At 40.3% G+C, this 288,358-nt stretch overlaps 3 protein-coding genes across 14 annotated transcripts; 2 read left to right on the top strand and 1 right to left on the bottom strand.

The window, feature by feature from the left end:
• Window positions 1-6,518: 6,518 nt before the first annotated feature.
• AOPEP (aminopeptidase O (putative)) lies at window positions 6,519-214,740 on the bottom strand. Of its 12 annotated transcripts, none has more exons than XM_075411062.1 (17): window positions 214,689-214,740; window positions 194,788-195,737; window positions 179,646-179,812; window positions 171,702-171,858; window positions 166,581-166,829; window positions 126,507-126,696; window positions 124,130-124,239; window positions 118,806-118,908; window positions 118,580-118,687; window positions 109,177-109,220; window positions 100,892-100,952; window positions 86,676-86,738; window positions 85,935-86,018; window positions 30,746-30,862; window positions 13,013-13,099; window positions 10,233-10,377; window positions 6,519-7,902 (listed from the first exon to the last, which is right to left on the bottom strand). In XM_075411062.1, exons 2-16 carry the CDS (start codon window positions 195,582-195,584, stop codon window positions 10,237-10,239), a joined length of 2,478 nt encoding a protein of 825 aa, XP_075267177.1. In that variant the 5' UTR covers window positions 195,585-195,737; window positions 214,689-214,740; the 3' UTR covers window positions 6,519-7,902; window positions 10,233-10,236. The 12 variants fall into 12 exon arrangements, with proteins under 12 accessions (XP_075267177.1, XP_075267179.1, XP_075267178.1 ...); XM_075411064.1 differs by lacking the exon at window positions 6,519-7,902 and adding an exon at window positions 8,705-10,063 and having other exon boundaries at window positions 124,130-124,236; XM_075411063.1 differs by lacking the exon at window positions 6,519-7,902 and adding an exon at window positions 8,705-10,058.
• Window positions 214,741-244,751: 30,011 nt separating this feature from the next.
• Window positions 244,752-255,187, top strand: LOC104331157 (fructose-1,6-bisphosphatase 1). Its single transcript, XM_009936435.2, has 7 exons — window positions 244,752-244,964; window positions 247,478-247,640; window positions 249,349-249,441; window positions 250,463-250,606; window positions 251,829-251,966; window positions 253,232-253,351; window positions 254,789-255,187. The coding sequence occupies exons 1-7, from the start codon at window positions 244,795-244,797 to the stop codon at window positions 254,978-254,980; spliced, it is 1,020 nt and encodes a 339-aa protein (XP_009934737.1). The 5' UTR covers window positions 244,752-244,794; the 3' UTR covers window positions 254,981-255,187.
• A 5,683-nt stretch (window positions 255,188-260,870) lies between these two features.
• Window positions 260,871-284,882, top strand: LOC104331158 (fructose-1,6-bisphosphatase isozyme 2). Its single transcript, XM_009936437.2, has 7 exons — window positions 260,871-261,152; window positions 263,818-263,980; window positions 264,919-265,011; window positions 270,638-270,778; window positions 271,976-272,113; window positions 280,799-280,918; window positions 284,144-284,882. Exons 1-7 carry the CDS (start codon window positions 260,980-260,982, stop codon window positions 284,336-284,338), a joined length of 1,023 nt encoding a protein of 340 aa, XP_009934739.1. The 5' UTR covers window positions 260,871-260,979; the 3' UTR covers window positions 284,339-284,882.
• Window positions 284,883-288,358: the final 3,476 nt, after the last annotated feature.

Below are 288,358 nucleotides of genomic sequence, written 5' to 3' on the forward strand. Positions count from 1 at the left end.
GTTGACTGTTGGACTTGATGATCTTAGAGGTCTTTTCCAGCCTAATTGATTCTGTGCTTCCATGATTTCTTTTCAACAGTTCTGCTTCTGCTTGCTGTATTGGCAAGAGCGAGCTCTTGGACACAGTTGCTCTTTGGGTAGAAGCATTGCCTTTCCTTTCTCTTCTCCCTCTCTCCCTTTCTGCCCAGAATCCAAGATGAATGTAAGTAGGAGCCATAATGGGTTTCTAGGAGAAAGTGGCTCATGCAACCAAAGCCAACTGGTTTTTGCCAAGCTAAGTTAGGTAACGGTGCAAGTCACCCAGTGTACCTGACAGGGAAGCGGAAGATACGTGGTCAGACCCTGTATGTCTTCCTATGTCCCTACATGTGTGATGCCAGCTCTGCTCCCAGGCACTACACTAGCACAAATTTTAATATGTTGATTACTGTTAATTTGTACCCATAAAGTTAGTTTATTTTTAGTAATATTGACTTTGTTCTGATGATCTGCCTTTCCAGGAGCTGAGCTAGAGATAGTATTTCCTCTTTTACCTCTTCTCTGTGGATGGACAGGCTAGATCAAATGGTAGATCCAATCACTTTATTTTTTTAATTTTATTTTTAAGATGGAATACCCCAAAGTGATGCAAACATCACAGAATGAAGTTGAAGAACTTGCATATAAAATCACATATGAGTGGAACATCTGTTTTTTCTACTGAGATCCTTCACATACCTACTTCTGTCCAACCACACAGCAGTCTCCAAGTCAGCTGTTCCCTGGCCTGATTTCTTCCAACTCGGCAAACTTAATTGTCATAGAATATTGAAAGAAGATGGGAGTTTGGTATTATACCCATGCTATCTCCCCTCTGTTTCAAAAATCAAGCATTTGACCAGCCCAGTAATGGTATGCCACAAACAATAACCCTACTTCAGGAACAGTTCTTCAAAATGTATTGCAGGGTTTGGCAATCCACGTATATTTAAAGAAAAAGGACTGCCACATGACATCCTGTTGTAGTGCCACTTGCGTGATTTTTCCTTTCAATTAATTTTTCTTTTGTGAAGAAGAAAGATAATTTAGCTCTGATTTTTCAGACGTTCAGAGAGTAAGCTCCTTGTTCCTGACAGCCCTGGGAGCATTGGGTCCTCACCACCTCGAAAATGTACTAGAAACCCCAGACTTCACTAGCTGTGTTTCAAGACAGAGAGGGGAATAATATTTGGTGTTCTTGTTTCTTGCCTGTTATAAACCTGTGGTTTTGGTGGTGGGTGCTCTTGATGCAAAATATAAAATATAAAGCTAAAAATACACCAACTGTTCGCATTGACCTTTGTTCTGTGGTGCAGAGCAATTGCTTTTATCAGTATCGCATCTATCCTACAGCTGATGCTGGCATTACTCGATATTGGTTAAAGAATATCAGCTGGCTTAAGATAAAAGACAGACTTCAGTCTTACTGTGCTCTTAGTATGACTGCTTCCTAATTGTCAATCTTTCCTCCCAGCTATCAAGTGGGAAACCCATGCATTCCTGTGATTTGACTGAAGAAAGGAGAGGCAAGTGCTGGGGAGAAACGGAGAAGGTGTGTACAGAAACCATAAAATGTCTGTAGATGGGCTTATTTGTTCTTGCATAAAATGGACAACCTTGTGAGTGATTATTCATCTGACTCTTCATCTTTGTTAAAAAAAAAAAAAATCAGCGTTTATGTCATGTAGTTGCTTTTTTATACTGAAGCAAAACAGGGACATTTTTTTCCCTCAACTAAAATTGAGAGCTTATTAAAAAGCCTTTTGTAGTCAAAAGGAACAGGAGATGATAATGACTTTAGGCCAGATGGGCAGTTTCAGCACAAGTGGTAACAATGACAAAATCTTGATGGCAGTTTTGCATCATAATATTGCCTTATTACTCAAGGGAACAAGAGAGTTCTGAATGAATGATCATGCCATGGCTGTAGGGAAGGCGCCTAAGGTGGAATGAAAGAGGAGGGGGCTTACATTTTACAATAGGGAATGAGAAAAAGGAATAGTACTTTTCAGATGTAAAATTGAATAAAATGGAATGAAATTTTAATTGGTCATACTTGGTAGTTAAATGGGTGAGTTTCAGGCACACCAAGAGATAGATGCAGAATGAAGTAAGATGGCTGCTGACACACTGTAATTTTTTAGTTTTGTTGTGTTTCCAGGAGCTGACTGTAAGAGGTACAGTTGTAATGCAGATAGCTGTTACTACCAAATATAAAAACAACTGAAGAACAAAGTTAGATGATACTGTGCTGTAACAACCTCAGGTTAAAAAAACTGCACTTTTTTCTGCGCAGTAGATGATTACCGCTGTTCTTTCAGGGTTACAGATGAAGTGAAATATATTGTGCCAAACACCAGCTTCTCAAACTAGCCTACTGAGATCTAGCAAGGTCTAGTCAAGACGGCTGAGGATGACGCCATTGGCTTATTAAGAAAATGCCCCAGAGTGAGTTTCAGCTGAGATTCCCAGTGCTGAGACACTGGTCCCAGCAAGCCCAGAGGAGAAGCCTGGAAGCAGTCAGAGAAACAGCATTTTTCAGAGATGACTGAAGTGATCTGCATTAACCAAAGGTTACAGTGATGTCCAGCTGCTGCTCAGACGTATGGGCGAGAAGACAGCAGAGCCGTCATCTCTGCAACGGGAGCGATAAGCAAAAACAGGCTTTCGCGTGGTGTGGCTCTTACTGCCGTTGGGGTACTGGGCTAATACAAAGCGATGCTCAGCTGAAAATTAAGCCCTGTTTCCTGATGCATAAATTATCATGAAAAAGCAAACTTTACAGAACTGCAATTTTTGCATGTATTTAAATAACAGTTATAACAAATGCCTGTTCTTCCTCTGGCAGCTATGAGCAGCACAAGTCAGGCCCTAATTTTTGTGCAGAAAAAATGCACTCAGTTTTACTCACAGTAAATGGACAAATGCAATTTATCTCCCAAGCACTGTGCAAATGTCTCAGTTTCTTTGTGCACTGGCATATTTCACTGGCACAAAATGTCAACTTGCCAGCAAGGGAAGTTTTTAAAATAATTTTTCCAGTATGTTGTGCCCACAGAAACAAGGGAATATATCCATGTTAGTGTATACATTCACTTCAGCATTTATATGTACCTAAACTTAGTATTCTTGTGGTGAAATTCTAGATGAGTTAGGCTCCTCTTTTTGGTTGCTTCCTTATCCTTTCTTGTAAATAATTTTTTTTTTGGACTACTAGTCTGGGCATCAAAGATGGGGGCCAAGAACAGAAATGCACTTAAAGTGTCTGTTAAAACCTTTACCTGCTATAGAGGACATCAAACCTGACTCACGAATACTGGGAACTGTAGCACAAAGGTAGGTATTTTAAAAGACCACAAAATATATAAATTAAATTTTAAATATTAAGAATCAATGTCCTGGAATAAGGTTTGCAGTGAATTAGAGTAAGGTTTTGTGCTTGGGGTGTGGTTTTATGTCAAATGGTAGTCTTACTACAGAAGTGCATTATTATATTGAGAGAGGCCTTTGCTCAGAGGAAAATACCATTGTGTTACAGATGTAAAATTCGAACGTGCTTAGATAATTCATAAACAACTAATCCTGACTCTTAAATCGTGCGTGTGGAAAGACAGACCCCGTGGAGGCATGGAGGTTCCTCCCTCCTGTGGCACAAAAGCCTGGGCAGCGTCGCGGTACAGACGCGACGGCATTGTGGTGCCACCGGACCATCGGTCCCAGGCGCCTCAGCTGCACTTGTACACAGCCCTGCAGTGCCGGGGCTGGGCGGGGGGAGTCAGCCCATCCTGAAAGGTGGGGGTTTTCCAGGTATTCCCAGCCCAGTTTCTGCATGGAAGGAATCAACTGAAAACTAGTAAAGCCTTTGGCACATAATGGCACACAGTAACTTCACTGCTTGTTCATTCTTATGAAGGTGCCATGGTTCCTTCCCACATACTTACGTATGCAGAGGAACCTACACCTGCAAACTCTGGAACAAAACACCTAAAATTTTCTGTAGTAGAAATACCAGTTCCCAAGACTTTCGTCAGCTGTGGAGATAAAAGTGGCTGGCGCAGTACTCTGCATGATACATTACCATGGCCTGGCTTGACAGGACTCGTTGTGTAATATCCTTTTTCATAGTGCTTTTTATGTGTCAGAAATCTACATAGGCTCCTTCTGCCTTGAGTCCTACCTGTTTCCTTATCAGGCTGCTTTTCTGTCTAAACCTGTTGCTTCCAGGCTAGACTATTTTTTTCCCTTCCCACTTATGTGTGAGGAACGGGCAATAGGGTACAGCTAATGCTCTCCTAAAGGAGAAAGCACAGAGCCAGCAGCAGCTGCAAACACCTCTCATCAAAGCTGAAGACATAAAACAAAGTAGAGCAACTGCTGTCAGCAAAATGGTATGTTTTACTCTGCGCTCGTAGCAGAAAGCGTATGACCAGGAATGGATCCCCTCTGAGGGGGCAAGGCACTGGCCCAGGTCACCCCTCTCATTATGGTCAGCCTTTACTCTGAACAAGTGACCCTGTAAGCAGCACAAGAAAATGGATGCTGATCCTTGTCTAACTATACAGATACAGTTTTAGCTTAATCTGAGATTCATTTTTACAGTTAAAAGCTACATCCAGAAAAGAATCGGTGAGATCCTAGCCAGCTGTTGGCCTAATGAAGTAAGTGGGAGACAGTCCAGCCTTCTGCATCAGATTTTCTAATGCTATCCAAAGTAAGACTACCACTGTGTTTGGAAAGGACTGAATTAGGGATGGGAGAAATCAAACAAAAAAAATGCTTTATTTTGTTCAGAGGGGGCTGACTATGAAACAGTGGTAATATGAAACCTAAGTAAGGCAAGGACACACCTACGCGAATGCCTGTGCTTGTCATAGCCATGTACATTGATATGTAAATATATGTTAGCCTTGCTTAGTTTTCACCTCTGGACAGAGATTTAATGTCATAACATGTCTGCCATTTTCTTGAACGCCTGACTGTGCTTGAGAACAAACACCTTAAACAAATGAGCAGTTTGACTGGATTTTAGTGTGTTGACAGTCAAGCCTGGATAGAGGTATCATTTGATAAAACATCACTTCCAGTAACGATTTTAGTTACAATAAGTTTGGAAATTGATTTTTTTTGTTGTTTGCTTTTCCTACCATAATTAGAACCTGCAGCTTGCTCCTCTCAGGAAATTAATACAGCAACACCCGCCTTAGGAGAATCTTGAGTAAAATGAGCAGTGCTGAACCTTGTTTTATTTTTTTTTTCACTAAGCTTTCAGTAGGGCCTATTAAAAACTTAAATAATTAAATGACACTTTGTATGGTTCACTCCCAGAGCTTTTTACATGATTCAGAATGATTTTAAACTACTCGTAATGCTTATATCATGTCAATGAAGCTACTATATAATACATACAGGAGTCTCCTCTCTTACTTCTGGTGAGCTACGGTGACAGAAACTATCTGAAGCCACCTTTAGCTTCCTTCTTAATCTGGAGTCTCACTCTGTTTAGCAATGTTTGGATTAGCAACAAAAGGCCGTAAGAGCCCAGATACAGGGCCAGGGCTGCCACCTCTTGATTGCTTAGTGTTTGTGTTTGATTTTCTGTTCATTTTCTCAGTTGCTACTATGCATGATGGATCACAAAGTTGTTGTGTGGGAAATCAATGTTCAAGTTCATGCTCACGTTAACACTGCTGAGACAGACTGGAACAGCTGTAGCGAGCAACATAAACTACTGCTGTGCTCAATATTAAAAAAAAGGCAAGAAAAGTAGATTGTTTTGAAAGAATAAAAATTTGGTGATGTTTGCAAATGTGCAGAATGTATTACCTGCCATGTAGTTTCAACAGTTCTGTCTATGAACAGGCTTACAACATATTTAATTTCTGGGTATCTTGTGTAAGAGCCTTATCCAGCTCTGGGTTCTTTCTCTTACACAATGCAAAAAGCAAGCTGGTTTCCTTTGCTGGCCTTTGCAGAAAAAACTGTGAAATGAAGCGTAACTCTTATGAATGGGATCCCTTAATAACTACATCCGTGAGCGTAACGGCATTAGAAGTCATTGCGGTATCTCATCATTATGTTCTTGGACAGTATTCCAGCTCATGCTGCATTTGAAAGAAGTTGCTGACTGTCCCATAATTCAGGTGTTGACACTATGTGCCTGGAAACGGGGAGGTCAGAAAATGTGTTGAGGTAAACAGGAACTGTACTCTTTGGACTGAAGTCACTGCTGCAGCAGGCTCTTACTTCAGATTCTGAGCACAAGAACTTTAAAAAAAATCAATTACCACATTCAGTTTTTCTTGTTAATATCCACTAGCTAACAACTTCCAGCTGCTTCTCTCCTACTGCAAAAACAGAAATGGGGTCACTCATTTTCCCAAGTTTGTAAATTAACATTGAACCACTGTGCAATGGAAAGACTACACCTACTTGAAAAAAATATTTATTTTTACAAGAGTATTTGATGTAAAACAATAGTGTACAAAGTAAATATGTTCACAAATTTTTATGTTTTAAATTCTTACTCTCTGAAAGGAATAATTAAGATGTCTTCTCATCAGTGGAGCAGTACATTCCTAGGAGAGAAGAGCTACGCTTGATATATCACCGTGCAAAAGGAGCAGCACAAGAATACGGAAGACATTTTTGGAAAATTAAAGGTCTGACATTTCTGGTAAAAGTTAACCTAAACAAGACAGAGAGAGAATGCTGATCTTTCTTTTTCCTTCAGTCCCCATCCCATCACCAGGATGATGGCTGGTCACTTTTCACAGATTATTTCAGCTTCCAGTTAACCTCCCCAGCCCCACCCCAGCTCCCGCTAATTTTATGTTTTTTTATTTTAGCACAGAAGTTACAAACAGAATTTTAAGTACAGAACACAGTTTCATCGAATTTCAGGGATTACTAATGCTGGCCAAATTACTGGAGTACATAAAATCATTGAATCAAGAGTCCTCGGCATCTTCAAACTGGAATGGTTGTATCACCAAAGAGCAAGGATGAACCCCAAATTTCTTGCATCAAAGAACTACCTAAACCCGCAGTAAGGCGTGTGTGTGTGTAGTTTGTTTTGTGTGTGTGCGTTCCTGGTTACACTGAGCCTCTGGAAGACACAAACAGTGAGAGATAAATGTTTCTGTCAGCTGATTGTTTTAGCAGTCACATAAACCTTCCTTTGATGTCTTGGGTCAATGAAATCCTAGTACCATCAGGGTTTAGTAGGAGATATATTAAAAGAGTTTCTCTGTGACCTTTCCTGCAACGGAAACAGCTGTAAAAGTTACAACTCTGTCACAATAAAGGGGTATCTCTGCATTCTTGATTGCCTCAGCGTTCCAAATGGAATTATTTTTCAGGTTACCAGTAGAGCATAACTGTCATTACAGAGTTAACAAAGATCTCTTTAGATTTCTAGAGCTAACACGACAAGGTCTGGAGAAGACAGGGAAGATCCAGAGTGCAAGCACATTCTCTTGGTTATTAGCAGGTTACTCTGAAAATAATGCTAGAGATCAGTTACCACATACCAGTGTGATGTGCTACATGTACACATACCTTCTCGTCTTAATCCAACAGCTCTTTAAACAGTACTGAGGCAGGTTTTCCACCTTAGGCCATTTAGTGCTTAACATCAGGGCATCGTAACGTATAGTAGTTTTTTTTGAGAGAGAAAACGGTAACAACATTTCTCAAAGGCTTTTAGGAAAAAGGTACATCTTTTTTTTTTTGCTCTAGGGCTCGACTCCTGTTCCTGCTGAACTGAGCCAGTATGTAAAATCAGAACTGATATCAGCTCAGTAGGCACCGGAGGACGGGTCCATCAACAGCCTGGAACAACAGCAGCAGCCGTAAGCGGCGGCTCCAGTCGGAAACAACCGTGTCCTGCAAATGACACAGAGTGCTAAGCTACACTGCAGAGAGATCATGACAGCATCCATTAAAGCGAAGACTACAAAACAAAGTTTTACAGACAATTCCAGTTTAAAGTCACAAACATTTACATCCTCTGACCTTTAGAAAAGCGTGGTAACCAAATTAGTGCAGGCGATGCCTCACGTTTGCAGTCAGACCAAGAATTTAAGGAGCGCTGCTTATATCCAAATAAAACCAAGAGTCTTTGGTCCTCCCCAAGTCACTTCTGCCTCTTATCCTTGATAACACTGCATCTCACACACACTGCATTCACTGTGAATGTGCCTGTTCAGCAGCAAGGCATCTCAACCAGCAAACGCTCTCCGCCCTGCGCAGGCTGGCATTAAGCAAAGTCTCCTCTCCCCTTCTCCTTAGGTGCAGAACTTAGCCACTGTGAACAAAGAGGGAAACAATCACTGTTCACCAATCAGCTAAGCTCTGCACCTCGCCAGAGAGGTCTCCATACAGCTAATTACCGGATGGCGTTCCTTCGCGATGCGTCTGCTGCTTTCCTCTTTTATTATTTTTTTTGTTTGTTTGTTTAATGGATGGAGAGGATTCCACACTGTGCACGGATCGGATAGTTACGGTGAGTGTCATACTAGCAGCTGCGGTCATGGCTGTGTGGTAATCCCTGGCAATGTGATTTTAATCTTAAATCACAAATCATCATGCCAGGAACCCAAACAGCCACAACATTAAGAGAAAGCTGTGCAGTCACATAGAGTGTTGTTCTCATAACAGAACCTTTAGATTTTATGTTATAGCTCACCATGCGCTTCTAGTCTCTCTGAAGAAAGTCAAACGGGCAATTCTAGACTATTTCTAACACGTACATACAGTGCAATTTTCCTGTGCTAGATACTTACCACCAGAAGCCTGCAGAAGTTTTTATTTTTATTATTGAAGGAACTATAGGAAGACAGTTACAAGTACAGTAGTACCAAAACAAACAGCATCTCCATGTTTCTGGCCTTCAGACACTTGAAGGCATCTACCAGATTAAAAATTGTTGACCATAACTCAAATTCCTGTGGGTCCTCGATAACTGGGAGCAGACAAGCAAGTCTCTTAGCCGTACCTGTTTCAGAAGGCGAACCTCCTACCCCATAACTGATATCCTGACACTCTACAGTCTAACCCACTTTTCCGAAAAATACTTCTTGGCAGGCACACTTCTTGTATATACAGAAGAACAACATGGCTGTTCATAAACAAACTTTCATGGTATCTATCTGTTGTATTTCATACAAATAAACACCACAAATTCAAGTGGAACTTGCTATCAAGTACTGCTATGTGTACAGGCTGGAAGTGGATAAAATTAAGATTTACGCTTGGTACCAATTAGAAAATTATGATTTTGCTAAATTAGCTGTCTGAATTTTGATACCACAAATCAACTGTAAAGTTATGTGAACAGCCAAGGCAATCAGTCTGACAGATGAGCTGTATCATTAAGTAAAAATCTGAGGTATGCTGTACAGGAAGAAACCTTCATACCAATCCTGACTGGCTATGTGTTAAACATGCAGGTACAAACACTGTCAGATTACCTCTGGCTACTGAAATAGACTGAGAAATGGATAATATCTTTCCAAATTACCAGTTTATAGCCTGCAGCAGTCTTTATTTCGTGAATATTTCTTGCAATTCTTCTTCTCTGGTGATTCCTCCCCATTAATTTCAGAAACAAGCTAGATTATGTATGATATTACGCAGCTTCGTCATGTTAAGGCTCCTCTTCTTACCTCATAATGAGTCTTCAAAGGCCTCACTACACTTAACACAAAAACATTTGAATTATCAGCTTGTTCTCACATGACTCAGATTTGCTTCCAAGTGCACAGCTTCGTACTTCCACTGTGGGCTCAGATTCTTCTCAAAGACACTGCTGACTATCCAGTCAACATGCAATTAAACAGAAAAGCGCCTTGCACAATCGCGATTTCTAGAAGCAGAGTTAAGAATACAGAATGGGAAACAACTGCAGGTGGAGCTTGGCCTTCTCTGGCCATTTGAACTTGCAGTTCCCTCTTGTACAGTCCATTACAAAGTTTACAACAAAGCCATGCTCCATGTTCTCCAGCTAGTGCCTATGTGTATCTAACTCACTCCTCCAGCAGCTGGGCTTAAAAAAAGAAAAACAAAAAAAAAAAGCAAGATGTTTAAGAAGAGTTACTTCACGAGCTAAGCAGCCACAAGCTGTATGGTATGCCAAAGTTACTACATTTAGTGAGCTCTGCATATGTTTTGGTATGAGGCAAAATCAGGGTGTTTAATTTAAAAAGAAAAATCACCTCTTCAGAATAACATCTCTGCCACCACTTTGGCTGAGGATGCATCCATATGTTCTCGTGCTGCCGCAAAGCATTTATGTGCAAGTTGTTGTTGCTTCACATCTTCATTCACCATTAATTCACCATACAGGTACACACCCATTGCCTGAAAGAGGAACATAAGACACAGGCATCCTATCACCAGCAATGACTAGTTAGCTGGGTTTTTCATTCCATTGACCTCCTAGTACTCATTTAATTAAAATCAAAACAAAACAGACAACCCAAAACACTGAAAAGACTATAGACTTTATAATACCTACCCCCCCCCCCCCCCGGCAGGTTTACTCTGGATCTCTTTAGCCTAAGGATGGTTGCCTATATGTTTTATTAAGTGTGTAAGTACAGAATATTAATATAAGAGGTGTATGTTATGTCATTAAAAGAAAATGCTTTCTCAGTCCATTTTTCGTGCCACTTTTCAAATTGAAATCTGTTTTCTTTTATGCACTACCTGAAAGATTTCCAAATGCTCCCTAAGAAAACAGCGTGTCCTTGCTTCAACAGGATACACATTTTCTTTCCACTTGGGATGTTCACATACACACACACACACACACACACAAACACACACACAGACACAGAGAGACATCAACCAAAACAGTTCACTCTAAAATTCCCATTTGGCCATTCTGTAGCTGGGCATCAGCTGAATGCAGTCAGGTCTGTGTTTCATACTCTTCACATCTGAGATACAGCTGAGCATGCACAAATTCTGGTTCTGTAACAAGGCAGCCTTCTCCTAACTAATCATTCCGGACATAGCAGCTACCAAGAAAGGTAACAGGGCACCTGGGGGTGAGAGCTGGGTCCCTTCGATGGCAGGTAGCAGAGCACTGGCTAACTTAACAGGAAACACATTGGAGATTGCCATTTTTTTCTGATGATACAATTTTTTACTTAATTACAGGAATTCAGTAAGTGTTAAGCTGCACTTAAAATAGGATTATCCACATGACAAAATATTAGCAGCTTAGCACACTGACTTTTACAGTTGTACTTAATGTTTGGACAGTTGCAGGAGAGGAAAAATTTGGATAGTATTGAAAAAACAAAATTTTCAACACTATTCCTCAAAATTTCTTGCATTGGCTAGTAAACCTTAAAAAAAATTAGCTTTAACAAGAAGGGAAATTTAAAGTTTAACGAAGACTGAAATTAAAGGAAAAAGTCCCAGAGTGGCAGAATCCTGCCAATCTCCTAAGCATGCTCTCTTCCATCCAGAGACCCAAGAACTCAGATTTCCAGGGTCTGCAACTGCACCAGGGTCTGGCAGCCACACCAGGCACACACACAGACTTGGAGCTGGGCTCCAGCTGCTTTCACAGAGGATTTCAAAATGTTGGAATTTTGTTACAAATAAGAATTACCTTCTCTATCCGGTGTTCCCCCAAGCCTAAACATTAACATGCAGTAAACACACTAGGTTTTTGTAGTCCTGAAAAGGATTTAAATAGTTACATTTGCATTTTTCCCAGACTTTAAAAAAAACCAAGTCTTTCATGATCAGTAAGGACATGCAACTGCCCTGATTTGAGTTGTAATCACTCCAAAAGCTGATTGTGCCATAAACTGTATGCACTGCTGGAGTAAATGAAATGAAAGATATTGAAGATTACACTAAAAAAAGCTGCAAAAATTATTTCCCTGCACTGCAGAAAATGTTGGTCTTTATTTGGCATAGTATCTGTTCCAAACATAATGCAATTCAATATGTTTGGTCTTACGAATTCAAGGATTTCCCGCCCCCACCCCCCTGGCCTCTGCTGGTGGTTATCTTCCTTTTCTTAGGATTAAAACACACAAAGAATATATATAACTCCTTATTTTCATAAATAATGTTGGTTTATTCTTCTTTATTAAAAAAAAAAAAAAAATAAAAGAGCTTGCCAGGAAATTGGGGGCCTGTTTATTGGCGAAGATATAAATAGGAGGTATACTTCAGAGCTGGAAGAAAGAGCATGAGAGACTGCAATAACTTTACTGTGCTGTTGTGACATAACGCATTTGCCTGAAAGCACAAAAACCTCATTGGCTATAAACAGCTTTGCTTATTGTCAGCGGAAAAGGTAAAGACATTAATATGTTGCCTAGAGTTTGACACATCTTGCACCATTTTTTTACATACATCTTAAATGTACAACAGTCATCCTAGGCAGTAAATGTCTTGATTTTACAGAGTTCATAGGGAATAAAAATAAAGAAAAAGGAAACAGAAAGAACAAGGCAGAGGTACAATTAGAATTGTAAGTTCGTAATGGCCTAAATAAAAAGCCATAGTAAAGACATCATGTATAGCAAGCCTTTTAAGACCTTCAAAATCTTCTAGTATCATTTCCCTAAGCATGGGAGAGGCCTGCATTATCCGGATCTATATCATTGTGCTGCACTTGTTTTGGACGTGGTCTTGAAAACTGAAGTCACCACAGCACTGACTGCTTTGCTGAGAAGTCTCTTCCTAGCATCGTTGCTACCTCTAGCTTGCATCAAATGGAGGGAGAGGCAGCAATATATCCTATTTCCCCATTTAGCAGAAGATTAGCATGCTTAGCTGGGGTTGAATACCTCTAGGTGCCTTCCTTAAACTGGAATTTTTACAGGGCAAAGGAGGCAAAAACTGAATACACCTCAAGTTTTTTTAAAAACTGCAGCAAGAACATATATTAAAATTATTTCTTTGTTGCACGCTAAGGGTGTCAAAAAGTTAGTTATTTTGAAAATGCTAACAAAGCGCAACTGACCTGATCTTCTCTGAGAAATTTCTCAACATCTCCATACCCAGGCACGTACTTGTGTTTAACAACAAGTTCACACCACCTATGGCGAACCTTTGGGAAAAGAAAAAACATCAGAGGCGGGAAGGAAAAAGAGAAACTGTATTGTATCTGTGCAAGCATTTTGTTTTGTTGTCGTTGTGCTTGGGTTTTTTGGTGGGTTGGGTGCTTTTTCCTCAGCAGCCAGGCAGATGCCTCTCGGCACCATCGTAGGCTGGACAGAGGTGCAGCGCTCTGCACGTGTGAGCCTGGGTTTTGGAAACCCAGAGTGCCCACAGGAAGACTCCTGGTTCCAAGTGAGCAAACTAACCCAGATCCAGGCACAGATCTGCAGCATCTTCCCATCCACTGTTTCCCATCTTGACTTTTTTTCCTTTAAGCTAGGCTTGAGGTTACTTCTTTTATAATGTTAGAAGGGGAGGAGGGGAGAAGACTAGCACTGCAAACATCTGGAAGAGCCACAAGGTATAACTGATAACTTCTACTATGTAAATGTATAATTCAAGTGAAAAAATGGCTCAAATACAATTCTGCACCGATAATAAATCCATGCCAAAAGGACAAGAGTTAGATACAAAACTATGAGACAGGGAGCTTTCAGTTCAATGAAGCGCAGTTTTGCCACTCTGTCTTTGCCAGTAATAGATTTTAAGCACCTTGCAAAGCATTTAAAACCTGTCTACAGTTCAAAAGCTGGACTGTTCTACCAAATGTACGTTGACAAAAAACAGTTATTAACATACTGTAATGAAAAGTATGGAAATTTTCAAGCAAATCACAACTGAAAAATATTTAAGTAATGTGAACATGAATTACACATGGATTATTTTTTTGTCCTTAAATGTCTGGCTTTGTTCTTAGCCACTCTTGTAGCATAAGTGTCATCTTACTCCTCAGCAAGGCTTCCTCAGTTGTAGGTAGTGATCAACATAACATTTTATATTCCATTAGTGGCTCAGCACCGGTCCTAGAGGAAGACAGTTAAATGCAATAAAACCCTCCCATGCTCCCAATCCTTCTGTTTTAGTGTTTATTCTTACCATCTTTCAGAAGACAGGACAACAAATAGCAATCACCTTTCATGGTAAGAGTGAAATGTTAGCAGTTCTAATATTTGTCAAAATTGAGTCCAACTTGTGCTCACATGAAGTAACTGAACATGAACCTTTTCTGAAAGACAGATTTACTGATAACATTGAGAATGGAAGCCAGAAAGAGAGAAGAAAAAAGTCACATTTCAGTATATTGTTACTTTTGGAAATAAGATGTTTGGAAACACTGTCCTTGTCATCCCAGTCCCTGCCAACTTTACAGCTCAGGAAAAAATTTCACAGACTGCTGTAATTAGATATTAATTCCATTAGCACAATTAACAAGTGATAAATGCTCACAGGTCCTGGAAGAGTCCTTTTTGGGTACCTGATATCTCTTTCCAGCTGGCCTCTTATATGAAATAGTTTGAACACAGCTTATGAACGAAACAAAACTCTGAGAGGGTTTGTGGCTGAGTGGAGTTTGCACTCAGAGCATGCAAGATACCTACCAGCTACAGTGCAATGCATGGTAGGGAATGAATGCTCTCTCTCAAGATTTTTGCTGACAAGATAACAGATGTTACGACTCCTGCAAGTGGAACCAGAGCTAAATCTACAAAAGTAAATAGCTTTCCGAGATTCAACTCGCTTTGCTGTAGATGCCCATATCCATAATCTCGACCTTCAAAACTGTACCCAGCTGCTGCTTCCCCCTGGAGACACTGCATTTCACCAGTAAATCTTCCCAGGCAATCCAGCTTTCTTACAGGGCATTTCTCATAGCACTGAGGAGCTCCAAGCCTGGAACAAACCTTCAAGGCTCAGAAAAACACACACCTCTCTCATCTGCAGGGTGAGTTAACGAAACAGAATGTAAACGCATTTAAAAGGTTGTATATCTTCCTCTGATAGACTTTATTCTGCACCTTCTGGCATATACTCAAAAAAAATAAACTCCTTATGTATTCTCATAGCACGTATGAAAAACGTAAGGAGGAGAAAGGGACTGTGGTCCTCTCCTGTGCTTGTTGCTCTTCTACATCTCATGGTGCAGCAGGTACAGCACTTACCCAAGAAGTAAGCAATCAAGTCCAGTTTCTGCCTCTGCTCGAGATCTGAAACTGTGCCTCCAGTGAGAATAATTTAACAGCAGATAGTAAACTATTCTGGGATGGGGCTCTCTTCATACCTCCTGGTGAAGCTTTTTTTTGCCCCCTGCAGTTGTTAAAATACTTATTGATCTTAAAGGAGGAGGTCACAAGATTTTAGGGCCTAAATTTGCGAGTACTGTTGAGAGGAGAGCAGGGCCCTGGCTCACGCAGCGCAGAAGCCAGCCCCTCCCGGTGCAGCCGCAATAGCTGCGTGGGGGTGCAGAAGAGAAGTCCTCCCTGTGAAGGCGTTCATGTGGCCCTGCCTCCCCACACACGAACGCCGTGTATGTCTGCCTCGCATCTGTATCGCGGCCCCACCATCTGAATCCCAACGGCTTCAGATAACACGCAACAACTAAGCCGTGCCCGATCCCTTAATTGTTCCTTCCTCCGCAGGGTTCCTGTTCTTGGCAACCAACCCCCTTTCCAATAGTTTAGAAGAGAAATATTTATTTGTTGAGTGAGATCTGGGACAGCACACACTTTTCTTTCTCTCTCTCTCTCTTGCTCTTCCCCTTTCTTTCCCAGGGTGAGTACAAATCCCGGCGCGTTTCCAGCTCTGAAGTGCTGGTACTCTGCCAGTCCGGGCAGGGCCAGCCTGCCTGTCACCCCCAGACTACACGTTCACCGCCTGTTTTCCGACAAGCCCCGAGTGCTCCCACGGCAGACAGCAAGCCGACGCAGAACCCATCGCTGCCAAAGCGCCTGTGAACCTGGCAGAGCTGGGCACGGAGCGTGAGAGGCGCAGGGGGGGTGACCTGCACGGCGCCGGCACCAAAATAAGTCACCACCACTTGGACTGGACACATATACTGGGCCGCTCTTCTGCCCTCCGTGCCCCCCTGCAGTGTGGCGTGTGGACGGCCATGTAACGCGAGCTGCAGCTAAAGCAAATGCAGCCATTTCTCAGATACACGCACTATGAAGAAGTAATTCTCCTAGTATAATCCATGCCCTAGGCTGATACCACAAACATGAGAATTTTATTCACATCAGAGAGGGACGGCGATGGGGAGGGGAGGGGAGGAATCAGTTCCAAACATCTCGTCCAATGCTTAGAGCAGGAAAAGTAAAACGGGCCCCACAGCTTCACAGCCTAATGAATGAGTCATGTGAACAGGCACTTTTGACAAACCAGTCTGCAAGGGAAATATTTGAAACTAAGTAGCTTGTGGTAGGACTGAGCTAACCATACCGCACCCTGTATATGCTCCTCTTGGCCTTTCTGTTCCTCCCAGGAGCAAATACTCAGTGGCAAAAATAAGAATTCACTAGTGCTCTCCCAATTTTCTCTCTGCAGATTTCTCTGCGCTCTTCTGCACGGTCTGGAGATGTGCACCATATGTCGTTTTGGCTGGTTACACCATAAACAATATAAACTAAACCTGAAGAGTAATTTACAGGAATCCATCCTGTTACTGAGAGCACGCAGGGCTTTGTCTGGCGCTGAAGCAGCACCTGTAGCTGCCAGCCCACCCACCCACCCGCGCTCTTACTGCTTTGGCAGCTGCAAGGACCCACGTGCCAAAGCTGGAAACACAATTTATTTTCTCAGCCTCTGATTCTGGGCTGAGAGCTGTCCTTCTGAGCTCACGACTGACGGCTGGTACTCCTGAGGATGGGGAGAGGTGGCTGGGGGAGCAATGGAGGTCTGCTGGAACCTCAGGTTCCTCGTGGATTGATCCTCATTGCCTGAAAATTGTTCTGTCCTCCCGCCCTGCTTTTGCAGCTGGTGCCGACGTCTTCACTACCAGCTTCTAAGCTGAATGAAGATTGCTACTGTGAGTTTTGCAAGACACTATCCATATTAGTAGTGTATTTCTGAGGCACAGTTTGGTGGCAGGAAGACACGGAGACACTGACTGTCTCTGGTACAACATTAGGAAACCAGCTCTTACATTTTCATAAATACCGACCGCATCAAAATCTAAATGTTGGCTAGCGCCTAGATGAAATGTCTTGAAGGGATGCCACTGTCAGATAGCAGAGAGTCCCAAATTTAAGAGCAGCAGTTTAAAGAAGTCCCATAGTCTTACATTATCTTTTAATTTCATTTTAAGAAAAATACACACTATTGCACAATATTATTTGCAACTCAAACATCACCTGTATTTTGACAGTGCAGTGGAAGATGTTGAGAAACCAAAATTATGCTGTCTTAGTCTATTTTCAGAGAATGCAAGCTGTTGTGTGAGATTATTTAACTGAAATAAATACTTATATAAAATATACTAATAATCCAGCTCTAAGACAATCCCTTTGTTTTAGCAACCTGAGCCAAGACCTTTTGGGACATGGTGCTTGAAGCTGACTTACTAAACCTATCTAAGGCACCAAATACGCGGTCTGGCTTTCGAAAGAAGTGCTCCCAGTGACATACCCGAGAAACAATGCTTTTAAATTATTTTGAACAGGTCTTAAATTAGAGCAATAATTATTTTTTTTTCTGATCCAGGTGATAAATTACTTTGCTTAATCCATATTATTCTCTCTGCACCACAGAAATGATCAGACAAGCCTAAAAGGAGCACCCTTACAGAAAGCTTTATATGTTGTATTATAATGATCTATTTTGCTAATGTTCTCAATCATATGTATGCAAGCAAAAAATAAATGTTTTACTTCTGAGGTCTACAAATAAGATTTAGAAAGCAAGTAATTTAAACCATGCCTTTATTTAGGGGAGGAAAAAAGCTAGAGTTTACTAAGCCTTTGGTCTGCAGAATGGGAGACTAGCTTCAGGGAAAATGAGTACATTTTGCTAATAGCTGGATCCAATTTAAAAGGCGCCATGAGACAACAAATCTAAATCGCTGAACAAAAGCAACGTACTTAGAGATCTTAGAAAATAGGGTAATTTGAAATACAGTAAGAGCTATTGTCCAAAAAAATAGAACCTTTATTAAAGGTAGGAGGCACATGTGATCTTTACAACACACGGGTTCAGAGTCTACTGAAAAAAAATTATTTGAACAACTCAAATCTTAGAAGTTAATTAAAGAGTCTCAGAGGCTCCAGTCTAATTTGTAAAGGAAAAGATACAAAGAAATTTTTTCAAATAACCAAGCTATGCTACTACAACTTAGTTTTAATTAACAAGAAAGAAGTTGGTATCTCCAGAGCACCAGAATGCTGTGTGGTTCCACCTGAAAGCATTTATCTCCAGTCTCTTCCTATCTACACATAAATCGGATTCAATTATTAGATCATTTTCCTAGATAATTAAGGAACAATGCCACACGTTACACGGCAATATTTGGACTAAAAGACAGGTCTTACAATTGCTTAACATGGAACAATTACAGTTTAAGAATTGCCAATACCAGTGTGTTTAGCGATCAAATTTTTTTCCAGTCTATCTTAGCTGAAATAGTTATTCTTTAATACACCAGACAGGCTGCATCAGTGACGTTTGTTTCTATACAGTCTGAATTTCAAATAGGCATTCCTATCTTTTATGCCACAGCATGCAAATCTGGTTTCACGAACATTTATCCAAGTACGATAATCAGGGATGCTGAAGCAGCTCAGAAGGAGCAATGAAACAGCGATGCTGACAAAGTATCAATTTGGCAACCTGAAAAAATGTACTCAGTCACCAGAAACTTACTGGATGCAAGCATAACGGATTCATCATTCTGACAAGGACTCTGTAATTGTGATTATTGTGTATGCCAAGGGTTTCTAAGGAGACTGAGCAAAGAAGATGCCTAACAGCCTAAACAAACTTCTATTTTGGACCAAAAACTCATGGACTTTTCATAGCCTCAGTTATCTCTCAGGTCTCATAGCACTCGCTCTGACAACATTGTAGGGCCAAAGAAACTGTGGGCCAGATGCAGCATCACAGCAGCAGGTGCCTTTGATGGCAGCCTTTTTTCCTGAGACCCTCCTAGTGTCAAGGTTCAGCTAATGCTGTTTCTTACCGCGCAGTGGTCTGTCTCAGTATTAAACACTTAATTTTCCAGAGCTATGGTCAAAATTATGATAACACTTCAAGTTTTAAAAATGGTTTTTGGTAGCCTTACTCATGCTGCATTTTATTTTGAGTACTGGGAGAAATTGCTGTTCAGCGGGGAGAGGGGCAGCTGGACCCAAGGCTGGCTGAGTTCACTGAGCACTATCATGCTCTGTGTTGGACATCACTGATTGTACAGGCAGCCCCATGCCAACTCCTGCCACCTCGGACAACTTCCCTTCCCTTTGTGCATCCCATAGCGTGAGTAACTTAGCCCACTGACAATCCAGAAAAATGTAGCACGGTCATTCAGGAAAACCTAAGGTAATAATGGGCTGGCTAATCAAAATAATTTTTGTCAGGAGCTAATTGTCATTTTGAGGAGAACTACGCAAAGGTCTAAATGCTTTAAAACCTGGAGTATGAACAGGTCATTAAAAAGCAACTTCAAAATCTCATTTTAGCAGAATACCAGAGTTTAGATTTTGGTAACATTGGCAGCAATATCCTACTTTTGTAACTCATTTTACGCCTTCTGGTATGTACTTCCACATAGATGAAGCACTTGCACACTATGAGGGGTGCTGGCAACAGGGGAGAACAACTTGCAAGCCCTATCTCTCCTCCCTCCACTCAACAGCACTGATGGAGTACCGTGGTTAGAGCCCATGCAGCAACTGCCTCCATTTAGTAACAGAAAAGAGAGGTGTTGCACAACCAAGATTTTAAAAACCAAATTCTGTTGTTTGGCCAACGGCAGACTGTGGGACAACTGGCAGCACTGGAACCTGTCACTGCACAAGTGTGCCAGCCGGTCAGGCAGCGTGCTCCTGCAGCTGCGCAACCCTCAGTTAGCAATAGGTGCGGGCTTGGACCTTCTCACCCTTGCAAATGTTATTTACGGGCATGTGCTTCCTTCACATCCTTTCCCCTCCCCTCCAACTGCATGCTCCTGTTTTAGCATTCACCCAGTTCCACGTAACACAATCGAATCTTACTGTTAAAAAGTTTCTGTAGTAGCAGCACAACCTTGCCTAAGAGCAACCTGATCGGATCCCTCTTCTCCACCTCCCACAGACCGTAAACACATGACTCCACTTCCAGCTCCAGATAAAACACATGCGTGGAGGATCTTCCCTGCGTAAGCACACAGAAGCCCAGGAATCACCAAGCATGCTGCTTACGAAAGTCCAAGCAGAGCGGAGGGCATCCCTGCTGCTCTCTGTGATCGGAAAGGCAACGTGACCGGAGGGCAGCATTTCAGGGCAAGACTCACTCCGGGCAATGAAGCATATGCTGAGGACTTGTTTGGAAAAGACAAGTGCCCTTTTTTCCCCACCTCAGGTTCACAAACAGACATCTCCCAATTAGAGACCAGACACTTTTCTCCCTGTGTGGGACCCATCTGTGATGAATGACATCCATGTTAGTAGCAGAAAATTTTCCAAAAGCAGTGAGAAAAAGCAAGAGAGTAAGAAGCCGTGTCTAATCCTCCTTCAAAGGTTGCACAGGCAGTGTCTCTCTTCTGGTGTCAAAGCTGTCACTGTGAATCAGCGACTCGGTTAGGATGCCTAATTCTGTAATCCCAGTGTTCCTCAGCCTGACCCTCCTCGCCCCGTCTAGCAGGAGATGGACATGCAACAGGATCTGGCCTCCAGTTTTCATTCTCTTTCACAGCAAACCAACAAAGCGATGACAGGACAGTGACCTGCAGCACGGTTAGAGGAGAAGAGGGCCACCAGCACCAAGGCAGTGTCACAGCTTGAACGGCGTCCGCCGGGAGACCGCTTCCCCACTGTGCCCGAAGCCTTTTCTTATCGTGGTCCTATTTGTGCCACCACCATCCCCATGCTGGGGGGAGCAGCTCCTATATCATTCCACATGTGAGGTAAGGAAATGTTTAACACAGCATGTGAACTCACTTAATTTGAGAAACAAAGGTTTTTAAAAATAAGCCTTAATTAAAAACATAAATACACTACTCATACTGGAAGAAAATGCTTCCCCTTTCCCCTGCCTTTTCAGTATTGCCTGTCCAACGCGCTGGAGCATTAGTGCCGTTCACAGCTTGCAGCAAGATGGAGGCGGCAGAAAAGATGCCATCCGCTGCCTTCTTAACAGTTTCACTGGAGATGTGTGCTGTGGTGCTGCTGGCTCTCGGGAGCAGGGCTGCCTTCTGGCTGGCAGCTGGAGAAAGGCTTGTGCCGCCCCACAGATGGCCTGGGAGATTTGCTGGCATCCCAGCGGGACGCTACAGGGACAGGGTGGCTCCCAGCCCTGCTGCCTCTCGACATCCCCATCCCCAATGGAGGGCTGGCAGGGTGCTCCCAGGGCCCTGCTCCCGCCCACCCTCCTCCATCCCTGCTTGTCCTCCATCCCTGCTCGCCCTTGCTCCCATCTGGGTGCTGTGGTGAGGATGGTTGCACGCATGGAGGCTGTGGGCGAGGAAGGACAGGGTGCTGGGGATCAGGAGGTCCTGTACCTCAGAGGGAGTGGAAGGAAGATCGGGTCGCAGCCGCAGGTACAATCAGCCCCACACTGCAGCCTCCACCAATAAGCACTGCAGGGACAAGCCCCATACCTTCAGCAAGGTTAAGACTGGCTTGGGCATGTGCATGCTTCCCATCTGACACCTTATTCAAAATGCATCACCGCAGCTGCCGCTCCACCTCATACACAGCCCCATCCACATTCCCTCTGACATCCCACTGAAATGCCTATCTACAGTAATGGCTAGAGTATCTCTGGTATCACCGTAAGTCTTTTTTTATGTCAACATCAGGAGTGATTCAAATGCTTCCCATCACCACTGGCTGTCCTGGTTGTCTCCAGATGAAGTCTGCCTAGCATTTTTACCCATACGGTGTTTGTATATATATTTCAACACAAGCTATTTATACATATACATAAAAGCTTGCTGGGCTTATAAAATGAAATGTTGTAGTGGGAAAAAGCACATAAACACCCATACATCTGGAGCAGAAATCCAACTCTGAGGAGTATGAGATCAAGCATACTAAACATTTGTCACCAATTATTATTAAATTATAACTCCTGTTCAGCAAAAGGAAAGGCTGCTGCAAGCATCACGGCACAGTAAACTATCCCCTTTGCTTATGCCCCTCTCCCCATCCCTCTGCTTCTACCTCCTCTCTCTTGCAACCAGAGGAAAAAAAAGCACCTTCCTTTTATCTTTGGTTTCCTGCAGTGACTGTAGACCAAACATTTGTGATTTCCAGGCAAGATTACTGTCATAGACAGAATCTGGAGCTTCACATGAAAACAAGACTCAAATTCCAGGCAATGAACAATGTGGCTGCCTGTCTTGTCCACAGCTTACGTCACAACCAGCCTGCCCAAGCCCATGCTCACATCCTTCCAATTTTGTATAGTTTAAAACTTTGCTTCCAATTTTCAAAACAAACACAAGATTTTGACTCTAAAGACCAAGACCTTTCACATCACACTCAGACACACCTCCTTCCCCAACCCACAGCAAAAATTCCTAACCGAAATATGTATTTATTTTATAAACTCAGAAGAATCATGCTCATTCCTGAAATATGAACATCTAGATTTTACTCTGTGTTTCAGATTTTTGAGTCACCTTCTCATCTTTTATTCCTTGCCCCCAAGAACACAGTGACCATTGCTGCTTAGGATGATGCTTACCCCATGTGGAACACAACAAAATTCCTCCCCAGGACTCTGCAACCCCAAAGGTGTTTAGAGGACAGCAGACTTTTGCACATACATTATTAAGTCAGTGACTCAGCGGTGGGACCAGGTTTGTGTGGCTAAGGTAATGATGTCAGAAACACCTATGGCTAGTAGTTTTGAATTGACCTGTTTCTTGCAACTATTTAGACCTCACAGGTTTATGGCATAGCAGACTTTTTCCAACCCGGTGGTCCTATCCAGGCATAACCTGCCATCTGCAGTCAGCCTTTAAACAGGAATGAGAAGTATTAGATGAGCTGTTTGGATGTAGGCTCAAAATCAGTTTATTTGAAATAAAAAGCATCTTCAGATATTTTTTTCAGAACCAACAAAACCAAAACCAACCAAACAAAACCAAAAATGATGCACCACACAAGCACAAAAATGCCTACAGCTTCGTAATAAAACATAATAAAAAAACTACTGCTGATAGCTAAGAGCTTTTGTTTGTATTTTTAAAACTACATTCTCCTTGACATCCTGGATGCTCTGTCAGTGCTATCACATACATGCAAACAGAGTAACCCTTTAAATTTCACGGCAAGCCCAGGTGGCTTCTATTACAGTGCTAGGTTTGTACTGCCCTACACAGAAATACTGTATAAAATCTTATACAAAGCAGTTGCACACAATTCAGAACACCCTTGGGATTGATTTCAGACGCCCAGAGGACTCCGCCACTTCATTCTCCTTTCCAGACAACAGGACACAGAAAAGCAGGAACTATCTCCAATCCCTTCCTCTGCGGATTCTTTGGATCAACCGTAAACAAAACTGAAACCAACCCAGTTCCATATTTGGGCCCCTCTTACCATCAGCTCCCCCACTTCCCTAGTCTTGCTAAGTTGCTGAGCTGCCAGATAAAGAGAAAACCAAGACCCCAAACCAGTTAGAAAAACGAGAGGTGACGAGTGAGCAGCAGCAGTAATGGCCCCAGTCAGAGGCCTGGGAACTCCCGTCAATGCCACTGGGCAGTGAGCGAGGTCACCTGGCAGAAGCGTGTTGCTGTTGGCTCCTGGCAGGGTGTGGGACCCGCGCCGCTGACTGGTGCCGGGCTATTTCCAGTGCTCCACAGACGTCGCGCTCTGATCACGCCCTTCGCAGAGCCAACAGAGGGAACTTCTGTTCTCAAGTGGCTGGAAAAGCCCCCGTAATCTGCATGCAGCAACAAAACAAACCTGAATTACAGCTATTTGAGATTATCCTTCGTTCAGTTGTACAAATTCATCCCAACATATCCACTCAGTTACGATGGGCACGTGAGCCAGTCAGTCCCAGGGGACGACTCCCGCTGCTGTTCCTGAAAGTGTTTTTCCCGTTCCAGTTTTCTTAGCCTCACACGGAATTTTGGGCCTCATCTTTGGGAAGCAAGTGCCATATTCCTAGAAGCTACCCTTTGCAAAGTTCCTTTCACTGGGAAAAAATATCCAACTCCTGTGAATGCACACCTCAGAAAAACTGTCTTTACCAATAGTAATACCAATACCACCTGTGCCAAAGAGCCTGCAAGCTGCATTTAGATGCAGCTCAAGTAATAACATGAAACAGGGTGAAGACTCAAAATACGCCAAGATCACAGAGGACTTATTGACAAGTGGCTGCTGCTCCGGTCAATGTATTTCCTTTGTAGGAGACGGGGACTCTACCGTACTCTGAAATTAGCCCCTTTACTAGTGAAGATGGGAAAGATTTCTTATGACAGTGAAATATTCTTTGCTAGTATTTGCCAGAGGAAGTATCAGGAGAAGAGCAGGGAAAAAAAATTAGTATTTCTGAGGATGAGTATTAAAAACATCAGCCTGATAATAGTACAGAGATTTCATTTTGTAAAAACTTGCATTTCTTACGTCTTCTTTCTGTTCCATTCAGTGAACATACCGCTCAGTAATGGCTGGGTATACAAACCTCAAATCCAATTTATTCCAGAAACAAATCTGGCATGCAGACTGACTGCTCTAAAGAGCTTTTTCTAAGTTCCTAAGTCCTAAATACTGAAATGCTAGTTGCAACTCAATTGCAAATTAAAAAATTCTTCAATGTAATCTCACCTATCTCTAGTGCCACAACAATGCTCTGAATGTAATATTAAGGAAGGAAAAGCCAGGTGAAGTTTGTTTTGCATCCGTGATAAATTTTCACAGCAGCTTTGTAAGTCTTGCAAAACATATTCTCATACACAAAATGAGGCATATCCTCCTGCCTTGAGTTGAAATTCAATAATAAACTGTATGCCTAAACATGGAATAAGTGCAGAAAACATTTTTGCTTTTGCAGAAACAAAAAGTTATCGTATTCACTTATCTTCTGAAGAAAGTAATGTCCTGTAATATGGTCATCAGCTCAAGCTGTTACCTTTTTCACCTACTGAATTTGTGATTCATACCAACAATGACACAGGTTAAGGAAAAGGATCAGGTACTTCGCTGTTTGGTTGCAACGCCGCTATCTGAAATGTGCCTGTCTTCTGCTCCATGGTCCAGTCAAGAAGGACTGGCAAGCCTGTGGAGGTACTTGCCACGCATTGCTAATTTTATTCAAAAGCTGGAGACTGCTCCTGAGCCCCCGCCCCAAGGCAGGACTTGCACAGTGGCTGTGCTGAAAGCAAATCCCACCAAGTGCCTTGTCCGCCTGCGAGCACAGACTGACCTTTCCCAAGCAGTTCCCTTTTCACACCCAGTTTTACAGCGTACGCTACAGATTTCTGTTCTGTAAGGGCACCTTCCAACAATGCCCACCCCCAACTGGAAGGACAGCTGAACAACTCGGCGTGAGAACATGCTCCGCTCAGTGCAGTCACCATCAGATGGGAAGCAGCAAGACAGAGACTGCATTGCAATTCATTTGTACTTCCATTTCTGCCAGGTTTTCACAGGCTACGAAAGATCAATGCATCAACGTTATTTTGTCCTAAATACAATTATCACTTCTAGGATGCCAGCACCTTACATGGATTGTATTAGCATGACTGGATTTCTGTCGGCGAAATAAGATGCCACCAGTTTATAGCCTTGGTCTCATAAGCAGACCCCATGCACAATGAAGCAGCTGGGTGAGAATGGCTTTATGCCACCCACATGACTGACGATATTATGATCTCAACTCATTTTACTCACATTTTCTGCAGAAACAGTTACAGCCTCTCCTCTCTCCCCAAAATATACCACATTATGATCCTGAACACAGGGAAAGCATTATGTAAGTGAAGAGAGTTTCAGCCAACTTGCTGAGACAAGGAAAACTATCAAAGCAACTTTCCGTATGTTGTGCAGGCAAGATATTTTATGAAAAAGTGATGCCTGCAGTAGGAAAGGGAAAAAACCTAACTCTACAGTGAAAAGTCCGGGAAAACACACCATAAATCTTTCTGCTTCATCCACATTCTGTATTTTTTATCACCAGGTCTTAGATATCTCAGCAACAAGTAAAACACGCTTGCAGAAATATTGTAAAGTCTTAAATAGACCTGAAAGTGTCACACACACCCACCGCCCTTGTCCTATGGCCTTGGTGATCTTTTCCCTGTCGCCTTTTTTACTATTCTGCAGCCTACTCAGCCATCCTGTCACGTTGTGTACACACACTTTGCAGGCCTCTCCCTGACCAAATGTTAGAACAGAAATAATGGAAATAATCGCAAGGTTCTTCTAGTTAACAGATTCCCTGAGTGTTATTCAGAGCCCCCCGTGTTGTCTTTAGGTATTTGTAACCAACGGATTCCAACTTTTCAAAATGAAAGTCCTCAACAGCCCATGCTCAAGCAAGATAAGCTTGCATAGTCATATCAAAAGAGGTGTCCTCAAGATTAGGCGGACTTAAAAAATACTAGCAACCAGAAACTTTGCAAGTAGACCAACTCTCCATGTTCTGCCAGACACTAGATAGTGAACAAATTAAATATCTGCATAAAAAGGCCACCTCAGACAGAAACAAAACAAAACCAACCCTAGACTGACCTTCAATTCTATTATCCTGCTGCACTGTCTGATGGCAACTGTACCTGCTTCATAACTTATCCCAGTTCTCCTCAGTCAGCTGGACTTCCAGCCAGACTTTGTTACCTTCGAACTGCAGCCAGCTTCTGTAATGCTTCGCTTGGACACAGGACACAGTACATCACAGAGATGTAGCCTGTCTATGAGCTATCTTACTATGTAGCAGGAAGCAGCACAGGAAGAACACAAGCAACAGGAAGGGAAAACTGAGGACACAACCATTCTTCCATGCAATTGCCTCCCAATTGTCTGACAAGGTGTGAGACACAGTGGGCTCAAGGCACTGAGACGTGATGCAAAAATGTCTTTAAACCTTGAAACCTTTGTTGTGCTCAATGTGTTGTTTAAAGTTATACTGGATAAGCTCAATTCAAATAATCATTGAATTTAACCTCTGGAAAGCAAACGCATAGTCCTTCTCAGGTGTTCCAAGGTTTGAACAGTAAATGGAAAATGAAACCATGAGTTGTTATAGAATTGGACTGAAAAAAATGGGAGGGAGTCACAAATTCTGCTGTTAGATAGGTGCCCTACAAGCCTCCTGCAGCATCCAAGGCTGAGGGCAGACCAGTCTGAAACGTGATTAAGCGATCAGTATTTGTTGGGTCTTTTACGTGGCAATGTGTGTCTCTTCAGGCTCAAAGGCTGCTATCAGAGGTGTGTTAATGCATTTCGAATCAGAAATATGCTAACTAACCTCTGATTTTTTTTAAGCTGAAGCATTAAAATCAGTGTCTGTCTGAGAAGGGAGAGGCTACCACTGACTTTCTACCCTCCTCTAAAGCTACATATCTGTGGTAAGACCTCATCTGAGAGAGGACAGGAGCTATGTTGAGTTGCTGAGATTGCAAGAAGGACACAGCATGAGTGCTCCTTAAAGAGAGATCAACAGTGAAATTCCAGGCAAAGGCTCTCTCCTCTTCTGGCTGCTACGAAGGACTCAAAACAAGGCAGATAACCTGCTGCAAACCCTCCTCACCTTTCTGCAGTAAGGTGTACCCTTATGTTGGTAAGACTGGACGTGCATGTGGTGACAAGTGGCCGGGAGTACCAGATAGTACTGTTGGCAGCCTTCACTGACTGAGAACAGACCTGCATGTCACCATGGGCAAGTGCAGACATCACCAGGGGCGTGCTGTTTTACAACAACCACTGCACTGAACTCTGAAGTAGAAATAAAGATGCTTCAGATATAGAAACTTTAAGAAACATGAATCATGCTGTACTTGTGCAGGACAAAACAAATCCCAGTAACGAGCTCTCTTGCGGCATTTGTGAAACTTGAGTTAGTGGGCTGTGTTACACAGGCTTCTTGATGAGTGAACTGTAAACCGATTTCATCCCAACAGTAAAATGCACCAGGCAACTGTCCCCTTTACTCCTTCTAACACACTTCTCTGACAAAGCGAGATTATCCAAATCCTTTACTTTTTCCACCTAGGTACTACAAAGTGTGGAAGATTCTTGCCTTCGCAGGAGTACTCAGCAGCACATGCACGTGCTATTCTTTATATTCCCTCTGACACTGTAAGAAGACCTTTTAGCTACCTACAACACATGCAGGGAAAGCCTTCCAACGCCTGAGTGTGCAGACAATATTTTATGTACAATTTTTAAGAAACTTTGCTTAAAATACAAAAAGCCATACTTCTTTGTGTACCACTCCCACATACTACTGGCCATATCATTGCTAATACCCACTGGAAGATTAATGTGAATTTAAACACTACTTGTCAAAAATAAGAAAACAGGTTCTTATTTCTTAACTTCCGGCTGCTTGATCGAACACAGCTGACAAAGTTACTTGCAAAAATCCCTGCATAAAACCTCTGACATTGACAGTTTTCTTTTCTTATTGGCCTGCCTGCAAATTTTTTATACTTGTATTTTTAATGATCCATTTCTGACATTCAGTTACTGAGAACACTTGAACTCCAGTAACCCAACACAATCACTGTAAATGATGAATGTCCTCACAAATAAAATCTAGATGAGAACAGCTCAGGTATAGGCTAGGACTGTGGTTCTTTGTCCCTGGGTCACGTCAAGAAAAATCCCCTGTGCACATACAGGGGAGAGGCATGAAAGTCCCTCCCTCAGGTAAGCGTGTGTAAGCTAATGTTCCCGTTAAAGGACTGTAGGTGTCTGGCGTCTGATGACTGGTAAAATGCTAATGGTGATGTTATCTTAGCTGTACTTCTCAATGTCTGCTAAGCCCTTGGTTTCACCTTGTAATATAAAATGGTGATTATGCTCCTTTTACTGAGGCCATATTAAAAAAAAAAAAAAAAGAAAAAATTCTGATGGATCGCTTGCGTACTTTGTTATGATACTGCAAGGAAGAAGGAAACCATGAAAGTGGAAAGAAAGCAAAAACCTGAGAAACCAAAGCTTGTGGCCTGGTGCTTACAATTCACAGGCATGAAGCAGAAATGCCGCAGCTATTGCTTTGATCTATCTCCCTATTAATTCCTCTTCCCATTATAGAACCCTGACATTTCACTGGTACTCAGATGCAATTAAAATATATTCTAATACCTATAAATAGAAATGTTGGTTCAAGTACTAATTAAAAACAAATCTGGTATTTGGAAGAAACCTGTATCAACAAAAAAGTAAAAAGGTGCAGTAAATAGCAACAGTCAAAATGTTGTCCATTTTCTTCTGAGAAAAAGCTAGAACTCGGTTCTATCGATCTTTATGTTAATGTTTGGATTACCGAGTGTTTATAAGCATCCACCCAACAACTTCAGTGAAAGAGGAACAAGATAGATTTTGCTCTCTCCTTCCATTTTAATGATTGCCATAAAGTTCCAATTGTAACAGGGTAAGTCATGCACACTGACTGTCTGCAGCCTGCACAGTAGTTTTTAATTAGAGTGTCAAATGTCATGTTAAGTTTACCACGCTCCCTCATTGCACATTAGTTTGATCATATGCTACTTCATAACTGACCCTTGTTTATATATAAATCTACACATCCTTTATTTTCATGACTGATTCCAGCTTCTTACCTCCTCTCCCAAATATCACTCGAAGCAAGGACTCATTGCAAGGGTGCTTTCAGCCACAACTTCTGCTGCCTTAATTGTCACAGCGCTCCTAGCCTGAGAAATCCACGGGACTACAAAATAGCCAGTGCTGCATTTGGTAATAAGGATTTACTGGTTTTCGCCCCAAAGACATTAAGCTCTTTGGAGCGTTGATGTATGTGCCTGGGACGGGGAAGGCACATTTACCGTATCTTATAAACCAGTGTTTTCCTCAGGGACTGTTAATATCCCTGGCACTTACTAGAAGCAACTGTAAAGAACTGATTCCCATTTAAACTCATGTACAAAACCAGAACATACTGTAGTCTCTCTGGAAAACAAAATTTTCTAAACCCTGAGTGCGACTTTGGAGCACTCAGAGGAACAATATGGACTCACCATGGGGAAGAACAATTTTAGACCATAACAGACACGATTGCACTTGAAGACAATACACGCAACTAAAATGAACTGGGCTCTAATGCACAGTCACCACGGCACAGTGAGAAATTTAACACTTGAGCAAACGCGCTGCCCAAGGTACAGGTATGACAGCGATGACGTCTAGGTTGCACTGTCTCCCGCTATCACAGTGTGCAAACACATCTGGCACACCTGGACCTAGAGAAAACACACAGAAATATCGAGCAATTGAGGCACCTGAAGATGCAACAATACTGGAGTTAAGAACATCCAATTTCGGATTTTGACACAGGAAGAATCTCGCATGTGCCTGGATCCTAGTGGAACGCTATCAATGCTAGTCAGCAATGCAACCGTGTATGCTAGGGAGATTTTTCTAACATGAATTACCTCTGCATCTTGCTCCCGGAGCTGGTAGGTTTTTTCTAAGCACTGCAGTATTCTAGGACACAGGGTCTTCTCCTCCAAGAGAGACTCCAGAAGTAAGACCAGCTGGTCAGGGAGAAGCTAGAAGGAAAATAAATGCCACGTGTGAATGAAGATCTCTACTGACTGAACAATTAAATGGAAACAAACCAAAGCGGACAAGATTGTGATAACCCCTGTACTTCCAGCATGTGCTTGAAATACAACAAGAATTTCTATCTGGTTTCGGAAAAACCTCAGGATTTACATGTCTGTGTTCTGAAAGACTCTGTGCTGGGGCCCATTTACAACTCATTTTCTATGGTTTTCATTACTGTAGTTAGATCAGATCTAAACCATACTTATCTTATTGAAACATAATCATAGCTTATTAAGTAAGTTTTTTACGGAATACATATGCTAAGTAATTCCACTTTGTTTTGGCTTGGAAGGAATAAAAAAAAGAGAATAATTTACAGTGCGTAATTTCAGGAATCAACCAGACATGAATGTATAATCTTTAAGAGTGGCATTTGTATCTGTTATACGAGCAATTGCACAATATTCTTGGAGTGAGGAAAGGAACAACACAAATAAGTGACCCACAAAACAAGTGTTGTAATGACACATTTTGAGGCATATTCTAGTGCAATGAGTCACAAACCATCCATCTTTACATGGTAAAGACGCACGAATGTTATGTCTGTGGCACACGCAGTATATATCTATCTATACATTTATACCTATTTAGTAGTTAGTTGCCTGACTCCAGAACCTATCATTTTGAAGTTGAACTGATGTAACCTAAAATGAAAAAGCACAAGAAGTCTGATGTAGCAAGTGCTTAAGTGCTCTGTTTAATAGGCTTATTGGATGAACAAATAAATAATTCAAACAGAGCTCAGAGAGAAATTACACCATCTGCCAGGAAACATCTATTGGAAATTGAGGGTTCAGGGTGATCAGTCAGAAGTTTGTTATAAGCCCCAAAGCTTTCCCCACTATTCATCATTGCAAGGCACCAGAAGTGGAAAGGGGAAGGGAGGAAGAATGTGAATTTAAGCTTTTGCACACAGAAACAAACTAGCAGTGCTTGCTTCTGATGTTCTCCAGACAGATTAATGAAAGAAGATAGCCTGTTACTTCAACATTACTTCCAGCTTTTATCGCATTTGGCAATTCTCTGCTCCCGCCTTGCTGCCCAGGCCCCCCTCTGCTGCATCAATGTGCTAAGCAGGTACAAAATTAAGCTGGCTATAGGAAACGCCTCTTCCAACAACACACCCCACAGCCAGGGCTCTTTATGTGGACTGAACAAGTCAGGACCCCTGATCTCTGACAGCAAGTCTATGAAGACTTTATCCATAATACCACTGTTAACAACCAACTAAGCAACATGACATTTTCTTCCCTTTTAGTCTGACATACTTTAGCAATAGTACCTAAATCAGAATGAAGAGGAAAAGAGATCTCTAGGATTTTAATGCTTTGGTTTTCTTGCATTTTTTATTTCCTTTCACTTTTTTATTATTTAATTTGTATTCTTGGAGACTGAAAAAAACCTCTCATCTTACTGACTCTTCCTGGAACATCTTCTAAGTGATACCGAAGCCTGTCAACAAAATGAAGTTATGAAAAATAGACATTTAAAAATACTGAATATTCAATTGAAGGACAACTACTAAAATGCCAGCCTGAATGTTTACTGTGCAGTCCAAGAGCAGCTGCCTGGGACACTCTAAAAAATAAAACAGGGAAGGCTTCTGGGAATTGGCTCTTCTTGGAAACTGAATTCATTCCGAATACTAATAAAATCTGAAATGTTGCAGAACACCATGCACAGAAAGGTAACTTCTGATTTTCATATGGTTTTCAAAGCTTTCTCTGCTAACTACAGACAGCAGAGCAATACTTAATTTGCAGAAACTGTAGGAACAGCTGCTTGAATACAAAGATACAGAACAGCTGAAAGTTATTATTTTATAATATATCTCCAGTATAATTGCTATACAGATTCACTCACAGAAAGCTATTGTTTAAGATAACATTACAGAATCTCACTGAAGCCAACAAAAGCACAGCAGCAGAGCAACAGCCATGTCCTTAATTTACCTCTGCCTAGTGCTGCATTATGGGTGAAGTGTTTTCAGAATTATAGGTTAAACTCTTCACCAGTTTAGATTTGAGAATGCAGAGAAAAACATCTGAGACGAGGGCTTCTGTTATTTTCCCACATTCCAGCTGCCCAACATGAGACTTCACATACCAATTTCCAGCTCACAGTTTAATTAATGTCCAAGGCAGGAGCTAGCAAACACTGGCAGCGGAAGAAATGCTGACAGACCTGCAGCCAAAGTGGCACTAGTGGGCGCAGCTATTACATTTTGTAATATATTTTTACACTACTTCCAACACAAAATAAAAGGAGGATCATTCTCTTTCATTTCTTACCCTCTCCTTTTAACAAAACAGACTCTGCCTAAGAGAAAAAACTGTTCTAAGCAAAGAGGCAGAAAGCTCGGTCGAAGTTTCACAACTGAGACCACTACGAAATTCCTTCAGGGGTTTAGAAATATTCTTTTCCCCAAACACAGCAATATGAATAACGCTATCTCCAAAGCAGCTTATTAATGGTGATAAATAAACTTCAAAAAATTGCACTCAAATTTTCAGTCAAAAAACCCACACTCCATTGTTTTCTGTTTTCCCCACCACCATCCTTATTTGTCCCACCCACCTGTTACTTCTCATCTTTCACATCATGAGAATTGTTTGGGGTACATTTCCATTTGTTTGCCTGATGCTTAATACAAAGGGGCTCTTGCTTTTAAGTGCTACCAAAACACAAATATCCAGAGAAAACAAAAAGTAAATTTCTTTTCACGTGTTGTGAAGCCATTTTCCCTCACAACAGCTCAGATTCTGTGAATGTATATTGAATATCTAACATACATTTAAAAAAAAGAACAACACAACAGAGCTACAGCAAAATACAGCAGGATAAACTTCCCTGTGTCAATCTGTATTTCCATGTTGAAAACATTCAGAAAACAACTATAACATCCGAAACACAAAATTTCAGTCCTGCTGTTGATAAATAAATAAAAATCATATATACACACACACACACACACACACACACACACACAAATCACTCTCTGAACTGTATTGGAGCATACTCCATCAAAATGCTCAAATACATGCAATTATTAAAGCAGATCAGTCAGGAAATGTGAGTATCAAGAAAGAGTTTTCATTATGGCAATGACTGCTGCAACAGCATCTACATATATTGTAAAGTAGATAGCCCCTGTCCAAACCTACGCCTGTCGCATGGAAATCATAATACTTTTCCCAGGGTCCCCCCTCCTCCAGTTGCGAGTACTGACACTACAAAGAGGGAATAAATTAATATGCTGCAATCAAGCACACCAGTGACTTGCGGAAAAGATGAGACTCCACAATCCTCCAATTGTAAAGTAGGTATGTTTTATTCAGCACTGGGCGCGCGGGGGTTAGCACCACCAAAGACGTGCGTGCCGATATCACCAAGCCATCTATAACTTACACAGTTCTATTTTGCATGTTCATATACACCTATACATATGCATAACCTTTCCTGCTTTGTATTAAAATTAGTTCCAAGAAGTTATTTCCATAAACTCCTCTTGACTGTGCTTGCGTGATGCCTCCTTGTGGTGGTTGTCGGGGGTCATGGGGATGAAGATAGGTGACTCCGTCACCGCTAGTAACCTTTTAACTTCACGCAGGCTCAGTACTTCTTGGCCTTTACCCAAACTACAGAACTGGCTATGGCTGGCTTTATGCGTAGACTTCTTGTTCTGTAACTCTTCTTTCCAGCCTTATCACTCAAACAGATACAAAATTCGTGGAGCTAAGAAATTTGCCAAGCTGAGCTAGACTATTACCTAAGTCTTCATAAGCATTGTCTAAGCTTATTTATTTCTTCATTTCCCCTCATCACCAGAGGTTTTCTGTCATGTCCCATATAATTAAACATCGGCCCCACTACACAGCTGTAACCCATGACTGCATACTTCATCTGGCCCTCAAGACTGTAAAACCTCTCCTGCAACCCTTCAGCCTTTTCAGAGTTCACTTTGTCCTGCCACTAAACAGCCATTTGTCCCCTGGTTCCCGTCTGTTACCTGATTTTGTGGTTTTAAAGTGTGAATAATTAGACTGTTACGTCTAAAACAAACTGCAAGTGATAGGGAGTATCACAACTAGGTCTGTATTTGAAAAAGGCAAGATGAAAGAATTAAGGGAAATGTAACCAAATTGAAAATATAACTCAGACTGTTACTGAAGCAGCTTACTGGGACTGCGATTCCATGTTTACTACATATCACGGAACTAAAAAATCCCATACTTTGTATTTTATTCGCATCAGTACAGATGACACTTAGACCATTACACTGTGTTGCAAGAATATCTCAATGCACTGGTAGGTTTGAAAGGGTTTCTACAAATAAGCTTTGAACAAAACTATGAGTTTTCCAAATCCTACCCCTAACCTGTAAAAAGCACAAAGAAAACAAATCTTGCTTCTTCAAAGATCTGGTATAGCAGCTACAGAGGTCATCGATCTCACATCCCAGAAGACCACCCACACCAAGGAGCATATTTATCAATTCGTACATTAACAAATGCAGTAAATGCCAGATTCACCCTTTGCACTAGAAAAAATGCCACTGAAACGTTTGACTACTGACCTTTCACAGCCATGAAATGTGACACAGATCTATGTACTTGAGCATCCACCGCACCAGAGCTTGCACTGCACCCCTAAGCCAGGACACACATCCCTAAAGGAGTACAGCTGGTATGCTGAATATCCCATTTGCTCCTGCCTGCACTTGAATGAAGTCACTGAAAGCCTCCTCGGAGGGGAAATGTGCCTCAGACTAATGCAGCAACCGATTGACAGTGGCGTGATTTCTATTATTACTCCATTATCACACTGGGATCTGCGCCTAAACGAGCATACTTCCTCCCTGATGCCATTTCCTTTTATCCTGGCTCTAGTCTAAAAGCAGATCAATGGGAGTAATATATATGATGTCACTTCAATTTACAGCTACTGCCTCCCTCTCTCACGTGCACAGATACATAGATTCTTCCCAAAAATGGTTAAGAAATGCAAAGGGAGACTCTTCTCCCAGAAAAGGGTTCTCTGCTATATTTGTCTGTGTAACCACAGCAAGGAACTGTTTACACTGAGCAAAAACAGGGGGGGAAAGGAAAAAAAAGTCACTACTGTGCACTGGAAAATGCTGGCTGAAATACAATACAAACAAGGCCCAAAACAGAATCAAAGCAATTTGACCTTTGAAAATTATAGAGAAAAGTTTCAAGTTTCTAAGGCACAATATATTTCTCCCGTATTTCTTTGGGAGAAGGTAGTCTCATGCCGCCCCCAAAAACATGAAATGTCTTTTCAATCACATTTTTACAAGGTTTTCCAAAGTCAAACCAAATTTCTTCCCACCTTGCTCTCAGGAAAAAAAAGGGAAAAACCCCACCCCAGAGTTCAAGAGTGAATGGTTCCCTTCAGACAGAATTTCCTCATTAACTGCAGATAAGAAAGCACTGCTACTAGTCCAGGAGACAGGATTTATAGGACCAGACCTTCTCTGCGCTTATACTCTGAACCGATCAAACAAATCCCTGAATGAATCTCATGTTGTAAGCTCTCCACATAGACAATTTGCCTTGAAGGCTGTTTTCTGCAGGCTGCAATTAAACAAAAAACCTTTGTAAAACAAATCCCCCTCTTCTTCAAATTGTCCAGAAAATTGTTAGCTTGAAAATTCAAGAAAACATTTTTCAGTCAACAACATTTTTAGACAGACTCAGTAATTGTTTACCTCAAGCAATATTCTTCAGATGTTGTTTTCATCTGTAGAGTGACTTCTTTTAAACGAAAACAAGGCTCCCCCCACCCCTCTTCAGGGGTTAAAATGTACTCATATCAAATAACATGAATTCAATAAAAACGTCCATGCTAACAGCTGTTAACTAGCATAGTGCGATACACTACTTAAGAAAGTCTAACTCGGAAAGAACTAGTCTGCAGTTTGATTAATACACAGAAAAAAAAGGTAATCTGCAGCTGACTAAAAAATGCTTTGAACTGGTTTGCAAAATAAAACCCATCTATGCCAGAGGCTGAAAAAATTTCAGAAGAGCGTAGTGAAGCAGACTGTTCTGTCTATTTGGGTCAGTTTGTTTATGACTTCCCTCTTGCTGAAAAATCATCTCCCCTTTGAACACTTATGAAAGACAACTACACCTCACTATATTTAAAAACTAAATAAATATATCTGTCTGAAACACATTCTTGTCTACCTATGAACTACAATCTTACGAAATGTCTTCCCGCTGTGCGCAATTTTTCTCAATCTCTGCTCAGACTTTTCTTTCTGTGCTTGGAAACTCATTTTTCAATATCTATATTAAAAACAAAAAAAAAACCCAGGAATTGCACTGGGTTTTTATCATGGAAAAGAAATTCCTATGAACTCTGCTTCAAGAAGTAATGATTGCAACAAGCTCATCAGCATTTGATTTACGTTACACTTCAAAATACTGTTTCTGGGACATTTAGCCTGGTATCACTTGCTTCTTACAAGTAGCACATAAAAATGACAGTGAGAGCAATTTATTTAATAAACAACCACACTTGCATTTAGTTCCTAGGTACTTTCCTTTTTATGACATCAAAATTTAGGGTTTCTTATTTTTGGAAGCAGATCATCTTCATTAGAAATAATTTTAAGGCCACTACCTACTCAAATACGAAGGTTTGATTTATTCTGGCCATGCATATGAAAACATTGCTGGATGAAGTACACAAATCCCAAAGAACTGCACAAACTTAAGTATGCACACAAGTCAAATGACCTGATCTCCACTGACTTTTAACAGCGTTTTCAAATGCAAGGACAAAAAGAGCAGTAATGAGAGTGCAATTGTTGATATGCAAGCAATAAATGTTATGACACAGCTACAGTTTAAGGTGGGCTTCTGGAGGATTCAAAAAGGTTTTACGCACATGTTTCATTTTAATTATAACTTAACCTGATATGTGCAACACTAATTAGTCCACAAAGCAACAAAACTTGGGAAACTTTTTCTAACTAACTTTTCCTATTGTATTCAGCATTTTTGAAAGAGGAGTTGCTGATGGGCAAGCACTTCACCAAATAAGGCTGCTTCTGTGACATGCCCTCCTCAAAACCTGTCCTAAATTAACATTGATTTGTCAAGTAATGTTTGCATAACCAGTGCCTTACTTCCCTAAATCTTGCAGGCACCCAGTTGGGAAAGGCTCTTGGGACTACTTACATGCTTAAACTTCGTCATATTCATACAGTTTTTTTGTTTTGTTACATTTAAATGTGACTTTGACTCTGTGCAAATCATTGTATGAACCGCACCATATTACTCACAGCAAACTGGTACTTACGCATCAAACAGCATTCGATTTTCTTCACATTGAAAAATATTTGTAAGATAGATTGAAAGCAAGAGCAGACAGGGAAACTGTGGGTATATGTGTTACAATACTGTGAGATGAGAATGCAAGGATTTAATTTTATCAGTGTTTTAAGCTGACTTTCAATGTGGGAATCAGCAGCATAAATGAAAGTTTAAAGCTGTTTCACGGAGTATATGTCTGATACTCCAGTTACATGTTACCAGTAATGTTTTTAAAAGGCCAGCCATTGCTACCAGTCTGTATACTGAAAGTTTTGTTCTTAAGCTATAGCACAAAATATTTTCCCATAATTTACTTAATGGAGAGAAGATCCACTTACGAAGAAATTCAATCTAATGCAATCTAATATAAATGCACTGAAATGTCATAAATGATTAAACCTTTATGTTCTAACATACTGCTGAGCCAGCAGAATGAAAACCAGGTGGCTTCCACTACAGGTTCAGTCAAGTTATACAGTGCTTTCCCTCAACCCTTGTTTTCTGAAAGAAATGTTTCACCATAACTTTACCTGCAAGCATAATAATTCCCTTTTAAGCATAATAGGCTACACATTGTCTATTCAATGCAGATTATCATCTCTGCCACTTACTACTGTGCTTCCAGCATGTGCTGCTCCTGGTTTCAGATTAACTGGCCAAGGCAAGAGGAAAGTGGACATGAGAAGCCAGGTTCCACATCTGAAATCACAGTCCACATGATCATTATTCAGACACTGGTAACAGGCAGCACTGCTCTGACACAAACTAAAGTTGAAGCTGGCAACAGCATGATCTTCAGTTACCCCTTCACTTGATCTTGGAAGTCCCCAGCACTGGAGAGGTGATCAGAATGTCAGCCTTGTGTTCAGCACTCTCCAACCATGTGAAAGCAGCAGGCACTGAGACCACCTTTCCATCTAACAGCAGACCCAATAGGCACTTCAGGGTCAGCAAACTGTTCATCTAACTGCAAAAAACAAAGCCAAGGAGAGTTCTGGTTTTATTGTCCAGACTCTTAGACTACTATAAATTAAAGGATTCATATAGAAGACCAACAAGTCTTAGTTAGCAACTGGTGGAAAGATTTCATACCCGCATTGTAGTGGATGCTGAAGTGGAAGTATTTGTCTCCTTATTTGTCCACCCCGAACACTCTAGGTCTCAACTGCTCCAGACTATGTGCTGAAAACCAGTGTTTCAATGGCCAGTCTACCAGTTGTGAAATGGAGTTAAAGAACTGTTATCACTGTATGCTAGCCACAACCATCAGTGACAGCACCCTCAGACAGGCTTCCTTTTTTTTTGTCTGTACATACTAGAAGAAGAAAGATGGACACAGACCTGACCACCTGACCAAAGAAAATTCACTACTTTTTCTGAGCTTTGCTATGTTGCAAATTACTGGCCAAGTTACCTCATCACCCAGCACTGAAAGTGCCAAATCCTGTCTCTAGAAACTACCCTGGACAGTTAAACTATGTCATCAGTACAAAATCCTTGCAACAGAACTCAGCAAGGGTTAGCTTGAAAAGGTATCTTCTTTTTCCTTGGGAAATTGGCACACACATGGAAATTTCTTTAACAGAAATTTGCTCTACCTATGCCTACCAATGCAGGACCCAGTCAATGCCCATAGCTGATCTAGGAGTGTGATGTTCAAGGATCACCGGAATCCTCTAAGAGTTTCCCAACAGTATGGTCAGGTACTGGGGAGACCATGACTTTTTCACTAGAACATCACAAAGGTATTATATCCGCCCCAAACACCTGTCATCATTCAGAGAAGGAACCTGAAGAAGGAGAAAGACTCTTCTGTAAACTTTGATCAGCCTGGCTGCTGGTGAAGAAAGTCTTACCAATTCCACTTAGCTCATGGCTGCAGGACACAACACCGCTTCACCAGGGAGGGCTGGCCGAGGTTCATCATAAAGCACTAATAATGTCACAAGCCTTCCTGGAGAAAAGGACTAAAGCACAGATGGGAAACTATACTTCCATTACTTGATCCTTTACTTCTGGAATCCACAAGAATCAACTGTCTTTTCTACTTTTTGATTTCAGAACAACAGGTGATGAGTGGTATATTTCATGTATCATTATGTCAGTTGTCTTCTAACATTTGTAGATCAATTGCATTTCCAGACCTCAGCTAGCAGTATTTTCTTCTGACCTGAGATCCATCTCTGATGCACTCTGTGTCCAGCACAGCCTGTGCATACTCACAACAGTTTTCCCAGCACACCATGTCCATGTGACCCCTGGTCAGGGATGAGTTGTTGCTTGGGTTTTTTTTTTAATTTGTTATGAATGTCACTGACCAGATGGAGTGAAATCAAGTTTCAGAAATACACACATACCTCCAAGCAAGCCTTAGTCACAGACAGCCTTACAGTAGGTGTGACTGCAACAGATGAGATCTAAATCTTAGAGTACACAGGTGATGCTGGGAACTTAGAAGAGCAGTATGTAGAGTTTACAGTCGTGAAACATTGACTGAAGACGCAGAGATGCAAACCCACCACCATCAGCCTCTTAGATTCTTTTTTTAACTAAGATCTCACAATGGCCACGACTAAAAATCTCCAGTTGTCTGGGAGAACTCTTTCATCGTGGCTGAAAGTGGTCCAGTTCCACTGCTGTTGTCACATCTCAGCCCAACTACCTCAGCGTCTCAGAATGAAGCCTTTGGCACTTCATTGGATAACTGGTACCGAACACTGCGCTGCGACTCTAGCAACGCAGGCTACCACACGCCTGTCGCACTGGTCTTCTGATCTCTACACTGGTTCCACCAGAAACCCCTCCAAGCCAGCCACTGCGGCGTGCACCAGTGACACTGAGAAGGCCACCTCCAACGGCTGACCAAGGATCACAGACGACAGCCGGGCTCTTCCCCCATTCCACAATTCTCCGCTCAAAGCACACAGACCTCTTGAAAGGGAGTCTAAACTTTTTAATAGGTTGATATGAAACTTGGGCTGTGAACTAAGGACTGGTCACAAGCACCACCACCTTCCACTCCAGGTGCAAGGCATGTTTCTCAGTTTTGCCTGCTCTAGTACAAATACATAGCAGCATGTAGTTAAGCAAAAAAAAAAACCACAAAAAAACCAAAAAACCCAAACCAGCAAGCCTTTCTCCCTTCCAAGAAACCCTTTCTGAAACAAAACACTCCACTGCACACAGCCCTCTCCAGGGGAGAGGATGAGACAATAAACAACACATGACAGATGTTAGTTCATTGCTTAATGCACTTGTGGAAGCTACTCAGATTCTATGGCGATCAATGTGGTACGCAACAGAACAAGCGTATCCTGTTACTTTGTATTCTAGATTTAAAAAATATGGATAGGATTTTATTTAAAATTGTTGCCGAAGACAATTACTGGGGCGGGGGGGGGGGGAGGGGGTGGATCAAGCCTTTGAAAGATCTGAGGACAAGTGCATGAGTGCTGCATGACACCCTTATTACGCCCAGCGCTATTTAAAAAGATGCTATAGTTATTAGCAAGGGTCTAGCTGCCAGATTTTTGCTTTCAAAATCATATTTAGGAGTATTAAAACTAACCATAAAAATAAATCCAAGCTGAAACTTGCTGGACATGAACTTTTCCAAACTGCAGTTTGACTTACGGACTTTTAGCTTGAAGGAGTGCAAGAAATTGAGTAGCTTGAAACAGGATTTGCACACTATTAGCATGCGTATGAGCAGGACTTCTTAAAAAACAAAACAAAACAGCAAACCAAACCCTAAGAGTTAGTTGAAATACTAGTATTTTCAGAACTAATTACCAGATAAAATGCGGTAAGAGAAAAAGTGCCACATTCTGCTCATGTTTCTCAGATGAGACTTTCTCTAATGCCAAGGAAGATATGTGAATTATTAAAAGGAAGCTGAATTTATTTAATCATCTGTACCAACCAGTACTTTCACATATAGACACAACATTAGTAATTACTTTTAGATCCAGATAATGGATTTGTTTCTTGACTCGTAACTACAGCTTTGCGTGGGAACAACTGTATTTAATTTAATAGAATTACATCAAAGCACTAGTCTCTGAAGACCTCTCTTGAAAAAAAAACCCAAAATTATTACTTTCTTGTGATTATAGAAATGTGTGCTGGTTTTATGACAACACAAGTGACAGAAACAGAGAAAAAAATCTTTAAACATATTAAGCAACTACTAAGTTGATGAAGGGGTATGAACAAAATACCTAACACTTCAGGCACAAACTCCCTCATGAATTCACTCTCACAGTTGGGGTAAAACTAGATGCTTTAAGTATATTAATTTCCTTATAAAATAGGGATAAATCTAATTTATTAGGCTCATTTGTAATATTGATATATGCACATAAGCATACAAAGACATGCTGAGATGATAACTCACTGAAAAGTTTTAATGTCTCTCCAAACCCTTCTTTTTTAATAACAAGTCCCATGGTTTTTTTAAATTTTTGATGGTGGTGGTGGGTTTTGCTTTCGTTTTTTCGTATACCTGCGAGGAACATTCAATGAGTCGCTTAAAAGACCTTAATTTCATACACCTCCCCCCCATTAGGTTTATGCATGACATTCCAGAGAACCTGGAATCATTTAACATATTTATAAAATTCAAGTACTTGCAACTTCATTTCCAGAAGCGGGCACAAAGATAAGTCTTCTTGCTGAAACGGAAGAGGGTTCTAAGTTCTCCATTTCAAACAGGGATTTGCTACGACGTTTTCCATCAATTGTTTACTACAATCTTTACTTTTAGAGAAAGCTGAACATTTTTCATGCTTTACTTTACAATGACCAAGGAAGCAAAGGGTAAAGCAGTTAGCTGCAAAAAAAAAAACCACAAACCCTAAACCCAAAGCTCCACTCTGAAGTTGTTACTTATTTATAATCTATAAACATGCAGAGAAATGATTCAGTTTAGTGCTATTCATTTCCATACTATTTTGCCTATAGCAAAAGGATCTAACGTGTGTAAAGCGAAGAGTGTCCCATATCCCACTAATGACACTTTCAGGTTCCACTCCAGATATTTCATGTCCTGCTTAACGTGGACCTTTTCACGTGGACCTGGAGGAACCACTATGAGCCACAGCAGGACTTCCTGGTAAGCAGGCGTCAAGAGAATCACTGCAATCAATAGTAGGTGAGCTTATCCTCTCTAAAACAGCATTTACTTACTTATTTAGCTGCATGCTACTTAACTTCTCCCTATTCAGGAAAAGGGGGAGAGGAAAAAATATTGATCTCCAGAAAGGGTATGTGGAAAATTTGCTGTCCTATGGCCTCATTCCACACTCCTTATGGAAGGAGAGCTCCCACTGACTTCAAGGGAATATTTACTTGCGTAAAGAGAACAAGACCAGCAGTTAATCACTGAAGTTACATACAGACCCGAAAATAATCAAGCAGATAATGCCAAGGAGCAGTGGGCTGACTGTGCAGCAGTAGTGTATTATTTATATACAAATGGCTGGATAACCACTAAGTACAGTGTTTCAACAGTAATTCATAATTTTATCTACTAATGGAAATAGCTGACTGAAAGTTGGCTTTAGCAAGAACATACAGTGCTGTGCACTGTGACAGAACCAAGCTATTCACATGAAAAGTTTAAACAGTGCAATCCCACAACTAATTTGAGAAACTGCTTAGTAATGTGATCATTTAAACCTAATTTAAGGTAAGTAATGAATGCTTTTGAACACCGAAATTCAATCCATTCTGCAGTACAAGCAAAATATCTGCTTAGTATGGATTTTGCTCTTCAGAAGCAAAGGCAAGTGCCCACTCCATCAGCTCTTTCCGTCTAGTGAAATCAATCTTTAGAAGTTTCATTTCAGACGTGTGTGCTGCTCCGGCTAAAATGGACCTGAAGTTTCCATTACAAACTGCAGTTCTCAGGTGTTTATAACTTAACTATAAAAATTCCCTCCAGCAAGAAACTTGGCATCAAAGTTCTCAGTCTAAAAAAGATTTTAAAAAAGATTACTTTCACTCTTATTATTCCAGAAAAAATGTCCAAGGCAGTTTACTGATTTAAGACAAGTGTGTATCACCAAACTCCTACTTTATAGAAATGAAAACTGAACAATTGATTACTCTAGGATGAGTCTAATGACAGTTGCAAACCTGTGAAATTAGGACAGCTTTGGTAACAAACATTGAATAGGTATGGATACTTTAAAGAGTGTTTTCCACTTGCAAAATTAACCCTTCATAGCTCAATCTTACATAACAGAAGAAAATTATAGCACTTTTTTCTTTTCTTTCAAACTAGGCAGTAGAGATTTAGTTTGCTGTGTGGCTTTTTCCCCATGTTTAAAAGCAATCATCAGAATGTCTTCCAAAATCCCGGCCACATCACCATCCACCCCAACAAAACCCCAAGACAATCGCAGTTTAGGGGCGCAACCTTGCAAACACTTAGGTGTAATTAACTTTGCATGCATGAGTACCTCCACTGAAAGGAACAGCAGTCTACACGTGCTCACAACTTTATAGGATCTCGCCCTTGTTAATGTCCCTTTTAAATGGACATTACAGGGCTTAATGAATGAATAGGAAAGTCACCCTGTAGAATTTTGTAGCAACAATACAGTTATTGTTTTTTCAAACTAGCTCAAAACATAAGGATTCTGTATTATTACACAGACTCATAGAGCAATTGCTACCATTTGCTGCTTATTATCTGCAGAATCTAATAACTCCTTAATTTGTATACCACTTTAGACAGTCCAGTCTCAAAATACACTGAAATAAACATGTTCTTCGAAATCTAACACTCCTTACTACCCCGTTATTTTTAAATGCAGACAGCTTAGCTACAACAGTATGTCAAGTTTTTACAGCAGTTTCTGTGCCCCACTGACTTCAGCCTAAGCAGCTGCTGCAGCACTGACTCTCAGATGTATACATACACACAAGTCTTATAAAGCTGGGAATGGAAAGCACTCTGCTTCTGGAAATGAAGTACCTCACAACCATACTGTGTACATTACAGTGGCCCGCGCAAAGCAGGCACTATACACTGAGATCTCCTCTTCTGTTTTTCTGGCAATCTTCTTTCACCATAGATTGTTAAGAGGATACAGACCTGCCCATGATCAGCTTAGCTATGAATCAGTGTATCTGTCTTCATTTTGCCAATTAATTATCTTTGTCTAAATTCCAGAGAAGCCAAAATATCCACTTCAAAGAAGGAAGAACACCTTAATCAGCCTTAGATTTCACCATTAAAAAAAAACAACCTTGAAAAAACATCCTAGCAGACATAGGAAGCTGATTACATGGGTATTAGATACATTCTCTCCCCTGTAAACTGCTCCTAAAGAAGCAGCCTGTATTTCACATACCTCTAAAGTCATGGAACAGACACCAATTGTGGTGAATGCCCAGTCTGGCACTGGCAGGTAAACGCTCTCAGCTGAGTATTACTGTTTTAACGTTATAATTGAACTCTGCAACACACAGCTATTTTCTTTCATAAACACCCCTGAAAAAAGTTATTCATGATAAATCTAAGTTCTTAACCACTACTAAGTGCAAACGGGCACCAGAGACAAGGACGATACGAAAGGGATTTCACCGATATTCAAAACAAGCGCCGTAACTAGTAAAAACTGAATTGGTAAGGCATATGACAAATGAAATGCAGTATTATTGTGAAAAGGCCAGAAGACAAGGGAATACTTACCGAAAATGCAATTTCAGTTCCACTCAATTGGCAAGAGCACAAAGTCCTTTAACCTGATTATACCTTTACTGTGGTGCCTCTACAATATTCATCTTCTCTTCAGACAAAACACACAGGCTCTTCTTAGCCTAAATCCAATCACAAACCAGTCTTGGACATGCTCCACCCTTGCAATTACATATTGCTCTCCGTGATCATATTCCACTTCTTTCCTTCCCTCGTCCTTTTCCGTACTGTAGCCCTTTTTATTCAATGCTCTTCTGGGAGCATTATCTCTCATCTAATAATCACATTAATTACAATTTTAATTTTGGCACTTAAACAACACGAAACTAGTTTTGACAAATCTTAGAATTCCACAGGCAATAACAACATAAAAGTAAAGCCCTTTTTCATCTGTCCCTGAACATATATGAATTTCTAAAAGACAAAAACAGAAGAAGAAATGTTATCCTCTTGCCTTCACTAACAAGATGAGAGCATACGCTCACATAAGAGCTCTGTTAATTTCAGGTGCTAGTGCACTGACTTCAAGGAAATATAAGCAATAAACATCTTCTTTTGCTTTAATAGCTGAAATAACAAGTAGGTGCATTGAGGTTTGCCAAGGGCAGCATGTATTTCTTAATCTTCAGAATAACTGCGCCTTACTTTATATGCAAGTTTAACGTAAGTAAAAGCAATAAGATGAAAAAGTAACAGTCTATTGAAACTGTAGTTTCTGTTAATTATGACTACTGTATAATTAGCATGCTTACAGTAAATCATAAGTGGTGATCTGTGTGATTTCACAATGCCAATCTCAGCTCATAGGGAATCTGGCTGGAATAAACACATAAAGCAATGCTATTTCAGCAGGTCTGTATCATTAGCAAAGCCAGTGCAAATAAGGAGCCTTTCCATTACATACTATATTAGCCTCTGTGGTCAAAAAATCATTTGTCCAAATACAAACAAAGTGTTCACAATGCTGATTAGTTTTGAAAGTATCTACTTGGAACAAAATAATAAGGATCCGTACCTTTCTGTTTCTCAAGGGAAAGAACAGGAAAGTGACAGCAAAGACATCTTGTGATATAACGGCATGCACATTTTTCACAAAGCTGCCCAAATTCTATACAGTGCTGAGGACTGCTTTTCTCTGGAAAATGTGTTTTCCCCTTTTTCAATCCCCTTGGGATCCTTGACCGTACAATTTGAATTGACTTGAAAAGTAAAGCTGGGGGGGGACGACGACGACACAAAACGCCAAACTGTCACGACTGGCTTTTTCAGCATTTACATGGCTGAATTCATATCGCCAAAGCAATTAGAGCTTATTGGCCTGAATACTGAAAATTGTTGACTTATGCTTAGCAAATGACAACATTTGCTGCACACAATAAGGAAACCAAATTAAGGGCCTCTCAATGTACACAATACCTCATCTATTTATTTATTTATTTAAGCTCAGGTTTCCAGTTCCACCAGCAAGTGGTCTCTATGTAGGCCAGTGGTACTGTGGTAATACGCGCTGGTGAAACACATACGTGGCTGTGTATGACAGCATGGCTCTAAATTGCAGAGGCAGACAGCAAGAGGGATTAGTTTAATCTAGATTTTGGATATGTAAAATTGCAGAAGACAGAATGGAAGCTGGTGAGTCAGGCTGCTGGGACCTCAAAATCATGGGAAAACGTACTGCTGGCTTTTAGCCAGTTATTTCTTGAATGCCTCTCCCCCTTTCCACTTGTACCTGCTACTGTTCAACAGCAGTAAATCAATTATTGTCTGTTTATTAAAAATGGGTTGCAAGCTATCTGTAAGAGCAAAATGTGAGCTCCATTACACTAACATGTTTCTTTTTCTTTTTTTACTTACTATATATACTTTTTTTTTTTCCAGTTCCTGTTGATTGGATTTTCCTCTGTTTCTGGAATGTTTACTTAATGTTTGACATCTTACTGTTTCCTCCCAACAGTCAGTTTGTACGTTTGTTTTCTTTTTCTTTTAAATTACTCACACAGCAACAGGGAAGGGAAAAAAAGCAATAATAATTTTTAAAAACCCTCTCCAGGAAACTGCATTGTAAAACCACAACATCTGGCAGAGTGACAAAGCAGGGGGGGACCTTACATATTTTTAACTAACATTGTGAAGCTGACTATATTTGAAGTTAAGCATTTAAAAAACAAAAAGGAAAACAAACGTACGTTGCTGGATCGAAAGAGAGGGCTTTCACAGGGAATAGAGGGGAAGGAAGAAGCATGCTTGTATCATGGAATTCAACAGCAGGCAAGAAAACACTGCAAAAAAAAAAATCCATTGATAGGATGACATTTTCTTCCCACAGAGATGTTAGATATTCCGCCCTTTCACGACTTTTCAAAGCCCCCGTATTTTTTCCCAGTATTTCAATATAACTGAAGTTGAAACTCTCTCTTGCATCTCATTTTCCCACATTTTCCGTATTTGACACTTGATTAGGACCGTGCACTTCCCCAACAAGACTATCGCCAGAAGGCAGCATGTGGAGGCGAGGGCTGAGCTGAAACACGGCAAAATAAAGCTGTGGCCATGAAGCGTCTCCGTGCGCACACACAAGGCCACCCTCCCCCGAAGCAAGCTGGGGGTACGTGCTGCCACGTGGATCTTCAGGCGCAGGAAACATTTCTACTTCGTTTCCAAAAGCCATTTCTAAGCTACTTCTGTGCAGCTCTCCTGAGCTCCATCTAAAGGCTTTCAGCATTGGTCTTTATGTATGGGAGACAGCCAAACATGCCTGGAAATCAGGAAACACTACAAATAAGTATTTTATATTTGTGGCTGAAACAACTAAAGCCGGTAATACGCAACTCAAGGCAGAATAATCACACACTATATGATGCTACCTAGCACCTACAGAAGGATTTTGTCAAACTGTATTTTGCTGTTACTCATTTTCTGCCACGTCCTCATTTCTAAGTTTTAATACAAAGCAAGTATAAAAGTAATTAAATGGCTATAAATAGAAATAAAAACTGTTGTTGTGCAATTACTATGAAAAGTACATACATGTCTACTTATCATACAAAATATCTTCAGTACTCCACAATCAGCTTATATTTGAAACAATGCTGAAAAGCCGTGCTTGAAGTACCTTGTTATGAAAGGCAGATCAAAGTAGTCATGACAGAAGTGGAATTACTGTTCAATGAAAAGTAAAACGAAGAAAATACTTGAAGGTAAGTCAAGCGTGGAGGCAACAGGTTCAAATCAAGGATCTGTATTTTTCCACATTAAAACTGATGTTAATTTTCCAGCTGCATTAACTTACCACATACGTTTTCATAACTAAATTATATAATATGACACTTCAGTAAACATATCAGGTAAATATCACAGGCAGTTTAGTTTAGCACAAAACAGCTTGGCCATGTATTTAAAATTAGTTGCATGCTCCTGATACACTGCTACCATGAAAAAAGTCCTTCTGTGAATAAATCAGTTTTCCCCAATTATACAAATCAGCAAATAGATGGAAAAACTAATCTGCAGCACATTTATAAATACAGATTTTATTACAACTTGAACACAGCAATGAGAAAAGTTACTGTTCTGATGTTACAGACATTTTTTTGCACATCTGTGCCTTCATGACAGCTTGCAAATAAAACTGTGTTTTGCAGAGCAAATTAGTAGGTCCTGATATAAACCACAGATATAGTTTTGCACTATTTTTTCTGAATACAACAATATCTGCATATAGTAATATGCCATTACTGCGAAAAATACAAATTTCATACAATGCCTTTAAAAACAAGCAAGACAACATTTAAAACATGACACATTGAATGGTTATTTGCAGCAGTTTATGAATACTGACAGAACAGATCTGACGGAACTGATTTAGGGCTAAAACTTCTGAAAAGCACCTCCAAGAACCATCTTGTAACAACAGTGTTAAAGAAACAAAAATAACAAAAAAGAGGCCACAATCAAGTTATTTCTGACTATTAAAATCAAACAAGGTTGCGTAGTGGAAATTAATAGTCACTTTTTATTATACTTTGAGGGGTGTCTACTGCTCAAAAAGAGATTTAAACATACTTTTTTGAAAATACGGAATCTGAGTGGCAACCGCTTTGCATCAGATTTATATGTTAAGCATTTAAGACATAAATTTGATTTTGCAGCAGTACTTGTTGAGACAAAATTCCCATAGATTTCAGTGAAACTCGTCTGCATAAGGATTGTAGGGTGGGGCACATAGCACCTTCTGAGTAATCATTTTAACATACACACACTATGATCATTTAAATCTATTTTGACATTTTATATTCTTTGGTTAGCTTTAAACTTTCAGCGCAAAGCCAAAACATGTGAACATTAAAGAGTGTAACATAAAACAAAGTGCTGCAGGCAACAGCCTTGCTCAAATCTTGTAGAGGTTGAAGTCAACACATAGCATACTCCTAACCACCTTGTTCACAGCTTTTATTATTGTGGACATCTGCACACTGTGTCCATTCTTATTTAGGGATATCATATATACTGATATGGGTCAAATTAATTTAATACAGGGGAAAAAAATTACAAAATAATAGATGTGTGCAGAGTAGTATAAAATCATGCTAACGTACACGCTTATAAAATGATGAAATTCAGTACAGGTGTATTTTCTAACTCCTAGCACGGAAGGTTTTTAGAAACTGGCACGGAGCTACTATAGAACCTAAACCAAGAAAGCACATAACCATTGCATAAAAAGTATGTACTATCGAGGCATTTTCATACCTATGCTTTGGCCACTGGACATCGGTCCAAAAACTTGTTCTAGTAAGTTGAGTTTAGATGTCTCTAAACACTTTGTAAAAACAATCTGTGGCCATGTAGGCAAATAGACAAATGCTAAGCCTTGGCTTTTGCAACTGGGAACAGCCAGATTTGCATGAGTAAACAGTGAAAACAGGAACTTTGCAAGGCCCTGGATGGAAGGCTTACAATTTACATCTCAGCTATAAAACCAGAATGTAATGTATTGTTACAATAATTCATTGCTTGAGAAAATGAGGGGGTTTTACTTATATACACACTGTGAAGCCAATCCTGACACCTCTACATAGCCATACTTCCAATGTCTTTGCTTGCACAGTAGTGGCAGACTGGGATCTTTTACTTCAATTTTTGTACTATTCCTTATTGGAATTAGGAGCTAAACCAGACTTAGACATTAACGAGCCCCCTCTAAACTGTGGGAATCTTGGCTTCTGAGCTACGGGAAATATGTCCACAGTGTCTATGTACCTCCAACTTTGTAAAATATGAGTGTACTGTTGGCATATGGTCCTGTATGCAAAAAAAGATTTATCAAATGGAGGAGAGAGGCTTAAACATTTACAGTGCAGCTTAAATACTCTTTCCTAGATAAGCTTCCTTTCTGAAAAAATGCAGCATTAAAAACAAAAGAAAAAAAAGCTAGCTACATGAAATGAGCTTAGTTCAGCCCCTACTAAAAAATCCCATCCATATCACAAAAGCTGCCCTCACAACTGGCAACCTTGATGGACATGGGGATTGAATGAGTGTGGAAACTGAATTACACCCTCTCTCCCTGTAGGTGGTCCTTATGGATCAGTGTACCGGAGTGTGCCAGAAGTCGGCACCACTCCTCTCCACGATGCATCTGGTGTGTGGACACAATCCTTCAGACTGCAGCTCTCTCAGTATGACACAATTCAAGGGAGCTGAATACAATTTTCTAAAAATATCTCCCTTTGAAACAGTAATTTAAGATAAATGTCTATTCACAATAGACGTTTGCAATAGGAACTCTCATTGCAGGCTCCTGCTAATCCGATTTAAACATGATTTTGTTTCCACTGAGGAAGCTTAAATTAATTTAGTTGTTCCTGAACACTGTTACGGAAAGATGAAGTATCCAGTGGCTCACAACTACAGTTCCTAGTTCAACAGCCACATTTGCTACAGAGTCAGGCTATGCTGAAAATTTGTTTGCTTTAGCTACCATTACACAAGGGATTTATACTATTACACTGTTATCCCGTTACATTCAGTTTTTTGACTTGCATAGATTGTCTAGAGACTGAAAAGCAGAAGAATTCAGATCCTCATGCGTGCTAAATTACTAGCTGCGAGAAAATCTCTGGCATATTCCCCACACTGATGAGACTTTCTCATTAATGCACCTCAACATTGAGAAGTCTGATGTGATCTGATTTCCCACTATCATCTGCTTTCTTGTTCTAGAGTTGATAATAATAATAATAATGATAATAATAATGATAATAATAATAACAACAATAATAATAATACAGTAAGCTTTCAGTCCAGGACTACTTTTTAATTTAAAAAAATTGTGGTTGGTAATTCATCCTGTCCATGGAAGGCATTGTTTTCCTGGGTAACAATGGGCAGCACAAAAACTATGATCAAAAATGTCAAAACAGGTAATAGTCTATGAAGCACAAAATGAAGTGTCCCATTGTTTTTCAGACTTGAAAAATAGTTTTTGAATAAAGGCCATTCATCCATTCAGCTCTTCCATAAATACATGGAGGACTCCATCAGGTCAAATAGAAGATCAACACACCTGACCCTCTGTGAAATTTCCTCCGTCTAGGACTTTTCCTCCACTGTCCCTTTCAAAACGAAAGGTAAATACTGACAACCAAATGAAGACAATGACTTAAGATAGCCAAAATCACTGTTGGAGGCATGTCTAATCAGATGAAGAACTCAGTTCAGAGGCTCAAGTGTCTTCCTCTTAACACACCACTCCTGCTATATACATGAGGGCAGGTATCTCGAGAACCAACAAGCAGACAGACTGCTAGCACGATACAAGCAGATGCTTTGCCCTTACACAAAAATTCACAGTGTAGCTAGCACTGATGGCACTTTTTTTAAAAAACGCTACGTGTTTCCAGTCATCACTTTGACACAAACAGCCATGGGGAATGCCCAAGTATCATCACCACAATCAACATCTTAAATTGAAATCCTTGCTATTCCTAGCTGGTATGAGAAGGTTCTCCCTGCTGATTTTTCATTTAAACTCACAGGCTGCTAGCTATGAATGGCAAGCAACCCCTCCACCTCATTTTCTTTACAACTTTCTCTTTAAAACCAAAATTCAACACACAGTACAGGAAATACTGTAAGATGAAGCTGGCTGCACTCCTAGAAATAAAAAAATTAAAGTTTCAGTAAAACCTGATGTCTCTGTAAATTACACCTTAAACCTCCCCAAAACAAACAGGAAAAGATACTATTACCTAATGTCTGAAAATTCAGAGAATATATTCATTCATGGAAAACACTTCTGCAAGTGAAATGAACTAAAAATATTTCCTCTGTTTATTACATAGTAAACAAGATATCCAGGTACCTTTTTAACCTGTGCCTTCCTGAAAATAATACATTCTTTCTATTCATTAGAAGGCGAACATAGGTCTTGGAGGAGATAATCTTGCTAGCACAAAAACATGCTCAACAAGAGAGAACTGGACACTGTTTTTTTACACTACAAGGGTTTCCAGCGTGATCCTCAACCCCGACAACTCCTGATCTCTGATTAAGACAACTATCCAAATTCACGCTACTGAGGTAAAAACATCATATCCTCTACGCTTTGAAGTGTATTTTCAGAGAAGCAACGTAATTTGCAGGCGACACATCCAGAATTCATTCATTGCTAATCTCAGTGTGCAATTTAATCCCATGACAACCACATCATCTTTCAGACCATTCACGTGGCCATGACTGTAAATGCAACTTCTGTGGCCAGTCCAAAACACAGACAAGATCAAAGGAACTATAAAAATGCAGCCCCACCAGGGTGACATTACACGCTGTGCCTATAAAATTAGACTACTGCTTCCACAGCCACGGCTTTCTCTCAGCATCAAAGTTCTGTCAGGCTCTGTAACACCCAAAGCAAACAGAAGTTTGCTTCTCAGGAAAGCAAACCACGATAATCCCAACATTTGCTCAAAGGAAAGTACAGTTATGCTGCTTTATGTCACAGTGAAGACAGCAAGGAGCCACAGACACCTACCGCAAGGTGGAAACACATTGTAAGACCTTACTCTGGCACTGTGTTTTTCTGGCAAACGAAGGGCTTTCTGCTCTCCGGAGTGCGTTTCCAGGAGAGCTGGTGCAGACCTGTGCAGCCTGCCTCTACACCCACAGCGCACCAAGGATCTCCTCCAGAGGCACGGATCTGGGGCGCAGTATTGACACTTTGGGCAAAGCGTCAGTTCTCATCATACGTTTGAAACCAAAACTAGGTGGCACTGGATCACAGCAGAAATTAAAGCCTGTGGCTGCTCCTGCCTGCTCTGGCTTGGCCTGACAGCCACACCAATGCGTAACGAGGGTTCCTTCAGTCTGTTAAGATACAAGTTGGCAGCAAATACACAGACTCAAACATAGGTAGCAAGGTCACTCTCATCTCCCAAAGGACCGCATAAGGTTGAAGCTTACTTAGCACTGTATTTATAACCCCAAGCTCTGTACTATAAACCAAGGATTAAAAGTATACATTATGAAAGGAAAAATTGCTGTCCTAATGGTTAAAAGAAGCATGTATGTGTATTTTTCTAAAAGATCACATCCTTAAGAGTGATCTCTTCAGAGAAAAAAAAGAAGAAAATTATTTCCATAAGAATTATATTTAATGCATGCCCATTACATGGCTGAGATCCAAGGGCTATTGTGTCTCCTGGATGGCTCACTGACTACCCCGTTCCAGCTCTCTGTTGTTGCAGAAGGCTATTCAGCAAAAACAGAAAGCACAGTCAGCATGGTAAGGCCACATCAACTTGCTGAAAATGGGTTCAAAAGCATCTTTTTGGATTAGTTCTATGACTGCAATTCTCATATGAGCCAGCCAGAGAAGTAGGTATTAATTTAGCAACCAAATTTTTCAAGCACATGTGAAACAAAGCCCCTGTTTCTGTTAGCTCAGGCTCGGTTGCCTTTCCTGTTACTTGTGCATTGTGTATGTGAGTTATGATTACGCAGCACACAAAACCAGAGCAAGTTCTTTAGAAATGCCTGTTCCTTTCTACAGTCCTTTCATGCCACCGCTGAACACGGTTGTACACGACTCTACTATCTCTGTGTAAAGATAACTAAACAAAATCTACATTTATAAAATCATTCAAATTGTAAGCAATTATACCTCTTGTCAAATACAAAACATTAATACTATGTTATTCAGCTATGCCCTCAAAACACATGGGACATTTAGCAAAAATAATTGTGTAAGGGACTGTAGATTCAGAAATTGATTGATACATCCAAATATGACCAACAGCAGTCAACAGCACAAGAATGTTACTTTCTGCAGGCGTGTTAGGCTGGGAAAAAAGCCCAGTCCTGAAATACCTTACAGTTTTAACCTGAAATCTGAAAAGAAAAATAATTGCAGTGTTCATTTTTCACAACACATTAAGAATACTCTATGTGGTATTACTTACTTCTAGTGAAATACATATGATATTGAAACCATTGATATTTGTTTTGACATCTGAAATAGAAATTTACTCCTCGGCACAGCAGTCTCGCAATGATTGACAAACATTATTTCAGGAATGTCCACACCTCACAGGTTGAAGTGGCTGCAACCTTTGTATTTTATTTGACAACAACATTGCAGGACTTTAAAAAATGAAGTTTAAAAAATATAAGCAAATCAGGAGCAAAACGAGATATTTTTGAATACTCAGGAATGGCTCTCCATGACCTGATGTATTTCCAGGTTGCCTCCTGACCTTGTCATGGCACTCAAAAGACTTAGTGAGAAGCTTGCAGGAAAAGAGGAGAAACAAAGAGACTTCACGCAAGTCCCCAGAAGGCAATTTTGCCTCTCCTTTACTTTTTCTTAAATAAACACTGGTTACAAAGTAGAACCATGATTTTTAATATGTCTTGAAAGTGGCCAGAAATAGATTGTAGCCTCATGATTACACGGTGGGGAAAGAGGAACAGAAATACTGTGAGCCAAGAAATCTACCAACAAAACTTTGAAGCTATGGAAACCCTGTAATTCTTCCTAAATTGGGTTTTATCATTCAGTTGCTAACAGCAACTACTATTTGTCTGAATCAGCAACAGAAGAGCAGGCATCCGGCCCACTGCAGCTGGCACTTTGGCACAAAATAATGCAGAGGTAACATATATTTTCATATCCACCAGCCTAAACACATATAAAATAACAATAATAAAAATTGACAGTGCAGCCATTTCCAGACATGATAACTTTCCATATCATAAGGCCACCACAGATGCACAAAGTTACACATTCCGGTCACACTGCCATCTCTCAGTGACAACCATACAACCAGTGGATCATCAAGCTCTTGAGGTTCTGGGTGGGTACAAGGACCAACTCCACAGCAACATCTGCTACAAATGCTGTTTCCTTGCCTTCTAAAAATGGTCACAGCACATGGTGGAGTTTGCATCCCCTGTAACAGCTGGTTTCACATAAAAATGAGTTTCTGCTAATGTAACTGAAACATAGCAATAATTTTGTTTTGATGAATGATTTACTATGTGTGTAAAGGATCAAGAATTGAGAAAAATCACAGATGAACTTTAAATTATTTAGAAGTAAAGAACTTGCATCTTCCCAAAGTATAAAAGTAGTATTTCTGAAAGCTGATAAACACAGTTCCCTCTTCTTCATTTCCAGAGCAAAACTAAACGATAGTATTCAAAGTTATCATTCTCAACCATGCAGCAAAGCAGAAGGCCCCTCCTTACAACTTGTCAGTTTTACAGCAGAACACTGCTTAGACATGATGACTCAGATAAGATAGCATACTTACAGCGAAGTCAGCAAGTTCTATGTTTATACCAATTTCAGGTTTCAAAATTAGAATAAGAAGATTCATGCACAAAGTAAACCATGCTTTCCTCTTGTCACACTCTCAACAGGAGACAGCAGCAAAGCCAACAAGAAAAAACTGTGTTTTGGTCAACAACTGTGCACAATTGGGGCATTATATTTCATTTAAAAACCAGCAAGTTTTGATGCATAATGCAGTCACATGTCCATACAGCTCATTTAACAAAGGGTATTCAAGAACAAAGAGATGGTAATTTCTAGTGTCAATGTGGAATCAACCAACCACTCTAGATGCAAGAGGCTCCACTGCCAACTCTCTTGGGCCACTTCTATTTTCACGAGGTAGAATTTCAGATGCAACACCCTTCACCCCACCAGAATAAAACCCAAACCCCTATTTTCAAACAGAAAGCCATTTAACAGAAGTTCCATTTACCTGCCACTGGAACAGCCACAGTTAAAACACTTCACAGTGGTTGCAGTGTGATCAGCTTCAGCACAAAAAAATCCCTGCATTAATAAAGAAAGAATACAACCAATCAAGAAACCCCTGGTGGCTTCCATCAGCCCAAACAACCCTGAAAGATAACAGAATAAATATATTCTTTTTTTGACAGAGGGGAAGGAGACCAAACTGAGCGGGCTCCTACATTTGGAGCAAGGACTCCTCTAAAGCATGGAATAAATTGGAAGTTGTGTCCCGAAGTAATTACTGATGCTAGGGTCATTGACATAAAACTTCATTTTGTGTCAGCAGCATAGAGAGGAACAAGGAAATGATTCAGGAATAGGTGTTCATGCTTTGACATCAAAACAGAGCTGGAACTACGAAACACTGCTTCACAGTCAAGCTCTGCACAGGAGTTTTTTCCAGTGCTTAATTCTGAATACACTGGTATTCAAAGCATACTTTCCATACCCTCTTTTACAGACATTCCCTATGAAAAAAGAGGTTGGAAATAATACACACTAGCCAAACCATAACATATTACATAGGGGAAGGGAAAGAAACATACATAGAATACAGCTGGTAGTATCGCACTGTTCAACCTACGGGGCAAAGGAATACAAGCCATGAAAATGCAGTATCTATTCTCACTGGAACAATTAAAATATAAACAAGCTTAGGCACTTTCAAAAAATTCTAGGGACGTTCTTGCAAAGTGATCAGTAATAAGACTACATTTTATTCCTTCACCTTCACACATTATCTCATGCAAAAAGCTCGCAAATGGTTCACCTACAATGAAGATCTACTTGTAGATAGCATCACTACTCACTACCTCCTCATTTCACAGGGGATCTGGTACATGGCAGAAAAGCACACCAAAAATGAGTGAAGTAAAATAACCTGTTGAACAGCCTTTGATCAGGATTGAACTCACTGCTTCAGCACAGATCCCATGTGGTACAATGACCAAAGCGCTCTGACATAAAGTGTGCTATTACAGGTAGTTTAACAGCTGGGTTTAAAAAAGACAAAAAAAAAAAAAAAAAGATTGATGCAATAAAACATTGCTGCCTTGCTACACTTTCAGTAAAGACGACAGAACCCTTCTCCCAAAAGTTCACTTCCAAACAAATGCAGTGTTCCTTTCTGGTTTCCCTTGCTTTAGTGAAACCAGCTGAGAAAGCGAATAGGCACAGTGGTGATTAGCACGGTGCTGCTGCCATGAACCCTCGTCTAAGCATGGGGGAGACATTCTACCATACCTTCTGCCTGGGTGATGGCAAGCTTGCATCGTGTGCCTCTCATGAGTATGACCCCAACTTGTGCAGTCGTCCACTCTACCTATTCAGTTCTGTCTAAAATCACAAGTTCTAAAACAACTTAGCAAAGTTTCGGCGTTTTCCCCCGAGGTTTCTGCTCCAAGCTTCACTACTCAAAACACATGCTGACCACACTCGAGCAGAGTAGCACCATATGGCTTCTCTAAATCCCCCCTACAGTATGAATTAGGTAGAGTTTTATTTATGTCCCAACTTAAAGGGTGGACATTGATGACACACATTTCACGCATGCTGCTGTGATGCTGTTCTACTATGCACATGCCAAATTCTACCACAGAGATGGCTGGCTGTCGATCACACTTGAAGAGATGTCTCAAATAAGTTTTTTTTGTCTGAACATCAAAGACACTGAGATATTGCAACTGGACTGTGAAGTTTTAGTACACAACTAAATCACTGCTTCAGGGTAAAATAAAGTTATTGTTGTCTAAATGCACCAGTTAACCTTCACACCATAGCACAGACAGACTCTTTAGTCAGATTCTGGATCTTTACACAAAGCAAATAAAGAGTTAGCTTAGATGCCAAGAAAGCTGCCAGAGAAGCCAAAGAATTGTGAAAGGAACTAAAAATAACAATGACTGTTCTTTGCAGGAGGGATAAAGGGACAATGACAAGACATGCAACTTCTAAGCACCACATTTTATTTCAAGATATTACATGCCTGAGCTTAAGAGATGGTGTGAACACTGAGTATGTCCAAATACTTATGTGTCTTCCTGAAATCATTCATTTTCTGTGTTCACATGCTCAGGGCTGTACTTTATTTTCACCTAACCCCTCAATGACTTCCAGTGCTGAAATCAATGCTCCTTGCAAAATGGATACAGCAGACACTTTTTAAAGCACTGTCTATTAATAAATCAATGGACATTTGTATTTTCTGCCTTCTCTTCCTTCTTAGGAAACCACTGTTTTGCAGTGGAAAATTTTAGGCTGTATCGAGGTGTTCTGTATGCTCAGTTCCACATTACCTTCAGCTCCTACCATCATGAGAACCAAGAACATTGCACAGATGCTCAGTATGTGACAGACTTTGCAATACCTGAAACCAAAAGGGAAGCATTGACACCACTGCTACTGCTGCTGTCAGGCTGAGCAATGTTACCCAGTATACATATGTAATACTGGTCATAAATTTGGCATCAATCCAGAACCAACATCCTTAAGACGTAGTGAACTGGGCTCACTGCACAAGGGTGTGTGTCATGAAAAGTCTTGGTGGGCAGTGTAACATTTCATTTTTCCTGCTGAAATTTTTCAGAAAAGAAGAAAGGACTACATCAACACCTCCTATTCTAAAACTTCTATTTTGAGTGAAATGGTTTCACTGTGAAATTGAAAATAAATTCACACAAGACAGATTCTTTCATATCAGATGCATTACTTTGGAAAAAAAAAATCATCAGATCTGATCAATACAAATTTTCAGCACTGCTCAGCAAGGCAGAGTGAGGAGGGGTATATGCTTCTCAACAGCACAGTCACACTTTTAAAATCACAAACTAAAGTCTGATGATTGCATTTTACAGACACCAAATAAAAAGTTACTGGCTATACTTTGCATTTACCGAATGGTTCTCTCAGCTACACAGGTCAGGCTTCTCTCACAATTGACTCCAGAGATCAAACTCTACCCTTCGGACATTCACTTAATCAGATTCAACAGGAATTGAGTAAATATATCTGATTATTTATTTTTAAATTTAGGTTCAAGATTTTCTTCTACATATTTTACTTTCAGAGGCTATTACACATCATTCTTTCTGACATGGAAAATATTGCCAAACTACCTGGTCAAGGCTGGAAGTCTTCCAGTCCATGATGTATTGTACCACTATGCGCAACAGCTCTTTACAACACAGGCAATTACTCAGTACAACAGCACCAAGCATTACCAAGGTTCTCCCTGTACCCCTGCAGAGGGACTGTATTCCTTCATTTTTTGTTTTTTTCCCCCACTGATTTTAGAAAGCCGAGCCTGGTCTTTGAAGGACTTGCCTTCATTAGCTGGGAGACAGTTGATGCTGTACACTGGGTGGAAAATAAAAACAACAAAGAACACCATCATTGCATGGCCTCTTGGCCTGCAATGCAATAAAACATACTGTGCTCGGAATCTGCCAGGTGACATAACTACAGGGTGCTTCTGTGATGAATGCAAGGATTGATTTAAAGCAGTCGTTCTTCACATCTTATGTGCATGTTACAAGGGAGAAGGATATTAGGACAGCTGTCCTACCTAGCTGAGAAAGAGAAGCAGAGAGACAAAAAAGGGAGAACTAGAACAAAAGAAAAAGGCACACAAAGGGCCAAACAGAGGGCCAGATGGTGATTGCAAACCCCAAATCTCTGCTAAGTTCCCTGTGCCTGTCAGATCCCCAAAGAATGAAAGGATTGGATACGAAGAACAGGCATAACATCTTCTACTCTTGTTCTTTTCCATTCTCTGCTATTAGCTGAATGAGTTTAATGGCTTATACCATGGAAAACCACAGTAAGGGCTGGGGGAAGCTAATCAAGCCATTTCTTTCTCTCAGTTCTGTAAGAAAACTTGGAAGGAAGATGCATGCTCAGAGAAGAACAGCCCGTAAACTCTGATAATTTCTGAAAGCTTGCTGATATTGGAAAATACTGGGGGGGGGGGGTGTGGATGTTAACTAACTTAAGTGGTCATTGACCTACTCTTCCTCACAGCTGCAACAGCCCATGACAGCCAGCGACGGGCCTCTTGAAAAGCCACAGTAAAAACTTTCACAGCTGTGATGCATGTAAGCACATACCACCCATATACATATTACAACAAAATACTTAAGAAAGAAATAGTATTTTCTTCCTCATACATATGATGCCAGAAGAAGATGTGAATCAGCACACCAAAAATCCCAGAAGTGAGTCCATGGAATTACCAAGCATGAGAACGAAGATCCTTTCTGTGCTTTAAGGTTGCACACAACATCAAACACAACCTGCTTCGCAGGCTGCTGTCTTTTCAGGTGGAACAAGAGAGATCAGCACACTTGCTCCGTCCACACAGACGATCTAAGACGTCTAGGTTCCCGCTATGATAGCCTGCCAGCTGTTTCACCCAAAGACACCAAGAATGTTAGCTTGTCTCTGTCTCTTCCTCTTTTCCACCATATGCCAGAGTTCAAGCCAGGGAAACAGATGACTGCTAAAATGTAATAGGATTAATGTAGTAAAAGCCCTGCCTGATCAGGCTTTCTCTGAAAATTACATAAAACAAGCTACACTTGTTGCAGCATTTTTAGCTACACAGCAGCAAAGCAGATGAATCAAGAACAAATTAAAAATTAAATTATTTATGTTATTTTTATGTAAGTTAAAGAAATAGGTTCTTTTTCATTACCAAAGTATAATTCATCTTAACTAGTGATGCACACACAGCACATTTAATTGCCCACTGTAAACTACTAGACTGTGAGACAAGTAATGTACCTCAACATGCTGGCAGGAGTTTCCATCTGTGTTTTAAATTAGTGTGTCAGACAGTCTGAAAAACACTTCTGTCTACCTATTAATACTATTCACATGCACTCCGTGGGAGAGGCCAAGCAGTGTGCTTCGAAATTGGCTCAGGAGTCTTGCTCCAGCTTTGGAGATGGCACGAGTTGTACAATGACGGGACAGCCTGGGTGGAGCTCAACACTGATTCTGTCTAACTGAATCCACATTCAGTATAGCTTAACTTTAGGGAAAACAAAAGACAAAACCCCCAGACTCAATTACCCTTTTCACAATGCTCAAAGAACACTCCTCACACTACCTGACCTGACTTTTCTTAAAATTTTGTTCACAAATAGAAACAAGGAAATATATTGCTAGCAGATTTTGCATTCCCTTCAATCCCCTTGCAAGCCAGTTCAACAGTAAGCCCTAGATCCTAAATTAATCTAAGGACCTCACCAGAATGTAATCACTACCTTTGCAGTTGTCCTGTCGTACATGGCTTTGCCTGATGACATTATGATATCTTTTTTGAGGGTATGAAAAAGCAAAATATATGGTCAGGAAGTCTTGTTCATGAAACACTCTGCAGTGAAACAGGAGTACCAAGTTGCTAACATCACAACAAATAAAACTGTATTTTCCCCTTACATGGTTTTACATGCAGTAGCCACATACTACGTAAGGCGCTGGTGCAGTACAAACAGCAGCAACACCACCAAGCAGTTTTGAACGATCTCTAATACTCCTCTTTGTTTACAAAGTTCTTTAATTTTTGTTCTTATGTGTACCATTCCTGAAAAAGTACCACAAAGTAGAGGAAAGGATGGATAGTGAGTCTTGGAAGCTGGAAGACAAAGCCAGCAATGAACGGCCAACCAGCCCATTCAGGAGCAGAGGTCTACAGATCATACGCTGGGAATCACCACACTGTGCATTGTTTGTGATACCCATTGAAACAGATCCTGCAGACATCTGCACTGAACACAATCACTACATTGAGTCATTTGTAGAAAAACTAAGGTGAATTAGTTTGCCTAAAGGCTTTCAGTTCATCAGCATCAAAAGGAGAAACAGACTTGCACATCCTCATTCCTAGTTGCGGGTGCACCCAACATCCTATCTGTCCCTTTGACACTGCTGTACAAGAAGGGTAAGATTGCACAAACAAGAGCTTCGCTTCATCACAATGAAGTAAACTTGTGTTGTTCCAGAAGCATAAGAATCCATGAAGTCCAGGCTTCCCCTGGATGTGTGTCCTGTGGCTGACTGTAAACTCACCTGAAGTTTATTCAGGTACTTCTAAGGCCTTTCTACAGAGAGATCCCCTGTGTCTAACCAATCACAAGCTCTCTTTCAGTGGCACTATTTACTGACTCTCCTTCCTCTAACTGGCTCATGTTTATTGTATTAGTTGTCTTTGACATCTGTCTTTTTGTCATACTTGATTTAAATAAGCCTGGTTACTAGAGAAAACAAACGGATAAACACATATATATATGGAAATTAGCTTTATGTGAGTGAGCATATGTGGTAGAAAATGAGACAAAAATAATCTTCCATCCTTCTAGGAGGTGAAAGACAGCATCCATAAAATTTCTGAACAGCAGCTATTAATACCACAATATCACAAGCCCAGCCTCTGCAGTTACCAAAGGAATTTCATGGGAGCTGATCAGCTTTCTTTCTCTCCTCTGAAATCAGATGGGAATGTCCTCAAAGCAACTATATCGTTGTAGGAAACAATGAAGGAAAAGGGCAAAGGGGACGAAAGAACGACTTATGTAATATAGATAAAACACTTGGTGTAAGCGAGCTTGTGGTTGCCATTCAAAGACATCTAGTGGCAGAGGACTCAGTTTTCAGATCTAACCTCTTCTCTGGTAGCAGTACTGGAGAAGCATGAGGTAGTCCAGTGCCTGGACTTTAGCAGAGAGGAGAGAAAAACCTGTGTGGCACTGGAGTGACTTCTCAAGTAAACTGAGGCATAAGCTACCAGCTATTCACAGCTGTACACCTCAGATGATCTTAAGGCTGAAGAATCCAGGCCTAGCCTGAACTCAGCCAGCAGCTCCAGGGGCTGTAAGATCATGCCTTGACTTCCTGTACTGTGCACGCAATGCGATCCTCCCTGAAAAAAGAGGAATAGGGAATGTGGAAAATTATTTGGCAGTTGGTATTCAGCAGCTCACAGGAAAATAACTGGTCTACGCCAGGCAGAAATACAAGAATCCTACTAAAATAATGCAAACTTTTCTAAAACTAAGTAAAAACAAAAACCAAAAATGCCCAACTGACCCACCCACTGGATTGGATTCTACCAGTTCAGAACAAAAATATTACTAATGCCAGTGTGCATTACAGTTTTAGGGGAAGTAGTTTTTTTTAGACGAATCCAATTTCATTCTGTAAGAGCTGGGTAAAATATCTCGGCTAATAGCCAGTGGGGAACCATCAGCGAACAGAGATATTTGCAGAGGGGATCTGTGTGGCCATACACACAACTCTCCCACTCAGGGGAAGGGAAGCCTCACGGGACTCTACACAGAGCCACCTACTTCACTGAGGACCATCGTCCAGCTAAGGTTGTGGAAGCTCCATAGCTGTCCCTCCAGAGCTTACACAGAGCTGTTTTGTTTCACCTGGAAAAGGTGAAGTCCAGGGTAACCTCCAGGACAGCCAGGAAAGTTCCTTCACTGTAACAACCACCATCGCAAGACAAAAATGATGGCAGAAGAATTCAGAGCCACTGTCTCAGCAACAGTCAGCAGGATAAAACTTGCTAAACAACAGGAAAGGCAGATGACATGGAGGAATTGTTAAGAAGGAAAAATTGTCTAAACCATAATCTCCATCTTCCATAGACACCCATCTAAAACTGGTTTAAATAAAGAACAGCATCTTGTACAGACCACTGAGGAGAAACACTCTGCCAGAAGCATGCATATCTGGCACAAAGATGTCTGATCTGGTACATACTGGCCCAAACCTTTGCAGTTAACATCATTTTGTCTCCACTGTTACAGATGTGAAACACTAAGTGTTTTTTCTATGAAAGCAAAGTACTGACCGCATCTGTAAGCAACTATGAAAAGCAGCACAAGTCACTAGACATACCTATTTCTACAGCCACACTATTGCAATGTAGCTGGACAGACCATCCTCTGTTGCCCTGCACTAATCTCTCTAAACTGATCTTTCCAATATTGCTAAATGACATGGTATTTCTGCACTGTGGAAGAAGATCCAGAAACTGGTGGGTGCAGCCATTCTATCCATACACGCTGTATGGGACTCCGAATGATTCATATTGCTTATGTCTAGCCACTGCAATTTGAAAGGTGCAAACATTGAACCTATAGTGGATTACTGGAGGAGCTAGGTCGTTTATGTAATGGAATTTCTCAATATTTTCAAGAAGGGGGAGAATTAAACAATAAAACAATAGCTAATGTACTTAGACATTTAAATTATTCTGCCATGACCTTTTAAAACAGAAAATTATTTGTCATGACGCTGCCAAAATATGGCAGTATAAACATTTATGTAGGTGAACTAAAACAATCGCAAAACAGTCGAGCTTCTCTGCAAGCTGATGTAGAGCACCAAGTTCTATATAGTTTTACACCCAGTATAGTGCCATTGCACTCTTTAGACTACATGAAGTTTGTGCCAGTTCACAGTTTTGTAAGAGAAAATGTACATAGTGACATTTGCTTTAAACTACTACAGGTTTATTCCAAGAGTACAAGTGGCTTTTTTGCTTCATGGAATACTGTATTATAACTTACACAAAGTAACTCCATTACATGGATTATAAAGCATGGAATCACAGAAGCTAAATGTGACATGGGACTAAACAAAACCACTTCATTCAAAATAGATAGCACTTCTCCGTCACAGCTGATGGAGAGACATGCTTTACTCAAGTCCTCACATTTAAACTCCAAACTCAAAAGTAAACTTAAAACCACAGAAAATGATTTAAAAGATCAGATCTGCACCGATTAATCCAGGGGTTGCATTCCCGAAACATTAAATGTGCGCATACCACTTTTGTAAAAACTTGCACTAATTTCAGCTAAATCTGAGCTCTTCAATCCTTTTGTCTTTCACCCCACTTGGAAAACTGCCAGTCCTTCCATTGGGATATACTAAATGGGGACTACTGCGGACACAGGCTTCGGGCATCACACGCCTGCAAAGAGCTTGCTTGAGGACTGATACCCTATGAGTAGTACATTCCTACAGAACTACATCACTTAGATTTCAGATTGGCTCAGTATTAAAATGGCTGACTGACAAACGACAGACAAAATAAGGTTTGGACTAAAAAAGGTGCTTTTACTGTTTTATGCACTCTGCTTCACAGAACAGCATGCAACAGCCTCTGCTTTGTGCTCCTATAGATAGGCCCCTGGTAGAAACAAAAACGAAAAGTGAAGATTGAGTTTCTGACTCAAAACCCAGAATTTGTTGAATCTTGAATGAGATTAAGTTTCATGATCTTATTTACCCTCTTTTTCTCCTTTTCATAAAGGTCGTAATTTAAAAACAAAAATAAGTATCTGCTGACTTTTAAGCACAAGGAGTTTAAATCAGGCTAAGTGGACCATTAAAATATAACCAAGTTACTATCAATCCAGGATGGAGGAGTGCCTGCTAATGATCTATTCTATGAAAACCTACCGTCAATAATGCATATTGCTGATTGGCAACGCAGTATTTGCGGATTTTCATTGTCCTGTGGATACATGCACAAAATACAAAAAGCTTCATTTTTGTGTCTTTCAAGAGATAAGGGGGAAGAGGAAAGGGAAAACAATGACACTTTAGGACTAGAACCAAGGAAAAGCACACTTGGCATTTTTTCTGGTATTTATCTTAAAGTTTCCTCCCTGAACTCATGAAATTTATCGACCTGATCACTTCAGAGCATATAAATTTGTAACACAGGGACTCAAAAAAATACTTAAAAGCTTCCAGCTCCAGTCTTTAAGCGTTAGTCGCAGTGAGGAGCTGCAACATACTCCATGCTTGCACGGTCCTGGCAGAGCATCCCTCTGGAGAACTCCTATGGCTCCTTCACAGCAGAAGGGGCCAGGCGAGAAGGTTACCACCGGCTGGCTCTTGTGTGCCTTCAGAATCAGCAGGGAGAAACACCCACACCCTCCACATAGCCCCATGCACCTAAGGACCCGGCCTTCCACTCTTCATGGTTAACCTCCAAGCCCTCCGAGCTGTGGGATCATCCTGGATGTCTCCCTGCGCTCTTGGGGACAAGTTTGCTGCCCCTCTAGCATGCCTCTTGAGAAAGAGCAGCCAGGTTGTAGGTGGAGCTCAGCCCTCACGTGAACCTCCTCAGGCAAGGAGCGGGGACTGCTGGCAAGGACATCGGGTAGTGAGGACGGAAGCCTTCTGCGGGTGGTGAGCACATTTGCTGCAGACCAACGCACCTTGTCAGAATTAAGTCCACATCCTCTGCTGTCACAGACCCAAAAGTGCATGTGGTCTTACTCAAGCCTAGTTACTTTGCTGAAACATAGATGGCACAGGAAAAGGCATGGTTCTTGCAGAGGACCAAGCGAGGACTTAAAATGGATTAGTCACACTTTCCCAACAAGGTCAAAATAAGCAGTATTATTAAACTTCATTTAAAACCCACCTTTTTTAAACTAAAAAAATTACAAGGAAACCAATTAAAAATTGACAATCACATTTCTTAAAACACAGCATTTCTATTTGGTTTTGGGGGAGAAGGGGGGAAAGCCAAATCATATATATGTATATATATATACACACACACACGCTATGCCTTCTCTAAGAAGATCAATAAGATCTTAAAGAAAGCTTCCCTCAGTCTGAGAGGAAATCAGAACCTGACTAAAGCTCTTTGCCAATCCCATTCTACTCACATGGTGGCATTTCTTTTAGAAGGCTATACTACTTGTACCGTATGTTCTTCCAGCATTCTGCTTTCACCTACACATTTTGCCTTCACAAACAATAGCTTCAGACTTGTATTTTTCCACTTTAAACTGACATCAGCCCAAAACCTGCCCCTTAAATATTCAAGGGCATGTAGGCACAAAAAAAAATATTGTCCTCCTAAGCAGGCTGGGTGTGGTATTTGAATGTTGTACATTCCTTCAGTTAATTGAAAATTATCTCTCTCTTTTCAAAGGTTCAGTAAACAAATGGCTTGGCAAAAAGTCATTCTGAAATACGCCAAGAATACCTATTTCAAATAATTTTTATTTCAAGTATGCCATTAATATATATGTTGATACGCAACAGAATTTCTGACACTGTAAGCCAACGTCCTCCTTTAAATGAGGCAGAAAAATCAGAAAGTAGGGCACTACCAAAAACTAAGAACTTGGCAGTGAGCCAGAATGAAGATCCATATGCACAGCTTTACTAACCTCCGTGAATCATCACAATATTGAGACCCAGATCAATACAGTCCAACAGAAATTCCTTCCCTTGCCACCCCCTTTCTTCTTCTCTCCAGAAGACCCATTTGTGGCAACCACATTCATTCTCCAAGACATGTCTTGTCTACTATAGACATGCAACTGTTCCACAGCACAGGTTTGGGGAAATTTCTGAGCCTCTGTCAATACTATTCTTATTTCATTTATTTATCAAGGTATACTTACCTGGAAAATAAAACTCATGTAATATTGATTCATAGAAACTGCACACACATTCAGAGACACTAAACACACTTTCAGGAGTTCTTAAAATAATACCAAATGGATTACTCACCAGAAGGCAGCTGAATGTTAAGAAAAAATGTTTATATACTGAGATATACTGACTTTGAAATAGCCTATTTCTTCCAAACACTGAAAAAGGACAGCCTTATTTTTAGGGCTTTTAATACTGATTCTTAAGCCTCCTTTTTATGCAACCACGCTACCACTATTTTCAACAAATTTCAGCATTTGCTATCAACCCTTAAAAGTAGTATCTTGGATACTTTCTACCTCGTCTTTTGTTACATTCATGGATTTCCTCCTTCAAACTTCAGGCAGTCTGCTTTTCAGTTGAAAGAGATGGAAATTCTCAGAACAGCAGAAAAGCACACAATAGAGACGGTTAATTTCAGCTCTGTGCTGTTGGCACAGCTGACGGCATTTCACAACAATATGAATACGAAAAAAGGTATTTGCATGCGGCAGTAAGAACAGCCCTGCGTGCTCCAGCTCTTCAGAGCCCGCCGAATTCCCTCATCTGCCATCACACAACAGGCAGGGACTGTGAACCCAAGTCGCCTTCCATGCTAAAATGTCAGTGCTGTCTGGTCCAGACTTCAAGCTGCAGGCATGCCTGTTTGTCAACCAGGTGGAAGAAAGAATTTTCTTAATGGTTCTGCTTCAAACGGTGAATGGGGAACGCTGCCCATGATGCTCTGAGTGCTTGCTACGTCCTTTTGGCTGGGCAGTGCAGCCCATCTCCCAAAACTATCAGCTCGTTAATTCATTTGGCACAAGTTCAGGAATCTGCAATAAAGTCTCCATACTCCTGACAGTCTACTTCTAAATTTAATATCAGAGAAGAAAAAAAAAAGAATTTTAACACTACTATTCAAAAGAAAACACGTAGTTCCACTGGCCACAACTCCAAGTAAAACTACAGATTTTCAGAAGGCAAGTGTCACCCCCCGAGCGGGAGCAGCGTATTTGCTATTTCCTGGAAGTAGTAATTAATTTCTCCCCATCACTCTTAAATGCTAGCCCACTCCTTCCAAGAGCTGCCATGTTGGTGTGATCAGATTAAACAGGAATTTTATTCACAGTCACAAGGCTCCTCACTGCTCTCTGATCTGAGCAAAGAAGGTCAGCTGCATAAATACCGGGCAACCGAAACTGCACAGTTATGACCAGACATCCTGTTTGCTGTGAATTCTATTTTTAATACTTTTATGATATTAATAACGGGGACTCCCGGTTTAACCAGTTTGCTTTTTGTTGTAATTTATCCTGCAGTCAGTTAATCCAAAACCACTTTATCAGAGATCCCAGTGTGTACAGATTCTTCTTCCCACTGTCAGTTTTAAGATGTCTTTCCCCCCACAAGCTCCCCTCTCCTGCATTTCAGAAGCTTTCTGGAGAAGCAGAGACAGAGGTTTTCATAAAGACTTCAAAAGGGTCCCCCTGTTACCTAATCTTAAAGCAGTGTAGTCAAAAAAGATTGCAACATTTGGCTTCTGTAAGGGAGCCAAGACATTAGAACGAATACAAAACTCAAAACGTCTTATGCAGAAATTTCCTGGTAGTGAACTAGCCAGGAGGCCATGGAGGTTGGGAATTGCTGCGCACTCTTGACGCCCACTGGGAGACGGATACTCTCATTTGGGACAAAGTCTTTCTTAACAAGGACAGGCACTCCTTCCCTGAAAACTTACACCGTGGATCCCATCTAAACTTGGGTTCACCTCCATACTGGCTTTTCTTCAACGACTTCTTCGTTCTCTTTGAGGTAATAATGAGGCATCTCTCTCAGCCCTCTCCCAATTATTTCTGGTGTGACTGTAAATATTCATTCACTACTTCATAGTGGATGCTCTCTCTTACACTTCAAGCTCAGCAGCTCCTGCTGAAAGGCAATCACCTGTCTCTTGCCCTCCCCCTGTTTAGCAACCATCATGCTAATCGACCTAGCAATGGTTTTAATTTTAAAGGTACTTTTTGACTGAGTATTTGCATTGACTGGCTCACACACAACATATTCAGTCCTTAGATCTCGCTCAGTTCAAGCATATCTTCTCTCCCTGTACGGACTGCAGATTCCCAGAAAGAAATACTACACGTTAAAACAAATGAAATAAGTAACTAAAACAAACCCCTCAGAAGAAACAGTGGAAAACTTGAATTTTTTCTTTCCAGGGGGAATGCCTTTAAAGCATAAAGGCTCAGAGAACTAGTAGCAACTCAGGGCCTCAGATGTTGATATGTATCGTCAAATCTATCCTATCCTTGGCTTTTGCCGAAACCATCAAAAAAGGGTTTTAAGCAATACCAAGTCTCCCGATGGCTGTTTTAGGAGCCATTCCTACTGAGAAGGAATAAGGAATGGCTTACCTCACCCAAAACACTCAGCAGCTGTTAGGTACAGCTAATTTTTAGCTATTGCCAATCTTGTCCATACTTAAATCAAGAAACAAAAGGCTCTATATAGCCACTGTTCTCCCCAGAAACCCAGTCCAGTTAGCAAAACTGTCAGCTTACTCTAAAAACATTTGCTCTGAGTGAACATTTAAGCGTTGCTCTACTGCCATTTGGGTAAAAAGAAAACAACTCTATTCTGGAACAGCCTACTTCTTAACAGAAAGGCCTACTTCAAAAGTACTAGTCCTCAGAAGATGACTTCACCTTCCTTTAACATCTAAAAATGACTGGGACAGCTACTGAATGGAGCCAAAGTATGTATTAGGTTTTTGGCCACACGTAATCCCCACTTCTAAATTATGATCCTGTTTTTATTGCAGATTAAGTGAAGATAACTTCATGAGGTGTCATTCATATTTTAACCAAAAGGAAGCCATGACATTCTTAACGTAATTTCAGTTTTTACGCTTGAGTGTTGTCTGTGCCTCCAAAAATGCCTAAATTCCTTCATAAAATTAACACAGGCACATTTATGCAGAATCAGTCCTCCACAGTTTATACTATATGACAACATTATCTTCCACAAGAACAGATGAACAATGATACACAAGGAAAAGAAGGAAGGACAAATGTGTCGGTAATAGCACAGATTTGCTCCAGAGATGTACTTGCTTCTCATTGATTCAGCTAAAAAGAGCAAAACAAGCAGACATTAACCTTTTATCTTCTCCCTCTTTTTTCATAGGCAAACCAGAAAAAAATAGTGTAATAGAGGTTTAAATCAGGCGAAGTACAGGTATTTTTTACAGTAGTGTCTCTATACACGTTCTCTGGTTAGAAATGGACTAGGAAAAGAGTGAAGTCTTCCCTACAAAGTAATGAGGAAAATGAGGGTAGGGAGCATGGTAAAATCCAATGCGAAAACGCAGGCAGACAGGATACCATGCAAAACAGGGAATGAAAACAAAAGGACTGCATTTACCATGCAGTACTGTGGAAAGACTGACTTGAAGATTGTGTCGCTCTGGCTTCATTTCACTCTAAGCACCCGGCACTGCTAACCCTGACACCAGCAAGGGACTAATCCAGCAGAAACCATGGAGAAGACTCCAGTGTAGACAAGTGACTGACTGCCAGAATTTTTCACATTGTTTTCTCCAACCACACATCAATCTAAACTTGTCAAATATATGGTTATTTCCAAAGCATAGCACAATTCTAAGTTGAAAAAAAGAGTTGTGGTGTGGTGATGAGTCTTTCAAAGTTGAATAGAAATTTCTTCCTGAAGTGGCATGGGAACAACATTTATTTCATGATTCTCATTCATAATATAACACAAAATACTGGCAGTAATAGCTGAAGCACCCTGCCATAAAGAATCACAGCAATATAGCAAATATAAAGCAGGCCACGGAAAATAATGGGAAGTGCATTTGGCCATTGCCACATCACAGAACAGATCTGCTAAAGTATTTCAAAAATACAACTGAAGTCTAAACAGAAAAAAAAAACCAAACCACAAAACACTGTCTGGTTGAAGTACATGGGATAGTGTTTAGAAAAGAGTGGGAAGACCTTTTTTGAGGGGGGATGCTCAAACCAAGGAAACTTGGACAAAGAAGTCCGAGGAGGTTGTTTTTCATTTTTAAGATTTAAAAACTATCTTTTTATCCATGTCCCTTCAAGTCCCATAAATAAGAACCTTTTGTATCCTGAATATATTTTTGACTCAACAAAGAAAACATACATGAAAAAGATTTGCATCCCAGTTGCCTGTTCTGTCAGTCACATGCTTCATAAAAACTTCAAATAATTCTTGTCTTGTAAGCATGCCTAATTTAATATGAAAGTCAGAAATTCAGCTCAGACCCTCAGGGGAACTCTGCTGTATTTACTGTCAAATCTTTGCCAGTGCTTTGGAAAGATTCCGCATTGCAAAACACCCACCCAGTCCACTCTTAACTAAGCCAAGATGGCAATAAATTCAATAAACTGGAAAAAAAGCCTCTTGCACTATGTGCTAGCTTCCAGAATATGAAGGATATCCTTGTAAGGGCATCTTTAACTTGGCATTCCCTCCATGTATCTTTTCGTTGCCATCTTCTATCTCCTTATATTAACAGCAAATTCAAGGTAACTAAGTAGCCAAATTCTCCTTACCTGTAACTTAAAGCAACTTTACTTTGATGTCCAGTTTTGGAGTGTTTTACAGGCCAACAGCAGGGCTATCTGTAATATTCCCACAGGAGAACAGAAGCCTCCTCAGCAGAAAATGCAGGTACTGGCCAGGGAGGGTAGATTTAGACTAGTTATAAGGAAAAAATTTTTTAGGATGAGAGTGATGAAACACTGGAACAGGTTGCCCAGAGAGGTGGTAGAGTGTCCCACCCCTGGAAACATTCAAGGTCAGGTTGGACGGAGCTCTGAGCAACCTGGTCTAGTTGAAGATGTCCCTGCTCACTGCAGGGAGGTTGGACTAGATGACTTCTAAAGGTCCCTTCCAACCCAAAGCATTCTATGATTCTAGGAGCACAAAGAAAAAAACCTCGAGCTTCGACTTTCCTTCTACAGTTCCTTTCCTATGCCTACCTAGATCTCCTCAGCCAATGCGTGAGTAGCAATGAGTATTACAAAATCTCAGGGATATTATATGTGTAGATAACATTTCATGGCTTGGTCACTTTCCATTTTATGACTTACAATTTTTATATAAATTGTAAATATAATTAGAATCACAGTAATGAAAGTGATGGTATAGTGCTCCAACTTCTCTCACTTTCCAGTTTTTCCACTGTGTAATTAATATTGAGCTATTTTGTTTTTTTAAAAAAATCTGTGAGGCGAGTAATCCAGAGTTCATGTTTCTGTGTCCATAACCAGGTTTTCATAAACTTTAACACATACTCACAATGTTATGGCCAAGTAAAACTCACATAATAGTCTTTAAAAGTAACTTTTTTCCATAGCAGAACTGTTGAGTCACAAGGGATTTTTATTCTCTCATGAAAAGACATTTTTAAAACATTTTAATCATTTGGCTTATTCTAAGGTTTGAGATTAATAAAAACATTCAGACGAAGATGCTACCTCAGGAAAAGGTAAGCTGGAAAACACTAGCTTTATATTGATGAAAGGAATACAGTGAAACACTAGCTAGCATATGATTTGGAAATATCAAGTTGTATTGCAAGACTAATATGTGTAAGATACTGAAAAGCTGATGCCTAGCAGAAAGAACAACTAACATGGCAGTTCCCTTACTCCAAACCATTAGTCATTTCTCTGACACCAGCAACAACAAACAGAACTCCCTGAACTCTGTCACTACAGCTACCAATCTCATGATGTTTTACAAATATTAACTTGGCATGACAAGTAACAAAGCACTTAGCTAAGTATATTTTTACATTACAAAGATGCAGAACTTCATACCACTTACCCTCTCTACACAGCACAGCTCATTTGTGTGGCAGAAGAAAGGATACTAAGTTGCAGTAATTCTGCAGCCTGTGCACATTTAAGATCTCTGTAGAAGCTTCTCAGATTTTAATGCTGGAAATGGAATGAGGAGCAACGGTAGGGGTTACAGAAACACACTGATGCACCCAATTTCTCCTTAGTTTGAAAAGCAGCAGCAGTGCCATGACCTAGGTGTAAACATGCATTGGGATCTACAGCTCACTTCTCAGCTGACTGCTCAGACGGAAAATAAGCAGGATATAAGCTAAGAAGGAAACCAGAATTCTTGACTCCTGATTGCTCAGCCATCTTTCTACCACAACAAATGTGATGTCATAAAGACAACACAATCACGGAGCAAGAAAGCGATCTTTTAGACATGACCATCTCACTAGACTGCAATAAATCAAACTACTTACTGTGTTTGATTTAGACTCACAATGAGAAGAATCATGGATACACTGGGGAGCAGTGTCTTCTACACCCAAGCAGTTCAAGTACCACAATCCAATATAAATGGAAGTTTACAAGTACTTTCTTTAAAAAAAACACAGGCACCCAAAAGAAAGCAAAAAATTGCAAGCATATGGCACCATGGAAGAGTAAACAATATTGCTTTCAGGCCTAGCCAAGGGATTACTCTTATATGAGGAAATCAAGGTTGACTTTTAAAAATCTAAAAATAATTCTAAGAATGCTTCCTGTCTCAATGCTCTGGACGAGAGAAAACAAATGAAAAGACTTAGTGTCTACACGCCATCTAGGTCATTGGTATTACACAACCTCCCTTTTTAAAAACACTTCAAACAAATTCCTATACAGGACATTCAGAGGCTTAAACTGATTGAAAACAAGTGCAAGATATGAAATACACCCAGGAAGTACAAAATCGCTTATTTTCAGAAAAAGTCCCTGTGTCCCTGACAAATCATAAGAGAATCTGATAGTTAGACCAGATACATTTAATTAAATATAACTTGTTAAATATTTACTAACATGCCACTTTACACCAGAAGGCTAGATCACTACACAGGACATTCACACAAGATACTTAACTCTACATTTCTGTCTTCCATACTTGCAAAGAAACTCACACCATTAAGTGTACCTCTGTAGTAAAGAATTATGTATGCAACTGTTATTTATCATAGGTTCCAGCTCTTCATTACTTCTAGCTTAATAAGACAGGAGCAGGCTTGTCCATCCTACCTCTTTCTATGCTGTGCAGACACAACACAGGCGCATTTCTGGCTTCTAAACAAAGTATCATGCCCCCAACATCCTATCATACCATGCCTGAAAGTTTTACATTCAAAACTTTGCACTGAAAAAACATGAATTCGCAAGCTTTTATTAATTATTCTACTCTCCCTTTGCGTTAAAAGGTACACGACTGCATAGACTCATTTAGACAAAGCCAAAAGGGTAAACAGCTGTCCATTAAATTATTATCCCTTAAAATACAGTCAAAGTCAAAACATTTTGTACTTCTAATCACAAACCACTAACCATAGATTTAATTCATTACTAGAAAGTATGTTCTATTACAATATAAATACCAATAAAACGAATACTCCCATGCTCAAGTTCATCTTTCCAGTTACACTACACCTTCCATGGTATTGCTGGGGAGATGAAGTCACAGCACTAGCTTCTGTTCCCATCTCTGCTACAGGTTAAAATATCACCAAAATGTCCATATTTCGGCGCATAGAGAACTAAGTGCTTCATAGAAAACTGTGTGGCTTAATTTTTTGGTATCTATAACACAGACAGCCCTCAGGTGAAGGTTTGTGTTAGGACACCACACTACGAAGACTGCGGTCCATTTCCTTGCCCTGCTCAACTTTCTTAGGTATCTTTGGACAAGCTACCTAGCATCTCCACGCCTTGGCTTACCACCTGTAAAAATCTAGATAAACATTCTAATTTCATTTCTGAAGGACAGAGAATTTTAAAAGAGACATTACATGTTTTTGAGGAATCTCATGCCACGGTAGTAAGATCCTTACAGAAAAAAAGCACTTTGCAATCTTTTAGCAGAAGACACTTTGTAAACACACAGTTGCATTAAAACTATCTTCACACTACTCAGTAGCATGTTCTGAGATGTCTAGACTAATCTCTCAGCTACTTTTATGCAACTCAAGCCTGCAGCTTCGAGCTGCTGTAAGATTAGGAGCAATGCATGTAATAGAGAAGAGCATCTTCTTGTCATGTGTGTTTCCTCTCCTGTGCTGATAAACAAGCATGGTAGTTTTTCAGAGAAGAGTAACTGTTTAATTCCTTTAAAAATATTACAGATATTGTAAAGTAAAAGGTTACCAGAGTATCAGAACAAAAGTATGGTATATTAAGTACTTAGACTGGAAAAAAGTTTTAAAATGCACCTTCTGTTCACATATCTGCATCTATAAAACCAGGTAAGATGAAATCACTTTCCCTGGCTTCCTAGTCTCTTCAAGCAATCACTTCTCCTAAATATGAATGCTTGTGTTGCTTGTGCTCCACTATAGACAAAAATTCATTTTTTTTAATGCCTTCTATTTCTTAATAAGCATTTGAAAACCTAGGAGGCTTACTCAGGGTAACACCTGTTCTCAAAAAACAGGCCATATTTATCTAGCCACAATGAAGGTAAATTTGCGTGATAAACTTAGAATTCCATCTTACTGGTTTCTCACACTATAAATCGGCATATGCTCAGTAGGGCACCTAATTTTGCCTTAACAAGCAAAAGATGTGAGCGGAAATTGCAGGACATAGAAGGAAACTGAGCCTAAGAAATGAATTCTACAACTATCCTCCATCAAATATTATCTCCCCCCGACAATGGTTTCAGCTATACTGTAAGTTATAAAAAAAAAAAAAATCACACCACACGTCCCAGTAAAAAGCACTCCACTCCAGGCAATTAGGAGATGTCAAATCTCCTCTTCAATCAGAAAAGTGGTCACTTGGAAAGATCTTGAGGATGAATGACTAAGGCCTGGTTCAGCAAAGTATTTAAATACATGAGTATCTTCACTGAAATTGTCAGAACTACAGCCAAAACACAGAGAAATCTCTCAAATTTAAACAAAAACAGGACAACCATAGTTACTACAGTACTGGCATGAGGCTGGTCATCTTTTCTTTGAAATAAACAGGATCTTGAGCATGGAAACATTTAATATTCTCTAGCTTTATTTCATTTCCTTTTGCAATACAGTGAGGAGACATAAGCAAGACACTCATCGGTCTTCCAAGCTCTTCTAAGCCCTTTTTTCTCAGGTATTTGCGTAAAGGAGTGAAGAAAGAAATCAAGTGTAAGGCAAATTCACTACATAGGTGTTCACCACATTTGGACCACACAACCTGAACAGTATGTAGGATATAGTTTGTAAAACCAAAACATTAAATTCTGTGAGAAGCAAAAGTAATGAAATGTAATAGTAGTGCCCAGCAACAGGACAAGGGGCAATGGGCACAAACCGAAGCATAGGAAGTTCCGTCTGAACATGAGGAAGAACTTCTTCCCTCTGAGGGGGACGGAGCCCTGGAACAGGCTGCCCAGGGACTTTGTGGAGTCTCCTTCTCTGGAGATATTCAAGACCCGCCTGGACAAGGTCCTGTGCAGCCTGCTGTAGGTCACCCTGCTTTGGCAGGGGGATTGGACTAGATGACCCACAGAGGTCCCTTCCAACCCTGAACATTCTGTGATTCTGTAATTTCTTAGGAACCTGTGTCTCATGACCAAACTGTCTCATAGGCTCAAACTGTCAACAAAAATGCTTCCTGTGGTTGGGACAGCCGTAACATTTTCCCAATCATGTGTCTGTTACGACTACCAGAAATGATGGAGCTCACACTTCTACCTTGACTTCAAGTGGGCTTTCCCCACAGCGCCTAATACAGGAACATGGCAGATTTAAAGCACTAACCATTGTAACTGGAAATGCCCAATGGACGCCTAAATTAATGCCAGAAAATGCAGAAAGACACATACAGAACAACATAATTTCTTAAGCTTCTTTTCCATCAGCCATTTTTTTTGATAAAACTAAAAGATTTTCTTGAAAAATGATTGCTAACTAGAACACAGTTCTACGTGTTCTCTATTAAGCAAACTGTCACTGGCAATCATCTGTGAATCAGAACCATGGAAAATTTAAGTATCAGTAGCCTGTGCTTCAAGAATGCTGTTCACACATGGAGAACGCCAGAGTGGAGCACAATCTAGGGTAAGAACTTAGTTTAACAGTACAAAGAGAAAAGGAAAATATTTTCTTTTCACTTATCCATGGTGAGACTGCAGTCTCAATAAAATGAGAGATATTAGACAGCTTGTGTCTTACATCATCCGATCAAAAATATTTTCTGTATTTATATAGCATATATAGAGATACATATTTATACAGCATAAATATCCATGCTGATGTTGACATGCTGTAGTCTAGTTTCAAATGTTGGTATAGGTTTCACAAAACCTGTAAGTGAAGTGTCTGGTAAGGGGAACTACACAATTCTGAGTAGTCACGCAATTAGTGCTCACCAGAAAAGTAACACAAGAAAATATATGCAGCACAGACCAAATGAGCATAGTACAATTTACACACCTTTAAGAATTCAATCCTGTTTAATTAAAGCAACAAAGAATGTATTTGCTTTTAACAGTGGGCTACCTTCCTGGTCTAAAACAGCTTCTCGGGCAGCTGCAAGGGTAGGAGAGGATGACAGTATTGTAAGTTGTACCCACGACTACTTTTAGTAAGCGTATTAAGAACTATCAAAACCTTTTTAACTGGTTTTGTAAAAGGTCTAGTGTTCACCTTCTGTGCTCATATATTTCTTTAAATGACAATGTCCACACTTACAGACTCCTATACGTGTGCTTTTACTATACGGTATGTGAACATAATCTAAACTCAAAAAAGACACAGAATGAGGACAATAGTTGAGACCGCCCATCGAAAAATTCTTAAGCCTATTTCTGACAATGCATCATAAATGTAAGACTGAAGTAAAACACATGTAAGACTGAAATAAAGCACACATTTGAGCCAGCAGACCATTAAACCTCCTTCAAAGTCATAAAGTCAATGACATCAAGAAGAACTTGGGGACACTTAAATCCAGTGAATTATTCAGCTGCCATGCACAAGTGTATATTCTCAACTAATAAAATAACCCATAGGAAATTCTCTAGAAGAAAACTTACGGAGTGTTTGAATACAGCGTACCACTTCTTTTCCAAATGCAGCAAGTCACTCCTGTTGCAAATACCCAGAAAGGGACAGCCTTATTTCTGCTCCCAGAACTCACTACATCACCGCTCAGAATTTGCTCCATAAATACTGGTGGGGGCAGACCTTTGAGAAGTATTAAAAATGATCAAATGCTTTTTGTTTTTCTGTTATTTTGGAAAGAACAAAACTGTTCTCACATTTCCCACTTCCTATTAAATACAAAAGGTATTTGCATGCTAAGGTACAAAGGAGCATCCAAAATAGGGCGTTTTAACTAGAAACAACGGCAGACTTCAAAGTTAGTAGCATTACTAGATCCCAGAAACGTAATTCATCTTGTTAGTATCAGATGATAGCATGCACAAACATTGCCTCATTAAAATGCCTCCAATGAGACTGACTGCCAAACAGCGTGCCATCACAGGTGTATAACTAATTCTTCCTACAAACCAAAAGGAAAAACCCTCTACTAAAGCTACCTTTTTCTTTCCTGCACAAATGTTGTGTTTTACATTAAAGTAACCTTAATCTTTCACCGCACAGGACGGCTCCTGGCTTGGACCGCTATGATTAACAGTGATGTAATTATCTGTAAACTATTTCAACACATGGCCATGCTAGCCTGAGTTCTCCTAATTTAGAAGTGGTCATCTCAGAGCCTCAAAGGGAGGGGGTGCACTATCATATGCGTGGTGACAAGTTGCTTCATTTATCTAAAAATGTGGCCTGAATGTGGCCCAATAGGAACATTCACTCTCTGACAACGTAATAATAATATCCATTCGGGAGATTCCATGTGAAATACAGTATGCAACAACACTTCCTTGCTAATAGAGATGCGTGCTATTAAAAAGGAAATTAAGATCCTGACACAACACTACTGCAAATAAGATACAGCTGATACTGAGGTCAGAACTGGACTAATTTTAAAAAAATCACCATTATGGCTAAACCAAAAATTCCACTCAAATTTTCTCTTTTGTACACATAGACATAGTATCTTCTTGTCATATTCAATGTTTCTTAAGCGAACTTTGAAGCAGCACTATCCTAAAAAAATATTTTTTTTTTGAGGTGTACAATTACATTTCCCAAACAATCCATAAAGACAGATATTTTTACAGGGATGGAAAACTAAATACTGAAAATGTTTAGTTTTAATGACCTAAAATCGTATTTCTATGTATTCAGGTGAAAAGTTTTTAAAATTACAGGCTCTATTTCTTGGATACCTTAACAACATTTACTGCAATTAAGGTCTTGTACATGAGGTGGATATAAAATTTTCCATCCGAATTTCTGCTTGCCAAAGGAATTAAATGTTGCCTGTAATCAGTGAAGGCCAGCAAATACATTTTACAGGGTTCCTAAAAAGTTCTGTGAGATTACAGAATTTAGAAAGGTAAAGTACACGAAATGACTCCATACTTTGAGGAATGCTTTAGAACTGGTTGCCGTGTTTCTTTCGGCTGTTAAGCACTATACAGTGTACAAGCTCAAGAGACATATTTCAGATTTGATCCTTGCTTTGATTACCAGCATGGTGGATTCAAGTAAAAACATTCATTTTGAGAAACAAAAAATACATGGTAATTAAAGCTTTGAAGTAATTTTAATGCATTGTATGTTAATATTTCTTCACCTGAATTAGCAGAAGCACATCCTCCTGAATAAATTCCCTAGTTAAATAAAAGCTCTCTTTTAACACATTATGTTTTCTTCTCCCTACCGATTTTTTAAGACTTCAAAACACTCTCTACTTGAATTATAACACCACAAGTCACTTCCAATGAATTACAAGATTTGTTTCTTGTGTTTCAGTTACACTGGTGAATTCGTTGTTAAAGGACAAAAGAGTTATAGCATTTAGCATTAGTCATACATATCACAACTGTTTTGGTTTTTAATTTTTTTATTAGAAACTTAACAGCTATTTCAACAAAGTCAATTTTGCTCAGGTTATTAACAGAGCTTAAATATTGACAATTGTAAATCTCTGGAGTGATAAGAGCGATCAACAGTAACAAAGAATAGGAAAAAAAAATCAAAGACAATCACATTTTTAGTAAACTAGCGGACATGAAAACAGCATTTCTGAGAAACCAGCAGAAATTCTTCTGAAAAAGTTGAATTATTCATTTAAGTTTCAGTATAGAATCAAACTAAATCTCAGACAAATGCAAATTTGATAATTTGTATCAATCACCTTCCTTAGATTGTATATACATATACACACACACCCCCCTATTTAGGTGCTCTCCCTAACTACTGTGTACCCTTGGTTTCTCAACCTATTACACTTTTTCTACCACTGGAATACTTTCAAAGCAGCTTTTATGCTTTAACACTGAACTTCACATAAATGTGAATTAGTCTCCCAATAAAAAGTTATGTTTCCCCTCAAATTCCACAAGTGGATACAGATTGCATGCTTACAATTCCACTCATCTGATTGAAAGACCACTTTCTTCTGCCTAATGCTCAGCACTGGCATGGATAACAGAATCTTTTTTCAAGCAGGCACACTCTAATATAGTAACAAAAATAGTAACACATAGCATTTCTATCGCACTTTTCATAATAAAACAACACTAATTTTAATGAACCAATTCCTTCCAAGCTCTGTTCTACCTTCTCTAATTTTCTCACATAAATAACATTCTGTATCAATACACATACTGACTGGTAGGTGTTCTGACCAGCTAAATGACAAGATCAAGAGACAGCGTAAGATTAAACAAGGAGTAAAGAATGCACGAGGATAGGAAGGATGACAAAAGCAGAAATACAAGGGGTGAGCAGGTTTAAACTTGTGTTATGTGCACACGCACATCATAACAAGAGTATCTACAGGGTACTATAAACAGAAAACAAGGTGAGCAAAAGATAACTTATGAAACAGAAAAAGCAACTGAAAGTATATAGAAAGTAATAAACAGTACTGAAGGTGACCGAAAGAGATAAGGGAAAACAAAGAAAAGAGGTGTGAGAAAGAAGAAGGAAAGCAAAAGATTGCAACAAAGCCTGCTAAGAAAAAAAAAATACTACAGAGACAGAGCAGCAAAAAGGTTTGAAAGGAAAACAAAGCTCAAAAAAAAAGAAAAGAGAGAAGAGCAAAACAACAAGAACCCTTCATTACTTGACTAGAAAGTCCTTCTCAGCCATGGAATTTGTGACACTGCTGTAATCCATCGTGTGTGGGTCCACAGTGGAGAGCAGCACCACACCTTTCTATACGAGCTTCCCCACTGGTTCCTGCACCCCTTGAGTGCAGTTAATGCTACCAGTTACACAGTTCTTATCCAGCACATGGTATCTTCAAGTGTTCTTTAAATACATATGCACGTATGCAAAGTCAGCTCCTACAAACTTAACTGTTTAGAAGGCAACTTTTGTCAAGAAGCAATTCCCCGGCAGTTGTCAGCAACCTTTCCTCCACAATTCTGTTTCACTTATTCCATACAGAGTTATGTCTCTGTCTTAGATTTTGTACTTGGATGCAGAAGCAGTTGTTTTGATTTGGCGGTGTCTCAGTATAGCAAAGTCATCCATCTCGTATTAGAAATAGGACTTCCTATCACAAAGAAAAAAAATGATAGAGGAAAATCGGACAGCACAGGCACATGAAAGTTTAGAAGTTATATTAAATAAGTTAGTGCTTGTTTTGAAAGGATAAGCAAGATCAACGCAAAGCTCAGTTTTCTAGATGTAACAAAATATGTTAGTATTCTTCTTTTAATTACACTTGTGATATGAGCTGGTACCAGCTTTCCGACTTCTCTGTTTACTTACTGCTCTGCTTCTCACTCCATGGTTTTATTCCTACCTCTGCTACTTTCTTCAAAAGTGCCTTAATTTTCCATTACCTGGTTTTTTTTTTCTTTCTTGTTCTCTTGTTTATCCACGAAGAAGTACTTAAACTGCTGTATGCAGCCACTTCTGCTACAAGCCAATATGGACACAGCTAAAAACCAAGAATTCTAGTGGAACAGACGTTAGCACCATCCACACTGTCTGGGCAGCACACTGACTGGTGAAGTCCATGCTGGAAACCTAGTTGTAACCAACGCTGAAACCAAACACTACAGTAAAGCCCTGCTATCACAAGGGAGGTCCCTCGCTCTTTTCCTCTTCTCTTGTCCGTAACTGTATTGGAAAAGTCACCATTGCAATGATCAAACTTCTCAGGAACTTTGGAGAATCCCACCCTCGGTGCCTAGTCAATCGTTTCACTACCAAATGTAAGGTTATTGTTACGCCTTTTCCTTCCCATAGGCTTAAGTACCCTGCCAGTGTAGTGCTGTGATCTGCACTGAATCTCCAAGAATTATTAAATGCTTACGGATATTAGAAGACAACGTATATTCTTGCCCTCAATTTTAATTCACGTTTCTGCTCACGGACCTTACTCAAGAATTCGTGTTCAAAAAAAACAGTAAGTGTATCTTAGGTTTACACATTCGGTTTTGCTTTTCTAACAGCAAGCCTACATGATGAAGTTGTTTCTCACAAACCTTGGAGCAGCAGCAGGAGAACATCCCCCCCCAACAGAAATCGAATTTTATCAGTACAAAGGGGTCTTGCACTGAGGAAGCTTTGTCCTGTAAAGAGAGACGAGGAGGGGTATAACAGCCTAAGGTACCTTTAAGCCTACTGTTAAGATGTAGCAGGGGACCTACTTTGCACCTTTTAAAAATTACTTCAAAATGTATGCAGACTGTAGCTTGTACTAGGGCTATTTGTACCGTCCATGCATTTTGCTCACATTCACAGGATGATGTTTTTTTAACTGAGAAAGTTCTTCTTCATCTCAACATGAAATGACTACAAATGCTACACATACATATAAACAAACATTCATGTATGTAAATACAAACAGAAATGAAATCACTTGGTGCAACAGTTTATGCTGTCTCTGTTCAGATCATGTCATCCTAAAGCAACCCAACACAGAACATCCGTCCTAAATGATATAGTCTAGTTACAAAATAAAAGTAGAAGTGAATTAAAGGATGCTATTTGGCGATTTTTAAACTCACCACAGAGCTGGTAATTCACCCACACACAACAATGCACTTTGTAGACATTTGTCATATACTGCAATACCCATACTAAGGCAACACATCCCAGGAGCTGGCAGCCATGCTATCGGCAAGAATTTGGCTACAGAAACAGCAATGATTCATCACGCATTCTAGAAGCACTGTCGAAACTGCACAACAACACACTGCTATTTTAATCCTTTAAAGCTAACCAGGGTCTAAAAAATAATTGCAAACTTACTTGTAGAACAAAAGCCAGCAAAAAAAAAAATCTTACTTCTAATACTGCATTTTGAAGTGCATCTTTATTCACCTCTTTTTATTTCAGAGGACAGAAAACAGCTATTTAGTATAGAGTGTCAGCTAAATACTTACCTCTCTACATGATGATTCAAATGGTCAATTCAACATTCTAGGACAAATGTTTCACAATAGCTAAATCAAAAATCATCATTTTAAAAATAGTTTATGTTGTATTCAGTTTTTTAAATCCTCTATAGTAATTTTTAAAATAACCACCCAGACACATTTTCAGTAATTGAAATCCATATGGAAAATACATGATTTTCAAACACCCTCTGAATGAAGAGCCAACAGCATGGTCAGAACATTTGTTTCAACGTACGTATCATATCTATTATTGTCCCAGTATCCACCATGAAAACTGTTTCTCAGCTACATGTATCTGAAAATTTGCAAACAGTGGAGCAGGTCCCCTCAAATCTCTCAAGTGCTATTGATTTCTCCGATGAAAGCACTCTTTTCTTTCTTCCTCAGAATGTTCCAGTTAAATACAAATACACAGAAAGTTTGTCTCCTAAATTATAGACATCTGAAAAGATTAATTTCTTTCCATCGTAATTACATAGTGACACACTGAAACTTTATCAGTAATACCCTTTCACTATCACCTAGTCAAAGAAGCTAAAGAACGTCTCTACAGAGTTTAAGAGGGCATCATAAGAACGCCTTTTGGATGTGCTGCCCTTTGTCCCATCACACAACCGCACATCAGGAGCCCTTACCTTCTGGAAAACGACTTCATCCTGCTTTCTTTTCTTTTTGCCACTTTTTCTGATCCTCTGGTTTGTCTGAATCCATTTTGTGACCTGGAGTTCAAAACCATAATGCTTTTTTAAGGAAGAAGATGCGACCCGAGTGCCGCTATTCAGCATTAGTAAGAAGCTATAAACAGACTAAAGACAATTTTTTTCCACCACTTCCCTGGAAAGAGGAAAAGCAGTCTTCCCGTCTAGAATGACACGGTCTTAGTTAATCTGGCTAGTTACTCGTGCCTGGCTAAAGAGTGAGGTGGTGGTGTTCACCTCGGAGCTTCCAGTTTGAGGGTCTTGCGCACAAAGAAGGTGTGTGATGCCAGACCAGGTCGCCAAATGGGGAGTTCTCATTGCAGTGTGCACAAATCCTGGGGAAAATCTCGGTGCTTTATCCCTTTACACCTTCTATTTCAAAGGAGAAATTTATTTCCAGCCACCCACTCGAATGCCGTTCCAGACTACCAGCGCCAAATTTAGACGGTGGGGCTGTTATTATTTAATAAAGTAGTAACATTGGGGTGCTTTTTTATTCTGCCCCCATACGCGTATTTTTATTGCTAACACGCAAGCCACCACTTTTTTCAAAGCCAAAGCGTGGCGGGGATGGGGAAGGGGGTCTCCAGGTGGAAAACCTGACGAGGAGGTCTGCCAGGGAAGGGCGGCAGCAGCGGCGAGGGGGGACGCGGCAGCCGCGGAGGGCTTTCTGCTCACCTCGCCGCTCACTTGCCGGACGAGCTGACACTCCCTCCACGGCTCACCCTCCTCCAGCAAAGGCTGCACGGGGGAGAAAGCGCAGGCTGAGGCGGGATCGGCCGCGGAGACTCTCGGGGGGTCCCGGGACGCGCCGCGGGAAGCCCAGCCGGTCCGCCCGCCACCGCCCCCCGCCCCGTCCCGTCCCCAGCACGCCGCAGCCCTCTGTCGGAAATGAAACACCTCGGCAGGGTCGCCCGCCCCCGCGCTCCGGCCCCCGGAGCCCCGCCTTAACGCCGTAAGGGAAGGCGGGCCGGCCGGCTGCGGGGGGGCGGCCCCGCCGGGTCTCCGCGCCGCCCTCGCCGCGGCAGGGACCGGCCCGGCCCAGCCCGGGTGGCTGCCGGCACCCCGCGGGTTCGGGTGCGGAGCCCAGGCCAGCCCAGGGGCGGGGGAGCCGCCGGTCGTGCCGCTGCGGGCCCGCCGAGCCTCTCGCCGAAGGGAGGGCCGTTCCACCCGCCGCCCGCACGCCGCTCGCCGGTCTCCAGAGAGACGCCCCGCCGTGAGGGCCGTGGCTGCCAAAGGCGCGCTCCGACTGACCCCAAGACCCTCTCTCCCGGGTCTTCAGGGGCAGAGGAGCGGCCTGACGGGGCTGGCTCCAGAAGGGAAGTGTCATCGCCATCAAGCGCTCCAAGATTCCCCCCCAGAACTTGCTTGACATCTAACGAATGCAGCTATTAAACTGCCTCGGGGGGTCTGAAACCCGTCTTAAAAGCAAGGACCGAAGCAGCTTTCTGCTCGCATGTCAGCACAGCAAGCGCGTTACTGAGGCCGCGGTGAAATACGTCCGTTCAACAGGAGACTGCAAGCAGGTGATGAAGGTTAGGCGTGGGACGTCAGCAGGTGCTTCTGCAGCGCTTGGTGAGGGTATTCAAACTCCACCGTGATGGGAGAGACCCAAGCAATGTCAGCCACGCTGAACCTGAACACTAGAAATGCCAAAGTTGGGATTTTATCACGTACTTTTTTTTTAGCATGTAAAATGAGTGATAGTAAAGGATAGACCACACCATGCTCGGTGTAGTTAAAATGATGCTAGTAAGGTATTTTCAGTATTTTAAAAATAATTTATACTCAGTGCCATACATGATAATTCCCTAAAAGCTTCGAAAGAAAATCTGTGCTCTTGTAAAAAAGTAAGACTCATTAAAGGATGTGTTTGAGCAAACCCTCCCATATATAGATTTAGATGGACTTTGCAAACAGATTTAAGCAAATAAAGGTAGGTCCAATTAGTGCATACTAAATCTTGACAGTATCCCTTTATCACTTAAAAAAAAAGAAAAAAACCGCTCTCCTACCCTTTTTGTTTTACTGCCACAACATCCTTCTTTCAAGATCAAAAGCTTTAGATCAAAGCCAAGATCAAACTCAATGCTTTAAATAGCAGCAACTTTGCTATGAAGCATTACACAAAGAAGAACTTTTAATAGAGATAGCACAGCAGAAAATCTTACTGTAGATTTTTATTTCATACTCACAACAGTTCTACTTAAAACCTGTATCCAGAACATATTTTTGTTTTGTAAGCCTACAACAGATTTTATACTAAATGGTAAATCTGAAAACTCCTAAAAATTGACTCTTGAATTGTGTGTGTGTGTGAATGAAGAAAGAAGAACAGAACATAGTTCAAAGAGAACGAACAAGAATATGAATGAAAAATTATGTTAACAGCAACACAAATTAATGCAACTACCTAAACAATATTCCCTTGGATCAGCTGACAGATTAGATTGTGCATTCCCACAGAAGAAGTTATGGGAAAGACTGTGTCATGGAAAAAATGAAACAGATATATACTTTAAATCCTTTACAGAATTACAATTCGTCTCTTGTCAAGTGTTTGGAGAAAACTAAGGAAAAAAAAAAGTTACACAAGACAGTGATTTTCAGACCTGCCTACCCTGAGGCTGATTTGGGATAAAAATCTGGGAACACGCAAACACACCATGTGTTAAAACTCAGAGGTAGCTCCTGTTTCGCTGTTAGCAGCTGCACAGCAGCGAAGGAAGCTCCACGGGAATTGTTACCGACTTTTTATAATGGCAGTATACCTCGTGGAGCCAACACCTGGGGTTCCCCGGTGCTGGCTGCTGTGCATATCGTAACTTGAAGACTCGTCTACTGTAAGACGATTGCAGTGCAGCGTCATATAAGATCCAGCACACCCATGCAACCAGCCTGCAGAGGAAAGAAAGTAGCCAGAGGAGCAGGGTGGGCCCAACAAGCTGTGATCACAGCACACCGGCTGTGCAGTCAACCGTTAACTCTACTTACTGAGGCTTCACTAAGGTTTAGCTCATGACCAGACAAGGAAATTTTGCTGGAAAAATTTGGAGCAGGAGAGAGAGAGAGCAGGGGGGAGAGAGAGAGGGCGAAGAGGAAAAGAGGAGGGGGGGAGGGATAGGGAGAGAGGGGAGAAAGGATGTTTTCAGGAACATTTGGTCTCTCACTTATGGAAGTATTCTTCCATACTCCAAAAGGAAGTAGCTTGCTCACACTACATAAAAGGGTGATGGCACACCCAGCTTAAAGGGACAATGACTGCATCAACCCTCCATCAACAGTCCTGTTTGCTGTCCACGTGACACTGTCACACTTGAATCCCCTCACAACAGAAATTAAGAGATTAATCCATCCTCCATGTCCTTCTTTACTTGGGAAGATTCTTTTCAGAGACTGCTAATGCAGCTATCCTATATAACACTTAGATTGCAAACAAGCACTTATACATGTCAAAGCATGCTAGGATCCTTCATTCTTGCAGAAGCAGGATTAAACATAACTGAATTTCTAAACAGGGGGGAGGAGGTAGCGCTTTCTACCAGCTAGGTTAAGGCAGGCCCTATATCCTGGTAAATAACTTCAGCAATGATTTACACCAGCTATTCTTCAAGTCAGACCAGGTCCCCAGCGTTCAATGAACGCTCAGGATTGTACATAGCGGAGAAAACAGTAGGATATTTGTGCAAGAGAATTGTCTTACTTTAAATTGAAACAGAAACCGGTTTAAAGTTGTTCAGGCTGTGATAGCTACTAATGATATTTCACAACTCCATGAAAAACTATAATCACGCACTTTTCCTTTGCATAAGTTGTCTATAACTTCAGGTGGTCTGTGCTACTCTAATGCTAAAACATTAAATATTGATAAACTAAGAAGGTTGTTTTATGTGAGGTGAACACTGAAGCCATTTTGTTGGCTTGCCAGCAGTCCTCAGATACTGGAAGGCAAAAAGAAAAAATTGAAAATGGAGGAATAAAAATATTTACTGTAAATGAATTTCAGAAGAGCTTCTGCAAAGCAGAGGAAATGGATAACTAATGCAGTTGAGTCATTTTGCAGCCTCTCGTTTGGTATTTTACACCATGTATACACACCCACATTTATATATTCAGATCTATGTGGACACCAGCAAGCACACAGAAAAGTAAAGATTTTACCATCAAGTCATGTTTTTTCCTAGAGGATGTAGCTAACTTCACCAGTCTACAAACTGCAATTTTGTAGCTTTCTATGCCTTCTACTGTCACATAAAACAATAAATGGACTCCCCACTAGGTTCATTCTGTTGTACTAGAATGATGTTGCCTACTTTTTAAGGCTGATGCCACCACTTCTGTGATATCAGTAAAGGATAATTTAAAGGAACTATGATAAAATGCAAGATATGTAACTATTTTCCTACCACACAGATTTAGAGGAAAAAAAGAACACTAGTTTAAGTTGGAAAATTAACTTACTTTTAAACTGAGAATACAATATACCCTCAGAACAGTCTCTGTGACCTGAAAACTACTTCAGCAGAAGAGACCTGGCTTCCAATGTTTTTTACAAAGGTTTGGAAAATGAAAATACAGAAAAATATTTTATCCAGTAGCTCACAAGATGATTAATAATGGCTTGAAACATTTGACTGTATTCCACAATGGCAACAATTGCAAGGATTTTAAAACACTACTGATACCAGAATTTGGCAGAGAGACTAAGGAGGCAGCAGACTACAAGTGAAAATCGCAAGATGGCTGGTGCATCCACATTGCAAGAAGCAGTACATCAGCGGCAGATCAAAATTACTGAAATAGAAATCCAGGCCAGAATGTGCTCCTGTAAGAACAGCAAGTCCTCCAACTGATTTTGTGCAGTTTTCATGGGGACAGCTTTAGTCACTGAAATGGAAAATCAAGTTGTCCTGACATTATCTGTAGTTTAGGAAGGATGGTCATTTATACTGATAACATCAATCTGAATGTTCTAATTCCTCCAAGAGCCTCTGTGGTGGTGTAAACATGCTCTTTTCAGATCAGCATGCTGCGTCTGATATTCTTCGATGTTACACCCCTGCAGAGTCATTATGTTCAAGTCAAACTTGCCCTTCCTGAAAATATCTCTATCTCCAAGAGACAAAAAGCTGTTGAAACAATAACTTTGAGGATGTACTTTCAGTACACCGCAACATGACTTTGAAATACTGTGGCAGGAATATTTTTTTCAAAGGGGTAGTGCAAATACATCCTTCATTTCCACATTAGCAGCTCAGCCTTGTGGAGAAAGTTCCCAGGAAAAGAAGAAGCACTGTATCCATCTATTTAGTTCAAGATCAGATTCATAATCTGATAAAGAAAGTATCTCTGACCACATGACCACAGGACTTCTAAATAATATGCTTATTACTTATCACTAAATAATAGCATGTAACAGGTAATGATACATAATGTATGTATCATACTGCATTATACTATCTGTATTATAATAATATTTTTAGAGTAGGCTAAAATGCTCATTTTTTCCCTCTCCTGATTTCACCAGGTGCTCTCACTACTATACAGGTGACTCTCTGGAGCGACTGGAAAAGTAGATTATTGTTTTTGTATTTAGGTCTTTCTGCTTGAGAAGTATTCCCATGTGCTGTGAACTTCCAACACAGTCCAGACTGCAAATAACAATACCTTCCTCTACAAGTAGCAAGATACTATTTAAAAGATCACAGCATTGTGGAATCATTTAGGTTGGAAAAGACCTTTAAGATCACTGAGTCCAACTGTTAACCTAACACTGCCAAGTCCACCACGAAACCATTTCCCTAGGCACCACATCTACACGGCTTTTAAATACCTCCAGGGATGGTGACTCAATCTCTTCCCTGGACGGCCTGTGCCAGTGCTTGACAACCCTTTTGGTAAATATAACAAATAGAACACTTTTCAGTGCAATCACGTATGGAAATAAGACCTCAGATTTCAGGCTGGCCCTGCACTCTGTCAATTCAAAAGTAACTTTAATCCAGACATTTTGAACGCAGAGGACAAAGACTCAAGCTCAAGTTTCTTTGACATAAGAGAATCCTCTGTAAAATTCACTTCAGCTCCATCCAGCACCAAGATCTTGGTAGCCAGTGGATAGTCGCTGGCTGGCCAAACTACATAGGACTTTGAAAGCCCTTTATTGGGTTTTTTTTTGTTGTTGTTGTTGGTTTGTTGTTTTTTTTGAATTACCAAGAAAACCAAAGAAAAACATGCCTGAACGTGGATATGGGACAGTCCTGCAGCACTGATGTGATAAGCAGTGGTTTTCTTCCTTTTCCAGTACAAAGAGACTAAGAAAATGAGGCAGACTTTATGACTTTATTTCTTCAAGAAATAAAAAACATCTTTCAGAGGTACTGACCTCTGAGTCTTACTGATCCTGTGAAGCAATGAAAAATCCTTCCAACAGCTCTAGTAAAGAAACATATTCAATGAAAAAGTCCATTAGCCCTCTGGCCATGAAATATTGTTAGCCCATATGCTAAGCGTAATAACCGTAACCTGAATCATGACCTGTACTGCTCATTTTTGTGTTGACCAATAGCTTTGTCAGGCAAAAGACTTTTCAAACCTATCTTTCTCCAGACATCTTCATTTTGTCATTTAAATTTCGCTGTGGGCTGACAATGGAGTAGACAGCATAGTTAAAGCATGCTGGAAAAACATCCCTTTCTTACAGAGATGGAGTGAGTTTTAGAAGAATCATTTCCCCCGTGATTAAACAGAAGGTGACAGTCATCTACATCTTCAGTCTGACAATGAAGCGCTGCTAAATGGAAAGAGGATGACTGAAGGTAATACAAACTGGAAAAGATCTTGACATTCCACATATTAACTTTTGTGGAAGATGGCAAAATGAAGGAGATGGAACAAAGACCATTACACAAATTTTGTTACCATCTGCTCTCTAGGAGTACTTCAGCAGCTCAGTCTTCTGAAAGAATAAGTGAAACAAGCACTTGACTCAAAAGCAAGAGTTTCCATCCCCAACTCTGGCCAGCTGGGAACGCAACAGCAGGATCTGAACCCCCAGGATCACTTTGAGTTTCTGACTTCACCACTGCAGGAATCAGCAGGTCACAGGTTTTTGGGTCAGCATTACAGTGGACTACATGGACTTTGGATACATGGTATGTGTTTGTACACATGCGTGAAATACTAATACATTCATTCCTTTCAATCACAAACATGTCTTTCTAAAAGCCTAGAAACAGGGAAATTTTCCAGGAAGTAAAATCTGCGTTTGTTGTAGAAAACCTAGATCACTGGGGAGGGAAGGTGGCAACTTGTTCCTGCCACATAAAATTTTTACCTCAGCTTCATGCCCAACTCTCTATCCTCTTGCACTAAAAAGATCTGGAATGCTATTTCCTAAAGTAGCATTTAACTTCTCATTATTTCATATCCTGTGTCTGATGCACTAAAACTACTTGTAAGGGACTCCAAACTGGGGACATTTCAGCCATTTCAAAGGCTACTCTTTTCCCAATCAATACGAAAAAACGGTGGTCTTGCAAGGTAGCACCAAAAGTATTTTAAACCTCTATGGATTGTTTCCATTGGGTAAAGAAAACAATGCGCAGGCTAAAAATTAATTGGTTGCTAACTTCTGTGCTTTTCTTAGGATGTTTTTACAAGCAATGGATTAAAATCAGTGTTTACTGCTCTGCAAGCCCAGCTGTGTCCTTATTAGGCAAGTCTCAGTTTAACATTTCTGTATAAAAGAGGACCTGTCCTCCCTCTCATTGCTATGTTTCCACCCCCTGCACATGTAGGTGGGAGAGTGGGAGTTTGGGAATGTGAACTTGATCCAACATTGATCAGCCAGGCAGCAAACTGTTATTGTTCTTTAGATACCAAACATAACTCCTTTCTAGTAGGGATAAGCTCAGTCATTCTGCACATAACACAGCTTTTGTGTTCAGCAATGCAATTAATAGGAAAAGGGAACAGAATGACTGCTTGAGATTTATTAAACTTAAAAGAGATTCTAATGAACAAACGTGTGGAATCCAGTCCACAACTATTTCAGAAATTGAACATTTGTTTCAAATGCACTTCTACTTGAACAAGCTATTACTCATGCAGATTTACTACAGTACTACTACTGTAGGTCTGAATTGGGCACATACAATACCAAAAGGTAGCTTGACGAAAAACAGAAAGAGGTTTGTGAAAACCTGGCTTTTGACTGGAGAGGCAAGCCAATGTTTTAACAGGTCATTAAACTAAATCCAGCGAAGTATCCTCCTCAGCCTTAATGCAGACTCACAGTTCCAGATGAGAATTTCAAAAGCCTTTTTTTCTGAATTGTTCAGTTAATGGCTAGATTAAGAGTCCTAAAACTCTGGTTTCAACTTCACTTTTAGAAATTAGAACAACAGCGGCACTGAAATGTTATGGCCGATACTTTCAAATCTAATATTTAAAAATGAACATCTACATTCAACCCAGACACCAAGTTACTCAGCACTACGTGGGAGTCTAAACTCAGGCAGCATTTTTTCCAATTTTAGGGTGTGATCACACAATAATTCATAACGATGATATTCTGGTCTTGACTGTGTGTATTTTTCTCCTAAAATCAGCAATCACATGCAATGGAGTAGAAACTTACCCCAAACCCTCCAAAACTATAACAATATTCCAAGCCATACATGAACTTGAAGAGCTCTGAAATAAATTTGGGTCCTTATTGACACTTAATGATGCATAATTTTATGTAAGCGATTTTCTTGGATTTTTTAACTATTCAACAAACAAAAATATACTGCTGTTGTGTCTCATTAAGCAGTATCTTAAATACAATTTATATGAACAGCTAAATAAATTACAAGGCCATTTTATGCCAATATCTTTCTTTAGATCAACATAGAATCAATCTGAACCATAAAAGACCTTACAACTTATTTGACAGCTTGCACCAGACAAGATGTCAAATTCTCCACATACTCTGGTCTATCTAGAAAGACTTTCAGATTGATAGTCTTTATCTAAAGCATCTTTCAAAGAGTTAACAACACAGAGAGAAAGCCTGTCTATGCAATGTCTTGATTTGTTTCTCTTCATGATTCATCTGAATTTATGCATGCTACAGGTTATAAACATTGTTTGATTACATTTTTATATTTTCCAAAATCCCATCTTTTCTTCTAAGAAAATGGGATGCAATGTTGACAGTACAACTGCTAATTTCGGAAAAAAACCCACATAACTAATGATTTGTATTCAAAAACTTTTTTCTTCTTGTGCTTGTTATCATCAGAGCATCCATTAATTAATTTATATTGTTGACCTATGCTCATTTAAATTTTTAAGGACTTTGGAAAGATCTTTTCATCCTGCAATCTGCAAGCTTGCTAATATCAAAACAATATCATTTTTTTGAGGGGAGGTGCCTATTCTTCAAAGTATGCTTTCCATGTACAAGAACAAGTACTTGTTTTAAAGTAGCAGTTACACTTTCTTCAGATTATTTCTCAAATATCAACTCATTAGAATTCAACCATCAATCAGTTATATTCTCTGCGCTGATGTTAAAATACAAAAGTCTCCATGTTCACATAAAAAAAAAAAAATCAAAGGATAGGTAGCCAACTTCAGTATTTAAGCAGCAGCATGTTATTCTTGTGACGAACACTTAATGCCAATATGGAAATTAATCTAACAGAGTCACTTTAAACTTTATTATATAAGTAAGAAATCTATACCTCTTCATAGCCCCTTCCCATTTTTTTCCACAAATCACAAGCTTGAATAAGATTCTCCTACTTAACAGGTCATTCTCACTGCCAGTGCCTACAAATTTACTCTATCATCTCAACAAACAATAAGGATTTCACTTGTTTACTGTCTCAGTGTTGCCATCCACCAATATGCAGTTATTATGTAAACCCAGACAGAAATATGAAGTGTTAACAAACCCAAGCCTTAAGTTATACTCTGATCCAATCAGAGTGATTTTTCTGCTGAAAAATTATCTAGTACCCTCTGTAAAACTTGGGAGAACAACTGCTAAAGACAAATCAGAAATTTAGTAAAGAGCATTCTTTTAAAAAATATTTGAATGTGGTTGGTTTTGTAGTAATTTACTATAACTGCCACCCTGCGATTCATTCTCTTGTAGAGCTATCCCTTCATCTGTATTTTTGTCTTAGTAAAAGGAAACAGGAAATCTATAAAGCTTATAACTGGGGCAAAAGCCAGCAACCTGAACAACAAACTGCTTTATCAGAAGTCATGTTAAGTACTTGAGCTGCTGCTGTAACATCCTCCTAAAATTTATGAACCAGTGTTCATTCAAAATTAGAGACCGTGCAGTAGTATTCTTGCAATACACACTATAAACTGTACATACTCTGAAATACCTGTTTGCAGTATCTAGTTTAATCAGGAAATAGTGTTTAAGGTAGAACAGTGGATAAGAATTTAACTGTAACAGAAGGATAAAGCAGCAAAAGAGACTAGGAGAAGGATACAGTAGCGCTAACACCTCTTGGGTGTTTTTAATAATTTTGAAGGGATATTTGGTGTGTTTATTCTAGTGACTGCAGCTATGTGATCTTGTAAGACTTGTAGATTACACTGAAGGATCTGTTTGAAACAACAAGTCACGAAGGAGCAGGCCAACTACTCTTTTTTTTTTTTTTCTTTTTTTCTTTTCCCCTCTTCTATTTTTAACTGAAGCATGAATCTGGAGAAGATTGTTTTCATCACACAAGGCACCAAATGAAATACACACCCAAGGAACATTCAAGATAGCAAGTTTATGAGTAAATTATAGTATGTTATGAAACAATGCAGTTTCAGAGGCAAAAGAAAAAGGTGGTGAAACTGGAATGTGTTAAAAAAATACATGTAGGAGTTTAGGAGATGCAGAGACTACCTAATGTTTATTGGTCTACTTCTCAATTAAGCAGTGTAAAACAGAGTTCAAAATGGGGAAATACTTTAAGCATATTTTAAAAAGGCTAATTATCTGGTATAGAGTAAGAAATTCAGGTAAGTGGGCAATACAACACAAAGACAAGTCTGTGCAGAAGTGAGAAAATCTTCCTCAAGAAGCATAGGGTCCTTTAGTCTTTAATTAAACATTACATAGACTGAAAGACACAATAGAAGAGGTACTTAGGAGAACAAATCATCATCAGGAGGGATGAAGTGGACTTAAGTGATTTCATAGGTGTTTTCCAGCTCTAAATGATGTGTTTTTTTTCTGATTCTACTCCTTGCCAGCTTAACTCATTGACTGAAGTTAGTGGTGTTAAGTCATTACTACTTGCACATGATGAAAAGCTGCTATAATCCCCTGGTGTGTCACCTGAGACAGAAGTACATGCTGAAGGTTGCTTGATTTGATAAAGGTACTTTCAACAATGCAATATGCTTCACCTTATTTAACACGACCACTATGTGTTCCCAGAAAAAACATCCTCATGAAAGCTTGTATTTCAGAAATGCTTGCTTATTGTTCTGTGTGTGAAAACACCTGAAGACAACCACTGTGCTGTGGCATTCTTCCACAGAAAGAATTGGCCAGGCATTACCACACACCCTTTTTAATAAGATTAACCTTTAATGCTTTAGAAAAAAACAAATTTGGAAGTGTAACTTGGTATGCAGAATTATTTTTTCATGGCAACAGGCCAAAATATGTTTATATTTATCAGTATGACTGCCTTAAGTTAAGTTATTCTTGATTACTGCTGGTATACATATGAGCCTGGAAACTGGCCCAACATTTAGAAAAGACCAAATAACTTTTCCAAGAGTGAAATGGTAATAGAAATTTACAAATATTAACATTTCAATAGTTATAAGTTGCAAGTGTAAAGGGGTATATATATGCAGTTCCCTGGGCAGAGCTGGAGACAGGATTTGGGATGGCAAAGGTAATAAAGCGCAGGTAAAGGAGTACAGGATCTTCAGTTAGACAGATGCCGTGACATATGACTGTAAAGAACACAAAATGCTAATTCCTCTGCTCGAAGAAGTTGGTAAGTGACGTTGCTTCAGGAGGGAGTGGGAAGTATTTACCCTCATCTATCTTTTGTGTAAGTACCCTTCCAGTATCCTTAAGCTAGACACTCTTGTGAAGACACTGAACTGAGGAGTGGGCTAACAACTCTGTTTTTAAGTGACCACATTGTTATTAAATTTTAGAGAGTACCAGTTGTGTACAGGTGATAGATTTGGATATAACCACAGAAGAAAATTCTTAAAAACACTTTGGTAGCTAATACTGTAAATGAACCACAAGTGGCAAATTTTCTTTCTAGTCAATGGATGATGTGAATTCCCCGAGCAAAACCCAGCAAACCATAGAAATAAAAGATGTCACGGAAACAACCACAGCCACTATAAAGTAATGTAATGTTTTGACTTGATGTTCAGAATTGACAGCGTGATACGTATTTCCCAATCCCATTACAGAGGATAGTCTCTCCAGTAAGGAAGTTTCCTCTCCAAATGCAGTGAAGTTTTAGATAGTATTTGTAAATTTTAAATGTTTAAATTTTTAATGTTTAAATTTTCAGTCAAGTTATTTCTCATAAGTGACTACTGAACCACTAAGAAATGCATTTTGTCCCTCTAAGAGTAGGTGCTTCCGGATTATCCCTGCCAACTGTTACGCTACAGGACTCCATAGTGCAGTCAGTAAAATGAGGATGATAAGCAGCTGCTTTTCAGCTGCTCCAGTACTCAAGAAAGATAGTCACCTGCAGTGGATACTCTGCACCTCATACTGCTCAGGCTGGCTCAGCCCCGTATGACCTCGCCCACATGAGCTGACAGAAACCTACCTCTACACACAACCTAGTCCAAGCACCTGGCAACCCCTATGAGAGAGAATAAATCAGTTCTGTGGCAATCCTGGGCTCCTATTTATGATGCAGGTAGTTCACCTGCATGTAAGCAGGTGGTCTGTGTGCCTTCACATAGATTCATCATGTTAACCAAGTCAGTAGTTTGCTGAAATAATTAAATACTTTTTAAGGGTTTCAATACCAGCTCCTGTACAGCACACAAGTAGATATATAGTTCTGTAGTCAGTAAATATAGTCATATTTAGATTATAGATACTAATGTATCAAGAGCTACCAAGCAACCTCTACAGTCTTGATTTCAGGAATAACATCTCCCCAAATGATCTAATAAAGCACAAAGGAAACAAGGTTTCCTATTCAGTGAATGACAAGAACTCCAATTCTTTCAATGAAGTGGAAGCTAGTTCCCACAAGAGCATCAGAAGTGCTGAAGGCGACAAGGGTAAATCATCAATAAGGTTATTGAGGGAAGAGACGGGGGGAAAAGGTCAGCATGCTGATTCTCAGAAGAAGCAGAATACTAATCAGCACCATTTCTGTTGATGTTGTTTTCACAAAACATCCAAACTATCATGAAAATGTCTTTGGTCTTTAAAGAAAATTTACAAGCCTGCTGGATGTGAGAATATTTTTGCTACATGTTTTGCTTACACAACAAATAGATACTTGCAGAATATAATGAAACCACTCACTATTCATTCTGAACAACTTATGGTACACGCTTATGAGAATGGAGTTTAGTTTTCACATTAATCAAAATAATTTTTATTTCTTTAGTCTGCTCCTGTCTTCCTTATTTGTGACTTTAGAGTTGATTGTGGGACACCAATAAGTCACATCCTCAAAGAGATACGTGTAAGTAAAATGCCAGGAAACTCTTCCATTTCAGACAGCCAGTTCAGCAACTTAAAACTACAGCTGTGCAACATCAGTTTCTCCCCTACACTTGAAGGAGCTGTTCTACAATGTATTGAATTTTCTATCAGGAACAAAACCTTGATCAAAACACAGCATTAAAGTTAAGGTCCTTTCTCATTAAAAGACTGAACATCAAAATGCATGATGATACTTACTGTCCTTTCCTTCCTTCCTTTCCAATTAAAGCTGATTTTATTTTTATAATTATACAGCAAAAAACAAACTCCACCTTGATTTTATAGCATCTTCATATAGAGAGAATAGTTGGCATGCACACCCCTAAAGCTGTCAAGGGAAGAGCTCAACCACAGTGTTCAGTACAGCTCAGGATCAGTGATCACTGCTTACTGTTTTGAGCTCTCCAGCTATTTTGACAATTCTGCCTGCAAACACGCTCACTCCTCAGAGCCTGAGTCACGCTAAGTACCTTCACTTTTGTACATACAAACCAGGACTTATCATTCTAACTCTTAAAAGTTCGGGATTTTTTTTAAACGCTAATGCAAAGTGGAAACAAATGCAAGCACTCGGTAAGAGTAATCCCAAGCAACATAGGGGATGCCAGCTTAAGCGAAATCAGTTAGAAATTGAGCCCCATGTGTATAATAAAAACACACTTTGTGTAAAACTGTTTTTTAGGAAGATTTATACAGAGATATCTTTCTTCAGCTAATCCCAGTTTTGGACCAAAATAAATAATCAGAACCTTCACATAGCACAGACACAACTAAGCATTGTCAGTTCACAGAATTTAAAACATTATTATTAAAGGCTTTTAGTATTAAAAGCAGAAAATAAAGTCAGTTTCAGCTGCAACAGGGCTGGAACACCAATGAAATAAGTTACCCGTTCAGCAGATTCTTGATCAAGTCACAATATTCACAAAATATCAAAGTCCAAATAACTTAACATTTAGTTGCTGCTTTGGCAGGTTTGTTGAGACAATTGTAGAAGCAAAAACCTGCAACCAACAAAAGCTAAATCCATATAAAGATGTGGAAAACAGTCATCATCAAAACTGTTTATTTAAAACCATACTTATTACAAGTTCAGGTAATGATTGAAATAATATATAATATGATGAGAAATGCAAGACTACAGAAAGAACTGGTATTTTGTATTTACCTTTGGTATTCCGGAAGTGTCAAGCCAATTCTGGAAGATACTTTCTACAGTTAACCCAGATCTTTAAAAAAAAAAATTAAAAAATTAGAAGACACACAGAAGTACCAATGTTTCCACATGAAAATGAATCCTTCAGAAGCTGAACAAAACCCTGAATTCCAAGTATTGGTTGTACTGCAGTGGTATTACATTCTTGTTTTTTTAATGAATAATACCATCAGAGGTGAGATGAGCAAATTAAAAACAGATCAGGTTTTCTGTGCTTAAAACTCAGATTATAAATTCACTGCTTATGAGGATTGACAGAGAAAGTGTAAGATGGTAAACTGCATTTATGAAACATGTAATGTATGAACAGATGCACAGCTTCTTGTTGAGTGGATTTTTGTTTCTTTTACAGAAAAAAAACCCCACAGGCAAGTAAATTTAGCCATTTGAAACCAGTGTTTTATTACAGAAGCAGCCTAAATGTGAAGATAAAATACCAAAGAAAATGAAATTAAGTACAAACTTCCTTATACTTTTGGGTTTTGAAAGGCACTGATTGATATTTTAATATTTCTGCACTTTCTTTATATCCTGATAACATTCACAGTGAAGTCACAGAATAGTCTGAAGCCCCATTAAAAGGAAGTAGTTTGTCATGATCAAGCTGTGTGGGACTGAAATAACCACATGCATAAGTATCTGCAAGTTCAGAAATTATATTTCCCCATTTACTTTTGTAAGCTCATTCTGTTGCATTTACTTCAGCTCTGGCTGAAATCTTCCCAACTTGCAGGGAAGCCAGTTGAAAAAAAAAGAAAAAAAATTCACCCTCTCAGTGCAGTGTGCCAATACTGAAAAAGGAATTTAAGCAAGCCTTCAATGAATGTAAGTATTCTGAGAAGCAGAAGAGATGTGCATGGTCCTGTGCATGGTAATGCCTTGGCAAGACTCATTCTAACACTTACAGCTACCTTCACGTGTGTAAAGTAGACCTATAATTACCAAAGCGTTCATGAAAAGAACAGCCATTAAGAAGCTCTGATGCAGGAAGGTAAGCAACCCAATATAATTTTTATTTGAATTACATGACAAAGAAGCCTTTTTTTTTTTCATCCCCTCAACCCCTGACAAAGCTGTGCTCAAAATTCTGACCCTAAAGGATGTTTATTTATGGACTGTATCAGTGGCTAAGAAGGGAAGGATGTGTAATGCATACATCAGTAATTTTTACCAAACGATATTTAAACACCTTTAAATATTAACTTTCAGTATGCCAATAGGAGAGAGATCAATCACTGTTATGCCTGACATGCAAATGGGAAAAGGAAGGCTTAGAGAGCTTATGGAGTCTCAAAAGCAGTCAAGCAGTATGTTAGTGGATGATGCTGGAACACATTCATGGAGTAAAAATTTCTGTGTGTTTACTGATCATAGTTATTACATATTTTTAACTTCGCTAGTTTTATTTGGAATGACCAAAAATTTAAATTATTGCTATTAATACATGTAACAACAGCACTTTTCCAGACACAGCTTATACCCTCAGTTAGATATTCTTATTCTTGTTGAATCCAAGATGAAAAATTTACCCACCATCTCCAAGCAAAACTATGTGTTAGCATTCCTTTGAGGTACAATTAGCAGCTACACCCTCCACTCTACACTATTGTGTTGGGAGATCTGCCATCCCTACTCACACCAAGCAGTATTCTGAAAGAGGTCCTCTCCTATGAGGAAAGGCTGAGGGAGCTGGGCTTGTTTAGCCTGAAGAAGAGAAGGCTGAGAGGAGACCTTATAAATGCCTATAAATAGCTTAGAGGTGGGTGTCAGGAGGATGGGGCCAAACTCTTTTCAGTGGTGCCCAGCGACAGGACAAGGGGCAATGGGCACAAACCGAAGCACAGGAAGTTCTGTCTGAACATGAGGAAGAATTTCTTCCCTCTGAGGGTGACAGAGCACTGGAACAGGCTGCCCAGGGAGGTTGCGGAGTCTCCTTCTCTGGAGATATTCAAGACCCGCCTGGACAAGGTCCTGTGCAGCCTGCTGTAGGTGACCCTGCTTCGGCAGGGGGTTGGACTAGGTGACCCACAGAGGTCCCTTCCAACTCCTACCATTCTGTGATTCTGTGATTCTGTGAAATGAGCAGGTCTACCTGACAGAATAAAATTCTGCCAATGTGAATTAGAGGTGGAAGTTTCTGATCAAAACAGAGTCAGCTGTCTTCTCATTGAGTAACTGTTCAGCAGCATATGCAAAAAATAAGCAATCTGATCTTAATAAGCTTAATAAGCTCCAGCATAAATAGGAATTTTGTAACAAAGGCAAAAAACAGACACCAAGTGCCTTAAATATAAGAAAGTCTTGCCTTACAAATGCTGCCCTGTGTCATTCAGCTACTAAGGTATGCTTGCATACATGGGCTACAGCATCATACTGAAAATTGGAAAAAGCTACAGATTTAAGAAAAAGAACATTCAGATTACAATGACAATAAAACCATTTATACGTGCTTTCATTTTCTATTAAGTTTTCTTCAGTTTTTGATCAGTCATATCTTACGGAGCAGGCCGAGGAGGCTTAATACAGAAACAGCACTGGCCTATTCGCTGCTGGTAACATATTTTGATAGTTTATGAAATTTAGGCCCAAACTTTACTTCAACAGTGTCTTTACAAGTAAGAGATGTCATATCAGCCTGGCTGAGGTGACTTTAAAAGTTCCAGAAGGGAGAATAATTCCCACAGAGACAAAGTAATCTCCCCAATCACTGAATCTGAAATGTCAAAATATCTCTCATAACATTAGGAGATCGTAGACGATCACAGACAAAAAGAACTTCCCTCTGAGCATGTGGTTCAAATAATTGCAGCAGTCATGTAGAAGCATTTTTGTAGGGCCAGGATTCTAAATTTTCAGGAAATTATCATTCTGCATGTCTGATCACTATGGAAATCGATTTTCTACGTAAAACTGAACATATACAACACGGTTGTAATGGGGTAGGTGTTCTACATTCAAATGAATTACTAAATGTCCAGATTTGGTCAGCTTTTAGTAGTATCTTGTTATTTGTACACATTTATTAAATTTAGGGCATATGACTGCCAGATCCTCCAGGCTATAACTACCTTTACCTTACTACAGTGCTCTAAAAATTGGTGTCCAGTTTCAGTTAGTTAGCAGAGTCCCATCCACAGGGAATGGAAAGAAAGAGAAGTATCTCCAAACAGTCAGTCAATTCACCTTTCTTGGTACAAGATGACGTTTATTCTCAAGGTCTTATTTCTGTCTGGTTACTACAGAGAGCACATACAGGACAAGCTTAAAACTAGACACCCGAATTTTACATAGTCAAAGGTAGATCAGGTGGATTGAACCATTTATTCTGTCTCAAGCAGCATAATCAGAATAACAATTTTTTGTTTGTTATTGCATGAATTGAAACCAATACAGCTTAGTGTTCCAATGCTGAAGCAGAGCTAGCACCTAGGAAAAAATACCCTTATCTGTGCATTTAATTTGTCGTACCTAGGGATAAGAAATACAGCCTCACAATGGCAGTGTGTCGTCATGTCCCATTGTCGTGTGTCCATGTCCCCTGTCCCCCCCCCCGAAACTAAGCTTAAAGTGTGGGGTTTCTTGAAGAAAAAAAAAAAAACACAAAACAAAAACCTGTAACTTATGCAAAATAATAATACTACATTTTCAGTGTAGTGCCTTTGTTTAATATACCCTCTCTTTCTTTCAAAGCCAACAACAGCTCATTTCAAAACACTGGCTTTTAAGACACTGAGGGGAATTGCACTGCTCTGACACCACACTAATCCAGGCAGAAACACCACTGTTACGCTGCTCAGCCTCTCCTGAAACTTTGACATTTTTCTCAAGGGCAAAGACAACAACGCTGCTGTTTCTCTGCCTGCAGCATTTGGTTTCAGCTAAACACCTGTCATACGACCATATGCAGCATTCTTTGTTTGCACTTTCACACACGTATTTTTTTTCCAACTTAGGACATTCTTGTTGGCACCCATCAAAAAAAGCAATTTGCTTTAGTGTTTTACAAACATTCACTATTTTTTTCCAAAATATATTAGTAATATGCAGACTATTGCAAAGATGTTCTCTGAATGTGTTGAGAGTCAATAACAAAGAACTGTGAAGTCCTTAGACAGGTTTCCACTAGCTTTTTGGGCTTCAGATCAAGCCCAAAGAATAGATCACAAACAGATTGCTATTTCAAGATAAATGTCCTAGAGAAAGGACATAGGGCCTGATATTTATAGAGGCTGCGGTTCAGTAAAGCATCCGTATTCAGAAGGGGCAGTTAGCACCTGGTTAAGTTGCAGTTAAGCATCTGTAAGGACTTAAATCTGGTGTGTATGTGCTTTCCTGAGTGGCCTTCTGGTTGAGGTACTGGACTGGACTGTGGCATCTGGGTTGATCAGTGCTATAACGCAGATCTTACAAGGCTGGGCAGGTTCTTCCATTGCTTTGTACCACAGTTCCCTACTGTAAAATGAGAATGCTAGTACATCCACTATTTCATCCCTTGTCTATCTGTTTGTTTAGACGAGAAGCCCATCAGCCTAGGAACGATCTCCTAACATGCCTACATACTGTCCATGGCCAGATTCAATGCTACACAGCAAGCACTGTAAAATACTAACATTAATAATAATTCGAAAGTTAGCATTATAAAAGGTGTCTTGTATCAAGCTTTCATTGCACAAGGCCTGAAGGCACTGTGCAAACTTTAACATAAACCCACCTAACTTGTCAGTCAAGGAGTAGAAACTACTTTGAGAAAAAGATGTTGCAGCAAATAAACAGCACACATGAAAGTGTGCAATTTTTTTAACTTTTTTTTTTTTTTTGTAAAGGAAGATTAAAAAGTCTCCCACATCCAATTGAAAATACATCAACAAGCATACTTGCTTCATCTGGATATACACATTCATACACATCAATCATTTTCACAGTAAGCCATTCCAGCTAAATATGGAGGCATAGTTAGAGCAAATCAAAGACTAGTGACTGATTAGTTATTCTGTCAACTATCCACAGCTTCCTGCAGATAAGATTTCCTTTGGTTTTTGTCCAATATATATTTTTTGGCTTACCAAAAAAATGGAGAAAACAAAAACAGTGGAAAAAAATCTTTCCCAATTATTTGCTCTGGGAGTTGGATGCCTACGAGCTGTTTATTTCAATCAAAATCACCACATTAATGACGAAGTGAGTAACGAAGAAAGCAAGTATGAAATTCAGAGACAAATACCTGTATAGCTGCATTATTTTAACATTGATTTAGTGCTTCACTGACAATTTATGAAGACATCCAAGGAATGTGGTTAGTAAGCCTGAGTTATTAACAGTACAAATAGCAAAGCTGTAACACAAGCCTTCCTTTGTCTATTGTGTATTAAAATAATAATTTTATTAGTACACTGATTTTATTGAATGAAATGAAATAAAAAACGCCACCAGAAAACCCCAAAGAACAGAACTAACCTGCTCAAAAAAATCTGCAGTCATAAAGAGTACTAGCAGCTGAAACTGATTTATCTGAGGCTGATGAAACTCACCCTCTGTTACAGGATCTTAAAAACACTGATTCTTTACATGGCTCACATGTTGGGCAGATGTGGAGAGGAGCAATTTACAGGAAAGACTATGGGTGTAAGCCCTGGGGAGAAGAGAGCCACTGGGAGTTTTATCAAATCTAGTGCACCGTCATATACAGACACATAAGAGGGTTTTTTGTTGTTGTTTGGTTTAGTTTGCTTTCTTTTTCAAATGTAGTGAAGTTTCAAATACATATGAAGAAATAAGATGTCTCAGTTGCAGGTGGGATGTATTGTAGATTGTCTACAGAAAGGCCAACATAATGTGAGGCTACAGCCAGTGCATGTTACATTTTAAAAGGCTTTGAAAACAGAGAAAGGTAATGATAGATACTTGTTTCTTCTTGTCATTAGCCCTTCCCACACAGAAATAATCTGCTTTAAAGGCAAATGAGGAAATTGTGAAGGACCAGAAGGTAATGTTAAGCCTGTCTGATGTCAGTATTCAGCCACAGTCCAAAAACAGGAGGATGCTGCCTTGGAGAATGGATTCCTACAGCTAACATGCCAGTAAAATTGAGTCAGAGCAGGAAGTGAAGTAGCCCTATAAACATCATGTAATCCTCCTCCTCCGAGTGCAGAAGGCAGCAAAAATCAGTGACTACTACTTGAGAAGTTTTGTCTGTATCTTGGAACTGCTCATTGCTGGGAATGTACTAAAAAGCTCATGTAACTAAAAACTAAAGGAATTAAGTACTAGAACAGTGAGAATCTTTCAGATATAGTCTGCTGTATCCAATAGCAGAAAACTAATGCTGTGTTACACCAACATAATAATTACAGAAAATTTCCACGCTGTTGTGTGATTGCTTTTTGCCAATGTTAATCCTGTGCTCATTAACAAAAGCCTCCCATAAGCCAAATCCTATTCCTAGCTACACCAGTTTGCCTCTGTTGCCACAGCTGAGGACAGGATTTGGCTTGATTCCCTACTACTAATTTATCTTCTTTTTTTTTGACTTATGATTAAGTCCAGCCTCCATTACAAACTTCAGTATATTAGAGTGCTTAATATTTTTCAAGTAAGAAGCATCTAGTTACAAATTCAAAATTTTACTTGGTAAAATTGCACAAGTCTATGAGGGTTTGTGTTCTACAAAGAATTTGTAATCATGAAATGTAATCTCGAAATGTAATCTCTATGACTTAAACTTTATACAAAAAAGCACTCATCAGCACATGATCTTTAAAAATATTTCATTTTTATCTTTCCTTCCTTTGCTTTTACCTTAGGCTAGTATTTGTACACTAGCAACAGAATACATCCAAGAATGAAAAAACATCTTTGTAGTAAATAAGAAATAAAGACCTTCTGTATGTTCTCAGATGTCCTATAATAATAGGCATTGCTGTTGATATCTGCACCCAAGGTAGTTTTGGCAGTAGGTAAGTTCAGATATGCTATATGTCTGATTCTAAAATTAATTACCATAGATCTGAAATTTTGTCCATACATTCTGGAGTATGATGCAATGCAAATGGAGTCATACCTCTTTTGCATTAGTCTCCCTGAAAGTTTAAATATTTTTGCATCTTTCTAGGCTGAAAATCAGATGCTCATTCAAATAACATTTTGCACTGGGTTTGGATTTCAGAGAAACATAAGTAGAAAAAAGAAGGAAAACAGAAATTTTATTAACAAATCAATGTATAATCATGCCATTATATAATTCACTTTCCCATATATTCCATTTAATATTCCTGATGATATTTGGGCTGGAAATCCATATCCAATGATATAAACAAAATATCATTCTAGGGTACATAACTGGAAAATGTAACACCACTCAAACTAAACTCATGATGCCATACAACACATTTCCTCAATGATAACTAGCTTCTCTGTCCCTCACCCCCTAAAAATAGAAGTGTTTCACTAAAAAACTCAATACATTTGACTTGTGTGAATATCTTCTCTGCTTGTTTTTCCAAACTGCTCACCCAGATTTATGAAGACTTTTGGAATCCTGCTGCCCAAAACTGTGTTTTTCAAGTGAATACATTATTTTTAAAACCTATTAATGTGTAAAGTTCCACTACAAAGGAATCTGTATTTGTAGCACAGAACAAACCAATGGATAAGCAGGGATGCATTCAAAGCTCTGCTGAAGACTAGCTGTATCATCTTCAGATAGTCAGAGTCACATACAGCGGGCTTTTGAAGGACATGTCAGGCAATTAATGCTGGATTTCCATTAGCGTTTTCCATCCTTCCCTGTGTGGTACACTGTGTGACAGGGAGGGGACGGTACCAGATTGCCTCTTGAGGAAAATCCGTCTTCTCTGGTTTCTCAGATCCACAGCAAAGATCTGGCCTCCTTGCTCTAGGGTGCCAAAAGCAGCTGGCAGGAGGACCACAGATTAATCTGAGGAGGCAGCTTTGCTTTGCACTTCAGATCGCACAGTGAACACCGGACCTCACTGCTGCCTTAGCATGCAAGTTAAAGGCACTGCCTGGGGGGAGCATGGAATAGCAACAACACAGCAAGGTTCTTATTTTTTGTGTATACATGCCTGAGAATTTTCAGAGAAAGATACATACATACACTTGAAAAAAAACAAGCAGAACAATACTAAATGAAATCCTACTATTTCTGGATAGCACAGCTAATACTTCAATCTGATTTCTACTTTTCTTCTTTTGACTTTTATAGCATGATTCTCACTTACTCTTTTTGTTCAGGGATGTCTTCCAACAGCATACAAAGAAAATCCTGTAAAATGAACAAATCACCACTGTTAGTATGTTTATGAAGACATAACTCTGTGTCTGCGTTGCTAGTGAGCAATGGATTTATAAAGACTGCAGATAACAGAATAATAAGAAAGAAGTTTATATATCCACTACAGTGATATACTGCTCAGTTATTTATATAACACACGTTATGTTTGTCAGTTTTCCAACACACTCAAGCAAAAAGTGTCAATATTGAAAGAAAATGGGCTTGAAAAGGCTGCTGACTATTTTAACACAACCCCACATTCCCACTTTTATTTAATCTATAATACACACACACAAACTATATTTAAAACTGTTAAAGGATGCAGTTTCACATATTCAAAGGCTAAGAAACACCAGAACTAAGGGTGTTTACATTCTCTCCACTATGCTTATGTTATAACGCTGCCTTTAATTATATAACCACATAAGGCTTTTTTTTTCCTTAGTGCACACAGCCAGTTGGAAGATCACACCTACTCCTCGTTCTGTGACAAAATTCACAGTGCTGCTGCCAACTACACCAACTAAGAAACAAATTCTTCAAAGAAAAGGTAGCCAGAATTTCTTTCATGGATTTACAAAGGTGAAATGCCAGTGGAACAGCATCACTATCATCCTCACTTGTAACTGTATGATAAGCCCTCTTTAGAAAGTTACACCTGACATCACACGAAAGTTCTCTGGCACACCCATGCTATACGTGCTATACATGACCCAATTTTAATGACAATCATTTTGACACAATGCACTCCTCTGAGTAATCTCATAAGAATAGGATTTATTACATAAGAATTATTCATTTACATGCTATTTCATAAAGCAGTACATCTACTTTATTAATACTAATCTTTGTAGAAACAAGTGTCATAGGCAAATGATGTTCCTCACTGCAATATATGAGTGCAGGCTGATCTGCGATTGCAAGTACTTGCTCTCTAAGGTACTCAAGAACGTTTCTCAAAAGGTGGAAAACTTCTGTTTGGGGACTCTGCCACTGCATTCAACAAAAGACACTGTTCCTCTGTCTGATTATGGCACTGTTAGGGAATCAAAGAAAGAGTAATCGTACAATTGAAACTACTGGTAACATGGTTAAGCCTTCCTTCTTTAGATGACAAGTGAGATTCAGGCTATGTTGCAATGGCTGCAAAATTTGCTTATTACAAAAGATAAATTACACAGAGCTCAGTGTTGCTGTGGCAAGAATGCCATCACTAACAGTGCCAGGAGTCATTCTGAACTAACTTCAGTGTACTGCTGGCATGAGGATAGACTGTGAGATCCCCTGATCTCACACTACTACTTGCAGTTCTGTACCATTATTCTGTATGTAAACAGAGAACTACTGTCTGCTTCCACTTGTGGAAGGTTTGCTGGAGGTACAGAGTAAGCTTACGGGGAAATAAAGAATGTGAAAAGATCATCATTAGAGTTGTTTCAAAAATGCGTGAAAAGTTAATACTGAAGTGGTCATCCTTGACATTATTTGCACTGTCTCTGTACGCATTAATGCAGCTAGATTCCCTGATTGGATTGCATCAACTTTTATAATCAATCCCACAGTACACTTGAAGATACCGCTGGTATTAGAAGTGTTTTTATACTCTGTATATTGTACTATGAAATTAAACATCTCCTTTGTGATTAAAGCTGTCTTCATTTTTCCAAATATTTATTAAGGCAGTAACCATCATTCTACACACTTTCTCAAAATTAGGATTAATCTATTCTATCTTATTTTAACTGCTTCTATTTTGATGATCCAAAAAAGAGTAGGAAAACAAATTACCACTTACCTCATATTTGCATGGCTTTTAACATTTGCCTATTATCAAGTGTGGATGACAAATCCCATTATAGGTCTGACTTTTCAGTTGTTTATAGTTTTACTAAACGTTAACCATCTGGAGTGAAATTTTCTCCTCAGGTTTTTTTGTTTTTCCCTCTCCGGATGAAATGGTTCAGAAGTGTCCAAGACAAAAGTTAGGGGGATAATGTGGGTTTTCTAAAGCTTTGATGCCATTTCTTTTAAGAGGTTATAGTGAGCTTAAACATGCAAGCAAAGACCTGTGGATGACCAGGGTCATCATAATTAAATGCTGAGTCAGATCATAAAAAAATTATAGTTTGGTTTTTGTTTTTGTTGCAAGTAATTCAATGAAGCCAGAAATACGAGTTAGAAATCACATGCCACCACAGTGCTGCATTATTAACAAACTGACTTATTTTCATATTATTAAATAGTCTCACTTCCCTACATACTCCTGTTGTACTTCCCTGGCTGGAAACCCAGAGGCTAGAAAATAACTTTTCCCTATATACAGAAACTGCTATCCTGCAGTTTGCGGAATTTTATTCACATTCGACCAAACTGAAAAAGCCTTTGAAAAATGAGTTCACACATGTTCACTGAGGATTTGCTAGACCCTCATAATTACATTCCCTAAAGACTCTTGTCTGCTCTTGTCATAGTACAGACTGAAGCCAACAATTTTAATCACAACTGCAACTTTGGGGTGTTGCTGAGTAGATCAAATCTGGAAGGACTGTGAATTGAGATCAAGGAGAGCTTTTCTCTGCACTGTTAATGCATGTGCATGTCTGAATCAAAGGCAAAGAAGAGTGGGGACCCAATGACTGAGAAGTAATTTTGAGAACCCTAGGAATGAAGGCTGCTTGAAGCAGTAACTAGACAGATCTGTGTTTAGAAGATCTTTTATTGCCTCAAGTTGTGTCAGCGGAGGTTTAGATTGGATATTAGGAAAAATTTCTGTACTGAAAGAGTTATAAAGCACTGGAACAGGCTGCCCAGGGAAGTGGTGGAGTCCCCGTCCCTGGAGGTGTTCAAAAAACATGTAGATGTGGCACTTCAGGACACGGTTTAACAGGCATGGTAGTGATGGGTTGACAGTTGGACTTGATGATCTTAGAGATCTTTTCCAACCTTAATGATTCTATGATTTGATGCTGTGAAAAGCCGGAGTTGAAGACTCAGTCAGAGGGCTATTAAGCAGGTATTCTTTATGATGGCGCCGGGCACACGGGGGATCTCTCCTCCAAACGTGCGCGCCAAACACCCTGTCATTTGAGGTTAGATAGAATCACTATATACATATTCATTGTATTTCCGAGAAATGCTTAGCATATTCATGACTTTTCCAAGAACTAACTAGCATATGTTAATGTCTTTCACGCATGTTTGTTAGCATCCTCGGACGGTCTTTGGGGCTCCTAAAATGAAGGCTTATACTCCTCATCACAGCGTCTGCTGGTGGACCTTTGTTTCTGTGCAAACTCAGTTCTAAGATCAGTATACCGTGTCCTTCCAGGTTGTTTTGCTCTGGTCTTGTTGCCCTCTTGGTGCCTCTTTAACTCTGTAGCATGGTGCATCTGCCCTCCCAAGGCCGAGCTGTCTAAATAACATTATTTAGGAGTCTCTCTATCTTAGAGCTTGTCTGTTCCCCCCCATAACAGCAAGTCATGTTTGTCTAAGTAGTGTTATTTAGGAGTCTCTTTATCTTAGAGCTTTCCTATCTTCTCAAAACAGCAAAGACCTACTTTAGTTTAATTACAATCACTCTGGTAAGTGGAAATTTTACATTTACGGATATCAGATTCTATGATTTCTTGACTAAAAGTGATACATCTAAAAGGACATTCAGCTGTCAACAAATAAACTCAAAATGCACTTACATCCAATTCCTTACAGAAATTACCTACTCATAGTTAAACTATCCCTATCAGTTATGCAATTTGTAAATGACATAACTAAACGGTAAATGTTACTTTGTCCTTTTTGGGTGGAAAAACAAAGTATGATCACCTTTCCTAGAATCCTGTCTATTCTGAATTCACTCCCCATTCATCTTCCTGGCTTTTATTTAACAAGATCAGCAACACGTTGAAATCCTTCTCTTGGCCTTTTGGTAACAAGCCCAGAATGCCCCTCCAAAGACCACAACTTCCTACCAGGAGTAGGCAAGACTCTGCAACTATATGCTCTATTATCAGGCAGCAATCATTAGCCAGACAGCTTGACAGTTTAAGCCTCAGGTGACGGAGCCTCAGACTAGCTCCAGTAAAAAATAGAATCTGTTGCCCATTTGCCCCATGCCAATGAACTGCATTCAGGTGACTAGCAATTCCCTAAAGAAAAATGACTAACTATTGTTGCAAACAAGAAAACACCACACATGCGAGGATCCAACAACGATTTCGGGTAAATCTTCTTGTGGATATTTAAGGTGATATCAGCCCCTGGATGGCCCTCTGACTGGGGTTATTGTCCCTGTGTAGCACAGCAGCAGAAGGCAACCTGTATATCTGCCTGAGCTGCTCAAATTCACAGTCCAGTGCTTTCACACAACTTAATCTTAGTAAACTGTCCATACCAACAAGACTGAATCTGTCCTCTTAGGTACAGTGTGAATAATTAAGTGAAACAAGTCTTAAATCACCCCAGCTATATTTGCAAAAGGGTTTCTGTCAGAGCCCCAGATCTTTCACAAAAAAAGTGTTTGTACATGTCAAAACACCTCAGAGCAGATAACTCTATTCAGGGACCAGATAAGTTGCAAAAAGTATGTTGACTGTTACTTAATTCACTGAACAAAGCATTGGCATTCCTCCTTTCCTTATTGACAGGAAGGTTCAAACTAAACCCCAGGCAGGGAAGTGAAGGCATGTAGCTTGAACATGCCTTCACCTAATGCTTTGACACCAGAGCCCATGTTGTCTCAAATTCACTTGAAATGTTTTGATTTGTTTGGAAGGTACACAAATTCTCACTGTCCACTAAAAATACGAAATATACCACCGCCTAAGAATTTGAATTAAACACAGATTCCTTCTATTTTACATGTATAAACATGTAAGAACACACATATATACCTAAGAAAGAAAGATGAAAAACTAGATCTGTTATGTATCAATGATTCTACATAGAGCCCTCAATCGTTCTTTGGACTTTTGTTTAAGACTATCCAGCAGAAAATCATATGTAAGATGCATTTGACTTATTATTTAAAATACATCTCACTAAATCAATCAAAAGGTGGAGCTATGATTCAGCAGCAATCAAATCCACATGCTTCAGGACTGCTCCTCTGTCAGTTTGCCCTGGTCAGAATTAAAGAATTTATCTTTTCTCCCTACCAAGTTATACTGTGTAACAAGCTACTATGTAATTTTAAGCTTGAAAGATGCTAAACGCAAGCTGAGCAAACACAAAAACTTTAGGTCAGCACAGGAATGAGAGACTACTGTAACAGAAGTGGAAATGCAAAAAGATACTCCACAGCTGAAGACTGAGGCTCAAGACTTAGTAAGTTCAGCAGCTATGGGAAGGATTTGCGTACTCTATGAGCAAGGTCCAGGACATTTTCAGCTATATGGGTCACTTCCCTGATAGAAGACAATTGTATGTGTAAAGCTTACCGCTTCTTTTAGGATCTTTATACTTCAGATAAATGATACCAAAAGTTACCTGTTTTTTTTATACACCTATACTGTTGGACATTAAACTGTGTGACACATTAACTGATTTTTTTAATCACTCATCTGTATTATACACGATTATAAAACATCTGGGCTCCTCTTAGCTTCACTACTCTCTGCTTTCTTTGCCAGTTCCATTTCTAGCCCTACTTCGTTCGGATCTCTCTGTCCTTTAAAATACACATTTTACTTTACATAATTACGAAAAAAGTATATCAGAAAAAAGAAAGTTTTCTTACCAAAAAAAATCTTGCCTTATACCATGTCAGTGACTTTTACTAACCTAGTCTTACTTATACTTCAAGCACAATATTTCATACATTCCTTCTCTCCACATACTTGTACTGAAATAGAGATATGGCCTAAAGCTAGTTGAATTTTTATAGACGAACACAATGGGTTGTCAAAATGTGCAATGTAATTAACTGATCCATACTTTAATCAGTTGTCACATACATAAGCATTTTAAACACAGTTAATCTCACATTAAAATGTCTGACCCAATGAAGCAGTCTTGTTTACTGCCTTACATTTGTTAGAACTTAAAAGTTGAACAGAATGAAAAGCATACTGCATGGTAAATAAAGTGCCTATGAACAATGAACAGAGAACAAAATACCAAGCAGCTGCTTCATATGAGAGCAACACCTATTCCACACAAATGAGGCAAAGGTTTTTGGAAAGAAAATAATGAAAGGACAGTAATCATGTAGTAATTAAAGATTGTCTCATTATCCGTACATATGAGGAAAGTGAATGAAGGCTGCATGGTGCCCAGCTAACAAAAAAGTAGGAGTATGTTCATTTATCCAAGAATTAGAACAGGAAACTAACTCAATCTGAGTAAGACTGACCCATCTACTTCTGTTTTCCAAGCACATGAGAGTGTAGAAAGCAAAGACCCCTGTCCTTAAAGCTGCTGTGGATAGGACACTGCCAGAGCCCACACCATACCCCACTGATGTCAACAGTTGTTGTCTCAAGCTTGCAGGTCACAGTAAGCATGGAACAGCTGGGGCCATACTGCAGTGAGAAATTTTTAGTTAAACTTTTGTCTAAAGGAAAGATTCTAGAGGTTGAAACATCAACATACATGCACACTGCATGCTTCAACTTTAAAATGTAGTTACAGGAGTTCTACAAGCTCAGAGAGAGTTGAATGGCAATTTGTGTGTGCAGATACCAATTTTATAAAATAATGACAATGTTATGTGCCTATGCAGATCAGCGTGCAGGAACATGTTGATATAGGTACATACACAGTGGGCTTGGATCCATACATCTGCCTTTAAAGCTTTTAAGAATACCATAAATTAGGATTTTTTTGAAGCGTTGCCTCCTTAACTGCCATTTCACTATAGCAAATTATAACTCTATCAGATGGATGAACAGTACAGGCCTTGGATTATTATTACAACAGATAGAACTACATGAAAATTAAAGTCTGCAAACAATTAAATTCCCAAGGTGTTCTAATTTCAATATCAAACTGAACAACAGCTTTAACTGTGCATGGAATATGAGAAACTTGCACTCCCTTCTATTTATTTATAGTCAGTAACACTCCATTCATTATTTAAAAAGCTAATTCAAAGTAGTTACTAAGTGAATTCTCTCACAGAAAGAAAAATGGAAGATTTTTTTAAATCCTCCTCAAAGATTCCAGACCTGCTCTACTCCTCTATTGCTAACTCAAATAAAATAAACAAAAACTACTATTAAAAACATACTGAGCACGCAATCAAAATGAAGGAAAAAGGCAAATGGATTAATGTTTCACATCTGAAGTCATTTCCTTGCACCTGCAGCTCCCATCTAGGAAAAATACTACAAACACCACTGAAAACAAGACTAGTATTCAGAACATGGGCAATTAATTTCACTGGAAATTACTTTCCCTTGTCCCCACAATTGCTAAAGCTGGGAACTTTTACAATTAATTTGGACAAGGTGCAAGTACAACACATGACATTTAAACTTACCATTTGCACCTCTACTTATTTTAAATCTTTTATTCATTGAAAGACTTGACAGCACCTTTGTTCAAGTAGGAACTTCAATAATAAACTTTGTACTAACTTGACTTCATTGCTTCTCCATTTGCAATTCCTGCTGTGATTACTTATCTACCTATACCAGACACTGACATAAATACAATCTTTAAGATTTCCTACAAAGAAAATAAATACATTTACAATTGGATATAGCCCTATCCCCTTTTCATATTTATCATAGTGACTAAACAACAGGATGATGTCAAAATTCTCTTCCCAGCAACTTCAATGGGAGCTGGATTTAGGCTACTGTGAAACAAGGTAAAAGCACACAATAAAAGTTACACAGTACACAGCTCTTTCTCCACCAAATCAAGGATCTTCAAATGAAGGAAAGCGTTTGTTCTTTGACCTACATTAAGTACATAGCTATGGACATATTCCACATATTCAAATAAAAAGTGGCCTAGGAAACCTGAAATAAAAGCATCACTTATTCTTGCTTGAATAATTAAAAACACTGAATTATTTTTTATATAACAACCAAAATGGTTGTTTCTGGGTGCAGAAACAACATACAGTATTTAATCTTATGAGACTGGAGTTAGATAAACTATAAATTGACATTTCACAGCAGAGTGCTGGACAAAGGGAGAAGTCTTGTGTAGATGGGTAGGTAGTTCAATTACAATGCAATCTAGCTATCATGACTAATAGTATAATATGCTAAGACATTTTGCAGCATTTAAACAGCCTACTGACACAAGAAATCTCGCATCAACCAGGAGCAACAAGCTAACTTTTTCTCACCAAAACGCAAACACCTCTCTCACCACCAGATTAAAATACTGGGCTGCTTCGTGTTTTTAGAAGTTTCATGATTTCTGCATTTTCACAAAGTTTCCAGCTGTGTAATAGTGAAGCATCGTATTTATGATTCTGGACACCATAACGTAGACAAGGCTCATATAGTCACTGGCACTTTCCACACCATGCCAAATGTGACTGCTCATGGTCTTAGTAACATGGTACAGTAAACAGCTGCGGCAGTTTAACTCCCTTAACACCCCAAACGTTCCTCCACAGGGCAGAGCTCCTGCAGTAGAACTACTATGCCTAACTTCTGGGTGATTTGATGTACGGAGGAATCCACAGGTCTGTGAGCTATTCGTAAGATACATGGGCGTACATCTCACTTCACAAGAGTGAGATTCAAACCAGCAAGCACATTGAGCAAAGAATCGCTCCAGGCTGGAAGAAACAGGAAAGTGTTAGATCCCATTCCCTCAAAATCAGAGGCCCTTACTCTGTGTTGCAAGGAGACATTTAACACCATCCTGAATTCCGTCAAAGATTTCAACCGTATCTGGAGAAAAGACAGACTTTAGCAAAGAAACTGGTTTCAGAAATTCACTCATACCCCTTCTCTTCTTTCTTCCCTTGCCCCTTACTCTCATCACACTGCTCTTATAGGATGCCAACTATTTGTCATCTTGTGTCTTTTGTTCCAGGCCTGCTTTTAAGAGCTAAAAGACTACAGGAGACAGTTCCAGTATGGTAAACTACCCTATCTTTGAGAACATCAGCACCTATGAACATTGACCTTTCAAAGGTTCAGGTTTAAAAAAAAAAGAAAAATCCCCCATTGTTTACATTATCAGATACTAGCAGGGTGTCCAATTCATGTATCACCCTGAAAAAAATGTTCTGGTCTCTAGCAGGTAAGAATTTCATTAATACTGCCAAGTTACAATTACCTCTCCCTTTTCGCCACAACAAGAAGTGGTGATTTAGATAGTCAAACTGGAAGTTAAGGTCATTTGTTTTTTCAGAAAGTGAGGAACAACCACAAGCACAGTACCTGAGAAAGCACAAGCTGCCCATGGAACTTATGGACAAATTTTCGCAAAGATGCAAGGTATGAAGCCTCTCCTATTGTCCTTGCCAGAGACCGCAGAAGGAAATAACCCTGCAAGAAATTAAGCCAGAAGCAAATAGGATGTTACGAATTCGCTGATGTCTACAAGAAAGAAGTCTTTATCGTACTAGTAAAGCAATTTCAATAAACATCAGCTGACAACACTCACCTTCAAATAGTGAACCTGCATGAAGATTTTTTCTGCTTTAAGACCATGTTTGACAACAGATGCTCCAGACCCACTCAGTTCTCCTGTGCTCTCCTTTTTGGGCCTAAAATAGTAACACATTAATTAAGTATTGGATAAGTAAATAAAGAAATAACTCATACGTTACATGTTCTTGTTGAAAGCATCATGATTGGCATAGTAACTTTAGACACCTGTGACTAGTTTAGTCTTTTTCTTTACCCTAAGAAAATAACTTGGCTTAGACAGACAGACAGACAAATTTCATGCTTATAATGCATTTTGTACATAGCTGACCAGGCAGCCGGGGCACAAATTAAATCCATCGCTAAATTGGTGTACTCTTTTCACTGCCAGCATGACACCATGTCTCATGTCGTTCTACAGTGCACAGACACATTATGCACAAAGAGAACAACCAGAAAATAGACATTTTAAGGGGAAGGGAAGGGAAGGGAAGGGAAGGGAAGGGAAGGGAAGGGAAGGGAAGGGAAGGGAAGGGAAGGGAAGGGAAGGGAAGGGAAGGGAAGGGAAGGGAAGGGAAGGGAAGGGAAGGGAAGGGAAGGGAAGGGAAGGGAAGGGAAGGGAAGGGAAGGGAAGGGAAGGGAAGGGAAGGGAAGGGAAGGGAAGATATTGAAGTCATTATGTTCAACTACAGATGTCTTTTCCTATACCTGAAGTCTGGCTGAACATCTTACATAACTATACTTGCAAGAATAACCTCTTTCATCTGCATGCAATACACCACAGAAGAAATAATGTTCTGTTTTTAATTTTTGCCATTTGGGGTTGGAAGAAAAGTAGTTGAAGTTTTAAAAGAGCAAGCCTTTCACTCACACACAGAGGTTTGGAGTTTACAGACAATAATGTCCAGAACAAACCTGCTCCTTCACTGCCTGATTTTAAAGTGTAATACAGCATCTGGTATGCCAGAAATCTACAGAAGAAAAGTCTGGAGGACTTCAAGGCTCTTGTAGCACAAAGTTAAACTAAAGAGAAGCTATGCAAACATTTCTTCTTTATTTGTAAGCAGTGCCTTCACAGGCGTAGTACTGAAGAGCCTTCTAGGTTTTTGTCTTCCATCTAGGAAACGTCCCAGCTAACAGTGGTCTGAGAACATATATCTCTCTTAGCAGCCTAACCCTGTGACTGAAACAACCTCTCCAATTCTAAGTGTGGATTTTGAAATGGCTGGTCTTGGAAACCAAACACCTTTCCTCCCACTTCCACAGAACAGGGGTAATACAGGCCACAGCAGTGCAGAATTCTTCAAGTGACATCACAAACACCCTTCTCACGAGCTAATCACTATGATCAATTTTCTTTCATATCTTTGTCTGCTTTGAGGAAAACATTCTTCCTTTTTTGTATCTGTGTCAGGTTTCTTATTAGAGTTTTGTCCAGAGTGCAAAGCTGTTTTTTTCATCATTTAGACACTATATTTAGGACCTGTGCACATGAAATTCACTTCACACAATAAAATTTTGATAAAATATAACTGTTTGAAAAAAAATAGAAAAGTGAAATGCAGATTCAATTTTACACTGTTCCTAAAACTGTCCTTTACCATGCTATAGTTCCTATTTTCTTTCAAGGAAGATCTTCCCTCTGCATTGAAAGGAGATCAATAACTGATTTCTTATCCTATGGTAACTCTAGTTCTTCAAGGCAACGTAAGACCATTGCAGACCCACTGTAGAAGAGCAGAGGTCCACCTATTTCCATTCTGGATCAGTCTCCTGGAACGAAGGCCTACTGGCATTCCATACACAACTTTTCATTGTTCCCTTCATATATAAAATTCAAAACTGCTCCATTTCTCATGATAAATAGTCCAGTCTATAGACTTCGAAAAATAGAGTTTGAGCATAGGCTACAGGATCCACACTAAACTGAAATACCTCCCACAATCACAATTATTATAAATTAGGCAACCATACTTCTTTCCTTCCTCCTCCAACTTTGTGCCTGTGTAGATCCTAGTAGGTGACTAGAAAGCTGTATCCTATCTGGATGATGGTAGGGAAGAATTTCCTTTTGAAAAGTATGTATATATATTCCTGATAATGTCTGCAAAAGAGTGTAAATAATCAGAAAGTTACCCTGTTATCTGCTGTCAGTACTTCAGCACATGATTTTAAAACAATGCTTAGTATATTTACAATACATTGAAGGTATAGAGACTGGAAGTTTGTTACATTGACCTATAAAACCTGGCATCTAACCTAGCTGATGAAGCTAGGCTAAAGGCAAGCTGACTGAAGGTATTCAAGCTGCTACTTGGAACATTTTAGATACTGGCAAATTTCTGAAGAAAGCAAAAGAGGCTGCTTTTTGTTTACATTGCATAAAGTAAAAGTACAGTTCACCAGGAAGTCCTTAGTAATTAAATGCTCTGGTGCACTAGGTAGTCATGAAAACCTATGCAGAGATTATGAGAGACCACCTGAAAGGCATGTTTCCAATCACTGTGGTAGAACAAAACTCTTTAAACAAACACCTACAGAGCAGTCAGAGAGCATTGCTTCAGGAAGGAAATATACTTGACTCAAGTAGAACTGAGAGACAAGTTTAGAATTAGAGATCAACACTGGTTTGTCTTAATGAAGAATCATAAGCTGAAGTTCAGTCATAAGGGCCAGGACATGAAACAATCTCAACACCAGCTTTATTCACCAGAATGAAATGGACTTCTCTAGCATGATATTTCACAGGTGCTTTTATCCCTGCAGGTTTGCTTCAAACTCTGTGAGAAAATACACGATTCTGTCTGAAGTCTTATCCTGTATGAGCACTACAGTGACACAAATTCTTCTTCAAAATTAAGATTTGCTGATGCTGCCTTTCAGAGCTGCTGCCTGCTGAAAAGACACTTACCTATTTCTTTCATTCCTGACTCCTTTCCTCCCAGGTACCTTATGAGATGCTGCTATAACATAATATCAAATATCCATAATAAGAAACATCATGCTGATGATCAGTTTTCTGAGTGGCTTTCACCCACTCTGAATGTGTATTTATTTGCTGGATCAAAAGTTAATAGGATCAGCTGACAAGTTTTGGGCAGGGTTTTCCTGCTGCCAGGAGAACGCACAGAAAATCATATGATCATCCAGCATGGTACAAAAAAGTAATGGAAGTACAAGCATATGCTTGGGAAGAGTGGGCTGGCTGGTTTTTTCTTCCTGACATAATTGGCAAGAAGTAACAAAGCGTTATTTACTTTTAATATCCTTGTATAAAAACACAAGCCTGAACCACAAGCCTCAGTACAGACTCAAAACCAAGTGCAATGCCAAGGCTGAAATTTTCTCTCTTACCTTCCAACTCTGGAAAGCATGTAGACATACTTTCACAAGGAAGAAGAAAAGAAAAAAACCCAGCAAAGAGACAACCTAGTCAAGTCCATGCCACAAAAACAGTAGAGACAGTATTTATATAATCCATATATCTGACTGAAACCAGTGGAAAGGCCCTAAATGCAACCACAGGAAACCAGCCACATCAGAGAGGAAGAGATTGACAGAATCCCAAGATGGCATCATGTTCCTCTCCTGAAGTGTGTATTAGAGGCATATTTTTCAAACAAGAAACGATTTGTCATTCTTTTGTGTTAGCATTGAGAACACCACTATGCAAAAGGTACGCAGCATGCTTATTAGAGACTTATGTCTACTAGCTGTGGAAATCAATAGAAAGCTTAAGTTTCAATTTCACGATAAATCAATCCTTTCCGAGTTTCAGATACACAGGATATTCTGGACCTTAGAAAAATAATTTTAAAAATTTACACCACATACACATTTTATTAAAAGTAACAACTACATAATTAACACAAAAGACACAAATGTGATTCCATAATGTTGAAAATGGAACAATACATCCAGATAAGCATCCTATCAAAAGAAAGAACCAATGGTCCTAAAAATAATACATTTTAAAACAAACAAAACCCCCAGCATCTGTCAATCGGTAGTTGTGTTGGTAGCAGCTATATGACAGCTAGTGATAAGGCTTGCTTTTGTATTTACACCTATCATCAAACTGCACACTTGCAAATGTATAACTTCACTGATGCTGCTTACATGCAGGATACACAATGCATCAATAAACATGAAATAAAACAGATCAATGAAAGATTGCAGTTATTCAAAGTTGGTGACATGTCTTCAGATGACATGAGTCCATAGAGAGGAATTTCTATCTTGGTGAACCATGCTCAAACTTAAAAGGCTTTAAGGTCCTATTTGGAAAGCACAAAAAGAAGAGAAGACCTCAAAATGAATGAAATCGCAACAGTCTTGCAAAAGCATTTGTAAGTTGATTATACAGAAGATCAGGATCAATTTGTTCTTCACTTCCACTTGGTGAAAGAAAAGAAGAAATCTACATTGTTTGAATTAAACAATATTTCAGCAGTGCATTAGGAAGCAATTTTTAACTGTTAACACTAAAACAGCTTAGCTAGGTACTGTGGAAACTTTTTTATTGGAGGTTCCTAAGATCACATTAGTAAAAACCTGCTTAAGACGATCTGTGTGTACTGCTTGTATTTCAGGGTAGGAGAATGGTCTACATAATCTCTTGAAATCTGTGCCTATACTTCTGTGATTTGGTCAGTGTAGGGCTAATTTGAGTTAGGACCAGTAAACTTGTTTTTCTCAATCAAAGATGTTAGGCAGCCACTCAAGATAAAAGACTAAGGCAAATTCCCAAGACACCAATCAGAACAACCCAGATTATTAACCATTAGCAAAGCAAGAATCTTTTTTTTTATTTACTGTCTTCAGCTATGTAAGCAGCCTTCAGCTCAGAATAGCATTACTAAATAGCATTATTAGTAGTTTCTAAAGAGAAAATAGATTTATATAGTTGATTATGCTTTTTCCTTTGTTTTTTAAAGTTTCATTCAGCTTGGCAGTTAGATATCACACTCCTGTATGTGCCTGTCTTCAGCCATAGAAAGTGAACCTGTTATGGCTTCAAACAGTGAACTTTGTTCAGGAAATGGCTTTTTTTTATTCCTTGAATAGAGGCTCTTGTAAACTGCTTAGAAATATTTTATATCAAACTAAATCCCATGGTTTTTGAAAGCTTTCTGTAACAAAGAGAAAAGCAATTGCATTATACAGAAGATGAATAACGCAGTCAATTTAATTTGACTTTTCTTTTTTCTTCAGAGGAAGTAAGGAAACGCAGTGGATTTAATCAGGTTATTTGGATGCATATCCTTTGAAGGGAGAAAATGGTGGAAAACAGGAGAAAGCGAACACGCGAAAGCAAAGATTACACTGTCATATTGTTACCTTAAAACTTGCAGCTCTTCTTCAGAGTTCTGCACCTCATCTTTGAGTCGTCGCCAGCGGAGTAGAGCTTTCAATTCCTGCTGTCCTTTTGCTTCGTCATGTGACAGCTGCTTATTGTACATAAAACACAGATCACCAATTGCTGATTCCCAACAGAGAGTAATAATTTTCAGAGAGAGAAACTTTTTTTATTTCCCTTTAACATGCAGAAGATAAAGCAACAGTACCAACATCCATGATAAAAAAAAAAAAACAAAACCAAAAAATAACAGTTGCTGCTGTCAGAGTTAATAGCAGCACTAAGGAAAACAGAAGCCTTGCTGTGTGCACTGAATCAATAGTCGGTTAAATATTTCTGCCTGAGGAGAGAGATGGGCATCTTGTTTTCCCTTTAGTAACTGGCAATAAGCGAACTGAATGTACGGTACAGATACCTGGCATATAGGTTTTGGTTGCATCTTTACTCTTCCCAGTCTTGAAAGCAAAAAACTGCTTTGTGTCCTGGCTTCGCTCTTCTTCCCTACTACTTCTGACACACTTGTGAAGGCTGCCTGTTGTATTTTCCCCATTCACATAATATTAACAGAGATGAATTCTTATGAAATAGATGTCAGGTTGTCAGCTTACAAATGATTTATGCTTCTCTATTACAAGAAAAGATGGGAAATGGGAGAAAGCAAAAGCACCTAATATTATCCTGCACTACACCAATAGTTCAGTCACATGACATTATTACCAGGCACTATGGAATACACTTATAAACCTACAGCTGTATGATTGCACAGCACCAAAACCACTCATAAATTCTAAAAATGAAAAAAAAAAAAAGAGCAATAATACATTTTCTGACCTTACAAATTAACAAGGGCACTAATCGTCCTGTTTTATTGCTCACTCCTTTTCATTCAACTACACGGAAGGGTGTCTACTACAATACAAATGCTTTCAAGTGACTTACAAAAGCATAGAATTAAGGTGAACAGCTCACAGCAGAGAAGTGATCCTTGATGTAGGGGCAGAAATGAGTTTTAGGACCAGAAGGGAAAAGCAAAGTATTGGGACAGCCTTTCTTTCTTTCTTGTTCCAGAAACATGGTGACAAGAAAAGACGTGGACCTGTTGGAGTGGGTCCAGAGGAGGGCTGCAAAAGTGATCAGAGGGCTGGAGCACCTCTCCTGCGAGGACAGGCTAAGAGACTCAGGGTTGTTCAGTCTGGAGAAGAGAAGGCTCCGGGGAGATCTTATTGCAGCCTTCCAGTACTTAAAAGGAACTTAGAAGAAAGATGGGGACAAACGTTTTAGCAAGGCCTGTTGCGACAGGACAAGAGGTAATGGTTTTAAACTAAAGGAGGGTAGATTCATACTAGACAAAAGGAAGAAGTTTTTTTACAGTGAGGATGGTGAGGAGCTGGCACATGTTGCCCAGAGAGGTGGTAGATGCCCCATCCCTGGAAACATTCAAGGCCGGGTTGGACGGGCCTCTGAGCAACCTGATCTGGCTGAAAATGTCGCTGCTCATTTAAGGGGCGGTTGGACTAGATGACCTTTAAAGGCCCCTTCCAACCCAAACTATTCTATGATTCTATAAATATACCTGATACTTAATACAATGGAGGCTCAGAAGAGTGCACAATGTCAGTTCCTAGTCCCCCCTCCTCTTTCACAGATGGAGCTCTGCAGATTTAAGGGGCAGAATCAGGGCCTGACACAAGGACAGGAAGAAATGACTACCACACAAATGCCTGAAGTAGCAGAGGTAAAACAAAAATCAGAATTGGATCAGAAAACCACTTTACTAGCTGACATGCAATTTATGAGCTTTTCACTTTAAGGCAGACAATGATTTCTAAGCCTCTGACACGAGGCTAGCTCTTGCTGGGCAGTGTAAGAGGAAAAAAGTGTAAGTGCTGTTGCTCTATTTCATCAGCTTCCATTTTGTTTTAAAGTACGCTTCTTGGCTGTCCACTGGACAAAACCAGACCACTTGCATTAGGTACCTGGAATATTACAATATTCAGTAAGACTGCTAGTTCTTCCAGTTTCAGGAACACAATACAAGTGGAAAGAATGCAGAGCAACTGTTTCATAGTTGAACTGTAGTAACTGAGTAGTACATTTGTGGGAAGGTAATCATTAACAAACAGATGTTTCCATTCTCATTTGCCCTGACCTCTGCCTCTGTAATGATTAGTGTTCACTGTGGATCAGGAAGGATTTTGTGTCTTTTTTTTTAAATCAAGTCATCATGCAAATTCCAATATTATTTTAAAAGGCTTGTCTTCACAACACAGGAGGTTTAATTTATGTCTAAATCACAGCAGGGCACATAATTTTTATTTATACATAATTCAATTAAGAAATTATGTATCATCACCTTACCTGTTGTGCCCTAGCCCAAAACAGATCTTCTAAAAAAGTGGCAAACCCTTCACTTATCCACTCTTCAGTCCAATCACGAGCACCAATGGCCAGTCCAAACCAAGCATGAGCGATTTCATGGCACAGACGTGTTCCACAGAGATGGCTACCTCCCGGTAGTACACTTTGTGACAGGAAGATGATGTGTGGGCTGCACAATAGAAAGGGGTGACAAAACACATTATTGACCTGTTATAACATGCATTGCATAGCCATAATAATGTATAAGCTTTATTAGCCTTGTCAGCCTTTTATTACTATATGCATGCTAGGTCATGACTGATGGTTTATAGCTCAGGCGTTCTTAGGAATTAGGTTGTACTTTATTGTTCGTTGGCAGAGAATCAAATTAAAGTTCTGCTACACAGTTGTTTTGTATTCAACCATCAAACAACTATTATCCATACGAAGTAACTTAAACCAAAGTTTTATATTTTTCAAATTACAAAACTGATTTATTTCAATAGAAGCATATATATGTGCCAGGACAATAAAAGATGAGCAGGTGTGGATATAGGCAGCCAATATTTATCAGTTAAATGATCAAAGCTGGAAATAAATAAAGCAGAAACATTTTATAAAGAAAACAAATCACTATCCAAAAGCAACAAGAGCAATGTATAGTAAAGTACATGTACTTGTTAAAACTTCAAACCAGCTAAAAAGATACCATTTAATGATAAGAGCTGCTCATTTCTGCAAATGCAGAGGAAGAAAAACATCCTTTACTACAAGCACAGAAGTGAGGAGACCGAATATTCACTACAGGGGAGAACAACGCAGTCTGTATCTGCTCTGCTTTGCACTGAAGTACTATAAGAAGAAACTGGGAGAAAAACACTGTTCGGAATTACTGCTCTGCTGTTGAAAACATTTACACTGAATTGCAAGTCACTGCAGTTCCCAACTCATGTTCTGTTGTAAGGCAATTTCTGCTATGCTTACAGACATTACAGATGTTAACATCTCAAAAGTTTCATAACTTTTGAAATTTAGTACATCTAGGAAAGAAAAGTAGCAGAATCAAGCCATCTGACTAATGTGCAAGGGATTAATGGGGCACTGTACCACAGATGAGAATAGCAAGGGCACAAACCAGAACCACCATCTGCAGAGTATTCCTGCACTAACCCTCGGCATCCATAATTTGCATTTCAACTGTTTTCTCAACTCCAGACAGGTAGAAAGGAAATAAAACATAATGGTAATACCTTCAAGACCACAGGTCTTCAAAACTAAGTCTAGCCTTCTGAGCATGGGAGGGGAGCGCATGGCCTTAAGACATTTCCAAGAGTCAAGTATTATTCATCAGCACTCCAAAGAGCTTCCTCACCCGCCCTACCCTTCCGTTGGAAATGTTAAAACACCCACAGTTTTCTTGAAACAGTTCAATGTCTGGAACTGAGACCATAAAATATGATACCCACTTAAATGGAAAAACACACTCAATAACAATCTCCTTATAAAATAATAATAGTCATCCAGCAAAGCAAGTTAATACATTTCAATCAGCTGGCATTGTAAGAAACAATGTAAGAAATTAAAGCATTAATAGAGGAATCACGTCACAGAGAACAAAGCAAGCAAAACCAGCAGCTCTGCAAATCTTCTCCAGAAGCAATTCTGATTAAGAGAATGGAGGGAGGAAGGGGTGGGGAGGGCGGGAGGAATGCAAGCACAGAAGCTGCAGAACATGATGAACTCTTTATTATAAAGCCCCCAATGAGAAGAATAACTGCAGGTTCGAGGGTATTACTTTGGCCAGTTGTAAGTAAATGACCCCTAACTGTGGCATGTGTACAGTGCTGCAAAGAAAAACCACAGAAATGGACCAAGTAAATAACATTCCAGACATACTGCTGGCAGTGTTTCGGCCATTTGGCTAAGTAAAATAAAAGCAACTTCATGCCTTATAAACAGGCTCATAGAATGGTTTGCATTTTAAGTCTACTGTAGGTAAATATGCAGTAAAGATTGTATTTCCTGCTTTTTCCAATCACTTAAATAATAGAAATGCCACATTTGGACAATCTTCTCCTTTGTGGAAGGAATACAAATCACTTCAGTGAGAAAAATTAATATAAGCGAGATTTTGGCCAAAGAATAAGAATACAGTTTTCTACAAGGCCAAAAATATGATTATGTGCTGCAGCAGAATTTCATTTTAGGGTCTGGGTACAGCCAGCAACTTCCTTTCCTTAGAACACATTAAATGATTCCTTTTATTTTGTTTGCCCTTAACAAGCAGCTGTATCTCCAATTCAGAGCCTCATATGGCAACAGATATCACTAGAGAACAGTGCAAAGTTCGCATTTATCTTAAGAGTAATTTTATGAAAGACTGACCATGTTTCTGTAATATGTCCAGCATCTACTGGTTTGAAGTGAAGTTTGATGTATTAATTTAAAATGCAGATTCTCTACTTCCAATAGATGTTTAAATTCCAGAAACTCTGCTGCACCTCTACTGATACCAACCAAATCCACATTTTTTTACATCATCTCGGATGTGCAGTGTTATTCATTGCACTTTGTTACTATTGTTGTTGTTCCTAAAGCTCTCAGCAATTCAAGAGTCTATGAGAAAAATAATATAATCAGGATGATGATTCAATTGCCGTAACAAAAATCTTCTTTTTTTATTTTTTTTTAACCAGAATAGGAATCTGGCCCTCCTACCACCCATTTTATTTACTAGGAAGAAATTCTAAGGCTTGTGTGCACGTATGGGCTGGGATAGAGTTAATCTTCTTCACAGTAGCCAGTAGGAGGCTATGTTTTGGATTTGTGCTGAAAACAGTGTTGATAACACAGGGATGTTTTAGTTACTGCTGAGCAGTGCTTACATAGAGTCAAGGCATCTTCTGCTCTTCACACTGCCCCACCAGCGAGTGGGAGGGGACCCAGCCAGGACAGCTGACCCCCACTGACCAAAGGGATGTTCCATACCGTATGGCGTCATGCTCAGCATATAAAGCTGGGGGAAGAAGAAGGAAGGGGGGAGTGTTTGGAGTGATGGTGTTTGTCTTCCCAAGTAACCATTACGCGTGATGGATCCCTGCTTTCCCGGAGATGGCTGAACACCTGTCTGCTGATGGGAAGCAGTGAATGAATTCCCTGTTTTGCTTTGCTTGTGTGCCCAGCTTTTGCTTTACCTATTAAACTGTCTTTCTCTCAACCCACGAGTTTTCTCAGTTTTACCCTTCTGAGCCTCACCCTCACCCCACCAGAGAGGGGTGGGCAAGTGGCTGTCTGGTGCTTAGCTGCCAGCTGGGATTAAACCACGACAGCTATTGATATCTGTTGCTTTCATTGGAATTGAAAAGGACATAAATCCATTCATACAGCAAAAACAGACAAAGGTGATTCACCTCAGCAAATACATAGAGGCCTCATGAGTTACGCGCAGCTTTTACATGCCTCTAGCTGATGCCTTTTCAAGTCTGGCCCAAACTTCTTAAGCAGGCCAGAACAGGCCAGCTGGATGTGGTAAGGAAGATGGGAAACCTCTCCCTGTTAAAAAAAAAACAAAACAACCCCACCAGTAAGCTGGACAAGTTCCCAATGGCTCTTACAGAAAAATAAGTTAATAACTTGTTTTCAACAAGTATACACTTGGTTACACTTTTAAAGCAAAAGGTTATTACTTGGACCAGAATCACACCCTCATAACTTAGATATTTGTATCATTTGACTGTCAGAAGGACCAAGTTCCCTCTCCCAGCTAAACTGAAGTTAAGGGAAGTCTCAACACTGTAACTATGGTATGAACACATATGAAGGAAAAACTGAGCCCCAAAGGGAAAGAAAGTTTTGGTGTGGAAGGCCAAAGGGTCCTAAAGTTCCGATCATCCAAATCCACCCATGCAGATGTTCTTAATAAATGGTTTCTCTAACAAATGAAAGGTTTCAATGAGTCCTAGAGATCTGAACACTAATCTGACCAGTTGAGAGGCCAAATCTCTGAGAGCAATTTTGCAAAACATTTTGTCCAGACTTATGACTTAAGATGCATATGCAGCTTTGCACACAGGCTGCAGCAGTGTGCTATCTTTGGCTGCTCACACATAATCAGATCAGACACATAGCACCAACTCTAGCCAAATGTACATGTAAGAACTTAAGTATACATTTAAGCTAGGAATGCAAAGCTCATTTCTAACAGACTTGTTCCATTCCTTTTGAAGTAGAAGTCTTTCCCTCTTAGCACATGGGAATTTGCAGATGCATTTTCTTATGTATTTATTGAAATAACACAGCCAAGAGCATATCAGCTGGAAAATTGCACTTCTGGAGTCAAAAGTAGCACCCAAAATCACTATTACAAATATAAGTTATGTAATAAAAAAATTTTTTTCAATACTGCTTATTTTTTCCTATTTAGAAAAAGGTAGTAAGATAGTAAATGGGTTACAGTTATTATACTTCTAGAAAATCTGTTCCTAAGCATGCCGAAGGGAGCAGGAGAAATATCTCTAAAAATATATTCATAGGAACACATTAAAATTAAGATCTACATTTCAAGATTACCGGAATTTGAGAAAGTTAGACAACGAAATAATAGCGCTTTATGTATAGTTTGTGCAATCTCTCATCAGTTGCCTTCAATCTACACTATTCCAGCAATACAAAAAACAGTATTAGCATGTTGTCTGCAGTACCTACATCAGACTTTGAATGTTAGCTTTATTTATCTTTGAGGACACTTGTGCCATTAGAATGCAGACACAAGAACATGCAACATCCACTTACTTACCTCTATAATCTCCAGCATTCTGGTGTATGTTACAGTCCAGTACTGAGAGGACTACAGAGACAAACAGCCTTTTTAATCTCCTAGGTTTATAGTGTACCAGAGCTCAAATATACATGCAGATCCAGTTGTAGAGGCAAGGATCTAGGAGTTAGAATACTCTGAGCATTGTTCCAGAAATAATGGAAACTTTCATAAAGTTTTCCCTTCCTACCATCATAGTGGGAAACCAACAAGCAACTGGAAGTTACAGCTGAAAATCATTCTAGAGCAGATGACTAACTTTTTACTCCATAAATCATGCAATAATACAGTAGGGTAGGCAATAGGAAAAGATGATCAACTGGTGTATTGGAAGGAGGATGGTATTAGCCAACTTGGTATAGTAATTCAACATCCCAACTTCAAATTTCAGTCAAGCACCTAATTAATGATCTGAACACCTGAGCAGCAGCTGCTCCATGAACTGGCAGACAATCAGTTCAGTCTTGCTTATTTCACTGTACCAAATTAGGTTAGTCAGGATGTGTATAAACAAGGGTGAAACCCTCTCAGGAGAAACTCTCTTTATCACTGTTCAACAGCAAACCCGGTATTTGGCATAAAACTGAAGAAATTACACAGTGAAAGGAAAAACATAACATGAGCTTAAGCTCAAACAGCTGTTACACAAAAAACTGGGTTTGTAACAACTCTTGATATTTCTCATTATCTCCAATCCCGTATTACACCAAATGAACAGCCTTGAAGTAAAAATCCATAAAAGTCAAGAAACAAACCAAACTACTACAGATTTTTTTTTCTTTTAAAATTAGGTCAGTGGGAACTAACCACATACAGGGTGATACCATCTATTAACTTCTTTGAATACCATGGGACAGTCAATCATAAAAGTAGGATTCATATTTCGTATTTCTGTCTTGGGGGACTTCAAGTATAAAATGCAGAGCTGTAGCTGCTGAAACAAGATCTTTATTTAGTTGCCCAACAAAATGCACATCTAGAGACAGGAAACATTTTGGAGGTTTTAATTATTGCACTAGTCTTGCCAAAAATGTGCATTACTCTTTTCCAATTTTTTCTAAAGCATGCTCTGTTTTGAAGTCCTAGCTTTCTTCTGGGGCTCAGCTCCTTTGTCCTCCAACCAACATATACAATGTTAAAAAGGTGGACCAAAACTATCACTTCCCCTAGAAAGGCTACAAGAATTTCCGTAGATCCAAATCCCAAAAACACTAACACACCACAAAATGAACAACCTGGTAATAAAGCAACTAATTTCTTTAAACAATACTATCTCATCCTCTCCCTAACACACACAGTGCACACACATTGACAGTGCTAAGACAAAAAAAACTTTAATTGGGGTTTCACAAAAATTCACAAAACAACTTATCTGTGGCTGATACCCTGCTGCAGTCATATCATGGTAATCAATCCTACCTACTTCAAATTTTATGACTTGGGATGTACAACAAGCAGGACAGAAAGGACGCTGTATTTTACACGCGGACTTCAGTATGATGTCTGGGATCCAAGTACCGTGAATGATGTTACTCAACTTTGTAAAAAGCTCATCAGGAACTAGAGGTGACAAGATCAACCAGCAGTCAACCCAAGAAAGAACTCTGGAGTTGAGGATTTATTCATCAGTGGACCTCTGATGCCCTCAGGATGCCTAACGGCAGCTTGAGCTCACTTCTTTTCATCTTACACATTCTGTATCACAAAGAGGAACTTGCGAGGCATGAACGTTTTTTGGAGCTCTCCAGATTTTCCTTCCAAATGTCTTATGTAAGCCCAATAGTATATACTCATTTAGGAACTTGGATACTCCCAGGGTTTCTAACAGGCAGCAAACTGCTTGCTGTTGTACAGAAAAAAAAAAAAAGCAAACAGAAAATTACAGGAGGGAAAAGAAAGATTTGCAGATTCAAAACCTCAGCTCCCATCAAGATTTTTTTGATCCAGATTTGCTTGAAAGCTCACACCCAGAAAAGCACAAAGTAATGGAATTACTTTATTAAAATCATTACACAACACCTCCTAGTAACAAATGGCTACAATACTGTCAAAAATCTTACATCCAGCTTTGAAAGAGAAACACCTTGATGACTAAAGCTTTTCATGTTGTGTACCACAGAATGAATTTTTCATATTTAACTGACTTAGTTAACTGATCTAGGAATAAGAGCAAGTAAAGTGGCTTCCATAAATGCAAGCACCTGTTTCACTCATAAAAACCCCTCTCTATTTTATGGAGCTCAATTTTTAACCTTCACACTTCACAGGCAATTGCTCCTCAAAAAGTACTGACAGCTAACATCGAAAATAATTCGTGAACCAGTGACACTGATTTCCAGATCCCCTACTAAGTATTCATAGTACGAAATCGCATTGTTGCATGGCAGATGTTTCCAAGCAAGTCTTACAAGCTACACAACTCAATTAGCTTATTTCTTTTCTTCTTAGAAAACAGATGGATTGGAAGTCTATCTAAAGTACTTCAGTTAAAGAGCAAAGAAATCAAGATCAAGAAAATAAAAAGACTTCTAGTTCAGACTGCTCTGTGAATAGTATTTTAGGATATGGAATTTTTCATAGAAGTTTATGCAAAGGTCACAACAATGATAAAACTTCTCTACTCTTGCTGACATAGGTAGCATTACAGAAGAGGTTCAGAGGCTGAAAATTTTGTTCATGTCTGAGCCAGAGGAAATACCACGTTCCCAGGAAATTCAGTAGGAACTTTATATAAACATATAAATGCAATATGAGGTTTACATTCTGGGTTTGCTAAATTGCAGATTTCTTATGAAATTTTTACCACTTTTCTCTGACTGCTTCCAAATACTAGAAAATGGCCAAGTGAAGGAAAAAAAAAAGTTTAAGCTATTAACCATCTGAAAATAGTTAATAACAAATAATAGCGTGGAAAGTCTCTGTTAAAACAATGCATTTATATTAATTCTTTCTCATTTAAAACTGATTTGCAAGATTAGGACCACTGAACTAACCTCAAGCACTTGCTGAAATTAAAGAAAAAGTGAACAGAAAATAGCAATGGCTGGACACTGATCATTGTAATTAATTATTTTAATTGATCACATTATTTTAACAAGAGGGTAACGAAAACAGATATAAATACAGGTACTCACACCTCTCATTTCATAAATACAAAATGGTTTTGTGTGATAATTTTTTTTCGGTTTCCTTCTCATATATCAAAGAAAAGACTAAAAAAAAAGAATCACTTGTTTTATGTTAGAAATGCACATAGCTTTTATTTCAGAGCCTTGTCAAACTATTCTTCGTAGTCTTGCTAAAATGATCAATATGATGAACAGTCTCTAACAACATTCCTCAGTTATAGTCTAAATGATGACCTTTGTCACTGATGGATGATATTATTTGATCACGGATAGATTTCATTATTTGTAGCTTTCCATCATCATTGATACTGGAAGACCTGGATTTCCTTTTACTACATCATGAAGTTTCTGGCAGTTGCTAACACAGCTCAGAGCCAAAATGAAAATTACCAACTATGATAAACAGACAGAACAAAACACACCTGCTTCTCCATACTCAGCGAAAATTCACTCAAGTTAAGGGCCTACACATTAGCAGTCTCAAAAAGTGACATGGACAAGACAAAATAAAATAAAGAATGGGACATTGTTTTCTTCATGTACTATACAGAAGAAAGCTTTTATTCACACATACCAGAACAGAACAACAACCAACAACAACAAAAAGCAAGATGAACAAGCAAAAAGGAAAAAAGGTTGCTTGCTCTTGAAGATTTTCAGGATTTTTTTCACAAGGTAAAGCTCGTGGTATCACTGTCTAAAAGCAGCAAGAAAATGACATCTGCTTGACGGCAGACGTGGTTCTTATTAAATCTCTAAAAACTACAGTAGAGTAGCATCATAAACCCAAACAAACCTAAGGAATGCTCTTGTTTTTTAAGGATTCCTACAACAAATACTTCACATGCAGACCCAAAAAACTCCAGATATATCCCTAAATCATTCAGGAAATCCCACACATTACTGGAGGAGAGAGTGCTACAAATCCCTGGTATTTCTAAAAAAAAATAAATAAAAAAGTATAGCTCAGAGTTTCTTAAAAAAAGATCAGAACTTCTCAAACCACAAACGAGGCACAGATCCAATTCTTTTAAATTTTAAGTTCACATCTAATACACTCTTGTTTCTTGAGCCAACTACAAATGTGGGAGCAAACAATGAGATTAAGATAATTATCCAATTTGCATGTGATCTAATTGTTGCCTATATGCAGTATCACCTACAATTCTTGCTTTTAAGAATTGTTACCTAGAAATCCATTTTCTGAAGCTTTCATTTTAAAGGAATGGGTGCAAATACAACACCGTCAAGTCTATTCTGATTTTCAACATCCCTGCTAAAATGCATTATTTCTACTATGCCTTTATACTCTGTATATACAAATGCTACAATGCTCTGCACACTTGTATTAAAAATGGTTCAAGCAATAGAAATTTCACTAACTAGTCCTACTATCTTCCTTTATGTGTTTTTCTTATTTTTGTCGTCTGTAAACTGTATGTAAATTGATATAAAATGCACTTTTTCATTTTACTGAATGAGGATGCAGTGCTTCTTGTAACATTGATCAATGAGATACATGTTGCTATCAGAAAAAGAACGAAAAACATAGAAGAATACGTAATAGCTTTGAAATTATTTTCTTAGTTTATTCTGCGCAGCAGCTAAACAAGCCTTCTTATTTGCATGCATCAGTCAATCAGATATCTGTTGCACTTTTGCACAAAGAACAAAGATGCCTTTATCAGTTCTCAGAAGTCTGTAGGACAAACCATTCATGCTGTCAAACTCCCTAAAACCCTTTCAGCAAATAATGAAATACATCAGTGACAAATGTCAACATACTAATTTGTTAAATACAGAACAAAAGCAACATTCAGAAAAGGTGCCTCATTTCATGTTATACCAGCCCTTCAATTTGTAACAACTTCATGGCAGCCCACAGATCACGCAATATTAAAACAGAGTAGCATTATAATTACTAAAACTAGAACAATCTACTCTCCTTACAATAAATGCTTAACAGTTCAACAAATCTGTAAAAGAAAATCTTTTGGGAACATCAAACTCTTTGCAATGCACTCATTTTCCTCCTTTTTGGAAGATTATTTCCAAGTAAAGTCTTATACACAAACACAGATTCTCTTTCACACACAGCCACATCTATTGTGCTGGTGGAAAAATGAGATTAAATCATATCCAGTGACAGAAGAGCGTCAGTGTGCCTGAGAATTACTTTATGCATTATACAGGACATCCAGCTATTATTGTTGAATCATAGAGCAAAGGGACAGTTTATCTGGAAGTAGCTAGTGTGCATATAAACTACTTTATTCATCCTACAAAGACATCCAGCTATTATTATTGAATCAGACAGCAAGGGACAGTTTAACTGGAAATACCTAGCATAACTGAGAACTGTGTCAATGTCTTATAATATTAAGTACCACATACTAATGAACTTTTATTCTGTTGCATCTTCTATCAGTTTACCTTTTCAGACACCTCCAAGTTTGTTTCAGTCCATCATAAGGACCCAACAAGTGTTTTTCCTGTTGTCCAGGACACTGCCACAGAATACATTTACCTATTCTTTACAAAGATGCCAAAAAAGAAGCACACACCATTATATTCTAGAAACATCTGGTACATCCAACATTTCTTCTGGAGATTTCCAACAGTGGCCTGATAATTTGTGCTCTGTGAATTCACCAAATAAACCTTGAAAACATAAAGGAACTTCTGAAGTTGTTAAACTGAGAATGCAAATTCTGTATTTGGCAAAATGCTAAGGCCAATACAGATTATACTAGTAAACATTTTTCCAAGTCCAGAAGGAGAGAGTGAGGTGGTTTTCTGCCCTCCAAGACCAAAGCAGATAAACTACCATGGGTCAGAAGAGATCCATTTTGAAGTGTGTTTGGTTTGGGTTTTGTTTTTTTCTTAAATCACTAAGGATTTTAAATTTTAAAAAAGTAGAAAATTTTTGATTGTTCCCCATGTACTCTCCTGACAATAGTTCTGCCAATACACTAAAACCTCTCTTTAGATAGACTTTACATAGACTTTAGACGTATAGTACAGCTTTATTTTATCTTTTTCTCCTTCCTTGCAGTAAAGGCAGACAGGTTTTTTAAATCAGGCATCTTCATGCCACTGAATTAATAAAGTATTCCAATTGCTCTGGAAAAGTGAGTGAATAAAAGCAGTTCTCTCTGCACTGTTTGAACACATCTCTAGCCTGTAAAATTGTTGCAGCGGAAACATGATAACCCAAACATAAGTCATGGGATTCAGAAAGAGCAATTAATCTGTAAATCTGTTTGTTCCAAGACATAATTTGCACATACTGTTTTTACATATATACTGTGTAATATTAATATGTAATGTTTAGCAGTACAAATACATCACACACAATCAAAATCAGAAAAGCATCACTGGCCCTAAAGCTTCTACCTTATTATGCTACTGAAGGCAGTGGGGAAGAGAAAAATTTCCCCTAACAGCTCAAAATCATGCCTGCAGTTATTTGGAAATAACTTTGTATTCTCTCCAAACTAACCATCTTCTGTCTGATATGCTGCATTTTTGTCTGGGGCACTCTGCTGTAAGTAAAATACAATGGCACTGCAATGGCACTTCAGCTAGCACTGAGCAGTGCACGAAGTTTTATGTGTGAAGACAGAAACACGTGAAATATCAGAAGATATATATGCAAGATATACAAGAGAGTAGCAAAGCCATTTCAATCACTGACAAGCAAGTCTCCTTCCTCACTTCATCATGCTAAGGTCTAATTTAGGCATCTGAAAAATTTGCTCAGTGACCAAGTCATGTGCACCTTTCTTTTGGTGGTCTATGAGCTATTTTCAAGAAGCTATTTGGAACTACAAGGCTATTCAGCACTACATCATAGCTTTAACTCCGTATCTATTACTACCAAGCTGGTGATCATACAAAAAATGTATTCCTGACAGTAAACTCCTTGATGTTTATTTGACAAAATAGCTCTGTATACAACAAACGAGAAAGAATATTCCAGCAAATTCACTGTACTGGCTCTTTACAGTTCAAAACAGTATCTTAAATTTCACCTTTAAACAATCTAAGCAGGAGATAACAATTTTCCAAGTAATCTTACAGAAGTAGGAAATTCTAAAATTATGTTATAATTAAAGGGAAACGAACCTTTATAAATATCAGTGCAGCTTCATACCATCAATGAGACAGATTATGAAATGAATATGACTTCACTTTGACTTCAACATTTAAAACCAGAATTAGAAGTCAAATTTATCATAAACTTGTCATATCAAACCACATAGTAACCTCCTTTGTTAAGCAGAGACATAATTTATGCAATATTGTGGAAAGAGCAGGCAGTCACCACAAACCAGATGCGTGACACCTGGCAAGAAAATGGACTGGCCTTTAAATTGAAGGGAATGAAACCATCTATTTCCTTCACACTACCGCAGACAAAGGAAATCCAAAAACCACCCCAGAAAACAGAGGTGGTGTTTTATTCACAAACCACAATCTCCAAGAAAATGTCTCATGTTCTCAAACCCAGACATCTCAATTCGTTTCCCCCAAATCTGTTAATAGTCCCTATTCCCTCACAGAAAAAGCAAACACACAGCACCCTTCTCTCCTTCTTGGAAGCACTATCAGCAGTCTGCTCATCCTTCTGATCTTCCTAAGGACAAAACGTTCTTATATGCATTCCTCCACCAATTTCAACAGCTTAACAATTTAACTCTCAGTCTGTATCACAAGATCCCTACTAGTCCTCAAGCAAATCTCCAACAGCAGCAAACTGGTGGGAAGCATGGGTGTGTGCAGAGAAAATTTGTATGACAACACTCAGACTGCAATATATCACATATCAGCCCTTGGAAAAGTGCAAAATAATGTTTCAAATTTCCAATCAAATATAATAATCCACAACCCAATAGGTGCTAACTCTTATAGCAGAAGCAATAATATTTCAACAATACAATGAAAAATTCTGTAGTTCCACAGTTCAGCTGCTCTCAAAAAAAGTTTCTCAACTTTTCCTTTGTAAGCGTGATCAGAAGAAATCTATGTCAGAAATTCTGTCACTGAAAGGTAAAATAAGGCAGCAAAATCTCTTTTTAACCCCACTAAAGGTTTAGGGTTTGATGGTAGTATCAACAAACTTTGGAAAGTGTGAGGCTTTTCAATTAATATTTTTTTTCTAAAAATTAAACAATGTTGCAATTATTTGGATGGTGTTCCATCCAAATGGATGGAAGGAGACTTCAGCTGAAATTGTTTTGAAAAGGCAACTGATACATTTCAACATATATTAAGAGTTCTAAATAAATAATTACTCATACAGGTTTGAAAATCTGCTTGTACCTTTCAAAGAATATTCTTTCCTACAAGAAATGTTTAATAAAAAAAATTAAAATTAACTATACATGTTAATAAACGTTTGAAGAGAATAATTATAATTTTACTTTAAATATGGTGGAACAGACACAAGGGCTACATGGTTGTTCTCAGGATACACAAGTCTGTTTTTTGTTCCTTCCCACACAGATCAATGAATAAACACAAGGATGTAGAATAAATTGGAGATGACCAACACATCAGAGGAATCTGCTTTGTATGCAGCATAACAGCCTTAAAAATTTGGCAGTGGCAGAGAAAGTACAAAAGCTAGCAAAGAACTTTTTCAGGTGTTTGGTATAAAAGAATTATAATAGCCATCCCTCATTTTATTAGCTTTATCAGTGCATTCACTGCAAAAGTCTCAGAACAGGGATAAACCCAGGCACTACTGCTCAGATTCCCCCCAAAGTGTCCTATAATGTTCTCTCTCCTTTCAACACATTTTTCACTGTTTATTAATTAATGTTCTTAGGCATACCATTGAACATTTCCAAAACAAGCATGTGGACATTCATGTAGTGACAGAACAGTCTACCAAGTCAGTTCTATCCAAGCAGTCTACTCTTCTTGTACTTACACATCAAGGAGGAAAACAACAAAAATTACAAGAGTTTCCTACACCTCCTGAAAGAGAAATAATCTACTGCCAAAGAGACATAACACGCTGGTTAAAGCCTCGAATAAGCATATGATAATGATTAGTTGAAAGTAAAGTTTCTTGGAATACCTGCTTTGACTTTTGAGCATTAGTAACAACAATAGACATCAGCACTATATTTTTAAATCAAGCAACCTCTGCAATAAGTAGAAAGAGATCAAAACATCAAAAAATCCACACTATTGCTTGAGGGATTTGCCAGATTTATTGTCGCTGTGAAGATTAAAATCACCCACTATTAAGAATTGTATGTATGCATCCTATTCAGATGTCAAAAGTCTAAAAATTATGTGAACAAGAGAGTGATTTCTAGGCAGATAATAAATAAAGGACAAGTTTAAAATAGAAAGGTTGAAAAACATCCAAAGAATTACATATAAAGGAGCAGACCATTGCTATTATTACCACTGCGATCAACAGGTTTAGGACTATGCTCAAAGTAGCCACAATAGTAATGACACCTTTTCCCATGCCTTGAGATAACAAAGCTAAAGGTAGCAACATGAAACAAGGTCATCTGAAACTACCACATTAACAGAACGAACCAGCTCACTGACACTTTGTAAGAACTATGGTGTCTGCACGCGTGTCTTTATGTTCTCCAAGTGCTTTCAAGCCTAATGAGTAAATACTAAGCAATTTCCCTGAGTGTCAGAGTGAGGGGAAAAGGAATCCTTTTGTACCATGGTATTTTGGTGCAACACCATCTCTTTTCTGCCTTTTCTGAAAGCAGTAAAATCTGCTAAATAAAAACAAAAATAAAAAGTTGCCAGTGTGTAACAACTGTGGCAAGGGGCAGCACAGGCCTTTCCAATCACATTTCATATTTATACTCAAACTGAATTTGCTAGAAAACTTAGCATCTGCAAGCAGGGTTAAAATCTGTTTCTTTTTAAATGCCAATTTTATGACAAAAGGGCTAAAACATTTCACTATCTGATGTTAATAATACATTATGTGCTGCCATCCTCTTTTCCAGATAAGACAGGTCTTGAAGCATCTGATAGATCCCTTGTAATTCCCCCTTCTGCTATGTTACAAGCATCAAACAGGAGCCAGAAGTAATACACATGACCACACACAAGCTCTTTACTCTCACTAAGATCCTTAACTACCAGCTGCTTCCTTCAAGCTCTTAGTAACATAGTATAATGCTGCTATGTTAACATGCAGAAACTAATCCAAGATATTGGTAAGCTCTGGATGTGTCTGTGGTTGTGTTTACAATTGCAAACACAAAGTTCTTAGAAGACAGACCAAAACCTTAGATTTCCTTATGGAGCCTTAAACCAGACCTCAGCAAGAGGACAAGTCTCTGATGAACTCATATTTGCCAGTCAAAATCCTTTCAGGAAGATCAGGTGGTATTCTACTCCAAAATGAAACATACTATTTAAGTATATACCCACAGGAGCAGAAACAGAATTGGGTCAAGAACTAGCAACTTAATGTTTATGGATGGCTATAATGCTCCCCCACAAACATCTTCTATACATGATGCCTGCATCACTGAGTCATATATGTATGAGAAACCTGGACTTAGGCAAAAAATAGCCCAGTGAAGGAAAACCGCCAATCTATAACACTGATTTATTCTGAATACACAGACTACACTTTTCTTCAAGGAATTCTATACTGTACTATTTTTAAGCTGAAACTTTTCAAAGGCACATACCTTCCTTCCTATGTAAACATCAGGTAGTGATGCACAGAAAAGATGAATTAAGCTACCACCCAGATAATGTAGCCCACTACTCAATGTCAAGAATCACTCAGCTTACCAGCTCCCAAACTTTATCTGCTTTGTTTATTTGTTCAGAAGGATTTTTCTTCAGTTAAAAAAAAAAAATCAATAAATATGTAAAGAAATGCTGCTTCAGTTTATGTAGACGTCTCCAGGCAGGTCTTGAACGTGTACATTGGACTGGTAAAATGGAAAAATGACAGCAGCCTTAGAACTGAAAAACAGGAAGAATTTAGATCATAAATATGTTACTGTCCAGCCTCTCATTCCTGGCCACAGCACTGCTGTGGCCTTATTAGATAATCTGACATAGTTAGAATGAAATTTAAGCTTGTCATATTACCAAAGCAAAAACAGCAGTACAAATGTGCTGCAAATGCAGGAAACGTAAGCAAAGCTGCTAACAGATTGTGGCTCCCTAGAGCTACAGGAACTGGCTGATTCAGAGGTATGATGCTTATGTTCTTGTGCAGGGACAAGATTCTGATCAGAGGCAAAATGGTTCACCAGCTCTGGGTCCCCCAAAGTCATCAAGCATATCCTGCATACAGATCAGAAAAATATATCTTCAAACACAGCTGAAAACGAGAAAAAAAGGCAAGAAATGCAACACAGAAGGCGAACACTTGCAAGAATCACAGTATTTCTCTGCATTGACTGTTCTGAGCCCTTGTAGGGATCCCCATACAGAGAAATGAAAGCAGGTTATGTTCATACTTTGTATCTACTTGAGAAAATGCTTAAAGCCAAGTGCATACGACTCTTGCTATTTCATCAGGAGAGAGACATAGATGTATCTCAGACTGGAATTTTATTATAATATTCACATGTATAAAACATTTCAACACATAAAGCTTTGGGCAAGTTTATAAACGAAGTTCACAAAAAACCAACAATTGACTGGCAATGACTGACAGCAGCCTCCAATACCCACACAAGAAGACTATCCACATCCCGAACTAAAACAGGAGGGTGTAAATTGAGCTAAATAAAGAAGATCTGCCTATTGATTGATAAATCTTATCACAGATTAGTTGTTCGGTAAAAACACGCCTCTTACATAAAAAAAGTGTATCCAGCAACGGTTCTATAGAATTAGCAGAATCTAATAAATCAGTAGAAGATGAGACTTCTTGAAAGAAGATGAGCTTTCTTTCTCAACAGCGGAATCACATGAAGCAACACTATTTTTTTCCTGCCTTCCTATGAGCATTACCTCTAGCTGAGACTCTGCCAGCTCCTCCTTATGTAAGCCTATGAATCAAACAAAGAGAAAGCAGAGCCTGCACCATCTGGGTATGACGACGACAGGGAGTTGGGTATCTTCAGCAGACTGACGGCACAGAAGCACAGACCATCTCAAAGACTCCCTTGCTGGTCCCACAGAGCATTGCACAAAGAAATAGCCAGAAGAGATCTCATTACAAAACACATTACAAAACAGACCCCAGGAATAATGAGCACACAACAACCTCATTCTCTGGGATCTCATAAACGAGTATGTGCAACTATTGCACAAAACTTCATCAAAGGCTTCTGGAGCAGCACACTGCTCTCTGCAATTGGCACCATGAAAAGGAAACCCCAAACCATCTTTATTTGCAAGTTCCTTGTCCAGTGAATGTTCCAGGTCACATGCAATTTAAACATCACGCAGTAGCAAATAATCGGGTGCTGGCTTTTGCCAGAGCTGCTTTCACTCTGTCTTTCTGGCTTTTGTACACAAAATAAGAAAGTAGGTATTTTTAACTAAGTTGTCAACACTGACAATCTAACCAGAAAAAAACAGCCTATTTGTAAAAGAGAAGAGTGGCACTCTTCAATTGACTGGAAAGTTCTAAAAAGCCTGACAGTGTCAGATCCATACCTCCTATATTGGTTTCTCCTAGCCATAAATGGCAACAGGTTCATCTCAGTTCACAGGCAGCAATTCTCTCAGTAAACCCATGACCAGGAAAAGGAATTATCTTGAAGGTCCCTGTCTCTCTATGGCATAACTGCAGAGCTGTAAGAGCAGCCTATATTAGCACAGTTCTTTCTATCTGAATGCTGGCTAATTCTTCCTATGAATTATACACTTGGAAAAGGCGGTTGAGTTTTAAAATACTGCATATAACACAACTTTCTGTTTGTCTAATTACTGTGGAAAGAGTGAGAAAGAATCACAAACCAAACCAAAAAAAATTGTTCCCAGGAGCACAATCACTTAGATTTTAAGTAACACAAACGCATTTGTATATCATTCATATTTACAGGTTTTGCAAACTCAGTTTATTTAAAAGTACTGCACAAAATAAGGAGGATTAGTTATTTGTAATTTGCAAATTTTTATAAACTTGTATTTTTATTTACTTCAGAAGGTTAGAAGAGACAAAACTATGGACTAAACGCCACAGAATGCTACAACTAAGCAAAAGCCAGAACTGAGAGGCACTGAAGAATGGAAGATGTGCACTGCCCTCCATGCATTCCGTGCAGAGCACGAAGATGATACCGTGAAAAGCCGGAGTTGAAGACTCAGTCAGAGGGCTATTAAGCAGGTATTCTTTATGATTGCGCCGGGCACACGGGGGATCTCTCCTCCAAACGTGCGCGCCAAACACCCTGTCATTTGAGGTTAGATAGAATCACAATATACATATTCATTGTATTTCCGAGAAATGCTTAGCATATTAATGATTTTTCCAAGAACTAACTAGCATATGTTAATGTCTTTCACGCATGTTTGTTAGCATCCTCGGACGGTCTTTGGGGCTCCTAAAATGAAGGCTTATACTCCTCATCACAGCGTCTGCTGGTGGACCTTTGTTTCTGTGCAAACTCAGTTCTAAGATCAGTATACCATGTCCTTCCAGGTTGTTTTGCTCTGGTCTTGTTGCCCTCTTGGTGCCTCTTTAACTCTGTAGCATGGTGCATCTGCCCTCCCAAGGCCGAGCTGTCTAAATAACATTATTTAGGAGTCTCTCTATCTTAGAGCTTGTCTGTCCCCCCCATAACAGCAAGTCAAGTTTGTCTAAGTAGTGTTATTTAGGAGTCTCTTTATCTTAGAGCTTTCCTATCTTCTCAAAACAGCAAGTTTAATTACAATCACTCTGGTAAGTGGAAATTTTACATTTACGGGTATCAAAGAAAAGCTAGGTGTGTACAAGGTACAGATTCTTTTGTCTAGAAAAAGAGGTATCAGCTCAGATGCACATGTGTACCCCAAAGTGGAACATGTATATTGGCAGTCACTCACAGGAGGCAGTCCATATAACCTGTTTCAAACCTGTATGGCTTCCAACCTGAACCCTGAGAAGGCAGATGCTACCATAACAAAAGCATGGATGTTCTCCCCTCCTTTCCAGTCTCTCATTTAGAGTCCAAAGGCAGCTAACTGTTGTTGTGGCAAAAGTATTGAGACCCACAGTTTTCATAGTGTCTAGGAGATCCTAAGCTTACTTATAGATGACAGCAGCATAGATACTGTAGTCGTCCAGAGGAAACACCTTAAGTAACTCCTGTACTATCAGACCAGTACATAATCAGCTCCAGTGAAAAGCCTGGGGTGCTAGGAAGCAGTTGCAACAGCAAAAATTGCTAGTTCAGTGTCATGACAGCAACTTGCACACAACTTGCACAAAACCTTGATCCTACACCTGATACTAAACACAAAGCACACAACTAAATTCTCTCATCCACGCTTTTTTCAACTCCTTCAGAAAGGAGAATCTCTGTAGATAAACACAGCAGATTTGAATTTAGCCACCTGATTGCTTCAGCTAGGTTATCAGTAATTTCATACCTATTAACGCAAGCCAATAATTTGGACCACAATGGCTATATGTAGAAAAATACTTTAAAAATTCTATCAAACCAAACAACAGTGAAAAATCTTTCTTTTAGAGTTTTAACTTATTCCAAATGTCCAGCTACCAGAAGCACTGATAGCTTTGGAGGAAGAAAGTGATCAACTGTTTTAGACCCAACTTAAAAACACACTGCACACATAAGGCACTGTTTTTCACTGTACATGCAGTATTAGTTGTAACTATACTGACAGCACATGCAACAAGATACATACAAGTAGACACATTGCATATTCCAAAACATAAACTAGTTTTCAACCATCATAAAAAGGTATTAAATAGACTATTCAAAAAATCACAGGACAAAGTACTATACATATGTGGGAAACAGAATGCTAAAATGATGTGAGAAAGTGGTTAGCTATGATTTATAATACATCTAATTTCCAGTCAAATCAAGAACAGAAAAAGAAAAAATCACTGCGGTAACAGTTTATAAACAGGAAGGATTTATTTTTTTATCAATCTGGAATGGCAAAAGCAAAACCTAATCAGAATGAAAAGGAACACTCTGGCAGACTACAAAAAACCTTAATGTAATAACAGCCATTTTTTAATGTGATATGGTATCATTATCTTCACAATAAGATTACAGCACAACAATATTACATTTAGATCTGGTAATTTGTGCTTGACTACATCTGGCTATGCAAAAGATACAAGGTAGAGGGCAAGCTTTTAGCACATCTATCCATCAACTGAGAGTACTTGAACCGAAGGTTTGATTTTAGTTTATCCTTTATACAAAGGAAAGTTACATTTATAACCTGATTGGGAATGATCACAGATTAATCTCTTTCATTTTTTTAAGTGCCAAGATCAACATCTTAAGAATGCCTTGTATTTCCAGATATACTATAGTAGATTAAAATATCTAAAACTATGTATATATTTTTAGCCATTCCACCCATGTCTCTCTATTTAGGTATTTCTCTGGCTCCTGTGATCTTGATATCTAAGCACTGATCCATATGTTATGTAGTTAAAAATAAACGAGTATGCTCTTCCAATATGAAAGCATACCTCCTACTGACGTCAATAGGAACCCTGTGAAGAAAATCTTACGCCTGAATACAATCCAGAAATCTTTAAAAATAACATCACAAAGGCTACGTAAATCTCAGACAACTGGTTATGCTTCCCATTCTTTGTGAGCATACAATGCCCATTAGCATTAATGAGATTTATGCAGGTGTTTCAAAAGAGCAGGACATATTATATCAAATCAAAGTTTTTTAGGCCAGTTATGGTTATGAAGTTTCCTAGCTGGCTACAAAGCAAGGCCAGTGATCTGAGGAGCACTTTCTGAAAAGCAACAAACACATTCGGTTCCTAATGGAAGCTGAAGGCACGCAACAGAATGGCGTCCAGGCCTCAGCTGGGCATTGAGGTAGTAATACTTTGAAAAACTACCAAATGTACTACTCACTGTGTGAAAAATTAAAACTGTGGAGAATGTCGACTTTTTCATGAGACTGAGAAGTTATGGCAACTCTGAGAAAACCTGTGGGAGTAGAGATAATGATGACTACATGTAAGTAGACAGAGAACAGGCAGTGCACCATACAGAAGTTCTGACCTCTAGAGATGCCAGTAGCTCTCTTTACTATAAAGCAGCTACAAGATTTTTGTGTCATCTTTAGTGTGTAGAATGTCCACTTCCCTTAAAATTAACCTATGTTGAAATTCATTCTAAGTAGCAGTAAATCACATAGAAAAAAGTGAGAAGTAAAACTCTCCTAATCTTTTGGCTTGTACAGTTTTAATGGTCTGCTGCCATGATAATGTGATTTATCGTGACAATTCTAAGTAGAGAAAATGTAATGATGGAAGTTCAACATCTTCATCTGGATCACCTCATAGAACTGACAGCTCTCTTTCAAGGTGGTTATTATTGGAAAGGTATTTCTGTTTTGACACATTCAGCATTCTTGTTGAGCAGTAAGCTCTAAGCATTCTATTTAGAATATGGTTATATACAGGAGGTCAAACATCTGTCCATTTTAAGTCAAATTATTACACAACGCACAAGCAGAAGCTCATAAGCTAATGCAGCTCTCACAAAATAAGAATAAACTCCCTTCTTTGCCTTCACAAAGGATCATATTTAAGACAATATAAAACTAAAGAGAAAGACACAACTAAAAAAACAATTTGAGATGGAAAAAAATATTAGTAATTCCTCCTTTACTCTCTTCCTTAAACACTGCATTAAGCCGCAATTTAGAATGCAAATATAACAAACTTAGTGCATTTCAGTCTTATTATGCAGACGTTAATTAAAAGTTCTTACGCCATGAGATGCCAGATGTTTTTAAGCATAAAGTATTTATTTGTCACATTCTGTTTAAAAATAGCACCCACACTCTGCTGCTAGTGTCAAACAACTGAAAAATACCTCAGAAAAGGGAAATCTGTCATTTGTGTTAATCACTGTTGCTTGCTATTAATCACTGGAAAAGTTCTCTGTACATTTTTATCCTCCTTTCTACAAAATGTTGACACCTACCTTCCCATATTTTAATTGAACACAGAATTATGTTTCATTAAAAGAATAATTCACAGTGTCCAGAATGTATTACACAAGCTTGCATAGTTTCACACCAAATATGCAATGGATTCAATAGCTTCTACCTGTTACTAATTCACTGCATACATAATACCTGGTAGGCATATGTATAAAACCAAAAGTACAATACAGAGTTACCTTTTTATTTTGCTTGATTTTTTCTTTCAAGCAGAAATACAAAGACATATCCAGAAGCATATGTGAAGTTACTGACTTGCATCTCTAAGCATGCTGATCTCCAAACCGGGAATTAGCTCAGCACTGTGTCATTGCAAACTTATTACATTTAGCTTTGGAGTCTGGTTTCAGTGCAAACCAGGGACATAATGCACTTACTACCTAATATCTAGACTGGCTGAAAGAAACCAGTTAAGTGAACTCACTTAGCTCAACTGAATTTCTCAGGTTTACAGGCCTCTGTGACAAAACATCTGTGACTTAAGTCAGCATCCATGGAATTCATTTCAAGCAAAAGGTCCAAGGCACTACTAACTATATCCCTTCCCAGCTTATTACAGGCAAAAAAACCAAAAGAGAAGGCCAGCCAATCCTCTCAACACACACACTCCAAAAATAACAGTGAAGGATCATAAGATCTTTCCACAGCTGCTGGACCCAGTGTTTCCTATGGTATCTACCAAAAATGTGTACTTTGTGAAAATGTAGCACTGCCTAAGCTGTTCTTAGCTGTTCTGCTATCCATCAGACCTTGTAAACAACTAGAATTTTTCATCTAAAATAGAAAAATTTCTTGAGAAAGGTGTGGTAAACCACCTGAACACTTACCTCCAAACATTCTTGGCCATACCAAAGAAGCAGAAGGCTATTTAATTTTAAAGAAAGAAACATTATATGCTACTACAGTGGTGTGTAAAGTAGCTGGAAGTGATACACAGTGGAAGAAAGCCAGGAAGAAAGAGGAAATTATGCTCCCTCGCAAAATTGGTCCAAAGCTGCCAGCATCTGATGGTGGCAGTGTTGAAAAATGAGTTCTGCATTCTTAGCCAAACAGCAGCAGCAGCAGCTTATTGAAGGTTCTAATCACAGCTCAGCAGTGGATTCAGCAGCAAATTTAACTAATCAGCATTGAAATGTCAGAACAGGGACACTAGCCAAGCAGACTGGATTAACTATTCTAAAAGCACAGAACATGTGACAGATGAAAATGATGCCTTTTGACGCATGCTGAAGCCTCTAAAAGATTACAGTCCAAACTCAGAACTGCAAAGGCCCCCTACACCAGCTTGCAGACCATTGCTGCTGAGGTTAGAGCAAAACCTCAGACCTCACATAGCAAGCGAATGTCAGAGCTTTGCTTAAAAAGTAATGGTGGATCATGAGACACTAAAGAAAGTTTTGGCTATTCCCGTCAAGAGTAACTGAAATTTGACCCAGGCCCTTATGAAGCCCCATGCTAACAGATGTGGGGACTGAGCAGAGAGAGAAATGGATTAACAGAATGTCAAAGTGAGAAATAAGCTGCTGAGCAGTATAAATTTGATAAAACTGTCCTTCAGGAATGAAGTCTCCCAACTGACAGAATGTTATGACAGCAAAGAAATAAGAATAGGAAATACAGGAAGTTCAGGATCCAAGCCATTAAGCAGAGGAAGAATTAACTGAATGGTCATGATCAAAGCTAGTACTGAATTACAATACACGTGAGCAAAAGAGACTTAACTACACAATAGCATAGAGTTAGAGGAGGTCAATGTTATGAAAGCAAAAAAATAGACTTGCGGCAGCTGAAAGAAGTGGGGAAAAAATCCCAAGTACCAATGCTATTAAAAAAGACACCTTGAGATAACTTTTCAAAAAGGACAAGGATAAATACGACTGAAAGCTAAACTGAGGTCTGGGAAGAAAAGTTACATTGGTCAGAGGCAATGAGCATATCATGAAGTACTTGCAGAAGGTCTCAAAGTTAAAAATACAGTCATAAATAAAACCCCAACTGTGACAACAAAGGCATTCCTGCCTGCTGATTCATATAAAGTCAGAGCTTTTACCACCAGATTTTGTTTATGTAAGAATTTACTGGAGAAATTGCATATTTTGGGGAACAGAAACTAGCCCTAAAGCACTGTAAAATCATGAGATCCAATCGTCACTGCAAAGGAGGGTAGTGGCGAAGCCCTCATCTAACCCACATCCAACCACTGAATGAGAAAAAATTAGTAAGATTGTAACGATGACCTTACAAGTTCTATTAGTGTCCATGGAAGAAGAATTATTCTTAAGGACCAATAAGTGATTTGATGGCTGTGATAAGTTGCTTTTTTTCCTGTGAGAGAATGTGTCAAGATGAATACTGGTACCACAAACAAGCCAAAGTATTTGGGAAGGCTTGTGGAGAAATGTGGAAGGAACACATGGTTACAAGAAAAATGACTCCTTGCAGAGAAAGACCTAATCTTCTTCATTTCATAGTTTATGTTCTAAATGTTCTGTCTGGATTAATTTGAGCTTATGCCATTTTTTCTCTCAATTTGTCTTTCTTCCCAAGCTTTCTGGAAGGAAAAAAAAAAAATGTTGAATCTCTGCCCCAGAGTAAACAATTCACTATTTGTGAATTTCAAAAGATCTAAAAGCCCCTGTCTGTTCCGCACTTCAAATTACCTGACAATCACACTTCTGGAAAAACACCAAAACCAGCAGAAAGCACTCAACTCACAGACTGGGAGAAGCATAAATCTTACATGGGGTTCTCTTTATGTTTGTAAACATTCCGTGGTACTTCCACTTGCTTCACAATGAAGTTAGACTTGAATTTCCTCATATCAAAGCTTCTATTCTGAATTTTACTTTGGAGAAGGAAAAGGAACAATATGAAAAATAGGATTTTTTAGCACCAGTTCATAGGAAATCCATTCAAACAAGCCCTTCTAGCAGAAGTGAGAACAAACATCAAATCAGCACAAAAATACATATAAGGACTTCGAAAGCATTGTTTCATAGTTTGGGCAGGTTTGGGTTTTGTTCTCAATTAAAACAACTTTTAGGTCAGTTTATTTCAAAAGACCCACAAAACAGGACACAAACTATTACTAATAACAATAATAAAAGCTTCCAACAAACAGCGGATCAACACAGTACTAGGATCCCTGCAATGAGTTCTGAACATGCTGACCTTCCTTGTCCACCATGTACTTCTATCACTTCAGAATGCCATCAAGGACTCTCACATCCCTAAAGAGCAATCCTAACATGCAAACATTTCCCAAGCAAGGTCAGAAGAAGCCTTCAATGGGGTACTAAGCTCACCTTGAAGTCAACAGAAATTATACACTTAGACAATGAAAAAACATAAGTTTGAAGTTTGGCAAGTTTCAGAAAAAAATTATGGCTGTGGTCTTCACTTTGCAAGACCAAAAGGGAAAAGCACTCGACAGGAATTGTTTGACAGGGCTATGTGGTCCCTGCTCTTATTAGGTACTTTTAGAAGACCTACTGCTTTACTGTGGCTTTTGGTCACCACACAAAATTAAAATAACAACAGACAGAAATAATCTCCACAAAGTCGTACTGCAGCTACTTCATAAATTCATAATGTTTATCCTTCACTGGTGTCAAATACACAATTTAAGAGCCCAGAAGGAATTCAGCTATTTTTGACTACACCATGCAAAACACACCTACTGATCTGGTTGTGCTTGGAATATGTTCACCAGCTACAACATTTTCCAGTTTGTTCTGTTGCAGGTTCTTATGTCATTACTCATTTCTATTTATTTTCCTTCATATTATCACTGCCTAACTAATCCTCTATCTGTTCTTCTTCATTACATATTTATCTATTTCACTATGCTGATCGCTTTCTCCACACTGCCTCCTGGCAGTTTCTATACCCCTGCAGCCAAAAACAAGAGAAAGCTGGCAATTTGGCCTCTTTCAAATCATTAAATACAATGCACTCAAAACAGTCTTTATGCACAGAACTGCCTGGCAGGAGGCACCCCAGTATAGATGCACACAGCTGCTGTGAGTACTGGAGGCAATCTACACTTGTTAGGATCGACATGACAGCCAAGTCTCCCTGCTTCTCAGCCGGAAAGCAGTGAGACACACTTCGCTTAACATACACTGCAATCAAGATAAGCAGAAGCAGTGAAAGGATAATCCCCATCTTGGTTTCTTTTTCCCCATCTTTTCTTTCCTGTGTGTATAAGCATTGCTGCAAGTCACTAGCCTAGCAGTAGAAATGGGCAGGCAGTCTCAACACAGCCCTTCACCCTCCTGCTTCCCCCCATCCCCCCCAAGCATGCCTGTAACAGACAGATGTAGCAGAAAATCCCATCTTTGTTCCCTGTTTTTATTTGATAGACAAAAAGAGCTCAAGGAAAAGATGTTTAATTGCTGTGTTCACAAAAAATGACTTTGTGCACAACTCACTAGTGTCCCAACAAAGGCTAAATCTGTCTAAAGCACAGATAAAAGAGTGAATTTCTTCTTCTTCCAGAGTCCTGCAAGTTTTAGATAAATTTGATGAGAAAGCCATCATCAGAATCTGCTTTTTGTGTACTGAGCTCTGAACTCTCAGGTAAGTAATCTTGATTTGCACATGATCTTGTATTTTCAACAACATCGCAATATACCTCATAAGAATTAGTAATAGCATTTAATACCTCATCTTCATTAACAGCTAAAAAGCCCAAATATTTGCAAGAGTATCTACCTTTATATTTTTTAGGATTTAGCTGTAAAATTTTAAGTTTCACAGACAAATTATGATCTCACGCACGTGGGACAGATCTATACAGAACTGCTTGGAATTACATAAGATTTACACCAGCATTACGGGGACCATAACATTCATTGTAATATATTCAAAATAAGAAAAATTATCAGCTGCATATATTACCTCATTGCTGAATTTGTAATTGTACCAGCAAAAGCAAATTGCTTCCTTGGACACATTAGAAAATGGAAGCAAAAATATCAACACAAATTTAAAACAGATTAAATCATAAACCATGTGCCATGGGTATAGGGAAGGAACAGAATTTGCACTTGTCTAGCAACAAACAATTGTATGATAGTGGTGTTTTAGAGTACTTCTATGTTATTGCCAAATAATTACATGCTCTAAAATAGATCACTAGTGTTTGGCTCATGGCTTCATTTTTTTTCCAGAGCTACACAAGAACACTCATTGTAGGACTGGAGGAGGGAGAGAAGGGAGGAGGGTTTTGGTTGGTTGGTTGTTTTTCATTTTTTTGATAGACTGGGAGAGGCAGAAGGGAAGAAATCAAAGCCATTTTTCTTGTCTAAGACTATACCACCGGTTCAGTTTGAGCTCAGCTAACATCATCAGAAAGATAAAAAGACTTAGAAAAATAGCCATGATAGACACCTTTACACCTAGCCAACAATGAAATGTCCCATATCATAACTTTACTGCATCTAAAATGATTCCTCGGTGGAAAAGGAAACCAGAAAAGAAGTTAAGAAATACATTTTTTCGTTCCAACAAACCAACCAGTAAAATCAACATTAGATGAGAAAAACTAGCACCTCTTCACCTAGAAAAAAAACAATCACCACCCCTATTCACAATGACTGATACACAATGTTTTTTTGAATTACTCTTGCTGCAGGAGGACCTCATTGGCACCAAATAAGGCATTTCCAAAAGCTTAACCACATTCCGAAACAATTTCTAAATAACTGAATAAAATAAGTCTATTGCCATACTGCAAAAACATGCCATGTAAGATGAGACCACAGGCAATAAGACTAATATTAAAATCTTCTGTCGGGATATTAGATCCTCTGTCACTAAAAATCCCATCCCTCACCCCCAATTTCAATAGATTTTATTATTTTTAATGTACTGAAACTTCTACAAGTGAAATTTGCATTTTACAGGATTGGAAGTAATAATGAAAAATGCTTCCAGTCTTTTTAAAAACAAAGAGTAAGAAAAGGAAGCACTAGACATTGTATCAATTGAAGACTGATTTTTGTTACTACTAGCAGCCCAGAAGTTTGGAGTACGCTCTTCAAACTTGGCAGATAGCTAGTACTTACTATTGCAAACAAGAAAACATTGGAAAGGCTGGTGCAATGTTAGAAGACTGGGTTTGGGTCCAAATGACATGGACTGAGTTCCTTACTTAACCTTGGCAGGGGATGGGAAAGGAAAAGGGAATTAGGAAATATGTTTCTTTGAAAGATTCTCCTGTAACATCTACAGGCACCAACTGGCTATCTGTAAAATAGAAGTACATTCCTACTACTTCTCAGGATTTTCTGAAAACCAAATACTTTAATTGTTGAAAGGCTCTCAAAGTACCACGGCAACATGAATGAGTCACACAGGCAGCATGCAAGTGGGAGGCATCATTTGTCACTGAACATAAAAACCAAAACAGTAGCACACATAACGGCAACAAAGGCTTGGAATCTCAGAAGAAAGTCAAGTTTGAAGGCACCTCTTTTCACCATCTCCTGGGACAGATGTTCCACAAGCTCCTTGGACTACCTGTTTCAGTGCTTCACCATGATCATTGTGAAAACTCTTTTCCTTACATCTAGTCTGAATTTCCTCACTGCAACTTGCAAATGTGGCCTCCTATATTTTCCCAATGTATCTCTGAGAGGACCAAGGCCTTGTCTTCTCTGTGATCACTTCGTCAGGTAGTACGAGATGGCAATTAGAATCTCAGTTAGTCTTGTCTTTTCCCAGGCTAAGCTCTATCAGCCTCTTTTCATACAACATATCTTCCTACCTGCTAATAAACTTAGTGGCTGCCTGATGGACTCTATCCAGATTGTCATAGCAAGCAGCCCATAACTGGGCACAGTGTAGCATCACAAGCGTAGAGAAGACTATTGCCCTAGGCTATGGGTGGGTGAGTGGAGTAGCAGCAAGCCAAGATTGTCTACTCAACTGTCTGTGATGATCCAAAAAGGTTCCCTGGCCAGAAGCAAAAGACAGAGCTCAGCGTGGATCGCATTACTCACAAGGACTAGATTTGCTAGAGTTTTTGCTCTGTAACATCACCGTTTTGTATGAACATTAATTCTCTTAGCCTTCTCTAAGGTAGTCACCAGGAAGTATTCAAAGTACTACTCATATGAGAAAAGGGTTAGGGATCCTTAAATCAGTCTCCTATGAAAACTTCCATACAGGGGAATATAATGTAGCCCATCATCACTGGGATTACCTGCTAAAATTCTGTTATCCTCATTCTCTTCTGGTCTACAATTCTGACACATTCCTTCCTATCTCAAATCCCTATCTTTAAGACTGTGTTTCATTTTCCTCTCTCTATAGCAAAAAAAAAAAAAAAGGAAAACAGACCCATCAGTTTGTTTGCATAGTTTTGGTGTTTTTTTGTTTAAACTCGATACCAAGGCTGCAGTGAAAAGACGGATATTAGCACCTGGCAACTGGTGCCAGAGGTAAAGCAGTATGCATGGATTTAATGCTTTCTATGCACGTCCTTTTGGTTTGATCATCATTGATCTTGCACTCTGCATTTAAAATCTGGAATCTATTACCTGATTCTGGTTCTCCCCAGGTGGGGCTGGTAAATTGCAGACTGCTAGGGATTATGATAGACTGAGACTAAGAACGCTTCGCATACGTGATATGGCAAGTCACTTCAGAGACAATCACATGACAGAAGTCTGTGGCGGCTTTGAACACTGCCTTCCCTCTGGCCCTTTTCAAATTAAGCTTAGGGCTTCAAAATAATTGGCCACAATATTAAGTATCTTCTTTCTTATCACTTACTGCATATACAATACAAAATCTCTGCATTTATAACCACTGTACTATTTATATGAGTCAGAAATGGAACTGAAACATTGTAATGCTGCTGACGGTGAATAAAACACTAAATAGTAAATGGACTATTTTACTACTGGTCTCCAACAAAAAAATCTTTTTTCATCATCTTATGCAGCTCTTGGTAGGAGAAAAGAGTTGAAGAGTAGAGATAAAGTAGGATACAAAGAGAAGAACTCTTTCTGAAAATTAAGTTTCAAAATCTCCAAAACAGTGTTCAATAATTACAATTAATTACTACTTTCATCTCTCCATATTCTATCTCTCTATATACAGGTTACTTTTGAGGGAAAAGAATACTTCTACTTTCTAAATGCCATGCAACTCATACAACAAAAAAAATTTATCAGTATTATCTACACACACATATATGCACATATATGAAGGGCAGGCTTGGATATATATGATTAGGCATATATATATATAATCTGTGTAATATATAACATTAATTGAATATGTATAAATATATGCCTGTCTCTCATATATGTGTGTACAATACACACACACACACACAAACTCTCACTGAGTCACACCATTTTATACCAGTTTTAAGCTGGGAACAAGTCTTTACAGCCAGTTACAAACCACTGAAACACAAGTTTATATTGGAAATGCTTAGGCGTGCTTAACTAGAATGATGCCAGTAGGCTCTGCAATGATTCCAATCCTAGAATTTAATAACACGCAATTACTATTCTACAATAGCATCAAAAAAGCCCCATTAACTCTCCAGTTACTGCAAGAAGAAATGAGATTTTTTTGTAGCTAAAGCCAAGAGAGAGGGAGGGAAAGAAGAGAGAATCGCTTCATGTTCCAACGTTAAGACCTCAGTTTAAAGTAATGGGACATCTTACAAGGTTTATTCTAGACAACATAATTTATTTTGCTCAATCAAAGTAAGTGAATTTCTGTACATGAGCCAATTTTAAGAATGTTTATTTAATAAATAAAGATATCTCCTTTTTCAGTACCTTCTAAATGCAGTGTAGGTCCTACCTCTTCAATAAACTCAGACACAAGTTTCATTGGCCAAGAACCCTTCTAATAATTCATGGGCCATACAGCAAAAGTAGCAAGTGATTTTTAAACTCCTAAAACGATATTCCTTATTCATCTCATAAAATTACAAATGGTAACTATTTAAAGTTGCATACCTGAAGCACAAGTACACTCACGTGTTCTAAAACATCCGTTTTTGTTTACATTTTTGTCAGTAATCTGTGACTGAGGTGTTACCTTCTTGTGGTACTATCCAAGAAGTGAAGCATCTTAAGACAGGTAAATGTTGTACCTTGTCTTCTAAAAGCACTAAGAAAACTCTATGGAAAACTACCAGAAATGCAAAAGAAAACCCCCTGATACTGTAGAACACACATCTGGCTTGTTTACTAACACATTCCATAGCAGAGGCTCACTTTAGTTGTTTATTATAAGGAAGGATAGGTTTCAAAATTCCAGATGAGACTCAGGGATAGTGGTGGGGCTTGGGGAGTGAGTTGTTTTTATTTTGAAACACAGATGTAGTTTGCACGTGCAAAGCAGGATGATTAGGTTTGTGTCCTCTAAGGTGGCCCAAAGGCAGGACAATGGGTTTCAGAGACTTCCCATCATCTTTACCATCATCAATCATACTCCAGCAAGGCAGTTTTACCATCGTTTTACCAGTTTTGACATTTTTTACCATTTTACTCTATTTACCCATTTTACCATATTTTTCAAAAAAAGAGGAGCAAATGGTACTTTTCTCAGTTTACCTGCTAAGATTTGGTGATAGCTGCTTTCTAGACTAGCAAGGTTCTCACGTTAGTCCTTCTGCCAGATAGCATAGAGAACGGATGACTGAAACAACTGAAGAAGCCTCATCAGAGACAGCTGTGATGCACTACTGTGAACTCAGCTTCTACATTTCTGTGTCCATGAAGACGCAGCAATCAGTTGTAACTAAAAAGCAAGAAAGTCATGACTGACAGATTGATATAATACATAGGCAACAAGATCATATATGATCTGGCTGGGCCCTGGTGAGTGTCTGTTGAAGACTTACGAGTGGTCCAGCACAGACTGCTGATTGTACTAGGCAGTATGGCTGAAATTTGGTCTCAATTCAGAATTTAATTTCAGAGCATGGAATTTACATTACTGTAGAGCCTTTTGAATCCACCTTAAGCTGGAGTAGTTGCTTCCACAGTTATAGTAGGCTACTAAGTTGCTTTCTGCTTTCTGCTGTTGCTGCTGGAAGGAAAACAATATACACTCTTGCACAGATGCACATTGAGGTACCACACTAAAGCAAAACGACACGTCATCTCAACTGTGGTGGCTTTACAAGCCATTTGAATAATCTCCCTTTAGGGATTAAGTATAAAAACAGCTATTGCTGTGGCACTGTAAGAAGGATGGTGAAAAAAGCCAATGTCAATTTTTATTCTTCATAGCCTCAAATGCTATTTCATCAACACGTCAGATCATGAAACACAAGCCTAAGAGGGAAAAAAAAGTCAAAAGCAACTTGTCTATGATGGGTTTAAGTGTGTATTAGTGCATATCATTTTTTGCACATTCAAATGTAAAAAAAGAAGGGGATGGTTTTCAGACAGCTGGATACTCAGCCACTGGGGAAAAAAAAAACCTGTCATATTTAAAATACATAGATATCCTATGAAGTAAAGAAACAAGGCTTCCTTAGTACAGTATCATGTCTTATACTTAAAATGTGTAGTTGCCAGAACATGAACTGTCTTTTATTTTTATGGTGCCGTAGGACATAATGCAAAACAATTTGGCTGTTAGGTGTTGAGAGGTAAATAGTCAATAATAACAAAAAAATTATTTGCAGCAGCTAACTTCTACATCCCATCTACATATTTGTCACAGCTGAAGTGCTTAACCTTTTATTGTCTCTTTTCTCTGCGTGCTGCAGCAATCAAACATAACTGATGTCAGGGAAGATGCTGACATAAAACCAGACAGTATCTGCCTTAAGAAGATACCTCACACAAAACTTGAAATGCTTCTTAAAAAGAAGCAGCCATTTTATTTTCCAGTGCCATTCAAAGCAAATGAAAGACTATTTGCCAAGTTAAAATTAAAGAACTCTCTATTTTCCAAGTACTTATTTTCAAGAAACTAAAGAGAAAGAAGAAGTATTGAAGGTAAGAAATCTCTCTGCTTTATTAATCTTTTAAATATTATTCTGAAGCAGAAAAGGGACATGCTCTTAGGAATAATCAATCTTGTTTCTCATACTTGTTTCAAGTAATAATATTTCTCTGACTGTAGCAATTTTATAAAATGATCAAAAACAAATTTTGCTTTCCATCAAGAAACGAACTCGTTTTATTGTCTTTGCATGTTTACATTCAAAAGAACATATATTAAGAGTTAATAGACCAACAAGGCAGCTCAGCATATTAGTAAGGAAATATATTGTGCCTGAAGTACTCCAAATCCCGTTTTGATCCCAAAATGACAACTAGATGAAGGACTGTGATTTCTGTGGTAGCAGATTACACTTCAGGCTCCAGCTAAGAGTCAGAAAATGTTCGCAACGTCTACCACTAAGTTCACATACATGTGTTGTACAGCCACATACTCTGAATTACTACTACCACAGCTAAGACTCCAACTGGGATGAATTTTGAATAGCTTTATTTTCTTGAAATAGTAAAGCAGTGCTTCAGCAAATGTAAAAATTACTACACTGCTACCCCATCATTAGGTGAATATTATTTTCATTAAAATTCTAATTAAATCCTATAGCACTAAAAAATTAATCCAAATTCCTAGGACAGTGACAAATTTGAGGACGGAAAAGCGTACAGCAAAATATAATGAGCTAAATGTTTAGATGGCTAGAAGACAGATCCAAGATCTCTGTGAATTCAATACTGACTGTAGGTTATAGCCTGTATAGCCTACAGTGAATTTTGAATATTATGTCATCCAGGACTGATCATCTTTCTGGTATTAAAAACAAAAATAACATTTTCAATAGATTCCAAACTTTTTCTGTCTTTCAAAAAATCCCACAACTAGTATCACATTTTCCCCTCTCCATTCCTCAAGGCAAATCTCTGGAGTCCCTTTGGTAAACATAGGTATACTGAATCATTATTTACAACTGAATCATTATTTACAACAGCATTGCAACAGAGCGTGTGAGGCTAGCAAACATACGAAACATCTACCAGGACAGCTACTACTCAAAAGGAACTCCATGTAAATCAAAGTGATTCTCTGTATTTACAACTCTCTGTGGTAGTCTTGGTACCATAGACAACACAGATTTCATAGGTAATTTCCACAATACTAAAATAAACAATGTTTACTTATTTGTCTGTGATTTACAAAATACTTAAATTTCCAAATGAAAAAATGCCAATGGGAAGAACTGTCTCTGGAAAAAAAATTGGTAATTTGCATCCTTTCTTAAATAACTCAGCATAGGTGGTCATCTCAAACAGGATAGAAAAACAGAACCTAGGGTTAAAAAAATTATATACACTCAACTCTGTTTAAGCAATTCTGTTTTCATTGATGAATGGATTTAATGCTATTTTCAGCCAAATATCCTGCTCTATTCTTCATCTTGGAAGCACAAGGACAGATAGAATTTCCTCCTAGGCGGACTCTGCTATGGATTCCAAGCTCCAAATTCTATTTTAAAAAATCACTGGATGTATACCAACACATCCCTACTTGCAAATATTTCCAGGAAGTCTAAGCTGAATAGCTGTTTCTTTTTCTTTGAATTCAAATCACATTAAAGTCATTTGCATCATTAAGTCAAATTTCACTCATGTTTAACCAAGTCATGATCCTGCCAACAAATACACTGAGTAAAGATGCAAGTATGGATTTTGAATGAAAAGATCAGGAGTTCTGTATGTAAATTTGAGGACATGCAAAATCATCTGCAGGATCAGGAATTAAAATCTCAGGCAACTTGCAGTCTCTCATATTAAAAAAAAAAAAAAACAAACACCATACACACAAGATACTCCACTACATAACGAATCAAAAATAAATTTTAAAAAAATCAATTTTTCTTTCTCCAGACATCATACTTTCATTTTTTGCTTTAATTTTTGTACATGGTTATTTCTGTCTGAATAACCACCAAGTCATATGTAAAAAATACACTTAGGAGAGTTCATGTTTAAAGATTACTCTCGCAAGTATTTTGTCAAACAAACACAAGTGAAAATGTAGTGCAAAAAAGTTTATACAAATTTATACACTCACAAAAGGCTCTACAGCCGAGGCAAACAGTCAGTCACAGTTCTGCAAGCCAGAAAAATACTAAGACTCACATTTAGGTTTGACACTTGGATGTTTTCCAATAGTCCTGGCTGATTTTACTACAGACTTATCAGCTGTCGTGGAACACTGCAGACATACAGATCATATAAATGGTGGCTACAGACACACAGATCAAAGAGCCTGCTTGGCTTCCCCCCTCCACGCTTTTCTTTTCTTCGCTTTTCCCTTTACGATTTAAAAAGTTAACAACCTTAGTGACATGGCCTGGAAAGACTCAAGAGTTCTGCTGATATACCATGTTTTGAAGAAAGGGTTATTCTTTCCTCTTAAAATACCAAAGACCATTTACATGAGAGGAGAAGAGTGGCTATGATCATTATAAATAGGAACTGAAAGCTGGGTTGCTAAATCCATATTTAGATAGCTATACAAGTTGACCTGATTTACAAATATGCCAAGCATCCTCTATGTTTCTGTCATCAAACACCAGTCAGGTTTCAAGGGTGTCCAGCATACTTGAAAATGAGGCCACTAATTTTAGAGCCTAAATAGGATTCAAACAACCTGACATTGGGATCCCGTTTTGAAAATATCGGTATCTTGCTCAGAAGTTCTTTGGTTCCACTTACTTGCTAGCTCTGCTGGGCAAAATTGCTGTAAGAACAGCAAGATTAGGTAAGGTCAGACGTCTATCTATTCCATTATTCTGTTTTCAGCAGCTATTAGAAGTGTTTGAAGAAAAAGTAAAAGCATGGTGCATACCAAACGACACTTATCTCATCATACTCTTCTAGCTCCCAGCAACCTGTGGTGTGGCTAGTCAAGTTAATGACACAGTGCTTGGTTAAGAATTTTTCCTTGTGCTAGCACTTACTGCAAAACTAGTACATCTGAAGTATTCAAACAGAAAATGCAGTAATCTTCTATTATTTAAACTATGTGTGCTGGAAACAAAAAACTTTGAAGACCATTGTTTCAAAGCAAGTACTTCATCTCAGTGCAAACAAAGGCTTACAACCCCCAGGGGAATAAAATAAATATCAGTACATTTGCTGTGAAGAGTAAAAAGATGGTAAGCAGTTTCTAAAGCCACAAAAATACAAGACATTGGTGTGACTGAGAAAGGCCCTCGACAATTATCAAGGAAAAAATTACTTCCATGGGGAAAATAAAAAAACCAAGAGAACTTCTACAATTAAACACTGCAAGAGAAGTAAAGGTCTCAAGCTCAGGCTCAGGTGCACAGAAAGTTAAGAGTCTTTGTATTCAAACCAACATTTTTTCCTCGGGGAATGAAAAAGAACAAAGGATCTGGAGTCTCTTCAGGTTTTGCCATAAGCAAAGGAAATTGAGTTGTAGGTCAGTGGGAAGAAATTGTAAAACACTAGGTTTTCAAATGTGATCAACAAAACTGGACTGGGAATGAACTGATTTGAAGAGCACAAACAACCAGGGGACACACAGACACTGTTTTTTATTTGAAGTCTTTCAGCCAGTTTTGTTGTATGTGAGTAACTACTGGCTCACAGGAGAGCATCTGCAACCATGAAATAACTCTATTTAAATATATATATATAATATGGCTATTTAAATGCCAGCAGGGTTGACAATTCCTCAGAGAATAGCATGTCATCATCAACGGCACCAAAACATGGTGCTACTTTTAATCTCCTGCTTTTAACCTCTTACTTCTCCAAGTACATGATGTACACCTTTCATTATTGTGTAAGGTCAGGGTTCTCTTCCCTGCGGTTTGACACACTTCCCTACTCCTTTTCCTCCAATTCACTCCCTTCTGGTAGGGAGAGAACTGAAAATCAGATCAGTGCTGTTCAGTGTTCATGAAACTCTCAAAATTCTGCAGAAAGCACTGAATCTCTAAGCTATTTAAGTTTGGTCCACAATGCTTTATTCATTTAATTTACACAGAGTTTAACATAATATCACTAACAAAGACATGTAGGCCACATTCTTCTCCTACTAGCATAAATTTGGGAGAAGTTATACTGAACCACTTGAACTAAAATAGTGTAAAACCAAGAGAGAGTGTAAAATTAAATCCTCCAGCTTCAAATATCTGCCGGAAGAAAGCGAGGATGATTGCAATTATTATATACAGTCCAGATCCTGTTTCCCTACAGCAGTCCACAGCAAATTAAAAAAATACGGAGATGTACAGAATACACAAGTAAAATTAATATGTTCTCAACTAGAGTTTTTTTCACAAAGCATCTGTCAGACTTCAAGAGAAATGCAGCGGACCCACAGTAGTGGCTACTAGAATAGTCAGCTTAAAACGCCTGATTAGGTCACTCTGTGCAGGAATGATCTTCATTTCATACCAGGCTAAAACACTGGGGAAACATCACCCTTAAGTAAAGGGAAGTATTTCTGGGATATAAACACCACAGTAAGTATCGGCTAATGAGAAACAAAGAAAAGTGCCAAACACTGTAAAGCCCCGATACTTCAGATGACTAAAATTTATGACGGCCTCCTTCCCTGGCAGACAGGAGTACAATTACAATTCTCAAAACAACAGTTCCTTTGTGCTGGCATGCTGTGTTATGTTTATACTGCCACAGATAGACTAGAAGATAAAAAATAAATATTACAGGACCTTTTTTAACCCATGATAATAGCTAACTTTTTTTTTTATGTGGGTTTGGACATGGTTTTGCACATAGCTTATTCTTTACTGAAGTCATTTAGGTAATTATAATTGCATGCACAGGAATTAACCATTTAAGTAGCTTGTTATATACATAGAAACCTCTATCTGAAAAATCACATGAAACAAGAACAAACGAGCTATTATGAGTCACTTAGTAATTTCCTTTGCTGTCCAAATACAGCTTGACATTTAAACAGCTTAAATTATTCCTTTATTTCAATTTTGAAAAATTTGAATGTGCTTGGCTTGATGAACTGTTGAATGAAAAGCATCAGGAAGTCTGTGTGCCCTTTCTTTCATCCTTTACTTATATTCAGTGATATGGATCACTTGGAACTGGTGGTTAAAAGAAGCATAGGGAAATAAAAGCATAGGTTTTTCTCATCTCCTTCACAAAGCAAGCACAATTACAATATTATGAACACACAACCTGGACTCGGATAACCACAGATGGTTTTGCAACAGAATACCCTGCAGGCATCTTTTCCCTGTAAATAGTGGGAAAAGTATATGCAGGGGAAGCTCTGACATCCTTCCAAAGAGCAATAGCATATCAACAACTGAATCCTGAAGATTTCTCCTACTCTGTGCTGTCTTTTTGGCCTAGATATCTCTCTCCCCTTTCTCTTTCATTTTGCAGTATTTGTGTGTCTTGCCCTTCATGGTTCCACTGATGACTGTTCTTATCACACAGCTAAGTAGCATGGACAGTTTCTTCCTCAACTACAGTGATGGGCCATAAGGCCCTGTGTCACCCTTTTAGTACCATGCCTTTGAAGTCAGAGGAAACGGCTAAGCAGCTCTTCCAGTTTCATATGGCTTCATGAACATGGTATGCAACATCACACTTACCCCCAAATCAAACCACTGTTGAACACATCAGAGAATATAGTCTGTGGTAGGTGCCCAAAGCAATCAGGACTCGTGTAAGTTTCTTGATTTAGGAGTTCATTGAGCAAAGAGCTACCACTGAAAACTCAGCAGCCAGTACAAGTCATCTACAAAGCAATGAGGCTTACGTGACAGAGGAGGGTCACTGAATGCTTAAGTTTTAAACTTTATAGATCTTCATAAAAAAAGAAAGTAAACTTACATTAAAAACTATACAATATTTTTACACGCCAGCATAATTTTCTACTTTATCCCTAAGGAGGATTGCAAGAGGAAGCTGTAGAAAAAGATCGACATAAATAAGAAACAAAACATACAGCATGAAACAAAATGTTTCCTTCTTTGATCAATTACATACTTTGTAAAAAGAAATTAACTCCTGGTTCATCAAAGCACTTGGACTGGCAATTTGTGCAATTTGTTGAAGTTACTTCAGATATGAAACCTATTTGACAACTGCCCCCAGAGCTCCAAAATGCAAAACCAACAGTCTGAGAATATACCTTTCCTTTCAGTCCTCATCTTTCTAACAGAGCTTTGCCTTTAATTCTTCCCTTGGATATTTTGTCCATCTGCCTAAATGAATCCACTATACTGTTGGCACTAGGCAAACAGTGACTAAAAATACTGTTTCATTCTCTGCTATTAACAAACACTATTTCATTACCAACTTAAAAAAAATACCTATTTTTAAGAAAAATAAAAAGCAAATAGGGAATTTCAATTGCTAGGCATTGCCTTACAACTAATAGAGCTAAAATTCTATTGTTGTTACATGACTGGAAATTATACTGTAAACCCAGAAATATTTCATTAAGCTTTTATTCTCCACAATTCCATGAAAACTTGATCATAGAATCCTTACAGTTTGCCTTACTCATCTTCTAAAGACGAATGTTTGACTAGAAACTCATAAATCACAAAAGCTGAATAAAATCTAGATCTGGATTTTAACAAGCACTTGTTCAGTCAGGACATAATGGTAAAATCAATGCCAAAAGAAAACATGACAAAATTATAGCTGCATCAAGTATTTAAATTGGTAGAACCAATAAAAGAACTTCAGTTTGGCAAATGAGGAAATTCAGACCCAGATGTCTAATCGGCTTATATTTTCCTTCCCTAAGGCCCGTTAAAACTCAAATTAAAGACCATAGCACAAAGGATGCAAACAAACCTACCCACAAGAAGCCAGAGACAGAGTTTTAGGTATGGTTTAAGAAAATAGCACAGCAATTTTATATTGATAGCAATGTGACACTGTTAATCAGCTGACAAAAATACGTCTAACAAAATACAGGAAATGAGATACAATGAAGTTTCTTTACCTAGCCATTCCCAGGCTGGAAAAGTTGGAAGGAACTATCAAAACATCAAGCCTGGAAAAGGGATGGGTGCCCAGTGTGGTGTAAGCAGCTGAGAGGCACTGAGGAATTAGCCGAAGCAAACGTTCTTCACAGCGTTCCACAAGGCAGCAGGGAGCAAAGACTCTATAAGGAATGACTGCCTGCAACCTGGTAGCAGGATTTTGGAAACGGCAGGGATATTCCACATGACCACAGATTTCTCCACACCATCTGACAATAAAAAAAAAAAAAGAAAAAAGAAAAAAAAGAAAAAATAGTTTAATGCAATATCAGAAATGTGCACAACGGAGCATAAGCTAAGACAATATTCTCTAGACATCAGAATGACAGTTAGTTCGCATAAAGCCAACTCATTTGTATTCTCACACTGTTCATACATGTGCAGCACTGTGAAAACACTCCTTACTACATGTCTGAGTAGAACTGATACAGTTATTCATAACTAAAAAAGGACAAGTCAAACCTTGTTTTTATAACAGATATGCATGAAAAGAACAAGTGCTCAAAATGTGCATAAGGAAACTCAGTAACAATACAAAAATACTTATTCAGAGAATTCCTACTCGAACTTGACTACAAAAATAAAATTTGGTACATATTAACACAAACATATTGAGTGCAATTAGAATGAAATTCCAAGGGGGGCTTTTTCTCTGTTGTTGTTACTAAAATTGTCCAGGAACTTTTACTGATTTTTGTTTTCTTTAGTGAAAAACAACAGTTGATATCAATTCGGGCTTGTCACCATAGACATTTGAAAATATCACATTAGGATCAAGCTTACTTTACACTACTTTTGCAGGATATTCAGAGCTCTAGCTGGAAAGAAGCAGGGGTAAATCAAATCCTTCCTAAACACTGAGTCACATACCTTCACAATAATTTATCTGCCCAAGCTGATTCATATCTAATCAGAAATCAGCTGCATGTTTTCACCTGCTAGCCTGTCTTCTGTACAGCGCAGAGCCTCTCCTTGGTTTGAGACTTCAGCTTAAGGAAGCTGGTTCTACTATGCCTGGACAGGCAAAGCACTTTATGTTATTGCACCTGGCATCGCCCAAAGCATTTATATGTGAAAGATCACGCTCCAGGTGAGTGCTGATACACAAAATAAAATGATAAAAAGTAGAAAAGGACTACTTTTTGCTCAAGTGCCAAAACTTTAACACCTTACATAACTTCTGTGAAAGACATGGACTCTAAGCTATTTCATTGATTACATATGCAAAGAAACTACATCTATCCTTATACAATTTTTTTTCCACGGGTGGCCTAAGCCAGTATATTTCTGCTCTGAAACAATGTCACTTTGTATTTAATTATCAGAGCTCAGATTAGGCAAGAACATGAAAGCTAGCACCCTATCTCTTGTAAAAGTTGCCAAGTCCTCAATGACCACAAGGAGACAGGAAACTTACTTAACACCCTAGCTCCATTTAACATTTTCTTTCATACAGCCTCCTTATATCAAGCTCACTGGCACCTGGACATAAATTACACTACACATTTCAACAAATTCTTTCAGAAATCCTTCCTCTTCCTGCTACCCAAGAGTTTATCTCCATTATCTTATCTGAGACACTACCCTAACATTTGCTTGTCTATCCACTTCACGCCCTTTCCAGAAATGCCTGCTACTGTGTATAATGTTGGTTTGGTTACCAAGTCTTTACGACTAAAGTAAGTAACAAGTGTCTGTTGTGCTAACTCCCAAGTAAAGATTAACTGGATGTAACTGTAACAGCAGATTTTTAAGGACACAGGTTTTAATGTCCTAATTAACTGCAAAACAACCTTATACACTTACGCTCTTCTTTTTTGTCTATGCATAATAGACACCACACTTGCAAAGGATTTTTTTTTGTCAGTTTGTTTTTCCAAAACACATTAGTTCTGCTTCTTCCACTGTCATTAACTCAACTGCTGCAGATACATCACACTACGTGTGCCAATTAACTCATTCAATGACCATCACACAGATTGTGATGTCATTCAACCTTTTTTCAGAAGGTTTAGAAAAAATGGAAACTTTCATTTACTCTATCAATACTCTGTCAGAATAATATTTTGCACCAAATCAATACGAATTCCTATTACTGAACATGCTGTATGTTAGAGAGGAATACATAGCGAACATCTACAGTATATTTCTGTAGAGGCATACTACAAACATAGAAACAGTAGAGGAATAAACACAAAACAACTTCTAGAAGCTTACCAAACTTAGAAACTATTTAAAAACTTGAATAGACATGTCTTACTGATCTTAGGTAAAATATAAAAATTGCTATTCTCAAGATTTATTAGAATTTTTTTAAAACCAAAATTAGCCAAGCGGCAAGCCATCAGAATCCTTTCATTTAAAAATCCAATAAGAAATCCCTATTAGGACCTCAAGCTCCAGTGTCTCACTAGCTTTACCAAAATGGTAAGGACTTTCACTGACTTAATGTTAACACAGTATTAGCCCAAAACAGCTATCTGAAAGTCAAGTATTGTTTCAGCTAAGTTTCTAATTGCGTAACAGAAAAAATACTTACAGCCTGACTAACACGATCAGCTTCTACAATGAAATTACATTTTCAGTTGACATGGGGAGAGCAGTGGGTATTTTTTGCCTGGACTTCAGCAAAACACTCATCGCAGTTTCCCACGGCCTTCTCCTGGACAAACTGGCAAGATACAGACTGGATGGGTGATCTGCGAGATGGGTAGCAAATTGGCTAATAGGTCACACTCAGACAGTGGTGATCAACGCCTTTCACTCGGGCTGGCAGCCTGTCAGAAGTGGGAACCCCCAGGGATCGATGCTGGGCCCCACACTGTTCAACAGCTTCACAGATGTCCTGGATGATGGGTTTGAAAGCATCTTCACCAGGTTTGCTGACAGCACCAAACTGGGTGGCGAGGTGAACATGTCAGATGGGAAAGCTGTCTTAAAGAGAAACCTGGACAGGCTGGAAGCATGCGATAGCAAGAACAGCGTGAAGTTCAACATAGACAAGCACATAGTCCTCACCGGGGATGACATAACCAAAGAGCCCAGCACAGGCTGGAGATCCCAGCGTGTCTGGGGAGCAGCCTTGCTGAACGGGACCAGGGGGATCCTGGTGGACAACAAGCTGAACATAAGTCAGCAGTGAAGGCAAATTGGATCTTGGGCTGCTGTGCTGGTTTTGGCTGGGGTGGAGTTAATTTTCTTCACAGTAGCTAGTATGAGGCTGTGTTTTGGATTTGTGCTGAAAACAGTGTCAATAATAGGGAAGTCTTCATTTTTGCTGAGCAGTGCTTACACAGTGTCAAGGCCTTTTCTGCTCCTCACACCACCCCACCAGCGAGTGGGCTGGGGGTGCATAAGAAGTTGGGAGGGGACCCAGCCAGGACAGCTGACCCCAGCTGACCAAAGGGATGTTCCATACCGTAGGATGTCATGCTCAGCATATAAAGCTGAGGGAAGAAGAAGGAAGGGGAGGACGCTCAGCGTGATGGCGTTTGATGGCATTTGTCTTCCCAAGCAACCATTACGCTTGATGGAGCCCTGCTTTCCTGGAGATGGCCGAAAACCTGCCTGCTGATGGGAAGCAGAGAATGAACTCCTTGTTTTGCTTTGCCTGCATGCACAGCTTTTGCTTTACATCTTTATCTCAGCCCACGAGTTTTCTCACTTTTACCCTTCCAATTCTCTCCCCCATTCCACCAGGGACGAGTGAGTGAGCAGCTGCATGGAGCCTAGATGCCCAGAGGTGCATTACTAGCAGAGATAGAGATGAGATCACCCTACTCTATTCAGTACTTGTCAGGCTGCACCTGGAGTACTGTGTCCAGTTCTGGTCCCCACAATTCAAGAAAGACACAGACAGACTGGAAAGGGTCTAAAGGAGGGCCACAAAAATGAACAAATGGCTGGAGAGCCTGCCCTGTGAGGCAAGACTGAAGGAGCTAGGCCTTTTCTGAGAAGACGAGGAAGAGGAAGACGAAGAGGAAGCAAGGCTCAGGGGAACCTCACTGCAGTATTCTAGTACTTAAGGGGCATCTACAAAGGGTACAGAGTCTCCCTCTTCACAAGGAGTCACATGAAGAATACAAGGGGCAATGGATGCTAGATAACCTCATTTAAGCTCCCCTTCCCGCAAAAGATTGCACCAGATCATCTTTAAAGGTCCCTGCCAACTTGGGCTGTTCTGTGATTCTGTGACTCTATGAATGTGAAAAGCTGAGACCAATATGCGAGGAAATGAAGTTCCACGTCTAAGACTTCTGCTAACTATGGTGAATACACGTGGAAACAAGTGGTATTTCTCCAGAGACTTAATTTTTAGCTTCAAATCTCATTTGCAGGCTTATACAGTATTGCTCTGTTCATCCGTCACTCTAATAATTTAAACTCAATGAGCAGTTTTGACTGGATCGGAGCGAGGAATAGATGTATACAAAACAATTACATTACTACAGGTTTGGTGGTACAAAACAATTACATTCCTACAGGTTTGGTGAAAGACAGCTAAGTAGCTGCTGCATGTACTAGACAACAGCATATTTTTTTTGTTGAAAAGAATCATTGGTCCAACTTTATTTTATGGGACCACTGCAACAAGTCTTTCATGTACCCAGTCAGTACACATCACCCTAGGCAAACCACTGCACAGGTCAGCTCTAACTCTGGCATGGGACTGGACAGGAATAAAAAAGCAAGTGAGTAGCCAATATTGTAGTAGGGGGTATTAAGTATCCAGAATGGACCAAGTTTAGTAACACGAAAGATCTTACAGCCAGGCATTGTAAGAAACAAGGGAGGACCTCGTATTTCTGCAGCAGGGCACTGAGACACAGAATGTAGTATGCAAATCCAGAGGACACTGGGATTTAACCCTATTGCTCACTAAGCAGTTTGTTTTCACGTAAAAAGAACTACAAACCCATGAAATACTGCCTTTGGAATTATTCTCCTGCCAAGATTCTTCTATTCAGACTAAGCAAGTCGTATTTTGATTCCAGTACTAATAAGACTCATTTGCACATTCCACAGAGTTAATGCAAATGTTCCCATGTATCTCATTTTAGAACAATATTCTAAACACCAACCTGAAATCAGCTTGTGAAGATGGCAAGGAAAATTCAATGTTTGTCTGGGTAGCAGCTGTGAAGGACTGCTGTTTAACTTCCTGCCAGCATCCCACAGCAATAGTGAAGGTGGATGCCGGCATTGGCATAGTCACATAGTAGTACCAGCTCAAGACACCTGTAAACAAAAAGAACACTTGTGCAGACTCATCATTCGCAGCACACATTCAGTACCTGACATTTTATGTACTTGAGATTTTGGGCCAAACCTCTCATCTTACATCCTGGTATTTTTGTTGAGAAAAGAAAAAATAATTTCACTGAGACATGCAAGAGCAGTCATATGTAACCACCATGGATTCAGTACTGTTTACTTACACCTGCAACTTTCCTCTATCTGCTGATGTCTTTATCTAGACATATATCATCCATAAGTGGGATGTTAGTTTGTACTGATACTGCCCACGAATTGCACCAGACGTGGCATCTAATTGCACCTTTAGATCCACACACATGAAAAGATTAACCCTTTCAACCCTGGATCAACCACCTTATGGTTTTGTCTTAACTGTATTATCTCACACTGAACAAAATATTTTCTTTGTGCTCTGGACAGTACCAAACTGATAGGGAGGTTCTAACAACACTAGTGCTTGTGAATTGGACCTGGCAATCTGAGATACATGGTGTGCCAACCAGGCAGTGAGAAATCAAAGCTCAGAAACAGATGGAATATTGCCCAAGACATTGATTTGGTCATGATAATCCAGGAGCTGCTAAACAAGATTGGAGAGTCTATTAGAAGGTAAAAAGATGATAAGTCTTATCATTATGGGAACACAGTGCTGGAAGACAAGGAGTACAGTATAGGATAACTATACCTATGAACACGTTTGGACAGCATACTTTTCATTAATGTAAATGTTGCTTAGGTTTTCTGTTTGCCTCTTTTAAAAGGGTATAGCTTAAGGGTCCCATTCAAGTACTCATTTATGGTCACAAATACAGTTATTACACCACACTAATAGCTTAATTACTCTTGGAAAGAGCCTAGCATGAGTCACAACCTGCTGAATCCTGTGCAAATAACTGTAGCTGTGGCAACTGTGGAAACACACAAACTTCAGTTATTTTAAGAGAACATTAATACTTGTTCTTTTGCAACACTATTCTAACCAGGGCTGTGGAACACCAATAAAAGAAAAAAAATGAAAAAAAAACAAAGCAGTGGAGGCCACAAGGCATAGAGGAAAGGAAATAAACAACTGCAGCAAAGCATCTCTGTGTTTCCTACCTTAATGAACACAGGTCAAACTGTCCAAAGGAAGGACAAGCAAAAAATCTTTTTGCTTAGCCTCAACAAATTTTCCAACTACTATTTAGGATGACAAAACAATATTGTTTGTGAAGTCTTGTAAGAGGCAGGTAAAGCCTCTGCCTCTTTTATTCACTAGCAACCACCTATGCTCCCTTACTCCGTTCTCCTTTTGGCAACATTCACCACTACCATAAAAAAAATTCTGCCTGTATTGTCAGGTGAACATATATTACTCCTGCAATTTTCCTAACCTCCTGTCAGTATGTGAGCAGAAGGAACTCACTTACTCCAAACACATTAGAAACAAGGAGGATAGCTGTTTTGCCAAATTCCCCCCCTGCCATTTTTTTTAATTAATTTACCAAAGCTACAAATGAGCCAAGGCAAGCAAATGGCACCTTGAGAGAAAGAGGTCATCTAGGACAGCAACAATTTATTATTTTGAAATACTCAGCTCCTGATGTAGAGAGTCTTATTGACATAAACTTTGCTAAAGGCCCAAGCCTGCACACACTGAAGTTAATAGCAGCTTTACATCGACTTAAATATGTACAAGAGAAGGCCCAGAGGTAGTCTACAATACTTCACTCTGTGTAGCATCTGTTCTATACAAAGCAGTACAAAATGCTCCATGCAGTTCTGTTAACTGTAAAACCTGAAGAGTTAAATAACAGCAGAGGAGGAGTGAGAATTTCAGGAATCGTAGTGGAAAAACAGTAATGTGTTCTCAACTGAGTTCCGAAACAAGCATGAAAGTCAGAAAGCTGTCACAGAAAACTGTTCCAGACGGCAGGAGGTGTAAAGCAGAAGGCTCTCACAACAGTGACGACATTGTCTAAAAGCAAAGGTTGCCTGTGCCATGCAAAGAGAGGGAGCAGAGGGTTACAGTGAGAAACAAGTTTAGCAAGACAGGCTAGAGCAAAGAAGACCATAAGAAGTTTTTTTTTTAAAAAAAACAGGGTAATTTGAACAGAATGTTAAAATGAATGGGGAATCAGGTTAGTAGTCCGGAGAGACCAGCATGTGCTGCATTCAGAAATTTGCATGAACTATCAATGAACACGCTATGCAGAGCTGGAGCAAACCTTGCAAAAGGGTGAAGGTACCAAAGACAAAGAAAGTTAGTTTTTCTTGGTATATGTTTTCAGATTTATCTAAATTAGAATTTCCCAAAGAAAAGCAAAGCAACTAACATACAGAACCTTGTCTTTTCTCCAAGCCCCTTACATTTTGCAGGCTCTGTAGAGACCACGTAGACTCTGGATACTCCCAGAACAAGATCCAAGATTTATACTGTCTTTGCACACCAGACCAGGGCTCAATCCATTTCCTGCAGGGCTTTCAGAGGCCTTCTGCATTCATACTCTAGAACTGTGTAGGACAACTATGTATTTATCCTACAGATGTTTTGTCTTGAACAACTGACATCTCATACACTAGCACGACAAGTGAGTTCTCGCTACAGTGCTTTCACTGCTTGGTGACTAAAATGGTCTTTATATTGGCAACACTCCTCTACAGCAAGCACCGTGAAGTACTGCTTCAGAGTCTAACCCTCATTTATCTTCTGTCTTCACCTCTCACTACTGGCAAGACTCTCCCAGCCTGCCCTTTCCTCTCATAACTTCACTGCCTTTCTTTAATTTTCTTCAGGTCAGTGGGCTTTGTTTTGTTTTCCTTCATCTGTAACCTCGGACCTACCCCAAAGCACAGACTGAGATCACAAGCTTCATCCACCACACTCCTTTTCCCATCTCTCCTCTTCCCCTGGCTGCCCTCCACTCTCCAGTGGCTACCTTGGAGACAGCACCACCTCTAGTGTAAGAGAAAACAGTGCAGCTCAAATGGGGAGACAGCTTTCTTCACCAAAAATTGCATTTTGTACCACAAAACCAGCATTTTATGCCACGAGAACATTGTCAGACTAAGCAAGGACACCTTGGGAAGAACAGGAGCTTAGGCTGGGGTTAGTCCATGGGAAAAATAGCGGAAGAGTGCCCCAGTCCTTTTATTTGTAATGCTTATAACCTCTCCTTACAACTAAGCTCAATTTAAAAGCAACTTGATTCCTACACATAATTATTTCAGGCAGTTATAATACTTTAAAAATATTTTCTCTACACGTAATTTTGAAAATCATTTAAAAAAAAAAATCTTTTTCCACTCTGCAAAGCAAATCCATCATGTTATAACTGCACAAACCGTGCAACAACAATCACCTGTTCTGAGGTATAACTGGAAAACATCCCATGTGAAATTTAGGACGACATTTAACAAGCGTAGGAAATTATAATCTATTTATAATTGTGCAAAAGAACAATTTAAAGGCCATTTATTTCTTCTACTTGAAATAATAATGACGAATGATGTAATTACTTCCTAGAATTTTTAATACATTTAGCTACCTTTGAAACCACTAGAATTGTTTCAGTCCTGTGCAGTCCATTATAACTCAAGAAACACCTGAGAGTCAGTATCTGTTAATGCCAGATGCAAGGACATTTAGAGTATTTTTACTTATTAGTATATTTTCCCTCAAATAGTTTGCACTAACACAAACACCACAAAATACAGATGATGTCTATGATTTACCAAAACCCGCAAAACTCAGCTACCTCTAGGGAGAAACAGAGATAGCCCCATACAGCATTTGATATATCAAGTAAGAGCTAGTGCTAATACATCTAACTACAGCTAAATAAGCAGTTATGCCAGAACTACTGTTTGGCTGGAGCACCATGAGTAAGAACCCTCCAGCTTTCTGAAACTCTTTGTAACTTGTAGAGATCTTTGATCTCATCAGAAAGCCAGAATTTCCCACAGGGCACCCTCACATTCATGCCAGAGCATTAGTTCAGCACTGGCTCAGAGGGATGAGTATCATGTGATGAGCTGTCAACTCCCATGCTGCAGGTCCTGATATATGTTGGAGATAAATCAACACAACTATTGGACTTTTTTGTTTTGCCTTGTGAAAAGCGAGAGGAGGACAAACAAAAGCAACTATTGTTGCTGCTAGCTACAGAGCAGTAGCAGTGACTTCCTGAACACCATATTTCCTCTCAATAACACAATACACCACCTCGCTGGAATCAAGAGATGGCAAAACAAGATGAAGGACTACATAATAGTAGAGGAACTACAAAAAAAGCAAGCCAGTCAATTTCACACTTAATGGTTGAGTATCTACTTCTTGAACATCAACCAAAGCAAATGTAAAAGTGTTTGTGACAAAATATATTTGCACCTTCTGTGTGTTACAGTAACACACTGAAGGAAAAGTAAAACAGACAAGCGTTGAAAAAATAAACCTAATGGTTAAGTGGCTCACATTACACATACACATAGTGGTCCCTGTACAGCCTTCTCCAAATGGCATTGTCAATTGTATTTTTCTAAGCAATTTTTCTTCGAATGCATAATTTTTTTTACCATTTTCAGATCATACTTGAATAGTTACCATTTGTACCTGAGTTAAGTGAGGTATCGGCATTTTTAAACAAATGTGGCCTCACTTTATTTCAAATCACAGATGAGCACTAGTTTTGTAGAAGACAGAATGCAAAAATGTCATAACAAAGACCTGCAAATACAGTGACAAAGGAGGAATCTGTACATGTGAGTACACCTGGTCTAGCTATGCACTGGATCACAGCATCCATGCATCTAGACATCCAAATCTGTAAAGCAGTATGCAGATCTCTCTTTAAAAGCATGCAGGTATCATCCTTGTGTGCTGTTCTCTTACCTGCAGACTTGTTATGAATTTTAAAGGAAAAAATATTCAGCTAACTTGAAATTCTATTCAGAATAAATTAATTCACAACTACTTGCCAAAATGCTTATTCTTTCTGAGAAATTGCATTTTTAAAAATATATTTGTGTGTTCTGCCAGTTATGTATGATTTCATAAATATGCATCACAGCAATAGCATAATGTACGTGAATAATTTGGCAAAGAAAATTATTTTAATTGAAGACGCCCTGAAAGGCTTTGAGGTGTGTTTTATAAATGTAAAGACAAAATTTTAAGTTGGATAGATTTATATGCCCTGCATAACTGCCTAACCACAAGATCTACGTGGGGCAGGTTGCTCAACACTACAGTCCATTTTGAACGTTTTAACTCTTAAAAGTTCTACTACTTAAACTAATGAATTTGTATTCCTAAATTCATTAACAATTTGTTGAAGGCTTCAGATTAGCACTTGAGCCCTGGGTTTGGTTTTTAAAACTTTCCTCACAATATCGTTCCTTTCTTTCTTCTGTATCTGTTCTGTAAATTTTTACAATTCCAAACAGCTCTCTAACACTGATTTGTCATTTCCAGCTGTATATAAGCACCAAGATGGTGAGGGTCTCATCCATGACTGTGTCTTTGCAAGCTACAGGAGCACAATGCCTGCCACCTTTAAAGAAACCCAGCAACTCTTGCATCGTAATATCAAAATTAGCATAAATAATTGTGTGCCACATAAATCCGCAAGCAGAACCTTCCATACTCTTGGGAATTCCATCTTGAGGAGAGTAGTAAGGAAAAGTGCAGTAGGTGCTCCTGCTGCATCTCCAGCTCAGTGAAGTTCAGCACAAAACTTTGCCATTGTCAGGTGGCTCCTAAAGGAGCCAGCTGTAATGCTACATTTGGTTCTTCCCAGTTCACTTCACACTTTTCACTCAGCACTTCATTAGCACAGTGAAGCTAAAATGAGTCATTTCCTCCCTACTGGTCTTTCCATTAAAGACTTCTTACAGTATTTCTTGCTTTCACAGAGTTCTTAGGAAAGGAAATATACTGGCTTAGCCTTTGGAAAATTTAAAAAAACCCAAACCCAAAACAAACAAAGCTTTATGCTGACACATAAATTACCAGCATAAATTGACCCACTGCAACAACTACAAGGATTTAAACAAAAGCCCCTTCTGTTCTCCATGGGGTGACAAGGCTGACTTTGGGTGACTAAGCCCCAGTGCTATCATTAACAATATCGTACCCTGATATCATTCTCAACACTCCATCAACAGCATTTTAAAAATGGTTTTCCCCATAACTAGTTTTTTGCTTCATTCAAGTATAAATTTTTAATGAGTTTTTTAAAACTAGAATGACAAAATAATGTTAATGAGAAAATAATTCTTTCACAATACAGCCTTTTCAACTAGCTAATTGGTCTAAGAGAGTATCAATTTTAACTTACCTACGCCAATTTCTACTGCCTGACATTTTTTCCAAGGTTTCTATTTCTAGAAATCCACATAAGCATCCTTCTTCCTCTTAATATTTCAGACCACATAGCCACCACTGAGGGACAGACAGGCAACAACTCCTTAGCAAGGTATAAGTGTGGATTAAATTAACTAAACAATGATGGCAGAGCTGTTCTCCTAGTCTGCAGTCAAAAGCACTCTTGCTTTATCGATGCCGACACAGGAAAGTATTATTGTCCAAGTGAGCTTAGCAGCTCCTCGTGGCAGTTTTCCATATTTCAACAGCAGAGACAAGGCTTGAAATAGGCTTCACATATGGCCAAAAATAACCAGACAATTCCATCCAAATGGATTAACTGATGGTTCTCAAATCAAGGAGATTTACATATTTTTCTTTCTCCCGTCAAGAATAAACTTGCCTCTTTAAAGGGAACAGATTTTTTTTATTTCCCAGAAGCAGCTAATTCTAACCTTTTTGTATTTGCTACTTTTCATCAGAACTACTTACACTAGAAAATACTGATCCTGTTTGACAGCTTATCTCAAAACTAATGGGAGCAAGACATCCTTTGTATTATTATGTGTAGAACTGCCTTAAAACCTTCCTTCTCTGTGCAGACAGAGCTTTTGGGAATAAAGTATAACCAACACAGAAGAAAAATGCTTGCTTGCTTACTGTTGCACAAGGTATGATCCATCAATGCCAAAAAAATACCAGATGTTCAGGGCACTGACCTGATATTCTTCATCTATTCCATATATTTCAGAAAACATATGACATCATGACCACTATCAATCATTGGCATGCAAAGGTACACTTGGACTGGAGAATTAAAACGGGAAGTTAATTATCTATGAGGCCTGAAGTTGTCAAGAGCCTGATAAGGTACTTCATCTATGAAACGTTGTCCTGGGTTTGGCTAGGATAGGGCAGAGTGCAATTTTCTCACTGCGCAGTGCACATCTCGCTCCTGAGTAGCAAATCACCCTGCTCCAGCCAGCTCCCCTACCTAAATATGGAGCATAACTTCACATAGTATCAAACACCTTGTTTGTTTGGCTAGTTTGCGTCAGTCCTCCCAGGTTCTTGTGAAAATTAACCCTATCCCTGCTGAACTCAGGACAAACGTTCAACTGCAGAGTGATTAAAACAAAGCCAATTTATGGCAAGTGAAACGTAGGTTTGGAAAAAGTAAAAGGAATAAAACCTCAGAAAAAAGTAAGTAGAAGTAACACAGTGAAATGCAGATGCCTTGAATTCTTACTAAGTTATCCTGACGCCTTGAGCGGGTAGCTTTTCCATAGAATGACATGAAGATTACAGATAGACAATGTAAGTGCTTTTATGGTTAGGAACTTCTTTCAAAAATCATATATTTACTAAGCTATATTTCTAATTATAAAAGTATTGAAAATAATTTGCTATAGAATATATAACCCACCTTCTCGAAGTTGGACTGGTTCCGCTGAGTTTTCACCACTCATTAACACAACAAAGCTTGCAGCTGTTCGGACTGAAGCTTGCCATGTTGACAAGGCAACGGGTGGTTCTTGGCATGGGAAGAGGGCTCTGTTGTTTATTGGCGATCCCATAGTATAAACACATGGCCTAGATGGAAGGAAAAGAGATTGAAGTTCGAGTTACAGTAAGAAAGACTAAATTCAGTTTTCTGTCAAAAAGCAAACCTACTGTTACACTGAGGGTTTTTTTTAACCTCAGTTATGTAGGTTTGAAACCTGTATGGGATGAACAAATCAAAGTACAATCCAAGTCATTTAAGACAGGATGAAGAAAAGCAAGATTACCGCAATAATTTTTACATAAACTAGAAAACATAACTCCACTCCTTCCCCTCTCCTACTTCTGCATGAGCCTTCCAGCCTCTTACAATAGCTCTCAGCTGAACCCATAAGGCCAAAGGCAGCTTCTGAATATCTTCTGAAGACACCTGTGACACCTCCCTCATCACAGTAGTCCTTTCATTATCATTAATCCCATCTCTCTGTACAACCTTGAGGCTCATACAAACTCAGAGCAGTAGATCTAGCCTTGAGCCTTCCTTAGCCCAAGCCTCAATAAATCTCCACATTTTTACATTTCTACTCACAGTAAGGTAATGCACGCTAGCTCACCATCCTTTCAGATTTCAACTACAAGGCATATAATGAGATGAAAGCATTTCGGCCCTAATGGCCTCAGCCTCCTTCTCATTTTTCAGCAATCTTCCTCCTAGTATTGCTATTTTTGCAGTTTCTCTAACCCTATCCTACGCCTATGGCCTCTTTCCAATTTCTGCTGCAATATATCACGCCAGCTGATTTCTTACTAGGAGCTTGGCCTCAGCTGGGATGGTAACCAGGCCTTTCATTAACTCCTTCTAGCTTGCCATTGCTGGTGTACAGATGTAACAATTTTTGTTTTACTTCTTTTGTTGCATTTTGCAGTTTTATCTTAATTCCCAGTACTTGTGTAACACAACCGCTAAGTTTTCAAATATAAATTACATAAAACAAACACAGTTAGTAGGTTCCTTCAGCTAAAGAGAGAAAATCTTGGACGCATCACTTCACTGCACTGAGATTTTAAAAGCCTATGATATTTAAAACCATTACTCTGGCAGAACATATTATTTTGTGAATGCTTGAGGCTAAAAATAGTCTGATCAGTATCTTTCATAACTTGACATTAAAAGTCATCAAAACACTTTGGAAAACAGGAGACAAGTTGTTAGGGCAAAACCTGTTTTGCAATGGCTAAGATACTGATGGCGACAGATAAAAAATATTCTGAATCTGGTTTTGCCCTCTTGTCAAAACTGCTATTTGTGCTATTGGATCCAGAGCTGTCCATGTCACAAGCAAGTTACTGTAGCTTAACTACCACAGGCCAGCTGATCTTTCGGTAGAACAGGGAGGAAAACTGCAGTTTAAGTAGGCCTATTGTTAACGCACACAAACAGAAAAAGAAAATAATCTGGCTCCCCCTGCCATGTATCAGAGTCAACAGAGTAGGATGTAGCTATCCAGTGAAGCTCAATAGATAACTGCACTGGTGATAACGTCAACTGGTCACCTTTTACCCAGTAAAACACAATGCACAGCTAGATGTAAAAGAACATTAATCTATATAAACCTTTAATTAGCTTTAATTTCTTTGGAACTAATCTCCTAAAACTGAGTCTTTAACCAACGTGATATACAGCCAAAGAAATCGTGCATGGCAGTATGTTCACAAGAAAAAGGAAGATCTTGCTTTTTCACCTCCTAGCAGGTTCTGCTTCCTCCTTATAATGCTAGACAAGAGATACTGGACATATTGTTTACCTGAAAACACGTGTGCTAGGACGGGATGGGGAGGAAAGGATGGTTCATCATGCATGAAAACTTTATCAAAATACACAGGATTAGAAAAAGAGACCCCAGCAGAGTTTACAGGAATGAGAGGGCCCAATGAGAGGGCTCAATATGCCAACCAGACCCATCCCACAGGAAATTCTGCTGCCTCCCTGGGGCCTGTGTTGGAGACATCGCTAGGAAGCTCCCTGGTCTGGTGCAGCCCTCTGATTATTACCCGCTGTTGGTAATGCAGGTTGGTGGTAACAAGATCACAGAGATAAGTGCCAAGGCCATCAAAACGGACTTCAGGGCACTGGGGCGATTGGTTGAAGGATCAGGGGCGCAGGTGGTGTTTTCCTCAATCCCATCAGTGGCAGGGAACAGCACTGAAAGGGGCAGGAAAACTCACCTGGTTAACAGGTGGCTCAGGGACTGGTGCCATCAGTCGAATTCTGGTTTCTTTGATCATGGGGAGATTTACATGGCACTGGGCCTGCTGGCAAGGAGTCCAGCTGTCTCCAAGGGGAAAAAGGATGCTTGCCCACGAGCTGGCAGGTCTCATCAAGAGGGCTTTAAACTCGACGGGGAAGGGTTCAAAGCGGGAAGGGGGTATCACCAGGCCCATTAGAGCTGAGCCCAGGTGTGGCATGCCAGTGCTGAGGGTGAAATCGACAGGCCAGCTCAAGCGCATCTGCACCAAGGCACATAGCATGGGCAATAAATAGGAGGAGCTGGAAGCCATCGTGCAGCAGGACAGCCTTGACTTGGTCGCCATCACAGAAACATGGTGGGATGACTCTCATGACTGGAGTGCTGCGATGGATGGCTATAAGCTCTTCAGAAGGGACAGGCGAGGAAAGAGAGGTGGTGAGGTGGCTCCGTGTGTTAGCAACTGCTTCGATTGTATAGAGCTCAACGATTGTGATGACAAGGTCAAATGCTTATGGGTAAAGATGAGGGGGAAAGCCAACAAGGCAGACATCCTGCTGAGGGTCTGTTATAGACCACCCAACCACGATGAAGAGGTAGATGAACCATTATACAAGTGGCTGACAGAAGTCTCACAATCGCTAGCCCTTCTTGTGGGGGACTTTAACTTACCAGACATCTGGAAATAAAACACCACAGAGAAGAAACAGTCTAGGAGGTTCCTGGAGTGTGTGGGAGATAATTTCCTAATGCAGCTGGTAAGTGACCCTACCAGAGGAGATGCCTCGCTAGACCTGCTGTTGACTAACAGAGGACTGGTGGGAGATGTGGTGGTCAGAGGCTGACTTGGACTTAGTGACCATGAAATGACAGAGTTCTCAATTCTTGGTGAAGTAAAGAGGGGGGTCAGCAAAACCACCACCACTTTCAGCAGGCAGACTTTGGCCTGTTCAGGACTCTGAGAGAGTCCCTTGGGAGAGAGTCCTGAAGGTCAAAGGGGTCCAGGAAGGCTGAACATTCTTCATCGAGGAAGTCTGGAAAGCACGGGAGCAGGCTGTCCCCATATGCCGCAAGACAAACTGGCAGGGAAGACAACCAGTCTGGCTGAACAGGGAGCTCTTGCTGGGGCTCAGGAAAAAAACCAGGGTTTACCACTATTGGAAGCAAGGGCAGGTGACTCAAGAGGAGTACAGGGGTCTCGTTAGGTCATGTAGACAGGAAATTAGAAAGGCAAAAGCCCAGCTGACTCAGGCTGGCCACTGTTGTAAAGGATAACAAAAAATGTTTTTACAAATACATTAACAACAAAAAGAGGCCCAAGGAGAATCTCCACCCCTTATTGGATGGGGGGGGCAATATTGCCACCAGGGATGAGAAAAAGGCTGAGGTACTAAATGCCTGCTTTGCCTCAGTCTTTAGCAGGCAGACCAGTTATTCCCAGTGTATTCAGCCCCTGACCTGGAAGATAGGGATGGGGAGCAGAATAAAACCCCCACAATCGAGGAGGAAGCAGTTAACGACCTGGACACTCACAAGTTTATGGTGTCGGGTGGGATCCACCCAAGAGTACTGAGGGAGCTGCTGGAGGAGCTGGCCAAGCCACTCTCCATTATTTATCAGCAGCCCTGGCTAACAGGGGAGGTCCCAGATGACTGGAGGATAGCCAGTGTGATGCCCATCTACAAGAAGGGCTGGAATGAGGATCTGGGGAACTACAGGCCTGTCAGCCTGACCTCAGTGCCGGGGAAGATTATGGAGCAATTCATCCTGAGTGCACTCACCAGGCATGTGAAGGACAACCAGGGGATCAGACCCAGCCACCACGGGTTCATGACAGGCAGCTCCTACTTGACCAACCTGATCTCCTTCTATGACCAGGTGACCCGCCTAGTGGATGAGGGAAAGGCTGTGGATGTTGTCTACCTGAACTTCCGTAAGGCCTTTGACACTGTTCCCCACAGCATCCTCCTGGAGAAAATAGCTCCTCATGGTTTGGATGGGTGTACAACTCACTGGGTGAAAAACTGGATGGATGGCTGGGCCCAAAGAGTGGTGGTGAATGGAGTAAATCCAGTTGGCGGCCAGTCATGAGTGGTGTTTCCCAGGGCTCAGTTTTGGGTCCAGTCTTGTTTAATACCTTTATCAATGATCTGGATGAAGGGACTGAGTGCTCCCTCAGTAAGTTTGCAGGTGACACCAAATTGGGCGGGAGTGTCGATCTGCCTGAGGGTAGGAAGGCTCTGCAGAGGGATCTGGACAGACTGCATCAATGGGCCAAGGCCAACTGTATGGGGTTCAACAAGGCCAAGTGCTGGGTCCTGCACTTTGGTCACAACAACCCCATGCAACGCTACGGGCTTGGTGAGGAGTGGCTGGAAAGCTGCCTGGCAGAAAAGGACCTGGAGGTGTTGCTCGACAGCCAGCTGAGCATGAGGCAGCAGTGTGCCCAGGTGGCCAAGAAGGCCAAGGGCATCCTGACTTGTGTCAGGAACAGTGTGGCCAGCAGGAGCAGGGAGGTGATCGTGCCCCTGTACTTGACACTGGTGAGGCCGCACCTGGAGTACTGTGTTCAGTTTTGGGCCCCTCACTACAACAAGGACATTGACGTGTTGGAGCGTGTCCAGAGAAGAGCAACGAGGCTGATCAGGGGTCTAGAGATCAAGTCTTATGAGGAGTGACTGAGGGAACTGGGGCTGTTTAGCCTGGAAAAGACGAGGCTGAGGGGGGATGTTATTGCTCTCTACAACTAGCTGAAAGGAGGCAGCTGTAGTGAGGCAGGTGTTGGCCTCTTCTCCCAACTAACTAGCGATAGGATGAGAGGCAATGGCCTCAAGTTGTGTCAGGGGAGGTTTAGATTGGATATTAGGAAAAATTTCTTTACTGAAAGAGTGGTCAGACATTGGAACAGGCTGTCCAGGGAAGTGGTGGAGTCCCCATCCCTGAAGGTGTTCAAAAAACGTGTAGATGTGGCACTTCAGGACACGGTTTAGTAGGCATAGTGTTGTTGGATGGATGGTTCGACTTGATGATCTTAGAGGTCTTTTCCAAACTATGATTCTATGATTCTATGATTCTAAAGGTGGGGTTAATGACTGCTGATATATATATTTTACCAATGATTTACTATGCATTTGTGCAGGCTGTTTTGCTGTGTGCCATTGGTACAACCCAGTGTTAAGAGAGATATAGGGGATTTTCATATCCTGAAGAAATTTTAGAGGGAAATCCCACAACGACTGAGAAAACGGGCTGGCAGAACAGCACTCAGCAGAACGTTACAACACTCTGCCAAAGACACTACAAACATAACACGGAACAGACACTACTGAGACCATTAACATTATCTCACTCTCAGAGAGCTCTTTGTACCTGCAGACCATGAATTGTTTTACAAATACTGTCAATACCATTTTGCAGATGGGGAAAATGAAACACAGTGAACAGATTTGCTTAGTGCTAGTGTTGAAGCTGCACCCACAGGCATCCCTGTCCCACAGCTTTCACATGGGACTAGGAAGCCTCTCATTATGAGAAATCATACCTATTACATAACTACCTTTTTTTCCTAAAACATTTTATGCTAAAATACATACTCAGGCAGGTCACAAGGCTCTACAATGAAGGCCCAAGTATAAAGGGACTTAGAAAAATGGAAAAAGACTGGTCAAGTACATAATTTTTTCTTCAAAACTAAGTGTCCTTTCCACTCCTCACCCATTTTAATTCCATTTTTGGCCAAGCCTACTTACTAACTTTATTATTTCAAACCAAAATGTATTCCAATATGTCAAAGTCTGCTAAAAAAATAGTAATGAAACAAGTTCCAGATTTTGAGAGGAAACTATCAGAACAACAATTACATCAGCTTTTAATTAGATATTCATACATTCACAGCAAGATCACCTGGAGGCTTGACTGACAGCATGCCACCAACTGAGACTTCAGCTAACATTGAAAAGTCTCCTGTTCTGTTTTAGAGAGGAGTGTTTATAAGGTAAACTCATAATTTTTTTTTTCATCTTTTCTTCTTTCACTGGAATTTTTAATCTATTTTCTTCTCCTAAAAATATATCTCCACAGATTCTTTTGCTTCCCGTGTCAAATCATGCTCTACTTTGCTAATTTTTTATACTTAATTTACTGCAGTAATTTCCTTTTACAGCACTGGTAATAGTGCAGTGTTATTTTAGGACACCCACTGCAGCTGACAGTTTTATTTGTTTTGGGTCAGGCAGCACAATTCCAGCACAGTAAGGGGACCAGAAGCATAATTCTTACCCTGACACGGACGAGATTTTCACCTGATCCAGGAAAATTACTAGCTAACCAATGTACATCAAAGAATAGCAATGACAAATAATAGATTTTAGACTGCTTTTGTCAGTTGATACAAAATTTGCCTTTTTTCTGGCCTACTGCTACCACTGCTAGCAAGAAACTTCACGGTTCCTCCCCTTTTTCCCACTACCTATCCTCTCCATTGCTCTTTGTTCACTTTTAATGGCCTTGTAATGTTCAAACCATCTACTTTGGCAATATGTTGGTTACATCATCCATAATCTTTGCCACCATAGGTTGCAACATGTAAGGAAACTGAACACAGCAAAAGTAAGATAAATAGAGAACAGACTATTTGTCTAATTACTTGTTACATCTGAAAAACCAGCACCTACACAACAGAAAATACATCTCTGGTCACTCATCCGGCCAACTTTATGACTAGTAACTCCCAGTGATAAACAATCCAGGCTGCTGGAGAAATCAAGCACTAGTTGTGGTATTATTTGGTCCACGGGGAGACTCAAGGCTGTCTGTTCTTCAGCAATCTCCCAGAGCCAAGGATCCTGAGGAAAATTTGATTCACACAATCCTAACTCATCAGTATTCCATGTATTTTCATATATGAACAAAACCAGTTCAAACCAGATGTTGGCAGATCTCCCTCTCCCATGTAAGGATATGAATTATAATAACAAATTAAGATACTACCTTAAAGTTAATAATAAATGTTCAGTTGTTACTCTGTTCTCCAAACAGAAACCTGCAGGTCTTGTTTGAGGTACCTGACATCAAACGCCTGAATCATGTCCTAAGGCTCAGCCATGTCACCCTGCTTTGGTTAGTGCCTGTTTGAAGCTTTCTCAAGCAAAATGCCCAGTTCAGCAACTCTATCCCTTTCCTGTACTTGAAAAAATACATTTCCTATTTCTTCAAGGGTTGTCTCCATGTAAGGACGTAAGGTGGCAACCTCCTGCAACTGCAAGGCCACCGCCTGTAAAACCACTGCTGTGTGCAGCTGTTTCTTACTCCAAGTTACAGTGTCATTTCCATGAAGCAGCATTTACTTGCACCTAAATCACACCAACTGTTTTGTTCTGCCTTAGCGATTTACATATCTGCAAGGTGCCAGTGATTGCCATCAGATTCCAACAGATCAGGTATTCTTGTTTTCATTTTTCTGTTCAATAAACCACCAGTCAATAACTACCCATGCCTTTTCCAAACCATTCTCCAATTTAAAAGTACTAAATAGGATTATGAGATGAGCGATTCCACTGACTTTTCGAGTAATCTCTGTTATTCTGATGCTGGTGTTCCAACAGCTGCATAGCTACATTTCTAAACTGATACTTCACTGTAAATTTTCTGGACATTTGCCCACTAATTTGTGGTCCGCATCAGGTACATCAATCCTGCTTCTAGACACAGTACATGCACAATTTCCTGTTCAAAAGTTTTATCTTTCGGTACAGTCATCACTGGGAAGCAAGGATAATAAGGTTAAGACAGGACATACCTTTTTCATCCAAATTAAAGCAATTTAAGACTTGTTGTGCTCCCACTCTGCCTCTAACAATAATGATTTTTTCACTTGCTTTGAAATGTATTTTTGGCAAAAGCAACACACTTAACAGCTTCTGCAATGTTTTTATGAAGAAGTTTCCTAAATTTGAAGTCATACATCTGACCAATCCCTTAGGAATTCCATTCCCTGTACATCTTTTAACACTACTTCTGTAACACCTTAGGAAGTACACCTGATTGCAGAGAAAAAAAGGAGATTTCCTAATTGCTCTACTCTCACAGCAGTGAACAAAAAAATCCAACCTCTTGTAAGCATCTGTCTTTACAAACAGAAGACAGTTTTCATTTCGATATGAACTGTGATACAAGCTGGACTTTCTCAGCTCTATGCTGAAATCAAAGTTTGCTTTGGTTTGTTGGCTACATAAGTGCTGGTTTGACTCTTCATTCCTCATATTACTGGCTCTTTTATCTTCTGTGTTTTCACCTTCCTTTTAGCTATGAAAATTAAACCACTTAGACTTCTATTGTTTATACAGATAATGGTATTTTCATAATACTATTCCATTCTCAGCCTCCTCTGATATAGTACAGTTCTCTCACTGGCACATTTTAGTGAAGCAGCTTGCCTTTTTTATTCCTTCTGAGGGAATATCATCAGCCTTGTGCCTTGTACTTTGGCATGGAGTGCCTCTGTGAGTGTCCAGCACTTCCTTCCTCTGTCCTGTGCCATAGGCATCCACTTACTCCACCTACATCTGAGAACCTGTCCTGCCAGGCCATGAAACTTGCTATAATTCTGGAAAAGTTTTAAGTTCACTAAAACCCCCTTCTTTCTCATGGTCTTCTTTTTCAGTTAGGACAACTAAATGAGCAGACCTATTTCAAATTTTTTAGAAATATTTGTTCATTGCCATGCACAGTTCCAGAAACATCAAATAAGTTCATTTTGTACTCAACACCTGCCTACATTTTTTGTTTGTTTTTATTTTACTTCTCTGTTCTATTCCTGATACCATTTGCTGTTCCTTAGAAATCACTGCGTCAGACATGAGTAATCAAACAAACTTCAGACTGCTTTTTTAATTACCCAGTTATAATAATTCAACACTGGGAACAAAATCACACAAAATAACAGGAGAGAATTCCCCACAGCTGATGGCAGCTGCTTAGGATTTAGTCTGTGACTTGCCTGGATTCTGAAGCGTCTTATTCTCCCAAGCCTTGCCCATGAAGAAGAACAAGCACTTTATTCCCTTCCCACATTTCCAGCATCCAAGAGCACAGAATGGTGCTAACTCATGCCATTGAAAACTAAACATCCATTTTCATGACACATTTTCTACTTTTCAGTATGAAACTGAAAATCTGACTAATTTTTCCAATTTCTAGTCTGGAAAAAAATTGCTTTTAAAATATCAAATTTATTACAAAAATTCAATGGATGCCTCAGACTCCATAAAGGCTATTGAGACAAGGTTACATTAGCACAAACCGGTACTACCAGTGAAACAGATAACTCTACTTCCCAAACTAACCTCAGTAGCATATTCCAAACAGCTCCTATAAGGCATTCACTTCCCTCACACTTTTTTTCAGTTCGATTAGCTCCCTAATGTGCCTTATCAGCCAGCTGTACACACACCTATGTCACCATACCAGTGGTGGAGGGAACCAGCATCCAGGTTTAGAGAGGTCAAGAACGTCCCTTTCAGCATGTGTATTTTGGTAGGCTTCTTTCTCACTCCTTTATAGCTCTCCCTCCTTCCCTCTCTTCATTAGTACAAAAGCACTCTATGCTTGACTCTACATTGTTAATACACTTTGGAGACAGAAAATACAAACACAAAGCATTTTGCTGAACGTCAAGGGTAATCAGAAAGACTTCAGACTTAGTAGGAAGAAACCATGTGATCCAGCCTGGGAATCAGTACAATTACCCTCATCTTTTTTGTAGGCCTGCCGCAGACATGTTCTAAGTAAAGCCTGAAACGCCCAGATATGCGAATATGACTAGGGAATTACTTGTAGCCAATAACCAGACACTATCCACTTCAAATTGCCAGCTAACCATAGCCAAATGCAATCCTTCACTCTTAGGTACCAATCACTAAGGACACGAAGAACAATTTTGTAGCCGTTAGACGGTCATTTGACCTCTGTAGAACATAAAAGATGATACACTTAAACAATTCTAAATCAAAATTTTGAAGACTTATGTTTGGAAAGTAATCCTTCCACATGCAAAATGGTGATATTTTGCTTCTCCAACACTACCTAGAGAAAACAAAACAATGTCATAATTCTTGCAAATTGTTCTGAAACTGAAGGAAATTGCATATACTAAAATGTATTAAACTCCACCTTGATTTTTAGTAAAAATCATTGTTGTGACTGACACTGTTTCTGTGACATGACAGAAACATGGTGCTTACAACTACATTAAACATTTTTTTCTAGGTTGTATTTCCACAAAGCTCATAAACATGGACTTCTATGTGTAATCTCCCAGAAATTACAGATCACTGCTCAAGAATTCACTTCCAACTTCCAGCTGTAGCTAAATAGTCTAGAAATACGTTAAGCATGTTTCCACTCTTGAATCAAGAATGTCAAGTTTAGAACATTTATGAAAATTTCAGTCTCATTCAAAGAGGGAGATTAACAATGAAGTAAATGTTAAAATAGTAAAAAAAAGAAAACTTTCCATGTTGCTACGCATACTTTTCTACAGTTTTTATTTAGTCCTTAATATATGCAACATACTACATAACACAGTCTGATTTACTACAGTGCCAATGAAGAGTATGACTTTTTAAGAGCTTATCTTCACAAGTATCCAAATTTATGAACAGCTCTAGTCACCAATGCATCTGAACAATTGCAACTACCCTCTTTGAAAATTATTTGCATTTCAAGACGTATGTGTCTTAAGGACAGGCAGGCTTGAAACAACCAGTTTCAAAAAAGGTAAAATCTCTTTATCTGCAGAAAAAAAAAATAATGAGGAATTGTGCCAGTCTCCATGCCAGTGAGATCCATCGTGACATGGACTCCTGACACAGGTCCACAAATCAGATCACAATAGGTTCGGCAGAACTTAGTTCTAATAGTTTTTTTGCTGTTTCAGCAGAATCGGTAACATCAAATTATTTAACAGGAAACCAAAGTCTGGTTTATTGCTACATTAGAATCACCTCTTTGGATATTCTCCTAATCACTATCTACCTCAGGTGCTTCAGCTGCACATTACAGAATTGCAAGATGATTCATAACATATGAGGAACCATGCAGTTCAGTGATGTCTGTGACACAGTTGAACACTGCATCTATAAAGAAGCATTTAATTACAGAATATATGCTAGCATTAGCACTTCTACCAAACTGTACATTTATGTTTGCTGTATTCACCTTCATAGCTTTCATAAAGGCAAAAATATTTCCTGAATTCTTTAAAAATACATTGATATTTTAATCTAATAATAATGTATCATAATCAACCAGACAGGTACAAAATATTTTTAAAAGGTAAGACATTTAACTTGGTCAAATAAATATCAAGATATCATAATTTTTTTAAGGAAATCACTTCACATTTTCCAGTATTTCAGCTTTGGAAAATTAGCACAAGATTAACTCTTTCCAGAGCGTTTCCCCAAAACCACTCAATCATCCTTTAATAGTTTCTAAAAATATACTTTTTCTATAGCATTCTTGTGAAAATCATACACTCGGAGTAATTCAACCCTTCCCTTTTAGTTCCCAGAATTTCTCCTTTTCTGTATATCTGATACCTAGGGCTCAACCTGAAAAAATAAATGCATGTGCCTGACTGACTCATGTACGTATTCATGTATGCCAAGGTAAATAATGCATAGGTAGTTTACAGCATTAGGACCCAGTACTGAAGCGTTTCAGTGTCATGGAATGTCTTTCATTGCTGTCGTTCATGTCAAAGATACTTGTTTCATTCCTAATCCCACAATGAGGAAACATATTCCATTCCAGTCACTCATTAATACCAACAAAACCATTGAAGTGGCAATGAGTAGGGCAGAGAAAAGGTGGGAGGAATCTCCCATTACAGGTGAATTCGCAAGGCTGTCTGCTAGGAAAATTACCTCTCCAATTTTAACCCAAATGTGTTTCATCCTTTTCTTAAACAATAAAGAGATGGGATCCCAGGATATTTTAATGAATAAGGATTCTTAACAATGATCATGAGAAAGCATTTAATTTGAAACATGGTGGTAGCCATGTTGACTCAACACTGCTACATACCTAAGAGTTAGGCAAAACTGCTTAAACACCTTGATGGGCTGGCAAAAAATTTCTCTTTCCCAGTAATGAAAGATGTTTTATACACATTATTGCCTCTACAAAGTGGTTATTTTAGTGTCTAAAATAAGTTTTTATTTTAAATAATTTTATAATACTTAATATTAGTAAGAATACTTCAAACAAAAGTTAAAATTTTAACATTACCTTCTTAGTTTGAAACCCCAGTGCTGTATTGTGCTAGGAAACAACTGAAAAACTTTGAAACAGAACTACTCTTTGCTCATGACAAATACATTAGAAACATTATGGTCAACACTTTTTTTTTCTATTTTAATAATTACGTTATTGATCACTGTTAAAAGTTACCTCCCAATTTTAAGAACTGATATAGTTCTTGTAAGTATAACTTTTGGAGAGACAAAAAAGTGTGTATAAATATACATATATGTATATATATGTGCATACCGAGATGTACTCACACACATATTCTATTCCTCTATTTTGCCCCCGTTTTAATATTTCTGCATAAAGGCCCCAAAAAGCACATTATTACAAAAAACACGTTCTAAGGCTAAAGAAAACCTTCCTTCTTGATCATTAATGTATTTTCTAGTATGAAAAGCCCAAACAGGGAAATGCTGAAATTCCATGTGTTCAGTTCCTCTACTGAAAACAGAGGTGTGCCTAGCTGTGCTAACATCAGGTTGGCATCACATATCTCCGCTTGCCTAAATTCATCCCACAAAGCTTTGTATTAACCGATTTTTTTGTGTATTATAATACACCATTGTTTAAAACAAATAAAATGGAATTCTTTATAAAATAGTGCATAGGTTAAATATCAAAACATTGTATTAGTGTTAAATTAGAGGAAACATATTGGAAATGGCCACACAATGCTTGTACTTTGTTATTTGCTTCACTTTTCTGCAGGGTTAGAACCATAGAGTACAGACTCCTCTGGGAAAGGATTTGACATCTGCTTAAAAAAGCACCATATGCGCAACCTGGAACAATTTAAAGAATTCCCTTATGAGGATATAATGTAATAGCACTTCCCCATACATTATAAATGGGCTTTATTTTTAGAAAGGGAAGGAAAAATATGACGTACAATGAGCTTTACCACTTTATTTATGGGTTCATCACATACAGAACTTGATTTTTAAAAAGTAGCAAGAAAGATTCTAATGACTGTGAAATGAAAACTTCTTTTCTGACACAAATTAGTTTCTGGAATATCCTACAAAAGATTGAAAATAAACCAGCTTGAGACTATTCACTACCATCTGACTGACTGATCCATGTCAAGACATCTTTTCCTGCTTCATTACTGATTCATAAAATTCCATGTGTTTGTGTACAACTGCCATGAAATGTCTCTGAAGTAAGAATAATGCTTTGTCATGAAAGGGAAAAAGAGTCAAAACTAAAAGATGTTAGTGATTTAGATACTTAAAACAAACCTTTCAAATGCTCAAAACACACAGACAACACACAGAGAAGGCGTCCTATACCAGCTGAGTGTTGCAAGCATTAGTCTCAAAGACTTCAGTAAGTGGCAGGTAGACATAGACACATTGTATGATCACAGGCAATTGCCCTACATTTGCATGAAGTCAAAATTCAGGATTTTTATAACTAAAGACACTGTATTGAGTTAAATTTCCTAAACTCATACCAAAAATAACTCCCCGGGGAGTGAGGAAGGGAGAAGGAAGGGGAAGAGGTAATGAACATGACAGCGATATTCCTGGACTTGATGGTGCTCATGGTCTTGGAGTAGAATTACCTAACTACCAGATGTACAATTAAAAGGCCTCATTTTCCTCCCTAGCGTGGATGACAGTGACAACATGCTTAATTTCTGTTAGCATAACTGAACTGAAAGGTAAGCATGTATCTCTGCGAATGAAAAGCAAGGATTCATTTAGACCAAATTTCTTCCTCATCTTCCAACTCTGTTCCTGTATTTTAGGTAACACAAAGAACTAACAGCCATTAAAATCCAGCTTTGAACGTTACGGTAAACGATTACAGTTGTAGAAATCAAAGGTGGATTGTAGTTCCCCTCCCATTAAGAGCTTCTCTTGAAGATCTCTGTACAGCACTGTGTACTTCCACAAATGCTACGTAAAATGCCAATTCTTCTTGCAGTTTCAGTTTGCAGTTCTTTTGCTATCATCAATGTGCTTTACACAATAGATAAAAGAGGTTTTAAAAGTTGATTATGAGAGACTAAACAGGAAAAGATTGCATCTGTAAACTTATTACAAAATTGATAAAAGACCAGTTGTCCAGCAATTCTATTAAATATTATATATAGTGATCTTTTTGCTGTATGAACAGTTGTGTAAGCCAGGAAGGAAAAAGAACATGAAGTATTAAAGTGAAAACAACCTGTCATGAATACCTTACCTTCTCTTCCCCTAAGTGATAATTCCCTACTCCTTGCCCACACTTACTCCAATACACAGCCATTATTTACTCCCACTCAGAATGAGCAAACATCATCACTTTGACGGGCCTGAGGTCCGCAAGGCCATTGGGATTGAGCCCAGGGTTTGTCTGTTCTCCTACAGGACAGCAACAGGATCCAAACCAAGGATGAAATAAAAACAATGGAAGAGAACGCTCATCAGCTTCACAGTTCCTCAGCATTACACAATTCTACATTCTTGCACCTATGTTCAACACTAATGTGTGCAAAGCTTTCAGCTTATAGTTACATACCTGCCACTCTGGTCTGTAGTCCACGTGACCGATCTTCCTTCTGGTCTGGTTTTGTACCATATTCTTATTGCATGAGGAAAGTCTGTTGGAGTCCGAATTCCTGATTTCCTTATCTCCAGGCTCCAAGGGCCAGTAGTAAACAGAAGCTCTCCACAGCCAGGTGCCTGGCTGCAGCGAGTAAAATAGCATAGCTGTTCCTTCCAGCGATCTGCAGGTAAAGTCACAAGTTCATGCACAATCTGATTCCTGAGATTTTCCAGCCCCTTTGAAACATCAGTTAGCTTGGCAGACGTGAATTTTTCAATGCCTGACACAGCAGTAACATCTACCTCCTCAACCTTTAGCACGGATAAATCACAGCAGTCCAATACCAGCAGAAAATCCTTGTTCCCATTACTCTCTATGTCACAGCAGTCCTTTGAACTAGAAATCCCAGAAGCCTGTTCCTCGTTGCTATGGTTACCATTTTTATCAGAAGCATCTTCTTCACCACACAGAGCAAAATCACTATATTCCGTTTCAGATGAACAGGTGAGCACATTTGTCACAGGAATGTGGCAGGGTTCAGATGCCCTCATTTTACAGGTTTCATCAAACTGTGACTGGCAGCATTCTTTGCCAGTACCGCTGGTTTTCCTGTACCCGTTCCCAGTCTCAAAGAATAAAACTATGATGCCTTCAATAACTTTACTTTTAAAATCCACATCCAGGTCCAATATATAGTGTTTTACAAGCATGTAGCCAGTGTTGGCCATCAAGGGCAAGTCATCCTTCATGGGGTCTAGCCGTGCCTCCATGTTCCAGTCTATTGGGCAACAGTTTTGCAAAGCCTCAGGTGTCGCTTACATATTGTGTCTCCAGAAAGAGCAAGGATATTCAGCCTCTCAGTGCCAAAAATAATTTTGCTTAGTATTATGGTAATTAATTCCACTTCCTTCACTTCTCATATTCTATTAAAAAAACAAAACAAAAAAAGAAATCAGATAATCACTTCACGACCATTTCTGAAATGCACTAAATCTGAAAGTTACTTAAAGTCCAGCTGCCTTTATTAAAACTAGTACAGCGAAAGGATGACTGTGTCTCCACAAAATGGTATCAGGCTAGTTGCTTCAGGATTTTCTGTCAAGAACCACTGGCTTTATTTTTCAGAGAAGATCTCAAGTGAAAATATTTCTAGACAGCTTTTATAAATTGGAAGAAACCAACTTTACTATAGGCCTCCTTCTGACTCTCTTCACCCACAGTAATCCTTTAGAAAAAATATAATTATGCAACACCTAATTTAATTTATTACTGTGCTTTTTTTAAGGTTGCTGTGTTTATTTCAAATGTATTACCTCAAAATATAGTTAGCATTTTTCTACTGTGATTGTAAGTAACAAGAGTAAGCCTAAATCACCTCATACATCTCAAAGTTTTAAAGTAATGATTTTATACATACAATGCTTCTCCATGGATTAATACACTTTCCACATTACAACCGCCCTCATATCAGCACTTCTAGTAAATTACAAGAAAACGAGGCAATTTACTATGAGTGCATTCCAAGTATTCCTCTGAGCTTGCTCACAAATATTTTTCAAATTTATACTGAAATACTTAAGATATATGATTACATCTTAGTGGCTTGAAACCCATTAACATTCGGGATAATAGCACCTTACAGAAAACAAAAAGTCTTCGCACTGGAAAACATGCAAATAGCTGTAAAAGCAAGAAAATACTAAAATGCATCAGCATTTTGTGCAGCAACAGGCAGAAGTCTATCACAGAGGTTTTAACGTCATGCATTCTGTTTGGCTATGACCACTGAGCTAAAGTTGTGCGCTTTTAGCTCACTTAAGTCCTTTTTGTCTACTTTGTAAACTAGAAATCAGAGGAAGACGAAACAGGATGCGCATTTCTCTCCCTGCCAGTTTAGTGACATGTTCATGATAGGCAGCCAAGTCTGTTTTTAAGTGCCTTACACGAACAGACATTCCCTTGTGACACTGTTTCACAGTTTCACAGCCCCATCATAGGCTTCAGTGCCCAGTCAGTTTTTGTGGAGTTCTCCAAGGCAGCACAGAGGAAAACCTAGACTCTCCCAAGAACTGCTGTTTCTTTTGTAGGAATCCAGGGCATGCTATCAAGCTATCAGTAAGTGAAAGACTCAGGCCAAGAAATTATCTATACTGTTCCCTGAACCAGCCTCACACAAAGCACACAAAACACAGCAAGTAGCTCCTTTCTTTGATGACTTTCTACCAGTCAGAAACAGCTCTTACACAATGTCTTTGAAGACAAGCTGAGAAAAATCTTTCTTTCACGTTTGTATCAATCCTCCTGCACTTTTGCAAACATACCAGGGCACAAAGCTCACTTCAGAAGGCCGTCTTTCACTGAAATATCCCAGTAAATTTAGAGTAATTTGAAGACTGGCTGCAAGAGACACTCACTGCATCTTCTGAACTGCTTCCAGTAATTCTGTTTGAGAGTTGTCCCAAACTTTTTCTCTGAATTTAATCATCTTCTTGTTCATCATAACAGTTTACTATTTCAAGTGCTTTCAAACTTCACATAATTGGCAAGAAAACACTTTGCATCTTGCACTGCCTTAACTGATGTGTACATCTGTGTACTTTCAGAATTCAACCTTGTATCACAATCCAAAAACACATTCATGACCTCCTGCAGAATCCCAGTGATTTCAGCGTGGCTTTCTGAAGAATATGTATCTTTGCAGATACATGTGTAATGTTAACCTATGTTTCGCATAAGTAATCTCAAGTAATTTGAGATAGGCCCATTCAGAGCTCTCCTAAGTGGGAAAGAAATTGAAATTATGCACTGCAGTTTTAAGACAGGGTAATTGTGCATGCTTTTAATTTAAATGTTAATTTTGTAATAAAGTCACCAATTTTACCTTTTAAAAGTACGTGGTACCTTATGAAGGGACATCAGACTCCACCAATCAGCTGTGGAGTTTCCAAATATAAAACCTTCAGATAGAATCTGCAACCATAAATGGGAAATTGTATGAAAAAGAACACTGAAGAACTCCAGAGAAATATATGACCATGAACTTATTTGTCAACCTTGGGATACACATCCTCAGTGTGAAACTCTGTCTACATGATGTTAATCGAAGTTCTTATGCTTCATAGTGTACCTGCTTCTAGCTAAACCAAACATATTTGCTAACAGCTTCACCACTGTTTTTTCAATACCCAACTGCAAACATACATACACTGAATTCAGAGAAGGAAAAAAAGGTACACAAACAAGACGCCTGATTTTTTTTAAAATGCCATTTCTATACCATCTGGTGTATGCCTGGAGCCTCCAAAGAGTTACTGCTCACTAAATAACATGCCAAAAACCCACTGTAAACAGAATAGAAATTATAAATGAAATTACTTCCTTTCCCCGTTCTCTAGTGTTTCATGGTCATTCACAGCAGCAATGTTTGTTTTAGGCAGTTTTTGTATTGATCTAGAAATATCAGAAACATACTATAAAACAAAAATACTATTTCAAAAAATTCAGTTTTAGAGGTTAGCTTAAAACTAGTTTTGGTCATATCTGTATAATTTAAATTCCAGTAACCCAGCTACCTCTATAATATAAATAAGAGGCCAAAAGTAAACACTAAAAAGCAGTAAAAGAACTTTGAAGTCCAACCTTGGAACTCTAAATAAGTATCAGAGATGCTGCACATGCTGTTGATTTTCTGTTAATTCTGCTATAATGAAATTGTCCACTAGCATTCTTGCACTGGACAGTTATTAACCTAGTGAGGAACTCGTGCACAAAAGTTTTGCTAAAGCACAATTCAGCACCTTTCTGCCAGCATAAATAGTCCGTACATAGCATACAGAAGAACATCCCATTTAAGACAAGTTGCAAAGAGGCTGCTATTGGTGTAATTGCTTTGTTCATTTATTACACTTATTACAAACTCTCCTTGATTTTGTACCTCCACTATATTACTACCATTCTTTGGCAGCAGGAACTCTATATTAATTATTGCCATGATTTCCTTGTCACTGTGGTAATGAAAAACTCTTCTAGAAATTCAAAAACCCACTGGGAATATGTGTGTGGAACTGCAGTGATAAAGCCCCTTGCTAAGAAGTATATAAAAATTCATTAGCAAGGCTTTTTAACAGAACTGGACATTTTCTTCTACACCTGCTGAAAAGCAGAAGCCTAACTGCCTGCAACAATACAAAGCTGTATAAAATAGCAAAATAAGACAAAATTGCTAAAATAATTTCTTAAGACTGTATCCAAGAAGAAAAAAGTCCAAAAAAAGAAGTTTACTTGCAACTCCGTCAAGCTCTATAGTCTTGTAAAGAAAATAATGCTAGCTTTATAATGGTAATGAGGTGTCTCCTACATCCTGATTAGCTTTTGCAATTTCTAACACTTCTTAACATTAAAATTTCAACAGAATGTATCAAATTAGAAATTTTAAAAAATTGAAATATACATCTCAGGTTGTGAAAGTCAAAAATCAGGTATTTTTGAGAACTGGTTTGATCATTTCATTAGAAGATATCATGATGCATTTTCAAAGGTGTATGTGATTAGCACACTTACTCCCACGGCATTCTCTGCTTTATGGGTAAGAAACAAGATATTAAAAAATGTTCTTTTCTGTCTATTTTTGAAGAAAAACAGAGACTAAAGACTGAGCTCTATATATGGAAACACTCAGTTGTACAAAATAATGCTAGATATTAGTAGAATGCTCCTGCTACATCACTCTCTGGGTTTCCACAGTGTTGATAAGGCATGGGACTCTCAGCTCCTGCCCACTCCTATTCATATTTGCCCAAATTAACTGTTCTTTCCATTGTGATGGGACAGAAGCATGTGAAACACTCTTCTACTATTTTTAAATAGCTCTGCAGAAGGGAATCATTCAGTTTCACTAGTCAGTATGATCAATTTTTCCATAATATTTAATTCAATATTCTTTCCTGTAAACATTTTTTATTCCGTTTAAGCCTGACTAAGTTCATGTTTCCAAAAGTTTTGGATAAAGGGGACCTAGTGGAAGCATTCATTTGCTTCTCACCCCTTCTATCCCCCACCCTCACTTGGAGGTCCCTCTTCCATCTCTCCAACCACTCAACACTCCAGAACAGGCAGATTATTAAAACAAAGTTTAAATTGTGCTCTGAGTCAAAATAGCTCATTTTGCCTGTAAATTAAGACCATTTACATAGCCTTGTCATTCAGCAGATCCACAGGGGGAGCAAAGACCCAGCAAGAAAGACAATAAATACTTGTACTGCTAAAGCTAGAAGTAGTGTTTCTTTGTACAGCCTTTAAATCTCATTGTTTATCCTATTAAACCTGAGTCGATATTGCTATAACCACAAAAAAATTCTCTGAGCTTTTCCCAGTTTTTTATTTGCACACTGAATTTCTCTTTCTGTAATACTTTGTACTTACTGCTATTGAATTTGAAGTTAATGATTTCAACTAATTTTTAAAAATAACTTACATCCTGAACTCCCAAGTGCTTGTAACCTCTCCAGATTGCCCCTTCCACTCACTCCACTAATACAAACATAAAACACGTGAAGGTGTGTATTGACAAAAAAACTAAGCCAATTTTAGCAGGAGATGCCACAATAGGAAATGTGTCTTTCTTCCTCAAATTTCTGCACAGCCTACCTTCCTATGATGCCACACAACTGCAGAGAACTCAAGCGAAGAGGCAGGAACATGCAGCTGGGGTCAGAATATGATCATACTTCAGGAGGCTGTTCAGATCAGGATAGACTTAAACCCAGCATGAGGCCATATCCAAATTTAACAAAAGCTGAGCAAAACCCAGAACATATAAGCATGTTGAAATAAATTTAAAATCACAGAATCACAGAGTCATAGAATCACAGAATAGTAGGGGTTGGAAGGGACCTCTGTGGGTCATCTAGTCCAACCCCCCTACCGAAGAAAGGTCACTTAGAGGAGGCTGCACAGGACCTTGTCTAGGTGGGTCTTGAATATCCCCAGAGAAGGAGACTCCACAACCTCCCTGGGCAGCCTGTTCCAGTGCTCCGTCACCCTCAGAGGGAAGAAGTTCTTCATCACGTTCAGGTGGAACTTCCTGTGCTTCAGTTTGCGCCCATTGCCCCTTGTCCTGTCACTGGGCACCACTGAAAAGAGACTGGCCCCATCCTCCTGACACCCACCCTTAAGATATTTATAGGCATTTATAAGGTTCCCTCTTAGCCTTCCCTTCTTCAGGCTAAACAAGCCCAGCTCCAGCCTTTCCTCGTAGGAGAGATGCTCCAGTCCCCTCATCATCTTTGTAGCCCTGCTTTCAGGGTTAAAAATTCAGTCACTGGTGAATGCTGAAGGTGGTCTTGAGAGTTTCGTTTGGTGGGTTTTTAAATTAGAAACAAATAAAAGAAAATTAAAAATTAAATTCAAAGGCAAATCAAAGACAGTTAATATGGGACACAACAGACCCTCCAAAGGCAAAGCAAAACTTCTACTACTTCTTCATTATCTAACAGCTCAGTTCTTTCGTAGGAGAAAGCAATCAGTTTATTTTAGCAGCTTTAACTTTTGCCAAGCCTCTACTACATCTTTTTTCCCACCAAATATTCATATGCTGACTGCCTAACAATTCACTTAGCTTCACTTAATTTTCTTCTGGAAAGAAACCAAGTTTATAATAACTATTGAAAAATTACAATTTCATTGACAGAACAGCCCTAGCAGAGAGCCACTAAGATGGCTAAAGGACTGAAGCACACAAATACAGGAGAGGCTGATGGCACTGGGTCTGGTCAGCCCTGGCAGTTCGGGAAGATTACCTGCTATCTCACAGTCCCCAAAGGGGTGCATACAGAAGATGCAGCTAGACTCTTCTTAGAGGGGCACAGAAAAGAGACAAGCAAAAAGATACTCAGCTGTCTTGCAAATATAACTACATTCTATATTGTATTGTATTAAACAGAGCTAACTTCTTTTAAAAATATAAAAGATTGTCATTATTATATTCTGCAGAGCTGCTTTTTTATTGTGGTTGAGCTGAAACCCTAAATGAAAAGGTAAGGAGCAAATAAAGACTAAGAACAGAAATACATCGTTTTAAGAATGAGTATACCAAAATACTCCCAGGAAACAGTGTTCTTTACATTTTCAATAGAAGTCTAGAATGTAGCTGAAGTAATAAGAACTTTTCTGAAGTAATAATTACTTTTCTGCTCCAGGGTCAAGTTAACAAGAAATCTGCAAGACAGATTGTATGTTTAGAAGCAGTCAGACGACATCACTGTTTCTAAAGTTGCTGGTTTATTCTCCATACAGAATTTAGCTTTAGTATGTATTTCATTGCTACAGTATTAGGGTGATCTTCCCTAATATGAATAGTATTCAGAGTGGCTACTTAAGAATGTTAATAATTTGTAACAATGAAGATGCCTAAACAATATTGTTTAGATGCTTAAACAATATTGTCTGCATTATTATTTCAAAGAAAATTCCTTAAAAATATTTTAAAGGCATTTTAAGATATCTTCTGCAGACTATATGACATATTTTCAGAAGGTATACAGATCTACAGAGATAGTACCTAGTGCTTTTAATGGAGATGGGGCCATGGATCATCTTGTTAGGAAGGGAGGGATGGGAAAAGGGGAGAGATGAACAGAAGCCCAAATGCGTAGTGAAGTCTAATTATTTACTCCCTCCAGTGACTCTAAAAAAAAAAAAAAAAAGCTCTGAAACAGACTTACAAAGCTAACACTAGTACACAAAAGACTGAGGAGAAAATGGTCCTTAAATCAATTGCTACCTCAGTAATAAATTAAGATGAATCCAAGGACAAAAAAAATCTTTAAGTGACACTAATGTACCTTTAAAAAAAATTCATTCAATTTGTAAATTTTAGGCATGCAAGCAGAGAAGCATTGTGCTTGCTTCAGAGAGAGAATACAAAATAAAACCTGCAATGTGAACATGAGAGAACTTTACCAAAAGTTAACAATAATTTTAAAAAGCTTTGCAGATGATTAGATGTTTGTATTTGAATCCTGGAACTTCACTTCACTATGGGAACACTTGTAATTGTAATCTTTTGACTATAACATACTATGGTAAGAAAGAAATGATGATGTGAGTGTTAGATTACTTTTACTTCTAGGGAGGTGATCGTGCCCCTGTCCTCAGCACTGGTGAGGCCACACCTTGAATACTGTGCTCAGTTTTGGGCCCCTCACTGCAAGAAAGATGTTGAGTTGCTGGAGCATGTCCAGAGAAGGGCAATGAAGCTGGTGAGGGGTCTAGAGCACAAGTCTTATGAGAAGCGGCTCAGGGTACTGGGGTTGTTAATCTGGAGAAGAGGACGTTGAGGGGAGACTTTATTGCTCTCTACAGCTACCTGAAAGGAAGCTGTAGTGAGGTGGGTGTTGGTCTCTTCTCCCAACTAACTAGCAATAGGACAAGAGGCAATCACAGAATCACAGAATGTTCGGGGTTGGAAGAGACCTCTGTGGGTCATCTAGTCCAACCCCCCTGCCGAAGCAGGGTCACCTACAGCAGGCTGCACAGAACCTTGTCCAGGCGGGTCTTGAATATCTCCAGAGAAGGAGACTCCACAACCTCCCTCGGCAGCCTGTTCCAGTGCTCTGTCACCCTCAGAGGGAAGAAGTTCTTCCTCATGTTCAGACAGACCTTCCTATGCTTCAGTTTGTGCCCATTGCCCCTTGTCCTGTCGCTGGGCACCACCGAAAAGAGTTTGGCCCCATCCTCCTGACACCCACCTTTAAGATATTTATAAGCATATATTAGGTCCCCTCGCAGCCTTCTCTTCTTCAGGCTGAACAAGCCCAGCTCCCTCAATGGCCTCAAGTTGCATCAGGGGAGCTTTAGATTGGATATTAGGAAAAATTTCTTCACTGAGAGAGCAGTCAGACATTGGAACAGGCTGCCCAGGGAAGTGGAGTCCCCGTCCCTGGGGATGTTCAAAAACCATGTAGATATGGCACTTCAGGACACTGTTTAGCAGACATGGTGGTGTTGGGTTGACGGTTGGACTTCATGATCTTAGAGAGGTCTTTTCCAACCTTAACGATTCTATGATTCTACTTTTTTTTAAGACAGCTTAAACAACAATACTAATCTTCAGTCACAGAACCTCACAATATCCACTGAACTAATCCAAAAGACTTTAAAGTAAGGTTAGTTGTTTTCTGGCATATACATAGAATATTCATACAAAACACTTGTTAAAATTATACATAGCACCACATTCAAGGTGTGCTTTTATTATTTTCTTTGCAGGTACTAAATTACCCTAAGTGAAAAGGTTTTCCATAATTATATTCCAGAGGACTTAGTCTGCCCTCTTGTGTGTGGGTAATGTTACACCACTACACATGAAATCAGCTGGGTACACATGCAACAAAATTATCTCTCTAAAATTATAAGTGATTATAAAATACAAACAACACACACTGCCTTTAAACTATTCTTCTTACAACTTCAGACTCATATCAGACCAAAATCTATAGAAGATAAGTATAATCAGTGTCAACACAATGTATTTTCCAGATATTTTTAAAAAGCAAATATTAATAGAGCTGCAAAACAGTTGTGCTTTTTAATCCTATTTTATTCACACCTTTTTTACTAACAAGAAATTTAATGGTAAAATGACGCATTTTTGGAAAGCACACAGCATTTTCAATACAGAAAAACAGTATAAGGCTACCCAGAATTTGGAACAATCTAGCAAAAGCGTTCTAAGGCATATGTATGATAGTCACCTGATTAAGAGCTAGAAGGATGATTTAAATGTTTCATTTGGACCCAAAGCCATGTTACGTAAGAATTAACTTGATATGAGATGAACAGATGCAGTCTTCAACAGGACTGCTAATGGAAAAACGGTTGCATTCTAGACAAGAAGGGTATCTACTCCTCCTTTGGGCTGTGCTTGGCTTATCAAATATTGGATCTCAGCCACCCTGGGAGAATGTCTCACCTTTATCCAAGAAGAAGAGACAAGAATGAACTGTTCATTTGGTCACTTAAGTAGACAGCCTTTTTACTATCAAGAAAAAAAGTAAAAGATCAAGGCAATTAACAACTATATACCTGACCTCTGTAGCAATGAGACAGATGACATAGGAATCACATTAAAGCAAACTAGAAACCAAACCAAGTAGGGAAAAAAACAAAACAAAACAGAAAACAAGCAAAATTTATTAAAGGAAGGATGCACTCAGCAAAAGAAGAGGATAAAAATTATTGTAGAATGTAATATCACTAAAAGGTAATTTCTTAAATTTCTTCTTACAAGTTATAGTTGTAGGAGACTCCCAGCTGAGGGGAACAGAGGGTCCGATATGCCGGGCAGACCCTCCTCTCAGGGAAGTCTGTTGCCTCCCGGGAGCACGGGTCAAGGACATTGCTAGTAAACTTCCCAGACTGGTCTGACCCTCAGACTGTTATCCTCTACTGCTCTTCCACGTGGGTGCGGAGGAAGTTGCAGTAAGTAGCCCGAGGGTAATTAACAAAGAATTCAAAGCCCTAGGACGATTAGTTAAGGAATCTGGAGCACAGGTTATCTTTTCATCACTCCTTCCAGTGGTGGGCAGAGACGTTGAGCGACATAGGCAGACTCAGTCTATAAACACATGGCTCCGTGACTGGTGTCACCGCCACAACTTTGGGTTCTTTGACCATGGGATGACATACACAACACCAACCTTGCTGGCATCAAATGGGAACCAGCTTTCTCAAAGGGGAAGAGGATCTTTGCCCAGGAGCTCGCGGGGCTCATTGACAGGGCTTTAAACTAGAGGTGAAGGGGGAAGGGGAACCTATCAGGCTTGCCAGCGACAGGCTAGGGGAGGATACACAATGGTTAGAGGGATGGGGGGCTAGTAGGAGCCCTCAACCCGTTGCCCAGCAGCAGGTGAGGGACACTGCAGCAATGTGGAAGTCTTGCCGAGGGGAGCTGGAGGCGCCTGAGGTATCAGGTGCCAACAAGAAAATACCCATGAAGCACCTCAAGGGAAAAAAGGGGTGCTCTGCTATGAAGGTAACAAGGCCAACAGCTCAGATGAAATGCCTCTATACAAACGCACGCAGCATGGGAAACAAACAGGAGGAGTTGGAAGCAGTCGTGCTGCTGGAAAGCTACGACCTGATTGCCATCACGGAAACTTGGTAGGATGAATCCCACGACTGGAACGTGGCTCTTGATGGCTACAGGCGAGGAAGGAGGGGCGCGGGCGTTGCCCTTTACATCAAGAAAACACTACAGAGTGAAGAGCTGTCCCTGAAGAATAGCCACGAGCAGGTCGAAAGCTTATGGGTAAGAATCGGAGAGAGAGGCAACAAAGGGAACCTAGTGGTTGGTGTTTACTACAGGCCGCCAGATCACGAGGAGCTGATAGACGAAGTGTTCTTCCTCCAACTCCAGGAGGCTTCGTGCTCGCAGGCTCTCATCCTACTTGGGGACTTCAACCACCCCGACATCTGCTGGAAAAGCAACACGGCAAGCTGTAGGCAATCCAGCAGGTTCCTAAAACGCATTGAGGACAACTTCTTAAGCCAGGTAATAAGCACCCCCACCCGAGGGGATGCGATACTAGACCTGGTGGTCACCAATGCGAGTGAGCTCATTGGGGATGTCAAGATCGGAGGTAGCCTGGGCTGCAGTGACCACACGCTGGTGGAACTAACGCTACGGAGGGAAATGGGAATAACGAAGAGCATAGTCAGGACCCTAAATTTTAGGAGGGCAAATATCCCGCTCTTCAAGGAGATAGTCAGAAGGACTCCCTGGGAAACGGTCCTCAGGGACAGGGGAACAGAACAGAGCTGGCAGGTCTTTAAGGATGTATTCCACAGAGCGCAAGAGCTCTCGATCCCCAAGTGTAAGAAGTCGGGCAGAGAAGGGAAGAGACCAGCATGGCTGAGGCAAGAGATGCTGGTCAAACTAAGGAAGAAGAGGGAACTGCACAGGCAGTGGAAGCAGGGACTGGCTTCCTGGGAAGAGTATAGGGAAGCTGCCCGGTTGTGTAGGGATGGGGTCAGGAAGGCCAAGGCACAGCTGGAGCTGAACTTGGCAAGGGATGTGAAAAATAACAAGAAGGGCTTCTACAGGTATGTCAGCCGGAAAAAGATGGTCAAAGAAAGCGTACCCCCACTCATGAGCGAGACCGGCAAACTGGTAACAGCAGATGAGGAGAAAGCTGAGGTACTCAACAACTTTTTTGCCTCAGTCTTCACTGGCAACCTCTCTCCTCACCCCTCCCGAGTCGATGGATGGCATGAAGGAGACCAGGAGGGTAAAATGCCCTCCAGCTGTAAATGAAGATCAGGTTCAGGACCTCCTGAGGAACCTAAACATACAGAAGTCCATGGGACCTGATGAGATGCATCCCGGGGTCCTGAGGGAACTGGCTGATGTAGTTGCCAAGCCACTCTCCATGATATTTGAAAAGTCATGGCAGTCAGGGGAAGTCCCCAGTGACTGGAAAAAGGGAAACATTGTGCCCCTTTTCAAAAAGGGTAGAAAGGAAGACCCTGGGAACTGCCGACCTGTCAGCCTCACCTCTGTGCCTGGGAAGATCATGGAACAGATCCTCCTAGAAGATATGCTAAGGCACATGGAGGCGAGGGACGTGATTCGAGACAGCCAGCATGGCTTCACCAAGGGCAAGTCCTGCCTCACCAACCTAGTGGCTTTCTATGATGGTGTAACAACAAGGGTGGACAAGGGAAAACCAATGGATGTCATCTATCTGGATTTTTGTAAAGCCTTTGACATGGTCCCCCACAACATCCTTCTCTCTAAATTGGAGAGCCATGGATTTGATGGGTGGACCGTTCGGTGGATAAGGAATTGGTTGGATGGTCGCAGCCAAAGGATAGTGGTCAACGGCTCAATGTCCGGATGGAGACCAGTGACAAGTGGAGTCCCTCAGGGGTCCGTACTGGGACCGGTGCTGTTCAATGTATTCATCAATGACATGGACAGCGACATCGAGTGTACCCTCAGCAAGTTTGCAGATGACACCAAGCTGAGTGGTACGGTTGAGACACCAGAAGGACGGGATGCCATCCAGAGGGACCTGGACAAGCTGGAGAGGTGGGCCTGTGTGAACCTCATGAGGTTCAACAAGGCCAAGTGCAAGGTCCTACACCTGGGTCGGGGTAATCCCCGCTATCATTACAGGCTGGGGGATGAAAGGATCGAGAGCAGCTCTGCTGAGAGGGACTTGGGGGTACTGACAGACGAAAGGCTGGACATGAGCCGGCAATGTGCGCTGGCAGCCCAGAGGGCCAACCATGTCCTGGGCTGCATCAGGAGAAGCGTGGCCAGCAGGTCGAGAGAGGTGATTGTGCCCCTCTACTCTGCTCTGGTGAGACCTCACCTGGAGTACTGCGTTCAGCTCTGGAGCCCTCAGCACAAGAAGGACATGGAACTGTTGGAGCGGGTCCAAAGGAGGGCTACAAAAATGATCCGAGGGCTGGAGCACCTCTCCAGTGAGGACAGGCTGAGAGAGTTGGGCTTGTTCAGCCCGGAGAAGAGAAGGCTGCGGGGAGACCTGACTGCAGCCTTTCAGTACTTAAAGGGAGCCTATAGGAAAGATGGGGACAATCTTTTTAGTAGAGACAACAGTGACAGGATGAGGGGTAATGGTTTTAAACTAAAACAGGGTAGGTTTAGGCTAGATATAAGGAAGAAATTCTTTACAATGAGGGTGGTGAAACACTGGAACGGGTTGCCCAGAGAGGTAGTGGAGGCCCCATCCCTGGAAACATTCAAGACCAGGTTGGACAGGGCTCTGAGCAACCTGATCTAGTTAGTGGTGTCCCTGCTCACTGCTGGGGGGTTGGACTCAATGACCTCTAGGGGTCCCTTCCAACCCAAAACTTTCTATGATTCTATGATTCTTAAAAGGACCATTGTGAATGCTCATGACTGAACAGGACAAAAAAATATACATGTATATACACTGTTGCATTTATTTAAATGCTAAGCATGTACATCTTTGCCTTCAGTCAGTACTGCTGTTTCAACGATATTGTAGAAAACATGCTGATATTTTAAGTTTAGCATCTACACATACACTATCCCTCATTGGTCCAACATGACTAAATCAGTGAGATGAGACAGAGAGAGGGTACGTGTGCACTCACAGAAGCGAAATGTTTTAATGATAGGTACAAGAGACAGGAGAGAAGAAAAAAGTGTAGCTGTGCACAATCAAACACGCTTGTAAACCCCATGCTCTCCTATTTATTTGAACTGTGATGTCTTTTCAGAAATGTGTGATAATTTGGGGAGTTTAACAGAACAGGCTGTAAATAATAATTTAATTTACTGTTTGATTCCAACAAAATTTCATTAAATAAAACTTCTACCTTTTTTTCAACCAAGTCTTCCCAAAAACATACAAAAATCATGATACAGTTATCCCACCAACATGTTTTCTACTGCAAGTACTAAAGTACAGCTTATCAAAATCCTAAGAAAAATCAGTAGGAGCTGCAACGTTACGCAGATTTACAAGTCAGGTAGGCTGGTAGGGAAAGGCAAGATTCTTCCCTACTTTTTTTCTGACTAATTGAATACAGATTCAGATGAAGTATAACAAACTTGACTCACAGACAGTGTAGGATTATGGAACTAATTCAGACTAGCATTTGTCATTCAACATTTTCCTCACTTCCACAGGGAGAAGGAGTTGAAGTACGAAAGATATAAAAGAACTGCCTATGCTAACAACACAGAAATGGAAAGTGTTGCCTGTATATTCATACCTCATGTATTTTTTGAACACTGATGTAATGTATGTTGTGTTGTTGCTAAAGTAGTTTATATACTTCTAAAGTGTTTTCCAAACAATCAAAAGCCATTGGTATGCATTCTCCCATACAAATGTCAAAGCACACAGATATCATTTGGTTTATTTTGTGGTCCAGCTATCTAATACGCTCTTATAACTGAACTTCTCTTCATTCTGCATTTCCTTTCATTCTTCCTTAACAGGGTAAGAGAATAAATTGTAATCATAGTGTTCACATAATACAAGAAACATACTACCTCAGCTGCTGAAGAAAAGAAACATACTTGCTGTACATCCTGGAAGTTCTCCATACATATTGGAGCTTTGTTTATGCAAACAGTACATCTTCTACTACTGCCTCCTAACTACACTGTTCTGAGTCAGTATTCCTTGGATTTGATATGACAAGTTCCTCACGACCTTATGCACATATCCAGGTACTGTCATCATCCAGAAGATCCCAGAGACATTATTTCTGACATCTTTTTTGAGATACTTCTCTTACACAACATTGTCTTCAGTAATATTTTTTGCTATAATCTGTCCATAATATGAGTATTTGGTTTTCATTTTTTTTGAAAGTAATGCATTTCACCTTTAGAAAAAGAGGTCCACTAGCTCGATTCTAAGCATGAAAACTAATTAGGAACTGTAATGCTATCACAAGCTCTTGATGATCATTTTACAAACACTGTTTTGTGTCATACTACTTCTACACACACAGATGTAACAAATTACATTTTAAAAACAGACCTCACATTCAATGCACCTTCTTCATCAAATGTACTTCATAACTCATAACAATATAAGACAAGCTAATTGTTATATGTTTTAATATTTTAGAAGATAGATGTTTGCAAAAGAATAAACAACAATAATAGCAGATGGTGGTCAACATGAATAGGGTCCCTCTTGAACAACTGTGCATAAAGGGGTTGCATAAAAGGCACAAAGAATGGGAAACAAGGGAGAAGTGATCCTTCATGGAATGATGTTTGTATAACAGTACTTTTCCACTTAAGACAGAAAGCATCAGCCTGAATTAGAATTATACACCTCTGAAAGCAAACCCGAGAAAAGAGCTTCCAGGCAAAAAAAAACACAGTTGCAAAGCAGATAAGATTAGAGAATAAACTTCCTAAAAATATCTGTAGCAAAAAATCTTTCTTTGTGGTAAGAAATACACAGTAATGCAGTTTCGGTTATTATAGTTAAAAGGAAAATGAAATAAAAGAGACAGGAGAAGGAAATAACTTGGAAATATAATCCTGTCCTACAGGGGACAGTGGAGAAGAAAAAAACACGTGTGTCTGGACTGCCCTAGGAATGTACCCATTACAAAAAGTAAACTAAGAAAGTGGGAATAACTGTTACACAAAGTAGTCTAGTTAAACTTGTAAACAGCCTACCAAAAAACAGAATGATCATTTACGATACTTGATACTGATGTTCCATTATTCCAGGAAGCTAACAACTAACTATTCCAGTCTAATTCCACTCTAACACTAATAATCCACATGAGAAAATCAGAAAACCATCTGAATTTGCTGGGAGGTCCAGCGCAGGCGCTACTAGGTGGAAGTAAATGAAAGGCTTACAAACTTAAAAAAAAATAAACAAAAAACCTTGAAAAACAGAGAAGATACATGGTCATTAGAGATGACTCCATAATATAGTGGCACGAGCTAGAAATGTACTATGCAGGATGCACTGAATCATCTACTCCCTTTCCAAGCACACGCTTTACTTCGTTGCACTCCTGCTAGCCCAGCCAGTGACGGACTGTCTTGCATTGTTAACACACGACAGTGAAAGGTAGGTGCAAAATGCAGTTGTCTATGATATACCTTCATGGCAAAATGTAGGACCATGCCAAACATGTTATTTTGTAAGCATACATAAAATACCTCTTATTTCAGTGCACAACTAGAGCTGTTTCTTTTCATGCATTTCCAAAATCTCAGAAAACAAAAATGAATGAAAGAGGGGGCTGTATGAGAGAAGATCAAGAGAAATGATCTCCAGCCAAACCAGGCAGCTACAACTCTGTATTTGATGTCTGCCAAGCCATGGAAAATTCCCAACTTAAAGCTGTTCCAAAAATTTGAACGCATTAACTGGCTAATGCCTTAAAAACCATACCAATATTTTCTATTGTGCAAAATCAGAGTTGCACAAACTTATTCACACACAAATGCTGACACAAGTGGCAGGCATTAATCTCCAAGACAGAGGTCATTTCTATCTCAGTTTTTCTGTTTTTCAGACAGTACACAAGCTCATTCCCTGAAATAACAGCCAATTAAATCAATTAAATAGAAATTCACATAAATTGAGTTTTTAAAAAAACTACGGCCAGACAAACCCTACCAACTTATGCTAGGTCTGTTTGAAGTCGTTCCTCCCAGCTGCCGGTTCTGCCAGAATCCTCCCTTTTGAACAACAGTTAGCGGAGACAGATATCTCCATGCACAGCCACTCCAGCCCACAGCCTGGCACATGCAGCCAAACAGGCAATTTAAGCGAATATTCCGGGCTGAAAACAAGGAACTCCGAAGCACAGACATCAACTTGTTTGTGTTACATACTCACTACATTCTTCAATTATTTCAGCACCACAGACTTTCCCTACATGCCGCTGGCCAATATCCAGATGCTACACATCTAAACACCACCAGCTTTTTATCCACATGCAAGAGACAGTGCAAGAAAAACCCATGCTTGGTTTCTCTTCACCTTCAGTTAAGCATGATTTGCTTTGTCCGTACACAAAAGCTGACTCAACAGCTTTCAAAATGCAGGTGTTTGAATTACAACCTACGATGCTCTCCACTTAGAATTTAAAGAAATTTTAAAAATGAAGAACAAATCTTTCGGATAATCACTCTCTTTAATAATTATAAAAGGTTTATAACTAATTCCATTTAAACTGCTTTCAAGGAAGCGTCTTCCAAATCCAGTTTTACAAATTTTTCACACAATGTAAGACACTAAGATTTTACCTGTAAGTCAGTTTTGAACATCAGTATCAACAGTAATTTTACTCTTAAATATCAAGTAAGATGTGGATATAATTTTCGGTAACTGCAAACTTACTTTTATTCCACACACAACACAAATAGCTAAGTCATCCTAAGCCTTCTTAAGGCAGGAAGTTCTTCTGTAGATGACAGTAAGCCTTAAACAAACTAACAGAAATATCATCCACTGTTAAACTACAGCAAACCAATCCATATAAAAGAGCTTGCAGACCTCAATCTGCATCACAAGAAAACCAGCAGACATCGAAACGAGGCTTTGATGTGAAAGTTAGTTCAATTAGTGACATCCCTTGACAAAGCAGTTGGTGCCTTTCCAGAAGCCTCCTTTTAAGTCTGGAAACTATAGAAAAAAATGAACACAATGGAAGACCTTCTTTACCAACTAAAAATTAGCAGCAGTTGAAGTTGCTTCCCATGAGCTGAAATTACAAGTCAAGACAGAAAATTTCTCCTTTCTTTCAACTGAAATAAGAAGAGGTAAAAATCAAATTCCCCATCCACCCCCAAAATATCCATTCTTGAAGAAAAACACGTCATTAATGGAAGGTTGAGGCAGAAGTGTAACTATTGGTAAAAGAGCTAGGAAGAGCATCCTAATATTCCCCATAAACTCTCTTTAATCTTTTGGTGGGTTTTTGTATTACAGTAGTGAACAAACACAGTAGTAAAAGTCACATATATAGATATTAGATAGAAGTTATACATAAAATCATTACACAGAGCCCAAATACATGCAGCTAAACATTTCACAAGTCCTTGCCCACAACGCTACAATGCCTGTGTTTACAGAAAACTAATTTGTGTAAGGATGGAATTTCCAATTTTTTATTTTAAAAAACAATTTCAACCTGGACATGGTCCTGGGCACCCTGCTACCCCCGTAATACACTAGAAGATGATTCGTGTCGAGTGCACATATTGTGCAACTGTGGAAACTAGCATAATGTGAAATAACAAAACTACATAAGGCATGGAACAATAGACAGGATATTTGTGGGTTTGAGATTGGGCTAATATAGAAGTCCAGTGCGGTTTGAGACTAGGCTAACTATATCGCTTATGCAAGATGAGTGGGCAGCGGCAGGGAGGCTGTGGCAGCACACCAAAAAAGGACATTTAGAGGACACCGAGGAAGAAGAGACTCTTCATCCCAAAGACCACCAGAGGAACTATAAAGACCACCAACATCATAAGATGCATGCGTCAATAAATGATGCCACGTAAGCACAGAGAATCAAAAGGAGACAACTTTGCGAAAACAAACAGCTCAGAGAGAAGATAAAAACCGCCGGTGCCATTAGAAGATGTGCATGTTGGTGGAGCAGTGACTCCCCACGCACCCAGTGCTGTTTGCTTGCTTTTTATTGCCTTAAATATTAATAAAGATAATGCAAATAGCATATTGTCATTTCTAAGACCCCTAACCCTGCCTGAGCGGGGGCATTGGACTAGATGATCTTTAGCGGTCCCCCTCAGCCTCAGTGATTCCGTGGAGATGCTGAACAGCATTAGAGAGGTTACCCTGGACTTTATTTCCACTCGAAACACACAAGGAAGGCGTGCATGCGCCTGACTTTCAGGAGATGGAGCATGCAACTGAGAAGATATTCATACACAGGGAGCGCCCAAGTCAAATCTGTGCTGAAACAGAGCGACTGTTTTTAACTTCATGCAGCTGACATCCGCAAACACCACCTGCAATGCGAAGGAACTACTTCCTTAAGGCTGGAATCAGAAAAAAAACCACAGTCTTCTCTTTCCAGTGCCGAAACTGGCAAGCGGCGCCGGTCAGTTCAGCTCGGCCTTAGCAAAACCAGACGCCACCCTGAGCAAAGGGCCTAACGCGCTGCCGGCGCTAAAAGCCTCAGAGTCCCCCCCGGCTCCCTCCTCACAGCCCCCTGCGCCGCGCCAGGCCGGAGCCGCGGGGGCTGGCAGGGAAAGGAACGCGTTCGGACGGGGCCGGCCGCCGGGGCCGAGCGGGCGGAACAACCGATCGCTACCGACCCCCTCCCCTTCCGGCAGCGCGGGCGTTACCTACCGGGCCCACACCAAGCCCCCGACGCCCTCCGGCCCGGCCGCGGCGCCTTTTGATGACCTCACCCGCCCGGCCCCGCCCTTCTCGCCGCGCCCCGCCCCGCCCGGCCCGCTGAGGCGCCGGCGGCAGGAGCGGGCGGCTGCACGCAGCCCTCCCGGTGCCGTCTCGGCCAGCCGCGGGGACACCGGTGCGGCTGCCTCGGGATAACCGTCGGCTCTCGACGGACTGGACTAGCGGCTGGGTTTTCCGCCCCCGGGGAGCGAGGGGTGCGGGAGGGGAGCGGGAGTGGCCTGCTGGGGTGCTTGGGGGTGGGCGCTGCTCGCTGGGCAGTCCTTCTGCTGCTGCTGCCAGGAGAGTCACAGAATCACAGAATCACAGAATGGTAGGGGTTGGAAGGGACCTCTGTGGGTCATCTAGTCCAACCCTCCTGCCGAAGCAGGGTCACCTACAGCAGGCTGCACAGGACCTTGTCCAGGCGGGTCTTGAATTCATCTCCAGAGAAGGAGACTCCACAACCTCCCTCGGCAACCTGTTCCAGGGCTCCGTCCCCCTCAGAGGGAAGAAGTTCTTCCTCATGTTCAGATGGAACTTCCTGTGCCTCAGTTTGTGCCCATTGCCCCTTGTCCTGTCGCTGGGCACTACTGAAAAGAGTCTGGCCCCATCCTGCTGACACCCACCCGTAAGATATTTATAGGCATTTACTAGGTCCTCTTGCAGCCTTCTCCAGGCTAAACAAGCCCAGCTTCCTCAGCCTCTCCTCGTAGGAGAGATGTTCCAGTCCCCTCACCATCCTCGTAGCCCTCCGCTGGACTCTCTCCAGTAGCTCCTCATCTTTCTTGAACTGGGGAGCCCAGAACTGGACAGAATACTCCAGATGAGGCCTCACTAGGGCAGTGTAGAGGGGAAGGAGAACCTCCTTTGACCTACTGGCCACACTCCTCCTAATGCACCCAGAATGCCATTGGCCTTGGCAGCCAGGGCACACTGCTGGCTCATGGTCAACATGTCATCCACCAGGAGAAGGAATTGCCACTGAAAATGTCCGTAACGGTCACCAGCACTGAGTCAACTCTGCAGCTGTCTGGGGGTGGTGGGCAAGCCACTGGGTGTTAAAATCAGGACTGGGAAAGGCGTCTAAAATACCCAGTTTTGCTTCACAGTGTTTAGTTTCGTGTGTCTTTGCGGCTGACTAAATCCGGGGTTGATGGTTGCCCGGGCTGGCTGGCGAGGCCAGCGTGAGCGGTGGGGGGGGAGGGAGTGGAAATACCACCATGGCTTGTCTGATGTCAGCGGGAGAATTAAATATTCATTAGAATAGGGATTCAAACCTGGCTTTCCAATGCCGAGTGCCTTAACCACAGCTTGGCAAAGTCACTTTCTCCTTAGCCCCAAGAACATTTAATTCACAGAATCACAGAATCACAGAATGGTCGGGGTTGGAAGGGACCTCTGTGGGTCATCTGGTCCAACCCTCCTGCCGAAGCAGGGTCACCTACAGCAGGCTGCACAGGACCTTGTCCAGGCAGGTCTTGAATAGAGAAGGAGACTCCACAACCTCCCTGGGCAACCTGTTCCAGTGCTCCGTCCCCCTCAGAGGGAAGAAGTTCTTCCTCATGTTCAGAAGGAACTTCCTGTGCTTCAGTTTGTGCCCATTGCCCCTTGTCCTGTCGCTGGGCACTACTGAAAAGAGTCTGGCCCCATCCTCCTGACACTCACCCTTCAGATATTTGTAAGTACGTATTAGGTCTCCTCGCAGCCTTCTCTTCTTCAGGCTGAACAAGCCCAGCTCCCTCAGCCTCTCCTCGTAGGAGAGATGTTCCAGTCCCCTCACCATCCTCGTAGCCCTCCGCTGGACTCTCTCCAGTAGCTCCTCATCTTTCTTGAACTGGGGAGCCCAGAACTGGACAGAGTACTTCAGATGGGGCCTCACCAGGGCAGTGTAGAGGGGAAGGAGAACCTCCCTCGACCTGCTGGCCACACTCCTCCTAATGCACCCCAGGATACCTTTGGCCTTCTTGGCAACCAGGGCACACTGCTGGCTCATGGTTAACCTGTCGTCCACCAGGACACCCAGGTCCCTCTCCGCAGAGCTGCTCTCCAGCAGGTCCGCCCCAAGCCTGTACTGATGCTGGTTGTTCTTCCCCAGGTGCAGGACCCTGCACTTGCTCTTGTTGAACCTCATCAGGTTCCTCTCTGCCCAACTTTCCAGCCTGTCCAGGTCATGCTGAATGGCAGCACAGCCTTCTGGTGTATCTACCACACCTCCCAGTTTTGTGTCATCAGCAGACTTGCTGAGGGTACTTTCTAACTCTTCATCCAGGTCATTGATGAAGAAGTTAAACAAGACTGGGCTGAGTACAGACCCCTGAGGAACACCATTAGTTACAGGCCTCCAGCTAGACTCAGCGCCGCTGATGACAACCCTCTGAGTTTTGCCATTCAGCCAGTTCTCAGTCCACCTCACCGACCACTCATCCAGCCCACACTTCCTGAGCTTCCCTAGGAGGATGTTATGGGAGACTGTGTCAAAAGCCTTGCTGAAGTCTAGGTAGGCAACATTATTTACACAAAGCAGCAAAACATTGAGAGAGGAAGTTGGGAGAGCCTATCCCAGAACTTCCAATTCATTTTTTTTAGGGCATTTTCAAGGGAGGTGGGAAATTTGGATTCAGATCCTTGCTAACCAGGGATATTTGCAAACAAAGCTCCCTCCTCCCAAGCAGAATCTGTTATCCTTGGATTACAGGGAAAGAAACACATACTTCATCTGTTGTTCAGACCTCCTGTCCCCACTGGGCAGGGTGTGCTAGGCAGAGAATTAGGGAATGCAGTTTGAGAATCTTTCTAATGAGAAGGATTTGGTTTAGTTTTGTGAACGCCTGCTATCAGGAAATGTAGGTGTATCTACACAAAGCAGTGAAGCAACGAGTTTTGGACCCTGAAAGCGATGTATCTGCCTTATATCCCTTCAGTGCCAGGGTGAAGGATCTTAGTCTCCTACTCGCAGTCAGCTCTAAAGTGCTGGTTCCAGACCTAGCCTGTGTGTTTCATGGTTAAGGACCTCTGCATCAGTCGCAGTGTAAACCTACTCAAAGGTATCTTAAAGACTGCCTTACAGAAATTTAGGTAGCTGGGAGCTCAGATCACAACTGAACAGAAATTTTAAGGTTTTGGAGGCTCACAAATGTTGGAGTTGGCAGCCTATATGACAGTCAGATGCCTACTTGCTGTTGTGAAATGCAGGCTTACTCAGAGCAGGTCTGACCAAGATGGTTTTTAAAGTGCCAAGAACTGCTAGAAATCTCCGTCTTTCCAAAATAATTGGAACATACTAGCACTGGTAGGAAGATAATAGAAAATATCTCTTACCCAGCCAGATCCACTACAGGGTCCTCTCTTTGAGGATTACAGCCATGCTACCCATACTTAGGAAGGGCTTTCTGGCTAGGGCTAGTTGCAGTAATCAAGGAAAAGTGGCGGCCAAAATCAGTGTACCACTTTGGATTAGGCTCAGGTATGTGTTCTGAGTCCAGATGAAACCAGTACTGCTAAGAGTTCTGTGTGAGGAGACTTGATACATATAAACGAGTCAATGATCATGAAAATACACATTACTTCACAGATACGGGAAAGGCAATGCATTTTTGCTGATCAGGAGTGCTGTAGTGTAAGAAAAATCTGCACTACAGCAGCCTTAGTGGGTTTTTTTTGTTTTCAGTGCACACTATGGATGAAGTTTCCTACTGATTGAATAGTGATCTACAGAGAGCTCAAAGTCAACTGCGCTTTGTTAAAGATCAGTAGATTGTCAACATTGTTGGCTGTTCTTGCTTTTTCTTGTGTATGTGGCAGCCTTTTCCAGTGACTGAAAGTGTTCTTATAGCCTAAAAAAAATAAACCAGACTCTCATCTTCACTGTGAATCAACCTCTCTCTTGCTACATGTTTACCTCAAACCTATGTATTTCTTGAAAGAAGAGCTATTCTCTGACAAATTGCATGTCCTGTTGCTGTCCAGATGCATACAGTGTGGCACACCACCATCATCGTCAGCATCCCATTTTCAGTAAAACATTCTAGATTGCTGTCGTCAAGTGAACAGTGGATAGCCTGATGTACATGAATATTGGAGGCTTGCTGTATTTGGCCTTAAACATGAGCAAAGTAGTTACCTACTTGTGATTCCAGCAGTGAAGTTTATTTGCCATTGAAAAAATAAAAAGCTTAGTGTAAAAATATTACTGTAACTTTCACCAAAAAATCTAAAGATCACGTAAAGTGTTATTTTTATAACAGTCTGTTTGGGCAATGGGTGATAGTAATATTTTAGACCCTTAACAGTCAGGCTTAAGACAAGTTCTAAAAGTCGAAAATAAAGTAACTGCTAAATACTTTTTAAAAAATTTAGTTGCTAGTACCACATCAACTTTACTTTGGTGCCCAGGTGACAGCAGTGGCAATTATTTGGAGCAGCTACTCTGTAGAAGGAGTACTTGAAGCTTGGAGAAGAGGACAAAATTCAGGTTAACAAATTGAGTCTCGGCTGCTTATAATTCACAAACTCTAATTACAAAATACCTTTCAATTGATCACAGGATGCTGACCACGAAGAAATAAAAGGTGTGAACATTGCCTTCTGGAGTGACTAGTATTGCCATTAACTAGCATGGTTAATACACTAATTACTATGCCCTTTATCTAGTAACTAGTATTATCTGATAACTAGCATTTTCTCCATCCTGTGGAGTCTAAGCAGATTAAAACTTGTGCATAGATTTCAATTACAGTTTTTCAATTACACTACGACGCTGTGCTGTTCAAGAATGGCATGCGGCCATGTTAAAAGTGACCTCTTCTTTAGATCCACAAAAAGCAGAACTGCATGTCAGTATGGTACTTTGTTGGCAGAGCAAATTAAGCCGTTAAATGTTAGTTGAAGATTATATTTGACAATGGAAGTTGAAGATGCATTTGATTGAGGGTCCGCACAGTTTTGGCCGTAGTTTGAAGCTCAATATTGGCTCCTTTCAAATTCCTTTGAACATACAGCTTACTTGCACTGTTAATTACTATGTTTGTGACAATAGTGCCTAAAAACCAGTTGAGCTAAAAGCTGTACCAACACAGAGGAAGAGGCATCCTGTATTCCAGAGAGTTACTGTCTAAAGAAATAAGAGGCACGCAGGATAGGGGAAAAGGGTTTAATAGAGAGAGGCGGCATGAACAGTGTGATGGCAGCAAGGATCTCTCACACACCTCCTCTCTAGCAGTGGTGGTATGTACATAGTAAATGTTATGAATGTCTATAGATGTTATGAAAGGAAACAGAAGTGAGGGTGAGCAAGGAAGCACGGTAGAGGAGGTGGTATAAAATCAGATACACGTGAAACTGAATTTAAAAGCATGGGAAGCTGGCATACCTCAGTCTTTTTTATTTATTTTGATGGCTTTCATGGGTGCTCTTACCAGTAAGTTCTTGGCTTGCTGTCTTTTTTCCCAATGCCACACATTTTTCAGGAAAAACAGTTAATGGGAAGTACCATCTGGTATGCTGCTTGACACTAAAAATGGAGATTTTTCCCACACAGTTCAGAGTGAGGGGTGGCCCTGCTGTGGCTAAGCTTTGTCCTCTTCCAAGGAAGTCCTTTCTCCTTTAGTTGCTTCTGCGGCTAACAGCTGGAGCCACTGTCCTGCTTTGACAGTAGTTTGATTAATATAAAGGGATACTCATCTGCAAGTGATTTCTGAAATCTTCAAAATCAATGTGTTAAGTATACAGTATATGGAAGCCTGTAAAGCACATCAGCTGTGGAGACATCGCTGAAGATCCAGGAGAGAGATAGAAAGAAAATGATACCTTGCCTGGTAACCTTTCCTTGGTTGCGTGTTTTAAAATAGTACAAAGGAATATTGAAAGACACCAAAGAAGATAAAAATGAACCTCAGATGCTATGCTTTGTCTTAGCTAGACACATACAGCATTTCCACTTCAGTTTCCAAAGATATCTCTGACATGAGTTACCTTTTGGAAGCAGATATAAAGATAAAAATGGACACCTGATCTTAGGATCAAACTTTGTGTGGCTTCAGTGGCTATTGCTACCAGCTCATCAATTGTAAGAGTTAGTCACTGTTGTAATTGCTAAGTATGAATGTGTTTCTATGGCTTTACTCTCACATCAAGAGTGTTATGATCTAATTTAATCTATATTTTCCTGAAAGGATTATTTCTTTTACCCAGTCTACAATTTCAGCTGCAGCGATTCTTATCATTCAGTGCAGAAAAATATCCCCTTCATGTGAACACCAATGGTTGTCTGAATTTGGCCTCATGCTTTATATCAGTTTGGCCTGATAAAATTCTAATACAGTCATTCAAATACAAACTAAAGAGACTGAAAAGTCTGCTTTCAGGAAACTTTTCTCAACCAACACAAGACAATTATTATTTATTGCCCCTGAGAGTGTGGGTTTTATTATGCTCCGTGGAGAGATCAGCTCATTATGAACGCTTCCACCAGTACACAAAAGGGAAGCTGAATGGCGTGAATCATCACAAAAAAGCTCCTATTCATTCTCTGATCTCCAAATGTAGTGTAAATAAATAATGTAAGTAAACATATGCATAATTTAATATTTTCCTGCAGGCCTATGACTGTTAATAATATGAAGTGGCTTGCCACTAGCAAACTGAAAGAAAAGGTTCAGGAACACAAGTGCTGCAGGATAGGACTAAATATAGGCAAAATGAGGGTCTAGAGAACATTTTATAATCTGGCAGATAGGCTGAAAAGCTTCTGACACATAATGAGGAGAACGGCTGCAGGGGTTGCCTGTAACTTCCCCAGCTCGACGCATGTTGGGAGGAAATACAGTTGCAGTCCTGAAGTTTATGGGTTGCTCAGTGCCAAAACAAGTTTCACTCTTTTTCTGGAGACCTCTCGAGCATGCAGTATGTATCCTCCCTTTCCTAAGCGAGAATATGAAGGAAAGTGGCAAAGTTGTCCGAGCCAGCTGCCAGCTGTTCAGCCTCTGGGGCCACCTGGGCACAGAGGGTGTCCAAGACACAGCGGCTGGCCCTTCAGCTCTGCTGGCAGCCTTCAGCTTCCTGCCAGCTGTGCCCCTGCACATCGCTAACTGCGTCTGTCACATCCACAAGAAGCCACAGAAATACACTGAAATCTTTTGCTGCGTCTTGTGCAATTTTTTCCAGACAGCGCCATGTCTGGAATGTGGAATGAAATAAATGTGATGGAGGGCTCACATCTGCAGTCGCATGAGCTTCACCTCCCTACATCACTTCATTCAAAATCCACAAGAAACCTTACACGGGCATGGTGAGGACATAACCTGCAGAGCCTGCGAGGAAGATTTATGTAAAACTTATGTCTCTTCTATGCCAGTAAGCACTATCTCAGTATTTAGGCAACATACACACCTGTCTGAGAAGGCACCAGTTGAAAATGAGTATGAAGTAACCTAGGATGAAAGTGTGTCAAAGTCGTGTCCCCAGTTCTTAACTGCCTTCCAGTTACAGAATCTGGGAGCCAAGAACTCAAAACTGGACTGAGAATATCATAACAGGTAATTTAATTTCAAAATCAAGGTGATTGCATTCAGAATTAATTTTGAAAAACAAGCATAATTCTCTGTCTAAGCTTTCTTCAGCATATTCACCACATTTCCCACACTCAGGAACTGAGCTGCGAACTAGTCAAGCTATTTACTCTTGCTAGTCAAGCTACTTCATGGTTTGGAACAGAAGAGAGTAGATGTATTGGAGATGGAATTTCTAGTTCAAAACATTTTAGATGTGTTGAGATATCAGGGTGATGGGTGACATATAAAAATGACCGTGCCAGCCTTAATGAGGGAAATATATGTATATTTTTTACCAAATAAAGGTGTTGCCTTTTTGAACTCATGCAGAGTCAACATGCTGAAAAGGGAAGTCAGGCAGAGTTCCGTACGCAAATTCAAAACAATGATCCTGAAGACTCTTGCTCAGGTGCTGCTTAAATCCCAAAGCCCCATTGCAGTCTTACTTGAAAGCTGCCAAGCTGTGTGCCTGTTTACAAGCAGGACGTTTGCTTATTAAGAGGGAGTCCTTGGTTCCCTCTCCTCCTCCGTTCAAGGCTGTTTCTGTGTTGTCACTGGATAAAATACAGGACTAAAGACAAAGTGCGCAACCTTCCAAGTAAAAGCTTGCACTGGTATAACAGTTTGTGCAGCTGCACAACCTCAAAGTTTATAGCACTTTTTCCTTCTGTAGTTGACAATAACAAATGTTAACATGATGCAAATCTACCGTGATATGAAAGTAAGGACTAGCATTTCCACTTGAAGCTGGCAGAGTAATCAAGTAGTTTTTGTTTTATTAAACTGAGCTGCCCCAGGATCTAGAAAAAAATATAATAAAAAGGCAAAAGGCACAGAAGGTAACATTTTATTTGATATAAATAAAATACACATGATGAAGCAAAGCAATGCTGATAATTTAATTTACTGAGGACCACTGTACAGGTCATTTGTGGTTTAATTTTCATTTACTAATCATAAATTCACTGACATTGCCTCTGTATCTCTCGTTATTATATCATAGTATCTGCTAAATTTCCGATCCTTCTCTGTTTGAAAGTTAATACCGTATCTATAGAAACCATGTTTATAATACACACACAATTCATAACTCTTTTAAATACAGAGCATGTGTATTTATAGTATATATAATCAAGTAAAACTTGAGACTTACAAATCCTAAAATAGCTCAAGCTGGTGTATAACATGACATTAAACTATTAGAACCATACAGTAAAGGTCATGCTAACCAGTCATGAGCTAACAGACATACTCTAGAAGACTACCACTGAGAGAGCAAATTACCTTAATTTGTAATGAGTTAGTTCAGTGCTGTCTTGAATAACAGTATGTACAAAGCTACGGACTGTACTGTGTCCTGGTTGCATATTAATAGCTATAGATCATAGAATCATAGAAAGTTTTGGGTTGGAAGGGACCCCTAGAGGTCATCTAGTCCAACCCCCCCGCAGCGAGCACAGACACCGCTAACTAGATCAGGTTGCTCAGAGCCCTGTCCAGCCTGGTCTTGAATGTTTCCAGGGATGGGGCCTCCACCACCTCTCATACAAGCTGCTAGAAATAGACAACAGCTGTCATGACAACTCTGTAACTTCTAATTTATTATTAAATGTTTATATTGCAATGGCATACAGAGACTTAGACAATGGAAAGACGCTGCCTTTCCAGATGTCTCTAGAAGTTTACCTTCCAAGGGGACAGAAAGTGCACAAATGCTGTGGGAATACAATGCCAGTATTGAACTGATTTTCAATTACTGTAAGAGTAAGGACATAAACAAATAGATTAAAATAAAATATATTTTACACTAAAGAGGTATTATGGTACTGCAAGTATTGTAAGAAGATAAGAGACCAAAGCTTCAGAATCAGGTTTAGCTTATGCAAAGTTTCTATGTATGAATTCCAGCAAGAGTTGTAATCGCTTGGTTGTGTCAAAATTAAATCCTGACATAGTAAGGTACAGCTCTGGAAAAATGACATTTACAGGTCTGAATGTCTGCTTACATCTGTGGTGAATTTGTTTTGTTGCTCATATGTTATCTTAGCAAATAACAACCGTCGCATCCTGAGAAGTTACCTTTGTACCATCAGTTCAGCTTGTGATCACCCATGTCTGCCATAACACAGAAACATCCACAAAATAAAGGCTTGTCATAATCATTCAAAACTGAAGTGTTTGCAGGTGCTTTTTTTGCCTAAGATATACTCACTTTTTCATCTGTTCTCTTTCTATGAACAATGACACCTTGATAATATCTTCATTTCCTCCTTCCCTTTATCTTTTCTGTACATTGTGGGTTTTTTTTTAATAAAATAAGCACCACAGATGTGTGTGGGACAATTTTCATTAAAAGATGCAAATTAAATGAAAGATTTTGCAAAAAGAGATTTCAAAAGTTGCTGCCTGCAGACACAATTAAAAACTGAGTTTTACAAAGTCCCTCATAACATTTCACGGATTCCCTTTCATGTATGAGTTCACATCTCTATGATGAGCACCCCTGTGGCTCTCCAGCACAAAAAGGATCCATTTCCTCTAGAACTGGGCAACACTTTGAATTTAGAAGCAGGCTTTTGGAGGCCTGGTCTTTTCTCCCTATGGAAAGAAGAAAAAGTCACTGGGAAAGATAAAGATGCGTGTTCTTGATGTGTTTCCTCTTGTAGCTTTCCCTTGGTTTTAATGGGATGGGAACTTGAAGCAAGGTAAAGAATGGAGCTGGTATTTTCCAAGCAGTACAGGAACAGAGTGGGTGTCAGGAGTTATTCACTGGGAAGCTACTCTGACGAGTGGAAGAAGATAATAGCAAGGTTAGCCAAATTATTTGCTCTAGTTGGACAAAAAAGCAGGTAGAGGCTGGATATTAGACTTGGTCTGAGAAGAAGGATACTTCATGTTCCTTGTCTTCTGAGGGCTAACTGACCATCCAAAAGGAGCTAAGGCTGAACAGGACAATTATTTGGAGTTACTGAGCTCTCATGTTCATATTCTTCAGTCAGGAAAATTCTGTTTGGGATTCACGAGCTGAAGTGTTTTTTTCGCTAAACCTAGGGAATTGAATGTGTGCTTCAAAATGGGGTGTCACTATGATGTTTCCTCTGGTAGTAAATGTTCTAAATACTCTTGCTATACCTCTGTCATGTCCTCACACCAGGTCTGCAAGACTTTCTCCTTTCCACAGTGATGGAACACTGAGAAAGGGAGGTGGGTACAGGTCTGCCCTCTGCTTGCCTCTCCCTGCTGTTGGAGGGTAGGTGCATACACAGGGTGTGATGTACATGAAGCCCATATGGTTCATCTTCTCTGAACTCCAACAGGGCATTCCCTCTCCTGCAACCCTCTCAGTGGCCATTGTTGTCGGTAGTAAGCCCTTACAAACACTGAAGTTAATGGGTTGGATTCACACACGACCTCAGCACCTCATGCCGCTGCCTGCACCTCTGTTTATCCACTGCTTAGTGTACTTCATGAGATACATTCTTAGATATATGAGGGAATTAGTGAGACTGACATCTCTGTTACATTTGTGGTCGTGAATTTTCCTTGTTCAGTCATGTGTCATTATGTTTAGATTTTTTACCTTTCTCTCACCCACCTCTTTCTCTGCTGTCCACATCTCTCGGTGGGAGTCAGATGGACTGCCTTGTGCCCCTCCGCCGCACGGGGTATGGTCTGCATTGTGAGGCCAGGTGAGGGTTTTTGCCTACGCAGCCTGCTTTTGTTGCATGCAGCTAGCACATCGTCTGTGCTGATGGCCAGCATCATCCTTCTGTTGAGCACTCAAAGCTGGAAGTGAGCGTGTGGTGTAGGCTGGTGTCAGAGCAGGTATTTGTGTTTGGTTCTGCATTTGGTAAATTTTATCTGCGGTGTGTAGCTAACTGAATTTGATCACTCAGGCAGAGTCCTTTGCAGTATTAAATTCTAGCTGGAGAACTACTTTACCTTGGGTTTTCATTTACACACGCAGCCCCTAATCTGATACAAAAAATGGCTGGTTTTTAGATCAGTGCACAGCCATGTTGACAGAATTTGAATTACACTTCTGTGTAAAAATCCGTTCCTATGGATCTGACTGCCGGACAAGTGGCACATACTGTAAATGCTAAGGAAAAGGGAGCCACTGTGTCTCAGTTCTGTCATGCACCTATATAAATAAATATCACTAGTGCTGGGGAGGGAGCTGCAACTCTCAAATAACCTGAGAAGTCAATGAAAGGCCAAGAAGAAACCTTCTTGTTATGCACTTGTATTTTTCTAATAGGAAATAAAAGCAATTTTCTGGAATTTAATTCATAAAGATTTGGTCTTGAAAGATTAACCAAAAAGAGAGTAGAGCTTAAAAGCACTTTTTCAATGGACAAATATGTCTCAATCTTTTGCCCATTCTTGTAAAAGTAATTGTTAGTTTGTGTGTGAGATCTCTGTTTGTTATAATTCAGCGAAAAAGTTATTAAATTATTTCTCTTAGTTTTCATTTCTCTGTTTCATGCCATATAGGAACTACCCTTCTTGCTTAGCACGTAAGTGTTGTTTCTGATCAACTGCAGAAGAGACGGAGCCGAGTTTTAGCAAGAGACCTCTGAACAATGTTGAACTGGCATGTCAAGCAGCTGTGCCAGAAAACTGCAGATACGCATTTCAACACGGAAACAACTCAACTACTCTGCAATGGACAAAGCTGATGTGAACAAAATTTAATCAATGGTTGACAATATCAATTCTTAACCCTCACGGGTTTTTCTTTCAGAAATACCACTGGGAACGCACAAGGCATCAGGAACGAGGGATTAAAATAAGCTGTACTATTATGGCCTAAATGGGTTCCTCACTGGAGATGAGTGACCTGTTTCTATTTCACTTAACTGCTTTACTGTAAAAATGAAGTCAGTATTTGCAGAGAGATTTACCATAGCTCTTTAAAATTTTATGACTGCCCATGCAGTCCTTGTTATGCATTCCCAGGATTAACAGATCAGCCATGGGGAGATGTTCTTGGCATTTTGTAGTCTGACCTTTTGAATGCTATAATTGTGTAAGAATAAAGAAAAATTGTAATAACATAGCAGATTGGCATGTTTTGCCTAAGTGTTACTTCCGGTATTCTTCATTTTTAATTCCACTGAACGATTAAATGCAAAACTGACTGCTTAGGGGATATTCCTAGCAGTCCATTATGCAGTGGCCTTTGGCTTTTCAGTTACTGTAGAGTGTGGAGCTTTCTGTTGATAATTTACTGTTTTGACTTCACTGAACACAGAGGAACAGTATAACATTTGCGAATACCTGGCCACTAATTCATTCCGATATCCCAGTTCTTCCACCACTACTAGTCATGGTAACTGAAAGTCCCTGACTTATGAAGCATTATAATACCTCATATCAAAGACCTTGGCTTTACATAAAACCTTATTATTTTTTATTTCATGTTCATACATAACAAATCCCTCAATTCCTATAGGGTGGTAGAACTTAAAATGTACCAGTTCGTGTGCTGAATGTAGCCACCAAATAGCCCTTACTCTGCTTGTTCAGTACAGCAGTTTGTCTTGGCTGTAACTCTGCTGTTTCTTCAGAGCACTCAGTGTTTCCAGCAGTCTTCTGACTGAAACTGACAGACCGAAAACAGAATTACATGTTCCAGAAAAAGGAAAATGTGAAAGCAGTAAACACTCATTTGTCCACAGTTTTACTTTCCTTTTTGCTGTAAGAGCCCACCTGCTTTGTAGCTAAAATGACCTTTCCCAGCTTTTTACTCTTAGACCTATAGAGAAGGTTGAGACCTAAGGGGGCGAGCAAAAATCCTATCCTGTTTCCCCAGTTTACAAAGGTGTTAACAAAGTCTGAGCTATAGAGTCTTCCTTGTTAGTAGTGATGCAGACCCAGCAAGAACCCAGTTTAGGCAGCAGACTGAGCTTACAGGGCTGGCAGTGTAAGCAAAAAAACCATCTGAAACTGAACCCAAAGTAAAATCTTAACAGTGGTAACGGTTTCTAAGACAGTGTCATCTGAGGCAAATTTAACAGCAAGCTCTTCACTGGCTGTACAAAATTACAGCGTGTCAAAGGCAAAGACAGTAGCCTGCCAGATTGTCTTCGCAGAGAAGAAGGAGGAGAGAGTATGTATCATTTAAGTGCTATTCTGCTGGCAACACACTGAAGCTCGTTCAAACAATTATTAAGAAGCATCCCAATGTTTGCAGGGCATGTTTTCCTGCTGTCAAAACTCAGATCTAGAAAACAGAGAGTTACATTTCCAAAACAGGTGTCCAAAATCAGATTTTTAAATTCATTCTGCTACAGAGGTGGCTTGACACACAGTGAGAGTGAGATTCCCGACATTCCACTGAATTATGTTCTGGATTCAAACACTGTCCTTATTTTAGAGAAACATGTTACTTCAATTCATGGGTTCTTCTTTCTTATTTCACATCTCCTCTTTTTCTTCAGACCATCAGGCAACCAAGCCCTTTGCCTTTTCCCTGTTCTGATGCTGTGCCAGCATGTCAGTACTTTGTTATTCAAATTCTGTCTGCCTCTGTGAACCATTTCCAGCATGATTTCGAGAAGGAAAGAGTAGTTGTTACTGGGGTCTGAAGATCAGTAACTTGGAACACAGGCTAAAGAAATGTGCATGGTGTTGTGCAGAAACTCTGCATTCTCCTGCCACAGTTTTGTCCATCGAGCTCCAGACAACTTTGTCAGAGTTTTCTTTTGTCTCCATGAGACCAGCGTCAAAGGCAGCATTGGAATTTGAAACACTGGAGTTTCAGTTCTGCCTTTAGATTCCCTGATCTATATTTTCGTTGAAAAGAGCTCCATAATGCCATACATTCCCCAAGCCATTTTAGATAGCAAAGATTTTATAAAAAATGTTCAAACAGAAGGAGTTCAGTGGGAAGCAAGAATACACTTGCTAAATACTTGTGTAATTAATCTAAAATCAGGACATCCAAATTTGCCGACAAGCTGATTTAACTTCCAGTAGAGGATATAATCTCTACCAACAGGGTGTACCTGCAGCAAAATTAATTTATACGAGGCAAAATAACCATAGCTCATACCCACTCAGAAGTTTTGTACTTATTCAGACAGGCCTTTGTGTACTGAACTTGCATTCTCTGGCACTAAAATTAATATTTAAAAGTGAATTAAATGCATGTTATTAATTGAAAGTGAAGAGATTATTGGTGAAAAACAATGTAGAACAGCACAGGCCTTTTCTAGGTCCAAAACTACTTGCCTTGGATTGTAGACAAGAAAAGGCTAACCTAGCAAAAAAAATTTGGGCTAAATGTGAGAACAGTTTTTTTTAACTTTAAATATATCATTAAGAATTCATAGAACGACAGGTTGCCAAAAAAGCACTCAGTGGAGTTTTCCATTGCCTCTGCGCTCTATAGCTCATTCACAGCTTTTGTTCTTAAGAAGAATGCAGCAGGTCAAGAAGTTTATCTGTCACTTAACACTGTTTTCCTTTTTAGTTTCAAGTGTGATTCATTTAATTGTATACCAAAAAATGGCTCTGGGTTCGTCCGTATGATCTTAAATAATTTGGCTAAACTCCTTCTAACCTAATGTATAAACGCATGGTAGACTTGCCTATGAACTTTCTGTAGTAGGCAGTTCTTTGTTCAGGTTTATGCCTTGCTTTCCTCCATAAAACCTGGGGTTTGATGTGACCTGCTGACCTCTGAGGGAGTTGTATTCAGGCCTTTGGAAGATGACAAAGTGAGCTGGAGCCACACAAAGGTGCAGCCACATGACAACCTCTGCTCAGGCTGCCTGGGGGACTGTAACCTTGGGCAGAAGGGGGAGGGAGACAGCAAGGGCCAGTGACCCTGTAAACTGCCACTGCAAGGTTTGCCAGAGTCCATCTATCACATTCCCTAATGTTATTTACATTTCTTCAGCTAACACATGTTGATTAGTGCAATATTTAAAAATACGTTTTAAGCCTATTCCAAGCCTCAAACTGTCATGGTTTTAAGCATTGTGCAGACTTCAGGGAAGTGACTCCTTATGTTCAGATCATGTTCTCAACTTTTTTTTGCAACTCTTATAACCATTTTTTTCATTCCTTTGAAAGTCTGAACTTCTGCCAGCAACACACAGCTTCTGTAAATTCAGAAAATATCTCAGATAAGATGGCCACATGTTTTAAAAACATTTATGGGCCATGCCTTCTGATTCTACTTGAGGAGTGAGACAAGCTGCTGAGAACGTAGAGCATGCCACGCAGTGTGTGTGCAGCACTTGGGAGGACCATCATGTTAGGTCAGCAGACCGAAGTGCTTGTGCCACAAACAGCATAATGACAGCCCAAATCCACACCTCAGTGTATGAACGTTGAAGCTGCCTTCCTCTGTGAAGGAGGAAGTTAGAACTGCAGTTGAGGTTAGGCTATGCACAGCCTATCTTTGGCCAAAGGGCTCTAATTACTTCTGACAGCGGTAGGGACTGCTGGGCTAGACTGCAGCCTGGCATGGAAGCAGCGCTGGTCTGAGTTTCAGGAGAGTGCTAGGAAGTGAGTTGCATTTAGGGTTAGACAGGAATGATCCACTCAGCTAAGATTAGCTCTGAGCTTTGCAGGGGATCGGTTCTCAGGATAGTTTGGCAGATGGCAGGGATCGCTAGGCAAATTCTGGGATTTGGAATAGGACTAAAAGGTGACCTGCAAACCTCAGTTACAGCTTAGTAAACAAAGGACCACTTGATCCTGGTTTAGGGGTAACTACATTTGGATTTCCGCCTGGCAGCAGCCACTGGACGCCTGAAACCATGATTAGTATCTAGTTTAAGATCTGGCCTTGTGAGAAGCTGGGTTTACGGCTGAGTGCAGATGGGGACATTACTCTCTGATAAGACACTTCACATGGTTAGTGGGTCTAGGGCTTCAAGTCATGGCTGGGCTATGATTAAAACTGAGATTAGATTTGAGGCTAGGTTTTGTCGTAATGAAGACAGACAAACTAGGCAGAGAAAGAAGCGGCTGCTGGGGTAAGTAGAGAGATGGCTGATTTAAACTTTTAGTCTAAATTTGGGGCCCAAGGGGAATGATTAACTATGAATAGTGCTGGATGCGGAAGAAGGTGCCAAGGCTAACGTAAGACTGGTGATAATAGGGCCCAGATGGCAATCCTTCATGCTTCTGTATAAAGGGATCACTTAACACTGCATAAATGTCAGATTTGGGTTACGAGCCAAACAACTACGATGTGATCTAGGCAACGCAGAGGCTATTGGCTAGGCTATGGTTTGGGTCAAGATTTGGTGCTCACTGCAGCCTTCAAGCTGCTTTCAGAACTGGGATCCAAATAGCTTCAGGCAAATGCTGACAAAATGTAGTTCTTCCTAGAAAATGAAGGGCTGCTCGAGTAGCCTTAGGTTTGTCGTTTAAAAGGCTAAAGACTGTCAAAACCTGAAATGGGAGTAGTGTTATGTCTCATACCAGTTCTAACTGTTCAGCTGGGCTTACGTGGCTGGACCAAAACAGTTCCCACACGATGCCGTGGCAGGTGCTAGCAGGTGTCTCACAGCTAGTTTTAGATGTGGGGCTTGCAGGAGCCAGTGCGTAGATGTTAACATGAGAATTAGGCTGAGTGGGAGTAGGGCTGGGAGCTCATAGTCCTTCACCTTGAATGTTCAAACTCCTGACTACAAAAGTCCACCTATGATTTTTGTGGGTCAGTTAGAATTTGACACCAGGAGAGTTGTTTGTGCATGACAAAAAATGGGAAGAGAAGCAGGGACTTCTTGAACAAACTTAATGATTTCTGATTTTCAGGAAGTTGAATGATAAGAATGTCTCAGCCAGAGAGAAATTTTTTTTTCATTCTAATTATACTATATTATTACTTTTATTACTATTATTACTTTTATTATTATTACTATTATTATTATTATTTTCATTCTAATTATACTATATTATTACCTTAGTAATACCTGGATATTAGCCTGGTATTGCTAAGATAATAGTATACTATAATTACATAAATTATGGTTAAATATGAATGTTTTCAAGTTTAGGAGCTGAAGATTGTATTATCTAAAAATGCTATTTAAAAATTAGGAAAATTACACTTCACGTGCAGGGTTGCAAAAATATTTTAAAAGACAGTGTTAGCATAGGGGAAACAATCTGTGTATTTCCGCCATGAGATCTTCACAGTTATTGCGAACATCTGCTTTCATAAAGCAGCACTGGTTCCTGTTCTAAGGTGCTGGCATAACATTTTTCTTCCTTTCTTGCTCTCCGGTTTGCCTGTCCTCATCCCTTCCCTTTTCTGTTCTTCCCTTCTAAATATCTGTTTTTATTTCATTTCATGTATTCTTTTGTTTCTAAAATCACTTCCCCATTAAATTTCAGTTTGAAGCATTCCTCAAAATGCCATTAAAAACACTTGGAATCATAGAATCTTTTCAGTTGGAAAAGACCTTTCAGATCATCGAGTCCAACTGTCAACCTAACACACCCATGTCCACCTCTGTAATGCATAAATAACTCATAAAACAGCGGCCATGCACTATGCATCTTTTTTTGTCCCTCAAGACCCGTACTGTTTGCTCTGTGAGATCCCAAGAACTTGTCAATCCTTAGGTGCCAGTCCTGCAATAGCGCTTTAAGTCCTGTTCAGCTGTGAACAGCTTTTCCTTGCAGCCATCCACACATGTAAAGCAGGTTAAATGGATGATGCAGTTTTCTGTCCTTTGAAATAGGGACATACTTCATGTCCTGTGTAAATCAGAACTGAAGCATCCTTTTGGCCAGATATGGTCAATGGATATCTCACCTCACAGCTTTTGTCTGTAGAGCAGTGGTCTGGAGTTTCTGCACCCTAGAGGGTACGCAAGACAATCCACTGAGGTGCAGGAAGAAAGTATTTTTTTACCGTTAAAAAAAAAAATAAAATTTAAAAACTGTGTTTATTTCATCTTTGTGTCATCCTTTTTTAATTTCTATTTTGTGTATATTTTATCATGTACATAAGATTAGTACAGTAGTACGTGTATATCATTTAGAAATATACTGGAGTGCATACTCAAAGATTTTTTTACTCATAGGAGTATGTGATGAAAAAAGGCTGAGAGTCCACTGCTACAAAGCATCTAGTTCACCTTGAGCACTATGTAGCTATTCTATCTGTAATGAATAAAATACATGTATAGTCCTCTACTTAGGCCTGCATCTGTGGTATGCAAGAGAAATCCTATCAGCCATTATAAAAACAAGTAGCTTCTTTCCTCTGTAAAAATAGTCTGAATCAACTTCCAGCTATGCCTGTTCGTGCAGTGCTTGCTCATCCTATACAATTAAGACACAGTGGAAGCTGAGGCAGGATGTTCTGACTCCTGCTGTCTCATAAGGATTTCATGTCACAAAACACATGTGGGGCCTATTTAATTGTTTTTGGTATTCAGCCTATAAATTGCTGTACCTGTGATCTGGCCTTATAAACAGAAAGAACCATTGAACGTGCAAGGACAGTTTGCTGTCATTTCTTTATGTAAGCTGAAAGAGTTAGGATTGTGTTAGTTGGCAACCTCACCCAATCTGAGCAATGAAAGTTGTATTTCCCAACCAAATATATGTTATTATTGCAGATTACTTTTTTGGTTTGTTTTAATTTTCATTGAGTGGTTTCTTTTTTTCTTTTCTCTTGTGAAGGTGATATATTCAGCACAGACTAGCGAAATGTCATTCACAGAATGACATGTGCACTGCAGAATCCAAAGAGGAAAAGGTGAATAACTGACAGTGAAGTCTTCAATGACAGTGAAAGTTTTGTCCATACAAACATTGCAGCTGCTCATCTGTAAAACCAGGCACATCCTCCTATACCTGGTTATGTCTGTTTGCTCGTATTCTCAGACTGGGGACTGTGTAGGGCAAGGACTTTGTTCTCAGTCTGTACAGTGCCAATAATTACTCCTGTTGCTACAAAATTATGCCCTTCATAATAAACAACAACTGTGCTTAAAATAATAATCACATCCGTCACAACAGCAGTACCTAGGGATGTCAAATGCCAAAGGTCTAATCCTGTACTGCTGAAACAGCATCGCTCGCCACTGGAAGTTGCGTGAAAGTCGCCAGCCCCCGCGCCTCCGCGGAGCTGCCAGGCTCCCCTTTCGCGGCCGTTTGGCATAAATAAGCATTGCCATCTGATGGCGGGGTCTCGGTACTGCACAGCAGCTCCCTGCCACTGGAAAGCTGGCGTTAAAGCGAGCGGCTTTTTCGCAAAGGAAGTGTCTGTGACTAATCACAAGATTTCATTTTTTCCTACACAACTTTACGATGATTTTCTCATGATGAAAATCCTGTTTTCCCAACCCCGAACATTCTGTTATTCTGTGATTCTGTGATTAAGCAGCAGGAAAGAGATTGCTTTCATGTTTGCAATATTAAAAACACTTTTCATCCCTCAGCACTGTGTTTCTAGCTTTTCCTTAGAGACAGGATGACGGAAACTTTTGCTCTGCTCTTGCTTTTTCCTCCTCTGGGCCTTCTGTGGTGTTGCTCACAGCCATTCAGACAAGCAGAGAGTGATAGCCAGTGAAACCTCTCTGAGCGCATGTGCTGTGGTTTTGGGTGGTTGGCATTTATGGAGTGCCATGCTATTGCTTCAGGTGGCAGTGTGTCTTGTGCTTGGACAGACACCCCTTTTAAGGACTGTAGTAGTGTATTTCAGCTGTCGAGAGTGGTCGTTTCATTCTCCGCTATGCCCTTCTGGCAGTGGTTTGTGTAACCGTGTCTCAGCCTCACCGCTGTAAAGGTGGTTTTCCAACACTGCCAGGCTTACTGCTTGGTACTTGAAGCCTGCCCTTGCATTCAGAACTCTGCTCACGCTTACAGGTCAGTTATCACCAAAGGAGACATGCTGATGATCTTGCTGCTACTGCCAAACAGAGCCAGACTGAAAGATCAGGATTTGAGACCTGGAAAAGGGAAAAGAATGATTACTACTAGTTTATTTTAGGAAGAGAAAAATAGGTAGCTTGAATTTCTACATCATATTCTGTGCTGAGGTATCAAAGTGCTTTACTAACTGATAATCTTCAGAGCTTATACTAGGAGTGAGGCAACTCTGATCTATTGCATTTCTCGAAAACCAACAGCAAAGACCAGGCAAATAAGTCAGCTTTTGTAGCATGTAGCTTTTGGCTTCCATGATTTGGAAGATGGCGCTCACAACTTTGTACCTTACCAACCTTACCAGTTCCCTCCTGGGAAGAAATGAGGTATTGAGATTATTTCTCCAGCAGCCTGGATAACACTGTTAATTAGCTCATGCAGAGCTCCATGAAGCTAGAAATATATAACCCAAAAAGTCTAAACCCAATGCATATATATTTCTGTATGGTAGTGCAGATATGCGTATGCAAAACTCACAGTCCTTTGAAAACTGGAACATACTTCAGTCACTTGACTCTTTTAAAAAAGACCCTTGGGTTTACTATCCGTTGTCATGCATGCACTTACTGTTATAAAAGCTCTCACTGTTTTAATTTGTCACCTGGAAGTACCATCTCACCTTTGTAAAAAGATAGTATACTTAGAAGGGAACAGTGCTTTCTGTAGGGGCTGGATACCTCTTGTGTCTTACTCAGCATGTTGTACTAACGTCTTTCCAGAGAGTGAAAACGGAGGTGTAGGACTTCTGTTCTCATGCATACACACAAGCATGCCTCTTAAGTGGAGATATGACCCATAGCTGTTCAACAAACCTTTTGCCTCATCCCGCTCCAGCCTGCTTCTAAGTCGTATATCTGAGTGGAGCACAACAGCTCCACTAGAACATGGCTGTTCTCTTGCTTGGTTTTGTAAGTTGTTCCCCACTATTTATCTAATTTCATTAGTGAAATGCATGACTTCTTCCCCAGGTTTTCTGAGGTGCTGCTGTTTCACAGACACTGGACTGCAATCATTGTCATAGGCAATGAGCAGTTTAGCGGAAATAATGGAAGACAGGGAAAACAGACTGAGCACCTTCTAGCAAGATGTGGCTTTGGATACTGTGTTTCAACACATCCACTCCAGCCTTGCATACAGAAAAAAATGTGACTTCATTACGGCCTGTACTCAAAATGCCCAAGCTTTTCTCCAGCATTACTCTGTAACGTACCTGTTGCAGCATGCTCCAAGCTGAACCTTCCTTTTAGCGGAGGTTGTGCACAGCGTAGCATGTGAAGAAGCGTACAAAACAGGGAATCAGTCAGCTGAATTTGTGAGCAATTTCACTAATAAATTCTTAGCCTTAATTAATAACAAAGAACTCTGCCATTAAAATCAATGAAATTTCAGAGCCATTTATTGATTTGAACTTCCACACACTTTGTCTCTGTAAGCACTAAGGACTTGAGCTTCAAGTTTTTACCCCTACTGATCTGTACTTATGCTCTCCTAACAACATTGCAGACAAGACTTGTTGTTGAGAATAGAGTTAATTTTCATTTGTTATTTTGTACCCTTCCAACAGAGGTTTCAGGCAAGGAAACTACACCTCATAGTTCATAAACCTCAAGCAGTATTGCATAAGAAAGAGAAGAAGAAAGAAAAAATAGAGAATATATCTTTTCTACTATACTGAATGATTTCATTGCAGTTACTCTTTCTGTCAGTAGTAAAATGTCTGTGAGTGAAGTGTAGTCTCGAATGACACAGATGTGTATGAGTTACCTGCTTGCACCAGTATCATTGTCCATATTAACACCATTATCCCTTTTGTTGGAAGCTGTGAGTGCGAATTTTTCTCCCCCCAGTTTTTTATCTTAGTCTCAGCCTGTGTGAAAGTAGAGAACAGTGTCATCTCTAATATGCCCAGGAAATGGTCACCCAACTGCAGTTTGCAGTGAGTTTTCTCAGCTAGTCCTCTTCTAACAGGGAATAATCGATGGCTTATGAATAGGGGTGTCTAAATGTGCCCTGGACTGCAGGCCAGTCCTAGCTGTGTATGAGGTGTGAGGTATGTGTGAGGCGGTCAGTTGCCAAACAGGATGAAATAAAGACATGAAAGTGCAGTTTCTGCAGTGAAATGGTTAACTTCTGGTCTACGAGGATGGCTTAAGCAGCCATATGTTCTGCATGGTAAAGAAGAGCAGATGGGATTAGCATGAAATGTTATTCCTAAAGTCAGCTTGCCATGGTGAAAGCGGTTCCACATCTCTGTGCTGGTTTGTATCCACAGACCTGGTGCTGTACTACATGCCTATCCTGATTGTCTTGGGCACGAACAGGCCAAACAGTGTTCTGTGTTGGAGCCTCAGTTGTTCCCACATATTAAGAGTGTATTCTGACTGGCAGGTGCATGAAGGCAGCAACCATCTGCCTCCGTACTGAACACAGGTATTGTTATCTGCACGTTACCCTCCCAAGGTGTCTTTACCCTGAAGGGAATTCTTTTCTCTCTTTCAGTGTTCGTGAGGGTAGTTCATCATGCTAGCTGTTTTCACCTACACTCCTTTCCAGATTTCCCACTGACCCAGCTGACAGCTTCCATCATCTGGCAGCACCTTCTCAGACTTTGGCCTTCTGAGCCTCTTGCTGCTCCATGACCTTCTGTCTCTCATCTGAGATGAGAGTTCAGGCCTCCTTCATCTTTCTTGCAATATAATACACTTTTGATGAGCTTCCAGATGCTCTGTGGCTGGGCAGATATCACAGATTGCTGCATCAGCAGCTCTGGTTCTCATCAGCCTGGAAAAATGAATAGGCTGCCAGTCATACCGTGTGTCTGCATCTGTGTGTGTCTGTGCACGCATGCTTCTCCCACGCTTCAGTGCCAGTTCTGCAGCTGCACTGCTCTGGCCCCACTCATGCAGTGGCAGCATCTGGCCCTATTGGAAGACTTCTTCAATTGCCACCGCGCTTCTGATCTTTCCTAGTCTCTCCCTCTAATCACTCATACTTGCTCTTTTAAAAAATGGGTTGGAGAAACCATTGCAAACACGTCATCAAAAGTTACATATTTTGCTGAGGTAGATGATGTAACAGGCAAATATCCCCTGTGGAGTTTACATGCACTGGAATAATGACGATATGTCTATGTTCTGAAGTAACAGGCTGACATTGCTTTTTGCTCTCTCCAGTCAATGCTGAATCTCCCACAGGCAGCACTGAGCAGTCCTGAATACCTCTTCCACCACAAAATTTCTACCCAGTGCTGTGGGCTCTACAAGCCTCACTGCATCATTACTTCAGATGCTAGCTTGGACAGTTAGTAAGTTGTTTCTAGGGGTAGAAGAACTGAGCATAACTAAGTGTTTCCGTGAAACCTACAAGGCCATGGTGTTACGTATGTACCAACACATTTCATCTAGAAAATAAACGTGCTGTAGTGATGGTGGCCACTGCATGCAGTGCCAAGGTCCTGCTATACCATGAGACAGTGTATCTTGGGAGCCACTGCCTCTCCCCTGATCATCATCAGCTTGTCTCAGGGGATAAGGACACCTAACTCACACCTCTCACTAAGTCTGGAGCTTAAAAGCAGCAGGCAAACACTGGTACTCACCGTGGGAAGATACCACCTCCATAAAAAGGAAGAGATCCTGGCTAAGCACCGGTGCTGAGTCCCCAGCTCAGCTGTGGACAACACCTCATGTGAAGGCTGGATCTTGGCTCTCTCAGTGGCTCTCACTGGGTGCCACAGGATGTGGGAGCCTCTGATACACTGAGAGAAGCAGGGGCCTACAGCCCCTGCTGAGCTTGGGCTGCATCCATGCATTTTTTCCTCTTCTTCAGGCACTGATTTCTGTCCTGTTTCCTTATAAAAAGCGTACAGTAACATTTTGTCTCCTTCAAGAACAGGAAAGGGACTGTGGGACAGTTTCTTTGCTTGTTGTTCATATATCTCTCGGCCAGCACACACATAAAAATCTCTCTTACTGTTTCCTCGGAGTCACACTAAAAAAGTGCTTCTCCAGCTGGATCCTTGGTATCCTTTCTGCCTTCTCCATGTGTGCATGCTACTTTCATCAGACTCACAGAAATGGGTTCCACCAGCAACCCCTGCCTTTGTTATCAGGCTCCTAGGGTGGCAGGGCTATATTTTGCAATGTGCTAGGCTTTGGATCATGGCTTCCTCTTAGGTTATCTGTCAGAAAAATACCTGGACAGTGAACACTAAAGCAACAGAGGGGAATGCACCTTCCAGCATTACTAGTCCAGTTATATATGGAAGGAACAGGAGGGGAAGAGAGTGTAGAAATTTTCAAGCTCACATGCTCTCCTAAGCAGTACCTCTGGCTGCTGCTGTGGGAGGTGAGCCCTAGGAGAGGTATACCCTTTGGCTCTCTTACCTGTGTTCTGAAATCAGCTGGGAACCAGTACGCCTAGATACTGGAGACTGAGCAAACTGAAATATATTTCCCAGTGATCAAAAGCCTGGTTCTGCCATTGCCACCTACACAGGTTTCCCCCTGTCTTGACACGTACTGTGTTTTGGATATCAGCCTTGTGTTGTGTGAAGGACAGGCACTGGGAGCTGTATTAGCACAAGGGCTGGGGTTTAGTCTACACAACCCATTCATATCTATGTGAGTCATGAAACCGAATCTTAAAAATTATCCTTTTCATTTTAATCCTACATGTGTAATCATGCACAAGTGAATTTACTTTTACAATAGATTGTTTGATCAAACCAAAAGCACAGAAGGTCAAGATGTGTAAGACAGAGTTGCTGAGCATGCATCTCAAGCAAGAACTGGCACCTTTTCTATACAGCACCTTTTCTGTACTGCACGACCGCCTGCAAGATCCAGTTGCAGGCTAGATCCCTCGCATACTAGAGGCTGTACAAAGAAAGCACTAAATGGCTATACATGTGTGATGCTATTACTGTCAAAGGAAATATTTTTGTTACTCCTGCCATCAGCAAAGTAAGCCTATTTGAAGCAGTGATGGGAAGCTGTAAGGTTAAACCTGACTTTAGAACAGGATTTCATAGCTATCTAATAACTAGTTAATGGAAAAGGGTTTTGAGCTACTGCTTATTAATCCTATCACAAACAAATGTACTTTATAGCAGTCTAAAGTGTAGGTTTCTTTCTACCCACCTCTCACTTCCATTTTTACAAAGTCATACCATTTTGCAGTGGTATCCTAGCTGTATGGGTTGAACTCTTTTGCTGGTTCTCCAGAGCTGACACAGTATGTGCTTGTCCTGTCCCTTCGCTACTTTCTTCTCTAGGGTCTGCAATTGTATCACCGAAGAAATATCAAGTTAGCAGAGCAAAAGGAAATACACAGAAATGCAGTTCTTGTATTGTTGAGTTAAATGGTTCCTTTTCCCATTTTCTTTCACTCTCTCTCAAACTGTGTGAATTCCCGAAGTAATGAGCCAGCTTTTCATTCCAGCACAGATTTCCTCTGTGGCCTAGGATAAACTTTTTCTTCAGTTTTCTTTACTTGCCTACTTACATCCAAGGCAAAGCCTATTGAGAATTTAGAAGCTGTGACAAACTATGCAAACTATGGATAAAATTAATGTTTCAAACATAGTAGTTGTCAGTCATTTTAAATGGTTTTATTGCCTGTACTTTTGGCATGAATACATATGGTAAAGAACAACAGGGAATAACTGTGTAAACAATCATTCAGACTCATTTTTGGCCATGTTTTTCAGAGGCTTACGCAAAAGGAGTCTTTTGTGGATATTATGCTGCATTTCTGCGTCATGCTCTGTAGTATGTATCTCACTAACAGAAGAGTTTCAGGTCAGGCCTTCCTCACGCTGCCAATAAAGTTGGAAAAGCCAGCCACTCTTTCTTCTGTACCTTTATGGGAGGAAATACTTTTAATTGTGCTGATAAACTTTTGAAGTTATCTAGAAATTCTGAACTGAATCATGTAAAGTTAAAATGCTCTAAATGTTGAAGTGTTCTTCCTCCAGCAGTCTTGAATTCTGCAGGCTCCCAATTTAAATGTAAAAAAGCCATCTTTTTTCCTTTTGATTGTTACATCGGCAAATTGTACTATGTAATCATGACATTATGTCACTCAGTGTTGACAAAAGTTGTTTATTTCTGCAAAGTCAACTGTTAATATTTATAACTGTGATTTATCTTCTTAGCTTAGTACTGAGTGCACTGAAATCTCTATGTATTTTTAGCAGTTGCTTTTTTTTAATTTTGCTGATGTAGACGGGGAAAGGTTACGTAAAATACTTTCAGTTTATGCATTTTACAAAATGAGAAGTGATAGCAAATGTAATATTCACGTAGCATATTCTTTGCTCTGCTTGCATAGTAGAATCTTGTGAGTAAGTAACAAATACAGAGACTTAAAAACTGCAGTTCAATAATGGTATTTCAGAGGCATGTAGACTTTCTTTCCAGGATCTGCTGTCTACACATGAAGTGCTTTGTCACCCCACAGGCAACTGCAGACGCTCTCACAAGAGCCAGCCTCCCACTGAAATGCCGACAGTATCCGTACTCCCACAAGAGGGCAGCAGGCAGGCACGGTACGGAAAAACCCCTTCGCACTGGGTTTTGGTTAGTACCAACCGTATAGGTCAGTTCTGTTTATTAATCTTAGGGTAATCCGTACAAATTGTCAGAGTAATTTAATGCATAATATTAAATTATATTTTTATAGTTTTTATATAGATATCTTACAGCTACTACACTGAGTAATTACTTTTCAGCCAATCTGTACTTGTAATCACATGAGTTTAAACAGAAGTTTATGCCTTCTGGTATCTTTCACCTGTGCCCTGAGGTGTGAAGTGCTTGCCTATCGCAGTCGTAAATAAATATTCTGGGATGCTGTCCCAGCATATGAAGTTCATGTAAGTGAAATCAAGCACTTTCTAAAGCAGAGAAGACAAAATATTTATTGTCTAGCTAGAAATCAGCCTAGTAATTTCCCACGTGGTGGTACTCTTCCCTGCCTGAAGCTCTGCACATGCTGCTGCAGTTCCTCCTGATCCGCCTCCTGCAGCAGCCAGGACCAGCCTCAGCCATCCCCTTCACTCTGCTCCAGCCCTAAACATCATGTCAATGGCAAGGCTGAGAGCATTTGCACTAGTGGAGTGACACTGCCTGGCAAATGACCTCAGTGTGACTTGCGGGATCTTACCCTCCATCCACCCAGCCAGCACGAAACCTCCGCAGCTGTGAGATTTTTGCTTAGCAAAAGTGTGTTCTAAAGATCCCTTTCCTGCATGGACTCTTACTTCAGGGAAAAAAAGGGGATTTGTGAAGGGGTTTCACTCCCATTGTCTTTTTGGCTGCCATTTGAACCTACAAGAGGTAACATTTGTAACAAAATACCTGGGGATTTCTCTTCACCATGTGTCTTATTTTCAACCTAATTACACGTTTGAGATTTTATGTGCTGGGAGAAAAGTCCATTTCAAAGACGTTATGTGGTTTTGGATGCTTATGGTTCTAAAAGAGCTGTGAACCCTGTCTAGTTGAACGTCATCTGTTCTCAAACAAGACTGTTTTCTTCGATATAGAATCGTGCGGTTTCAGCAATGTTTAATCAACCAGCACTGACCTTTCTTCTCAAATGCCACAATTTCAATTTCAATAAATGTTTAACTACTGGTTTCTAAAGGGAAAAGTTCACAACATGTCGAACCTACTTTTTAATCTTACACTGATTCTATAGTTACCACACAGCATGGTTTCTGTAGGGCTGCATATGTGGTTGAGGAGGTTAGAATTTTTCATCTGTATTCCAGATGTCTTTTGACACTTGTGTTATCTCCTTTTTCATCTTGCTTGTGGCATCTCTTTGTATTGCCCTAAGATCTGTGAAAATACTGACAAAGAGGAAGAAAATTAAGCCTATAGTGTAACACTGCCTAAGCTAGTGACCTTTTCTCTTAACAAGTGCATGTTTGAGAATTGATCAGAGTAATCTCAGGATATAGCTGTACTGTAGCCACTGGCTAGTACAGACAAACTTAGCTGGATGCCTTGGCTCGATAGCAGTTGTCCCAGCAGGGAACTCATTGCAGGCTGCAGATTCTGCCTAAAAAGTTTGGTAAAAGTATCAGGCAATTTAAGGCTCCAAGAACATTTCTATGATGTTGGGCTGGTAACCACTTGCCAAATACTGAAGTGTCACTTTCGGAAGAGCATTACCACTACTTATATCTTCAGGATTGCCTATAATTCTGGGCATGGCTAAATTAGGCCAAAGTTGTATGCACTTGCAGGAGGAGACATTTATGCTTACCTTTGAAATGTGCAATGTATAGATACGCAATGTGCTTTGCATGAAGAAAGAACATATATATGCAAAGAGGTGCAAGTTTTTAAAAAATTTTGCCCTGTGTTTGACACCACCTGGAATGATTTCAGTCTGTGGTTTCAGTTTTAGGATTTGAGACTGTACTTATCCAAGTCATGGATGTATTCTACTGAAAAGCAATCAAAATTTGTTGGATTTATCTCCTTAGGTAATGCAAACATAAAATGATGGGTAGTACATTCACTGTATGAGTAAATCATCCACGTCCAGATTTGTATTTGTTAAATTATTGTGTGAAAGGGTGTATCTAGCGTGAGATGTTTGGTGAACTTGGTTTCACTTACTAGAGCCTGGATCTTTCTGATCAAACATTAGCAGCAAATCATATTGCTTGATTTTGCTGCACAATCAGGAAGCCTGCTGTGAAAAGCAGTGAGATTCAGGACCTTCTAGGTTCCTAGGTGTGTTTTGCAGCAGTATTTGTGTGAGGTGCATGAATTTCTGGCTTTTGGAGTGTGTCATGAGCTACATTTTTCTATCAGGCAGGTTTAGAGAGCTTGTAAAAAAAGTCTTGTTGGGTCCAGCTGCCAGTGGTTGTTTTCTTGCAGCTTTTTTATGGTGTTGGATACGTCGGTGGCTGTAGGATTAGCATGAACTCTTTAAACAGAAGTTAATGCTTGACAGAATTGGTTACTAAATGTGTGTTTTTCCTGTACTGCTGGCTCCGGATAAGAGCGTTCCTGTGAGGCAGGAGATACTAATCGTGCTCTGCAGGCTGCGTGCAGTTCACTGTAACCCACATACCACACTCGCGTGTTTTGCAATCAAGCGGTGAAACGAAGCGGACCCCTGAATTTTCGGGTGTGCTTTCAGGAGCGTGAGCATTGAAGTGCGAGCGCTGCAGACGCCGAAGAGCTTGCCAGGACCCGCGTCTCGATTCAGTTTTCCGTGCCATTCACATACCGGGTGCCTCAAGCGTATGTTTTACACACGCACACCCCCCAAAATGCGTGGGAACGGGACACGATGGGGTTAAAAAAAAAAAAGGCTGCTTCGAGGTTGTTACGGGGGGGGGGGGGGGCAGAGGGAGGTGGAGGGATGCTGCTATCCTCATCCTCATCTCCATCCCTGCCTTCATCCAGCCTGGAGGGATGCGGGAGGAGGTGGCGAGAGCCCCGGGGAGGGGGGTCCCCCCCGCCCCGGGGCTCTCGCCACCTCCCCCCGCCCCCTGCCACGCCCATGCCACGCCCCACCGGGGTTAGTGGCGGTGGTGACGGCCGGGGCTCCACTCTCCCGCCGCCGCCACCATGACGGACCGTTCCGCCTTCGACACCGATGTCATCACCATGACCCGCTTCGTGATGGAGGAAGGCAGGAGGGCCAAGGGCACGGGGGAGTTCACGCAGCTCCTCAACTCCCTCTGCACGGCCATCAAAGCCATCTCCACCGCCGTCCGCAAAGCGGGGATCGCCAACCTGTGAGTCCCGGGGTGCCTCCCTGCATCCCCGCGGGTCCTAGGGGATCCTGCCGGGGCGGTGGGGATGGGGGGAGGCACCCGAGCGGCGTGTGCGTGGTGTTGCATCCACCCACCCCCTTGCACAGAGCTGTAACTCCTGCTGCATCCTGAACTCTCGATTTCCTCAACTGAAGTGGCTCCTGTGATTTTTTTAAACAGTGTAAGGCATGCAGTCTTTGACAGGTGTTTGCTGCTGACAGACGTCTGCTGCTGACAGACCTTCGTGCAGACCCTCGGCGGGTTTGGGTGCTTCGAACCAGAAGACCAAACGAACAGGCTGAAAGACAGCCCTGTCAAAATATGGCTGAATTATTGCTCATTGTGGCCGGTAGCTTAATATCAAAACAACATTCTGTGCTATGAGGCGTTTAATGGAATTCGGTGGGGTGTTTTTTCACATTGCGTCACAGCAGCTCGAGTTTCTCTTGGATGTCTAAGGCGTTTAGAAAGAGCACTGGCTAGGAACAGTTGTTGTCTGTAGTCAACCAGTTAGAGGGGATTTGCTCTGGAGATGCGTCAGAAGGAAGTTAAGAGGGCTTGAAATGTTAAATAGCTGAAACTGGTTGTAGGTAACTAACGCCCCTAAACACTTTGCGTATTGTTGACAAGCTGCATTGTGTGCTGACCAGGGCTTTAGACATGGGCTGCTTCATTACTTTATGGAAAGCATAGTAGAAAGAAAATTAATTTGCCTCTACAGACCATGTAGTGGAAAATACAATAAGCAAAAGGCCTCTGGCAATACAGAGTAACATTTACTACAAAATGTATCAAAGAGCTGAAAAATTTGGTGACTGAAGTTAATAAAATAGAAGCAACTGCAAGAGAGAATAGAAATCCTCCACTTCATGTATGTTTGAACTATTTTTGTCTGTTCTGACTTCAGACTTTATATAACTGTGATAGTTTTTTGATCACTACATGCGAACCCTTCCACGTGCCTCCTGTGCCTCTCAGCAAAGACCCGGGCTTCCCACCTGTGACCTGATTTGTAACAGCCAAAGGTCCCACTCCTCATGTGTCCTACACGTGTGTGTGTGGACAGCTGCCCGCAGGTCCCATGCCTTGCCTCACTATACCCTGCGGTGGGCTGGAGTCTCCACACCAGTGCTGGGGTAGCCAGCTTCGGACTCATGAGCCTCCACAAGCAGATCTCCCACCGGGTTTTATAGGCACTGGTGGGATTTTATTTGGCTATCAGGATATCCTTGGCGAGCAAGTAGGGATGGCCAGGGCCCGTTTCCTTGGTTCGTCCCCAGGCTCGGCTGTGTGCTCAGTGCTGCCCAGCAGCTGAGGTGCAGAACAGCGGGGGAAGCCACAGCCCCTTCCCAGCCGCGGGCTCGGCGCAGGGCACCTGGCTGTCCCCTCCCAGGGCTCCCCAACAGCTGAGGTGTGAGACCTGTAGCTGCTGGACCAACAGAGGTTTTTTTGCTCTGAGGATGAGGACTCGTTCCGCTGCTCGCAAGCGTGGTGTTCAAAGTACGCTGTTTTCACACTTGCAGAGAAATTATTAAGCCACTGCAGCAGAGTGAGAAAGACAGAGAGTTATGCCAGGTCTTGTTCTTTGTCTCATTGAATTAACCCAAAGAAACGCCGTAAGTTCCTGAAGTAGTGTGTTCAGCATTATCGTGAAAACCTGAAATACCAGTATTCAGCCTAATCAATGAATCGTAGCTGAAGTATGTAAGAGTCATCTGAATATGTACAGAGCTGGCTATTGTTTTTCTCTTCCAAGAGCTAAACTTCCCCTCTCTCTGTTTGCATGCTTTCGAAATCACCTATCACAAGGTCTCCTGGGACTTCCTGATGCCAGATGGTTTGATTCTGATTAGCATGCAGGGTTTTATTTGTGTTTCATGTTTGTATTTCTCAGTTTTATTCCCAAGGAAATGTTTGCTACTTAAAATCAGAACTGAAAACATTGAACCATAAAAATGTTGATTTATCTGCAAGCAAAGTGTTTTTACTGCAATTTGTACATCATATTGCTAGCCAGGAGCAAATTGCATAGGAAGTTATAACAGAACTAGTGTCGTCAGATTCATCATTACTTTTTAAGTTTAAGTTCTCCAGTGAAGTCTTAGCTTTTAGGGTCTGCAGCTATAATATCAGAGCCTAGGATTCAGGGCGGTACCTAGGCCTTCAACTGAGGAGCTCATCAGACAACACAACTATTGTAACTCAGCCTTCACAGCCTTCTCTGGCTATGTTTGCCTCTAGTTTAGGGCCTATTGAAAGGTGATTCCTTGTTTGGTGTTCCTCACATTCCGTGTCTTCTAGATTTGCCACGACAGCTGATGTTAGCAGGCCTCAGCAAGAATCCATTGGACAATAAATAAAAAACAGGCTTAGAGAACTGAGATATCACCCAAAAGTGCTGTTTGTTTTACAAATATGAAGTTGCTAGAAACAGAGCACTTTGGAAGATGTAGTGCCCTGTTCTCACGAAACGCTCTCTCTTGCCGTTGCTCTAGCTATGGGATTGCTGGGTCCACCAATGTGACAGGAGATCAAGTAAAGAAGTTGGACATCCTTTCCAACGATCTGGTGATTAACATGCTCAAGTCATCCTTCAGTACGTGCGTTATTGTGTCAGAAGAAAACAAAGATGCTGTGATAGTGGAAACTGAAAAAAGGGTTAGTAGCTTTAAAGTTTCTCTGTGCTTTGTTTCAGATCAGCCTTTACAGGTGTATTGCTTCAGAGCTGAGAAACTGAAACCAAGCCAAAAATGTCAGAAAACACATACTTTTCTATATTGGCAAATGAAGTGGGGGGGAGTGTGTGGAGAGACTGTCAGTCAACATTTGTCCTTTGTGTTATTTCTGCTCTGGAGACTGATGTTTGTTTTTGTTTTTTTTTTTTTTTTCTGTTGTTCCTCCTCACCTTCTTTTTTCCCCCACCTTTTCCTGATTGTGAAGGAAACTTATTTCTTGTTTATCCCATCTGATCTCTGGAACCATGCTCTGAGTCAGTCAAGGCCTTTTGTAAAGTAGCTTTGCCGGTAGGACACTGAGGAACTGTTCTGTGCAGGCCAAATCTCGAGTGCTTCAATTCAGGCAAATTCTCCTTGAAACCCATGAAAGACTTAGCAACAATGAAACAAAAATAATTTTTACTTATTTATTATTTATTATTATTTATATTCACAAGTCTGCATGCACTTGTTGGGTGATAGATCCTTTTTCCTAGCTAATATTTTGGTGTGATTTTGTAAAAATCTGAGTGAAAATTTAGCAAAAACAAACAACTAAAACACACTTTAGAAGTAGAATAGCATTTACTTTGTCAAAGCAGATCTTTCTTTCTCTCCCTGTTGAGAAATCTTCAGAATTGATTTTATAGGCATTGGATGAACAAAGATTGCTTTAGATCTGAATAAATATGATTTTAGATCCTCAAAGATCACCAAGGGAGGCTCAGTGTTAATCCTTTTCTAAATTAAATGTGAGTTAATATGGTGTTTTTATCAGAATTCTTACCGAGAATTCTTACCTGCAGAGCACAGCACTGCCGGACTTCAGTAAGTTTCTGGCATGCAGGGTGAAATCAAATAAAAAGCAAACACTTCTTGTTGTTACACAGGTTTATTGAAATGACTGTGGGTAGAACAGGGGGAAAACAAGCTATTTAAAAGGTACAGTTGATTCAGCTGTTTTCCCTGTACTGGCAATTTCCTGTACCTACAGGAATCCTTAATACAGCAATAGGCAGTGACCATTATTTTTGGGGGGAAAAACCCTCAAGCACCAGGATAAGGCCACAGACTGTCTAAGGTAATTTCTGACAATCTGTCCATTCAGAGCACAGATGAAGTGAAATGTATAGGTTATGAATGTCAAGTGTTAAAGGCCTTTTTAATGTGTCTGATTTTAGCTCTGCATGAAAAAGGCTGATCTTCATTTGTCTTTTTCCGTATAATTCAGAAAGCTATTTTGTTAGACATGAGAAACTGTAGCCTAAGTGATAGGTATTACAGGATATCCATCAAAATGGACTGGCATTAATGAAATAGATGAACATAAACTAACCATAAAAAAAGTATTCTTTTTTTTTTAATGTTAAAAATTGTGTAGGAAAACTTCACCTTTACAGTGTCCTCATCTGTTACTTACTTTAAAAATTTCCCAGCTTCTGCTGTGGCACAAATCACACAGCTGTAATCAAGAATGAAATCTGGGCCAAAGAATTTCCAACATTTGATTTCAGTTCCTTCATAATCTACAAAAGCCTTTTAGTTTGTATTGCTTTGAAAGGCTCTGAGAAAATTTACCTACTGAAGTATTTTTATTTGGGTTGGCTAAATAATGTTGCTAATCTAGTTGTTCTCTCTTTTGTATTTTCTAGGGTAAATACATAGTCTGCGTAGACCCCCTAGATGGCTCATCGAACATTGACTGTCTTGTTTCCATTGGGACCATCTTTGCCATCTATAGAAAGGTATAATGCTTTCATGTAAGACAGGAAAAGCTATTATTGTGCATCTTTTGATGAAGTGTAATTGCATGTGAAGACTTAATAAAATCTAACTAAATTGGTTTGTGAAAGAGACTTTCAGGACCAGCTTAAGTTAAATCTGCTGTTTCACAGTCACTTGTATACAACATTTGTGAGAATTTGCATTATTCTCTTAGAAAACGCAGTAGCTATATGTACATGGAAGCCTGGCTGATATTTAATTAGTCAGCTGAAGGAATTACCCCTTACAAAAAAATTAGGTCTTAGATTTCATGAATATTTGTGTTGAGACAAAATACCACGTGGCTGTCATCTACCTGGGGAATGTGCTTTCAGGTTTTCTTGTTCTCTGTATTAATAGTCCTGCTAGCCTGAGGTCAGGCTTCAAACACAATCCAGAGCTGAAACATGGCATGTGCATTTGAGGTGTCTAATTCATTCTGAAAGGCAGAAACCTTGTCTGAAGGAGCTTGAAATACCGGACTTTCATGTCACAAGATGGGGGAAAATGTAAGTCAGATAAAACACACCTGACTGTCCATTTTAATCATTGTTTACATGTTGTCATACCTCCCAAAGTAACTATGTACAGCTTCATTTTTGTGTGAAGCAAAAGAACACAAAAAAATCCAGAGTACTTTTGATCAGCTGTGAACTCCGTGAGTCTTGTTTCATTGACTGCTTTTCAACTGTGCCTCGGAGTTTTCCTCCAAGTGTGTTCATCATCACCTCCAAGGGGGTTCACAGCTCTATATTATCTTCTTAATCCTTTCCTGCTTCCTGCATTCCAAGTAGGCTTATACAAGAACATTTCTAGATCAGTGTGTTTGTCTCCTCCATGTAATTTGTATTAGTGCATCCAGTAGGAATCTCAGCTGTGGATTGTGGAAGCATATGTGCCACCTCATGCATGGATATGGAGTAGAAGGCCGTCACTATCCCAGACAGTCCAGTTATGTACCAGCTATAGAAATGAAGTTGACTATGCTCCTTCTTATTCTAGATGTCCCCTGATGAACCTTCTGGGAAAGATGCTTTACAACCCGGACGTAATCTTGTGGCAGCTGGTTATGCTCTCTATGGGAGTGCCACAATGCTGGTACTGGCCACTTCTGCTGGAGGTGTCAACTGTTTCATGCTGGATCCGGTGAGAATGACTTCTATTTCTTTGTTTCTTTATTCGGGATAACAAGGCACTGTCTATAAGAACAGTTTGTCCCACAAAAAATCAAACAAAGGCGCAATTTTCAAGCTAACATGGAGGAATGAAGTACATTTCATAACCCATCAGCAGTAATGTCAAGAGATTTTTGCGTTCTGCCTGCCCGCTGCAGCAGCACTATATGTGATTAAACAACGGGAAGACAGCCGAGTCGGTGAAGCAAATATACAGCATGTGCCAAATCATGTGATACTTAAAATGAGCTGTTTAAGACATGTTTATCTTTTCCTTAATGCTAGCACCTTAGTAAACCAGAGAAGCAGAAATATTTAACCTTATTCTGTGTTTTCAGATCCCACCATTATGTGTAAAAGAGTAAGTGATGTGTGTGGGTGCGTTTGATGTTCTAGCATGCACTGACCATATGAGTTTTAAAATAAGTCATATTGATCATAGCAGAAAGTAGTTTGCTTTCGTGACCCTTTTGTTAGTAATCAATTATTCAGGCTGTGCCACCTGCCACTAGTAAATTTTTAGATCCCGCAGTGGTCAAGCAGCAGGAAATACAACTTGGTGCTCCCTTTTAAGTAACTGCTTAAGTAGCTGCATGTACTTTTGTCTATATTCAGATACCAGATTTAACTCTTGAGCATGCGTGCATGTGATTTTTTTTATTTTTAGCACCAACTTTTGAATTTACTTTAGTGAAAATTAAACAGACCAGCCCTTGGTTACATAGACTGGCTCACCTCACTCCAGGCTTCCAGTTAGCCCAAGCTAAGATGAACTGGAATTTATTAATATCTGCAGCTATTTGAAGATGTTTATGCATCGCTTCAACCAGCATGCTCAATTTCCAGACTCCTCAGAGCTGTACTTTTACTGTAAGTCGAGGAAAACAGTGGAAAGCTAAATAAATTTACAGGCAACAGCATTTTTTTGGCATAGATAAGTGACAGAGAGCTGGAAATGGCAATATGAAGAAGCCTGCATGACTCCAGGACTTGTGCTTGCTTTGTGTTTTATGGATAAACAAAACACTTTGCATCTAGCTGCAAGCACCACTTTTTCATAAGTACTGAAATATTAAAGAAAGTGGCAGCTATACTAAATTTTTCCAAAATTGTGTGTGTGAATGGTTTTTGCCTTGGTTTGTAAATAAACAAACAATTAATGCTAACAGATTGTTTTTCTTTCTTATTGTTAGGCGATTGGAGAATTCATTTTGGTGGATAGGGATGTGAAAATCAAAAAGAAGGGAAATATCTACAGTCTCAATGAAGGCTATGCTAAATACTTCGATCCAGCAGTCACAGAGTATCTCAAAAAGAAGAAATTCCCTGAGGTAAAAGATCCTGTTTCAAAGAAACTTTCTGATGACAGGCAATGCTCACAATTTCCAACGCTACGTTCAATCACAGTCTCATGCACTGTTCAGAGCATGTTTTCCTTTCTTGTTTATTTGAAATGTATCTTCATTTAGGACTGATAATTAGAGCAGCAGTCGATGTGACCAAATATTTCACCATCCTTCAGTACTGCACTGCACCACTTTCATATTTTTTTTCATATTTTATTTTCCTTTCTTTCTTTGTTTTTCCTTTTTTTTTTGTTTGTCTGTTTTATTTTTTTTTTTAAATCTTCCTTCCTGGCTGGGGAACTGAGTAACAGTGCTGGAGGCAAAACCAGGTGTTTGGCAGTCAAGTAGGGAGGAAGTCTCATCTGATGATGGAGATGTTTGATGGACATACGTGTTAGATCACTGCTTCCTCACTGCGGTATCTGAGTAGACGGAGAGCTAAGGTGGGGATGACAGTGGGTCATTGCTCAGTGGTAACACAAGCTGGATCCTGAGGGGACCTCTCCCTTGAAAAGCCAGTGTAGCTGCAGGGTCCGCTTTGTGGTCGTGCAGTTTCCTAGTGTCAGGAGGCCTGAAGCTCTGAGGAATGCCCGTAAAAATCATGTCGGTTCTCATGCCTTACGCTTGTCATCACTGGAGTTACTACATCAGCAGTGAAGTGTAAACGCTTACTATTGTTACGTGTTCGTGTCCCTTCTTGACTTCCTGATCTTGCTTTGAACAAGGACTGGTGTTTTCATATGGCATCGTGCCAGGCTTAAAGTGTTGTTTATTTAGATATTAAAATGAACTCTCTGAAGTATAATAAGGAAATAATATCAGTAGTTGACTGTGTCGTAGAAGTTGGCGGAAGTGGGTAGAAGAAGTAGGAAAGATCATTTCTTTTGCTACTTGATATTTTTTTTCTGCTAGAAATTAGAAAGCCCAACATCAATTCCTAACACTTGATCTTTTTGCTATTACAGATGTAGCATTTGCCAAGGGTTAGAGGACTGATGGAGAGCTGGGATGCATTTTCTATTGTTGGCACTACCATTCATTCATCCTGAAATCTTCTGTTGGTCCTTTTCCTTGGATATTCCCAATTAGAACATAAGGAGGAAACCAAAATTTTCTCCGAAACTACTGTGAAAATTATGAGTGAATCACATTATGGAGGAGTTAGATGCTAGGGCCACTAAAGTGTGGGACGGGGGGGAGATTACCCTGAGGTCCTTGAAAGTTACTTTTATTTAACTGTCGTTCTGTAGGATGGCACTTCGCCATATGGTGGGAGGTACATAGGATCTATGGTGGCTGATGTGCATCGCACACTGGTCTATGGAGGAATCTTTCTGTACCCTGCTAACTCCAAGAGTCCCAAAGGAAAGGTAAGCCTAAATAAGCAAAATTATAGAAACTGTTACACTGTTTAGATATTTCCCTATCACAGATCAGTATTTTGACTGCAGAACATTTTTTTTATAACTTGGTAGCTTGCATCTGTGATGCGTGGGTATGGCCACCCCTTGCACACTGTCACGAGTGACAGCAACCTGTTGTCAGACACCTGTATTAGGGCTGCTGATAACCTGTTTCAACTGTACTGTCTACTCTTTATCCCCAAACACATTCAGATTATGGAATGTACCAGGGGATGTGCTGTTCAAACAGCCTTCTCTGTACCATCTCAGTCCAAACCGTGCTGGCCTCAACCAAGTGAAACATTACAAAGCAAAGTAAACAACCCATATTACCCTGAGATTCCTATTACAGGCTAGTATGTAGAAACCTAAATGTAGTGCCCCGCTTACGAGAAGCTCTGCCAAAGAGAAGGCCATCTGCATCTTGTACTTGGTGACACTGCCTCATCTGTAGGAATGATGCCTGGCTGCCTCTGCCAGGATGACAGTCGGTCAGGGAAGATCACACGCAGGCTGACAAGGGGACTGTTTATTCACAAAGACCTTTCATCTGTTTCGTAATTGTCCATAAATTGTTGCTTCAGGTTGCAGATAAGATACAGTTATTCATTAGAGAAACCTAATGGCACTCTCAGGGCTAGTGTTTTTCTTTCTTTTCACACAGGCCTACATGGTCTGCTGCCTTGATACAGGTTGCGTCTTACATACGAGCTTTATCTCTGTGTAAAGAACACAATGCAAACATGAGCTATGGGGAAAGCACTCAAATTGGGCAAACCCAGCATTTGCTGTGGGTTTTTTTTAAGAAAAATCTACACAATTTCATAGAATCATACAATGCTTTGGGTTGGAAGGGACCTTTAGAGGTCACGTACCCCAACCCCCCTGCAGTGAGCAGGGACATCTTCAACCAGATCAGGTTGCTCAGAGCCCCGTCCAACCTGGCCCTGAATGTTTCGAGGGATGGGGCCTCTGCTACCTCGCTCGGCAATCTGTTCCAGTATTTCACCACCCTCATGGTAAAAAATTTCTTCCTTACATCTAGTCTAAATCTACCTTCTCTTGGTTTAAAGCCATTGCTCCTTGTTCTATCGCAACAAGCCCTGCTGAAAATATTTTCCCCATCTTTCCTATAGGCCGCCTTCAGCTACTGAAAGGCTGCTATAAGGTCTCCCCGCAGCCTTCTCTTCTCCAGGCTGAACAAGCCCGACTCTCTCAGCCTGTCCTCACTGGAGAGCTGCTCCAGCCCTCCTATCATAATTTTATTCTTGAGTCAAAGTTTATATGAAATACGGTGTATTTGGAGTGCGGACTGGTTTTAAATCAAATGCCAAATGTATTTACATTTCACGATTCTCGGCATCGCCTGGCCTGACCACTGCTGTTTTGATTTCTGTCTTCTAGCTGAGACTGCTCTATGAATGCAATCCTATGGCTTTCGTTATTGAGAAGGCTGGGGGGATAGCAACAACCGGGCATCATGCAATACTAGACATAGTGCCTGAGGATATCCACCAAAGAGTGCCTATTGTCTTGGGATCTCCTGATGATGTGAAGGAGTACCTTGAGATGGTCAAGAAGCATTCAACTAAGTAAAGAAAGCTTGCTGGAGTAACTGTGCAGATGGGAAGAAATGCCTTACAGCTGAATGAAAGAGCACACTGCAGTACTGCAAAACTGAACTGTCTGACCTCTGTAGCAAGAGCAAATGAGCTGTATTTTCATAGGTTTTTTTAAAAGTGAAATCTTGTGCAATTGCATTGTGCAATGAAAGGCATTAAAAGTAAAAACAAGGGAAAAATATGTTTTCTTTTTCATTTAAATTTGTGATTACACAAAAGCCACTGTGCTACAAGAAAATACTGTGTTGCACTCAGTAACTAGAGGAAGACTCAACTTTCTAATACAAGTTACAGATGATCACCAGAATATCTGACTCTGTCCTCTTGTAAAAATCCTGGGGGGAAGACTCAGCAGCCTCTTACAGTCAGTGACCTTTCCTAGATCACTCTCTAGTGGCAATAAATATAAGTGGTAGTATGGACACCTTCACACGTTGTTTCTAAGCCCTGGAAGTTACTCACTGTACTTCCGTCTGGACTTATTTTGACCAAGAATTAACATTTGTGAAAAATATATGTTAGTGTATGTTATTTCTGACATACACTGTTAATATTGCCTGTTGGCATTCTATCAGATCTAGTTACATGAGGCTGGAAAATGACATTGTGGAGGTGGATTTTTAATTGGATAAGGACCATGTGTAGGCAGCTTGGTACCATTCTCTGTGATGAGCTGGCTATCTTTGCCAGGAATTAACCTGCTTGCTTGATGAGAAAATGAATGTGTTGTTAGCAACCCCCACCAGGTATTCTTTGTGTTATTCTGGGAGTGTGCATTGCCATGGAAAAGGATTCTGCTGCGCAAGCAGAAGTAAGCTGTGAAGATCCCCACAAAGCATACTGACATTTAATATGCTGATTCAGAGCATGCTGCTGGGAACACGACATTACTGCTTGGGAGCTAGGCGGGCTCTCCACCTGTCTGGGTACAGTTTATGGCCATAGCTAACAAGGTTTTTTGATTAGTCCAAACCTGCAAATCTTTGACATTTCTCACTGCCCACTTACCTTTTCCAAACTCAAACTAAGGGACACGTGGATGTCACTGTTGGGTAGACTGCCACTGAACATTTGCTTGAGCCATGGTCTGGGAGCCTGCGTCTTTGGGTGCGATGAGCTACAGACCTGCTCGTCTGAGGATTTTGCATACTTCAGTGCAGGCAGCCTGTCTGAGCTTGGTTCTTGTATAATACCAATAGCAGAGTGTGGGGGAACCTAGAGACCATGGTGCAAAGGCATGGTCTGTGAGGGCTCACATACAAAAAAACCCGGAGGCTCTTGGTCTGACATAGGTTGTGTTTGGGACCTTTGGAGGCATGCTGGCAAACCTTAGATGGGTGTATATATGCATCTGTTCTCCAAAGTGATAGAGGACAAGGTGTTTCTGGCATGGCCTGACTGGGCTAGTTTCTGCTGAAGAGGCTATTTCTGATGAGGCTTTGTCAGTGAAGACAGGGCTTTCATGGACCTGAGTCCTTAAAGGATTGTGACAGTCCTCCAAATCTCCACTGAGCTCTCGTTCTGCTTGTGCGCTCTCTTTCCACACAGTGAGGACAGAGTCTGGTCCTGCACGGGACTGGGCTCCTCTGTAGGCCAAGCTCTGCTCTGGGAAATGAGGAGACCATGGCTTACAATCTTTGCCTGATGTGCACCTGCAAAATCAGGCACCCCACAAACAGCAACCACGCAGTATATTTTCTAATTTCTGATTAAGTCCCCTCTGTGAGAAGGCTCAAACCCACATCTCCCAGCGTGACACCCTTGTTGCCAGTGTGGAGGTCAGCCTGGAAGGAGAGGGTTCACTACCCCAACATGTGAGCACAGTGCCGTGACGTGGGAGAGGACTTCATGCGACCAGACAGTGAGTGGGACAGCTGTGTGCTGGTGGACGCCTGTGCCTCTGGGCTTTCCGTCACAGGCTGCTGCTTCTTGTGCTAGGACCAATGCTGCTTCCTCTGCCTCTTCACACGAGCAGGCCACCACTGGGATATGGCCACGCTCTTGCCTTTGTAAAAGAAAATAATGCCATCCTTGCATCTGTTTTGTCTTCTCACTTTGATTTCAAAAGAAAAGGCAAATCTCTCTCAGTTTGTGATGAGGAGTGAAGGTGCTAGGAGTGGCTGGAGATTCCTGCCTCACACCGTGGAACACTTCCCAAAGGAATTGTGGGTTCCTGTCCCGAGAATTTCCTTACTTGCCAGCTATGGCATGTACCCCATAGCACTTTAAAAGGCTCCAAGCTTACTACATCAGCTACAGCAGGCAGCATGCTGACAAGGACTCTAAACCTCTCTAGGGTTCTGGATGCTGCTCTGCGAGGAAAGTGCGTGACTGTTGTTGTCATGCATGAGTTTTTTAGATCCTTAAAAGTTTTAAATTCGACCTGTACCCAAAGCCGTAGCTGGACACTTTTTTTTTTTTAATGCATTAAACAGAGGATAGTCATAAGCCCTTGCAGCTTTATTCTGGTCTTCCATATATTAGTTTGGACTACAGTGCCTCACTCATCTATTGGCACAACTTGAGAGACAGTACCCATGGCAGCCATTTTTGTCTCATTATAGCAATTCCTTGGCTGTATTCTGCCCTCAACCTCTTCAGCAATCCCTGGGCTGCATACATCTATTTTTAAGACACCATACTGGCAACAGGTAAAGGTTATAGAAGGAAAGGCAATACTGCCCATGTTTCCTAGGTCAGTTTCCAGTGTTCTGGTTTTGCCTGGAGGCTGACATTTTCTAGTTAGCATTTTTCACATTGTGAGCTGGATTTCTCTTTCTGTCCGTAACACGTAAGGACGTGTTTGAACGGCATTCCCATGTTGCCAGCAGTGAGGCGGGCCATTCGGCAGCTCCCTCCACAGTCCCTCTCTGAGGTGGGCATGATGGTGGGCTCGCCACAGCACCAGCCCCTGGCCCCTGGCCCCTGAACCCCGCTGCAGCCCAGGGCTGCTGCCCATGGCCCTGCCCAAGGGCTGAGCTGTGGCATTTGGCGAAAGGTCGCTGGCTCTGATTTCAGTCGGGCCATCTGAGCGACTAAAATTTCAAATCATTTAGTGGAGGTGTCACCTTTAAGGCACAGGGCTAGCCTATGTGCCAGTGGAAGTGTGAATCATCCCTGAGAGCTCTTGTGTAATCTTTATATTAGAGGGCATATCTCCCACAGATCTGCCAAACCGAGATGTTTATTGTTTTAACCTTTCTATGCTGTTCCAACCCATTTTACTGAGCGGTTCTCAGCCTTATAAAGAATCATCATATATTTTGGAAACAATCTGATTTCTCTCAAACACACCACACACCCACCCCACCCCACCCCCAGTTAAATGGCAATTATTTATATAGCTTGATCATTCAGTTTAACCATTCAGGTTTTTATCGTTCAGTGGGACCACAATATTTATCAAAAAAGGGTTAAGTTTTCATGCAACCCAGTCTTGTGCCTTTATCCAGGTTTTATTCTTTTATTTCTCTTCTTGCTCCACTGTTGGCTGCAATATTTCTGGAAAGTTTGGGCGTAGAGTCTGTGTTCTTTAAATATTACTGTAAGTTAAGTTCTTACTGAAGGAGTGTTAATTGAGCAGCAGCTCAAAGCATTGTGCGTTATACATACTAGAAAGTATCTAGTACCTATAAAAGGATTTGGTGATTTTTCAGTTAAAAAAAAAAAAAGGAAGAGGTAAATAATGGACTTATTAGCTCTGAGAACAGCCTTTGAACCACGAACTACAAAACAAAGTGTCTGTTAGAAGATGTTCTGACCTTTGTCTTTTTGACCTGTGTAAAAGATCACTTGGAATCAACAGTAAAGAAGATCTGCATGTGATGTTTTGACAAATGTTAGAAGCCATAGGCCAACTCCCACCCCTTTTCTTATTCACCAAATTGATTGGGTATCCCGACGCTATTCTATCTACACTGCAGAGAGATTTTGCGTTAAAAGCATTTTAGTACTGGTCAGGCTGTGAGAACTGCCATGATGATGAAGTAATGTGGAGAATGTAATGGCTGTACTTTAAACCAGAAGATCTGTTTGCCTGCATAATGTGAAACCTGTCCCCTTCTTTTGCTAATAGCAGCATGTGCTATCCCAGAGCTCCCTAAATAGGTTGTGTTTTGGTTTTGCATAAAGTCCGTTCAAAGAAAGAAAGTCTCCTAACCCGGCAAAAAGTGCTCTGGAATATTCATCCTGTGATGTGAATGGTATTGTATACTCTTGACTAGATTACAGTGGTAGAAAAGAGAAAAAGAAATCTTCAAGATCACTTTCTTCTTCTGCCATTGCCTTAGAAGATGTAGTGCAAAATTTGCCTGTTGCTCCACCTGAGGAGCTCTGCTTGCCAGTCCTTCCTCCTCCTTACAATGAGACTTGAAGAACATCCCCAAAGCTAGGTACATGGGAGGCAGGCAGAACAGAACTGTGTCTTTCTGCTTGTTGCTAGCGTTCAGTACTGTCAGTCTCTGTGACCTTTGCTTGAGGCTCATTTCAAAGCAGAAAACCTCAGTGTTCAAATCCTTTCACAACTCTCCAAAGTTTGTATTGTTTATAGGTGAACAGATACTTTTGGGAAAATCCAGAGAAATGCCGAGGATTACAAAAGGAATGCAAAGGGAAATAAAAACTCTTTGCCTACAGCTGCAATTCCTATCAACAAAAACAAAGCCAGGTGTGTATTTTGTTACTGGATTTTGTTTCTGTCTCCCTAGCAGATTTTAGTGCAGTAATTTGGGTTAAATGAATGATAACAATGAAACTCAATAAAACTTCTCTTCTTTAACTCCAGATTTTCATGTTTTGCTTGTCGGCTTTCCAGATCTTCTGCTTAATAAAAAAAGAGTGCTAATAAAAAGTAAAATGAAGGCTACAATGTATAATTGTTCTTACTGCCTTATGTGAGTGGGAAGACAGTGGTGTAACTAAAATCCACAAATCCAGTGCTCCAGATAACATGTACCTAGTTCACTGACATTTCTGCCTACCTTCACATTAGCATCATATGATCCAGGTATATTGCTTGTAAGGAGTCACCGGCAGTACAATTGCAAATTTGGGCATACCTATATTTACATGGTGCACTGCAATAACAAAGCCAACGCAGAATTTCATTTTGTGAGTTATGACACAGACTTGCTTAAATCGGATAAGCTTCATTTGTAAATTATTGAAGAGATAATTACTTCACAACCAGTCAAGCCCCAGCTCACCAGTCCTTCTCATTCTTGCAAGCCCTATAATATTACAAGTGGCCCAGACTAGGAATGAAGTCATTAAAACAGGATTGCAGCAAACCAGCCAGTGACATAAAACATCTTTCATAAATACATGTCTAGATGCACCCTGTGCCTCCTGTTGATTCCCCCGGGACGAGCTGTACACCTTCAAAACCCTCCTCTATGTATTTGGCTGAAAGGAGGTGAGCAAGCAGTGACCGAGGCGATATGGGAAGGGACTGTCGCCGTCCGGAGTCAGAGCATGGTGGGTGCTCTGCCACGGGGCACTACAGCATGCGTGGTTACGGACACTCGATGTCTTCATTTCTGGTGCCTTGCAAATGCTGCACTTTGCCTTGGCCACGCCAAGCTCATTGCTGAGCGGCAGCTCCAGGAAAGCAGTTTCCATCTAGGCAGCCAGTGAGAGTTTGCATTATAAGCAGTCTAACGCACAATTAAAATATATTGCTGGATCTGCACATCACTAATTTCGGTGTGTGGGGAGGGCAGCCGAGCAGTGGTTGCTCTGCTGTAAGTCCTTCTGTCTCAGGCTCCTTACACATCTCCTGGAAGAGCTGTGGAGCCAGCCGGGGGTGAGGTTATTCTGAGCACTCAATCACATGGTCTCAGAAACATGTTAATAAACTGACCGGCAACGCAGTCAACAGCTTTGCCTCAAAATAAAACAGCTACCCAGGATCTCAGCGCAGCAAGAAAGTGCCTCGTCCAGCCGAGAAGACAGGAACTCTAGTACCCAGCAAAAATGTCTGACAAAAGCCCCTTTGAAACGGATATGCTGACGCTCACGCGATTCGTTATGGAGAAGGGACGACGCGTTAAAGGAGCGACAGGGGAGCTGACACAGCTGCTCAACTCCATGCTGACTGCCATAAAGGCCATTTCCTCTGCAGTCAGAAAGGCAGGCCTTGCCCACATGTGAGTTCGACCTAGCGATGCGGGGAGGAAGAGGAGGGAGAGACAGCTGCTTGCACAGCAAGGCTGGGGAGTGGGCAGGGATTCATAAATGCATTGGAAGTGTCTTTCTTCTAAGACAAGTGACTGTAGGCATGAGGCCAGAGCCTGGATTATCAAGAGTGGGAAGTGGGAGATCTCTCTTTCTGAAGCATTGTAATACTGGGTGTAAGACAGACATTTAGACTAACTGCTGTTCTGTACTATTTTACTCTAAAAACAGAAGTTAGAACTTCAATGCACGGCTTGTCTGATTATCCCTTGTAAATATTGATCTATTTCTAAATCTACTGTGAATTTGCAGAATACCACACCATGATATTTTTAATGCAGAATGTCACACCGTGATATTTTATGCTAGTGTCCAAGGTGCTTACCTGTGAAAATTAGGGCTTGGCTTGGGAAGCTGATGTTCTGCTTGACTGAAGTATAGGTAATGGTCAACGCAACAGCCCTGTGAGAAACACCATACGCTGCCATGCATGAGTGCATTTCCCCTTCCTTCCTCAAGCAGTATCAGTGGTACAGGTAGGGAGTTTTAAAAGGCCCTATGTGAAAAACAAACAACAGTTTGTCATCTAGTGGTTTAGCAAATGGACTAAAGAACTGACTTGGCAAAGCCTGGAATAAACCAAGCTGTTCCTCACACAGCCAGGTGAAACAGACATCAGTGCCATTGTTTTAATGGTGATCTATCTGAAACAGTTCAGATAGCTGGAACATACTAATAAAATTGTGCATTTAAAATATACAGGGTTTGTTATGTATTGAAATATAAGCTTCTGTACATGTCTATGTACATATGCATACATGCATAAAAAAGACAGAGAATATATTTGCGTAAGCAAGACAATATCTGTAATTTGTTCTTCCCCCTCCCACCCTCCCCCATCCCCCCCCACGGTAACGCTAAAATGTATGACACTGGGGGTTTTTGTGCTTATGTTGACTATATTTGGTCAAAGTCCTGAATGATCTTTGCAAATCACCAATTCAATGTGTCAGTACTGTCACCTTCACTTTGCAGGTGTGGACCATAATATGTAGAGAGGACAGGAGATGCACTCACAGTTAACAGCAACCTTAGGCTCCTATGCCCTAACTGTTAAACTGTACTTTGTCTGTGTACTCACTAGGGGAAGCTGAGCTGTTTTGCCTCCCTGACTTAGAGAACAGTTGCTTTTATCTTATTTTTATCTTCCAATATGCAGCCTCTGAACTATTTAGTAAGTAGGGAGAATCTTTTCTTGATAGACTAGAGATGGAATATCCACCTAGACTACAGGACATATGGCTACTGTGCTAGATGAATCTTCCCTTCAGAAGGAAAACATCCATTATGTTAAGGAGGAAATGTCTCTTTTTATAAACAAAGGTTTCAGGTGACAATCCAGCAGTGTCTGAAGCATCCAAACACTCAAATGAGTAACTTGCACCATCAAAATTACTGCAATCATCCATGAAATTTCAGAAATTCCCACGGCAAAATTTCAACCATGGAGACTGGCTTGCATCCATCTGCATTTGTGAAGTTAGAAAGCTCTGATTTTCCTAACCTTTCCCTCCAAATAGGAGACTGTGAAATGACTTCTTTAATGTTAAAGAGCTCTGCATGAGTTTTTAACAAATTTGCCGTTCAAAAGTAAAGGAGGACTTTTTCCATAGACTTGAGATGGAAATGTACCTGAAAACACAGTAACTGGAGAATGGGTGCTTAGCACTCCCTGAAAATCATGGTCTTTTATCTCAAACTTGGCACTCCCAAACAGAGTGCCCAAAACACTCCATAGATCTAAAAAGCTCAGGCAGCTTTGAGCTTTGAGTGAGACAGAAGACCCATCCTGCCCCTAACTAAGAAGTGCTGCTGACCAGCATCCTAGGGACTAGTTAGTTACCCCTTTCCCCTTCCTTATTTTTTTCTTTTTCCATAATGAATAAATATGCTGTACCTATTCTCTGTACGATTCCTCATACTTCTAAGATGCCCAGACCATGCACTTTAGATCTAAGCTGTACTTCCTCAACTGGAAGTCTCAGAAATAAGCATACTACTATATACTACATTGTTCGTATATTGCTAAAATCAGGACTGGGAATGGAAGCATCGTACTAACTCAGGCAAGGACCACTGAATAAAATAGATCTTGATCCTGCGATACAGTTCAAGAAGGGAAATTATCTGGGGGTCTCTTTAAATCTTCTGATTTGGGGCTGGCTGAGGAATGAGTGGACGTGGGTTGAAGGACCATCACGGAGCTCTGAGCGGCCAGCGGCAGAAAATAATGCAGATGCTAGCTGCCTCTTCTCCTTCCTCAAAGCTGCTGCCAGCTGCTTCGTGGGGCTGCTAGGGAAGCCTGGCACCCACCGGCCGGGATGTGGGCTCTGCCTCTGGCCTGGAGATCATACATGCAGGAGCAAAAAGACCCAAAATGATGCCATCGCCCTTTCCTTGTCATGCATACTTTTATTTTCTAGCAGCAGCAACCGTCTCCGGATGCAGGTTAGCAGTTTAATCTAAAGGTTAGAGTTGTGAGAAGATGAGAGGAAAGGGTCACCATAACTTGTTTTTTCTGAAAAATCTGTAACGTTGGCCTCCCTCAGGTTTCTTGGTATTTTTACTTTTCTGTAGGTTTGGTATAGCTGGCACTGTGAACGTGACCGGTGACGAAGTGAAGAAGCTGGACGTATTATCCAACTCCCTGGTGATTAATATGCTCCAGTCCTCCTACAGCACCTGCGTCCTGGTCACGGAGGAGAACAAGGAGGCCATCGTGACCCCGAAAGACAAGCGGGTCCGTGCAGCTCCTGCCTGGAGCGGGGAGGTGGGGGGTGGTGGGTGGTGTGACTGTCTTGGGTAGCAGCAGGTGGCACTCTTGGTTCGAGCATGAAACCTGGCCACAGAAACGGCCCTTTCAGGGGGAATTCGGGAAATCTGCACAATTACCGCACTGTTTTGGTTAGTAACTGTGGTGGATGACATGGTTTCAACAGCTAAAGGAGCTGTGGAGGGTAAAATTATTGTTAAAGTTTTGTGAAGGGGGAGAATAATTATGTTGGAACTTGTTAACACAGCCCAGATCCCAGGTGCAAGTGTACTATTACATTCCCTGACCACCTGTGTGAAGGTTTTGGATTGCATTAATATTTAGGCAAGATAAAACGAGATGGGAGGCTGGCAGAACTGGGTTTTATGTTACATGTCCAGAGGAAACACCTGACTGCTTCATCAGGCTTCCCCCAGGAGGGGATCCTATTGCAGCAAGATACTGCTTACGCTGATATAACCTACCCTTTCACCAAGATGTTTTCTTTCTGCCTTCTTACCCTCAAACCTCATATCACAGGCAAACCCTTTCGTCTGGAATGAAACATAACAAAACAAAATACATTTAGTCAAGGAAGATGCTGACTTCCAGAATGAGTCACTCCTTTTGCTTTCAAGTGATTTCTTGCATTGTTTGGCTGCAGAGGACTGCTCCTTTCTATCACTGGATTTTTGTGCTGTCTAAGCAGAAATGTGCCCTCTCTTACTTCTCTGTCAGGCCCTGCAAGGAGTGAGTGTTATGCTGCAGGGCCAGCTGGGTCAGCAGTGCAGCCTTCTCTGACAAGATGGTCAGGCATGCTTGGAGGGCTAAACGCAGTCATTAAAACAGGGGTTCTCTCAAGTAAAAGGAAATAGTAGTGCAAGACTACATATAATTTAATGCTTCCCTTGCCACTTCTGTTTTAGGGTAAATACGTGGTGTGCTTTGACCCCCTTGATGGCTCATCCAATATAGACTGCCTGGCACCGATAGGAACGATATTTGCTATCTACAAAAAGGTAAGAGGATGAACGAAGCATACATGGCACGATTCACATGGTGAAAGCAAAACGTCTTGGTGTATCAGCTTGGTTAGTTTCTTTCCTAGGTCCTTTAAGTGTCTTTGGGATCAACAGAGCCTTGGAAGGAGTAGAACAGATAAAACTTCAGATACACCAGTGCTAAAATGCTGCCTGAATTCCCAGAAAGGTGACACTCAGCCCCACGAAACTGTTAGGTGGCAGCACTTCCCTCTGGCTCCAGACACATATGCACTGAAATAAAACCCTCTCACCACCAGGCAGCTGGTTAGCTCCTTCAGCGATGCTTTACTCGCTGCAGGAGAGCTGAGGGGTGTCACGGTGCCCAAGAATCACAGTTTTGTCTTCGTCGGTACTGACTGCGAGAGGCTGGCGGTCACCGCCTGGACCAGATCACGGTTAGCAGTGTGGTGGTCTCCCAGTGTGAGCTGCTGCGGCCGTCACGGATGGGGCTTTACAAGCATGCTAACAATGGAGGCCACCTGAGGCTGAAGGAAGCAGTCACCTACAGCTGCCAGGGCCCGGCCAGCTTGTCTGCTCCCATGGGACTGCACAGAACAGCAACTGCACAGCCGATTAACAAACATTAAGAGTTAGAGTCATGCCAAGTCTTGTGATTTGATTGCTAATCTTCAGCAGTTGGTGTTTTTCTTAAAGCCTGAGCTCACAGTCATATGACTACAGAAGACCCTCAGCCATTACTGTTGTGAAGCAACATTTACAGTACTTGTGACTGCAAAGGAGTCTTTGCAGACTCAGACGCTACACTTCAAACACATGAAGATATGTTTTTAAAGTCCACTCTCATCTTTTAACTCAATTTTCAACTGGCTAGTCTTTGTTTTTTTACATTTCTGGTAGGCAATATGCTAATCAAAACTTTTGAGAATATGCATCTGCTAGTAAACCAAATAGTTACACACAATCTAAACAGGGTTATGGCACAAGCCAAATGCTGCCATATGGCTGTCCACACTGTTAACTGTTAGTGCAAACTCCTATCGCAGATGCAGCCCAGGCCAGACAACACTGAGATGATGCCTGGCTGTGGCTTGTGGAAAGAGCAGCCCAGGGATTAGCTCCAGTACCATCTACCACTTTGCCTTCCACAGGGAAGAGAGCTTAGCTGCATGGATGCAATCCATGCCATGTGCCCTTATGCAAAGGGACCCCCATTCTTTTCATTTATCTCTCTAAATATAGCCTAAAAGCCTACAGCATCTCCTGACATTTACAGTAGGCAATAGCTGAGTTGTCCAGAATTCTTTAAGGTGGTAAGCATCATCTTAAAAATACTAAACATTAGCTTTCTCTTTAGAAATCTTATGGTAAGTTACTCTGCATAACTGTAAAGGCAAGTCCTCAGTGTGGTTAATATAGTTTTTAGCAGGCTGAAATAGAGATTACAGTTCTCTACCATCTTTAAGTCATCTATTGATGTGTGTAAAGACTATGCGCTGCCCAGTCTTCCCTAGGATTCTGCTTCAAAATAGAAATGTTTCCCAAAGAACTCCTGTCATTCCCAAATGCTCAAGTTTTCAATTAATTTTCTAATCCTTCCATAGTTGTTGTTTTCCTAACATATATTAACATATTTGTTATAATATACTTCTTCTAAGTTACTGGTTTTCATGTGGGTGGATATGCTTCCACACTTCATAAAAAGAAAATTACTTTGATTTGTACAAATGCTTCATATCCCAGTGAAAATCCTGCTGCTAAGATGAAACAGTTTGTCATTTACAACAGCAATGTATCAATTTTCCCTGGAAAGTTAGAAACAATGTTGAATTTACAGACTTCCACTTGCACAATTCTATTAAAATGCTAATTCCAAAGTACATGTCATTTATGCACTTTCCTCTCAGACAAGACAATTTCATAGCAACACTATTAACTTCAAACACTGTTAAGTTCAAACCCTTTAAAATACTGAAATAACAAGAAGTGCTTTATTGATTGTTACTGAAGAATACTGTGAAAGCAATAAAAGTGAGATGTTTATCCCAGTGGATAAGTATCAGTTCAGAAAGAAAATATAATTTCAACTCATTTAAGGTTCATGAACATAATTTTGGAAAAGCTAGAACAACTGTAGTTCCAAAGGATGATCCTTAGCACCTGTCTGTTATTTGGAACCTTCCAATTCTTGGATGATTGTGTGATTGATTTTCCACCATGTCAGCACTTTGACTTCATTTCCAAAGGCACACCCTCCAGAACTGAAATATTTGCCTCATTTTAGGAAAAAAAGATAATCAGCAGTTTTCTACAAAGGCCAGATTTGGCCAATACATTTCAAACCTGAAAATGGTTCTCTGGCTGCTCCCAATCCAGAGCCACCACCGCGGTGGCAGGTACCATTGCCTCCTGCCAGAAAAGCACTGCATCAGTTTCTTAGAGAGAACCACTGGGAAATAAATGCCATCTTACGTTTATTTAATTTTCCACCTGTCTTTTGATTCCTGAAACACAGATGGTATTGTTAAAAAGACCAGACACGTCATAAAAGTGGGGCTGAGGGAGGAGCCTTGCTCAATCAGCAGAAGCCAGAGCAAGGTATAAGACCTTGACAGTTCCTGCTGCTGAGGGGCTCTAAGCTGCTGGAGTGTCAGAGTGAGGTGGCAGTTAGCATTTTTTGCTTGGGTTCTTCCCAATTTTTCATGCCACTGAGATGAATCTACAACTTCCAATTCACACGTGCTGTGAAACTGCTGCTTTGCTTCATTCTGGTTTTCATTTGTAACTTTGCCCTGTGCCTCAGATGTATTTTATCTCCCTCCCTTCATTGCCATAAGGATGATGTCCTCTCCATGTGATCCTTCACAGAAAAGGTGTAAGAATCCAGGGCAAATGCAAAGGCTTCTCACGGAACACATATGGATACAAATGGAGACCTGGAAACCAAGTCCTTCCAGAGCTGCTCCCAGTGCTGATGAGAACTCACTCATGTGATGTGGGCAAATCACACATGCAAAAAGTTTTTGAACTCACTGAGGGTACCCCTATAGCCAGACTCTGTGGACCTTGTTTCATCTCCTTCACACCAACAACAAGCCAAAGTGACTGTCAACACTTGCCTGAGCTCCTCTGCAGTCCCTCTGCCTATTTCAGCATTTTGCATAAAGACCCCTAAAGAGATTCTGCTACCACCATCAAAACACAATAGAAAGGAAATCCACCAGAAAGAAGTGAAAATATTCAGCAGCTATCAGAGTCTACTGGCCTGCTTCAGTCCCTGGGTTTTTTCACAATACATGGTACTTGGCAGGAGAAAACTCTTGCAGTCCTAACAACAAAATACTAGCTGATCTCTAGCTTTTTTTACATTCTGACAAGCTCTGTGAAATGTTTGCTTGAGACTGAGCTTTCTTCCTTTCTTTTGGAAGCTGGCTTTTTAAAAGACAGTTGTGTATAAGGATGGAAAACCAAGTGAATTCTGCCCAATTGTCCATATCCTAAGGGAAGGGTTCCTCTGTTTTTTTCAGAGTAGTCAACAAATCTGTGGTTTCTCAGCCCTGTAAACATAGAAAATGCATTAAAGAGATAGGACTGAAAAGCTCGTATCAGAAATATATATCTTAAGTCAATATCGTACCAGCACCTACATATACTTTATACATACCACGTTCCATAAAGCAAATTTATTTTATGTATTTATAGAAAATTAGTTTTTATTTAATGAGGAAAGCATACAAAAAGCTAAGACTAGCAACTAGCTGTCTAAATGTATGTTTAATTCTGCATTTAGTGTTGCAAATAATTAGTCTACTATAGACAATCATTACTTTTGATGTTGAGGTCTATGTGCCATGGGGATATATGTTTGAAAGGGAAGATACTATCTAGGGTGTACTAGTTGGTTCTGTAAAAGATTGTTTAGCAAAGGATTAGCCACTAATAGTCAATATTCAAAGCTTTGGAACATACAAACAGGGGTTTTAACTAGTCTTCCTTCATTATGTGCATTATAACCTCTCTGAATACGCAGCTCGACACAGAGTAATTCGAAGGGACTGCGTACTAGATGCATTTTTACATCCTATATTTCAGCTCCCTTGAAGAGCTTGTTGGCAACTAGATTTTTTTCCCCAGAAGAGCTTGGCAAAATAGTAATAAGAAAAAGTTTTGAGCAAAATACAGCTAAAAACTGTAAGTGAAAGTAACTTAAGCAACAAAATATTTCAGCTGAAAATGAAAACATTTGATGTGGAATTACTGTCTTCCTATGCCATGAAATATGTGGGTTTGGTGTCCCACATCTCAGTTTTTCTCTAGATGTTGGCATACAACAATGAATGGGATCTGCGGGTTACTCTTAGCTTTCCACCTTACTAGAACCCTGATGGGCACCCTAAGAACTCCTTGCCATGGGGCACAGCAGAGAATTTTGCTGTTTGTTGGAGGAGAGGTGTTTTCCTTTGGAAAATATCCATGGATGGCATTCTTGATCTTTTAAAAAATTTATTCCATATTCATCAAATATCCTATACAAAATCATCTCAGTTGATTTTTTTTTTTTTAACCAGACATTTTGGGCTAGACCTGCTATTTCTATGTAGCTGCTACACAATCTGATTAAGCGCATGCAATCACTGAGAAATTGTCTGATTTTGGAACAATAAAATGCTAAACCAGGGCCTGAAGAAAAGGTTTGATGGGATTCTGATTTTAATTCCTTGTGAACCCCCATCAAAACACCTGCAGAAGACCCACACAACTGACCAGCTTTTAGAGAAACATTAATATCAAGCATTCCCTACCCATATTGTAGTCCCAGGAGGTGAAGGCTGGGGCCAGCTTTGCAGAGTACGCCTGGTGGTTCTCCTTTCTTACGCCACCAGTCAACTCTTGTAAGCCGCGGCTGAGGCACACCCCCAAAACTGGCTTGAAATATTTGCACCAGGTCTGCTTGGGCTACTGTTGTTCAGTGATAACCAAAGTGCCAAATCAAAATACGAGTACTGGAAATTAATTAAAAGCCTGAAGTAAAATACCACACGGATGTTCTATGTAGACTTATATATGCACACACGCACATATTACGTAGGCAAAAGCATATGTTATTCTACGTATAGTATGAACATTTGTATCACTTCAGTTACCCATCTCTGCTCCAGCAGAGACCAAAGCACGACCTTGGTTCCATCATGTTGCACCATCTACCCTTTTATTCTGCCTTACTGGAAGCAATCTGTCTGTAATGTTAATTGCTGCATTCACCTCACAGTTATTTGCTCTGGGGGGTGTCACTATGATAGCTTGCGTTTACATTTACAGGAAATTAGTACCTCTGTTCTGTCTCAGATTTCTGATGATCTTGAGTTAATAAAACTGGCTGTAATGCTAAGGTATCAGCTTTGCTGCAGGTACCGTATTGATTGCATGACATGTATAAAATAACAACCTCTCAATGTCCTGTCCCAGCACGCACAAGTACTCGTACCAAACTTTCCCTGAACTAGTGGGAACAATCTCTGTCTTGGTTATTTCAAAGGCCTGTGTAGACACAAAAAAAGAAATTTACCCCACGTTACTATTGAACTGTTGTTTTTATTTTTTTTATAAGAATTTAACCTTCAGTCCAATGATAATTTTTCCTCAGGAAACAAGCGACGAGCCCTCTGAAAAAGATGCTTTGCAGCCTGGACGCAATATTGTTGCTGCAGGCTATGCCTTGTATGGCAGTGCTACGCTGGTGGCCCTCTCCACAGGGCAAGGAGTGGACTGCTTCATGCTTGATCCGGTACAGTCATGGTGTTAATCACATTGCCACTGTCTTTTAGAGCTTTCTATGCTTGGGTTTAAGCATTTTTGTTACTCCTTGTCTCTGTAATCCTGGCAATCTACGTGATTCTTTTTTTCACACACATCCTGGAGCATTCCACCTCCACCTTACAAGTATTTAATAATACATGAGTATGTTGGGTGCAATACCTCTGTTTGTTTTTTCTACTCAGTGAAAGAGTTTAAGTTAAATAGCATTTGAAACACTGTTCATTCAAACCAGATTGCTGGTGTGCACAAACACTTAAGAAAATTTACTCCAAATGGTGACTTTGCCTCCACTTAAAGAACTCCTGCTTGTCTCTTGTTCTTGCTTTTTCTGTCTGTAGAAGAACCTCAGCAAGTTCAGTGTTTAGCCTGGGGCAAGGACCGTTTTTTGATACAGTTCATGCAGAGTGATGTCTCATTTCCTGAGCGCAATTTAGTTTTATGGCTAAGTCCTCTAAGTTGCATACTGAACAATTTGCAAAAGCACAACCACACCCACACAGTCAGACACGTGCTGCCCGTTGGTGCCCAGCCCGGAGCCCAACAAGTGTTACTGGAGGAATGCAGGAAGGAGACCACTCATTTCAGAAACCAGCTTTAGGTGTGGGCAATAACATAGGTGCTTTTTTTGATGAAAGGATGCATTATTATCAAAGCTTCATTTAACCTTTATAAGTAGACTCATTCCAAGTGGGAAGAACTGGAATCTGAACTGCTCTGGTTAGAGACAGAGGAAGAGAAGGTGGAGCTGCAGTCAACACATGGGGGTAGCTGACCACATCCACTTTAAGATATTTAGACAAGACAGGCAAGAAGAGTTCAAAAATCATAAGGCAGTGTAATTTATTAATTTGTAACCTTATGATTTGTGTAAAGAGATTCACAATCCATCTGCTTTCAGGGCTGATTGGTGTTCTTTTGATATGCCAACTATTACAGCTGAAATGCTTTTTGTTTTAGAGCACAAATGTGATGAGTTTTAATGAACTTAACACAGATTCTGTGCTTTCTGCTCTGTTTGAAATACTGTAAAGTTATACACAAGACTGGTGCTGAAAGGACCAAGCTGTGCTAATGTTTCTGCCATCTCTACTGTGATAACTGTTACAGAAAGTCCACAAAATTTTCTGTTGCTTGCTAATAGCTGATCCATCCTGTTCTTCTGTAGGGTCTTGGTGAATTTATTTTGGTGGACAGGGATGTTAAAATCAAGAAGAAAGGGAAGATATACAGTCTCAATGAAGGTTATGCGAAGTATTTTGAGCCTGCAATGACAGAATATTTACAAAAGAAGAAATTCCCTGAGGTAAGGAAATAGTAGCACTCCACCCAATGTGCTGTGCACTAGCAAGCACTGCATTCGACACAGTCCGGGCTGGTGGGAAAGGATTTGAAAGCCTCGCTGAGTTCAGCTCCATGTAACCCTTTTGTGCCATCAGGTGCATTTTGGGTATGCATCTCCTGTTTTTTTCTGGTGCCCTGTCATCGTTTATAATTTAGACTTCAGTAAGTAAATTCATAGCTTGTTTGTCACTGTGTGGAGGAACATGTGCTGCACTTGAAGAACCAGGTTTTTCAACAAAGCTCTGAAACTGTGCCAGCAAAATGTGGGCGTACCCTTGTTTTCTAGCTTATCTGAATATGTAGCTCAGTCATATTTGCAGCTGGGCATTTGGGGCTAGATTCCATGTACTGCCCAGAAGGTGCTTGCAGTGATCTGGGCAGCATCACCTTCTCCTTCCTGTACACACCTGCATCTGAGAAATGCCCTATCACTCTTGCACTGCCTACTTGCATCACATGGAGCACAAACCAACCTGCAGGTTAAAAAAAAAATCCCAAACAACCACCAGTGTGAGGCACAATTTCACTACATTCTGTTGTTAAGAGGATTATACTGCGTCCCTCAAAGAGATAAAGCCGAGAACATATCATGTCTGATGAACTTCGTCGTGGCGACACACAGCTCTGCATGCCCTCTAGTCAATGCTAGGAGCACACAAGCTCTCAGTGTGGAAAGCTGGAAGCTCTCTAGAAAGTGTGGCTATGTGACCAGTACGCCATAACGAAATCTGGTGATGTGGAACAGCTCGGGACTGTATTTGGCAAGGAAATTGGTTTTAATGCTCTTCCTGTTAAAAAAAAGGCCATAGGATAATTTTTTAAGCTATTAGTTGTTGAGAATACTTATACAGGGCTCAGGAAAATTAATGTATCTAGTAGAAAACTTCAGAGTGATGTATAAGGGAAAGGTAATGAGTAAGAGTTTAAACCATAGCCCTGTTAGAAGCTCCTTCTGACCTGAAAATTTGAATTTACAACATTGGATATAGCTGCAATTCTGACTTCTCACCAAAATTTCTTTTCCATATTACCCAGATTGTAGCTCCAGAAAATATCACATCACAACATTTAAAATATATTCATATTGAACATTGGAGGTTATTTTGAAACTTCAAAGTCTGCTTTCAGTCCAGCTGTGAGAGAAGCAGAAGCCCACAACACAACTTTTGTACTTCCTCAAAACTAATCCAGCTGGGAAAGAGGAGATCTGTGCTTCTGATTCTGACCAGCTTGTGCTGAGCTATGTATTCAGTGTAACACACTAACGCTGGATTTATGAATTCATGTTTTTGCAAACCACCCAACTGTTGTTTAAAGTAAAACTCATAAATAACTAGTCAACCCCAGGCAACTATAAAAAGACTGAGGAGGTTTCAAACTCTGTGGAAAGGCCAGACAGAGATACTTCACCACAGGCTCAGTGAGGACAGGTCTGTCATGTGATTCACTAAATCCTTAGGTTAGGACATACAGGAAAAACCTCATTTGCAAACACTACTATCTCAAATCAGTGGTTCATTTGAGGAAAGCCTACTGAAAGTGTTGCTACACTATTGCAACAGAAGTTGGCAGAAGGTGTTTTTGCTACTTTAAAGCACGCAGCACAGTAGTGCATGGGTTATTTGGGGCAGGGGAAGCCTCCTCAAGGGTGCTGAGCAAGCACGTTGCTTTGCTGCTCTGAGATGCAGGGCTGTCTACGTGAGAGGGGCCAAGGCACCAATGTTATGGGCACAAAGCACAAGGAAGTGCCCTGCCTGTCTGAAAGCTTATTATGAACCTGAGTTTTGGAAACAGCAAAACTCAGTTCCTTGGTTTAAAAAGGACATTCTACTTGCATTGTGGGAGGACAAAAGAGAGAAGGTGTTGCCACTCTTCCGTAGCATGAAATCTGATTCCTGGCATCATCTATAAGCCTCACCAACTACAGCTACACTGGTGATGCTCCTATGTTCCCTGCAGCACCCACATGGAGCATTGCACAGCTTTGGTCTTTGTCTCCCGCTTCAGCACACAGAAGCTCAGTGGAGGTTATCTGCTGGATAGCCCTTGCCCGTGACTTGAGGAGGAGCTGACATGTGGGGCATGGGGGATGCCTCCTTACTCAGGCAGACCACTCTCACCCTGAGGCCTTCTGGCCACTAGAAGCCAAGAGACTAGGCATTAATTTCAACTGCTTGTCACTTTCTTATCCCTTTTTTTCCCTTGATCGTACCTCTGTTTCCTCCTTCCTGTGGTTCTTGGTGAACAAGCTGTTCAGATGACTCTACAACATTTCCACAGAAAACTGAAAAATTAAAAATAAAACAGGCAAAATAGAATGTTGCCCACAACATGTCTCATGTTCTGTATCACTGTTGTTTGTGACCAAATGTTAAAAATCAACCTTTTATGTGAAGAGGAGAGATTTTCCCTTACTAACAACAGCGTCCCAGATCAGACAGTTTGGACTACAAAAGCATGTAGACCCTCAAAGTTTATTGTGTACCACCAGTCACCTAAGGCATCAATTCTGAATTAAAAGCACTGGAAAAGCGCTGCTGTTCTGCAGGTCAGCAGCAAACCTCCTACCATTGCCATGCAGATCTTAGTGGGAAACATTTGTTGGACACCTCTCTTCTGGAACAAGCGTCCAGAGTAAAGCCAATTTTTTTTAAGCATCACAAAATCTCCTGCTGCTTAAACAGCTTGAAGAGCAAGCTGCTGTTTGCAAGATTGCCTGTAATGCAACATGTTTATTCCAGTCTGCACTGTATAATGGGCACTGCAAGGCGAGAAACTGTTTCTGCACAAATTTCACTCTATCTCCTTCCCAAAGTTGGTTCTGTCTCCAGTAATGCTTGCAGGGCTCTAGCCCTAGTTCACTGATGGTAGAACTCAGAAACACGCTGTAGGCATTGTCATACTTTGCTATTCCACTATTGCTATTACTATTGATATTTTTATCTTCGCTTCCTATGGCCACAAGAGAAGTTGAGTATCATTGCAGCTTGTTGATTGAGAGCCATGCAATGGAGACTCCCTGGTTGAGGGTTTGTCTTAGCAATGTCATCAAAAACTTATCATCAACAGCCCATTTCAGCATGAAGCATTCTTCTGCCAGCCAGCCCAGCTGTGCCTGAGTGACATAAAAAAGCTAATAAAAACACTGTGCTTTTGTCACCACATCTGTACGTGGACTGAAGGATGCAGGGTGTTGCTGCTGTAGTCTGTAGAAAACAATTTTTTCCCTCCACCCTCCCAGCCATTATAGTTCTGCAAGAAACACATGGTCTTTTTCTGCTGTGGAGGAACATATCTGTCAGAAATCTGTAGAATAAAGAAGTATAAAAGTGACTTCCATCACATTGTGAAGGAAAAAGATCACAGGACTTGTCCGTTACAAGCCATTTTTGTTCCTCCAGTTTAAGCAAAGAAGAGCAGCAGAAAGGGTGAAACTAAGAGCAACCACAAGTTTACTCAAACGCTATGGACACTGACTAAGGGAACATCAAGGTTCTCCAACTCTTTCATCAGCACCAGCCGAACAGGTGAAGTGCCCAATGGGCAAACACACAGCTTGGCATTACTCAGAACTCAGGATGAATCTCCTTAGCATTCATGCTCTGTTATTTTGTCTAAAAAGAAAGCCTGGGCAATATGCCAACACATGTGCAGCACCTATTAACTTTCTCATCTGTAAGAAAAATGCATGAGTGACCAAACTGGAGAAACAAGAAGTAGCATTTCTAGTAACTCAAAAGGACTATTTATTCCTCCCATGCAGGTAGCTGAATGCTAAGGGAAGTGAAAATTTTATTTCAGTCTGTGGTTCAAATGATAGCTGTACCAGAATGGAGGAATTTCTCTTCTGTATTTTTCTCAGCACAGTCTCAGCACTGTGTTCCTAGCAGGTGAATTTCTATCAGGGTAAGAAGGAAGTAAAATTGTCAGTGGCATCTCATTAACTTCATGTAACACTGCCCATGTACATAGAAGTTGTGTAAATGACCTGCACACGAATAGGAAATCCAGCACATCCCAAAAATATCTGACGATTTGTACACAGATGGCTCAGCTGTGCACCTCATGGTCAGTAAACTTCATACATGTGGGCTGCACGCTTCTTATTTGATAATGTCATAGAAGCAGTCCTCAGCAGCATATTATGGTCAATATGCTATGACTTCTCTTGACATTTGACAAATTTTTCTTAAGACTTGCTTCATCACCTGAAACCACGAAAGAGAGCTCTTCCTTTGATAGTATTCTTACAGGTAATTTCACACTGTACCCACATCTTTCCGTGAAAATTGTCTTTCCTTAAACTGCAGACTTGCTTTGGTCTCTTTAACACTGCTTAAGTTATTTTCTTCTGACCTCAGATTTTTACAGTTGCAAAGTCACAAGTGCAAAGAGCTGTGAGACGGAGAAGCTATCATTTGAAGTCTAAATATGTAATTATTTGAGGGTAAGCCGTGAAAAACAAGGGATCAAATAGGTAAAAGTATTGTTCAGTTGTATTTGGAAGTAATAGGGCCACGTTTAAACAAAACTAAATATTAAAGCTCCAGGCTGTGTCTTAGCTGTCATGTCTTTCATAGCATGAGAATCTCTTCCCATTCTAAAGAAGAGTAAATATCAAAACTTCACAGTTGCATAGAACAGTTTGAAAAAGTGATTTCAAAACAGAATGAAGTTTTCCTCTATCCAAGTTTTTCCTCCCACTTGTGGATTTTTTTCTCCCAGCTAACCTCATGATTTTGCTGAGAAGGGTGACTAACTTGTGACGTCTGAAGACTTGCAGCTGGCATTGCTGAACAAGTTCTCTATGTATTTCTCTGGAACTAGTATCAGCACAAGGCAAGCTTTGTAGAAAGCACTAAGATCATAGAATCACAGAATCAAAGAATAGTTTGGGTTGGAAGGGACCTCAAAGCTCATCTAGTTCCAACCCCCATGCCGTGGTCCAGGGACACTTTCCACTGGACCAGGTTGCTCAGAGCCCAACCCAGCCTGGCCTTGAACACTTCCAGGGATGCAGCACCCATAACTTCTGTGGGCAACCTGAGCCAGCACCTCACCACCCTCATAGTAAAGAATTTCTTTCTTGTATCTAGTTTAAATCTACCCTCTTTCAGTTTAAAGCCATTACCCCTTGTCCTATCACTCCATGCCCTTGTCAAAAGTCCCTCTCCAGCTTTCTTGTAGGCCCCCTTCAGGTACTGGAAGACTGCAATAATGTCTCCCTGGAGCCTTCTCTTCTGCAGGCTGAACAACCCCAGCTCTCTCAGCCTTTCCTCAAAGGACAGGTGTTCCATACCTGGCATAATTTTTGTGGCCCTCCTTTGGACCCACTCCAACAGGTCCATGTCCTTCTTGTGCTGAGGGCTCCAGAGCTGTACACAGGACTCCAGGTGGGGTCACAGCAGAGCACAGTATCACAGAATCACAGAATGGTAGGGGTTGGAAGGGACCTCTGTGGGTCGTCTAGTCCAACCCTCCTGCCGAAGCAGGGTCACCTACAGAAGGCTGCACAGGACCTTGTCCAGGCGGGTCTTGAATATCTCCAGAGAAGGAGACTCCACAACCTCCCTGGGCAGCTTGTTCCAGTGCTCCGTCACCCTCAGAGGGAAGAAGTTCTTCCTCATGTTCAGACAGAAGTTCCTGTGCTTCAGTTTGTGCCCATTGCCCCTTGTCCTGTCGCTGGGCACCACTGAAAAGAGTTTGGCCCCATCCTCCTGAAACCACCCTTCAGATATTTATAAGCATTTATTAGGTCCCCTTGCAGCCTTCTCTTCTTCAGGCTGAACAGCCCAGCTCCCTCAGCCTCTCCTCATAGGAGAGATGTTCCAGTCACCTCACCATCCTTGTAGCCCTCCGCTGGACACTTTCCAGTAGCTCCTCATCTTTCTTGAGCTGCGGAGCCCAGAACTGGACACAGTACTCCAGATGGGGCCTCACTAGGGCAGAGTAGAGGGGAAGGAGAACCTCCCTCGACCTGCTGGCCACACTCCTCCTAATGCATCCTAGGATCCGATTAGCTTTCTTGGCAGCCATGGCACACTGCTGGCTCATGGTCAACCTGTTGTCCACCAGGACACCCAGGTCCCTCTCCGCAGAGTTGCTCTCCAGCAGGTCCGCCCCAAGCCTGTACTGATGCATGGGGTTGTTCCTGCCCGGGTGCAGGACCCTGCACTTGCCCTTGTTGAACTTCATCAGGTTCCTCTCTGCCCAACTTTCCAGCCTGTCCAGGTCAAGCTGAATGGCAGCACAGCCTTCTGGTGTATCTACCACTCCTCCCAGTTTGGTGTCATCAGCAAACTTGCTGAGGGTACATTCTAACTCTTCATCCAGGTTGTTGATGAAGAAGTTGAACTAGACTGGGCCCAGTACTGACCCCTGAGGAACACCACTAGTTACCGGCCTTCAACTAGACTCATCACCGCTGATGACAACCCTCTGAGTTCTGCCATTCAGCCAGTTCTCAATCTACCTCACCAACCACTCATGCAGCCCACACTTCCTGAGCTTCCCTAGGAGGATGTTATGGGAGACAGTGTCGAAAGCCTTGCTGAGACAGAGTCGAAAGCCTTGCTTGTAGAGGGGCAGAATCAGCTCCCTCATCCCGCTGGCCATGCTACTCTTGATGCAGCCCAGGATTGGCTGCCTGAGCCAGAGCACACTGCTGGCTCCTGTCCAGCTTTTCACCTACAAGTACCCTCAAGCCCTTCTCCTCAGGGCTGCTCTCAATCCATTCTCAGCCTGTATTTGTTCTTGGGGTTGCCCTGACCCATGTGAAGGACATTGCACTTGGCCTTGTTGAACTTCATGAGGTTCGCACAGGCCCACTCCTCAAGCCTGTCAAGGTCCCTCTGGATGGCATCCCTTCCCTCAAGCTTGTCATCGGGATGACACCACACAGTTTGGTGTCATCGGCAGTCTTACTGAAGGTGTGCTCAGTCCCAGTGCCCATGTCACCAACAAAGATGTTAAACAGCACCTGTCCCAGTACTGACCCCTGAGGAATGGAACTTGTCACTGGTCTCCACATGGACACTGAGCCATTCACCTCAGCTCTCTGTGACCGTCCAGACGATTTCTTATCCACTGTGTGGACCATTCATCATATCCATGTCTCTCCAATTTAGAGACAAGGATGTCAAGTGGGACAGTGACAAATGCTTTGCACAAGTCAAGGTAGATGACATCAGTTGCTCTTCCCTTATCCATCAATGCTGTAATCCTGCTGTAGAAGGCCACCAGATTTGTCAGGCACAATTTGCCCTCAGTGAAGCCATGTTGGTTGTCACCAGTTACCTCCTTATTTTCCACGCGCCTTAGCATGGTTTCCAGGAGGTTCTGCTCCATGGTCTTGCTGGGCACAGAGGTGAGACTGACTGGCCTGTAGTTCCCAAGGTCTTCCTTTTTACCCTTTCTAAAAATGAGGGTTATATTTCCCCTTTTCCAGTTGGTGGGAACTTCACCAGGCTGCCATGACTTCTCAAATATGATAGATAGAGGCTTAGTAATTTCATCCGCCACCTCCTTCAGTACCCATGATCTTTTATTAGACAACTGATCCTGACAGAAGAAACAGGAGAGGTCTTTTAAAACTCTCAGCACTGCAATACACAAATATGTATGTGTATTAAATTTGCATGAAGTTCCAGTCTCTAGTAATTTCCTGGGGAGGTGCAAATTCCTCCTCTGCTTATTGAAGACAGAGTGAGAGACATCAAAAGACCAACAAATTTCCTGGCATAGTAGCTTTCAAAAACTTTCCTTCAGTTTAGATTTGTATTGTGTATCTCCCCTTCATAAAAGTATGGTGATGCGTCACTTCTCAGGTGGAGCTTCATCAGTATATACAAGTTGTATGTGCAAGATGCTTTGCTTGTCTTCTGTATTTCCCACCTTAATATTTTTCTGACCAGCAATAGGATACCGATATGAATACTTCCCTGATTGCTCTTACTACAATGACCTCTCCTTCAACAACATTAATTTCTAAACTGAGAGCAAGGAAAACTAAATTCATTAATATATTGTTGTCTCCCAAACCAAGCTGGAGAATCACAGAATCACAAAATGTTCAGGGTTGGAAGGGACCTCTGTGGGTCATCTAGTCCAGCCCGCCTGCCAAAGCAGGGTCAGCTACAGCAGGCTGCACAGGCCCCTTGAATGAATGCTATGACCAATTTCACAGCCTGACAAATAAGCTAGAAGGAAAAAGTGAGAGTCCTCTGGGAACCATCTGGACATGTAGTGAAAAGTGATATCCCTTCTCATCCCCTGGCTTAGGAACCAGTGAAGGATCAGTAATCAAATGGGTACCTTGTTCTTATAATGTGAAGAAATTTTCACTCACTGTTGGCAGCCCTTGCTTTTTCACAGGCTGGGTGTTGATACCAAATGGTGAACTCAAATTACAGGCTCTCTGGTTTCCGCACTGTGAATGAAGCTCTTTAAAGTGTTTATTTTAGAACCCCACGGACAGTCACTATGTCTTCCAAAAGGCTAAGCTCCAAGCTGGTTTAGCTATTTAGGGTGTCCATAAGCAGCCATTGATTTAAGCATCTTTGATTCCTGTTTTATAACAAAACTATACTTTGCTGTGCCACTAGCTATCTAGCCTGGTAGATGTAATGGTTTACTCTATGTTTTTCAGGATGGCAGTTCTCCCTATGGTGCCAGGTACGTGGGCTCCATGGTAGCTGATGTTCACCGTACATTGATGTATGGTGGGATCTTCATGTATCCTGCTAATCAGAAGAGTCCTAAAGGAAAGGTAAATTGTTTGATCTACTCTCTGGTAAGCTAAGTCAACCTAATACCTCTGATTTTCCTGGGGGTATAAAGGAATAGTTGAGCTGTATAAACAGACAATAATTTTCCACCTCTGCAGAAAATTATAAACAGATATGAGGGTCAGCAACTGAATTTAGGCAGTAAATCTAAGCAATTGCCAATTTAAGCCAGAAATCTTCCTGTGTGCTTTTATATTACAAACTACTCAAATGGTTTTCACTGCAACCAAGGGCTTTATTCATTTTTCTAAAGAGAAACATTTCAGTACCACAGAAATCTGTTGAGATACCTGTGCACAGCTGGAAGACACAACATGGGCCTAAGGAAGACTTCTGCACTCTATACTGGCAATTAGAGTCCAGGTGGGGTACACTGAACTCCAGGCAGGGTTCCGTCCAATCTTAGACAACTGAGTTTGCCTGCATACTGTTTCCAAAGGGTACTCAGCTTACTATCATCAGTCCTGCAAACACAAGCTTCTACTAACTGATCCAAAACTCTGTCAGTTGAAGGTGAGTTTCATGAATATTGAGATCAGTATTCTGGGAAAAGATGATCTCCCGTTTGGACACCTGTACAAAACACACTGTGACTTCATGCAGCGCAATGCAATGCAGTGAGCCCCTGAACCTCCTGGGCCATGTACCAGCGTCAACCTCAACTTTTCTCCTGCAGCATCAGACATCCTTATTATCAAACTTCTAAACAAATACGTTTTAAAAATGTTATGGTTATACAGCTGATCTGTGGACCACAAGTAACCTGCAGGTCATCCTTAGGAAAACATTGGCGCAATGCGTAATAGAATGATTACGGTGTTCTGACTCCAAGACCTTCTTCTTTCCCGGTCAATATCATACTGAAAACCTTCTATCCAAATGTTTTTGTGTCCTTGGCTGGTGTGTGCAGGAATCTTCCCTCGTAACACTTCTTGCCCCATCTCCCACACTGGTGTCAGAACGTCCTGAAGTCTACAGTTCTTTAGAGACAGAGGGCTGCTGGTTGCGTTCCGGTGAGCATGTATTTATGACAATACCATAAGATCCCAGTGGTTTGCAAAATGAGGAGAATGGGAAAAGAAGTCTCTTCAGAATACACAACAGAAAATATCTGCATGTTTGTCCAGGCAAATTTGATTTAAATATTTCATACAGCATCCCAGGAAAAAACAAAACAAAACAAAACAAACCCACCAAAAAACCCCATCAGGCAGTGTGGATCTGTTTGTGTATCAGAAAAAGAGAGAAAAAAAGAATTTGCTGCGTGTGAGAAGTGCATTTGCTGACTGGCCTCTTCAAAGTAAACTTCTTGTTTTGAAATCTGTGTTAAACCATTGTTAAAGACAAAAGATGAGAAGCAGGACAAAAGAACCAATCTACAAAGTACTTTTATAATTTTATATAGATCAATATTTCCACACGAGTTATCTTGCATTGACTATTGGATTGATCTGGCTTGCAAAGCCATGTTAGAGAGAGTAATGAAAGAAGCAAAACTGCACTCTCAGTATGAATAAGTCTTCTTTTTTTCCTTCTCAGAGTGCAGATATATACGGTTCTTTTCACGTAAACCTCTTCTTGCTGGAGAGAAAATGCCTTTGTGGCAGGTGCCCTTATCATCACCCCCCTGAAAGACAGTCTATGCACTTGGACAGAAAGCTGAGAGGAACCAAATATCACTGCAATTGATCCAAAGGCTTTAGAGCAAATGTAAATGACATGCATGTAGGCCCTGGCATATAGACCTCCTTCTTTAAGTTAAAGAAAGACTGAGAACAAAACACTCAGTAGCAGTGCAGAACCAGTCAAGAAATAGATCCTCTTTTCAAATCATGTTAAACAGTATTTTGTATGAACTTAAGGCTTATAGTTCTCTATTAGGTGAAAAATGTTAAACATACCTGAAGACAAAGCCCATCTGAAGACCCCTCAGTGCAATTGCACGACTACCTGAAGAAAGACTGCTTTCCTTAAGCCATGTAGTCACAGTTAAGCAACAACAAACTCCATACACTGTTCCACAGTGGTACCCCTGCTGTTTTCTGGCTCATGATCTTCCAAAAGTTGTCCATGCACTGAGGAGAACAACGAAAGCTATTGGTCCTATATTGCCTGTCTGATGGAGCCCTTGTACCAGAAGTAGCACTTCAGTGGGCTTTAAAAATAAGAATGAAGGTAATATGTGCCATTTAAGTTTGTGATATATCATGGTTTTCTTACAAACAGTGTGATAAAGGAATGATAGGTAGTAAAGTCCTGTGTCTGACCAATTTCTTTGTCTCCATATACAGCTGCATTCTGTCATGCTTCGTTTTCCCCAGAAAACGTTCTGTGTTTTGCACATATGTAAAACCGTTTAAAACTAATATTTACTAACATTGTTGTACATGAGCACTTCATAGACCATCAAAGACTCAACTAAGCCTAAAGAAATAATGTCTGTTAAAGAATAACCAGCTATCATCTACGTCCTTTCAAACACAGAAACTTTTGGCTTATGTCCCAAATAAATTTGCCTTCCACCAGAACACAAGCACCCCAGAGGTAACAATTTTAAATATGTGAACAGGTATCAGGGTCCAAACCAAAAGTGCCTCCATAACAAAAGGGAAAATCTGCTTTTAATTATTTCTGCATTTACTTCTGAAAACAGAGCCACTGTTTGGATGAGTTCAGGCCACTAATATCTGTTCACATTTCTGAAGAGCAGCCATCAAGTCCTAAAATTTGAAACCGGAGCATCAAGTTTCAAACTCCAAAATGTCCTGACCAAACACAACATGATTACCCCAAGCTTTGAGGTAAAACATAAAGCCTATACATGAGCAGGGATTTTGGCTTTTCTTTCCCAGTGCTGTTAACTTAGATGGCTTGACTGTTTTGCTGATGTCTGTGTGCCTGAAAGCTACTTTTGGCATTTTTGACAAAATACAGCTTCCCTGGTGCTGCACGTCAGTGCATCAGCTTGGAAACACTGGTGGTAACGCTTGGATGCAGGGTCAGTAGACTCTTTCTTAAAACAGAAGTTGTGAAGGGATGTGAGGAGGAGCAGAAAGAAGGAAGGGCTGACAGAGAGACATTGCTACTTAGGTCAATTCATATTTGGTACAAAATTTTCCAAAATCTCAAAAGGAAGGTTGGGTTCTGGTAATTTCTTTGGTGTAATTTGCCCTAAAGGCAATCACGTGTTCCCTTTTCCTTTCCAGCTCCGACTTCTCTATGAATGCAACCCTATGGCTTTCATCATTGAGCAGGCAGGCGGGATGGCAACTACAGGGACGGAGGCAGTGTTGGATGTGAAACCTGAGAGTATTCACCAGAGAGTCCCTCTTATCCTTGGTTCTCCAGACGACGTGCAAGAATACCTTGCTTGTGTCCAGAAACACCAGAAGAGCAGCTAAAGGCTTTTCCACACTAGTTCTTGCTCATCTGTCTTCAGTCTACAGGAAAAGCCACAGCTTTCAAGATGGTGGACTCTTGCAATTAGCACCCATCTCTCAGTGAAAATACCACTTCATAATAACAACAAAAATAGTGAGGGTGGCTGATGGGAAAAACACAAATTTAATTTCTCATAGCAGACAAATGTAAAAATCTTTTAAATCTGATTTATGTAGTGCAAATGTAGAGACAGAGGCCTGATTATTAAGCAGAAGCAACTTACTTTATATAATATTAAGAAAAAGAAGTAGATTGTGTTAGTATCCCCATTTGATCTGAAGATAGATGCCTGACACTATATGGTTGGCATTGTTTGAGACAGGATTTTCACATCAACACCCCCAATGCCATTATCTGGACTTTCTGGCAGATGTTTTGTTGCAGGTGCTTTTTATCTTGACAGCCCTGAGAAGACCAAAGTCTCATTCTGCCTGAAACAGTGTTTCTAAGCTCCAAATTATATCTTCCTTGGGTAATTAATAAAGATCAAAAGGCTGCAACGTTGCCAGGGTATTTCAATTCTTTTGAGAACAGGAAAATGCCTTGTGTTATTTACAGACAGGTAACCTTCAATGGCACAAATTACAATCAATCATTGCTATGGATGTGACACTCAAATCATGCCTGTTCCCTGCTTATCCATTGTCCTCTGCAACAGAAGATTTGCCACAAAGCCACAGTTACACCTCTGTTTTCTTTTACTTTGAAAGGTTCTCATTTCAGGTTGAAGCCTGTCCTTTTATATACGTGGTACTGCGGTTCCCAGCCACCTCCAGCACGCACCCCCCACCTTGCTGGAGCCCTAGTACCACATCTCAGACCCGGCACTGCCGGAGGAGATCAGGAATCAGCTCTGAAACTAGCAGGCATTCATTGACCTGTGAGAGCAAAAGTTATTAACTAGAGGAAATGTGTCATCACGTTAAGTGACAAGGGTGTGAAAACTGGGGTTTAAGTCACTTTAAGTATTAGACATCCTGATGCCTTTATAACCCTCCTGTCTCATTATATGGATGTTTCTTTTGGTGTCCATCTTGCTGTAAGCAGCTCCTGCCCCACCTGCTCATTTTCACCCCTGCTCCATGCCCTCAGCCATGCTGGTACAAGATTTTATTAAAGAACACTCTGTGAATTATATTAGGACATAGATAGGAGTTAAAAATACTCCTGACAAGAAACTCCAATGGTTATTTTTAAACTTACAACTATGTTCTATTACTCCTAAAGAAGAGGCAGGCTGAAGAAAAGCAGACACAAAATTATACAGGACAGGTATTTACCCTTAGGTATCGTTATCCCAGAGGTGAGGATGTGATTTCAGTACCGCTTCAGGTATCAAAGCACTCTTTCTGCAGGGCTTTGTGTGGCACTCTTTAAAGCTGTAACAGCAACAACTGCCCAGGATCAGCAAGCACAGCCTGTACATGTTTATTCTGTTCCCCATCACGTGCTTCCCGAATCTCTGCTGTCATCAGCAAAACACACGCAACACAAATCCTGGAGAATGAAGATGAAGCAAAAAAAAATGTGAGGGTTTAGGTAATAGCCAGCTTCATACTGAAGAATGCATTTGTGCACTCCGACTATGAAAGCTAGTAAATCAGTTTTCCTGCAAACAAAACATGCACACAGTGTATGTGTGCATACATGTGTTTATACACATAATTTATACACATATAGTCACTCTCTCTCTTCCACAGTTTCCATATAAGAACACCAATAGTTGTTGATGTCACCAATTTATTGAGAAACTCTATTGCATTTTTCAAATCGGAAACCTAAAACCACGCATAATTTGAGGCCAGTCCAGTCAGCTAACAATACCAGTACTGCGTCAGAAGAAAGATCACTTGTAACCTGGTCTTGTTTCCATGGGGCCAAGAGAGATGATTAAGCATAGAGCAAGAACAGGGATGTGGTACTCCCCAGGGTAATCACAGGGCCTCTAGAAACAGCCACTTCTTAGGGAAATGCTGAAAGAAAGTTTGTATTGCAGTGGGTATACACACTCTAGTGACTAAGATTTGTGTTCCTGTGCTGGCAGTTTATATATCTTCATACTGCAATGTGTCAGTCATTCAGTGCCCTAGTGCCAGCGTAACAGCACCTGCGCTGCCTTCATTTAAGTATGATTTGACAGCAAAACCTGCATACAATCCCACCTGCTAGCCTTCCCATGTTTTATTTTTTTCCCTGAGTTTGCACCAGAAGCACTTGTTAGTGGAGGAGCTAGCTCTGGGACACCGATCTGACAAACAACTGCAATTCAGGTGGCTGCTGATGCTTAAATGATAACTCTTGTGGCTTGAGGGCTGCCAGGTGGCTGATACCTACAAAGAGATCAGTATCTTCCCTGTATAAACAACCCATGCAAACCCCAGATGCAAATTAAGACAGCAGTGACTTTCTTCAGTGTGAACTCACCTAAGTCTCACTTTGACCTACCGCACCGGCACTGTTTTCCCAAGTACTTGTATGTTCTCTGCTACACCTAGCACAACCCTGCAACAGGACTGCTCTACAGAGCCCTTAAACTCTCAGGACAGAATTTAAAGTTTCCCTTCCCAGTGTGATACCAGTTCAGACCATTTCTCCAGAGCTCTCTGACACAAACCGCAGGGTGTCTGTGGTGGGGTTCACCACCTACGAAGCCCTTGCGATACTGGGCCACAACTTCCCTTCGTGGTCAGCTGCCAGGGTGTCTAAGAGGATTCAGACAGCTGAGAAAACGAGACGTAGCTTTTGTTGTTTCTTTTTAAGAATCCAGAGACCGTATTTAGTGGTTAGAGCAGTGAGAAAGGGGACACACCATGAGCTGCCATCGTCGACGTCACCAGCGGGAGTTGGGACACTGGCGTGGACCAGCACTCACGACAAAGGGGCTCTGACTCTGCCTCTGCCTGCAGGAGAATGTGACGCCTGATGTTACTCCTCAGATACTCATTAGCACGACACAAAATTGAAAATACATGAAAACTTCAAGTATATGAAGGGGCATGTGTTTAAATATTAGTTCACATGTGTGCCTTTATATCAATATTTAATGGTTTCTTGACATAAAAATATATATAAACCAACACCAGATATATTTCCTATTAATTCTGGAGGAGGATCTGGGAAGGAAAGTATACTAGTTGTATTGTATCAGCTATGTAACAAATGTGGCTGTTCCTAAAGCACTGGTTTCCGACTTGTCGCCACACCTAATTCTTATTTCCAGTTTCAGGGTGCCTTTGAACCTATTTTGGAAGTAAAATAAAAGCAATCTACTTAAACTTGGTGGCATCTGATAACAGAACACAGAAACCCCACCAGTCTCTAATAAACGAGCATTTGTTCACCAATTGCTTTGACTGGAAATGAAGTTAGTCCGAACAGCCAGCCGCGAAGAGCTGGCCTTGTGACTGCGATCACAAGACAGGGGATGAGAGCACAGGTCGGCGCTGGCAGGCTTCCCCGCCTGCCCGGCCAGCGCTGCAGGGAGCTCAGCCCGGCCCCACGGCGGCAGCCATCTCCCTTCCCCGAGAAAGCAAGGCAGCTGGAACAGAGATAGACGTTTGGAATGCTGGATCAAGTGTGTCTTTGAGCATTCGTATCAAAACTCCACGCTTTACACTGCTTTCCACAAAACGTACACACAGGAAGTTTTGTTGGGTTTACTTTTAATTCAGCGAGCTGATATTTCTGGAAAAATCAGGCAAGACTTTTCTTCATTTGTAAATGGAAGCAATGTACTTCAGGCTAATTACAGGCAGAGAATCGGAAAGAGCTGTTAGTTTACATAGATTATACTACCCAGTTAGGCTCATTGTGACAAAAGGGTAGTTGGTAACTATGCAACAGAAGAGAGGCATTAACAAGTGGAAAGATGACAAAATCATGAACTCCTGCAGGACTGCAAAGAAAAAAATACCTGTTTTCCAGAGATATTCCAGGCCCAGATGTGAGTAAACCAGGGAACAAAGTGAACACAGACATAA

This window comes from Opisthocomus hoazin, chromosome Z, assembly GCF_030867145.1.
Source record: "Opisthocomus hoazin isolate bOpiHoa1 chromosome Z, bOpiHoa1.hap1, whole genome shotgun sequence".
In the NCBI taxonomy this organism is placed as follows: Eukaryota; Metazoa; Chordata; class Aves; order Opisthocomiformes; family Opisthocomidae; genus Opisthocomus; species Opisthocomus hoazin.

Excerpts from the sequence above, each read along its gene's own strand:
- AOPEP (XM_075411062.1), bottom strand. The coding sequence starts at position 195,584 with ATGGAGGCACGGCTAGACCCCATGAAGGATGACTTGCCCTTGATGGCC. Across the intron at positions 171,859-179,645 it reads ACCAGTCCAACTTCGAGAAG|GTGTCTTGAGCTGGTACTAC; the intron begins GTGGGTTATATA and ends TTTTGTTTACAG. Across the intron at positions 124,240-126,506 it reads TTTGGGCTAGGGCACAACAG|CAGCTGTCACATGACGAAGC; the intron begins GTAAGGTGATGA and ends ATGTACAATAAG.
- LOC104331157 (XM_009936435.2), top strand. The coding sequence starts at position 244,795 with ATGACGGACCGTTCCGCCTTCGACACCGATGTCATCACCATGACCCGC. Across the intron at positions 247,641-249,348 it reads TAGTGGAAACTGAAAAAAGG|GGTAAATACATAGTCTGCGT; the intron begins GTTAGTAGCTTT and ends TGTATTTTCTAG. Across the intron at positions 253,352-254,788 it reads CCAAGAGTCCCAAAGGAAAG|CTGAGACTGCTCTATGAATG; the intron begins GTAAGCCTAAAT and ends TCTGTCTTCTAG.
- LOC104331158 (XM_009936437.2), top strand. The coding sequence starts at position 260,980 with ATGTCTGACAAAAGCCCCTTTGAAACGGATATGCTGACGCTCACGCGA. Across the intron at positions 263,981-264,918 it reads TGACCCCGAAAGACAAGCGG|GGTAAATACGTGGTGTGCTT; the intron begins GTCCGTGCAGCT and ends CTTCTGTTTTAG. Across the intron at positions 265,012-270,637 it reads TATTTGCTATCTACAAAAAG|GAAACAAGCGACGAGCCCTC; the intron begins GTAAGAGGATGA and ends ATTTTTCCTCAG.